At 37.8% G+C, this 243793-nt stretch overlaps 16 protein-coding genes and 3 non-coding genes across 31 annotated transcripts; 14 read left to right on the plus strand and 5 right to left on the minus strand.

Moving 5' to 3' along the window:
- The first annotated feature begins 78517 nt into the window (after positions 1-78517).
- On the plus strand, positions 78518-116739 carry LOC117973014 (cytidine monophosphate-N-acetylneuraminic acid hydroxylase-like). 7 transcript variants are annotated; one of them, XM_059030994.1, is made up of 17 exons: positions 79873-80052; positions 80339-80443; positions 81619-81649; positions 82370-82584; positions 83263-83354; positions 84385-84494; positions 87618-87808; positions 88032-88179; positions 88697-88778; positions 89158-89295; positions 89635-89770; positions 90318-90458; positions 94598-94772; positions 96318-96434; positions 97405-97520; positions 98144-98226; positions 115833-116739. In XM_059030994.1, the coding sequence occupies exons 4-17, from the start codon at positions 82379-82381 to the stop codon at positions 115997-115999; spliced, it is 1902 nt and encodes a 633-aa protein (XP_058886977.1). In that variant the 5' UTR covers positions 79873-80052; positions 80339-80443; positions 81619-81649; positions 82370-82378; the 3' UTR covers positions 116000-116739. The 7 variants fall into 7 exon arrangements, with proteins under 7 accessions (XP_034779713.2, XP_034779716.2, XP_058886978.1 ...); XM_034923822.2 differs by lacking the exons at positions 79873-80052; positions 81619-81649 and adding an exon at positions 78518-78580; XM_059030995.1 differs by lacking the exon at positions 81619-81649 and having other exon boundaries at positions 79872-80052; positions 82373-82584.
- Positions 106139-108051, minus strand: LOC117406581 (protein FAM181B-like). The gene has a single exon (XM_034010700.3). The coding sequence runs from the start codon at positions 107693-107695 to the stop codon at positions 106703-106705; it is 993 nt and encodes a 330-aa protein (XP_033866591.1). The 5' UTR covers positions 107696-108051; the 3' UTR covers positions 106139-106702.
- A 65-nt stretch (positions 116740-116804) lies between the features above and the next one.
- Positions 116805-131214, minus strand: LOC117405771 (lysosomal Pro-X carboxypeptidase). The gene is made up of 9 exons (XM_059030996.1): positions 130589-131214; positions 125805-125945; positions 125527-125628; positions 124534-124715; positions 124130-124287; positions 123801-123973; positions 121970-122134; positions 121089-121276; positions 116805-119281 (listed from the first exon to the last, which is right to left on the minus strand). The coding sequence occupies exons 1-9, from the start codon at positions 130772-130774 to the stop codon at positions 119053-119055; spliced, it is 1524 nt and encodes a 507-aa protein (XP_058886979.1). The 5' UTR covers positions 130775-131214; the 3' UTR covers positions 116805-119052.
- Positions 131215-131282: 68 nt separating this feature from the next.
- On the plus strand, positions 131283-136236 carry LOC117405770 (DNA damage-induced apoptosis suppressor protein). The gene is made up of 5 exons (XM_059030992.1): positions 131283-131381; positions 131660-131786; positions 132021-132182; positions 132503-132620; positions 133081-136236. Exons 2-5 carry the CDS (start codon positions 131674-131676, stop codon positions 135502-135504), a joined length of 2817 nt encoding a protein of 938 aa, XP_058886975.1. The 5' UTR covers positions 131283-131381; positions 131660-131673; the 3' UTR covers positions 135505-136236.
- Positions 136237-137129: 893 nt separating this feature from the next.
- On the minus strand, positions 137130-149494 carry LOC117405773 (ras-related protein Rab-30). 3 transcript variants are annotated; one of them, XM_034009139.3, is made up of 5 exons: positions 149290-149494; positions 143799-143899; positions 142104-142187; positions 140951-141134; positions 137130-139918 (listed from the first exon to the last, which is right to left on the minus strand). In XM_034009139.3, the coding sequence occupies exons 2-5, from the start codon at positions 143883-143885 to the stop codon at positions 139668-139670; spliced, it is 606 nt and encodes a 201-aa protein (XP_033865030.2). In that variant the 5' UTR covers positions 143886-143899; positions 149290-149494; the 3' UTR covers positions 137130-139667. The 3 variants fall into 3 exon arrangements, with proteins under 3 accessions (XP_033865030.2, XP_033865029.2, XP_033865028.3); XM_034009138.3 differs by having other exon boundaries at positions 149296-149490; XM_034009137.3 differs by lacking the exon at positions 149290-149494 and adding an exon at positions 147711-147879.
- A 1888-nt stretch (positions 149495-151382) lies between these two features.
- LOC117972948 (pre-mRNA cleavage complex 2 protein Pcf11-like) lies at positions 151383-167569 on the plus strand. Its single transcript, XM_034923503.2, has 16 exons — positions 151383-151786; positions 155040-155165; positions 156294-156482; positions 156758-156946; positions 157567-158558; positions 158972-159161; positions 159694-160354; positions 160452-162109; positions 162734-162800; positions 162934-163035; positions 163768-163882; positions 164153-164336; positions 164692-164847; positions 165676-165768; positions 166929-166964; positions 167092-167569. Exons 1-16 carry the CDS (start codon positions 151619-151621, stop codon positions 167305-167307), a joined length of 5142 nt encoding a protein of 1713 aa, XP_034779394.2. The 5' UTR covers positions 151383-151618; the 3' UTR covers positions 167308-167569.
- Positions 167570-170797: 3228 nt separating this feature from the next.
- LOC117407322 (ankyrin repeat domain-containing protein 42-like) lies at positions 170798-178917 on the plus strand. Its single transcript, XM_059030997.1, has 12 exons — positions 170798-171159; positions 171465-171625; positions 171791-171898; positions 172422-172541; positions 172795-172930; positions 173764-173964; positions 174306-174431; positions 175151-175256; positions 175782-175954; positions 176370-176496; positions 177684-177816; positions 178298-178917. The coding sequence occupies exons 1-12, from the start codon at positions 171132-171134 to the stop codon at positions 178397-178399; spliced, it is 1521 nt and encodes a 506-aa protein (XP_058886980.1). The 5' UTR covers positions 170798-171131; the 3' UTR covers positions 178400-178917.
- Positions 178918-180150: 1233 nt separating this feature from the next.
- Positions 180151-185023, minus strand: LOC117973066 (coiled-coil domain-containing protein 90B, mitochondrial-like). Of its 2 annotated transcripts, none has more exons than XM_034924050.2 (10): positions 184944-185023; positions 184439-184580; positions 183688-183807; positions 182493-182596; positions 181757-181858; positions 181474-181515; positions 181293-181364; positions 181159-181212; positions 180909-181023; positions 180151-180605 (listed from the first exon to the last, which is right to left on the minus strand). In XM_034924050.2, the coding sequence occupies exons 2-10, from the start codon at positions 184548-184550 to the stop codon at positions 180550-180552; spliced, it is 777 nt and encodes a 258-aa protein (XP_034779941.1). In that variant the 5' UTR covers positions 184551-184580; positions 184944-185023; the 3' UTR covers positions 180151-180549. The 2 variants fall into 2 exon arrangements, with proteins under 2 accessions (XP_034779941.1, XP_058886982.1); XM_059030999.1 differs by having other exon boundaries at positions 184838-184973.
- Positions 185024-185035: 12 nt separating this feature from the next.
- LOC117962566 (BTB/POZ domain-containing protein KCTD21-like) lies at positions 185036-187655 on the plus strand. 3 transcript variants are annotated; one of them, XM_034924042.2, is made up of 2 exons: positions 185036-185152; positions 185835-187655. In XM_034924042.2, exon 2 carries the CDS (start codon positions 185862-185864, stop codon positions 186642-186644), a length of 783 nt encoding a protein of 260 aa, XP_034779933.1. In that variant the 5' UTR covers positions 185036-185152; positions 185835-185861; the 3' UTR covers positions 186645-187655. The 3 variants fall into 3 exon arrangements, with proteins under 3 accessions (XP_034779933.1, XP_058886981.1, XP_034779934.1); XM_059030998.1 differs by having other exon boundaries at positions 185051-185106; XM_034924043.2 differs by having other exon boundaries at positions 185084-185139.
- An 854-nt stretch (positions 187656-188509) lies between these two features.
- Positions 188510-188651, plus strand: LOC117406405 (U4 spliceosomal RNA). Its single transcript, XR_004544962.1, has one exon. It is a non-coding gene; the product is annotated as a U4 spliceosomal RNA (small nuclear RNA).
- Positions 188652-190306: 1655 nt separating this feature from the next.
- Positions 190307-190448, plus strand: LOC117406392 (U4 spliceosomal RNA). The gene has a single exon (XR_004544951.3). It is a non-coding gene; the product is annotated as a U4 spliceosomal RNA (small nuclear RNA).
- A 1109-nt stretch (positions 190449-191557) lies between these two features.
- On the plus strand, positions 191558-191699 carry LOC117406404 (U4 spliceosomal RNA). Its single transcript, XR_004544961.1, has one exon. It is a non-coding gene; the product is annotated as a U4 spliceosomal RNA (small nuclear RNA).
- A 624-nt stretch (positions 191700-192323) lies between these two features.
- On the plus strand, positions 192324-199786 carry LOC117406795 (probable dolichyl pyrophosphate Glc1Man9GlcNAc2 alpha-1,3-glucosyltransferase). Its single transcript, XM_034011113.3, has 13 exons — positions 192324-192447; positions 192881-192959; positions 193282-193475; positions 193737-193846; positions 194408-194475; positions 195154-195280; positions 195504-195607; positions 196153-196273; positions 197130-197269; positions 197696-197835; positions 198111-198208; positions 198378-198450; positions 198733-199786. Exons 1-13 carry the CDS (start codon positions 192359-192361, stop codon positions 198965-198967), a joined length of 1578 nt encoding a protein of 525 aa, XP_033867004.3. The 5' UTR covers positions 192324-192358; the 3' UTR covers positions 198968-199786.
- Positions 199787-200312: 526 nt separating this feature from the next.
- On the plus strand, positions 200313-201695 carry LOC117973057 (NADH dehydrogenase [ubiquinone] 1 subunit C2-like). The gene is made up of 3 exons (XM_034924035.2): positions 200313-200604; positions 201069-201212; positions 201492-201695. Exons 1-3 carry the CDS (start codon positions 200466-200468, stop codon positions 201539-201541), a joined length of 333 nt encoding a protein of 110 aa, XP_034779926.2. The 5' UTR covers positions 200313-200465; the 3' UTR covers positions 201542-201695.
- Positions 201696-202796: 1101 nt separating this feature from the next.
- Positions 202797-203413, minus strand: LOC117406829 (mid1-interacting protein 1-B-like). The gene has a single exon (XM_034011155.3). The coding sequence runs from the start codon at positions 203340-203342 to the stop codon at positions 202938-202940; it is 405 nt and encodes a 134-aa protein (XP_033867046.2). The 5' UTR covers positions 203343-203413; the 3' UTR covers positions 202797-202937.
- Positions 203414-207813: 4400 nt separating this feature from the next.
- On the plus strand, positions 207814-209626 carry LOC117972902 (odorant receptor 131-2-like). The gene is made up of 2 exons (XM_059030541.1): positions 207814-207834; positions 208146-209626. The coding sequence occupies exon 2, from the start codon at positions 208154-208156 to the stop codon at positions 209114-209116; it is 963 nt and encodes a 320-aa protein (XP_058886524.1). The 5' UTR covers positions 207814-207834; positions 208146-208153; the 3' UTR covers positions 209117-209626.
- Positions 209627-212293: 2667 nt separating this feature from the next.
- On the plus strand, positions 212294-213417 carry LOC131738003 (odorant receptor 131-2-like). Its single transcript, XM_059030564.1, has 2 exons — positions 212294-212367; positions 212451-213417. Exon 2 carries the CDS (start codon positions 212461-212463, stop codon positions 213415-213417), a length of 957 nt encoding a protein of 318 aa, XP_058886547.1. The 5' UTR covers positions 212294-212367; positions 212451-212460.
- A 3816-nt stretch (positions 213418-217233) lies between these two features.
- LOC117407169 (odorant receptor 131-2-like) lies at positions 217234-218169 on the plus strand. The gene has a single exon (XM_034011867.3). The coding sequence runs from the start codon at positions 217234-217236 to the stop codon at positions 218167-218169; it is 936 nt and encodes a 311-aa protein (XP_033867758.3).
- A 4769-nt stretch (positions 218170-222938) lies between these two features.
- Positions 222939-242905, plus strand: LOC117407144 (prolyl 4-hydroxylase subunit alpha-3-like). 2 transcript variants are annotated; one of them, XM_059031004.1, is made up of 13 exons: positions 222939-223438; positions 225698-225852; positions 226426-226649; positions 227819-227968; positions 228201-228252; positions 228483-228640; positions 228814-228990; positions 233813-233877; positions 235655-235814; positions 237791-237853; positions 238880-238948; positions 240499-240595; positions 242367-242905. In XM_059031004.1, exons 1-13 carry the CDS (start codon positions 223206-223208, stop codon positions 242435-242437), a joined length of 1674 nt encoding a protein of 557 aa, XP_058886987.1. In that variant the 5' UTR covers positions 222939-223205; the 3' UTR covers positions 242438-242905. The 2 variants fall into 2 exon arrangements, with proteins under 2 accessions (XP_058886987.1, XP_058886988.1); XM_059031005.1 differs by lacking the exon at positions 227819-227968 and having other exon boundaries at positions 222940-223438.
- The last annotated feature ends 888 nt before the right edge of the window (positions 242906-243793 follow it).

Genomic DNA, 243793 nt, shown 5'->3' on the forward strand with positions numbered 1-243793 from the left:
GGTTTCTAAGTCGAACTATATGTTTTGCACACCCCAAATGTGTCCAATTATGTTCCCTCAGAAACGCTCAGCCGAACTGAAGATCAGTAAGCCTCTTTAACAAGAACATAACCTACAGAAACTCAGACTTTGTTATTGAAATTTGGATTGCCGCAGATCTCTGTTCTCGTGATTGGATTGGATTCCTGACATGTAATTCCCGAAACTTAGTATGATCTAGAGTGACAGATAGTGACTACTTTATACTATGTTTAGAAAACAGTTTGTAAAAAATGTGTTTCAAAGCTAAACATTGTTCCCCTGAATCAACACTCCCCATCTCAAAATATTGGCATCTCTTGAGGATTAGTTGTTCTCTGGATACAAATAAATAAATAACTGACATGCGAACACTGGAATCAGCTTGAAACCAACAACGTTTATTTTTTTGATATACTTTTTTCTTAGGTGTCAATATGGGCCATATATATTTATTAGCTATCTTCAGTCTTGCAGCAATTGAGTAGCTTAGACATCTGGACATCACGGATTCGATTTAGTCATTAAACATACTTCATTAAATGTTATTTATGAAAATAAAACCTTTCTTTTGAAAGAAACTGTGAATTCCAAGTTTCATCAACTTAAATTTGTTGATTATGTTTATATACCGAGCATCAAAAGAAACTTATCACTATTATAACACATTTATTTTCGAAATAAATAAGGTATATAAATGATGCACATTGACGAAATGTTTTTGGTTTCTTTTTAGTCACTCGATCATTCATCCTTGACCACGACACACTTGAGTAACTATAACTGAAGTATATGCACTTAATCATCTAACTAGTGAGACAGTTGATTGGACACTGGATAGGGAGTGATTTCAGCTGTTGAATTGCAAGCTTGAATCAAAGCAGTAAAAAAAAACAATATGTCACGTCTGTCAAGAGAGCAGCACCTTCGTGCAATCGGCATGTTGGAGGCTGGACTAGGGCAGCGTACTGTGGCTCGCCGTCTTGGGTGCTCAAACCTGCCGAGACGGTATAACCAGACACACTCTGTCAATGACAGGGAGACCAAGAGTCACAACACCTGCCCAAGATCGGCAGATCATTTTGCAGCATCTTCGTGATGTCAGTTGTTAATCAGCACAATAAAAACTCACTGCACCTGCTCTAAAACAGAGTTTGTCATTTTTCGATCACATCTAGTGAATTTTTTCCAAATATAAGTGATAAGTTTCTTTTTATGCTCAAATATAAGGGATACATTTCTTTTGATGCTCAATATATATTCAGTCGTACAAAGTGCTTAATTAATTAATTAATTAATCAATCAAGAAAGTTAAAGCATTTTGGCTTCACAAAGGAGCACAAATCACTAGTATTTTGAAGCAGCACATGCCCAACATGCTCAAAATATACTAATGATAAGGTTTATTTTCTTCACAATTACAAAAATAAAATACACTATGAGGAAAGACCACTGTGTTCATTAGGGTTACATCTCAGAAAAGAGCACCAGTTGTAGTTTGAACACTTTTCTACATTAAAAAATGACCTTTCATTCAGTAATATTGCAAAGGGAGACATTTTAATGAACGACTGAGTTGTATCCTGGTGGTTCCAATATCCTGTGTCTCAAGTGTCACACCATAATTGAAGAGCTAATAACATTAGAATTATACTGCCACACTGCCACTGCAAGGATGCCAGCGCTTCATCAAATACATGCATCCGTGCTTCATCAAATACATGCATCCGTGCTTCATCAAATACATTCATCAGTGCTTCATCAAATACATGCATCAGTGCGTCATCAAATACACGCATCAGCGCTTCATCAAATACACTTGAAATGTATTTGCTTACGATTGTAAGTCGCCCTGGATAAGGGCGTCTGCTGAGAAATAAATAATAATAATAATAATGCATCAGTGCTGTGTCTGTCTGATTCTTCCTGGTCTGACGTCACCCACAAGCCATCCTTGTGATAAGATGTCTTTTTAGTTTTTACAAGATTCTCAGTTTTAAGACATTTAAATATCCAAATCAAAGATAATTTTACACTTGCAGCTTTTCTTTTTTTTTTTCTTTTCTTGTAACAGCATAGGATTTATGTAGTTTAACAGAAGTTCCCAGATGGTATTTAACATATTTTATTGATTTCATTATTATCAAATACTTGAAGGAAAGAGTAATCCTGCTCACTTGAGACAAGTGACATTTCAGGCCTTCATTTGCTTGAGCCATGGAGCTGTTTTCCCATTGTTGTGGACTGAGCACACTGTACATTATCTCTAAAAATTCAAATGATTCTCTGTGCTGGAATAGCAGACCTAGCCAGAGGGCAGACTTTTAACCAGCTTGTAGATGTTGAGATTGAAGTTTAAGCACAAGGCATTTCAGAATGGTATGACTTCTTGTCAGATAGTCAGGCTCTTTAATTGTCTTATTCTTGACAATTGCCAGCAATTTCAAGTCAGAAATATATACGAAAAGGCCACAATGTTTCAACTCCAGAGATCTCACTCCACAGCATAGATTTATTTGGTTTGCTGGGGGCACACGCTGTTAATGGAATTCGCAATGGAACATTTCATCTAACCCGCTGATGCCTTTATGTCTGACATGTTTTCCCACAATGGCTAAAAAAGTTTTTTTTTTCCATACTTTTCGAACATTTTTTTCTCCAATGACAGCATTGTTTGTTACTGGAGTTTCTGAGTTTAAAGTATGGAGAAGTTTTTCGATTTACTCTGTTAATTATTTTGGGATGGGGGAGTTTACCTCGTGCAGCAAGTCATGTCTCTCGAAACTTGAGTCAATAACTTCTAATCAAAATACACATTGGTCCTGAGGGTCCCCTTTTTTCCTCAAATGCAAGACTGATCCCACGAGATTGATCGTGTTAGAGACTATGAAATACATTAGCTACCAACTGATACTCAACACAACAAGTCTACTTAAAAAAGTACTGTTGGGGTAGCGGATATTAGTCAGGACATTGTTTAATAGAACAGTGTCAGGCAAGGGAAAATGTATATTGTGTACAGCTGAATCAATACTGCCTCGGATTTGGAGAAAACAGCAAGGTGGGTCTCACAGAGCTTTCAATAGGCTTTATCTTCATCCCACATTGATCAGCCTTTACATGAGGTTGAGGTCTTTATTGTGTGTAGGCCTACACTGTTTGTTTGCAGTTGTAAATAATTATTATGATTTACGACACGTATAGAGGAGCAACTACTCTGACATAAAGGACCATTGTTTTCCATCTATTGAGTTCTATATTGAATAGGACACAGTGATGCAGTCGTAAAGCAGCAATTCTAATACTCCAGACATGCTATTAATCATCCTCACAAATACATTAGCCAAATGAAACATTGGAAAGCAGGTCAAAAAGACAAATGCATTGATAGTTCCTTTCTGTAATTGCTCAGATTATTGTTTTTTTTGTTTGTTTTGTTTTGTTTTACTGAATAACTGCATTAGTCGGTATTACAATCTACATCTTTCAATTAGCTGCACTTGTAGAACATCTCATTAATCATTAAATAAAGAGAAGGTTACAGTATTGATAAAACTAAGGGTGAGTCGCCTACCCAAAGAAACATAATACCTTAACTGACTACAGCAGTCAAGAAGCATAAGTAATATTATTTTCCCCAAAAATGAAATGTCTGATAATTAGTATAGGTCATATAGGTATAGGTTAGAAGCTGTGCAAAAAATCAAAAGTACCAAGTACATTTTTACCAGTTTCATTACGTAATAGTAAATATTGTTAAAAGAGAACGCCTGCATGGAAATCCAGTTATTAATGGTGTGCAAAAACCCGAAACCAGAACCATGACAAATTTTAAAAGTAGTTCCAGTATGGCTTGAGAGAAAGAGAGAAAGGGGAGTTATGTGTCAGCCCAGGCTAGGGATAAGTATGTGGTTACTGATGTCTTATTAAAACTTCATACAATAACGAGTGAAGAAATAACAAATACAGGGGTGGTTAGATCCACCCTCATTTTAAACACATTTTACTAACACAGTAGATAGTAAAACAATCACTACATAGCCTTGAAAACGGGCAGCAGTGTGGAGTAGTGGTTAGGGCTCTGGACTCTTGACCGGAGGCTCGTGGGTTCAATCCCCGGTGGGGACACTGCTGCTGTACCTTTGAGCAAGGTACTTTACCTAGATTGCTCCAGTAAAAAACCCAACTGTATAAATGGATAATTGTATGTAAAAATAATGTGATATCTTGTAACAATTGTAAGTCGCCCTGGATAAGGGCGTCAGCTAAGAAATAAATAATAATAATACTTTGTATCAGAGTCTGCTACACTAACTTCAGCTACAAAGGCACTCAGCACATTTCTGACACAGGTGTATGAATGCCTAAAAGATCCATCATAGTCATGCAGTCCAGTCGATAAATACTTCAGCGAGCAACAAATTTATGTGTTGTACTTTTTTTTTACAGCTGTCACACTCCAGTGCCATGTAATGGTAAAATGTTCTTTTCATTGTATCTGAAGGGACTGTGAGATATGATATGTTGCAAATCAGCATACGTATGCGATAAATTGTGAGACTGCAGTCATCAGTTTTGATGTTTTCCTATTCTTTGAGAACACCATTCCTACTGCTGATCATATGCTGTTTTCTGTGCACGTGCCATGACTGAGAAACAAACGTCTGCGTTGTTCTTAATTTCTTTTGCCTATTCATTCCTTTGGGTTTTCTTTGTCTCGTTTTGACTTGGTTTTGTTTTCTCCATCAAGTGAATTTCTGTCTGAATCATCAGATTTTGAAACATTATTTTGGAACAAGGGATTGCCTGCAACACGTGTCACTCCATTAACCAATTCAACTACATTATCAAGGTTAATATTTTAGACAAGGGTTAGGGTGATATCATTTATAACAATTGTTATCACAGGTTAATATAAAGCATTGATGCTATATCAGATTTATTTTGACTGAATTTGGACTATGGATGCATGTGTAACAGGTAGTGTTTTGTAATGCATCAGCTCTTTTGCATGATACTCACACACGGAGTGTAGCGTCTTTCGGTTCATGTCCAGGCTCTGTCCTTTTACACGTGAGCATTTTAGCATAGAATCATCCTTTACCAGTATTATTGTAATTGTATTTTATTTAGCATTTGTGTTAAAACAAACATGTATGTGATAAAACGATGGAGTGTGCACACGCTTATACAGTCACATTCCATAACCAAAGTAAAAATGTGGATGTCAAACCCTATAAAATTACAGTCCTTGTTAAAAATATTGAACAGTATATAGTAGAAAGACACATATCAGTTGAGGAAATTAATTCAATTCTGTTCAATAGTTTGAACCACTAACTGTGCTTGTATTGTTTTTGCAGGGGTGCTCACCAATATTTTCTGCTACTTGGCAATTTAGGAATCTGTGAAACTCCCAATGTAATCAATTAACAAGGTCAAGGAGGGAATCTGAGGAGTTTAATGTCACCTGATCAGAATTAGAATCATGGCATAAGAGTAGGGCTAAGATGTACAGTTTCCACTCTAGTGGCTGAGTTCTTTGCATGCATCAACATCTAAGTCCCTCAGCTACAATACCCTGTCTTCTGTGTCTGTTTAGCAGGACAGGTTTTCAAGTAGCCTGGAGGCTGGCTGACAGGACAACATCTTTTTGTCAGTCAGCGCACTTCGTTCTGCCTCTCTGCCAGGCTTCAATCTTTTGGGGCTAAGACTATTGATATCTGATATGATGATCTTCAGTACTGAGTAAGAATACTTACATTACCCTGTTGCACACATATAGCATAAATAAAATACAAAACATAATATACAGCTTTAGGAAATTGCATGGAATGTAAGTAGTCCTCTGTGTTACATCCCTAAACACCAATATATTTATTTTACACTCTGCTAGCCTGTGGAAGACATATTTAAACACTAAAATGCAGACGGTTTTGATTTAGTGTGTATTGGGGATGTGCAGTGTACTCAGATCATCCAAGTATCCGTTACGATTATGGCAATTTTTGAATGTATGAATAACACACTATTAGAAAATAGATCCTGTAACCTGATTGCTAAATAAGAGGTCTCTAATCACTAGCAAAGGGCCTTCAGTGAATGTTACCCTTCAAATGAAATCTCTGTTCCAAATAAATCAGCCGTACAATATATAAATATTAATTTTTGTATTTTACCTTTTTGTATTTTATGAAAGAAGATCTCTGTTCTAGTAACAGACCATCTGAATCTTGTCTTCTTGTCTTCTTAATATTGGCGTTAGAGGTATTTTCGTGTTCTGTGCTGTGTCATTCATCCTGTGTTATTTACGTCTCTGACTGTTTTTTGGCCCTTGTGCCTGTTATTTTGTTAATGTGCTTTTGTTTGTGTCTGTTTAGTGTTTTATTATTATTATTATTATTATTATTATTATTATTATTATTATTATTATTATTATTATTAAAAGTGTGCGTTAGTGCATAAAATTGCATTCTCTGCCTCTGAGTCTCTTCCTGGTTACAACAGCCTTACCAATGATGTCATCCTTGTCACAGGATCTAACGGTAACTTAAAACCAAATACACAAACCTCCACTCAAATCGTAATTAAAAAATAAAAAGGTTATAAAAATGGGATATTGAAGCCTGAATGCTACCAGACCACATATGGAATTCTGAGCAAACCACATTACTCATGGAATATTTATGAAAACATTGGTATTCAAATAGCAATGAAAACTAGTGCTACATAAAATTTAAATAAAAAACAAACAGAAAAGCTTTCAATGTATTTTTTTTTTTAACAGCCATTTTCTAATAGCAGTAGAACCCCCATACGGCAGCTTTAACGTCTGCTATGGCACGTCTCATCAACATAACCAAGACTCAATGCAAATTAGTATGTGTAATAATTCAAATTAGAACACATTCTAAATATTTCAGATATTTAAGGCTTGGTGGTCTGGTGGTTAAAGAAAGAGGCTTGTTACTAGGAGGTTCCAGGTTCAATCCCAGCCACTGACTCACTGCATGTGACCCTAAGCAATTCATTTAACCTCCTTGTGCTCTGTCCTTCGTATGAGAGGTCCTTTTGTAAGTGACTCTGCAGCAGCAGTTGATGCAAAGTTCACCCCTGAGTCTCTGTAAGTCACTTTGGATAAAAGTGTCTACTAAATAATAATAATAATTATTATAATAATCTTAATAAACATGCGTGTGACCTGGATGGCCTTCAATAAAAAAAGTTTTGTTTTTTTTTTCTGAAAAGTGCATTATACTGTGATTTCAACTTGACAACTCCAAGGGCATCTTTATTTATTCAGTGTTTCTCCCACCAGAAGGAAGCTCAACCTTAATATTCTTTTTCTGCAGGGCTATAGTGATCCTTATACCCCTGCATTTAGTCACATATTTTAAGCTGGTGCAGTGGGAAAAACCTTAGACCTTAATATTGGCCATCTTAAATTCAGGTCCTCATTTGCCCTAATCTATAGTCCACATTGTGCTGCTGGTCTAATATATATACTGTAAAAACCTTTGTCTAGGTATTTTAGGGGGTCCTACACCGCTGTGACCTATAGGTTTTTCCTGAAATTGTTGTCTCAAAAAGAGGGGGGGGGGGGGGTGATATATAATGCTACACAGTATATGTATTTGTTAGGGGTGTGCAGGAAGCTGAAGCATGAAACCTCAACAGCTCTTCTCTTTTTTCATAAAGGGGACCCCAATTCACACCCTAATATTAGTAATGTATATATCTATATTATTTTTAAAACATTGGCAGGGTATATTAATTTAGTTAGTGCTCCTGAAGCGTGAGGAACAGTGGCTACAACCTTAATAGGATGCATCGTATGAGCTTCACCAATATACTTTAACCAACAACAGAACAACATTCATTTATGGGCCTTTCCTGGAGTGAGACTGTCAATCGAGGCTTTATGTTGTGTGTGTGTGTTTTTTTAATGTCAACTACTGTTCACCTAAACCACAAAGGCTGTGTGCATTACTGACCTAGCCCCTACAAGTCTGTTTTTGTGAAGTGTGTCCATAGGTTTAATCTTATGTTTCCTTTGTGATTCTGTAATCTGCTGCTGAAACATGCTTGTTGTCAGTCTGTTTTTGTCTCCCATGGGGGGGCTCCATGCACTTTCATGATGGTTATACTTTATTTTTCTGACAGCAGCTAAAGTGAGGTCCAATTACACCCAAGCTTTTCATTGAAGCATGTCAAATACATGCACTTCATTGTCTTTATATATATCATTTTAAGAGCGTTTTCTTATATTTTGAGATGGGCTTTTTTTCACGATTCAGCTGTTAGTCATTTGATTTCTGTGATAGAAGTAGGATTAGTGTTTGCCTTTGACAATGTTAATACACTACATTAATGCAGCTGCATGGTTTTAGTTCATTAGTTAGGTTATTTGACATATTTAATGCTTTTGGTGGGAAGTTCGAGGATTACCTAATAATCCTTTGCTTTTATGTATTTAAATATATTATTGTATTGATCACTGGTTTTCCAACTACACAAAGGGAGTCTGAACATGACTCTCAGATTATGTTCTGGCAAGCACACCAAAGTAATTAATTCCACATTTAACAAATGTCCTTAGACTTCATGGATCATTTGGTTTTCAAATGGCTGTCATCCCTTGAAACACATTCACACCACCCACTGTTAACACTGAGTTGCTTGAAAAGTGTGAAGATTCATTGAATGCTATAGCATACACTATAGGTCTGGTTTACCTGAGGAATTCTTCAAGCAGGTTCATATACAAGATACAGGGATGGTTTCTATTAATTTAGCAATAGATATGTTTTAATAGCATTAGAGCAACAATGGACAAGTGACCTTTCAGCTACTCTATATGTATCTTCTTCCCCTCTCTGCACTCCACTCTTGCCAGGTTAGCGTTTCTCTTTATATGCATTCAAGTATTCTAGAACACTGGGAGCCAGCTACAGCTGTTCCAACATCTGCCATTCAAGCTGATAGTGGGAAAGGCTAGGCCCAGCCTACAACAGGCTATACAACTGTGTAATGGAAACAAAAATTATCATTTGGTTTCTTTCTAAAGAAAAAAGTAAAGAACTCAAAAATGCATAAAATATTAAATCAAAATGATTAGGTAAATTACGTTATCAACTGTGACGTTACTTTTGAACACTGATTGAGAAGCCAGAATGCCTGGTATGACTAGTCCTCTAGCCATAAATACATGACCCTGTCAGCTGGTGTGTACAGTATGAGAGTCTTGGTATTAATGAGCCTTCAAAGCCTTCTTGTGCTTTACTCCTGGTAGACAACTAGGTTGGAGAGGCTAGGGGGGAATTAATAACTTTATCAACAGTGCCACAGAGAGCTGGGGAAAAGTATGATACAAATGTTATCTAGCCTCTTAAGTGCAGCATTTTCCAAGGATTTGACAAAGATATTAATGTATTCGTCTTTTTCAAATGTACTGGTTATTAATGCTCTTTCCTGTTAGTTAAATTAGAATGTGACAAGGCATATTTTAACACAAAATGTGAGGTGTCGTTTTTCTCAACTGGTATAATGAAATAAAAGTTTCTTGGGATTTTTAAATCATTAATAGCTGTGGTTAGGAAACAATGGAAAGGGACACCCTGTGCCATCGTCTTCATACCTTATACTATAATGAAAAAGAAAGTTGTAGCAGTGTGCAATTAACAATGAATATAAATGCTGAACATTAATTGAATGCAGACTTACTGATCATAATGGACAGAAACAACTATTCAGTACTAGTGGGACCTTGTCTAAATGCGTCTGACAATCTACCCAGCGCTCACTTTTTTCTTTTCCAAGAAGGGGATGGCAGTCCACAACCAATCAGTTACATAATCAATTGTATTCATTTAGTCAGGCAGTTCATAAAGACTAGGATAAGAACCAGACTACTTTTGATGAATAATATACTGGAAAAGAAATAAAATGACCTTTGTGTTAACATCACACAAATATTAAACAGATATTGAACCGGTATCCATTATTTTCTTGGTTAACTGCAGACGTTGGCTTGTTCAATTGGAGTAAAATAATGGGGTAGAGTATTGTTCATTCAGGGAAATGATTTGAATCACAGAAGACCTTTTACTTTTAGAGAAATAACTTTCATAGATACAAAAATGCAAGAATTTGTTTTCACTTAATCGACTCAACCACAACCCCATTTTGCTTTCATACAAAATCAATCACCATATTGTTTTTTTCTTTTCTTTTTTCACATAATATATGTACAGTTCCCTGTCTTATTATTATGGTGATGATGAATATTACACATTTAAAAATTAGTTTGTACAGCTATGGCCAAAAAGTTTTGCATCAGTTTTGCTACAGAATTAACTCATTTTGCTTCATAAAGTTGAATGAAACCTGCTGAACAATGCTATGTTAACATATTAAATTGCATACCGCTTTGTAGTTTTCCATATCCTGTACTTAATGAACAACTGACCAAAATTCTGTTTAAGTTTAATATCTCTGGCAAGTATGATGAAGCAGAATCTGTGCAAAGCCACATTTTCCAAGTACTGTCGCATGAAGTCACCAATACATACCTCTCTGCAATAAAAAGTGGCTGTCCAGCAAAGCACAGCACTTTGACAAACTCATTTTTACAGTCATTCTGCTCTTTCTTTTTATTAAAGCGTGTGTAAAAGCTGCAAAAATGGATTGCTAGTCTCTCAGTTCATGTCCTTGTTTTAGTTTAATGTGTCGCGTATTTTTCAGTATGTTCTTTTATTGTCAGTGTGAACATGTACCTCAATGCAGCAGTATTTGCAGCGCTATGCATCCTCTGCCTCAACTGACCCACTTCTGCTATTTTTGCTTTTTGTATACTTCGAAACATTTGTTTTCTTCTGAATATTCATTAACTGATTTATGTTTTCTCCCCATTCCTCATCCACAGAAAATCTTATATTTTGGTGTAAGTATTTAAATTTAGTTATTGATCAAGCTAGTAGTTACTACGTCCAGCAATTGCCACAATAATCAGAAGCTGACTGGCCAACATAATCAGGTGATAATGTGTTTGTGAAATGACAGAGAACCATGTTTGAACGTTATTTGATCCTCTGACATCTAAATGATATCCTAGGATACAGTGTAGGGCTGCTTATTACAATGTCGGAGTCAAAATAAAACAGCATTTTAATCAAAATATTGTGTATTTCCTAGAAAATAGTACTGGGAAAATATTGAATAATAGACAAAAATCAGGTATAAATGTAAAAACCGGCGTCCAGTTAAAAAAAAAATCCTATAATTTTTCTGTAAAATTCGGAATAAACTGGGAAACGCGGAACACTAATCATAAGTCATTACAGTATATTAAAATCATTTTGTAATATTTGCAAAATATTGTGAAACCCTTGCACACAATTTGTAAAAATGATGCTTATTTATTAAAAATATCACAGGAAAATATATTATTAATGCACAAGTACATTAATTATAGATTTTATTCAGTTGATAATTGGCAAATAGAACAGTTTAGCAATAAAAATGATTGTGAAAGTAGGAAGCATATTGGTGTCTACTGCACTGTACATATCACTACAATAACCAACACGCAGTAACAGCACACATGATCTCCAAACCTATTGAATGGCAGTGTTTCTGTTTAGTTGCTAGTGACTTGCCTGGTGTTTTCACTGCACTTATTGGCTATGTGCTGCAGTTGTGCTGACACCACCATCCAACCTCTTACAATGTATTAAAACGTTAACTAATGTTGTACGAGAAAATTGCTGTCACTCTGAAATGAAGTGTGTACTTTCAAGTTAGTAATTATGTATAACTTTTCCTTTTTCTTTAAATGTTATTATTATTCTATTTAGACTTTATGAATTTATGTGAAATTGATATTTTTACACAGACATTTCTGGTATTACTTTATGATGTGTAAGAGCCTCACCCCAGTGCATCTGATCCCCAGACATTTAATTAGGAATTTTACACAGAGAAATAATAATATGCTTTTTATTAGTGTATTGATAGCAGATCGTCTTTTACATATATTGCTATAGTGATCACTTATCATTGTCTTTTCCAGTACCTATTTTTTATGTACTACAGTACTTAACCAATTATTTATTGGGCTGTATCAAGAAAAATGAAGGGAAATGTGTTGAGTTGCACTGCTACAGAAAATACTCATAGAAAAAATAATGTAAAAGATGTATACTATACTTTTAAGACACTGGACTGTCATTAAACCCATCCATGTGCTTGCTTGTACAGCAATCTGTCTCTCCTGCACAGTAATCTCAGGTAGCTTAATGACCGATAATGCTGCATTATGATTGCCATGTGGCCAGCTTTCCATTAGGTTTACGCTATATAAAAATGATTCGGTTTGATATGTTAGCTGATGGTAGCCTATCTTTCATTGTATATTTGATAAAAGTTAGATGATTAAATCTAGCCCTTCAACACTTGATGTATGAAAAGTAAGTCTAGCGTGTAATAAATTGTACTCTGAATGGATATACTGCAGGTGTTGTCAAACCCTATCACCTCTATTTTAAAAACAGAAGGTCTTGGAAAGGTGCATTTATAATTAAATTGTACTCTCCATTGAGCACTCTGCCAAGGTTTTACACTTTCTGGCAGATGAATCTAGCCTAAGGCATTCCCACCTCCTTTGACAGTTTCTGTATACTGTAGTTGAAAAGAAAAGAGAAAAGATGCAAGCATTTCTTGCATTTTGGAGTACTGAGCTATCTTCTAACACCTTAAGGCTGGGGTCGGCAATTCAATTTCATGGTGGACCAAATGACCTGCGGGCAGCCACATAGCGGGCCACATATATACCCGATTTGGTATTTCAACAAAATAATGAGGGGCGCGTACATTTTTGGAGGACTGCCTCTTATCACCGTCAAGTCTGTCGCACTCACACCTGATGTTTTAAAGCTGATCACAAAAGGAAAGTGCAATTAATCTCATTGAATTTGATATAACGCAATGAAGCATTTAAAATACAAATGTATGCTACTTAAAAAAAAAAGTTATTCTGCATTCCTGCGTATGAGGGTTCCATACCACAGCCAAGCATAAATGAAACGCAATCAATAAAAATATGTGTTACTTTTTCATTTGTTTTAATGTTATTCTTCATTCCTGTGTATGAGGATTCCAATACCATATTGAGGCATACATGTAACACAATGAAGCATTTAAAATAAAAAACGTGTGCTATCTTTGAATTTACTTGTTTATGTTTTTGTGCATTCCTGTGTATTAGGGTTCCAGTACCATAGCAAGACTTAAATGTAATACATTATGTCGTTGTATGCAAAACCTGATATACAAATGATTTGTTTATCCTACAATCAGCATGCACTTTGGAATCAATATTGCAAAACACTTAATTTTCTGCTTAGTGGCAAGAAATATATTGTAGCGGCCGGATATGTGCAGGGGTTCTGACTGTCAATGAAGAGACAGACAATAGGGTGCAGCGAAAGCAGTAAAACTGCTTTTTCTATTTTTATCAGATCGTTTTTGCTGTGTTTCATTCAAAGGGCCTCTGCTAGGGAGAGAGATTAGCTGGCCAAACACTCACACAGCCACTCACATCAGCGATCAACACAGGAAACATTATGTGTACAGTATGCAGTTTGTTGTGTTTGCCCCATCGCTACTATATATGAAGATCATCTGGGGAATCCTCCATGACAGGCCCCCTTGTGGCAATATTACAATGAAGTTCCGCTCTTGCTCTGCCCTTAATACAGCCCTGCCAAGGAGGCTTCCGCAGACCAGACGACACACGTCCGCACGTCGGATTTGGCCCGCAGGCCGCCATTTGCCGACCACTGCCTTAAGGTCAAGAACAGCTTGTCTTGCAAAACCACAGCCTTTTTAAGAGCACACACATTTCTCTGGTTTAAATAATAAATGGCAAAAGAAGCCTGGAGTACATTCTATTAAATATTTACAAATCTCTCAGGCTGCTGTTGATAAGTGACATCTTATTACTATTACTTAAAGGTTAAGTGCTGTCAAAAATAAAGTGTTTGATTATTTATACCTCCAGACATATCAAAGAGATATGATATGCTTCTGCCACATTATTCTGGAATAGTTGATATTAAAGATTAAAGTTTTGTCTTAAAAAGCAGCCTTGTCTGTTCATTGGCTGAGGCTCTCTGACCAGAATATTATAATTGATTAAGCTCTGTTTATATTCCTCTGTCGGTTTAATATTGCATATGGTTTATCAGTTCATGTAACGGTGAGATGTTGAAATCACTCCTGACAGCCCGTTGAGCCTAATACACTGTAATGTGCCTGTGCACATATAGTACATATTCCAAGGGGAAAAGGGTCTCCGATGTGCTTCCACACAACCTAGATTCAGAGAGTTTTAAAGTTGAACTCAGGATATACTTCCATACAAGCAGCATCACATTTTTCTGAGGGTCTCAGGGTTCTGTCGAGTAATGAATACCCTTATTACACTATTTTAATAATGCGTAATCAACATGCATTGAAACCACATGATTGCTATTTCGTTCACAATCCTGTGGCATGCACATACTCTGATTAGGGGGTGTTGTTCTTTTGATCCAAATGGTCCTAAACATGAATCTCCCCTTTTGACCCTAAAATGTAGGGTACCTCAAGAGCGAAGAGAATAATGTCGTTGTAAAACAAGGTCAAAGATACCAGTGCTGTTTTTTGTGATGTGGACATTTGTTCTGCAAGGTGATGTCAGATTCATATTTTAAAGCAGCATACCAACTGCATTGCTCATGGTTAGAGGTCCCTGTCAATATTTGCACACAGGAAGATTCATGTAGTAAGGACAGAAGAAACAGGGCCATTGCAAAATGTGTGCGCCTGCTGTTACCTATTTATCTTTGTATGGTCAATGAACCTGTATTCACCATACAGCTGTTCTTTCAGATCCTTCTTATGAGGCACACCTGTCACAGGGATATCTGTTTGGCAGGGAGTTTTACAAGTTTAGTAAAAGTTACAAAGTCACAAAGTCATCAAAAGGGAATTGCATACTGTATTCGTAGCCTACTTTGGGCTCAATTCACCACCAGCTCACTCGGGCCATTGTGTACAAACAATGGTTTATTCTGTTGGTTATGTTAACACACTGTATGTTGTACACTGCCATATACTAAGACAAGATTTGTGATTCATAATTATTACCATATATTTCAAACAAACTCATTCAAAATCTCATGAATAATTTTGTCACACTAACTTGAACAGCGACCTAAACTGTAAAAGGATGAATAGCTTCTACATGTATTGTTATGCAGGGACTTAGTGAAAACAATACTACAAATTCTGAAGAGTTGAAATATTTGGTATAAAAAGATGTCAAGTTTACACTGACCAAGACATATACATTGCTATGTGCAATTGTGGAGGCTTGTCCTTTTGTGGGTTTAATTGAAGAGGTGTTAGGATATTAATCATTAAAATGACCCTGATGGTAATTCTAATTTATTACAGTCATGGAATACTGTCGCTGTGAAGTGATTAATCTGCATTTGTAATGTGATATTCACCCTTGTAAATGATCTGCTTGCTCATTTGAAAAGGGTGGCTTGAAAACAAATCTATTTCTTGGAGGTCATTTCATTGATTCATTCAGCGGCTCCGAGGCTATTCAATTCTAAACCTTTTCTTTGTCACCAGCAGGATATCCAGCTTTAACAAATAAGGGGCAAACCCCTGCCCTATGTATTTATATTGCACACCCAGTATGGCAAGTTGGATCATAATTGAACTCCTCTGCAGACACATTCCTTTGAAAAGTGAGTGTATCAGGAATCAGAGACTTTACAAAGCAAAAAATAAATAAAAAATACAAGGACATAAGAAAGGAAACTCGTGTGATAGATTATTTATTCAAACATAGACTAGACAACAATACCACATTATACATATTTTACACTACATTCTTTGGCCTTGCCTTTTGAGGTACCCCTCCCCATATATTATAGCTTGCAGGTGGAGAGGCTGACCGTAGGGAAGCCATGGGCAGGGAAGCAGGATAAGTGCCCTCCCCTGTTAGACGAAGCCAAAAAGCAGATGGAGGCTGGGTAAGAGGAGGTGAACTCTGAGACACGGCAGGGACGTAATGGATTGAGGTAAGATATAAATCCTTTCCTTGGCGATCACTGGGCACGTTGTTTATCGAGGGACAAATAAGAACCTGCTGTTCGATTGACAATTTAATCTGGTAATAGAAGCCCCTAAAATCTGCTTGAGTTTACATGATTTGATCTGGGGTTAAAGTGAGTTCCCTGCCAGAACACTTTGCTTAATTTAAAAGCTGTCTATAAATCTATACAGCTACAGTAGTACATGCAGGGTTATCACATGTAAGAATTTTCTTTTTAGAATGAAGTGTGAAAATGATACATTTAATAATGACGTATATGTCCCCAGTTTAGCATATGAAAAATGGTGTGCCTGTGCATATGTAAAAATCTATTCTTAGGGGATGGAGTCCTAATGCTGACACAGAGTGCCTACAGTCAAGTTAGCATGCACTATTATTATTACTATTTGTTTTTTTGAGTAATTACATACATTCATTGTAATTAATGTGGCCATTAAATATGTGCCAGTGAAACAGTGGCACAATGCATGTTGGCATGAAATCACATTAGAAGAGAAAAAATACAGAGAACATGTGTTTTTATACAAACAGTCAGAGGATGGAAACAGCCAATTAGCAATTTAAAATGTATGTGAGATGCAGAATAACGAATGCGTTATGCAAATCCCACGATCAAGACTGATGCTACTGTAAGAAATTTGTATTTATAGGGCACTGTATTCATCTTCTATACCAGGGGTAGGCAACCCTGGTCATGGAGTGCCACAGACACTTCAGGTTTTTGTTTTACCCAAGCCCTAATTGATTCAATGATTGGCTTGTTGGTCAGAATTACCATGTGTTCCAGGTATTTAGCAATTGATGATTAAGAGATACCTACAAAACCTGCAGGATTGTGGCACTCCAGGACCAGGGTTGCCTACCCCTGTTCTAGACAACCATTTTCCAAAAGAAATGTAATGTTATCAGTTAGGACAGAAATGAGTTTTCAATTGGATGTGAATATTTAATTAGGTGATTATCTAACTGGAATAAAATGCAGGCTTATGGCATTATTTTACAATAAAACAGAGAATTAGCTTTACAGATGTACCTAAACGGATTTAAAAACGTGTGTTCTAGCCCTGTGTTGTTTGGTTTTGTTTTTTCAGATGTGTTTATTGCGTTCTTGGAAAAATGTTAAAGATGCTTTGAGAACCTATGGTCTAATATTAAGATGAATTGCCCAGATGAATCTGTTTCTTGACAATACATTAGGAAATAAATCTGTGGCTGTTTTTTTATGATGGATGGAAATGTGTTCTCACTGGCACTGCTCAATACTTTTTCTTTTTTATATATATATGTGTATATACATATAGCGTTAGGCTCCAACAACATAAGCAAGCCAATAGTCAGAACCATGATGACACCAGGACATTCTTTTATATACAAAGGGTATAAAGAAGAGCTGTACATTTAGATCGTGTGATTGTTGCTCAGATCTTTATGCTGTACAGTGGACAAGATCAAATACATTTTACATTTAAGTAAATCATTAACAAGCATGCAAATATAATGAAGCTTCCCGTGGGAAGAATGGCTCAGCAGTGAGCACACCTCCGCTGGCAAGACAGCTGGACTTTATTCAAAAGTTGTACTCCGTGGCCCCTATTTAGCAAATACGTGCGCAGCCGCGATAGCGCACAAAAACGTGATTTAGAAGTCAGGTCTCATGCATGGGCTAACGCCAATCAAAGCACACTGGGGGGAGTAAGGTTACAACCAATAAGGATTCAACTTTCCCTTTAAGAGCGTCTGTGTGTCTGTGATAGCGAACAGATGGCATTTCGAAACCCAAAAATAGAAGGAGACAAAAGCGCAAAAAAATAAGGAGGATGACCAAGCCCCTCAAGCAAGGCTACGAAAAAAACTTTAAGCAGCCTGGAGGTGTATAGTGAATACTTATAAAAAAAAGTCATCTGTAAGGCTTTGTCTGACCTGCCTGGCACTTGCAGCATCTGTAACCTCCACCACTTGGGCTTCAAGTTCAGCATCTGCTTCCCTCAATCCCTGTAATCTTTCCTCTGTAAGTTCAACATCACATCCATTACGGAGAGCTATGTTATGTAAAACACAACCAGCCAGGATGATATTGCTAACCTTCTGAGGAGTGTACTGTAGTGTTCCCCCAGAGACATTAAAACATCGTAATCGCATTTTGAGGATTCCAACTGCTCGCTCAATTACAGTACTAGCACATTTAAAGTTACGGTTATACCAGCTACCACCTGCAAATTACTGAGGATCAACGAGTCATGAGCGGAGCCAGGATGGTCTGCATACACATTTGTGATGTAGTTGTTGGCATCACACACTTCTTGCATGTTGACAGAATAGGTCCCCTTACGATTTATGTGGAGGTGCCAATTCTGTGTTGGCGCACAATCGATGGCTCCCAGGACACCAGGAAACCCATGTATTTTGTTGTAGCTCATGAGAGACAGGGAAATGGATGAATCCTCCTGCCCACTTTCCTAAAGCTGCAGGTACACCTCACACTGCACAGATGACTGGCTCATTTTTGGCACAAAATCAAATTCCACTAACAATACATACATTGTATATTGCAACAGGCAGTCAACATTTCTGAAGCAAAATAGGTTTTATGGGCATGATTCGACAAATATTTTGGTCGCAAATATTTATGGCTTTACAGTAATCCACAGTATGTTGGAACAAGCCACTGGCATAAAATGTTAGTCCAGCGGATACCCTCAGTGCTACAGGCAAACAGCGTGCTCTCTGCATGTCTCCTTCCAGGTCAGCCTGAAGTAGTTAGCAGATGTCAGTGATTGTTTGTGTGTTGAGGCAAAATTGCTGTATAAATTGTGTGTCAGAGAGGCTCAGAAAAGACAGATGACTTCTAAATATTTGGGGACATCTCCTCCTCCTCTCTCTTTGTCTGGCCACGTAGAAATCCAGTCTGCACCATATTTATTTCATTTCTCTTTTGTTCTCTCTCTCTTTTCTTTACCTGCTTCCCTGGTAGTTTCAGCAGTATTTATAGTCGACCATGTAATTTGTGTAGACCTGGTTTTCACATGTCAATTGAAACGCAAACGCCAACACTGTTGATGGTTTGTATGTAAATGAGGACACTCCCCTAAAGTTCAGCCCATGTCCAGCGCTAACGCTGACTTGCTGGGTGGGCACTAAAACACGGTTGCTAAATCACATAGGTGGGCAAAGTTTGCAAACATTGCTAAATAAGGCCCTGTGTGTATTTGCAACTGTGTGGACAAGGCCCAATATTTTCTCTACAAGTCCTCAGTACAGTTCTAATAGGAATATTATGAAGAACAAAGGTTCATTTAGGTCCTTTATAGTGTGTGGTGAAGACAAAGCAAGAAAGTTAAATCTAATGCAAACCCAACACATTTTCTATTTCAGATCATTCTCCTGCTCTCCAGCTTTGTCACACCCTCCCATACTCCCACTCTCAATCTGCCACTGATTTGTCAGGCATATTTTGATTTACTCTAATTAACTGCTGAACATTTCCAGGCTTTTTAACTGACACTTTCAAAATCTAAATTCATAATTCAATATGAATTGGTGGTGATGTGTATACCACCGCTCCACTTCGGTTCTGAGTACATCCTTGTCACCCAATACTTCACTAAATCCATAACCTGTGGCATTATATTGCAAGGTTGATATTAAAAACGAGCTCAACTCAATTCACTGTTGCTGGGGGTCCTCGTCTTGTGGCAGAGAAATAGATACACTGATTGGTGATTTGACTAAGTGATTAAAGGGAGGAGTTTGATGAATTGCCATTAAGACCAATAGAACATATTGGACATACTCCAGATCCTGCAGTATTAAAAATGACAAATGTTCCCAATAAGAATTTTACCAGGGTAGAAGTAAAGCAATTATCTTATCCCAATTGAGTGCACATTTGAAAACAACTTGAATTGAGCATTGATAGTGAAACATGTTAAATAATGAATAAGGCCCTTCATCTTTAAAGCAGATATTTCTGAAGAAAAAAATAAATGATCCACTTGCTCATTATGTTTAATAGTATAAACCAAAATGCAGCAGTGACTAGAGCTGATAAATGTATACAGCTGCATCCTTGACGTGATGAATAAAATGTTGCACAATTATGCAGATTAATAAAACTAAACTCCTGCTCATTTAATTAAAGTGAAAGACTTTTGTTTAAAAAGATGAGAAGGAAGCTGTGTAACATAGTAGCCTAAAGGCTTGTTCTCATCACAGTCCTCGTGCAACCCCTTATTTACTTATACGTAGGTAAATGGATTATTTGTTGATGCCTTGGTATAATGAAAGCAAATAAACTACCAGCTAAAAATAGGCTATATACATAAAAACATGGATGCAAAAATACAGAAATGCACGAATGATTCAACTGAAACAGACCAATCAGAGAGAACACCAAATTATACCTAACACGTCTATAAATGGAACACTCAAGGTAGAATTCAATTAATTATACATACAGCTATGGCATATAGTATTTGTAATAATCCATGGTAATGGAATTTCTTTGGTTTTACCCACTTCTCTGAAAATGATTTCCTACTAATTTATTGCTGCTTTTTATATCCCACATGGGTCGAAATCCCCAGTGACATACATCTGTACATATGCCACACTTGGTATTAACGTCATTGGGAGCATCAAGCGGTGTGATAGATCAGCCTGTAGCAGAGTAACGTCAAGAAAGAGACTCAGAGGCAAGGAAGCTGCAGTTTAAAGAGCTGGATGTGTACTTTTAGTAAACAAAATGACACAAAAACACAAACAAAAGGGCACAAGGGCCAAAGGTTTAAACAAAATACCACAAAAACTGTCCAGGTTGGGCAGAGCCTACACTGAACTTTTGAAACAATACAGCACCACACAGATTAATAATAACACTCACCTACTCCTCTCCACAACCACAGGCTTTCTGCCTGCTTTTATGCAGGTGGCCACTTCCCAGTTAGCACCAATCTGCAATAACTGGCCAGTGGCCACACCTTAACCCTGTCCCTGCCACACAGTCCAACTCCTATGTATCTTGAGAATACAATAAGCTATCCCACATACTGTAAATCAGTCATTTTAAAACACTGTATCATGATACTAGCACCTCATTCTTTGTCTAATGGCATCTAGGTCGTAAATATTGCTTACCCAGTTTCAATTACATGGTCATTGCCATCTCGTATTCTACACTGATCTATAATAACGGGTGAGCAATTTCTCAATAGGCTCATCTAGTTGACATTTCCCGTAATAATCAATTTAGTTATTATGGGAAACACGTGCTAATTAGCACCAGCACGAGCTGTTAACTGAACGGAATTCCAACCGTACCTCAAATAGTTGAACTCTGGCATGAAAAAAAATGCACACCAGAGATTATAAAAAATACTACATGGGATAGTGTGTGATAAATGAGAATTTAATGCCCACCCTCAGAGTGGGATGCTTGGATAAACCCCTCGGGCTTTGTCACGGGTGGGTATTAAATTCTCAAATCACACACTACCCCATGCATTATTCTCTATTGACATACTGTTGGTATATGCCAATGTCATCAACTTGTTCATCGAACTGATAGCTCTAATTTAGAATTTACAGCAGTAGAATATTTTGCATAATATTGTGGGCTGACTCACCAGGGAAAACTATCCTGATATTCCAGAAGATATCAAGGATCTTAAATGTCTTCTCTGAATCATCCATTTTGTATTTCCAGGGTGTATCAGCTCGGTAGCCTCACCTATTCTGTATATGAACTACAGTATCACATCCTTGATGGTAATATCTATTTATTTTATTTAGTATTACCCACTATTAGGTTGCATCTTACTGTGGTGAGAAATCGCCATAAGCTTTTTGCAAACTCGTGCAGTAAGCCTAAAAGATTACATTTACATATTCATGAACAAAGCTGTCATTGCATTAGAAAAGCAAGGCAGTGACTTGGGATAATGACTGGGGATCACACAATTCACTAACAGAGCCTTAGAAGGGTTACCAGGAGCGTTCTGGATGGCTGCCAAAGAACACACCCAGGGAAACGAATCTATTTCAGCAGAATGAAGAAATGCAGTCATAGTGTTGTGTGTCATGAAAAGCCAAAGGAAAATAACAAACTGCTTTAGTCACAGCAACAAAACAAAAAAAAACCTCTCTGCCCTAAATTCCAAAGGATACACGGTGCAGCATTCCCTGAACATTCCGATAATGTCAGCCAGGAAAATCTCTCTTGTAATTTCGACTGTTATATAGTGGGTAGGTAGTAGGTAGGTAGTAGGTAGTCGGTAGTCAGCCTACAAAAATATGGCATTGCAGTAGCAGATGTTTATACATAAGTTATTTTCTACTGTAGGTATTGCATTCAGAGATGTGCACTCTCTGCTTGGGTAGCGCAGCAAGCTGCTGCAATTGTTTTCAAAATCAGACCTGACACTATGTGATTTTTTTTTATTTACTTGATCCCAAATTGCGTGATTATTTGTAAACTAAAATTGTTCCACAGGATTCATTAAAAAAAAAAAAAAACAATTACAGCTACATCTGTCAAAATGTTATTGAACAGAATTAAATGACACTGAAGTAATTTTGTATGCATGTAGTTACCTGCTGTATCCATTATATATAGGTAAACATCTTTCATGAAAATGACTGATGATGCTAGCATTTTGAGTTATCGTATACATCACGGTAACACTTTACATTAAGTGTCTCTAATTACAGTGTATTTATATAGTCATTACTTAGTAAATGCATGTGTACTTACACATAATTACAATGTGTTTAAGCATAGTTACAATATACTTTTGCATGTGATAACCCTAACCCCAACCCTAGCCTAACAACCTATCCCTAACCCTAGCCTGACCCCCCTATCCCTAACCCTTTTCTGATACAATTGTGTACTTACATATATCATGCAAAAAGATTGACACATTAAGTACATTGTAACTATGCATAATAACATTGTAATTATGTCTAAGTGCACATGTATTTACTAAGTAACTACCATGTAAATGCACAGTTATTAGAGACACGTACTGTAAAGTGTTATCTGCAGCACATATTGCCTCTAAAACCAGGCTTGGATCTTTTAGACTAATGCAAATGCTCCAAGGGTCTTTACAAACAACTGGAATCTATTTTTTAATTTTTTTATTTTACTCTTCATTCTAACAAAAAAAAAAAAAAGATTACTAACTAGTGATTTTTAAAATAACCCAGAATGCCTATTATTTTCTATTACGTTTTTTTTTTTCGTTTTGACATTCAGTTGTATTTGTGCAAAGCCTACAGGGAGAAATTGCTCCAAAGTGTCATTAACATTCTTTCTGAAAATAGAAAAGTACCCATTGATATAACACAACTTAACATAAATAACTCTTTAATTTAATTCAAAGGCTCTTGGGGATTCCTAAGTTGTTTATTTCTAATTTTGTGACAGCAACATTGCTTTTTCCATTTTAAGAAAAAAATGGTGCTTAAGACCCTTTAGAGTAAATAGCTTTGTGACTTGCCCCCACAGTGCCATCAAGTGTCTGAATGTTGTTATCATGGAAAATTATACACATGTTCTGCATATAGGAAACTAAATAGTTCGATGGTGGAGAGAACACTTAACCAGTAGTGTGTGTGTGTGTGTGTGTGTGTGTGTGTGTGTGTGTATACAGTATATATACATACAGTATACGCATAAAATAATTATCTTACAGGCAGAACCAATTGTTGTCCAACAAACCAGGAGCACAATACAGACAAGTAAAAATCTGCACAAAAAACAAAAAACTAGTCAACACATAAAAATCAATAAAAATCTAAATAAAAAAATGTTAGTCTTTGATTACCCTTTATTTAATAAAAGTGCATTTAAATGTTACATTTATTTGTACTGTGCTCATGGTTTGATAAGCCACGTTTTAGTTCATTTTATAAGCCTAAAAAATGTACATATGTCAGTACATGATAAAACTGGTATCGTGATGCACTAGTGGTTACTGTAAACGTTTATGTGATCCCTACTTTCTGGTGTTTAAATCTTAAAAGTCTAAAATACTGTATCTGTCTTTCAGATCAAATAAGCCCAACTTGCGTAGTCTTGCTTAAAGTCTCATATGCTTTCAAATTTTTCCACATTTCATCCCTGTGGATAAATTCGTCTTTAATCTGTTAAGGAGGAAGAATACATTCTACAGGCATGAGTCTGATGTTGAGAGAATAAACAAACCCCCCTGCTCCCTGCATTTTAAAGAGGTCCACATTCGCACAGCAGCGCATTCTGTACATACTGACAACGGCAGCAGAACCACCACACGTCCCAGAATATCAAAGAACAGTTGCATTCACTGGATAATCTGATACAACTGTCAAACCCCTCCAGAAACTTCAAAAACAAATCACCACGCAGGAGGCCCAGAGTAAGCAATCTATTAAACGCAACAGCGACCAATCATTTACAAACAAACAACGCTAAACCACTGAAGGAGGTGATAATAAAAAGCCAAAGCTCTAATGGAGATGTCTCTCCACTGTCAATCTGAACTGTTACTGGCAAGCACAGCAGAAAAACAATCAAAGCGAATAAACAATGAGACAAACAGAGAGTGAGTAAAAAAAAAAAAAAGATCTTTGAATCACCCAGACTTAACCCAAAGAGGGGAGAGGGGTGTGGAGCAGACCTGGGGTCAGTTATAATTACAGTTACAAAAAAAAAAAAAATATGAAAATCTAAACTAAAATAAAAACTACGTAACAGACATTGGTCTTAATCAATGCTACTGTCACAATGTACCATGATGGCTTATTGGAAGAAATGCATAAATATCAGCCCCCACACCTTACACTTGAACTGATCTCGATATAAAACCAGCAGTGTTGGAGAAGTTACTTCAAATAAATAAATAAATAAATAAATAAATAAATAAATAAATAAATAAATAAAATGTATATGTATAAGTACATGTAGAAAGTTATTTATATAACATACCTAACTTCATGAGATTCCTGGGCTTGAATCTTCGCTACGGTCAGCAAGGAATGTGGTCATTTTGTGCATTGAAAGTTGCTGTAAATTGTTTATTTTTTCACATTCTGAATGCTTTTTAGATAAATGGCGTCTCAGTTTTGGAGGATTACGAGTTTTGTTTGACAAAATCTCCTGACAAATAATGCACTTGGTCTCTAGTCATCCCCGGATCCATAATGCACTTGGTCTCTAGTCATCCCCGGAGGCTGTGTGGTCCAGTGGGTAAAGAAAAGGGCACCCCACCTCAGCCACTGACTCACTGTGTGACCCTGAGCAAGTCACTTAACCTCCTTGTGCTCTGTCTTTCGGGTGAGACGCAGTTGTAAGTGACTCTTCAACTGATGCACAGTTCACACACCCTAGTCTCTGTAAGTCACCTTGGATAAAGGCGTCTGCTAAATAAACAAATAATAATAATAATAATAATAATAATAATAATAATAATAATAATAATAATAATAATAAATGAAAATACGTGCTGGTCCCCGCAACCGTTACGTCATGTAGCAAATGAATCTATCCATTTCTAACACAACTTACTGCACTCACTGATAGCCAACTTCGCTCGATAAAACAATACTTAGATGAGGTGGGTGGGAAGCAATTTGAAAAATTAAAAAATGATTGGAGAGTGTACAGGATGTTGCTTTCCACTGGACTGAAACAGGATTGGTGGCACACAGTCGATAGGATTTAAATCATTTTGGTTAAATATGACAGCATCAAGAACAGACTGTACACATTATTTCCAGAAGTAGTGTTAATAGAATTTCCTTTTGGCATATAGTCTTGTGAGATATTAAACCTGGCTGAATAAACCCATATAATAACATGGAGCTGAAATCAATTATTCACGCTACGGTACAGTTCACAAGTCAAGATACAAATATAGCCTCTTTCACATTAACTTCTGTTACTATATGCAGCTAACCTCTCCAAAAATGTATTGAAATAATAGAATACTGTATTCCTATACCCCTGGCAACACTGTAGCACATATATTGTTGAACATTAAAAAGTACTAAAACTGTGGTTTTAATGTTGTTTTTTTTTAATCATTTTTAATTTTTTTAATTTTTTATTTTATTTTTTCAAACAGTTAGGAATATGTGCTACTTTTATGCCGAGCGAAAAGTTCATGAACACAAGCAGTAGAATGAGCACAGATTAGAAAGCAGTGCATTTACTTGAATGCTAGATGTAGATTTTTTTATTTAAATAATGTTGGCTAAAAAAAAAGAAATTTTGACAAGACGAATGTGCCTTCATAATGTGTAAGATATTTAGTTAGTATTTGTTTCACATTAGAAAGCTGGTTCAGTTCATGGCGGCTTTGAAGGCGATGCTTGGTATTGCATCAAAGGGAGCTGTAATATATAGTAATTTATAAACACACCCGTAATGAAAGAAAACAGATAAAGGGGGAAAATGCAGACTACATACATACCTACAATTATATATCATGTGGTTCAAGCTGTGTGTTGTGTTGCTTAGTAATATTAGTAGCACAACGTGTGATTGAGGAGAAATTGTTTTTTGCAAAAATTTACAAAACTCCTTTGACATGTTCACCATCAAGGCTATATTATAATATATATATATATATATATATATATATATATATATATATATATATATACAAAATGACTTATTTGAGGTACTTCTGTAGAGTGTTTTATTGTTATGGATGTATATAATACACGATCGTTGCTGTTTAACATTAGAAGGCTAATTAAAAGTGCCAAAAAAACTGATTTAGAATGGAATGCGTAAAATAGGTTCACTTTTTAGAAAAGGATTTATATCCAGCACTTAATTAGTTTTAGACAGCAAAGTCATAGGCAGCTGCGTTTCCAGAGTCGTTTCTTCTGCTTATATTCAATGTGGCTTAGGCTGATAACATTTCCTGATCAGTAACTAGACAGGGGTTGTTATGAAAAATAATGGTTGGTTATAAAATCTGTTCTTCCCCACAATTAAAAACAATTTATTGCATAATAAACTCAGCCCTGTGCAATCCAGAACCAGTCACATAACATTAACTCAATGACTGATTTGCACATTATATACTATTCACAGAACTTTAACCCCAGCCATTTCTTCCTTTCCCAGAACTCACTATCCAATAAAACATGGGAGTTTTTTTTAAAGGTCCCAAATAAATTGGTTGTTTGGAAACGGTAGTTATTTTATTATTTCAGGTGTGGGGTTGCGTGTGATTCAAAGGTTTTATGGAAAATTGTCATTAAATCATACAATACAACTTCTTCTTGCCATATAAATATTCCAGTCACTCATTGTTGCACTGGAGAATTATCCAAACTCTTTTGCAGAGATGCATTTTGTTCTGATAATAATCGGATGTTTTGGATACCTGAGTGACACCCTTCGGTATTAAAAGGAAATGTGATAAATAAAAAGAACAGTGACTTTGTCACAGACATTTTTGGAAAAAATACCTTTCCAAAGCAAGATCTTAGTGATGGGATTTAACCTTTTAAAAATAAATTACTAATCTTTTAGTTGAGCCCGCATTGACCCTACACAGTAGTATGTGTTTTTACCCTGGCCATCTAAAGTGTTTTGCATGGATATGAAGATGATATCTTATGTTTCAATTTAGCATCTAGAATGGGGCAGTGAATATAGATCCGCAGGCCTTCGCTCCAAAGGTTTTGCCTGACTACAATGCCATTTGTGAAGGCTAAGTTGTTTTGTTTTTTTATAACCTAATTAAAAGCAGATGAGCAACACATTAATTTGGTATACAGCATTTTCATTAATATCTGTCAGTTGTTTACTACATGTGATTTCTATGCATTATTTTTAAGATGCTATAATGGGAAAAAAATGCATTATCGACTCTTCTCATGCATTTAACTGCCTTGATGAATTGGAAAAAACAGTATCACAGGCATCTCTAGCACAGAATAATGATATCAATTGGATTCTCTTAACACATCTTATCAAAGATGTTATTTTCCCATCAGTCCTGAACAGAAGCCTGCTGTGTATGCAGTCCTGGTCTTCAAAATACATGCGATTGATTGGAAGGTTTTGCAAATGTATGATAGAATTTTATTTTGGCAAAATAGTGTGCCCATTAGTTTTCCTTTAGTTTTCCTGTCTTCAAAATGAATCTTTTAATATTTTCAGTCACAGAAAATGTAATTAGTATTATGACTTTAGTTGCCGGTATTCGCTTACGTAGAGGAATATATTCATATTAGCAAATGAGTTATGAAATCAGACCCTTTGCTTGCTACTGTGAATCCTGGTATCTTATATTCAAATAAAGTTACAGTTTTAATGAACAATTAGTCACACACATGCTGTGGCAACCCAAACATTATCACAAAAACACAAAAGCCTTTGGCAAACCTTGAGGCAAACTTTCTATAAGAATTTTCTATAAGAAATATTATTCTTGTGTAGACATTTGGACGTGTCATGCTCCATACTGAATAATCTTGGCAGCATAAAAGTGTAGCTGCCATTTACTGCTTTATGTAGCTCCTTCAGGCTATGCTCCGATAAAAAAAAATATGTAGAAAGGAGGGATTACTTAGTAAATAAATTTGACTGACATGAAATAATTGGCAGAACATTCTGCCACAGCCAGCAAATAGAGGCAATTAATCAAGTTGAAGAAACACAATAAGCTGTGTATGTTCAATTGTGTCATGCAGAGCTTGACTGTAGAAAAGGCATTACATTGTAAGTATCATCTTCTGATACTCTAGTTAAGCAGAACAGGTTTGTTTTAAATCAAATATAATAAAACTGTGTTTACTGACATTGACACAGCAGAATGCTTTTTACTTTAAAATAAAATAGAAGCACTGTACAAGGTTGAATGTTGCAGTCCTCAGGGGAGTGAAAGCTAAACTGTGAGGAGACTTCCCCAAAATCTAACATAGAATGCCCCCACTGACGATCATTTTAAAAGGAATGTGTAATGATTTGTTTTTCATAGCAAACTGCTATGCTATACATATTAAAGTTAAAGGGATTTACATGAGTGCCTCATCAATTACAGGACATAGGGCAAGCTTCAGTAATGACCCTACAGAAATGGCATGCTACAGTAATGACCCTAAAGAAACAGGGCAAGCTTCAGCAATGACCCTACAGAAACATGGCAAGCTTCAGCAATGACCCTACAGAAACAGGACAAGCTACAGTAATAACCCTACAGAAACAGGGCAAGCTTCAGCAATGACCCTACAGAAACAGGACAAGCTACAGTAACGACCCTACAGAACAGGGCAAGCTACAGTAATGACCCTACAGAACAGGGCAAGCTACAGTAATGACCCTACTGAACAGGGCAAGCTTCAGCAATGATCCTACAGAAACATGGCAAGCTTCAGCAATGACCCTACAGAAACAGGACAAGCTACAGTAATGATCCTACAGAAACAGGGCAAGCTTCAGTAATGACCCTACAGAACAGGGCAAGCTTCAGTAATGACCCAACAGAAACAGGACAAGCTACAGTAATGACCCTACAGAACAGGGCAAGCTACAGTAATGACCCAACAGAACAGGGCAAGCTTCAGCAATGATCCTACAGAAACAGGGCAAGCTTCAGCAATGACCCTACAGAAACAGGACAAGCTACAGTAATGACCCTACAGAAACAGGGCAAGCTACAGTAATGACCCTACAGAAACAGGACAAGCTACATTAATGACCCAACAGAAACAGGGCAAGCTACAGTAATGACCAGCTTTTTTTGTGATTTCCAAAGCTTTTACTCCCAAGTGAAAATTACTTTTTTATTTACTTTTTCAAAACAAGTACGTGCAAAACTAGGGGGGAAAAAACAGCAGGTATTAAACCGCCAGGGTTTTAAGTTCAAGTGACTTGAAAGGGTGTTTTTATCTTGAGTAACTGTGTATTTTACACTTTAAAAGAAAAGGCTTTGAAAATCCAAATGCCTTTTAACACTGCTTTATCGTATCAAGTCCTGGCATCACTGTTTTAGCCACCATTGTGAATATCAATTGACCTGTGTTAGCCATGTGTCTAAAACAAGGAATGTTTAGGACCTTCCTGAGTTTCAACCAGTGGCAGCTGGTGGCCAAAAAAAATAATAGGGAGGCAGAAAAAAAGGCAGGGGGGCTGCAGCAATAATTCAATAATTCAAAATAAACAAATAAACAAATTAATTAAAAGTGGACATATATCAATTACCGACCCAACTGCATCTGAACAATAGATCATACATTAACAAACAATGTAATTAAATCAAACGTGTATTAAACACTCAAGTATTTAATTACATACAAATACTAATTGATTAACATTTTGTGAAGTCTTAAAAATCATTATATACATTCAAGAAATTCACAATTATACTAAACATGAAATTTGTTTAATTGTTGTGGGGTTTTTTTTGTAGTTTTTTTTGTTTTTTACTTTTTAAATAAAAATGTTAATTGGAAAAACAAAAAAACATAACGGCTGCAATCCTGGGAAATCCAGCAACTCTGTGAAAATCCACCGCAAAATCTTTTTGCATTTCGTTGTTGGGAAAACGTATGAACTGTCCAACCCTTCGACATAACGCATTGGAAACCTTGTGTGCAATCCAGTTAACTGTAGATTTGTGTATATGAAAAATATCTCCAACAACTGCTTGGAAACTGCCAGTCGCAAAAAAACTGAAGTGCTACAAGTATCTGTAAAACAGGGAGCAATGAGTGATTCCGGCTTGTTTTTGGTTGTAAATCTGTTTCCAGATATTTGAAATACAGAACATCTGTCAAACCGGTAGTTTTTTATCAGTTGCTCATCATTCATTGTATCCAAAGGATTTTCTCTGTCTCTGAAAATCCTTCTGTGAAGCATGGCTTCAGTTTAATCTTCAATTTCTAAAAATGCTGCCATTATTAAAAGGCTTCAAAGGATTTTAGTAATAGTCTTTAAAGATAATTTATTTTTTCACTTTTAAATTTTGAGGAGGCACTGCCACCTTTGTCTCCTCTAAGGCGTCTCCACTGGTTTAAACAGAAGATAAAAGGAAGAGCTCAATGAGAAGAACAGCAGAAAAAATGACTAACTGGTACATGATGTAGTGTCCCTACAGGCTAATGATGCACAGAAGAAACTGTCAGACCATTATGGAGACCGCTTGCTGGGATTATGGATAAAGTCCACTAATCATCTTTTACAGTCACACTTCAGCTGATCAGAACAATACTCCATTCATGTCCTCGTGGCTATGATTTCAATGAGCATGGTAAGTTACGTATAGTGTTAGTTAATGAGGCATTGAGAAAAAACAAAACTATATATTTAACATTTAAGACTTCACATGCAATTCCCAGCTTGTTGCCATAGTGCAATATCTTCACATTGCTACTTATCTGCCTTTAACTCCCTCTGTTTTTTAATAGTCTTTCACGTTAGGCTAGCCCTTCTAAGTATTGTGTAGTTGAACTTAAATTAGCTCCCAGGGGTATATTTAGTAGGGGAGGTTAACATTCTCTGTATGTGACTGGCTGCAAATATTTCAAGAGCATGAATAACAGGCATTTGCCAGAGACTACCAAAGTATCAATGTTCATATTACCAGTAGAGAAGTAACTGTACAGCTGCACTTTCAAATTAACTAGGAGGTAGTTCACAAACAGTACACTAATGCAGAAGTAATATAAAAATAGCACATTATTATTTATTTCTTAGCAGATGCCCTTATCCAGGGCGATTTAAAATTGTTACAAGATATCACATTATTTTTACATACAATTACCCATTTATACAGTTGGGTTTTTACTGGAACAATCTAGGTACAGAACCTTGCTCAAGGGTACAGCAGCAGTTTCCCCCACCTGGGATTGAACCCACAACCCTCCGATATCCAAAATTCTAAGATTTTGTTTTTTTCGTTGAAAATCTTCAGCCAATTGAAGTTGTATTTTTGTCAGTTAGCCAGTCACAATTTCTTCAAGTCAGTCATAAACCAAATGCAGCTAACTCCAGGGCCTAGTTTCACCTCATTGTAATCTTCCTGCTATTATGAAAGACAGAGACAAGCTGTGTTTTATCAGACAGGAGAATACATTATATTTATTTTACTAGCTAGTTATCTTAGAATTGCTGAAGCCAATAAAACAGTGTGACTTATCTATATCGAAACATGTTTAAAATGCCAAAGGCTTTGAAGACATTATCATAGTTGTTTGCACACATATAGAAGAGGGATTTGTAAATCAGATCATGTATTTATCAATTCTGTGATCTTTCCACATTCTGCTTAGTCTGGTATCCATTCTGAATCAATTACCTTTGCAATTGCCTCTTTGGTACAAAATTAGCAAATTATGGAAAGTTTCTACAGTTACTTTGCTCTGTTTTGTGTGCCAAAAGATAAATGAGTTACTTTCAGTAATTTTGAGGTTCTAATTTGTATACAGTTAATACTCAGGGGGTTTTACTGGGAAAAATATTTCATTGGAGGCTAATTTTTTAATGACTTTAAAAAGCAATTATCAGATCAGAATTAGCTGAAGTATGTTTATATCTTTAAAATCTTAAAAGGCTTATGTTATTTTTGTCTCCAAATGTTCTTGTATGTGGAAAACTACAAATATGTATTTACAGAAAATGCACCTTAACTGGAATTGACCATATTGGAAGGGTCTAATTGATAACAACTGGAAACCCATTTCCTTTGAGAAATATGTAATGAAATCAAGCTCACAGCTTAGTAAACTTGGGAAATCTATTGTGTATTTAAAATTAAATATCTAATTTTATAAAATGAAGCAAATGCATTTTATATTTCAAGTTTCTTCACTTTAGAAAATTATCAGAACACTCTAAATTAGCCTGTGTCCAGCTTTTCACAGCTATTTACTCCCAAATCACAGCATCCCACGAGACAGTCAAAGCGGAGAAAGTAATTGTTAATGGAACATTTATGTTTAACTCTGCAAATCAAATAAATAAGGCTTGTATTTATGACTGCACCTCAACTCTCACTCTGTGTACATTCATTTATTGGTCTTTCACAGTTTCCATAATTTTATTTTGTATATTTTAAATCTATTTTAAGCATAGCCTACTTAAATATCACACATACATGGTGACTATATAAATATATTGACCTAGCAAAAATTGTTGCATATGACAAGAAGCCAACCAGCTCCATATACACCTGCCTCTTAATTTTCATAGATCCCAGACTGTCTGAGGATGTACAAGTCGCGTGCTGTGCCAGGATAGCTGGGGACCACATCACGAATCCTCAGTTTCACACAGCATGTGTACATTAATGGAGTGGTAATGCTTCCTATTCTGAAAGATATGTTCTGTATCCTGGGGTGGTGACAGTGCTACATGGGTCCTATCAATAGCCCCCAATACATTTGGAAAGCCAGACACTTCATAAAGGCCACTTTTATATCATGGAGAGCATCCTTCTCTCTGGGATAATAGATATAATTCCTGGTGCGTTTCAACTGGGAATTCAGTATCTGCTCTAAACACCAGAAAAACGCGGGTTGGGATTTCTCACCAATTGATGACAAAGTTGTCTGAAGTAACCCAGATGCTAAATAATGTGGTGTGCACATTATTACACAATATCACATTACACAATATCACATTACACAATATCACATTACAGAGTATCACATCACACAATATCACATTACACAATATTACATTACAAAATACCACATTACACAATATCACATTACAAAATACCACATTACACAATATCACATTACACAATATCACATCACACAATATCACATTACACAATATCACATTACAGAGTATTACATTACAAAATATCACATCACACAATATCACATTACACAATATCACATTACACAGTATCAAATTACAAAATATCACATTACACAATATCACATTACAAAATATCACATTACACAATATCACATCACACAATATCACATTACACAATATTACATTACAAAATACCACATTACACAATATCACATTACAAAATACCACATTACACAATATCACATTACACAATATCACATCACACAATATCACATTACACAATATCACATTACAGAGTATTACATTACAAAATATCACATCACACAATATCACATTACACAATATCACATTACACAATATCACATTACACAGTATCAAATTACAAAATATCACATCACACAATATCACATTACAAAATATCACATTACACAATATCACATTACACAGTATCAAATTACAAAATATCACATCACACAGTATCACATCACAGATAAGAACAACAGAAAATAAGAGCTAATTCGAATTAGAGCAAAATAAAGAATACAGTAAATAATTACATTTAAGAGTGAATTCGACTAAGAGCATGTAGTAAACTAAGAATGATTTCAAATAAGAGAAATTACAAAAAGAGTGAATACGGATACCTTTAAGAGTAAAATCAAGTACAAGATACAGAAAATAGTTATAACTAATGTCTGATATTTTTCTTATTGTCTATTTTTATTTGTGTTCTTAGGTACAGTGCTTTGTGATGACTTAAGATTATTATTATAAAATAAGATTATTATTATTATTATTATTATTATTATTATTATTATTATTATTATTATTATTATTATTATTATATTACTTGATACATAATGCTCACCATTGATATTCAAGCCCTAATTGGCTGAAATTTGCAGTTGAAAAAAATATACTGTATATTGTATACTAGGCATGAGTATATATGTGTTGGTAATCATACAAAATGATATTGTGCTTTTCACTTAGTGAATCCTATACTGCATGTACATATTAATCTTGCATTGTAACCCTGTACTGCCCTGAAACACCTGTAAGTCGCCTTGGATAAAAGCGTCTGCCAAATAAAGAAATAATAACACTAAAAGGGCAGAAGAGGCCAATCTACTACAGAGAGGGTGTCATGCATCTAATACAAAGCACTTCAATTGCCATCCAGTGGGGATTATAATGTGCTTTCCTATCTATAGTCACCAAGCACTAATCTTTAAATTACCAGGTGCGAGTGTCAATCAGAAATGAAGCGCTATTTACTGAAATCAAGTTCAATTTTCCACTTAGAAGCCTGACTCTTACTTGAATAAAATGCTGTCTGATATTCACATATATATATATATATATATATTTATATACTGCATACGATGGAGTCACTGCCAATGAGGTATTGCGGTTATTATGGCAGCCCAGAAAATAAACAATCTACATTACAATATTTTCAATGATTATTTCATTCATATAATATGCTTTTACTACAGATTACCAAACTTTAGCACATTTGTCAGTGAAGTGGTTTAGTGGATGGGGCTGCATACAGTAAGGATGTTGTACACAGTTTAGAGCAAATGTAGAACATAAGCAAAAAATCATTAGAGTCCACTGTATTTGTTATAGAGCAATCATTTTGCTTCCTGATAAAATTATATTTTTGTTCTGTGTTCCTTGTTACTTGTCCTGTGGTGCCATGACAAAAGCAGAGCTAAGGCAGGATCCTTTAGTTTTATAGTATTTGAATAGAGACAGCAAGTACCTATCGCCAGTGTGGGCATACTTCAAAATATAGGTGTAGTTACACTGCAGTTATCATATGTTAATATTTTCTACTGACACTTTTCTCACAATTACATACATTAACGTGTGTTTAATATAATTTGATTTTGTAAGTGCTTGTAAAACATCATTTAACAAAAGCGTATTTACAATTAGTTCAAGTTGGACAAGCGTTATCTACTTATATATTCTGGTAAATGTCAAACCTGTGTCACTTTTGTAATACATGCATCAAAGAAACTGAAAATGAGTTGAAAATCCCTGTGGTGGTACTAACTGAGAGTCTTTGGACTGTATCTAAAGTAAACCACCTGCAGTAGGATCTCAGCTGCACTTAGGGGCTGCTGAGACTCAGCCCTCTTAACTATATATCTTATTAGCTAACCAATCATATAAAGACTGAGCCCACCTTACTTAAAATGTTCTGAAAGTCTTTCAGTATCTTTAATTCAGGGCAGCTTTTTCTTCTGGGCCAGAAGCCAAGATCCTGGGCCAAATGGTCTAATCACTCCTTATGCAGGTTTTTTAAATTTTTGGATTGAACACCTGCCACATTGTATGTGTCCAGCATGTCAGCTAAACACTTCCTCTTATCTGAAGTCTTTCCAATGTTCCCTTAAGACTGCAAAATACAATACTGTATTTACATACATTACACAGGTGGCCAATTATATTGATACGTGTCCATTGATATATAAGATCATTGTTCCAGTCCCTTAATGCAAAAAAGTGCACTGTCCTTTAAAAAAGACACATATACCCTTAGCTGTTTTGCAGTTAGATAAGTAGAATTTTTGTTTTACTATATATTCCCATTGTTTCATAATTGTACCAAAAAAAACCCACACAAAAAAACTGCAATTTAAGCATACACCTCTGTTCATAGATATATAAAATATTTTGGTTCAGTGCCAGTATCCTTCTATCTGAATGTTAAACAGGCAATGATAATGCACTATAATTATAGTGCTTAAAATTCTTGGAAATAAACTGGGACTCCAATTATGGATGCATGAAAGAAGCTCCAGTATATCAGGGCTGGTCCATTAATTTCTAAAGTAGTTTGGACCAGCTCGCTATTTCAGTGACATTTTTAATTTACTACCACAATGAATCATAGTAAGCAGCATTGCTCTGAGAGAAACGAGAGAAACGTGAAGGACAAGGGATTTTCAAAAGTACTGTAAGGTATCTGGATTATGATAGTATTGTTAAACACAAGCAAAACTGTGTAGCAGATAGACAAGTAATGTTAATGTCATTTTAACATGACATTGATGAAATGGTATGTGTAATAATGTTATATAATCTTGTTAACAAAGACCCTACAGGGGTTTTCAATATGGCATTAAATGAAAAAGTCATTTATGATAATGAACAAATACTGACAATCTAATTTAGCTGGTTGACAATGAATACATTTTTTTTTAAATCAGTCTACCAATTTTCTACCAAGTTTAACATGTTATGTCATTAATGGTAAGAGCATTAAAAAAACATTCTTTGCAGAAATGGCATTTAATTCTTATCAGAAGGGTTACATTTTCCAAATAAATTGGCAATTGAAATCCTTTATTAATTCCATCACCCACACAAGAGAATTACAGATCTATAAGGAAAAGGTACTTTCTACCTGTTTCTTTACAAAGTGCTGGACGACAAGTACCAGAATGCACTGCGAAGTGAGCAAAAACAGTTATGCCTGTCCCTTGAAACAAAGCAGACAATACATTTAAAATCACAAAGTGAATGAGTGAATTGGCATAGTTGGTTTAGGTTCATTGTTTTTTTACATTGTTTCTAATGCAGGCTTATTCCAAAAAAAATACTGGCTAATTGTTCTTCATGCATGGACAGGCTCTTCTGTTTATATATACACAGTATATATATATATATATATATATATATATATATATATATATATATATATATATATATATATATATATATATATGGGCAGCTGGCTCTTTGAGCTAAATATATATATAAAATTGGAGATATATATATATATATATATATATTTATATATAAATCCAATTTTATTTGATAGAATAAAAATAAAACATTTACTGTTTTTATGCTTGCGGAGGGTGTTTGTTGAATCATGTTTTGCTTTCTTTTCTAGTTTGGTGTTAGATGTCACCCTTGAGCAGAGTACATGCGTTGATTAGCAGTAGTGTAAGATGCAGGTGCTGCTAATTAACAGCGAGTGATATTTTACCCTTTAGCAGTGCATTTGTTGTTTATCAATAGTTTACGGTGTGGGTGCAGAACTGCTAATTAACAGCATGTGATATTCAAAGTTAGTCAAGCGACGTAAAACTTCACCTGTTTACATTCAGATCGGGGGGGGGTTGGGGGGGGTTGGGGGGGGGCGAGGGGAGTATGTGATAGACAAACTTTATCCTAGCTTGGCATTTTGTCAACATTTGGTAAGACACTTTATCCTAATTAATCACACTCTATCCAAACCTCATGGGCAGGAAAGCAGGACAGTGAAATTAGAGAACAGATTTCTAAACCAATGTTATATATTCAACAAATCTATAAATAAAGGAGCCATCCCAACGGACTGGAAAAAATTGGTAATTGGCCTATATTTAAAAATGGAGATAAATTTGACCCTGGGAACTATAGACCTATATGTTTAACATCAATCATATATAAAATCATGGAAACTATAATAAGGATCAAAATGGGGGAATATTTATATAGTAACAGCATTATAGGAGACAGTCAACATGGCTTTAGGAGGGTAGCTCTAATTTACTGCAGAACAGATCAAAAACAATACTATCATAAAAACTAAGCAAATAGTATATTTTAAATATGTATATTTTAATGGTGCTATTAAAATAACTGCAGCAATTAAAATGTTGACACGATACTCTAAGCTCCCTGGTATATCACCATAGTAAAAACATAGCAAAGTGTAGTAAAAAAGCAATAACACACGGCATATGGTCCAATATCCGCACACCTAGGGCTATTGTTAGGCATGTTATCATCCTAGGTATATTACCAGCTTGTAAAAGCACAGACGTGTAAACATTTGGTAAACTGTAAAACTACTGTGGTTAACTTTCTTTAATGGATAAAACACCCTTAGGGATAGTAGACTCACTCTTTCAACAAAAGACAAGAAACTTGGAAGTTTGGACAGCATCCTACAGAAAAAAAAAACATTATAATACGTAAAGACTTTGTCCTTCCTAGTTGTAAGACAGACTCCATCACTGATTTAATACAGGTGTTTGTTCTGCCTTGATAAATTGATCACTAAGCAATGCTAGCACTCAATCACTCAATCCATATCTGACATATAAGTATGGGACCTTGTGTATGTGTGTGTGTGTGTGTCTGAATGACTAATATTCCTAATTTTCGTGTTAAGTAAAATAAATGAAACACATCATTCCTTAAAAATGAACAATTAGGGACCAAATATTGGGTTCATTCGTAGCATTTTGTCCTTGTTGTCAAATGGGTTGTAAATAATGACTGAATATTGAAGTTTGATGTAATACAATATTACGTGGTGTGCATAATTGTGTGTTTTTTACACGTGATAGGCTAGATTCTCCAAGTTATTTACATCAAATTTTCACGCGGGCAATCCTATCATATCAGGAAAAGCATACACACTAATGTTACAAAACCACTTACACGTTCAATTTTGGTGCTTGAAAATAATCTAAAAATGTTTTTATTAATTTTGTAGTGCTGCCTTCTGAAACCCAACATTTTGGAATTCTGTTCCAATAAAAAAGAAAATCAGGTTTGCTCCATATTTGGAATTGAGATGAAAAACAATAAAAGCCACACTAAAGCGGAAGTCTCTTTTCAATGTGATTTATTTGGCCTGAATTCTGCTCCCTTGGTTTAGTGAACATCTTTTTCCTTGCTATCCCCCTCATTTTTTTCCTCGTGTAAAGATATATACTTCACCTGAAGAATCCCAATTCACTATCAGTTAGCGAGACTTGCTTTTTTTTTCGTAGAATCCTAAAGGGGTTTAACAAAGTAACTGCTGAGGATTATTTTTCACAGGTCACAGAGAACAGAACCAGAAGCCACGGGTGGAAGCTGAAGAAGGGCATATTAAGAACCGATGGGAGAAGGAGCTGTTTCACAGAAAGAGTTGCAGTGAGATTCATGTGAAGAATGTAACTGTCTCTCTATCTATAGAGGCATCTGCTGTAGATACTGATTTTGAGTCAACAGACACTTTGGTCTGTGGGTGATTTACGTCAGCTATCAAACATATGAGTGCTACCACACATCTGTCATCAGGACAAGGCTGGTATAAAAGAGGATTTAATTGCCTCTGGTATAAATAAAATGAACATTACTGGAATAAATTAACAAGGCATTAGTTTGCAAGGACAAAAAACCCTAATGTGTATGTGCAAACTTTTTTTTTTATTGCTTGAAGGAGCATCGAAGATTTTTTTTAAAAATTGTGAATCGTTTTATTTTTATTTGCCAGAACCAGCAATCCAGAAAATGTCAAACTGAAGGGTTTGACAGACCGGTCTCTGTACTTAATCAAGTGAGTATTGATGGGAAAAATGTGTGAAAGTAAAGGGCTTGTGAATGTCATGTAACAGTACTACATTTACCCAGCTCCGTCAAGAGAGGCACGCACAGCTCTTTAGTGATGAAGGTAGATGGGGCATGAGAGGCGGAAGCTAAAAGGTTAGGCCCTTCAAGCTCTTCAGAGTTATAAAGGGTTAGGAGAGATAGTGGTTGACATTATTATTATTATTATTATTATTATTATTATTATTATTATTATTATTATTATTAGTCATTTAGCAGACTCTTATCCAAAGCGACTTACAGAGACTAGAGGGTGAACTATGCATCAACAACTGCAGCAGAGTCACTTACAATAAGGCAAGTCTAGGTACGTCTCCTACACCCGCTGTGCTCCATGGTACACCATGTATCTGTGCTCTCTTAAGGCTGGCTATCGTAAAATTGAGCGTAGATGGCGGGCTTCTGGTCTTACTGTCCATCTGCACTCCTGGAAGGAATCTCTGGTTGAATATAGGGCTGCTTTGGCAACTGCCAGATCGAACTATTTTTCAAATATTATTTCTAATAATCAAGACAATCCTAGACACTTGTTCTCTACTACTGATTGATTGTTAAAGCCTAACGCCCCTCCACATTACCAGCTTCACATCAGCTATGCAATAGTTTCTTAGAGTTTTTTTAAGTCTAAGATTGACAATATTCGTCTACACATTAGTATTTCTTCTCAGACTCCTCCTGCACAGTCTCTCAGTCTTTCTGGCTTTGTAGGGTACTCTCTATCTGTTTTACACCTCTCACTCTTAATTTTCTTACAGATCTGGCCCTTCGTATGAAAGCCACCTGTTGTCTGTTGGATTCTATCCCCTCTGTTCTTTTTTCAGTCCTGTTTTGAGCTGCTCTGTCCCTTTGTGTTAATTATTATAAATGAGTTCCTGAGTTCTGGTGTGGTTCTCGTTGTTTTTAAAACTGCTGCAGTCACGCCTGTGCCTAAAAAACCTCATATGGCCTTGGATAATCTTAAGAATTTTCACCCCATTTCAAATTTGCCCTTTCTAGCTAAACTACTAGAACGAGCTGTCACTAGGCAATTAAACTGGCATCTCACTGCTAACAATCTTTTTGAACCCTTTCAATCTGGCTTCTGGCCTCTTCATAGCACTGAGACTGCCCTGGTCAAAGTCACTAATGATCTGTTAATGGCTGCCGACTCAGGTGCTTTATCAATTTTAATCCTCTTGGATCTAAGTGCGGCATTTGACACTGTAAATCACGAGATCTTACTTGATAGATTACAGTGTTTATTTGGCATCTCTGGCACTGCCCTTAACTGGTTTAGATCATATCTAACAGGACGTCAACAATTTATCTCCCTGGGTGGGTTTAGTTCTGAGGTTGGGCCAGTAACTTCTGGTGTCCCGCAAGGCTCTGTCCTCGGCCCCCTGTTATTTAGTATTTATATGTTTCCCCTAATCCACATTTTAAGGTCTCATGGCATACGCTATCATTTTTATACAGACGACACTCAAATCTATATTAATTCTAAACCTGATATCAATGTTGCTGCCTCTGCCCTAACTGCCTGTATCTCTGATATAAAAAATTGGATGTCGCAAAAATGTTTACACCTTAATTGTGACAAGACAGAGGTAATGCTGTTAGGTACTCCCCGCCAGCTAGGTAAAACAATGCTTTAAATCTGTCTGTTGATGGAACCATGCTTGAGTTCAGATCTAAGATGAAAAATGTGGGTGTGATTTTCGATCCTGGGTTAACTTTTGAATCGCATGTGCTGAATACTGTCAAGGTTTCTTTTTTTCACCTTAGAAATATTGCCAGACTGTGTCCCATGCTTTCTCTACCTGGAGCTGAAAAACTGATTCATGGTTTTGTTTTCTCCAGGATCGATTACTGTAACGCCCTGCACGCTGGGGTGTCTAATAGCATCCTCACTAAAATTCACAAGAGATCACATCACTCCTGTCTTGGAGGCCTTGCACTGGCTGCCTATCAGGTTTAGAATTGATTTTAAAATTTTAATGCTGACATATAAGGCTCTTCATGGGCTAGCTCAGACTTAACTGTCAGATCTTTGATCTTTTTACACTCCTTCTCACAACCTCCGCTCTGCTGAGTTCAGACTGCTGTGTGTCCCGCCTGTTCACCAGCGCTCTATGGGCGACAGGGCCTTCTGTTGCTATGCCCCCAAATTATGGAACTCTATTCCACTAGAGATCAGGGACTCAGCTTCTTTGAGTGTTTTTAAAGTTAATTTAAAGACTTACTTTTTTAGAAAGGCGTTTTTATGATTTTTATGATTATTTTATTTCCTTGTGCTTTTTTATGTATAATCTGTTTATTTATTGCTGTACTATTAATTGTGAAGCGCTCTGAGATGACTGCTTTTAAGGGCACTATACAAAATAAAGTGTATTATTATTATTACAATAGGACTTTGTTTTACGTCTCACAGCACACAGAGGTTAAGTGACTTGCTTAGGGTCATACACAGTGAGTCAGTGGCTGAGTGGGGATTAGAACCAGAGACCTTCTGGTATCAAGCCCTTTTCTTTAACCACTGGACCACCAAGCCTTCTTGATTAAATAATGAATAACCATGCAGTTACATTGTATTAACCTGGTAATTACCGACAGTCCCTGCTCTTAAAGTGTAACTACTGTGTAATTACATGGCCTTGTAACCAACATCTTGCTACATGATGCAATTGCATGGTAGCAACATCAGGGGTGCAAATGTGGTGCTATGGTGCTAAATTCTAGTGCCAGCGTACCTCATATAGCGCCATAACTCAAAATGTTGGCACCAGTAGACATGTTTAATTTTTATTAATTCTGCTTTTATTCCTTAGCAACCATAGATGGTGATAGTTTCTCATTGGGTCTGGACTACTCACATGACCCACCCAAACTCATCCACATACACAAGAGAGAAGGGAAGTTGTGAGGGGGGTTTGATAATTTAGCACCAGTAGCGAGGACGCACTGACAACCAGTTGATTGACAGGGCCCGGTCAGGGTTTGGTTGACCGGGAGTCCCTGACTGGCTGGAGGGGCGTATCCTGAGGCGCTCCTGACCATAGAGGGAGGTTGCACTGAACACTCGCTCTCCTCCTCCTAATCGCCTCTACAGCACGTCTGCTGCATGCATCCAGGTCTGGCTGAAAGGGTCAGCGTGCAACTCAAGAAAGTTATCAGTGAAATGTGAGAGTGAAATAAAACAGGACTGAGATCAGCGGGTACATGAACCAGGACTTGTGGTGTTTTTTTTCTCCCAGTTTGGAATGCTCAATCGTTTTCCCCTCACCGCAGCAATTCCCCACACGGCTCAAGAGAACCGAAGGTTCAGTGACTGCCCTCTGATTCCACGACCAAGCCAGCTTCCTTTTTTCACCCAGGAGCTCTAGAGCAGATGTCAGTGAGCTACTGACCCCTGGAGGACAAACGCCAGCAATGGAGGTGTCCACCTTTGAGCTCACTGGGCGCCTGGCCAGCAGGGTTTGCAGTAGCACGATGAGGAGAAACAGTCCCTGTTGGTTTTGCCACCCTGACACGCAAGAGCGCTAGAGCCAATGCACCGCTCTCTTCGGAGTCCCCAGAGAAGACTGGCCTACTTCGCACAGTATACAGTATGCTGGTCCCACTTGGAAACTTGGACAATTTAAAACTATTTATAGAACCAGTGACTAACATGCAAGATGTTTACATGGTTCTGGAGGGATTTCTCAATGATTACCATCTCTAATCACTTCAGGGAAAAGGGGGATGGAAACCTGCAGTTGTCTGTACAGTACATCAGAATGAGCCATAGAAATTGAGACTATTCCTCTTGAAACATCAGTAATTCGTGCAGTCTTGCCAGCTGAGTGCCTGCTATCAGTCCTCTATCGATGTCTGTCAGATCCACTCTCAGAATCTGCAGTTTCACTGATTATTCATTGATCCATTATAGGACACAGAAGTGCAAACAAAGCTGTTTTGCTAACTTAAATAGAATTATGTTCTATTGAAATATTTTATATGCCTAACTGTAATTTAGCAAGGTATGGACTATTAAAAAGCTAATTATTAAACCAAGGTTGATGCCATTGTCAGTTACGACATTGTGTGTGTGTGTGTGTTATGTTGTACTATCATGGTTTTAAAGGTTAATGTCCTTTTTTTTTGCCTGTCTGGCTTACTGAGAATTATTTTAACAATGTCAAGACACCTCCGTACCCCTCATATAAAATATAGTACTGTAAATCACAAAGAAGTATGGTGAAGCAACCCTTTAACCTCATGTGTTTATTTACAGGTTAACCCTTCAACGATTAATGTTTATCATATTTTCTTACTGCAATGTTCTCATTTGCCATAGCAGTAAGCTACTGATATATTACTGATATATTCAACAACATAAAGAATTTTCATTTGGATGTTTTTATCTAATTTGTTTCTCGTGACTGGTACATATATCTTTTGGTATTCTGATAGTTAGGACTAGCTGGAATTTGTTTTTATCAGCTTATGGGATTTTGAAAAACTCCCTACTTTCGGTTAATATTTATCAGGCCCTTTAAAATCTTTTTTTGTGAGCTATTCTTTTCATAGACTTACTCTGTAAGGACACTCTGTGATTTACTGAAGATCTGATTTAGTCCCTGATTTACCTAATGTTCCACAAACTGTTGCTGCAGTACTGGAAAACAATGGAACTGAGGCACACGCCTCATACTGATGTCATAAATCCATTAGGATCAATATTGCACCATTATTTGAGCTTGGCAATATTAAAAATGACATTGAGTGAAACTTTACATGCTTTTAGACTGCATTGCAGTATGACATCCGTGTCATTAGTTGGTTCCATTTACTAATGGCAGCATTTCATAAAGCTCTGAATATCCAAAGATAACACAACACAATAATTAAAATCACCAATGGAATGCCTAACGTTAACAAGCTTCATTACTAAATCCCTTAATGTGGCCTCTGTCTCATTGGAGAAAATATGGTTCTTGTTAAATAATCCCACAATTTTCTATTATACATGATTTCAAGGCATAGAAAGATTGTTCTCTCGTAATAACTGTGAGCGATTTAAAAAACATTATTTCTCTATAAATTACTATTTCTGATTCAGTATTTCTGGCATGCTTTTATTGTACTCTACCAACATGCTCTACATCTGATCAAAAATAAGGGAATCTGTTTTCCCAGCAGGGTAAAATGAAAGCAGACGGCCTCCTGATTAACTGCGAGTGATTTAAGCGCAAGTATATGAATGTGTTTCAGAGTGACTGTGCCCAGTGGGCTGGTCATTAGAACTGTTTCTTAAACAAACGTCCATATAATTAATATTGCTACATAAACAACAGCCAATTCCTTTTAAAATATATATACTGTACATATGTATGGTTATGTTAAATCTGTACATTACTATTCATTCCGGGGGCAACACTTGCTTATACTGTTTTACATCCCAGGAACCTGGTTTAAAAATTAGGACCAGATGAATTACAAGAGAACGCACTTCCCATTGTAATGACTACTATTGTACTCAGAGAAAGATACACTGTAACAGCATTCCATTTGACTATGTTGTTTTTGTGATGCCATAACATCAAGGGTGCTTTGAAATGTATCTCTCAATACGGTGAAGTTGTATTTGATACATTTTTGTATGTCTAAGGGTTTGTTTATACCATGCTTATTTTATAAAATGGTACCCAGTATGTACCAAGGTTATAAAAATCAACCAGTGCATGTGAATCTCTTTAGTGTATAAATAACACTACAGGGGAAGGTTCTATTATAATGATGTCATCATTGGTGGGGTTTAGATATACAGTAATCTGACGCGTATCCGACTGTGGTGGGACCAGAGTAAGGGCTGATATGTAAAAAGGTGGAGAAATGAATCCTGTTTTAAATGCTATTATACACAGCTGTAACAATGACTATATTCACACAATTATTGTTTTGAGATGCAGCTTTTATTTGGGAGCTCCCCTAAATCCCTTGTTTAGAAAGATACAGGGTATTAGTGTTTGTGACAGGGTAGCATTCGCTGCTGAGTGACAGGCAGGAGATCGAGACGGAGGTTGAAGTTGATACGCCCTACAGGCAAACAGGATTTATTTACATATCAACACACTGAACAGCTCACATGACACCACCAGCAATGGCAACCCACGGAGTTCATACAACACAGTGTACGAAAACTTCTGGGATCTACAATCTCTAAACTAATCTTCTCTGTTCAATGATAAGCAAGTTGGCGTTTTCGATTTGCTTACTCACTCTTTGGTATCCAGTCCTGGTTTTCTCTCTCTCACTCACACACACACACACACACACACACACACACACACACAAACATGCACGCACACACACGTTTGTGAATTACAGCTTCTTTAACCCAGTTGGCTTTGGTTTTGCAGCAGCCCTGAGGTGAATAGCTGGAAACTTTTTATACTTGATGTCCAGCTGGAACACACCTACCTGCTGATTAGATTCTACACCTGGTAATCACACACAGCAGGCAGGCTCTTCCAGGAGTGTCAGGTACCTCATTAATAAATTACAATAAATACACAATATTTACAATATACATTTACACAACAAACCCTCTTCATGTGCAGGGCTTCTGCCCTGCCACAGTGCTGTATACACTTACATTAGTGTCTTGTAATTTACACAGTAGCAAAATTTATAGGTTTACAAAAAAAAAGCTTTCAATTGTAAGCACAACACGCTTTCCTGTAGCCATTTTGCATTGCATCAGTGACGTTGCTGAAGAGCCTGATCATTGGTGGATAAACAGTTAGTGCGGATATGTGACAGGCGGATACACGATGGATTTAAACCTCAGGGTCAGCAATACAAAAAAACACATTTTGTAACAAATATTATTGTTCGATATTGTGAAGAATGTTTTTGAGATAATCTATATATCTGCTTCTCATGCAGACACAACAGAAAGATGCAGCTTTTGAATATTACAGAATACATTGCATGATTACATTTAAATAATGAATAAGTGTGTCCCCCAGACAGCCTATTAATATATATACTAGATATCTCTAGTGATACTTGTCCAACCCCTGTATGTCCTTCAGATTATATATATATATATATATATATATATATATATATATATATATATATATATATATATATATATATATATAAACATTCCTATTTTCTGTATTTTGCATGTTTGTGCATTTCTTCCTATGTAGTTCTGAGGCTTGTTCAGGTCACTTTGATAACCCTTTGGAGGATCATCTCTTTCAAAAGCAAGCAAGCTGGATCCAGGGGCTTGGTGACTGTCTGTCTCTCACAGAGCACTAGAGCTCATATTCATGCACGGTGTGGCAGCACTGTGCCACAAAGGAGATTCAGAAGGAGTGTTTTTTCAAACAATTTTTCCATTTTTGCATTTTGCTGGAATCTTAAAATTTATACTTTCTCATGTTAGTCACTTTGTGCTCAGAGTTTTTAAAAAGAATAAATGACATGTCTTACATGTAAAGCAAAAGTCCTTCCTACAAATAAATATACATTATGATGTTAAACTTGAAAACGGTTTGCTTGGAGGGAATCTAAAAAAAATGATATGGTGCAAATCATGGCCAAGATTCTCTCCCTAAACCAAGTTGAGGTGAAAGGGTAAACACTGGCACTTAGTGCCATGTGGTGGCAATTTATACATATAATAAATACAGCTTTAAAAACTATAAAAAAAAACATGTCAACAAAGATTTTAAAAACAACATTTCTAATTGAAAGCAAGTCAACTGTGAGATGTAACACTCAGTAATTTATATTTTGTCATTGTCAGGCTATATTTTGCCAAAGATGAACTTTAGACTTCAGAGTATGCTTTGCCCTTTTTTAATGATTTAATTGTTTTAGAAATCTGTATTTATTTAACATTTCAGGATTTCCATTACACGAGAGTAGATGTTAAAACTTCATGCTGATTTGAACTCGGCTCTCGCCAAGATAAGCACCAACTAAGACGTAGCTTTACAGTAAACTAATGTGATCCATATGTGTCTCCATCCATTTGCGTTTCCTTCCATATGATGATGTAGATATCCTTCTGTCTGGTGTTAATGGCTGAAGTGTAATGCTGGCTCCAGGGATCAGCTTATTTTGCCTCCCTGGCGCATCAGCACACACAACGGCTGCGATGCTGGCTCCGGGGATCAACCAAAGTGCGGCCTCCCCAGCGCATCAGCATGACAACCGTCTGGATTGAGCTAAGTAGGGTACATCTCTGGGGTTTTCAAGTGGGCACCTTCCATCCTCAGTGTTTCGTCGACTAGCCCACGACACCTCAAGAGGGCTCGACGGTGATTCTGGCGTCCCAGCATCACCCCCCTCCGTCCCCCACTCAACTCAGCCCAGCTTACTTACCTGTCCCCAGCCAGAATCTTTCCGTCTCAACCACAGCCAGTTGCTGCTCCTTTCTGCTGCTTCAGATAAGTTCTTCACTGTGCGACGCAACTCTTGGCCACTGAATCCGACGTCTCTGAGAAACCGGGTTGTAGAGTGTGCCACAAATCCTCGACAACCCACTTCCACTGGGTAAACCCGAACTCTCCATCCTCGCTGTTCCGCTTCAGTGGCTAGTTGAGCATACCGCAGTTTCTTCCTCTCATATGCCTCATCTACAGCATCCTCCCATGGCACTGTTAACTCTACCAGGTGAACAAGGCGTGCTGATCCAGACCACAAGACAATATCTGGTCGAAGGTTAGTGGTGGCAATCTCAGGTGGAAAAATAAGCCGTTGACCAACATCTGCTAGCATTTTCCAGTCTCTAGCAGCTTCCAGTTGTCCTGGGCGAGAATTGGTTTTAACACCTTTTCTTGGTGGTTGCTCTCCTGGGCGGAGGAATGTTGTCTTTTGTGTGTAATGTTTTGATGGAACAGGTGACAACTTATTGGTCATGTTACGCTTGTCTTCCAATGCTAAGGCCAAACATCGCAGCACCTGGTCATGGCGCCAAGTAAACCGTCCTTGGCTAAGAGCCACCTTACATCCTGTCAAAATGTGCCTTAATGTTGCAGGTGATGAACACAAAGGACATGAGGGATCCTCTCCTACCCAGAGGTTTAGGTTCTGTGGTGATGGGAGAACATCATATGTTGACCTGATGAGGAAACTGATCCTGCTCTGTTCCATTGACCATAGGTCTTTCCAGCCAATCTTGCGTTGTTCCACACTCTCCCATCTCATCCATTCTCCCTGCTTGGCCTGGGAAATGGCCTTTATACACCTCATCCTCTCCTCCTGCTTTTGCACCTCGTTGACTACCAGCTTCCTCCTTTGAGCTGGGGCCGCCTTGTGCCATGTAGGAGGAGTTGAACTGAAACCAAGACCCCCTCTTCCATGCTGAACTTGCCCCATGATATCACCAATTCGAAGGGCAGCCTTTGCATCTTCCACAGCTTTCTTTGCTGCCCACTTTCTTCCAGTTTTCAACACAGGTGCTGCCTCCCTTACGCATTTATCACGTGACTCTACTAAAGTCATTTCCAGTCTGACCTTGGCGCACTTAAACTCCTCGGTTAGAGCAGAGACTGGTAGCTGCAGTATTCCTTTACCATAAAGTCCCACTCTGCTGAGGCAGCGTGGAACTCCCAACCATTTCCTGATGTATGAACTGATTAAAGCTTCCAGCTTCTCTACTGTTGTCAAAGAAACCTCGTACACAGTCAGTGGCCACAGCAACCTCGGCAGTAGACCAAACTGAAAGCACCAGAGTTTTAGTTTACCTGGTAGAGCGCAGCTGTCTATGCTCTTCAACCCTTCCACTGCTTGTTGTCTAACTTCTCCCACACGAACTGTGTCCTTTAGATCCCCGTCGTACCATCTCCCAAGACTCTTCACTGGCTTCTCAGACACTGTTGGTATTGCCTCACCATTAATGAAGAATGTTTTATCTACTACTTTGCCTTTAATTATAGAGATGCTCCTTGATTTAGTGGGCTTGAATTGCATTCGTGCCCATTCAATGTTATTGGTTAATTTGCCCAATAATCGATTAGTGCAGGCTACTGTTGTAGTCATGGTTGTCATGTCATCCATGTATGCTCGAATTGGTGGTAGTCGCATTCCAGAAGCCAAGCGCTCTCCTCCTACTACCCATTTTGATGCCCTAATGATTACTTCCATTGCCATGGTAAAAGCCAGTGGAGAAATGGTGCATCCTGCCATTATTCCAACCTCTAGGCATTGCCATGTAGTGCTGAATTCTGAAGTTGAAAAACTGAATTGCAAATCTCCAAAATAGGCTTTCACTAAATTTGTTATTGTCATCGGTACACTGAAAAAATCAAATGCTGCCCAAAGTAGTTCATGTGGCACTGAACCATATGCATTAGCCAAATCCAGGAATGTCACATGGAGCTCCTTCCTCTCCTTTTTAGCTGATTGAATTTGTTGCCAGATCACATTGATGTGTTCTAAGCAACCTGGGAAACCTGGAATGCCCGCTTTTTGTATTGAAGTGTCAATGAAGCAGTTCTTTAATAGGTAAGCTGACAATCTCTGAGCAATAATGCTGAAGAAAATCTTGCCTTCTACGTTTAATAGGGAAATGGGACGAAACTGACTGATGCTTGTAGAATCTCTTTCTTTAGGTATAAAGACTCCACCTGCTCGGCGCCATGCTCTTGGTACAACCTGTTTTTCCCATGCCACTTTCATCAATTTCCACAGAATTCGTAGAACTCCTGAAGCACTCTTGTACACTCTGTACGGAACTCCATTAGGCCCTGGAGATGATGAAGCCCTTGCTTTTTTCACAGCTTGCTCTATTTCTTTCCACTTAGGTGCACAGTCCTCCATTTGGTATTCTGGTGGATTGATAGGTGGGATGTCTGACGGAATTGACATAGGCTCCTGCCTTTTTGAATCTGTATGTGTTTCCTCCAAATATCTCTCCAGCTCAACCTTAGATGCTTTTAGTGTGCCATTCTTCTCACTGGTGAATAACTTCTTTACAAATTTGAATGGGTCTTTATAAAAGTTAGCTCTCGCACGCTCCTTCTTTTTGTAGCGTTTCCGTAGGCGCTCAGCTCTGCGCAATGTTGCAAGCTTATCTTTTATGACCCTTTGTAAGAGATTGAGTCCCTCCTTCTGACTTTGTTCTGCTCTTCTCCATTGGTTCCTCAGCTGTCTCCTTTCTCTAACTAAGCGTTCAATCTCTTGCTGCCGTCTAGACTTTCCAGGAATAGTTTGTACTTTTTCCTTCCTTTTTTCAACTCCAAACCTCTCACTTCCATATGCGTAGATGATGTCCCCAAATTTATCCAGCTTCTTTTCAACTGTTCCACTTAATCTTTCCAATGCAACGCAGAGATCTGTGTTTACTGTGTCCCATGCAGTTTTCTCACAAGCTCTTGGCCATTTAACTCCAGGCTTGTGCCAGTTGAGGTTCTTTTCTCTCTTATGCTGGTTTGTCTGACCGGGTTCACAAGGATCATTAGGTTCATCACTAACTGTGTCCATGCAAGTCCTCCTCACATCTATGACAGGGGTGCTGATATCCTGCGAACTGTGGTTTGCTTCCTGTCGCTGGATTTCATTCGACTGACTTGACTGACTTCGTAAGAAGTACTGATCAATGCGAGGCCCTTGTCCCTTCTCCCTCAAGCATTTCATTCTCCCTTGATGAATCTTCAAACCCCTGACCGTTGTCGCCTTGCTCCAGCCGCAGACACAAACCTGGAGTTCCATGTCTTTGTTAACTGCAGATCTTGAACTAGTCTTTTGTGAAGTACTCTCCATACTCATATCCGTTTCCGTTCCTAAGTCGTTAACCGTGTTGTCCAACGTTGAGTCATCTTCCGCCCCCGCTCTCGCAGACTCTAGGGGTATTTTTCTCTTTAATTTCTTAGAAGCCTTGGGCGGGTGTCTCCAGCATCCTGTAAACACAGAGCTGGATACTGCCGACAAGGGTAGCTAACCCTTACCAGCCCCAATGGGGTCTCTTTCCTCCTGTCAGCTGTCTCTCCAGGCTGTCACAAGGTCTTTCCCTTGTTGCCAGCTGCACTATTCACAGCAGTCACTGGACGTATCCAGATCTTCATGATTTCCATTACACGAGAGTAGATGTTAAAACTTCATGCTGATTTGAACTCGGCTCTCGCCAAGATAAGCACCAACTAAGACGTAGCTTTACAGTAAACTAATGTGATCCATATGTGTCTCCATCCATTTGCGTTTCCTTCCATATGATGATGTAGATATCCTTCTGTCTGGTGTTAATGGCTGAAGTGTAATGCTGGCTCCAGGGATCAGCTTATTTTGCCTCCCTGGCGCATCAGCACACACAACGGCTGCGATGCTGGCTCCGGGGATCAACCAAAGTGCGGCCTCCCCAGCGCATCAGCATGACAACCGTCTGGATTGAGCTAAGTAGGGTACATCTCTGGGGTTTTCAAGTGGGCACCTTCCATCCTCAGTGTTTCGTCGACTAGCCCACGACACCTCAAGAGGGCTCGACGGTGATTCTGGCGTCCCAGCATCACCCCCCTCCGTCCCCCACTCAACTCAGCCCAGCTTACTTACCTGCATCTAAGGTCAAGTCAGCTTGTCATGTATTTCTTCTGGAAATGTCACTTTCAATTCTTTCAACCCATGTTTGAACTTTATCTGGGATCTGGCCCAGATAAAGAAACGCACAGTATAAAATTAGACTTGGCAGCCCAATGTCACTTTCAACATTTCTTTTGATTATTTCCTGGTAATGGTTTTATGTTCAGTGGTTTGCTGTCCTTGCAGTCAATTTGTTAGTCATGGATGGAGAGCTGAAAAAATGGCTGCAAATTAATGAGATCCGTTCACACACACAGTTCACACAAACCGTATAGTTACAGCTAGAGTTAGCTGCGTCTAACAGATGGCCATGAATGTTGTTTTTACGGTACATTCAACCCACTTAGAAACTTCAACGGGTCTCACTGTTTTTCAGTAGAGTCACTGGACCTTGATTCTATTTTACTTCAGGTTGTTTTATGGAAATGTACTCAAGTTTATGCAGCAATGTAGTCAGTGGAAATGTAGACACACAGCAAGATCAGCACCCTGGAGAGAGACCAGTGCGCCTGTATACTCACAGCAAGATCAGCACTCTGGACAGAGACCAGTGGACGTGTATACTCACAGCAAGATCAGCACTCTGGACAGAGACCAGTGGACGTGTATACTCACAGCAAGATCAGCACCCAGGAGAGAGACCAGTGGACGTGTATACTCACAGCAAGATCAGCACCCAGGAGAGAGACCAGTGGAAGTGTAGACACACAGCAGATCAGCACTCTGGACAGAGATCAGTGGAAGTGTAGACACACTGCAAGATCAGTACTCTGGACAGAGACCAGTGGAAGTGTAGACTCACAGCAAGATCAGCACTCTGGACAGAGACCAGTGGAAATGTAGACTCACAGCAAGATCAATACTCTGGACAGAGACCAGTGGAAGTGTAGACTGACAGCAAGATCAGCACTCTGGAGAGAGACCAGTGGAAGTGTAGACACACAGCAAGATCAGCACTCTGGACAGAGACCAGTGGAAGTTGCTCCAGTGCCAGAGCTCCAGGAACTGCTGTTTTTTAATTGCACGTCTTGATGAGACGATTGCTGCTGGGTGGAATTGTCACATCAGCTCTTGAGTTGGAAGCAATTTAAAAAGTCCTGGGCATTTCTAAACTGATTTGACTGGAACGCCATCAACCAAATGTATTTTTTCTGTCCCCAAAATGTCTTATGTTGTATCAATATTTACAGAAAAGCCTTGGTCACAGTAAACTATTTGGCTAAAGCCTTGGAAGCCATCAAAATGAAGGATGCGTATTTCAAAATTTCAATGCAGCAATGCCTCAGAAACTTCCTAACAGTCACATGAGGGAATAAATGCTATCAATTTAAATTCTGTGTTTGAAATTGTCAGGTGTTCAGGTCAGAATATCTCTGAAAATAGAAAGAAAATATATACCCCCACCCCCAAATACCCTTGGGTAGGATAACACTGCTATCTCATATATACAACTATTGTGTGGGCATTGCAAAAGATAATAATATCCTATCACATATATTGTCACATAAAATCGAACCTGCACATTCATGCTAGCTGTGACTTTCTGAACAAATCCGAAGTACCCAAAATGCAAAATGAAAATTAAACCCCTCTTGATTTTTTGGTGTGCTGTTTTGGTTTTGGTGTACCATTTTAATTCTACATGACAAGATGTTTAAAATGTGGGTTAAGAAATGCCGCTATGTACAAGGGGAGTCCTACATTTTAGTGAAACTAGATTAATACGATACAATAATCCTTTCACATTTAAGATCTTTATTTTTTCAGTATTCACTACCACTTTCCAAAGGTTGAGCCCCCAACCCTCATTTGGTAATTTGGCCATTTGGTTCCAATTTTCTCTGCAGAAGCATACAAAAAACAGATTGCAAAAAAACTCCCAAGATGCTTCTCTGCATTCATCTTTATAGCACCTGACACAAGCAGATTCCAGTTTAATCTGCTCCACTGATGAGCCTCTCACTGATGAGAAATATCATTCAGAATGCATAAGAGAGAGCAGCTGCAGAAACGAAGTGAAAATATCATTTGATGTGCCTCTGTGATGCCTGACTGTAGGCCTTTATTGAAAGGAGAACTCGGAACACAGTCAAAGTAAGTGGTTGTATATACAGAGAAGTCCTATTATCTTATCCACATTTCCCACATTTCCTATTCCACATTTCCATGGGCATAATATAGCTTGTGAAACCATCCATTGAGGTGGCATACATTCACTTGACTTAATTATGTTAAAAGAGCTTTTATTCATTTTTGAAAATAATTATTCGTAATGAAACATGATCAGATTTGGTCAACTACGTTCCACGTTCCATGTAAACAAACTAGATTCCAATTTTTAAAAATAAGGTAAACTCAACTTATTTCTACAATCATGAAAACAAACATCTGATGGTTTGACCAAATTTGTTATTGGTCCTGGTCTGAGGGTTAAGTACAGTACGCCCATTCATAACAGGAAAGTACAAGGAAAACTCTATTTAACTCCTGAGATCATATGCATCCACATGAGAGCTGTAGCTTGTAGAATATAGACTATATTGCGAACAGGCAATCATGAATAGTTTTTGAGTTACTTGAATATACTGTATATATCTCACAAACAGTATATTTGGTGTGTGTAGGATAGAGTTCCTGACTGTAGAACATTTCTTCGTAGGGGAAGTATTGCTCACGGCCAAACACGGTCACCTTGTATTTTGTAACTTTATTTTGTAACTGTTTTCTTTGCCATTTTTTTTTACAACTTATTGTATAACTGCCCGTTCATGTCTACCATTGTTGGTACGCACCACAGTCCTTGCTGAAGCAACACACTCCCTGTGACACCATTGGCTTGGTTTACTTGCAGTTTACAAACTCCATTGTCATGAGAATATGACGTTGCATGCACATACATTCCTCACACTTTAGGAAATGTGCGGCCAAAACATGGTACAGCTAAAAAGGGTGGGTAAATCGCCTTCCCATTCGCCATTTACATTTACATTCACATCAAAGGTCTACAAGAGTAAACATTATGAGGTTTAATTTGCATTATGTATGGAAACAATACTAGTCATTTCCTGAGGACACATTGCAAACTAACATTCTGGAGACAATTTCAATTTCAAGGCAACTAAGAAACAAAAGAGAAATCAATGCTGTGCAGAACCTGAATCATTTTTAAAACTACTTTGTGCGTTATTGCTTGCGTCAGTGTAATTGTTCTTGTGTATTTTTTTTAAATTCCATTTCCATATGTTTATGCTAACCAGAATTGTAACACTAAAATTGTATAATGACCATATGGTGTTTATGGGAGTGTAATTATCACTCACTTGTAACGTCAGCAACTTTCATACAGAACTTTTATGTCACAAGGAAATGACTATTTAGTTATTTTTTACAAAACAAAACCCCTCAAGTCAAGTTCTAACATCTGTTGTATACATAAATATATTTTTCATTTCTCTTGTGTGTTTAAGTGGTTTGTTTTAATCAGTTTTTTTGCTCAGGGTCTAATCATTTATCGTGAGCTATGAGTATAACTAACAAAATGAAAATCAACACATTCTTGATACAATAAAAATGTTGACAAGATGCTCACCATTTGCTACCATGTATTTGGGAGTATTGCGAAAACAAAACTGCCATTTAAGTAAAAACTGCTTCAGGTTTTATAACCATGGTTAGAAAACCAAGCACAGAAATAACAATAAGTAGTTTGTACTGACCATGATTCACCAGGACCAGGATGCTATGGCAGTAGCTTTTGCCTGACATTTCAAAGTGTTTTGTGTAAAGTAGACAGCAGGCCAAGGAGAGTGTCTGTGGCATTTTCTGTGGAAATGTAACTTAGACAAATCCGTGCTGCTATCAGACTCTTTGCAGAGAATTGGACCCACTCAGGGAATCCATTCCAAATGGTGTTTGTTTTATTCAGCCACAAAGGCTGCCATGTGAAGTCCCTGGTAAAGCAGACGCATTCTGCTTATGCATTCTGAATAAGCAGAATAGCCTTGGGAGTGTGTTATTTTATTCAAGCAAGGAAACTAGCACAGCGGTGCTATTTAAGTAGCATTTGGGGGATGTGTTTTATATACCACGCAGCTTCTATTTATTTCAGAAAATGACATTTATAATGCACTGTTCTAATGTTTAATGACTGTGTGTGACTATGTTAGTGTGGTTCTTAAAGGTGTACAATGCAGTGCATGTTTCATGCTTTGAACTACAATTTGGGTGCAGAAAGTACAACCAGATGAATTCTGGTTGTACGTCCAAACTGTGTTTCTTTCTTTCAAAACTGTACATTTGAGGCATACAACAAATGGCACACAGGTAAGATTACATTTTTAATTCTTAAATTCCTATGATGTCTGTATCATGTACACTAGCACTTACACGTTTTCATGTGCAGCGGGCCGTGCTGTGTGATACACTGCTGTTGCAGATTCTGTCCTGCCCCCTGTCGGCGAGATGAGATGAGGTTAAAAAGCTCTAAAACCACAGGTGCAAACAAACCCAGCTCTTTTGCATTGTGGTTAAGATGCTCGTTTGCAGTGCACAGCTTCACCGGTTTGCGCCCAGCCTGCTCCCTGCTACACATGCATGGATGTTTGTTTCTCAGAGAGCTTTTGACTCTCATAACTTGCTGTTGATAAATTGTATATGCCTTCATAATGGCAGGGGAGAAAACATGCAGAAATGGAGATTGTCATAATAAAGAACTCCCTCAAAACACATCAAACACCCACCCACTGCTGATAAAAAGATCTATGAGCAGAGGCAGGCGCACACAAGAGTGCTTTGTTAGACAAACACCCTTCTAGTTTTGATTGATGAGAAAAGACTGAAGATAAGTATTCAAATGATCCACTTTATTAGGCATTCCGATTTTAGCAGTGCAGGGAAGCCAGTCTGAATCCTAACCTGCGTGCCTGGTGATCGCACTTAAAAAACGAAACTGTAGAATGGTAAAATGACTGCCAGACAGTTTTAATATACACTACACACCAGCGCCTACCAATAGAACAGTGCCTAGTTAGTTTCTCTCCTGACACTCTCAACACTTCAGTGGACCAATCTGGGTAAAATTATCTAGCATTAGGTTCTCTGTAACAGAAAATGGGATCCCTGCTGTGTTACTTTAAAACAACCTGGTCACCCCCGCTGGGACACAGAGCACACAGTCATTCAATTAAATGCACCATACATTCTCCCAGCCATTTAACCTTGCATGCAGACTCCTCTTCGTTTCTGCATGAAAACACTCTTTCTCTTGGCCTTTTCTACAGCATTTTCTTTTTTCTGCTTTGATAACAAAACCTTTTTCTGTTTCTGTTTTTATTTTTGATGAATCTATGCCAAATGTTATTCCAGAACAAACCGACAAAAAAAGTTCAGGAGAGACAAGCAGACAATAAGAGAAACGAATGGGTAGTGGAGACTGTGGTTTTGGATCACAGCCAAACAATGCAGGGAATCTCTGGCTCTCAGTCTCCAGCACAATATCAACTACAAGCCTGCAGAGAATCGAGATTTCATTTTCTAGAGTTTTAAAAAAATCGTTTGAGATAAAAAGAAAATCCCTTTTACATAAGGTAAACAGTAAGACCATCAAGAGACACCATGTTAACTGTGTATTCAGACTTTTTCATCCAGCAATGCAGACTTAGTTATGTTATGTAGGTCCCAGATGTGCAACACAATAACAAATTCAAGGGGAAAAAAATCTAACTTTATACAAAATATTCAAAGCACATATCATACCGACTTCTGAGAGACTATGAATGAAAGATTTAGCGGGGCTGTTTGTGTTTTTAATAAATCCCTCGCAAAATATTTACCAGTATTAAAAGTATATTAAGGGAATTAAAAAGATTCTAACATCAAATGGGAATGTATAAACATTGCATTGAGTAGAGGGGTGGGGGTGTAGAGCGAGGCAATTACTATACAGCTGGCCGGGCTGGACAGTGAGAGAGAAGCTTCAGTGGTGGTGTGATTAGCCTGGCCTGTAATAACAAGTGTTGGTCACATAGGAATTTCAGGTAGCACTTTACATTAAGTGTCTCTAATTACTGTGTACTTACATGGTAGTTACTTAGTAAATACATGTGTACTCACACATAATTGCAATGTTATTAAGCATAGTTACAATGTAATTAATGTGTCAGTCTTTTTGCACAATATATGATAGTACACTATCAGAAAAGGGTTAGTGTTGCTGTTAGGGTTAAGGTTAGGGTTAGGTTTAGAGTTAGAGTTAGGGTTTGGGTTATATCATGCAAAAAGATGTACATATTAACTACATTATAACTATGCATAATAACATTGCAATTATGTGCAAGTACACATGTATTTACTAAGTAACTACCATGTAAATACACAGTAATTAGAGACACAATGGAAAGTGTTACAGGATTTTCTGTATTTACATGCAGTCACGCAGTAAGCTGTACTAAACTGATGCTTTCTTTCCGATGGTTTAATATGTTCCGTAGCTCACAGTTCAGAGGAAGTATAGGAGGTCACTGACACATACGTACATTTGTAGTTGACATACAAGGCCTGTGGGAAACTTTTCACCTTTGATGTCCAGTTGAAGAAATCCCAGAACAAGCTTCCGTTTTCAACATTCTCATGACAGGAGTTGAACTGAGGATGTTTTTTTTTTTTTTTTACATTTAGAATGTCAAGTACAAACCTGATTTGTGTTTACATAAGTGCATGAAACCGAAATAAAAATGAATTACTCTGTCATTAATGGAGATTAAGCAAATCATTGTTTCCCGGTTAATATACAGTAAAGCACGACTTCATGTATGCCTTTACGTAGGTGCTAGCCTCCCTTCAGCATGTTCTGTCTACATTTATTCTAAAAGCAACTGATACAAACAGCATTAGCATGCTGGTAAGAACAGTTCATTGCTGTCAAGCAAATACTTCATGAATTCAGCTGCAGATCTTTAATTCATATGGCAAACAAGACTTGAGACATGAAGAAAACCTTTGTGAGCTTCATGTACTGTAATTAAAAAACTTTGAGTTTGCTACATTTATATCATTTGGGACCTTCATGGAAAAAAAATATATGTATTTTTTTTTCTAATGAACAGACTGTGTTCATTAAAACTATAACTGCCTCCACTGAGATCATCTCCAATTAAAATGGTATCAAAAAAGATAGCATTTGTTGCTGGTGCTGCTGCTCAGATTTAACCCTAAATTCGCATGGCAGTGGGAGGCTCTTATATCTACTCTGATGTTTAATCACACAAAAACTGGAAGGGCAGACTTCCACAATGATTTGGAAATAGCTTAATATAACAAGGTTGAAACTAACTATTAAAACCCATGTTACTTATAGTTAGTTTAGATGCCAATAACATTAATAGCAGTGTCTTTGCAATAGGCATGATGTTTCCTTTGCCCTTTTTGGTCGTTTTTGTTTTTCCTTTATGTCTTTTAGAATTCTCTTTTTTTGACATGCTCTATACAATCAGTTTTCATTCTGAATATACATGCCCTGCTCCTCCAGTACGATGCACGAAAGAATGAAAGAATGCTGCTGAGACCCACGCGGAAGCGCTACAGTGTCCTTAATAGCTTTTTAGGTGTACAAATGGGAGCAAAAAGTGAAAACCCGTGTGCGACATGACCATTGTCATCAAAGGACTTGAGGAAGATATGTGTAAAACTAGAGATGTTATCTCTACAATCCTATCCTGGTCAACAAAGTCGCAAAGTGCTGCCATCTAGTGGATACTCTTGCAAACACGTGTTTTATTTATTGAGTGAGCTAGAGGCTTTTAAAACAAATTATATCATTACAAATCAAGCGCAAAATGAGTCAATTTACCAGTTTAGCCCATGTATTGGCAGAACGGTCAACAGTGGAGGAGCTCCCCAACAGTCATTGTTGAATGACGCCATGAAAACATGCAAATGAGGATGCGGGTGAGGGGGCAGTACATGCAAATGAGGATGCGGGTGAGGGGGCAGTACATGCAAATGAGGATGCGGGTGAGGGGGCAGTACATGCAAATGAAGATGCGGGTGAGGGGGCAGTACATTCAAATGAGGATGCGGGTGAGGGGGCAGTACATGCAAATGAGGATGCAGGTGAGGGGACAGTACATGCAAATGAGGATGCAGGTGAGGGGACAGTACATGCAAATGAGGATGCAGGTGAGGGGACAGTACATGCAAATGAGGATGCAGGTGAGGGGGCAGTACTGTTTTTTTTATGCTCCTTCAAAAGTTCTTTATTTGCATGGCTCTGCACTTTGAGCATAACATTAATTATTTAACTGGTTTAACAATTCTGCCTTTAGTATCTAACATAGCTTCCCTTAAAATGCATACATACTGCATTGATCCAGTAAATATATTTATAAATCGCAAAACTGACATTTCATTAAAAAGCTATGTCCTCTCTAGCTCGCATAGATGTAAATGCTTGAAAATCGCTAACCCGTCGTAGCTTCACATTTTGATCTGGTTTTTTAAATCTGGTTTTTGATTTTCAAATTCACCTAATGTTATCTCCAGCTTGTTGATTCATGAGGTATTATTTCAGATGTATTTATTCATTCATATATTTTGTATTATATATCTGGGATTTCCCTGAAGAATGCCAGGATTACCTGAATCCAATTACATAAGTCAGTGAGCGTTTTCTTCTTTGCAGGTATATTAATCAAACATTTCTTGTCGTCTGTTTTGCTTAAAGTATTATTCTCCTGTAAAAATACCTTTGTAGTCTTTTTTTAATCAATTTTGCCCCTGTTTTTCTACCCAATTTCAAATGCATCAACACATAGCAATCCATTTCAGAAGGACTATAGATCAACAGACGGGCTCCATTCTCATTGTCAAGACAATCAGTTTTGAACATTTTTATGAAAGGTCTGAAATGGAACATGATTGAACATTTTTATAAAAAAAATCTGAAATGGAACATGACTCCCTCCGTCTGTCATATTATGATATTTCTGGCCTGTAGGATACACCCGACTACCGTACCAGTAATTCAACCCAGCATACAAAAGTGTTTACCTATTACAAAGTAATGTATTTATTTATTACATTACAGTGTTTTTGTCACATAATCAATTCAATCAGCTTACAACAGCATTATAAAGTTATGACATTCGGCATCAGCTCTTTCGTTCATATAAATGATGACTGCATAAACTTGATGTGCCATTGACTTTCTGAAATCTGCTACATCTTGGTCGAAGTTGGAAGAATGGCCTACAATCTCAAAAATCACATCTGACAGACAAAGTCATGTCAGCTATACAGTGACCGAAGCTGAGAGTTAGACGCTAATCTCAAAGGAGAAGAAAGGGAAACAGTGGCTTTCAAAAACACAGGAAAGAACGCTGTGACAATCCTCTGTGACAGAGTTTATAGTCCTAAATGGAAAGTCTGCACATTTTTTACAGGGGACTCCGAGCCAAGATGGCAGCTCAGTTACAAATCACAGTTACCAATCAATTGCAAAGAGGTGAGATTTATTAATTAGTGGAACCTGGGGTATTTAACTGGAGCTGGAATCAATGTTTGGAGAGAGAGAGAGAGAGAGAGAGAGAGAGAGAGAGAGAGAGAGAGAGAGAGAGAGAGAGAGAGAGAGAGAGAGAGAGTAGAAGTATGGTGTGCATGTGTGCGGAAAAACTACAGTTTTGGAGACTGTTAATGCAACCTTGTATTCCTGTTCTTTGACTGTTTGACCATGACTGTGGACTAGTGCTTTGGCATTGGGATAAAGGTTACTTTTCGGGATAACAGCAGTGGCTATATCACAGCCTCCTATGGGTGAATAAAAGCAACCAGACAGGTAGTACATTGAAGCATATACAGACATTACTCTGCAGTGCAGTCCTCAATCTCAGTGGTATTCAAAGAACAGTACAATTCAATGTCAAGTAACCAGACTAATGGGGTGTGAAACCAGCCTGGTTAACTGATTTCCTGGGTAACTGAGCCACATCCAAGGGCACATTGCAAGATAGAAAACCACTGCAAGCAGTTAGCTTTGCCTGCTTTAAATGCACAATGCTCACAGGTTGCCAAATTAACATCTAACGCATGATAGCATATATATGAAAGATACAAATACATATTTTATTATTAGATGTTCAACCCTGAATGAAAGGGCATATACCCTTGTAATGAATCAAAACCTTACTGTAGGCAAGAGCAGCAATTTCTCTTCGGCGATTATAATTTGAATGCAGATTATCTTAATTGCATGTCAATTACCATGAAAAAGACTCCTAAAAGGCCAGCATCAAGATACTGCTACATTAGTATTTTTCATGACTCAATTTATTTATAAATGGCATCTTTTATTGCAGATTACAGGTGATTAATCAAGTTTCATTAAGCTACTGAAGGCTGTACCTTACAGCACATTGAAGTTGCTGAAAGGGAAAGCTTACAAATTAATAATTTAAAGTATATTCTGTGGAATATCTGTTCAACAAGGGCCTTTCTGACCTAGATATGTGTTACAATCATACCCTTAATAACATAACTGAACCAATTCAATTTCAATTAAGGTATTAATATATTAATCTGTTTATTATTTCATTGATAACCTCTAAATTCTTATGTGGAATGGGCCTTGAGGACCTGAGTTGTGCACACTTACCTAGATGATGACACAATGCAATGTTAATACAGTAAGTGTGTTAGGGTTCAATGGTTATAGTTTATTTATTTATTTATTTATTTATTGCATTTATATCACAAAGCACTGTACAGTACATACCAGAAAAAAAGAACAAACCACAATACAATTGTATAGCATGTCACACATACAACTGCCACAATCAGATCATTTAAATAACAGATTTAAAAGCAGCATTTTAAAGTTACATTAAAACCCACTTAAGATAAGAAAGCCATTTTATAAAAGTGCGGTTTTTAGTCTTGACTTGAAAACTGTAACAGTTCCAGCTTCCCTGTCAAACAACCTCCCGTGTTGCTGTTGCTGACCCTAGGAATAACCAGCAGCCCCGCATCCTATGATCTCAGAGTGCGTTTTGGAAAATACAGGCCCAGTAACTCCTGCAACTAACTAGGTGATAATCCATTCAGGGCCTGTACATTAACAGCAACATCTTAAAATCAATTCTATACTACAGAGGGAGCCAGTGTAAAGAGGCCAAAACAGGGATAATATGTTCACTTTTCCTGGTTTTAGTCAGAATTCTAGCAGTGGTATTCTGAAAAAGTTGCCAGTGGGATACCACATGTTTTGGGATACCAGAAAAAAGTGCATTACAATAATCAATTATAGGTGAAACAAAGGCATGCATTAGTCTCTCGGCATCAGATACAGAAATAATTGGTCTAAATTTGGCTATATTTCTCAAATGGTACAAAGATACTTTAGTAACTTCCCTAATATGAGTCTCAAATGATAGATCAAGATCAAAGTTTTGATGAGAGACTGCAAGGGTTGAGCTCATATAATCCTGTATTTCCTTTTAGTTGGTACTGTGAGCCCACTAGCCATAACCTCTGTTTTATCTGAATTTAACATTACAAAATTCTGTGACATCCAATGCTTGATGTCTGTAAGGCAAGTAGATAATAACACCCAGGCAGGAGAACTTCCTGGCTTTAGGGACAGATATAGCTGGATATCATCAGCATAGCAGTAGACATTCACTCCATGCTACAGCATTGCATTTGATTGTCAGCTTTCTTTCATGGTAAAGTGTGACACAAAGACTTTAAGGTTGAACAATCCCTCCATCTTTCTACCCCAAACAGCAATTTACAATTTGCAAAAAAAAAACGGACTTTGAAACTGCAACGGGACTCAGCTGTTAGACCTGTGCTGAGTTGCATAAAGGTGGTATAAAACAAGCATCTTCACTTGATGCAGCCTTTATTTACCTTGACAGCTTTTCTTCTAATATAATGCATGTCAGCAGTCTTTTATTAAGAGAAACTTAAACAAAAGCACAAGACACAAGCACAAAGAGAGGAAGACTGCAAAATTGCATTATCACTCTTGAAAGTTCACATCTTTTTAGTTCAAACTAAACGACTTGAATTGTCATCACCATTACCAAAAATAACTGCTGATAAGGAAAAATAATTTACCTCTGTTGTTTCTTAGGCAAAATACCTTGACCATATTTCACTCTTGTAGTGTGAAATATGGTCAAGGTAGTGAGTTCCAAAGAAAAGGAGCAACACAGCTATAACTACGCCCTCCGAGTGCAACACGTTTTGGAAGCATGCATTTGAACAATCCAGAGTGAGAGGATCTAAGCTGCCTCCCAGGGATGTAAGGGCTAAGAAGGTCCATTATATAACTAGGACCCTGACCGTGCAAAGCTTTGTAGGTCAACAGCAATATTTTAAAGGAAACACAGGACTGGATAGGAAGCCAATGCAAACGCTTTAGGACCTGGGTAATGCGTTCTGTCCGCTTGGTACCGGTAAGAACCCTTGCTGCTGCATTTTGCACCATCTGCAATCGATGCAAAGAGAGAGCAGGAAGATTAACAAAAAGAGCATTACAATCCAAACAAGCATCTCAGCATCCCTAGGGGGCAGAAAACAATACACTCTGGTAATTTTCTTTAAGTAATAAAACCCTGTCTTTACTATTGAAGAGATATGTTTTTCAAATAAAAGCTTTGAGTCAAGTTTAACACCTAAGCTGCGGACTAACAAAGAGGCATATACAAGGCAATCCACAAAAGAGTATAAAAACCCAGTAGAGCAAAGCTGGGTATTAGAATCAGTAACCAATAGCTCAGTTTTACTAGCATTCGATTTCAAAAAATTATTTGACATCCAAGTTTGAATATCTGCCAAACAAGCGGATAGGACTGTATCAGTGTTAGAATTTATTTTTCAATAGATCTGTGTATTATCGACATAAGAATGCAACTGAACCCCGTGCTTTCAAATAATAGCACCCAGTGGCCCCATATATAGCCATGCATCCCACCCTATCATGTAATATTGGTAGTGAGTTCCAAAGAAAAGGAGCAACACAGCTATAACTACAGCTATCATTTTAAAAATATTTACTGGTGTTGAAAGACAGTGCCAGAAAGGGTCTCTAACTATTCTTCTAATTTCACTTTGAAATGATCTCTCCTACACATATCCCCCAAGGAAATGCTGCCCTTTTCATCCCAAATGGAAATACAATGACACGTGCCTAAAAAATGAATATAAGAACCTTCACGTAAAATAAACAGACAAAGAACTATTACTGTACATTTCTTAAGCCAAGCCTCTAGGCTGTATCAAGCTTATAAACCAATAATGGCAGCTACAAACAAATGTCATTATCTAGTAACATACAGTAATTAAGTTCGTCCTGCTCTGTGTAATATATACATTTCTTCTGCTGATGTCAGTATTGTTAACTTGTCAGCCACGAGGAGGAGATCTACTACAGCAGGTTAGACTACAATGTATAGGCTGGATTTACAAAGGTTGATATCAAACTGTATTGTATTCATGGTAAAGCTTCATAAGGGACCACGTTTGGTAAAAAAAAAACCCAAAAAACAGGGACAGGTTTGACATTCTATGTTGGTGCCTTACAGCATGTGCCTAGGCTATGGTGTTTTAAGACTTTAACTACATAGTACCCCCTTGCCTTGACACCAAAAGCCAAGGGGCCAAAGCAGTGGCACATTGTCATGAGGAATTCCACTTCAACACATAGAAACTGCTGTACAGCATATCCATGAAAACAAGCAGCAGGCTGGCAGTAATCATTGTCAACTGCTTTGACATTACCTGAGGGGAGACAAATGTTAATCAGGATCTGGGACCTTCTGTACCACTGAGCTTAGTCAGGGCAACATTACAACAGTGGTTCTCAATCCTGGTCCTGGGGGAACACAGCCCTGCTGGTTTTTGTTCCAACCAAGTGCTCAATTTCATAATTGAACCCTTAATTGAACTAATAATTTGCCTAATCTGAGCTTTTTAATTATTTTAAACAGATGGAGATTTCAATTTAGGTATAAAATTGTATAAGGAACTTAAATTCTTTTATATAAGCTACACTATTTAAAAAGTCAAATAAAGCTAATTATTAGTTCAATTAAGGGTCCACTTAAGTAATTGAGAGCTTGGTTGGAACAAAAACCAGCAGGGCCATGTGCCCCCAGGACCAGGATTGAGAACCACTGCTCAACAGCATTAGTTCTGCAACACATTCAATTTCAGGTAGCGTGGTTTTTATTGATCGGAATGATGGTCATATTAGCATCCACCACTGCCATTATCTTTTGTGATGTATTTTAATTAACTTTTAGCTCAGGAGGAAGCACTGCCCCCCCCCCCCACACACACACACTTTACGTCACCTTTTAGCCAGTTACAACAAATATAAATTGCCCTGTCACTTACCCCTCACAGCCACCTGTGGTCACTGATATCCTGGTTAACAACAGGGGGTCCTGCATCTTGTCCACATGGCTGGGCCTTATCAAGCCAAGTCTCAATAAATCATCTTGTACCATACAAACACAATCACCAAATAAATGCCATTCACTACAGATGCTGTGTCTTGGGGGGTTGTCCTGAACTGCTTTGTGTTGAAAACATCAGCTCTGTTGGCTTGCAATGTAAACAATCAGCACATTTGTTTTGCTTGTCTGAGCGACTGCAGAGCTTGTATATGGCATTAATAAATCGCTGGCTGTTTCAAAAACAGATTAACAGAACAAGAAGGTTCCAGAAGAGGAGACAAACTTTATACCAAACTTTTATGGAATATAAACAAACAGGAAAACCAATAGCATCTGGTTTTGAAGGCAGTGCTGTCCGCAAGGGGATCAATTCTGGAAGAATGAAATAAAAAAAAATGCCACAGATTTTTGGTATACCATTGAACAGGTTTGCAGTGAGGGACACTGTCGCTTTAAGTTGTTGTTGTTCTTTGAATACAGAATTCCCAAACCCCTGAGGAAACTACAGACTCTTGAACAAGTAGCAGGAATGGCTCGTTGAATGCCTGCCTCCCTGCCTGCATGTCTGCATGCCTGCATGTCTGCATGTCTGCATGCCTGCATGTCTGCATGTCTGCATGTCTGCATGTCTGCATGCCTGCATGTCTGCATGTCTGCATGCCTGCATGTCTGCATGTCTGCATGCCTGCATGTCTGCATGCCTGCATGTCTGCATGTCTGCATGCCTGCATGTCTGCATGCCTGCATGTCTGCATGTCTGCATGTCTGCATGTCTGCATGCCTGCATGTCTGCATGTCTGCATGCCTGCATGTCTGTATGTCTGCATGTCTGCATGCCTGCATGTCTGCATGTCTGCATGTCTGCATGTCTGCATGGCTGCATGTCTGCATGCCTGCATGTCTGCATGTCTGCATGCCTGCATGTCTGCATGTCTGTATGTCTGCATGTCTGCATGCCTGCATGTCTGCATGTCTGCATGTCTGCATGCCTGCATGTCTGCATGTCTGCATGTCTGCATGCCTGCATGTCTGCATGTCTGCATGTCTGCATGCCTGCTCCCTTGGCCGCTGGTTTGCTACAGGGGTGTCTGTTTTGTTCTGATTCCTCCTTGCTAGCTTTTTTGGTCTTCTGAAGAATCAGGTGATCCACATTTCAGATTGATTGGCATCTATTAGATGCAATATATACCTTTGAAATGATGACAATAAAACATTAAAGAGTGCTTGTTTTTAGCACCACTATTCTGGATCTTCCAGCACATCCCTTGCGACTCCTTTTATATCTGATGATATGTTCATTTCCACTTGTTTGCCGTCCATGACACAGAACTCAGTATACAAAGATACAAGATTAAATAGAGTGTTCACTTCTAAGAAACCCTCAAGTGAAACTTCCAGCAGAGATCTACCGTTGATCAGATAGTTTCACCTGGGAGCTGTTCAGATCAGTACCGTTAGACTTCTCAATTCCAATCACGAACGCTGTCATTCCCTCCGAGCAGTACGGAGACACTTTCTAATGCATTGCCTACACTCGCAAGTACAAGCCATGCTTGCGTAACAGAGCATCTCCCATAGGATAGCACAGCATACCTTTACAACTTTATCATGGTGGACTGGGCTGGCTTTTTAAAGCTGCTGTGTCTTATAATTAGCTTTTCACAAATATATTATTCTGATGCGTCTGTTCCTTACATTCTTCCATAGACAGACAGACATAAGAACAATTTGCCTTTTAGTCACTGTACTAAAGTGTAAGAAGGAGGAGGCTGGGTGTGAACTGGTGACCACGCAAACCACAAGTAAGCAGTAACAATTTGATTAGCTGGCCCCAGTTAGGTTGTCTAACAAAGATTTCACTGCAACTCAACATCACCCCCTGGAGGTTTGATATAACTTACAGAAACAGCTCAGTGTAAAATGAATAACAGCAGTAGTGGATAGCTGGAAAAGTGGAATCTCTAATTATGAGCTATTTCATTTCCTGCATATATCTGATAGAAATACGAGCAGCCAATTATTTATTCCCACTTTTGCATTCTTGTATTGAGATTGTTTTATGCTTTTTATTAGATTCTATAAGTCCACCTCCTGGGGCTGCTTTGAAGGATTTGCCCTGGAGCTATCTCTTTAATTAGAAGAAATACAGCTAACACTATTCCCATCAATGGCCAGTGGTGTTTAATATTCATTAACCAGCTGTCAGCATTTATCATTGTCAATCTGACTTAAAAACCTATTAGTGCTGTTAAGTTACATCCCTGAATCAACTCAAAAAGAATGTGCATCACAAAGATCAGCAAATTACAACAATTTATAATGGTTTAGCGGAGGGCATGTTGTGTTGATGCTTATGAAATCCTTTTGCATTTTGACCGCAGTTATTTTAAAAGTAATTTTCATTTACAGCCTTGGGGAGATTTTCAGAAGCAATTTTTAAGCAGTTAATAAGCATGGAAAAAAGAAATATCTAAGCGGGGAAAAAACAGTAGAGAATCATACAGATCACACATTCTAGGATATTAAACATCTAGGAAATGTTCCAGTCGTCCAAAACAGCAAAGTAAAACTAAACGGAACAGAGGCTGAGAGACCATGCTGCAGTTCTGCCTACAGTTTTTTTGTCTTACACAAAAAGTGTGATAAATTATAGATGGTTAAAACACAATAGCATATCCTACCAGGGTCATACCAGAACATCATTGCTGGTTGTTCACCCATACAAAACAGCCTAATTCACGAGAGCTCCACTGAATCAAATGTGTTGCATCCCTGTTTAAAGCATCATTGCAAACCGTGACATGTAAAAATAACTGCCCACCCTACGCTGTTTTTTGCTGTGCCGATTGAATAAGCACATAGAGGAGTCACAGTGGATGCTCTGCTTTGGTTTTATAGGGTATAACGATAGAGTGATTTAAGAACAACATGAGACCACGTGAGCAAGCACCAGTCTTCAGACCTGTTCATCCAATCACATTTCAGAAATGTGCAAATTCCAAAACATAAGAAATAAATAATGAAACAGTGCAAGGTGCTACTGGAGGTGGACATCGTGAAGACCTTCATAAAGACATGAAATACATTTTAAAACACCTGGATTCTTTTACACTTTTATATATCCCCATGAATTCCCCATAATTCATTAGATTTCCATTGGAGGGAAACAAAGATGGGTGGACCTTTGACAAGACCCACCTGCAGCTCTGTGTTGTAAACAGGGACAGCTTGAAACACTGGAGTTAATCCACAGGTGAGGATTGCCGCACATATCTATAAAGTATTAACAGTCCTGAGTGATTTTCCTTTTTTTAACCGTATCTCATTATGGAATTTATCTTGCTTACATTCAATTCCAAATTCTGGAAGATGGGCGAATGGCACTGCTCCCAATCACACTGCGTTGTTAAGCAGATACAGAGCTTGATCGAAGTAAAATAATTCTCCAAATTCAGCTTTTTAATATAGGTTTTAAACATACTTTATTTAAAAAAAAACATTGCACTTCTTACATATAAAGACTACTCTGTGAATGTTCATGGTGGATGACCAAACAACCACAGTCCCCAACAGTACCCCAGGAACTTTCATGGAGTACCCTCTACAAACTGGTCAAAATCAAAGCTACCACAGAGCTACCACCTTCACCTACTGATTATGAGGAATAATGAAACTGACTACCTGTCATTCTTGTAAATTGCATAGTTGTCCTGCTTGACTGACTTCATTTTAAACAACCTAGATAATGCATGATGAAGAAGCATGTGGGGAGGGAGGGGGGGGGGGTTACACAATGTCGAAAGTGGATTGTTACACTGCAGCAATTATTTTAGCACAAATAATTCTGCAGTGGCCACCTCTTAACAGAAGGCTAGATTTCTTATTTTTAGGAAATATCAGATCAGACTTGACTGTGATGATATACTCCAGTGAGGCTCGCATTGCAGAATCAAAAAGTGATTGCAGTTATTTCAGAACCTGTTAAGATATAGTGATTGACACATCAACTTAACTACCCTCCGAGGTGCTATTCAAGACAATTTGGCTGTTCTAACTCATTACATTTCACTATTCTTGTAGTCTATACCAGCTGGAGGAGACAGGCTGTAATGACCTTCAACTCAATTATTGCTCTTAAAGATATAGGGACTTTGATCAAAATAAAAAAGAAAAGAAAAAGAAAGTTAACATTTTGTCAGAAGAGACAAAGCTATATACAGAGGTCAGAGCTATATACAGGGTCAGAGCAATATACAGGGGTCAGAGCTATATACAGGGTCAGAGCTATATACAGGGTCAGAGCAATATACAGGGGTCAGAGCTATATATAGGGGTCAGAGCTATATACAGGGGTCAGAGCTATATACAGGGTCAGAGCTATATATAGGGTCAGAGCTATATACAGGGTCAGAGCTATATACAGGGGTCAGAGCTATATACAGGGGTCAGAGCCATATACAGGGTCAGAGCTATAGACAGGGGTCAGAGCTATAGACAGGGTCAGAGCTATATACAGGGGTCAGAGCCATATACAGGGTCAGAGCTATAGACAGGGGTCAGAGCTATAGACAGGGTCAGAGCTATATACAGGGGTCAGAGCTATATACAGGGTCAGAGTTATATACAGGGTCAGAGTTATATACAGGGTCAGAGCTATATACAGGGGTCAGAGCTATATACAGGGTCAGAGCTATATACAGGGTCAGAGCTATATACAGGGGTCAGAGCTATATACAGGGTCAGAGCTATATACAGGGGTCAGAGCTATATACAGGGGTCAGAGCTATATACAGGGATGTAATGGAACATTGCTCTGGTATTATTTTCACCCCTGCTGGTGATGAAATCCCTCTATCTCTGTGAAAGAGATATAGTGGAAATGGTCCTTAAGTATGCATATATCCATATATCTAGAAAACTGCTTCTCCAATTGTCCTGTAACTTGGTACTAACACATTAGGGAGAATGAGAAAAAAAGCACATAGAACATACAGTATAACATACTGTAAGATAGACCCTGCTCTGCGGCATAACATACTGTAAGATAGACCCTGCTCTGCGGTATAACATACTGTAAGATAGACCCTGCTCTGCGGTATAACATACTGTAAGATAGACCCTGCTCTGCGGCATAACATACTGTAAGATAGACCCTGCTCTGCGGCATAACATACTGTAAGATAGACCCTGCTCTGCGGTATAACATACTGTAAGATAGACCCTGCTCTGCGGTATAACATACTGTAAGATAGACCCTGCTCTGCGGTATAACATACTGTAAGATAGACCCTGCTCTGCGGCATAACATACTGTAAGATAGACCCTGCTCTGCGGTATAACATACTGTAAGATAGACCCTGCTCTGCGGCATAACATACTGTAAGATAGACCCTGCTCTGCGGTATAACATACTGTAAGATAGACCCTGCTCTGCGGTATAACATACTGTAAGATAGACCCTGCTCTGCGGTATAACATACTGTAAGATAGACCCTGCTCTGCGGTATAACATACTGTAAGATAGACTCTGCTCTGCGGTATAACATACTGTAAGATAGACCCTGCTCTGCGGTATAACATACTGTAAGATAGACCCTGCTCTGCGGTATAACATACTGTACCAGCTTCATACATTTTAGTGCTGATCTGAAAGTTATAGGTAAATGATATAAAGCCTATTTACGTCACACTTGTGTGAGGTCATTTATTCCAGATGATTTAATATTTTTAAGAGCATCTTTTCTTATTATTATTATTATTATTTATTTCTTAGCAGACGCCCTTATCCAGGGCGACTTACAATTGTTACAAGATATCACATTATTTTTTACATTTAATTACATTATTTTTTACACATTATTTTTACATACAATTACCCATTTATACAGCTGGGTTTTTACTGGAGCAATCTGGGTAAAGTACCTTGCTCAAGGGTACAGCAGCAGTGTCCTCCACGGGGATTGAACCCACGACCCTCCGGTCAAGAGTCCAGAGCCCTAACCACTACTCCACACTGCTGCCCCGACTGAAACATTCAAAACATTTCCAGCAGTGATAAAGTGTGAGATTTGTGTGTGTATTTTGTTGTTTCTGTTCATAGAAATCTATATTTTTCAGAGCAGCAACAAGTTAATGAAGCCAGGCTTCACATGCTTGCTAAATAAGATCTACATTGCAAAAGGCTGTATCGACAAAATAATAATGGTTTATGAATCTAATTAAACACTGGAATCACATATGCAAAACATTTTCAATGACTGTATATATGTTTAAATGCTCAATAAACATCTTTTTTTCCATCAAGATAACAGCAAAGGCAATTGTTATCACTAAAGGGAAATGTCAGTTACTCCTGTCTTACTTGAACTCGTTTTCCTATTATGTTGGTACTTGCAGCGTTTTACCACTAGATGGCAGCAAAAGCATAGGCACAGCAGGTTCAACTGTACAGTTAGAACAAAGTATTTATTTGTATTTTCCAGTTCAGAGTGCAATTGTATTGAAACAAACTTGGACTTTATTAAGGGGGTCAAACTAAAGGGACGTTACTGAGAGCTATGGCGATATTACCTTATGTGCAAATAAGAAGATTTATACAAAAAAGATTTATACCAAAACTAAACCGTTTACCAGTAACCAAATAAACCAACACTTATACAAATATAAGTATTAAATACCTGATTGAATAGTTCATTTGGTAACTGACTACTTGTTAACCAATTTGTACACCTGGATAAAATGCCCTGTGTGATGCCTCAGTGTGGGAGTGCAGGAGAGCTTTGGAAGAAAGAAAGAAAGAAAGAAAGAAAGAAAGAAAGAAAGAAAGAAAGAAAGAAAGAAAGAAAGAAAGAAAGAAAATATTTAAAACAAACCGAATGTATAACAAGTACGTGGAAACTGTGTCTAACACGGCTATTCCTGTGTATCCTGTCCGGATCTTCAGAGCATGGATCACACAACTTGTAGTTAGCACGACCCTTTGGTCAAGAGTCCAGAGCCCTAACCACTACTCCACACTGCTGCCCACTACTCATCCCCTAGTCCACCTCTGCTACATCTCCAAAATATGTAAGGGGAACTTTTGAACATGTTATCCTTTCTTGGTACCAGGGAGTTCCTGAACACAGCATGCATGTGAATACAGTACAAGTATATAGAAAATGCATAGGAAGATGTGTTGTTTTATTATATATAACACCTATCTCGGTATAATTATTCCAAATCATGTGTCAATATATATATATATATATATATATATATATATATATATATATATATATATATATATATATATATATATTAGCTCAAAGAGCCAGCTGCCCTATAGATAGATAGATAGATAGATAGATAGATAGATAGATAGATAGATAGATAGATAGCGAATGAACCACACCCACTCGGGTTCATTGCCCCTTCAAAAGCACAGACCCTGGACACACAATTCACAAAACACAAAATCAAAATAAACAAAACAAACACCTAGCTCTACTGAGCACTAACTGAACCCGCCGGAACCTCAATAATACGGCAGGACGGCTAAGCCGTTTACCTGCTAAACACCAAAACACTCCGTTCTTTAAACTTACTTTTTGTCCTTTTAATGACTGATTGGAAGCAGAGCACACCTTCGTGCACATTAAGCTCACTACTTTACGTGCTGCTAACTCCAAATTTAGTGCCCTTTCGTAAATGCGGTCCTATGACCTCAAACCATAAAAAAACAGCATAAAGTGGAGTAGTAAAGGGCAGCAGTGTGGAGTAGTGGTTAGGGCTCTGGACCCTTGACCGGAGGGTCGTGGGTTCAATCCAAGGTGGGGGACACTGCTGCTGTACCCTTGAGCAAGGTACTTTATCTAGATTGCTCCAGTTAAAACCCATATGTATAAATGGGTAATTGTATATAAAAAAATAATGTGTAAAAAAAAATAATGTAATTGTATGTCAAAATAATGTGATATCTTGTAACAATTGTAAGTCGCCCTGGATAAGGGTGTCTGCTAAGAAATAAATAATAATAAAGTGTAATATTCTTAAACGAAACTGGAGCAAAACTTTAGTTTTGAAACAGTACTGTATGTTACATTTAAAATGTATAATGCATTCTATGTGTTTTATTCTTTTTTTAGTTATGCATTTAAACAACTTGGAAGCACTGAAAAAAGTTTGAAAAGCAATCCCATCGAAACTAAATAATGATGCAAAACAGTTGTCAAGAAAAATAAACATTAACTAAAGCATTTCAAGTGCAAACATGAATTCAGTTACCTTTACAAAGTAATTTATCTAATCAGTTATAAATCAAAGCCTGTCAGCTAATCCAACAAAATCTGAAAAATGGAAAGAAAACATTAAACCATGAAATATGTCGATACAATGCATACATGTATTCAAAGATTATGTAACACATTGAAAACAATTGCACAGATAGAAAAACAATTAAGTCATCAATAAAGCACAGTTTTTGAACTGAGCTAGCAGTCTGACAGTCCGTCCAAACGTGTGACCCCAGTTATTCTGTTGTCAGGTTGAGGATTGCTAGTGGGCTGAGCAGTCTCAGTGTGGTCAGTGCTTAAGTCAGACAGTCCATTCTGCTGCTCAGTCGCTACCGGGTCACTCAGATCAGACTCAGTCTCTGAGTTTTCAGCAGGTAAGTATGGATGCACTCTTAATAGAGGAAACTTCAGAGCCAGGTGTCTCTGATGTGGAAGAACCCCAGGTAGGTAGTGGCAAAGTTTAGGGGTGCAGCTTGTCATAATGCACAACCTGGGGATGTTCTTCTGGATCTAATGGATGCCAAGCCGGTAAGTAACACCCACCTCACCACCTTTAGAGTCAAAGCAGTGCAGAACCCTTCCAGTGAGGCGCTAGTTTAAGCCTGCTCTCTGTGGGGTCATTGAGCCAGACGAGATACCTCAGCTGATAAGATTTGTGTCTTACTTGAATGTCGTAGTACTGTTTCTGCTTTTCACGTTGAATTTGGGTCAAATGTGATTTCAGCCAGTGTTCCTAGTGTTGGATTTCCTAGGGCAAAGGAACCGATGAAAACATCTGCTGGTACTCATGCTTCTCTGCCATGGGTCAGGAGGTAAGGCGTGTATCCTGTACTTGAATGTGCCCTGGTGTTATAAGTAAAAGCAATCTGACTGAGAAAACTATCCCACTCCCCTTCACACGTCAATAGGATCTTGGCTAGCTGGTTAATTAAGGTCCTATTAAAACGTTCAACCATACCGTCTGATTTAGGATTGTAAGATGTTGTACACGTTTACATACATCCCACCGCTGCCACCAATGTAGCGTTTGAGCTGATGAATAGATCTACTGGCAGAATAAAGCAAAAACAAAGGGAGACAGGCTTGCGAGGTGAAATCAACAATGGAGAAAAACTTTATTCTCCTCAGCTGGAACCCACGCACAGCTTCAGCTTCCCCTTCCAACATAATACATAACATTATTACTCCACTAGATGGCAGCAAAAGACCGCGAATAGCTAGGGGAATCATTATTCAATCAGTATAGTTTTAGACGGTTGCACTACATTGACAGTAGGGCAACTTCCCATAAGTTTCTCATCTTCCATTCCATTTGTACTGCAGAACTCCCAGTCTGCGTCTCCATATGGTTAACTAATTGGGCACCTCCTAGTTAAGCAACTATGGCAAATAGGCTGTCCATTTTCATCATACTGGTGAATGTGGTTCCCAGTATTCTTGCAAATTATCCCTTACTGATTTCAAAATCTGCTTTGTAAGTGCCTGCTTTAATTCATGATATGCATTACTGGAAGCCAGTACTGCAATCTCCTCTGTTGTACAAAGACTGGTTGGTAACTGGTACAGTATCTTAATAAGAACATATGAACATTAGAAAGTTTACAGATGAGAGGAGGCCATTCGGCTCATCTTGCTTGTTTGGTTGTTAGTAGCTTATTGGTCCCAGAATCTCATCATGCAGCTTCTTGAAGGATCCCAGGGTGTCAGCTTCAACAACATTACTGGGGAGTTGGTTCCAGACCCTCACAATTCTCTGTGTAAAAAAGTGCCTCCTATTTTCTGTTCTGAATGTCCCTTTATCTAATCTCCATTTGTGACCCCTGGTCCTTGTTTCTTTTATCAGGTCAAAAAAGTCCCCTGGGTCAACATTGTCAATACCTTTTAGAATTTTGAATGCTTGAATCAGATCACCACGTAGTCTTCTTTGTTCAAGAATAGATTCCATTTTTTTAGCCTGTCTGCATACAACATGCCTTTTAAACCCAGGATAATTCTGGTTGCTCTTCTGTGCACTCTTTCTAGAGCAGTAATATCCTTTTTGTAACGAGGTGACCAGAACTGAGCACAATATTCTAGGTGAGGTCTTACTAATGCATTGTAAAGTGTTAACATTACTTCCCTTGATTTAAATTCAACACTTATCACAATATATCCGAGCATCTTGTTGGCCTTTTGTATAGCTTCCCCACATTGTCTAGATAAAGACATTCTGAGTCAACATAAACTCCTTGGTCTTTTTTATAGATTCCTTCTTCAATTTCAGTATCTCGCATATGATATTTATAATGCACATTTTTATTGCCTGCGTGCAGTACCATACACTTTTCTCTACTAAATGTCATTGGCCATGTGTCTGCCCAGTTCTGAATGCTGTCTAGATCATTTTGAATGACCTTTGCTGCTGCAACAGTGTTTGCCACTCTTTGTGTCGTCTGCAAATTTAACAAGTTTGCTTACTATACCAGAATCTAAATCATTAATGTAGATTAAGAATAGCAGAGAACCTAATACTGATCTCTGAGGTACACGACTGATTACCTCGCTCCATTTTTAGGTTTCTCCTCTAATCAGTACTTTCTGTTTTCTACATGTTAACCACTCCCTAATCCATGCGCATGCATTTCCTTGGAATCCCTACTGCGTTCAGTTTGAGAATTAATCTTTTATGTGGGACTTTATCAAAAGTTTTACAACCACATTAGTAACAGATAAATGCTCAGCAGAGGTCAATGATACAAGCTCTCTTCCAGCCTAGCCTTAACTGTGTAACTGTGAATCAGCTTTCTGTTCGGACACAGGTCACACCCACTAACATCCTTTAGAACAACTACCTAAAAACAAAAGAACCAATGAGAAAGGAGCAATTCTGCACCAAATATGCTCTGGTATCAGTGTGGGTGCAGTGTTGGAGAAGGTATCTCAGAACAGGAAGACAGCATTTACTGTAAGCATGCTTTGTTTTTAAATCTATTTTGTAAAATTGTCAATATATTCTAATTTAACAATATTGAACAGAGAAACAAAATATAAATGTAGTTTCTTAACTGTATTATGTCCTGTTGAATGGTATGCAACACTTGCAAACAAAAGTGTGACTGTTATCTACTTAGTTTGATTTCCATTACACGGAAATCAAACTAAGTAGATAACAGTCTACTTAGTTTGATTTCCGTGTAATGGAAATCAAACTAAGTAGATAATAGTCACACTTTTGTTTGCAAGTTTCTTAACTGTATTATGTCCTGTTGAATGGTATGCAACACTTGCAAACAAAAGTGTGACTGTTATCTACTTAGTTTGAGGAATACATTACGGCAAAAGTTAATTTAATATTAGACTTGGTGGTATAGTATAACAGTTGTGGAAAAATGTATTTTCTAACAACAGCACACAATATTTTGGGTATTTTTGTTTTTCAATTTATTTTTTATTGATTTGTAAATTTACTATACACACTAACAAAGTCATATTTATAAATTGAACAGTATACAGATCGACGCCTTAAATATCTGGAATATTTATTAACTCTTTCAGCACGAATTCACTTTACATAAAAAAAAACTAGCCCTGGTAACTAATGAAATAGTTAAAGTGTCTAATATTGAATAAGAAATACAAGAAAATATAGATATGCATATTACAGTTTCTCTCAATTGCTAAAGTCCAATTTTGATTACTCCTAAAACTATTACCAAAACATTTAACTCAAATACCAAAACACTTAGCGCATTTTCAAAACTTATCACACATTAGCAAAATGAAGTGAGCATGTCAAATCTATTCACACACCTTGCAAAACATGATACTCACACCAGTACATCAAACCCAAAGTTATACTGCATTTAACCCATCATCCACAATAAAATACAACTGTTCTTTTTAAATATTTCAGTCAAAACATAAATACATGTGAATTAACATAGGAACAGTGTCTCCTAAACTTATAATCATTTTAATATTTTGAGTTAATGCCAGTTTGTGTGTGTGTGTGTGTGTATATGTAGATGGAAAAGACAATGTAAACAAACTGGTTGTAAACAAAGTAAATAATGTAACGTGCTTGAGATCAAAACTAAAGTTGGGTTAAACAATACACTTTGTAAATAATAACTGTTAAATAAGGGAAAGTAAAAAAAAAGTTCCGTTTAAAATAAATACTTATTGTCAGAGACAATTCATGAGGGCATTAGGGCCATGTGGAAGCTACTGGAGTCGGTTGGCTCCAGTTCAAATTAATTAATTAATTATTCAATTTAATGTCTTGTCAATTGTCTTTAATAATGTAATGGATTAGCATGTAAAAACTGTGTTTGAGCGTTGGTTTGTGACGAACCCGAGGAGTTTGGTTGGTGATTTGGAGAGTGAACGGAGGAAATGAGTTGGTATTGAGTTGCTGGTAAACGAACACTGAAACAGGTATTTAGATTACGGCTTTGGTTTGTGATTTGATGACTTGACGAGGGGACAGGCTCAGCATGCCTCGTATTCAAATAGCATTAACACCTGTCGAGAACGGGTTAGGCTTGTTTTGTTTCTGTTTGTTTTGTGTAGTGTAAGTAATAAATACGCACATTTATCATGGTTTATATAGAATAAACAATATGGTTGTTAAACAAGACAATTGGTTTTCATTTTCTTTTCTAATGGAAGTGTAAATTAGTTTTTAAGTTTTCTTCTGAAAAATTTGTTTCACCTAAAACAGCATAAGCGGGGACAAAACAACTGCTACTGAAACACCACTCGGAGAAAATGGTTCTGTAAGATGTGTGTTTCCTGTGTTTCTCAATTTTAATTGATTAACTAACAAGTAAGTTTCAGTATTTGTTACATTACTATTTTTGCCAGAAACTTGACAAACGGTCCTAATACCGGCACTCGCTTTTATATAGAGAATTTATTTTAATTATTGTGTGTGCATCACCAGGATACAAAACATGTAAATAGTAGTTATGGCATTACCATGTTTTGAATATAAACCTGTATTCCTGAATTGCAAACAATTATCCGAACTTTACTGCTTCAGAAAGTTTGTAGCACTGACGTAATGGTGAGTAAAGAAACGTTTATTTTTCCATATTCATTGCTGAAAATGTCTTAGCTGCTTTATATAATGCCATCTTATCAATCCTTATGTCTATTGTACATTATTGTAATGTTTGTTATTTATCTTTGAAAAAATGTCGCAGAGCCAGTCTGTGGCCTGTGATCACAGACAAAATATGACAAAAATGGGTATGCCTGTCAATGATGGCTCTACTTGGGATAGTTGACCTCGCCGGGAGTAATGCGTCTCGAGTCGAAAGCGAGGGCACTAACGAAAGTCCAGGTCAACTATTGCACGGTAGAAGAAGGTGTATGTTGTAGGGAGATAGGGGAAATTTCATGTGTAACATTGCATGAAGGGTTCCCAGATGTTTGCCTGTCTGTGCAGACAGTACAAACCGCATACTTTGCTTAGACAGGAACATGGGCATTATGCAAACGAGGAAATTCACAACTAGCCAGAATGCTATTTTAAAAAAAATGAAGCATATTAAAGCAAGTGGGGATCGTTATAAGGTAATAGTATTTAATATTTCCACCAGGAGCTTATATAAACCCTTAACAACATTACTAATAAAAATTACAAAACACTTCTTGACTTTAAACCTACCGACTCTTAAAGTCCCAATATCAAGTTCCCGACAACTGTTTACAAAATGATCATGTAATGTATTTTGCAAACTCAATTAACCAGATTGTGTTCAATGAAAATGTATTGTCACTCTAAGGATTGCACACAGAAATAAAGTGGCAACTACTGACAGCCTCATTGCTCCAACTTGTTCCTTGCTCTCTATCCCAATTGCAATTCAAATAGTACAATGCACTTGTAATTGAAACGCATGACGCAGTCTCTGGTTAATTGAGATTGGTTTGTGTTTTAGAAGTCGGCACGTTTAAAGCCAGGTATTTTTAAAATAATTTATCATTCTGTTACAGGCGCTATCGTTACACAGCCTACAGGCAGTGGGTAAGGTGGATTTGGAATTACCTTGGAAAGCAAATTTGTGTACCCATACCTTCCTGTGTTGTAAACAAAATAAGGGCAACATTTCCTTCCCCAGTTTATGAAGGATTTCATTATCACCCTTTGGACTTAAATTATTAATGTTCAACTTACTACTTGTTTAAAGTGTTATCTTTTATACACTTAAGTCATGATGAATAAATGCATCAGCTAAATAAATCAGTTAATAATATGGCTGAGCTCTTTTTGAACTACTTTCTGGGAAAACGACTAGTGTGCTCCTGAACAGCAGCATTCTTGGATGGATGTACCATGTCTGCACAAACTGGTGGAGGATTGTTTTAGTTTGATCTTCAGAAAACCGCTGCACCTTAGTTTTGTAGTGTTTCCACACAGAAAAACAATTGAGTTCTAATAGATTTAGTTAGATTTGAGAATTAATATGGCTAACAGGATGTTCTCCCTTCTTGTACCTAGGGAAGCAGATATTTACTGCAGCTGCCCTTATTGGGCATTCCTGGCTTGCACTCTGCATTGTCATAATAGTGCGTAGCAGCTATCATGTTTCTGCAAATGTAATTTAAAAACCGGTTCAGTAACATTTTGCATTTTATGACTTTACCTATTGTTCTTTACCCATACAGACTTATGTACATGATATATATTGAGCTCTTTAGTTTTCCATCTTATAGAAACCTGCTAATGTGTGTCTTTTTGTTGCAGTAGTTCCACATGGCGTCTCAACAATCGCAGACTCTTCTGACTCTGAATTCCAATGCAGTGTCAGATCTTAAAGAAGGCATTAACTTTTTAAGGAACAAGGAAGATGGCAAAAATTATATTATCTACAAAAGCATGGATGTCATGCGGGCATGCAAAAACCAGTGCAAACATCAAGGTGGTCTGTTTGTTAAAGACATAGAGGATTTAGATGAAAGGTAGAGACATATTGCACAGCCTTTGTGTGGCTGTATAATTTAGATATTTTATTTAACATCGTGTAATTAACACACTGGGGCAGCAGTGTGGAGTAGTGGTTAGGGCTCTGGACTCTTGACTGGAGGGTCGTGGGTTCAATCCCAGGTGGGAGACACTGCTGCTGTACCCTTGAGCAAGGTACTTTACCTAGATTGCTCCAGTAAAAACCCAACTGTATAAATGGGTAATTGTATGTAAAAATAATGTGTAAAAGAAAATAATGTAATTGTATGTAAAAATGATGCGATATCTTGTAACAATTGTAAGTCACCCTGGACAAGGGCATCTGCTAAGAAATAAATAATAATGATAAAGAAACTACAAAATGATATAGCAAAAGGCTACCGGAAGCCATAACAACAGTATTTCATGTTCTATTTCAAAATGTCACATTGTTTTTAATTGTCAGTTTTTCATTAAGTATATGGTAAACTACAAAGCAGTTTGTAATTCATTTTTCAGCAAGTTTCATTCAACTTTATGAAGCAAAATGTGTTCATTCTGTAGGGCGATTCAAAACTGTACGTCTGTCTTCCATTTAAGCCACTTTGCTATGTCATAATCATGTGTAATGTTCTTGGTGGCTGGATATAAGCTTTAATATTAACATTACACAATTTTCTCTTTCTGTTTAACAGCACAGTGCGTTGTACAAAACATAACTGGAAGTTGAATGTCTCCACAATGAAATATGTAAACCCACCTGACTGCTTCCAACAGGATGAACTTGGTATTCTAGTGGTTTTATTTATTTATATAGATGCGTGTGTGAGAGAGAGAGACTACAGAGCTTGCTTGTTAAATGAATGGTAAAGTTGTTTGTCTTTGAACCATGAGGTTACTGGCTCCAGTCCAATCCTAATTAAAAAGGCTCATATACAAAGCCACTTCAGCAGTTACCTCTCCATGGTTATGCCTTGTGTACCTCTAAAAAAAAAAAAAAGGTTGATGCAATCCAGGTTGATTCCATGGTGCTGTAAAATGCTCTAAAGAAATCTATCTGTGGCTTATCCTGGTTCGTTATAAGCTGGTCAGATCAACCCTTAGTGTTCAGAGAAGCAAGTAGCTGAGCCAGTTAGAAGGCTATATTACGTTTGCAATCAAGAAGTAATAGGAACTAGAGGGCTTTCACCAGAGAAGGCATATATGTAATATAAAGTAGCCTTCTACATTTCTTATTAAATGCATACATTTAGAACTGTAGGAGGGAGGTTGACAGCAAGCCAGCTGAATAAGGGACTTTCAGTTTAACCTTGTGAATTCATACAAAATAAATACTCCACCTTTTAAGTTAACTGTTTCTGTGTTGGATCAATCAGCTTTGTGTTTTTTTTGTTTCGTTTTTTTAATTCTCCAAACTTCAATCTGTGCATTTATTGTAAACAGAATTCAGTTTTTAAGGTTTGATTAAAACATACCAACCTCATCACATGCACCAAAGTGCTTATCTTGAAAAATAAGATGTATACAGTATAATTTCAGGTTACTACTAGTGGATTTCAAATAAAGACCCCTTCATCTCCAGCACAGCAATCTTTTTGGACCAAATGGGTTGTCTCCGTTAGCTGTTCTTACCAAAACACTGATAACTAAAAACACCACAAACCTTGACCAGTAGAAGTGTATTAAAGCTGGTTTACTTAATGTGTGAAACAGCTTTGTGCATGCCCTTGGAAAATGAGGCAATCAATCTCATCCTTGGTACATAAATTAACGAAACTAAATTTAATCAATTTAACTGCGTAACTTGTCTGGTGTAGTCCTTGAACCTGATGAAAACGGAGGGCTGCAGCTGCTGGAGCTCAACCCACCTGACCCTTGGCAAGCCGACCCGAGAACACCTGAAGAACTGGAACCTGGAGAGGTGCTGGTAAGTGTAGTTTAAAGATACATGGTAACCATGCAGGCAGCGGACGCAGAAAACACCCACACCCTCAGTGTGTCCAGTTGTTTGCATCCCACCATTATATTTTTAAACAAATTGCCGACTCTTTTGTAATTTTTAAATCAAACATCACCCAGCATAAATCAACTAGGCAACATGTTTCTCAACATTTCCTCTGAAAATTGTTTTCTGCAGTGCTTACAAAGGTACCACGAAATGTTCCTGTCAGGACAGTGCACTCTGATTTGGCTATCACATTATTGTTAATAAAACAATGAATAATCTTCTCCCTACACTGAAACCCTAACCTTAAGGTCAGTATCCTATACTGCAGTTATTACACATGTTTGGCAGTGAATAGGCATTTCTGTTACTTTAAAAATAGTAACAGGAACATTTCGTGGTACCTTTTGTAAGCACTGCTTGTTTTCTAAGGATCAGTGTATCCAGATCGCGCTCCCTCCTGCAACAATGCAGGTTTTTCTTTTGCCCCCCCCAATACATCACTCAGTTCAATCAGAGCACCAGCACTGTTGCAGGAGGGAGCATGAAGAACATTCCGGGTGAAAGTTTCATGTAAACACTGCAGGGGGTTCAGTAACACTTTGTGGGGGATTGTATGAAGTTTGATCTTTAAACTGTAATCGGGAGGCTGAAGCTAGGTCCTATTTTTCTCTTCGGAAGAGCTGTCTCCAGGGACAGCGGCGTGTGGGGGTGGGGGTTGGCTTGGGGGGGTTGAAGCCACCCTAAATTTTACTTCAGCCACCCTTGTAGCCCCTGCCACCGAAAAATTTTAAAGGGATATCTCAAATTTCTGAATTATCGACGTGACTTAAAGTTGTGTAAGACTTTTCAGAGACTTCATGTGGGTTTTAACAAAAACCATTCCAGATATTCACTTTAATCGGGGAGCAACAATACAGTACAGACATTCAGCATGAACTCAGGACTGGGCGCTTGCTGTGTGAGCACCGACAACAAGCTGCTCGCTTTCGTGCTGAAGGGGGAACTGCGTTGCTATTAAACATTCCCAACAGGAAATGCTAGCTCACAAACTCTTGTGCTGATTCCATTTCAGTATGTTCAAAAGTTCCTACTAGTTTATATATAAACTATTATTGGTTTACTTTTAAACATTAGTTTCTTTCAGTTGTTAACAATCAATGTTCTTTAAAGTTTCTAATTATTTTAAGTTCTATCCCTTGCTTAAACATTTAAATATACCCCATAAATTATTTATTTCTTAGCAGACGCCCTTATCCAGGGCAACTATGAATTGTTACAAGATATCACATTATACATATATCACATTCTTCTTTTTTTTTTTTTTTTTTTTTTAATCCACAACCCTCCGGTCAAGAGTCCAGAGCCCTAACCACTACTCCACACTGCTGCCCTGTTAGTTGTTTGTCCACTTTGACTGATTATTTTATTACAGTGTAACAGGCAATGCAAATGAGCACAGTTGTTTTGCATTGTGGTTTAGACACTCGTCTGAGGTGCATGGGGTTTGCCGGTTTACACCCAGCCTCGCTCCTGTTACAACAGCACTTACTTTATACTGTACTGTAACCCTTGTAAATTGTGTTGGATAAAGGCATTTGTTAATAATAATAGTTATTATTCTTATTGATGATGATGATGATGATAATAATAATAACAGGCACTTAATCTGCATTAGATTCCACCATCCTAATACTGAAGTTTTGCGAGACATATCGAAACATTGACACTATACGTGCCCACACAAAGTGGAGTGTAGCCCCCTCAAATTATTGCCTAGCCCTCCACAGCCCCCTCACGGGAGAGTGGTGCCACAACTGGCTCTCTCTCACAGCTCTGTTCTTTCCATGACTTTCTCTCTGTGAATCCTCTGCTTAGTCTCCCCTGTTCCTCCCACCTTCTGACTGACATTAACAATCAATTGAAGATCCAGCTGTACTGAAAATTTGTACCTTTTTATATTGCATCGATAGTCCACTGGCAAATACATTTTTAAGAGGAAAAAATGACACAAGGCCAGTCCTAATAAATAAATCATTTGTCAGAATCTCTGCTCCCAAAACATTGTTTCACTTTATGAAAACATCTTGTCACATTTCACTTTATGAAAATGGAGAATGAGTGAATTCCAAAAAATTGACTCTCTGCTGCTGACTCCAAATTTAGTTTTGATAGCACTATCATGATCTCAGTGATGCATGTTTTTTATATAGGTAGCATACATGAACACACGGTTAGTTGTACATCCTGTTTGCTATGAGAAAATGCGGCAAAACACAGACCCTTTGTTAAAAATACTTGGTTCCTAATAAACTATGTGAAAACGTGAAAGAGAAGTAAAAATAAGCTTTCTATGTGGTACATACCTATACATTCATGACTATTTGTTTTACAGTTATTACAGACTTCACAATTTCTGTGAAATGTATCCATTGTCTACAATATAGTTCCCCATGAAAAAGCCCATTTCTGAAAGAATAGTGTAAACATACATATTTGTATCACTTAAAAAATAAATGCAGCAAATGTTTGTTTTCTTGACTCACTACCAGTTACACTGAATTTATGAACCTAGCAGCTTATTCAGTTTGCTTCGAGTAAATGATTGAACACACTGTATAGAGCTGCAGGGTTTCTTAAATGTCTTCAACAAAAAAGACAAATATTTCTGCTAAAGATCGCTCTGTCCAGTACAAGAAGGGAACATTTCACGTGTCTGATTTTATTTTTACATTTATTTATGTTTTCATTTTGTTTGATAATTCACTGAAAGTGCAAATAAAATGTCCTAAAAGGTGGACGTAAGAAACAAAATAGAGTAATCTGTCACATATCCGCCCTAACCGCTTATCCACGCCATGATCAAGCTCTCACCCACGTGTACAGTGCTAATGCAAAATTGCTACAGGAAAGCGAAAGTGAGTTGTGCCTAGAATTTGTAGGGTTTTTTTTGTTTTTTTTTTGTAAACCTATGCATTTTTTACAGTGGGATTTACCAAACACTTTGTTAATTGAAGTAATTCAACAAGTTTACAGAGGCTTAAGCGTAGACTGAACTGCAGCAGGCCAATTGCTTTAATCATGATTATGATTGATGTCTTTCAGATAACCTACATGACTCATGCGTGCATGAAGCTTGACCTGGGGTCTAAAACAATGGTGTTTGATCCATGGCTGACAGGCCCTGCTTTTGCACGAGGCTGGTGGCTGCTCCATGAGCCTCCTTCAGACTGGCTGGAAACCATCTGCAGTGCTGATTTGATATATATAAGCCACATGCACTCTGACCACCTCAGGTACGTTTAATTACATCTAATGCAAAGATGGCTATCAACAACATTCACTTTTTGGTGATGTACTCACCTGCTACACAAATTAGAAACAACACCAAATAGTACAGGTGGTAAGCTACACCATTTTATGATAATCAGAAAATATAACTAGTGATAAGAAACTATAACTGTAAGGTTAGTACATGTTACACCAAGTATAGTTGATTTGTTTGTATTATTCTTTCAGTTATCCAACATTAAAGAAAATTGCAGAGAAACAACCCAACATACCAATATATGTTGGAGATACCTCAAGGCCGGTATTTTGGTACCTAGACAGAAGTGGAGTGAAATTAACCAACATTAATGTGGTCCCTTTTGGAATCTGGCAAGAGGTATGTTACTAACCCCCCGAAACTCTCAATTCTGATTAACCCTTATACTGCCAATCCTGTCAAATCCATGTTTGTAGATTTTTATAATGCAAAGTGTGTACTCATGGTCTGCTGAGGACCAAGTCTGGGTTCAGACCAGAGGTGGGTGTGGCTAAAACCAGTTCTGATTGGCTGAACTATTAAATGGTTTTTCATGGAACTTTGCATGGATTTGTTGTATGAAGTTAATTCACCCTACTGGGAGGACACAGCAACCTATGTTTTCATGGTGCTAAAACCTGAAATGTGTTACTGATATCAATGGCAGGAAATCAAAAAAGAATGCAAAGGGTCACAATCACAGAAGAAATGTTTTCTCAAAATCTGTAGATGTGCCTTTGTCTCTATGTGCTGCAGAAGTGCAGAGTACAAAGTAGTACAACAAGATTCTCCCAAGATTGTCCCTATGTGTTGTATACATTAATGTATGTGCAGATGATCAGTTTGAAAAACAAGCCCATCCCTGTTCCTATTCTAGGTGGATGCCAACTTAAGGTTTATGATACTAATGGATGGGATACATCCGGAAATGGACACTTGCATTATTGTGGAATATAAAGGTAAAAACAAACATTTATATGCATTAAAAAAAAAAACATGTAGCATCTAGCCATCCATTTCATCAGAGATTTGCACCGTTGCCTTCTTAAATATAGCAAGTTGCTTGAATAATACTTATTTATTGCTAATCTATACACTCCCCAAATTATATATATATATATATATATATATATATATAGATATAATATATATATATATATATATATATATATATATATATATATATATATATATATAGATATAATATATAAATAAATCAGACTCATAGTTGGGTCCTCAAACCTATAGGTTGATTATAGGTAGGGTCCGAGTCCCTACCATTCGAGTCCGAGTCACGACTCGAGTCCAATATGTATATCATAATTGTTTTGCTACTAGGTCACAAGATTCTAAATACTGTGGATTGCACCCGTCCAAATGGAGGCGTACTACCCAAAAATGTTGATGTCATGATGAGCGATTTTGCAGGCGGTGCTTCAGGATTCCCCATGACGTTCAGTGGTGGTAAATACACAGGTATGGTGTTCTGTGGTTTTGCATACGTCACAACAGGGAGATTGTTACCATGATTTCCTCACGGAACAAAACTACTCTTGGAATTGTACCTCGTTTTATTTTCATATTGTATACATTTAAAGAGCATGTAAAATAGACAAGTATGCACTACATCAAAGCAGGCTCGCCCTGGAGATGTTTGGTGACATTTGCATTCAATTTGTCATTCTTTGTTTTAAACTTAAACACAGTAATAGTCATGCATGCCTTAAAATTACTTGTAGAATGAGATCTAGTGAAGCTTTCGACCAAGAAACAGAATTATATCTTCCCGTTACATTTAATTACATGTATTCACAGAGAAATGGAAGGCTGACTTCATAAAAACAGAAAGAAAGAAGCTGCTCAACTACAAATCCCAGCTGGTGAAAGACTTGCAGCCCAAAGTTTACTGTCCATTTGCAGGTTATTTCGTAGAAGCACACCCATCAGACAGGTAGTCATGTTAAAGATACACTGTTATCTATCTATCTATCTAGAGTTTAAAGTTATCTAATGTATTGTTCTTGCTGTTTTTGATTCACTTTGCATAATGTGGATTTCTTACATCCAAGAAGGACAGAGTTTTGCATTGGCACAGGTTAATGGTTATGCTCAGATGTACCAGATGAAAGTTAGACATGAATCCTGGAGCTCTATTGAGACCACAAGGGTGCTTTAAGCTTCTGAGCTTAAGTATACTGCTAAACATCTAATCTTTCAAAAGTCACCAGGGTGTAATCACTGAATCAGAAAATAACATACAAAAGGGAGTCTTAGAAACAAAAAGAATATGTCAAGATGACTCTTCTTTCACGCTGCCTTCAAGCATTTTGTAAGGCTCAGCAATTTGTTAAAAAAAAAAAAAAAGTTTGTACAGTGAATCTATAGTTTGTTACCAATTACCCCTGTAGATGACTGCAGGTTAGAAAGAACATTCAAGTGATTTTTCTTTATTGGTTTTATTTTTAACCACAGGTTTCTTGCTTTTTTTCTCCATTCAGCTATATAAAGGAAACAAACCTCAAAAACAACCCTGAAGAACTCAATAAGCTGATCACAAAGACGTCTTTTGTTAGCACATGGACACCCAAGTCAGGGGCAGTTCTTGATATGGCCAGAATCTTGAAAGACCCATTGGATAGGTGAGAGTGTCCCCTAAAGGAATTTACTGCACAACGTTGAGCGACTGCAAACTGACAAAACACATTTGTGCTGTTAATGTTATGGACCTTAATGTTTTTGTTATTAATCTAAACTAATCTTGCACTAATTAACCTAAAATAACACAAATTAGTCCAAGATTAGCAATAATCGGGGTGTGTGAAACCAGCCATTAAAGTTACTGCTTTAAGGTCTGTACTTACATTGGCGATCAATTGGTCCCAAAGTTTGTTCCTTGTATTTTTTAGAGAGTACAGAGTTTAGGAATAACTGGAGGTGATGCTTAGAGAGTGCGGTAGGAGTAAGGATTACATTTGTTTTGATTCTGGGTTTTTTTCTGTTAAGATTTCCATTACATGAGAGTAGATGTTAAAACTTCATGCTGATTTGAACTCGGCTCTCGCCAAGATAAGCACCAACTAAGATGTAGCTTTACAGTAAACTAATGTGATCCATATGTGTCTCCTTCCATATGATGATGTAGATATCCTTCTGTCTGGTGTTAATGGCTGAAGTGTAATGCTGGCTCCCAGGGATCAGCTTATTTTGCCTCCCTGGAGCATCAGCACACACAACGGCTGCGATGCTGGCTCCGGGGATCAACCACAGTGCGGCCTCCCCAGCGCATCAGCATGACAACCGTCTGGATTGAGCTAAGTAGGGTACATCTCTGGGGTTTTCAAGTGGGCACCTTCCATCCTCAGTGTTTCGTCGACTAGCCCACGACACCTCAAGAGAGCTCGACGGTGATTCTGGCGTCCCAGCATCACCCCCCTCCGTCCCCCACTCAACTCAGCCCAGCTTACTTACCTGTTCATCAGCGTTTCTTTCTTTCTATTGTGCTTGAGATCCCCAGCCAGAATCTTTCCGTCTCAACCACAGCCAGTTGCTGCTCCTCTCTGCTGCTTCAGATAAGTTCTTCACTGTGCGATGCAACTCTTGGCCACTGAATCCGACGTCTCTGAGAAACCGGGTTGTAGAGTGTGCCACAAATCCTCGACAACCCACTTCCACTGGGTAAACCCGAACTCTCCATCCTCGCTGTTCCGCTTCAGTGGCTAGTTGAGCATACCGCAGTTTCTTCCTCTCATACGCCTCATCTACAGCATCCTCCCATGGCACTGTTAACTCTACCAGGTGAACAAGGTGTGCTGATCCAGACCACAAGACAATATCTGGTCGAAGGTTAGTGGTGGCAATCTCAGGTGGAAAAATAAGCCGTTGACCAACATCTGCCAGCATTTTCCAGTCTCTAGCAGCTTCCAGTTGTCCTGGGCGAGGATTGGTTTTAACACCTTTTCTTGGTGGTTGCTCTCCTGGGCGGAGGAATGTTGTCTTTTGTGTGTAATGTTTTGATGGAACAGGTGACAACTTATTGGTCATGTTACGCTTGTCTTCCAATGCTAAGGCCAAACATCGCAGCACCTGGTCATGGCGCCAAGTAAACCGTCCTTGGCTAAAGAGCCACCTTACATCCTGTCAAAATGTGCCTTAATGTTGCAGGTGATGAACACAAAGGACATGAGGGATCCTCTCCTACCCAGAGGTTTAGGTTCTGTGGTGATGGGAGAACATCATATGTTGACCTGATGAGGAAACTGATCCTGCTCTGTTCCATTGACCATAGGTCTTCCCAGCCAATCTTGCGTTGTTCCACACTCTCCCATCTCATCCATTCTCCCTGCTTGGCCTGGGAAATGGCCTTTATACACCTCATCCCCTCCTCCTGCTTTTGCACCTCGTTGACTACCAGCTTCCTCCTTTGAGCTGGGGCTGCCTTGTGCCATGTAGGAGGAGCTGAACTGAAACCAAGACCCCCTCTTCCATGCTGAACTTGCCCCATGATATCACCAATTCGAAGGGCAGCCTTTGCATCTTCCACAGCTTTCTTTGCCGCCCACTTTCTTCCAGTTTTCAACACAGGTGCTGCCTCCCTTACGCATTTATCGCGTGACTCTACTAATGTCATTTCCAGTCTGACCTTGGCGCACTTAAACTCCTCGGTTAGAGCAGAGACTGGTAGCTGCAGTATTCCTTTACCATAAAGTCCCACTCTGCTGAGGCAGCGTGGAACTCCCAACCATTTCCTGATGTATGAACTGATTAAAGCTTCCAGCTTCTCTACTGTTGTCAAAGAAACCTCGTACACAGTCAGTGGCCACAGCAACCTCGGCAGTAGACCAAACTGAAAGCACCAGAGTTTTAGTTTACCTGGTAGAGCGCAGCTGTCTATGCTCTTCAACCCTTCCACTGCTTGTTGTCTAACTTCTCCCACACGAACTGTGTCCTTTAGATCCCCGTCGTACCATCTCCCAAGACTCTTCACTGGCTTCTCAGACACTGTTGGTATTGCCTCACCATTAATGAAGAATGTTTTATCTGCTACTTTGCCTTTTAATTATAGAGATGCTCCTTGATTTAGTGGGGTTGAATTGCATTCGTGCCCATTCAATGTTATTGGTTAATTTGCCCAATAATCGATTAGTGCAGGCTACTGTTGTAGTCATGGTTGTCATGTCATCCATGTATGCTCAAATTGGTGGTAGTCACATTCCAGAAGCCAAGCGCTCTCCTCCTACTACCCATTTTGATGCCCTAATGATTACTTCCATTGCCATGGTAAAAGCCAGTGGAGAAATGGTGCATCCTGCCATTATTCCCACCTCTAGGCATTGCCATGTAGTGCTGAATTCTGAAGTTGAAAAACTGAATTGCAAATCTCCAAAATAGGCTTTCACTAAATTTGTTATTGTCATCGGTACACTGAAAAAATCAAATGCTGCCCAAAGTAGTTCATGTGGCACTGAACCATATGCATTAGCCAAATCCAGGAATGTCACATGGAGCTCCTTCCTCTCCTTTTTAGCTGATTGAATTTGTTGCCAGATCACATTGATGTGTTCTAAGCAACCTGGGAAACCTGGAATGCCCGCTTTTTGTATTGAAGTGTCAATGAAGCAGTTATTTAATAGGTAAGCTGACAATCTCTGAGCAATAATGCTGAAGAAAATCTTGCCTTCTACGTTTTAATAGGGAAATGGGAAACTGACTGATGCTTGTAGAATCTTTTTCTTTAGGTATAAAGACTCCACCTGCTCGGCACCATGCTCTTGGTACAACCTGTTTTTCCCATGCCACTTTCATCAATTTCCACAGAATTCGTAGAACTCCTGAAGCACTCTTGTACACTCTGTACGGAACTCCATTAGGCCCTGGAGATGATGAAGCCCTTGCTTTTTTCACAGCTTGCTCTATTTCTTTCCACTTAGGTGCACAGTCCTCCATTTGGTATTCTGGTGGATTGATAGGTGGGATGTCTGACGGAATTGACATAGGCTCCTGCCTTTTTGAATCTGTATGTGTTTCCTCCAAATATCTCTCCAGCTCAACCTTAGATGCTTTTAGTGTGCCATTCTTCTCACTAGTGAATAACTTCTTTACACATTTGAATGGGTCTTTATAAAAGTTAGCTCTCGCACGCTCCTTTTTGTAGCGTTTCCGTAGGCGCTCAGCTCTGCGCAATGTTGCAAGCTTATCTTTTATGACCCTTTGTAAGAGATTGAGTCCCTCCTTCTGACTTTGTTCTGCTCTTCTCCATTGGTTCCTCAGCTGTCTCCTTTCTCAAACTAAGCGTTCAATCTCCTGCTGCCGTCTAGACTTTCCAGGAATAGTTTGTACTTTTTCCTTCCTTTTTTCAACTCCAAACCTCTCACTTCCATATGCGTAGATGATGTCCCCAAATTTATCCAGCTTCTTTTCAACTGTTCCACTTAATCTTTCCAATGCAACGCAGAGATCTGTGTTTACTGTGTCCCATGCAGTTTTCTCACAAGCTCTTGGCCATTTAACTCCAGGTTTGTGCCCGTTGAGGTTCTTTTCTCTCTTATGCTGGTTTGTCTGACCGGGTTCACAAGGATCATTAGGTTCATCACTAACTCTGTCCATGCAAGTCCTCCTCACATCTATGACAGGGGTGCTGATATCCTGCGAACTGTGGTTTGCTTCCTTTCGCTGGATTTCATTCGACTGACTTGACTGACTTCGTAAGTACTGATCAATGCGAGGCCCTTGTCCCTTCTCCCTCAAGCATTTCATTCTCCCTTGATGATGTTTATTACAGTGAAGCCATAATTGATCCTCCTGCTGGAACAAAGTTGTACAAAGACAATTGGGAGTTTGATGTTTATGTGAACGAGATCAACACAGCAATCAGCAATGAGATATTCCAGCATAACGACTGGATCAATTTCTACTACAACTGGGCTGGATTTCGAGACTACAATCTAGTGATACGGGTAAATAAAACACACTTTTTAAGATTGAGACATTTAACATTGTCAGATTTCACACGTACTACTTGTATTGTTCTGAGTACACTCTTAAACTCAGGGGAAACGTTTAAGCAGGACAGATATTTTGGACTCCTGTAGTGGATTGTTCGTGCACTGGGCTTGCAACGTATCCAGTCAACTTTTAACAATCAAGAAAATCACACAGACTCGTTTAATTTGAAGTTTTAACTAAATCAGAGCAGTAATAGTGCTCCTTCTGTTTATTAAATGCTTAATAATGGATTGAGTGGTTGCAAGCCACTTTGGATCCCTGCTAATAGGCTATCTGTGCGTTTCCAGTGCCTTTACATGTTTTAACAGCATTCATACTTCAACACAGCAATACAGGTATGGTTGTCACATACCCAGTTGAGTGATACTTGACTGGAGTTTTACCTTGGCTTTTATAGTCTTTTCTACATTTTAATACGTCAGAAGACCCAATTAAATCAAATTATTTGCTCTGTTTTGACAGCTCTTATCTTTGTGTGAAACATATATCTAAGAAATAACGGCGACTCCCTTTTGAAAATTAATTGCAGCCATGCTAGCCATAATTATAGGCAACCATTTTTATACATGACCCTAAGCATGCTGGGATATATTTTGTTTAATAAACGCATTAGCTGCACCTCTGTGGAAGCCCTTGCTTTCAATATACTTGGTGTCCCTCATTTACCCAGGTGTTTCCATTTTTTTGTCACTAACTGTGTGTGTGTGTGTGTGTGTATATATATATATATATATATATATATATATATATATATATATATATATATATATATATAATATATATATAAATTATAAACTACTTTTGTATTATGATTTATATGGAATTGACAGTGAAGTAATTCTAAGAGCATCTAAAACAGTTTGAAATATACCTAGATACCTAGGTTGAAGCTTTAGGAGTGGTATGACATCATGAACTGGGCTCATTTTCCTTGAGATGACTCCCAGATATTTAATGTTGTCTGCACTACATTCAAACTCTACCAAGATGTGGTCTCATTTTAGTATTAGTCTACTGAATCCAATTTATTGTTGTCTGCCTATTCATTTTAACTAGTGTCTTCTTTTTATCATGCCATCTCATGATAAAAACTTGCACTGACTGCACCTTGGTATGTTCAATTTTTTATTTTTTTTATCTTATTGAAATCAAATCTATTTTCAATACAAAAAAAATCTTTTAAAGAGGTGCCTCCAGTACAGTATGAGAAAAATAAAGATAAGTTTTCCATAATAGTGGGAAATGGCAGAAAGATGTTTATAGCCAGCATTGTATCTTCAATCATCCATGCCACAGTCAGGGATTGTACAGTTGAAAAGGTCAGATTTCTTTTTAAAAGTTTGCATGCAATAGTGAAAAAATCCATAACCGCTAAATAATATGTCTTGCAAATCAGACCAATGAGTAAAACCAATCGTCAAGGATCAAAGATTTTAGACTGGCCCTTACATTTATTTGAAACTTGATCATCATAATGTTGTTTTTTTTATGCTTAGATGATTGAAACAAATGATGATTTCAGCCCTTTACATAGTGGGTTTGACTACTTGGTTGACTTCCTAGACCTCTCGTTCCCCAATGAAAGACCTGCGAGAGATCACTCCTATCTCGAGGTAAGCTTTAGGTCTGGTGTTAAATAAAAGTTTCCTCTGGTCCCCAAATGTGTAAATTAGATTTATAGAATGATTTGCGTTCCAAGTTCATAAACGTACACACGCACGCACGCACACACACAGAGACACACACAGACACGCATTACCTCCAGATCAACCTCTGCAAACGGCAGCTGAGACCAATCCTGCTGCTTCTGCCTCCGAGCTACCGTAACATTACACTCAGCTTTCAGCAACTCACTCAATATGAGCATATCTTGCCCCAACACAACTTCATATGGCAAACTTTCTAAAACTCCCACTGTCATAGTACACTGCTGCTGTTCCACAGTAAGCTGCAGTTGCATAGGAGTGTTTATCACCATGTACACACCTAATATTTAGCCTTGGCTCACTTATGGCCCCACTATCAATTAAATCGGTCGGCGTAAAATATGTTTAAACAGCTGATGCTGCATGGATCAGTGTGTGATAATTCATGTGACAATATAATATAATATAGAAAAGTAAAACATTTTAAACAATATTCATAGTTGAATGTGAACTCCAGAAAAAAAATCTTGTGATGTCTATTTAAAAAATACCCATTTCAAAGCTTTCTCAGTGAAAATTAAATGACACAAAAAAAGTTGGTGTAAATTTAAAATAACTAAACCATCTATATGTCCACATGGATGGGGCACACTCTATTGTGCAAGAAATACTTTAATAAGATAATAATAATAATAATAATAATAATGCAAACCTCAAACTGTTGATTTTCAAAAGTCTCTGCTTACTACAGTATCTTTTCAAAAACGTGCAATATCATTTCTGCATTTTTTTTTTAAAATAAAAACCAAATTGCTTATCTCTCTTCAAATGAATGCTAAGTATTAAATTGCCTTCCAGAAACATGAACAAGATTGGCCAAATAAATCTAGATGTAAGTTTGCCATCAAAGTTACATTAATAAAATATTTTATTTTAGATAAAGAATCGTGTTGGAGTCATGCGACAGACCGTAATAAAGGGTTTGCTGTGGGATGATCTTTACATCGGCTTCCAGAACAGACTCTTCCGTGATCCTGACATATACCACCATCAGTAAGTGTAATGCAACATTCATGTACAGATTAATAGAAGAGAATATTACACTACTAGTGAGATTTTAGTATCAGTGTCGACCTCTTGTCACATCCGCTCCAATTATTGGATTGTTTCCTGTACAGAAACAGGTGACCTCCCATGATTAAAACACTAATAAATATCTGTGAATGTGTATTAAGACATTGTTTAGAAAACAGTCACGTTATAATAAAGGGATAACCCATGTCAATATGTAAGTGTGATACTTTGAAAGTTAGAAAATGAGTTGGCCCCATGCAGATGTAAGATAGAAAGGGTTTGATGCCATTGGGTTAACTGTTAAGCATTATCACATTTTATATATTGGAGTTATGGTGCTTGTTTGTGTAACTTCTGCTTCAAACTTGGCACTCTTCTATGCCACTTCTCACCTGTCTTGCAAGATGTCTTACTGCTATTTTTTCTACTTGGCTCTTCTTGATTTTTCATAACCACAGGGCCTTCGGTGAGTCTGAAATTTAATTTTCATTTTACACCTCAGATATGTATTGATAATTTATTCACTATTTTAAAAAAGTTTTCTAGTTTTTGGAGTTTTTTAATTATTATTTTTTAAATTAGTATTATTGTTCAATCTGCAGGTTTTGGAACCATTTCCAAATCAAATTGCCGCTGACCCCACCTGACTGGGATTCCTATCTCCAGAGTCGTGCGAGACAGGGCTGTATCCTACAGTAGAACACAGTTAGATTATACAAGTCCATGAAAGCCAGTTTGAACCAGTCCCCTGAAAGTATGAAAGTTACTTTATTTAATCTGTCTCTCACAAACAGTTTTAATGTTCACCTTCTGGCATTGCAGCTTTATGTATCACACACGTGTGTGTGTGTAAGACTTACAGATTTTCAAAAATGTCATTCCATTCTATAATGAATGACCCATCTTCCAACAGACCATAATATTAGGGAAATGTACACTGTATGTACAGGTGTAGTTTAGTTTGGTTGTAAACAATTAGACTTTCTCTAGTTTCTCAAAAACCAAGCAAAACATGTAGCAGTAACTGAAGTTTGATTTCCATGCATCTGGGATGCTGATATGGGGAAGGGTATTTAACCAAGATGAGCAAGTAGATTTAGCTTTTTCTTAAGAGTAAAACTCATTTGTTTATGAGGAAATCACTCAGGAAGTGCAGAAATCATGCAGAGGATTAAATTATCTGCAACAAACAGTACGGAGACTAAGACATTATGATTTAAATCATTATTTTAATTTGGAAGACATCAAATTGTTAACAACAGTATAGAATTAAAGATATATTCTATTTAATTTATTGCATCAGGTGATACACAAAATAATGGTGTCATATATTGATAGTGTCATATTATTAAATTGTATTAAGTTGAAAATAACGCTACTTTATAATTTTGAAAAGACTAGTGTCTTATGCGAAGAATGTTTTTACTACGTTGAACATTCTATAATCGCTCAAGGTGTAATTCTTTTAACTCTTTCAGTCGTGAATTCTTTTTTGTCAAAATGAAGTTATATAATTCAAAAAGGAACTCATATACATATGACTTCTGACAGCATATGGTAACATATGGTGCTATTTCAGGACTGAAACCTAGACTTGGCAAACCATCCCGCCTTCTGTACCTGGCGTATGTTCCTCTTGGTACCCAGCAATTCCAGTAATCCATTTGTAATACTCCTGCTGACCTGGACTCTGTAACTTTCAAGAACAGATGTAAGGTTGAATGCCCTGCACTGTGTAGGCTACATTGTGTTATATGGTTATATTATGGCAATACAATAAACGGTTTGCTTTTATAACAACCTGTCTCATTTTAGACTCAAAAGTCTGCTTGGAGTCACCACATGCTCATTTCCCACGTAATAATGCTGCTTCTGCCTTGCTCTCTCCCCCCGGACATTACAAAGTTTAAACATTATGGCAGAAAAACACCCACACAGCAAATAAAGTGAACATGTTTCTGATCAAACAAAGAAGACATTGGTTATTGTTTTATGGAAAACTCAATAAGCCCTCCTTCATTTGTTTCACAAGTGCATTTCAGGTTTTTGCTTTTTGCATGACTGCATTCCTCTTTATCAGTTTCATCATCATAGTAAAGAATATGAATCACCAAGTTTAATGACAATTTGTATAGCTGTTATGCTGGTATATGCAAATATGTAAGCGTGACATCCCCAGAATCTGATACTGTCAAGAACTTAATGTTCCCAGATAGCACAGCAACTTTGGGCCAACTTGGGTCCAAAACGTCTGAGCGACTTTGGAAGCCAATGTCGACCCAACGTCATTATGCTCATTGTGCCAGCATTGGCCTGACATCGCTAGCCAACCATGTATTGAACATAGGCAAATTTTATTCCAATCATTTATCCATGTTTATGTATATGTAGTATACCTTGTTCCTTCAGTGTCCTTATCATGTACATATCCCCTGGTGTTCTTGGAAGTAGTTTCTGTGTTCTTGAGCTTGCAGAAAGATATCCTTGCAGAAGCTACCATTATAAAAAAAAAAATCACCTTTTTAAAGTTTATTACTTGTTGATTACATTCTAGGTCTGGTTGGGGTGCGGGAAGCTTATATAGCTACAGAAAGTGATACATCTTTCTGAGGTATAACAAATTGTTTTAATCCTAAAACTAAAACGGCCTTGAATCACTTTATGTAGTAACAGTGAGAGAGTCTTTTTGATACACTCTATGACATTAAAAGGGAGATGTCAGCAGTCGTGTCTCTATAGCACAGAGGTAAAGTTAAAAAAAAAAAATTGCAGAAACACATTATAAGTGGTGTTTTTCTCTGTATTTTCAATACATATCGCCCCCAGATTTAACTACCAAAACAGTAAGTTTCATTCAGATTCCCCACACCAGTAAGACATCAGTTAAAATGGTATATACAAATCACTCATTCAGGAATAACAAGTACCAATGTTATTAAAAAACAGTAGCTAAAACATTTAAAAGAATAAACGACAAACGTCTGATCTTGCTTCTCAGTGACAGAGGATTCCAATACAATTCAGTTCAGGAACTCAGTGATACACACATCGGGTTCAATTCTAGATTTACTCAAAAAAAAAAAAAAAAAAAGAAGTGAAACAATAAACTGTGCTTTCAACGGGAAGGGAAACTGAGAAAACAGAACCCCTTCATGATCGGTATTATTATTATTATTAGTTTATTTAGCAGACGCCTTTATCCAAGGCGACTTACAGAGATTAGGGTGTGTGAACTACACATCAGCTGCAGAGTCACTTACAATTACGTCTCACCCAAAAGACAGAGCACGAGGAGGTTAAGTGACTTGCTCAGGGTCACACAATGAGTCAGTGGCTGAGGTGGGATTTGAACCGGGGACCTCCTGATTACAGGCCCTTTTCTTTAACCACTGGACCACACAGCCTCCTAGATACAAGTTACTACATAATTATCAGCCATATTAATATTTCTACACAAATTACCCATGCATCCATAATTAAGCTGTGCTTTATAAAATGTAGTTTTTCCTTTTTTGAGGTAAAAGAAAGAATCAACGTGGTTTGACTGGATCACAAGCATAATCCAAGTGGTTTGATGGATGTGTGAGCCCTTTCAGAAGTTTACAAAAGAAAACAAATCTACTATAATCCAAAAATCTATTTTAGTGTGTACATTTTTTTAAAGTTCAAAAAGATTTTCATAAATACAACAGATACAAATGTTTTATGTATTTATTTATTTATACAGTCCTTTTCAAATGTGTGTGTAGCTGGCAAGATTTCAAAGATGTTCACATTATAATTAGCTACCAATATTAACTTTTTTGGTCAGTGGCTTTTCTCATAATTCATTATCACCATTATGCTTTCAAGGCAAAAATTATGCAATGAAAGAAAACATGAAAACGATTCTGTTTTTTACTTCTGATTAGAATAAAAAAATGACCATTACATATTTAAAATATAGCTGCAAGCAGCAATGACCGGGGTCCAAGCGCCAGACCATGTGACCGATGACCGTATATCACATGTGGCATAGTACCCCATTGGCCTCTACTAGTCTTTGTACTATATTCTACCATAGATTAATAGTACAATGTATGCTGAAATTTGATTTGCTCATGGCCTCCATGTTTTTTGATGCAGCAACTTTACTTTTAACAAACTTCCCTGACAACCTCCCTGAGGTTAAGTATGGAATGTTTCTCTTCAATTGGCAAAACAGTTTCATAGAAGATGTTACAATATTTTTGACAAATCCGATATGGCCACCAATGCAGTTGGATAGAGTCCATATGGTTTCTTATACATGTTCCTCAGTCACCATGGCCCTATCTGCACTCTGTAAAGAGTTAGAAGCTAAATATTACATTTGACCTTAAGCAGAGGTCATAGGTCACAATCAGTCATTTTTTAACTTACTGAAATTTTGATCTTTTCTTGGTAATTCTTTTAGATTTTTATTTTTGTGGTTTCACCCCAAGTCAAAGTTAAAAAAAAAAAAAAAAACAGTTGTTAATGTGTAAATTTCTTTAGTTTTCTTTCATGCGTATTTTTTGGTTTTGCCATGTGATTTCCAATAAAATGACACCTCCCACAAGTCTGTGGCACAAACCGTTTTTGATAAAAGGTTGGGTAACTTTAAGAAGCGGGTAGTGGGACTTCCCATCAACCACATGTTGACCTGATAAGTATAAAAATTTTAATTTGCGCTTGCTTGCCTGAAACAACCCAAAGAACCAAATCTGGTGTAAATCGGACAAAGTTGGGTGATTTGTCACGGAATGACCCCAAGATCAAATTTCGCAAAGTTATTAGAAATACAAAATAGTCTGCACTGTATTTATCATGTTACCGTTTACTGTACTTTAATCTCAGCATACCTCTGTGTGCCGTTTTAGATTGTTCACCACTTAAAGTCGGACTACGCCACCTGGTGGATAAACTACGGAGTATGGAGGGATTTTTTTTTTTTATTTAAATACAGGGAATTAGATAAAAACTGGAAAAAAATTGTATGCCAAAAAAAAACACGATCCAAGAAATGGTAAAAAAAAAAAAATAACTGGATAAAAAAAAAATTGTCCAAACCAAAACAACTAAACAAAATATCCCAATCACTGCGTATATGCAGTCAGTTCTTCAAAATTCGCGGAAGAAAAAAACACAATTGCGATCTTATGCGTTGCTGTCCTCAAAGGAAAAATTAAAATAACGCAGAACACTGCAAGCAGCCACATTCCACTGCAGCCCGCTTCAGGAATGATCTCTGAATAGGAGAGCAGCGTTAGTTCCGTCTGTCAGCTTCCCCAGCACGTCTGCGGGGTCACAAGCACTTAAAAATAAATAAATAAATAAATAAATAAATAATCCACTGCAAAGATCTCAGTCCAGAAAAGTTTATAAACGTTTCCCATCTCAGTTCTTACCCCGTTCCGTTGCTTTCTTTGCTTCTTTGTTGCTTGGTACGTTATGTTCCACAGCTCTCGTTTCTTACCACATTACATTCCACACGTACGGCATTTCATTTCTGCTCTTCTCTTCATTCCAGCTCGCTCTTCTTTCTTTCTTTCTTTCTTTCTTTCTTTCTTTCCTTTATTTTTAAACTTCCTTAAGCTGTTCTTCATTTCTCATTCAGTCCCGGTTTGTAGTTAACAAGTAATCAAACTCTAGCGCATTTTACACGGGGAACCTTTACAAAACATTAGCGTCAAGATACAACAATAATATCTAACAATGATACCGATATAACTTTGTGTCACTTTGCACTTTCTATAGACTTTCTTGTGTGTCCTTCGTTTATCTTTTTTTTTTTTTTTTCAAATTCAATCAGCTGTTATTGCTGTTACTAAAATGCAGCCGTGCCTAATAAAGAAAATCCAAAAACATTTGTAGAGGGTTCCCGAGTGGCTCACCTGGTAGAAACAGTCTGAGTAAAAAATATGCAGACTGTGGTTTTGGAGAAAAACATCCAATTCTGTATTGTATATCTCTAAACCACTTCCTCGTCCCTACTTGATAAACAGAGACTAATTTGCATTCGTAAAATTAGTGTACAGCAGGCTATGTTTTATCATTCAAAACCTGTTTGCTTTAATTATTTGAAATTGCTGTAGATTGTACTTTAATCCAGGGGTTCTTTTTTAACCTTTTTTGAATCAAGTCCCACCCGTCATCCTGTGACAAATCCACTGGCAGCAGTCTTTTTGGGGGTTTCCTAATACCAGTACAAACTCTACAGCCAGCCTCACAATAACTGCTGAGTGCTTTTTTACATGAGGGCTGAAGAAAGAGAAATGCTTATGTTTTATGTTTAAGAAAGTGAAATGGGTGGTTATATTAAGAATTTGTTTTGTGCAGCTACTGGCAGCAATAGAATCAGCTGCATTAGTGCCAGTAAAAATCCTATTGGTATTAATATCTGCCAAAAAAAAAAGGAAAAGAACGCGGACACACACACATAATTGGTACCTTTTGTAAAATGGATCATCCTCTCACTCTTTCAAAAAAATGTGATGAATTTAACGCTAGTTTCTCCTAAGAAAATATTACAGGAATCGCTACAAACTTAAAAGCACACGTTTCACACAAAAAGAAAACAACAAAACATTTCCCAGTTTGTAAAATCACTTTCAGACTTGCTTGTAAAATGTTGTTTTGAAATGTTGTATTATTCTTATAATTACTGTACTATTAGAACGCTCACAGCGCCCCCCTAAAATGTTTGACTGACCTACTTGTGGCAGAGAACCACGTTTTTTCCACCTGCAAAAATGCAGTGAATGATTTGTTTCAAACTGAATGCACTGTATAAATGCAGTGCCCAGTAACTCACTGTCTGTAGCTACACAGAAGATGGGGGGGAGTGAATCTTTGCGAATGATTGATTTGCCTAGAAGAGAAAAAAATCTGTATTTTAGGCACATCTATGGGTTTCCACACAAACACAAAAAAATAACATGTCAAATTCACCATGAAAGAACAAGCTACCACTAGAGGGAGTAATAACCCCGATCAGTGCCTAACTGTCAGGATACTAAAATGATATCAAAATAAGGGCTCTGCTAGTAGAACCAGCAAATAAAAAACAATGCTGTAGCCTTATTTTTCTATTGATTTATCTGTATTATCTGTTGATCATATTGTATGACCTTTTCATATACCACAGTTTAATGAAAATGATGGGGTATGTTCATGTGATATTAATACCACTGCAATTAAAACATAAGCAGACACTCCCTAGTTTTATGCATTGTCACTGAATGAAATATGCCAAAGAAACTGAGTTGCATCATATGAGGTGTTAGTAAGTCATAAAATAGTCTATTTTTTAATGGATTCAGTGGTGGCAAGTATTTAAGATCTAGATTAATTGAATACACACCATTATATGTTAATTTGATATCAATCGTTTGTAATTATTATTTTTATGACATCCATTAAAATCAAGCGCAAGAATTAAACACAAAAAAGGATAGAAATAAAGACCAGCTTTATTTTGTCTTTTCACACAATCGGTTCACAGTGGGGTGAGAGAATACAAATAATAATTAAAAAAAAAAAATACTCCCCTGTACTGCTGAAAATCACAATAGTAATGTAAATCATATGTTTACATATGTAATGATGTACAATGTTTGCCAATGTGGATAATTCAAGAGGTTTAATTTGACTTTACATTTAGCTACACCTTAATGAAGACCATTTCTAAAAGTATGTTTGTTTAAGTAAGCAGTTGACAAACGCTTCTTCATAGTTTCATCCCCACGAGTCCTCTGAGGATAATGTTCGGTGTTTTATTTGGCTCCTCAGACGTATTAAAGGATATCGCATGATTCATGCTGTCGCAGTAAGATGTTTCAGTATTGTTAAGGGATGTAGTCGTGGACAATTAGCCATTGACAGTTCATGAAGACAGTCCCAGGTCAGTAACAACTCCAGTCCAGTACTGTTGTTTGAAGGCCAAATATTAATACATTTTAAATCTATTACTGTTTCCAATATAGACAGTGGTTGTTTTGATAATGACATTGGTTTTTAACATTACATTATTATTTTTCTCAATGGAAACCAATTGTAATAAAATATGTCATCTATATATATACTGTATTTATTTACACCGGCAGGACTGACCGCCCTTGTCTTGATTTTATTTTATATACAGAAATGTTGTGTTTACTCAGAATGACTTATCTGAGACTAAGACAAACGTGCACTTAAATGCACAGGCACATTAGGGAATGCTGTTCTCAATCATCTAATCAAAGCGGATTGTTGCCACTCCTTGTAAATGTACAATAAAATAATGAAATGTCAGTTTTATAGAAACATAAACTTGATAATTTTTGGTTTTGAAACATTGCAGTTTTTTTTTTTAATCCATTTATCTCCATGGAGACAATTAGTAAATATTCCCCAAAATGCTAATGCAAAATTAAAAAATCTCGATTCACTTGAACACAGTTTAGTCTTTGTTTAAAAAATGCAAGTTGTAAATGAAAAGCATTTACAGTGTGACAGAGTATTTAAAGTGTTATGAATCTATAAAGTTGTGTTATGATCAATAATAAAGTTAAATATAATTAACTATAACAGCTTGAACATATAACCCCCCCCCCCCCCCCCCCAGCTCCCCCACCAGCTCCCCTTGGAAAAAGGAGTCTGTTGGCTGATCTGATGTCAATTTCCTTTTGCAATATGTTTGAAGCATTTGAAACAAATGATAAAGAAAACGATTTCAAACATTAAATATCTATACATTATGAATACAGGTGAAAGAAAATATCTGATGCACATGTGACACTACAAAAAACATTTTGAAGAATTTCAGATTGTGCATCGGGTATACTTGTGTGCCATTCATTTTTTCGTTCGTATAATATTTAGCCGTCTAATCTGTGGTAGTTATATATGTACTGGCAGGATTAAATGGCACAGACGTGTTTATAAATTTACCAACAGTAACACAACCAAAACCAATCAGTGTGAGTAACACCAACGAAAGAACAGTCCAACAGTCTGTCTTATTGAGAAGCCCTCTGTATGAAACAGGAGTGTGTAGTCATCTTACACAGGGCTTTAATGACTGCTGCATGGTTACTCAATATAACTCCATGTAGCGCTGCAGCATTTCATTCTATCAGAACAGCAGGCAGTGGGAAAGAAACGAAATAAAAAGGCTTTCAGAGAGAAGAAAAGCTAGCTCTGTTATATCCACCACTGTAGTCATATGTCACTGGTGGAAGGGAGCAGTCTGTAAAGAAGTGGGGGAAAGCAGGCAAGCTTGGGGCATTTTCCTCCAGCGTCGATGCCATGGTAGAATCAGAGTTACAATACAGTGAGGACTGTACCGGTACTGGGACTGCTCTCATGTTGTCATTTAAGTTGCAGTTTCCTGTCTTTTTACCCAGACTGCTGCACATGCTCCAAGGATCTGTGTACAGAAACCCCCCTACCAGATGATGAGGATCATATGGGCCATGCTCCATAGTAAGGTCCTGGTGGATTCTAACAGGCGTGCCTTGGAAAATGTCTTGATCAGAGACCATGTTGCTGTAATCTGGCCCCAGGAGTTCGAAAAACTCTGCTGCTTCGGGGTTACCTCGTTCCAGGTCCTTTAGGGTCATGCCCGAGGTGGAGGTCACTTTGGAGATATTGGCAGGCTCCGTGAAAAAAGAAGGAGGCAGGTTCCGATGCCGGAGGGGAAGCTTTTTACCCTTTTCTCCCCTGAGCTCCTTTGCAGAGTCGAAAAGGGCAGCCAGGCTCTTCGTCTGTAGATTGGACTGGGCTCCGTCTCTTTTTGGGGGAGGTTTGCACTGGAAGCTGTTGGTTGAACTGGTCGAGGGCGAAGCTTGTCTCTTAATTGACTCCTGGCTGGCATTCCCTGGTGCGATGATGCCCGTGCACCTCTTGATTTGCTTCTGCAAGTACTTTCTGTGGTTGACCTTCCTTTTGGACTTCACCGGTTTGTCCAGAGCCAGCTTAATGTTGCTTGAAGCAGAGTCAATAAAGCTCAAAAGATCCCTGGTGGTCTCCTTGAAGTCTCCTTCACACTCCATCTCACCCAAGGCTAGAAGGGCCCCGTCGTAACTTTTGTCCATTTCATAGTCCATGACAGAGCCTGGGAAGCAAAAATGCATGAAGTGCGGGTTCATGATTGCAGCCTGGACAGCCATTTCCTTGGATCCCAGTAATGATTTCCACTGACAAAACTGACAGACTCAATTTTAAATAAGCATCTTAAAGTTTCATGCTCCAGGGTGGTTTGCAAACCCTTGGTCTAACTGCCTGTGGTGCAGCTCCTGAGAATTCTCTCCAGCTAAATCTAAACAACAGTGTGAGGGAGGCTTTTAGATCTATAAGTGGGTTGGCGGAATGATGTCATGACATCGAGAAGGAGGAGGTCCCTCTAATTTAACTCTTTGCTTTCGGTTGACCACCTGCTACTAAGGAGTATTTGTTTGTTAAAGCATCCTGCTGTTTCATCCAGAGGAGATGTTAGGCAGGCATGGGGTTTAAAAAAAAATCTCTATTGTTCTATGAAGCAATTAAATGAGGGTTAATTTAAGTGCACCTGATAAACAGACTTTTTACTTTGATGGTTTACTCGATTTTATAAATATATCATTAGAATCTGGTCCTCTAAACTGTACAAAAAATACTATGGTATGTATGTTATTGCAAGTTGCTAAAGCATGGGAACTTTTAGTTAGGTCAGTTTTAGAATGAATTCGAATTATTTCTTTTTTTTAAAATATTTTATTTATATTTATATTTCCAACTTCTGAAGTTACCAGCTCAACAGCAGTTGCTAGAACAGGCACCAGTAATTGTTATACCAGTCCAAGGTAATATTGGTACCATTACTGACGCAGTATTTAAAAAAAAAAACGCTCTTTTACATGCCCAATTCTAAAACAATTCCTAAATGTTAAAGTTTGCCTCCCCCTTTAACAAAGCTTAAATCAGCACCGTTGTCAGTTAGTGCCTAAATGTTGCAGCTGAACTTAAATAAAATCCATTTCGAAGTGTGGGAATTAATAATTCTTTACATACTCTCTTGAGTTCTTTGAATCAGGCAGCTCTGTAATATATCAAAGCTGAGATCCACTCCCATTTATCCACCCCTGTCCAGCTTGAATGGGGCTTTAATGACTGTAGATTGCATTGGACTTGGAGTAAATGAATATCCGGTGAATTTCGGCGAGGGGCTGAAAGACCCTGATCCTATTATACTGACCTGAATTCATTCCATTAAATGGCTTAAAGAGCTCAGATACGGTTTGGCGGAGCACTTTATCACATCCTAAAACTCTTAGCAGTAGAAAAATAATAAGACTTGCTAAAAATAGTTTTAAAAACGAAAGTCGAATTTACATGTCAGTAAAGGATCCCCTGCGGGATTAAGAAAAGAAAGATGGCAGAGCACTGCAGGGATTTGGAGGCATCTCTTTGTATAGAGGGGAAAAGCTTCAAAGTTAAGCATCGATGTGAGTTTATACACAGAGACATTGCAATTCCAGTATATCTACTACTGTATATCCTGACTTATTTAAAAAAAAAAAAAATACTTACCATTTTATCTTGGAAACAATAAAGTAGGCTGAGCCAAAAACAGCAAACTGGTTAAAAATGGGTCTAATCTGAAGGCCGTTTCCATGTATAATAATGATGTATCTTCTAATAAACACATTAGAAATTATTTAGCGATCAAATACAGATATGCTAGCCGGTTCGCATAATTAAATGGTTTATATTGATATCAAAATAAAGTTAACATCAACAAACCTATAGTACAGCGTTAGTAATTCTAAAGATATCCATATTCTAGAGTATTTTTAGCAATATTATTTTGTGTATTTATTTCCCCTTTTTGCTACCTAGAAATAAAAAAAAAACACAAAATGTGAGTCCCTGCAATGCAAGAACTAGCCTTTTCTGAAGAAAAAGACAAACTGTAGTAAGCTTCTTGTTCTTCAGCAGAAATGTGTTTTTTTTATATAAATAGGACAGGTTTGTATAATCATGTGAGGGAACCCTTTTCTATGGGAAAATCTCTGCACTCCAACAGGTGCTACTGTTCCAGGCTTCGGCCCCATTTCACGATTGAGTCTTAATCTGCTCCTTGTGAAAGTTGATTTCTTGCACATTCCCATATCAGTGGGAATTTCTGCCCTAGCCTGACAAGTATTATAGGCTGCCTTTGACGTACAGCCCTACTGGGCCTAAATAGCCCCCATTCTTCCCTGTCTGTGAAAGGGAGCTTTGTGGCAGGGATTCATTTAACTGCACCTCACAGCCCTTCATGAAATTGGGCTCAATAATGAACAGTCGATTTAACTGGAAAAGCTGCCGGAGCTGTTAAATTAAAGGAAAATGAAGTGCAGTTCAAGCTCAGTGTGCCAGAAGAAATGTTGACCTTACGAAAATCCTGGGACAGCTCTGTAAACAACACTGCATTTTCAGGAAGAGTACTTATAAACGCTGCTATAACAAAAAGAAATGCTGATGCACATGAGCACTGATATGTGATTGATGAGCACATGGATGTGATGTGATAAATGTATATGATATGTTTAGGCATGGTTCAATAGGTGATAACAAGTTGTGGGAATACTTTCTATTTACTGGATTGTGGTCGTCTAAAAACTGGGCTTGCCTAAAAGAAAGTACACAAATAATACAGCTTCACAAACAATATTGTTGGCTTTTTGGCTAAAGGTGAAGTTCACATGCATAACATCCATGACCCTTGGTGACCAAGGGCAGCTGGTCTTCTGAATGAAGAAGTACAATCATCCACAGACCAGACTGGGCAAGCAGTGACCGATGTAACTTAGCCTTCATTATTATCTGAGTGATCTGTATCATTAGATAGGTATGTTAACATTTAAAGAGGGGGTCCCCAATCTCATTGCAGTTTGGGTGAGGAAGCCAAAGCCAGCTAAGAGAAAAGATTTCTGTTATAGTCACACCCTACACTTGACATATTAACTTACTGTAAATCACAGGAACAAAGTTTAAACTCAGGAACTACTATTAAACATGAAGAGTGTTGCTGTCTTTCATATGTTCTGTTCACAGGATGATATCTATTCACAAGATAAAAGGAACGGGAATGTTGACACATTTTGGTTATTTAGATATTTCACAGGGAACAACTTGACAACATATAACTCTTTTCTCCTGCCTAACATACATGAAAACGTTCACGTTTCATTGTAATCATTCACATTTCAATCATTGTGTTCATTCAGTGCAGTCAATATTGATGCAAGGTCTTGTATACAGTTTTGCATTTTTTATGATTTTAATGCCGTGGTTTACCTTACAGCAACACCTTTGTTTTAAAACCACAGGTGAATATGGGGGAACAGTTGTGCGAGTATTGTATAAAACAACAATAAAATAAAACATTACACTGATGAAAGCTGGGTTACATTGTTATTTTATTGGTTTAGTGTCATCAGATGAGAAAGTATTAAAATGTATATTGTGGTAAATGTATTTTCCTTATCAGGGCATTTTAATGAGCAAGGCATTGGTGAAACCAATTTGTTTTCAGAATGAGTTTGTTTCATTCTTTTTTAAACTGACTATTTTCCCAAGGTTTTTTTCTAACTCATTTCAAGGTGGTGCCGTGAATCATTCAGTGTGGGGGGGGGAAATGGAGGCGTTTTAAAGAGAAAGAGTGAACAGCACAAACTGTTATTATCATGTAAATCCCCTCAGAGAATGGGCACAGTGAAACTGATAGCACTGATCTGATTATCTGCAGCCCAATACAAGTCCAGGCCCTGAATGAGACTCACAGAAAGGATGCCATCAGGACACAAAAAAACAGCGACAAAACAAAACGAAACTTAGCAACAGTGTAAAAAACAAGCTTTTCTCAGCCCACAAGGAACAGTTTTATGAGCATTTTTTTTGTGTTGTTTTCAGTTTAAAAAAAAAAAAAAAAAAAGGTTAAATGGACATAGAATTTAAGAGCCATTGATTTGGTTTTCTTCTCTCTCTCTTTCCCTCTTCCTGAGGTTCAGTCGCTATTTAAAACCAAAACTATAACAATGACTGGACTTCAAAGAGGGAAACAAAGAAAGCAACTACTGTATTGGATCTAAAAAAGAAACCGCAAAATGAGACAAGTTGTACACCGTTTATCACTGTGAAATACTAGGACTGTATTATTATGTGTTTAATCTAGTTTTAGGATTGTGTATTTAAATTAATCTTATTTTTTTAAAAAGCTTGAGGTGTATATTTCTCTGAATTGGTGTTAAATAAAAATTAAGCATTATTTTCCAATGTAGCAGCCATCACCTGCTGGATAACTGGCAGTGGCTAACGTTAATTATGAAGTTAATTATCTTCAATATATGGACAATATTAATGCTATCATAAACTGAAAAAAATTAAAGTTTCTGTTTTGGCATGGATAGCTCAGACTGCTTGAAATGTATGCTGCCGTTTAAACCGAGTTTCAGGTCTCCTGTTAGCTTTAGAGCGCATCCACAGGACCTAGGGATAATTAACATGCCATTTAGAACCTGATTGGCTGAGACAGTCCATGAGGATTCATAATTGGAATTCATGGGGAGGTTAAGTCATGTACACCCACTGTGTTTTAGGACTACGACATTTCACATGTCACCCGATTCAAGCGGGTGTTTACTGTAATAAATACATGAATAATCAGTACAAGAGATATAATGGACAAATATAAATGTAGATATAGGCATACTGTAGGATTTTGGGGCAGTATTGTGGCATACCCACACACTGTTTTTGTATGTTTTGTGTTTTCAATAGAAGATAACAAAAAAGTAAAACTGGTATTCATTCCTGTGGAGTAGTTCCTTTTATTTGTTTTCATTGTAAAGATGAACCATTCTTCCCAGACATCTCGTCAGCCCCCCCGCTTTGCTGGGGAGTGTTTACCATGTACAACACATCTTAGCCTTGTCTAAACTGCTTTGCCGTTTTCCCATCAGTCCAGCCCTGCTGAAAAAAAATGACATCATCAGAGAAAAATGTGACATTTTCGCTATTCTACATTCAGAGTCCTCTCACTATTGTGCTGCTGGGCCACTTGCATTAAAAGGCCTGGTGCCCAGATTCCGGAAACGGCTCTCTATAGCCACAGAAAATGTTCCCAGGTTTCGGGGGAGTGGGTGGGGGCTAGGGGAATGTTCTAACAAAATAAATGCAGTTAGTTACTTCATTCTGAAACCAGAAGAGGTGTTAAATTAAAGCAAACTAAAGTGCAGTTCAAGCTCAGTGTGCCAGAAGAAAACCTTACGAAAATCCTGGGTATGACTGGGACAGCTCTGTGAACAGCACTGCATTTTCAGGAAGTTTACTTGCAAGCACAAACATTGCGAAAAAAAGAAACGCTGGTATACTTGAGCACCGATATGTGCTTTATTATTTTCTCATGGATGTGATCAAACTTTAATTTTCCTCTCAAGAAAAGAGCCCTTAAAAATGTACATTTCCATAACAATGGGTCATCTAACCCTAAATTCTGAAGTACAGTATATATTGCTTTAAAAAAAATCAGTTTTTTACAATTAAAAGAGTGAACTGTTGAACTAGAAAGCAAACCATAAAACGAAGCTATCATGGTGTTCTGTTACTGTTCCATTACCTGAAAGGTAAACTTTGTTTACCCAGGAAAAGGGAGCATAAAAAGCAAGGCAGGGACTATTAGGAAAGTTTTGATCTCTGTGTGTTAGTTAATCTTACAAAGCTACGAATAACACCATAAAGCCTGTCCTAAGCATTCCCAAAGCTGAGTACATGCAGTACCACCACATGCAGCATGCTTATGATAGCATTCTAACAAGGTGCATGTCTGCGACCTGAACTAAATCAACTAGGACACATTTCACTCACACTCTTTTCCAGTTATTAAGTCATATTTTATTTTTTTTCAAAATTTTTTAATTTACTGGCCTATGTGTGTTTTTGTGAACACTTTGAGGCAACTGTGTTAAAGTGGCAAAAACATTCTCTGTTGTGTTGTGTTGTATTGTATACATTGAGCATTCTACATATGACTTTTTAAAGGTGGTAAAACGCTTGCTCAATGTCAGTGTGTGCCGGCTTTAACAGTGACTGTTCAATCTACTCAAAGGCATCAGCAGACTCTGAAACTCACTAGTTTTCTGCTGTTTCCAACCCTCAGCCAATACAAACTGACACACTGTGGAGTAATCTCTTCCCTCCAGTGTGTGGTCTATGTCTCTAGTCTTTAACACTGACAGTACTGGGCGGCAAGGTCACGAGGTCATCGGAATACTAATAAGAAATCTGATTGATGACAGTGTCAGGAGAAAGAAAGGAGGACTAAATTAATGACTTCTACAAGTTCTGTTAAAGTTTGCTCAGTACCCTCCCCACCCACTTTTCATAACGAATCTTCCCCATGATCCTACATTTTTCAAAAAGCAAAGAGGAAATAGTCAAATATAGTCTGTTTTTTTAATAAGGGGCTGGTTCACTGGTTCATTGGTTTGTTCCCTTTTGTTGTTTGCAGTACCCGCCAGGCTTGCTCACAAGGTTAAAGAATCAAACACATTTAAAAAAACACTTTGTTTAGCTCCAATCTGACTGAAGTATTTTATTGTATGAAACAGAAAACGAATAAAACGATAGTATAGCCCAGTTAACACTTAATACAGTGCAATACAGTATTCATTGTCTAGTTTGAAGTTGTTTTCTACAATTAGGAATACAATTTCAAGTTTCAGCTTTCTGCTGGACATGACACACTGAGGCAGGGTTATTTATTTGCATATCCTGTATATTTGCATTGTATGACATGGTTTCCCAGAACATACTGTTTATTTCAAATTACCAGAACATACATGTATTTCTTGTATGTATCTTACTATCGTTCCAGTCAATTCTGGCTAAATTCATTTTGTATACCTTGCAGAAACTGGTTCTAATTGTTCATTGTCCTGCGCTGTTATGCTCAGTGCTGGCCTGTGTTGACCTTTGTTTTGCCTGCCTTTGTTTTGTTGCTGACAACATGAATGTATTGTTTTCGGAATTGTGTTGTTAGCGTAAAAATAATTTATTTTCCCTTTATTTCTTTTACTTAATCTATTTTGATGTTGGGTTTTAGTGCTGCTAAGCGCACTGAGCTGGTGATAAACATGGATGTTGTGATAATCATGCTTTGTATCTTGTCTGGTTTTGAAACAGGCTGCAGTGTTTATTTTACAGCTATGCGTGGGGTGGCACATATTGGTTTTATGTTTGTTTTTAACAGAGCCAATGCAGCTTGTGAGTGTTGTGCAAACACATGAGGACAAGCTAAACCAGGGGCTTGTTTTCTCTTTTTTCAGCACAGGGGGTGCTTGTGTGCCCCTCTCTATTATGGTACAGTACAGACACATTTGACTATTTTGAAGTAGCCAATCAAAGACCAGTAAATGACTTTATTGCATTAGCAACTATCAAAATAGCTGAAAGGTAGTTAGACATACAGCAGCTAACTAATAAAATGAATAAAACTGCTTTGGAGCAACAAATGCCAAAACAGAGGTCATAAAAAAAAAAAAACTCTTTCAACTCCCTATCCGATCACCCTCAGCAATTCTAAAAATAAGCTAAGAAGGAGTCTTCGAGCTGCATTCCATACTGTAAAGTGTATGCTGGTTACTGGCTGGTGTACATCATTCCCCACTTCGTCCTTATGAATGCCTGAGTTTTGTAGCTCCTATTCTTCTCTCTGCTCCCCCTGCTGCTTGTCTGTAGTATTAATAATGCTGTTAGCAGGGGGCTATAGACCACAGGGTCTCGTCTGCCTGGATAACTATTTTAATGACATCAAGTCTCCCCTTTAAATTACTTTGTGGCCTTGGAATCCAGCAGGTTACCAACATGACTCAGGGTTTTATACTTTATTGCATTCACCTCCTACCAGTCACTTTATTGCCTTTTTTTAAACTTATGCATATGAACTCCTTTTGCAGGAGTACTTACTAAACACAAGCCTACAGACCAATTTACTACTTAAATCTGTGGGTTATTAAGTATGTGTTTATGTAAGTATTGCTTAATATATTCTCTTAGTTTTGTCTCTACTTTTCAGAACTGACTATGGTTGTGTGAATCAGGCTTTAAATTAGTACTAAAGCAAATGTACTTTAAATGGTTTTATTCAACTGCTTTCGCTGTGAGACCACTAATAATTTGTGGCAAATTAATATCGTCTGGGCATTAAACACTTTGCTATGTTAAGTCTGTTGTTTTTTTTTTCCTTTCTTCCTCTGAAAGTCAATTCCTTACCTCCAATATCAGATACCCCACAGACCTGCAAGACCCAGCCAAAAAACAGAGCGCTTTCCATTTCTAAGGAACTGGCAGCTGTGAACAAGAGACTAGAGAGGCAAGCATGGGACCTGAAGGGCTACACAGTACAGTATTCAAGTCACTGTCAGAGCGTGCGTGCCCGTTACTGTATATGACCATCAACAAAGGAAAAGGGTCTAGAAGATGGGAATTTTTCATACATAATGTATGATGGCCAAACCTTTAATGGTCATTTTTCCTACTTTGCATCCATTTGTTTTTATTTGAAAATAAGAATGTGACAATAGACAAGTTCATTTCTGCAAATATACCTTAGTAGTTACATTGAAGGGGAAACAACTTCGATAGACACTATTTTTTTTGTATTTATTATTATTATTTTTTTATATAATTTTGCTTTTATTTTATATTGTATTCGGATATCAAGTAATTAATACAGAAGTAATTGTGTTTGCAGTTAAATCCATCTCCAAGGGATTATCTTACCATTTTGTCAGTTTTAGTTAAACCACCCATTATGTACTAGACAATGGAAGGACAGACTGGTTAAAAGTTACTCCTATGAGAATTCAGGTTCTTTGTTTGCTCTGCAATTGGCCACAACGCATTCAGTATGATTAGCAGGACATTCTACCATTTGAATTCATCCTAATCTACTCATGTGGATGTGATTACCCAATTTCTTATTCAGTACCAGTCATAATAATTTCCATGGAAACCATTTAAAGCACAACTTCCTTCAGGGACTTGCATTCAGTATAATTCCCAGGTTTGGCTTCCAGAGTAAATACCAAAAGCATAGCCAACAACAGTACAGTGCAACTCTTTATGTTGCTGTATAATTTGCACAAAAAAAAAAAAATGTAAAAAAAATTAAATATTAGGGCAGTGATTTAGAGGTACATATTGTGGATGGTAGATTAATTCAACCATTTTTGACAATTAAGAATACACGCACACTTCTTGTGTGAACACAATTTTTATTTTGAAGAAAATCATTTTTAAAAAATCCGTTTTGTGAAATTCAATTCAGAAACAGCAAGAGATCCACATGTCAGGTCTAAAGACAGCTGAAACATGTATTATCAAATGTTTTACCAAGACATACTCACTCAGACAAAACCTCTTGTTTGCAAAAAATATTTGGAGCACTATCAAGCGGGAAGGGCAGTATCATTTAGAGGTTGGGGTAAAGAGAGTAGAGCTTGAAATAAGACACAGACTAACTACAGTGCAGGTGGGTCTCACAGAATTCAAAACGTTATGGGCAGGCAGCTGAATTTACCTAAAAACAAGCAATAGTGAACGGTGTTCACAGTAGGCAATTGTTTCAAAAGGCAACTGTATTGGTACTGGCTTACCATGGTCTGTCTACTCAGTTTAATAACATAACTTTATGAAAAGTCATTATGAGTAATTTAACAGTATATAGAAGTCAGGTTAGCAGTAAACAGAGCCGTGCTGGCCCAACAATCTTGGAACTTCTGAGGTGATAAATTGTGAGGCAAAAAGTACGGCATGTCTTCAGAAGCAGACCACCTCTGAAAAGGGGAAATGCATTTCATTCTATTCATGGTAATGTGTGGCTTCTTGTAAAAGCAGTGAATTACTCTCTTTTCATGGGCATGTGTAACTTAAGAGTGAATTTTAACAGCCATTCCAAAATACGGTTTTGCTTTCCAAGTCTTCTTTGCCAAATAAACGCCACAGGCTGTATTAAATCTGAACTGTTCAACGTGCATAGAGGACCTTTAGTCTAAATGCTTGAATAGTCTGCCACGTAAACAATCACCTACACAGAACCATCTTCAAATTCGTAGTTACAAGGTGTAGAGTCTTTTAGTTTAACCTTTTCAGTCCTGAATTATTTTTGTCAAGCAGAAGAATGCGAAATTAAGTTACATAATTCAAAACATTTATATTTATTTTATTTAGTGCGTCCAATTATTGTACCCCCTGATTTTCTCCCCTATTTAGAATGCCCAATTATTTTTTTCCTTTCCGCAGCAATTCCCCACAGAGGTCAGGGAAATGGAAGGTTCAGTGGGCGTCCTCCGATCCCACGAGCCATCTGACGGCTGCAGTATACATACCTCAGACTGGGAACTATGTTAACATACGCCTCTAAGATAAGGTGGGATCTTGAGGTCCCGTCAGGACTGAAAAGGCTAAAGCAGCTTTCTTTTCCCTCTGGGAAATTTATGATCTTATCTCAATTATGACTGTGTCTCATAAGAAGGAATGTAAAGTTGTCTTTAACAGCCAAGACATAATCAATATTTAATGGAGGGTCCAGCCCTGGTACAGTATGTTGAGAATTAAAAAAAAAAAAAAAAGAAGTAACACCTGAGCTTTTCTTTTGTATGGCCTGCCATTATCCTAGTCACACTACATATGTAATTCCGATCATCAGTGAATGGCAATCATATTTCATCATTTGTTGATCGTGCACTATTTAGGCAGTGTGGACATTGTTTAATTTAGTTCATTGTAAATACCTGAATGGTTCAGATTCTTACTTCCATCCTGTGGCCTGGAGCAAAATCTTAGTAAATGAAAGCCTTTGAAAATCAGTAACGTTAACAATAGTGTTCAGGTTAGAGTTTCCTATGGTTTACGGAACACTTTTATAGGCATGCATTTGAACCCATCAGGTACGCGCTGAAACAGCAAGGGATTTGTGTGCAATACAACCATCTAACACTTATTAAAAATCAGCAAAGGCGCACATCTAATAGTGGTACTATAAAATACCAGAGAACATTTCATCCACCCTTAAAGAAACATCTGTTTAAAATAGTGCAATAATAAAATGTAAAACACATTAGCTTCAACAACAGCTTCAAGTGATTTTAAGCCACAATATTCAAAACATTCCCTGATCCATTTCTACCAATAAAAGCTTGTGCACAAGCACGTCAAAATCTTTTTAAACTGCACATATCAAAACATATAGTCACGTTAAAGACTTACATTTTTGACATACCTGTGTCAAAAAACTGAATTAAAATACAGCATTGCCAAACATTTGGTGCGTTGACAGCAACAGCATAAAACATGAAATGGTGGTTGCTTCATACTTAGTTTGAAGATTTCGTTTTTGAATTGATACATTTTTTTTTATTATTTATCATAAATTAAAAAAAAAAAAAAAAAAGATTTTCCCATAATCATGACTTTGTTCTTAAAACAGGCCCGATAACGAGGCCTACACAATTTTATTACTCTGGGATCCTGGGTTTAGAGTAGCCTCTTTAATCCACTGCTTCATGTACTGTACTTCCAGGGCCCGGGCCTTGAGCACAGACTGGGGGTCAGAAGGATTGTTAAAGCGCAGATCCAAGTGGTGAGCTCCTTCAGGGATTACTATGGTAACCAGAGACTCTGAGATATGTACATTGACTCCCCCACCTGACCAGGGATCCAAGCCTCCATTGCTACAAAACAAAAACAATGTCAATCCCTAGAAACATGAAAACGTACAGTTCTCAGGTACACATTTCAATCTGTATATTTAAAGGACATTTTCATTGCCTTCTAGTGTAAATAAACATTAAGCATTAAGTGTACATCATCACACTACAACTTTTTTTTAAACTACATACCCTCACTCAGACTACTTACTAAATATATTGGTATCACTAAATAGATAATCATCTCCTCTTAAAAAATATGCACAACATTTTAATGCACACAAGGGCAGAAATGTGATCCACTTATTATCGATGTGGAATGACTGGGTATGGCATGTTCTCTTCAAAGATAGGTTTCTGGCTCAGGACAGCACTACATTGAATAGTGTATCAATCCTGAAAATCACAACTCAGGAAAATCATCTTTTGGGTAAAATAAAGAACAAATGCTCCATCCACTTGGATCATATTTAAAATAGTTTCCATAATTTGCGTCAGTACATTATGAAAATAAATCATGCCATAATCGTGCCTCCAATATTCTGTTTAGCAGATTTTTTAGGTGCCATTTATATACTCTTAATCCTGCAAATAGATGCAAGAATATGGTTATTTAGCACACAGTGTGACAACTGAAGCTGAAAACGTCTTTTGGAGAATGCACACCAACTGGAGGCCTGCTTTTTGTTGTAAACATACAACGAGTTTATTACAAAACTAGATATATGATCATCAGTGGAAATATCAAAGTCCCTCTACCATTTGAACTTGCTGTTCACGTTATATCCATTAAACTACAGCAGGAAGGTGCAGATTTGAGTCCACTACATTCTTTAAAAGCTGTTTTGAAGCCACCGTCCTGCTGGGTCGGAAAGAGCACAACAACAAGCAGCCCCAAATAAAAGCTTCAGGCTTTCAGCCAATCAAAGTAGTTTACCAGGCCAAAAAACTCCTGTTAAATCTTCCCAAATCAGAAAGGAAGCTTTCTCCTAGAAGCTTTCATTGTGAAAAGAAAAGTTTTTTTCCCCAAATTCTGCAAAGTGCTGCTGTCTCACTTTTAACACGCACAAAGCAGTTAAAGCTATGTATACAGCCAGATGCTTGTTAATGTATTTTTGACTGTAGTAATAAGGACAGAGAAGCTCGCTGAAATATAGCTTAGGGGTACAAAACCCAGCTTAGTATTTAACTACAGCTATGTTTCCTCTGACTATATGAACTACAATGTCCTCAGTTCAAATGGTTTCTCCAATAGTAAAAGTCTTTTAGCACAGCATAAGACTAAGCTCTAGAGAATGTACAGTAAAGACTGCACTTTACTGTACTTGGATAAAGAATACAGCAGTTTATACACAGTTTTTTTTAATATATATTTCACGATTGAGTGCTCCATTGTTATGGATGAAATGTCAGACACTTTGAACAAGCCCCTTATAGCCACTCCGTGTCGATACTGGTCAATTCTACAACATAGTGGCTGACAGAAAATGGTGCATGTTGTCATTTTCAACCAGTGTTTTACAAATAGATTTAATGACACCTTTCTTATCATCGCTTCGGACTTCAATTTAAACAGCTGTTAGTACAGAAAGTCCAGAACTCTTATAATGGTATAACAAAGTGTTTCTGTGGAAACGGACGTGTATGGTTTCCCTTTTAAAAGATCAATGAAACACCACGCAAATTACCTGAAGCTCAGAATCAGCGAGGACAAAAACAAAACCTGCAGTGGTCACTAGCAGTAGGGCAAGGAGCTGCTCAAACACATCAGAAATGCTGCCGATCACTTAGGCCAGTGTCTAATGCAGACCCAGGGCTTGAACTGTCTCACCTGAAGATAATGTTGCTATGAGAGCTGATATTCTTTCCTCCGTACGCGGTCGTGGCCCAGTCAGCTCGGGGTCTCACTCCAAACTGTTGTGAACAATCATCAGAGAAGGCTTTGAAGTCCCACTGCTGGGGCTCAAACATGTCACTGACGCCATTGGAACACATGGGCATCACCATCTCTGTACAGGCCTGCAGACAGAGAACCAAATATTACTAGCGCTGCTTTTCTGATGCGCCAATCATAATGCAAGCAGACAATGTAAGTAAGGAATAGGGGGGCAAGGGAGAAATATAAATGTGTGACCTCCACTGCAGATATGGACAAAAGTTTCCCATCACCTAGAATTTTAGGATTGAGAACATAATTTAGCTCTTATTTAATATCATGCAATTACAAACACTATAAAATAACACTGAAAAAGCCTACTGGAAGGCTTTTTCAGTTAGATTTCAGAATGTCAAATGTTTCAATTCTTGTCAGTTTTTTGTTAAGGATATGGAAAACTACAAAAGCAGTATGTAATTCAATATGTTAACGTAACATTATTTCAACAGGTTTAATTAGATTTTATGATGCAAAATTATTTAATTCTATAGGGTGATGCCAAACTTTTGGCCATTGCTGTATATCCTTGTGTTATCACCGGACAGAATCTCTAGTAATTCCTGCTGTGCAGGGTATTACTGTGCTTATATGTCAATATATATCTGGAATGTGCATTTTATTTCTGCTTCACTATATTCTGATCCTCATTTCCCTTATGTTGATGAGTTGTCCGGGATTATGCCTTTGAGACCTGTATCCTATTTTATTTATTATTTGTATTCAACCCCTTCACTAGCTGTTCCTAAAACAAGCATAAAAAGAAAGTTTAGATTTACCTGATAGTACCAGCCTATGTAGCCCAGATTACCAGTGGCAGTCTGTGAAGTATTCAAACATTGGGTGTTCCCTGTGTGGTTGTAGTACACATTCACAGCCTGGAAAATGTTTTGTAGTAAATCTTTGTCTGGCAATGACGGTTCTCTTAGAAATTTACAGACAACCTATTGAGAAAAAAATTGTAATTGTAACATATACAAAATGTTTAACCGATTACAAAATCTAGATGAATCTGATCATTTAAACATTTTGTGTACATCCAAAACAAACCTTTCACCTGTGTACACAACCATAACAGAGAAGGGTTAAATTAGAAAGTAATAGAAAAGATAAGCAAAACACAGAAAAATCTAAAGAAACTCAATTTAGCACAAGTGAAAGCAGAAGTGACAGCTATTTATACTCTATCTAAGTAGAGGATGTTCCAAATCACTGGTCTTGAAGGAATTAGCTATGAACTATACAAATTAGACAGCCCACATAATAATAGCAATATCTCCAAACCCCACAGGAACAAGCACAGATGTGACATGGTGCAACTTTATCTCAAACGACATCTTCTTACACAGCTTTGTTAGGTTCTAAACCTGCAGGCTGAAATCATATTCACCATACAATAGTGGGCTTATAACTGTGACAGTAATTTTTTTTCTGTATCTTAACTACTAAAATAGTTCTGCAGATGAGCAAACTTACCTATCTGCAAGATTATACGATACACAACCTTCACGTTGCACCTATATTTAAATATTTCATGCAGTTTACTCATACAAGAAAGGGTGATGCTGTTTATTTGTGCCATGTAATCGCAAGGGGATGCCTGATGCTGGCGAGGCACGGAGAGGCACTTTATCAGCAAAGGCTTTCTCTCCACAGCTTTTGTGTGGGTCTGAAGAAGGAGGTCAGTGGGTGAGCAAAGCTGCAAACAGCCTCTTCCACTGGAGACCAGCAATTTACACCAGAAAAAAAACAGCATTTGCTCTCCGAAGCATCTTCCACCCACTTTTCAGAAGGGATTAAGCAGATACATTCAGCTCTGCCAACAGATTTCTTTCCCCTAAGCCCTCAATACCCCTCTCACAGTCACTAAGATAATCACATTAGCTTTGTCATTAAAAAGCTCCTCTTTACGGCTCCTGCCTAAACCGCTTAAATCACCCATAGGGGTCGCATACATTACCGCCACTGAGACAAACAGCTGAAGAATTAGCATTTTGTATCTCTCTCTGCTGAACCTATTTAATTGTACTTGTGAGGCAAGTGGGAAAGGGCGCAAGCAACAAGACTGCACAGATATTTCACAAAAAAAACAGCACTGGATGATATTGTCTTTTTTTTGTATTAGTGACAATTTGTGACAATACAGCAATACTGTTGATGCTGCATATTGCATGCAGATTTGTAGGCAGCTGCAGTGTGGGAAATCCTGGGATTTTCGGGGTTAATTCATAAATCATCCCGCAAAAGCAAATCATATTTTTGCATATTATCATAGCAACATAAGTGAGCAAAACAAAATATTTGAAATTAAGTTTAGAAAAAATAGACTGCTAGTGCACATTAGACAACACCACAAATCCACGAGAGAGAGAGAGAGAGAGAGAGAGAGAGAGAGAGAGAGAGAGAGAGAGAGAGAGAGAGAGAGAGAGAGAGAGAGAGAGAGAGAGAGAGAGAGAGAGAGAGAGAGAGAGAGAGAGAGAGAGAGAGAGAGAGAGAGAGAGAGAGAGAGAGAGAGAGAGAGAGAGAGAGATATTCACGTCAGCACAGAATTGAGCTTGCCAGTGCCACTCTTTGTAATATATACATATATGTCGTTGGGATTTGGATGACCTGAATTGGCCAGGCTGGTAGAGGTTGTAGGAAGTTGGCCTCGTATGGGTAATCCACCATGGCCAGGTTCACCCAGGTCTCACTCAGCCAGGACTTGAAAAACAAAGCATCCTCTTTGGACTTCAATGGAGAGCAGAGGTGAAATGCTTCAGACAGCCACTGCAGCCCGCCGTCTGCAACGAGCCAAGGAACAACAACCATCACTTCAAGCTACATAACCCTTTACTAATCAACAAGCGTTTGGGGGTTGGCCTTTAATGTCAAAGACAAGGAACTCAAATTACCTCACAGCACATTACTAAATGCAATGTTAGTAATGTGCAATGTACCTGTAGATGTGAGATTGTCCACTGCCTTCCAGGAGCGCCTGATGCTTTCAGAACACCCCTTCCCAGACTCTGAGAAATCATCAGTCACAATCTTATAGAAAACATCACAGGGGACCAAATCTTTAAACTGCCAGATCGGGGCAGATGAAGCCAAGGCACTGAAAGACAGAATATGAAATAGTCATCAGAGCAGCAAGCACATCCTATTTATTTTAGGTCAAGTGCCTTCATCAGTGTGATTGTCTGTAGTATGTTGTGCTTTAATTATATTCATGTAATATCCAGAGTGCAACATTTACAAATGATGGTATAAGAAAGCACTTTTTGGCAAGAAGACTGTGAAGCACCAAGTATGAACACAAAAATGCTCAGTACTGTGATAACAGAGCATTTTCAGAACTCACCCAACAACTACGTGCGGATACTTCATTCTAAACCAAGCAGCCAACATTCCTCCATAAGATCCTCCAATAGCAATGACGGGGCTGTGTTTGGCACCAGGCAAATTTAGCTTCAGATGTTCTGCTAACACGGCAAAGTCAGCCAGAGCCTGCTCCGATGTCAAGAAGTTGAGGTGCTTCGCATCCTACCGGGAAGTGGGAGGGCATACGGGTAGAAAGTAAATCACGCTAGCCAGAGATTCTGAGCATTCTTTCTAGCAGACACAACACATGCTAGATTAAATGCTTTCCCAAGAAAAAGACAAAGTGGTCTGTTCAATGAATCAATCTCAACAGTGACGGATCGAAATACTACCACACCAAACACCTTGCGGGTTATCATTTCTTTAAATTAGTCAATTGGTTATATTCCTTTATAGTTACAAAGTGTTGAAAAGGTTAATACTGTGGCTAAAAGCACTGGAGTTTACACCTGAAACTTGGTAGCACCACCTGGTGGCTAAATCCTGTAATTACGCATTAACATAATTGTAGCTAACAAAATAATGCCCTCTCTCACCAGATTTGAACTTCCATGCTGAACAGGTCTCAAATGACATCACCCTCCAGGTGAAGTTTAACGCTAAGTGAAAGCAATGCTTGCAAACCGAGATGTAGCGTTGATCCAGCTATCATGTTTTAAAATAAAAATACATGTACACTTGAGACCAATATAATGAACAGAAGTACACAACCTTTTGTAAGCTACAATCACTTTAATAAAGTATTGATAACCAGTGCTTTAAACTCCATAAGTCTTCCTTAACATTTGCCACTGTAGATTCACAGTGTTTCTTCTGCATTCCATTTACAGTATGTACATGCAGTAGCAGAAATGTAAATACATAAAATCCATACATGCTAACTACCAAGACCCTACACAAACAGGATCAATACAACAATGAGAATATTAGTATGGGCATCATAGGGCAGACACAGAGGTCTGAATATACTCACACTGTAGGACTGCTCTCCGAAAGGCAGGGAATCCCCATAGTATCTGTGTTCGGCAAACACTAGCAACGCTCCCAGCTCCTCCGCCACATCCCACATGAAACCCTGCGGAGAACAAACTGTTAACCAAAAATAGGCGCTCTCTCGACAAGCAAAACAAAAAGGATTTGGGCAATTCCCTTAAATTGGCTTATCTGACAAACATGCTGTTTTAGAAACTACAGCAACAGCATAACAACATTTCAGAAGATAAAAAGTCCAGCTCCTAAAAAACACATTACCGTGTTGTTACAGAACCATGCAATATCTCCTTCGTTGCCAGTGTAAAAAAGAATGGGACCTCCATCTTTACGCCAGTGTTGATCAGCTAATAGGTATCTTTGCTTGAAAGTCGAATCTTCAGCAAATCCAAAGTGATCAATCTGGAATAAATGAAAAGGTCAAATAAAAAGTTGTTGACAAGATTGTCACCTGGGGCAACGGATCCAGAATTCTATACTACTGTTTAGACAGAATTACTGAATGCCCAAAAGGAATGGGGGACGTGATTAAATGCATTTTGGGTAACTTTTTTGTTTTACTTTTAAGTTTGATCGAAGTGCTCTCCCCTTTCATAACATGTTACAGGTAATAGGAACCCACCCGACTCATCTAAAATCACATGTGTAGCATGGAATAAATATAGTATTTAAGACTCAGGTAGTGTCATAGTACCTTAACTTATAGCACTGTGGCAGGAAAAATGGGCCATAATGTAGGAAGACCAATACTGTCTTATTTTTCTATACAGGGAATTATACGTTGAAATCAACTGGGATAGTGTTGATCAAGTTAACCATTTATTTGCATAAACCAGCAATTACACCAAGGTGTGGATCAATTAAAAGCACTCTTTGTGTGTTGTGACTCAAGTTAAGGAGAACACACCCTGACCTCCCCCAGGTATTAAAACACAAAACTCTCATTTGGCACTCCATAATGCATAATTTGAAAATGCACATGAAAATGTTATTGAAAACCAGACTGCCAATCCTCAAGGAAACATGTGGCAATGAGATCAAGGGCAGAGTCTAATCGATAGAAGGACGGGCACTTCCAAGAGATACAGTGTGAATCAGGGGCTTCTTCACACAGAAACACACTGGCTGGCGTTGTGCCACCTCTGCTTCGGACAGACAGTCCTTTAGTTGTGTGGGGGGATAATTAGACTCAATTTGTATTAAATCCAGAGCCAGTTTGAGGAATGCCAAATTAGTTCCAGCTCTGAGATTTCCATTCATTAAACTCATTGAGTGCCCTTCCTATTTCTGTACTGTCCCCATTTGGATTTGGAAACGACAGAAAACTTCACAGAGAAAATTAGAGAAATGCCACCGCTGTGTGCATACAAAAGAGATGTTCCCTATTTAAAAATACACCCCGCAAACCTTCTGGAAAACTTCCCACTCTCAAAGCATCTAGCTGCATTCCCAATTACATGAAACCTGTGAATTTTAACCTGCACAAAGAACAATCTTTCTATTTTCGGTTAGGGACGGACAGAGGACTCCCACTGCATAGCGGTCTGATCCATTATAGCCTTTTCTATAAGCTTAATAAGCCATAGTGTATAGGTAAAAAGCTCTTTGTAAAACTTAGAAATGCTCAAATATCTTTTGCAATTCCATACCAACAGCAGATAGCCAATTCAAGTAGTACAGTAATCATGGTTAAAATCAAGCAGGATATTTAATAAACTAAATGTTTATTATTACATGTACTTTTTTATGTAGTTACATACACAAAGTTATCATTTATTTATTATTATTAATTATTTCTTAGCAGACACCCTTATCCAGGGCGACTTACAATTGTTACAAGATATCACATTATTTTTACATACAATTACCCATTTAGCAGTTGGGTTTTTTACTGGAGCAATCTAGGTAAAGTACCTTGTTCAAGGGTACAGCAGCAGTGTCCTCCACCTGGGATTGAACCCACAACCCTCCGGTCAAGAGTCCAAAGCCCTACCCACTACTCCACACTGCTTTTACTGATGTTTAATTGTTTACTTACTGCTGTAACTAAACAATTAAAAATAGCATACTTTGATTCACAAATGTTATGAGAAAATAAAGACTGCAAAAAAGAAAGTTCATATTTGATTTTTTTTAAAGATATTTTAATTAAACATAATAACTAATGCTGCATAAAGGAACTGATATGGATGCCTGGGTGTCATGCTGGGCTGCATTCATGTGTTGCCCTCTTGTGGCAGTGCTGGGTAGTGCTGCTGTCGACCTGTGCTGGCAAGACCCAGCAGAGACTGCTGTAAACATATTTAAGCCTACTCCCTTTGCTGAGAATCCAATTTATGTTTTGTGTGGGTAGCTGAATGAAATGCAACTTTACCTGGTGTACAAGATGTGCAAGATGATCCAGCAATCAATTAAAATATACTGCAAATCCCAATCCAGACTGCACTCTAGATGCTGGCACTTTAACTGAGACCAATTCTGAAGCAGCTCCAACAGCACTCTCTGTCAAAGTGCTTTGTCGAAAAGAAATGTAAATGCTTGTCATATTACAAATATATATATACAGCAATTCTAGTTTTATAATCCAACTCAATAAAAACGGAAATGGACCGAACGGCTATACAATAGGCATCTTATTAACACTACTCACAATCAATAGAACCCAAACCCCAAAGTGTCTTTAGACAGGGAGTGGTTATTTACAATATACTTCATACTGAGTAAAGAGCTTTCAGATCTGGTCTGCTACGATCGCTTGCCCTCAAACTACAAAATCAAACCAGTAAGGAGGACATACTGCACATGCGTTTGAAGACAGAGACACAAAAGGCTAAACTCCCCCAGGTGTATTTTATTTTACTGAAGGAAAGCGCTTCGATTGTCTTTAGATTTTTGGCTGTTCTGAGACTTCCTGATGTTCTCACTCTTCCTCTCTAGCAGATTCAGTGCAGAAAGGATTTCCTTCCAGCAAAACTGCTCAAACTGTTTTAACATCTTGCACATTCATCATCAGTGAAACTCAACAATACAATGAGATATAGAAAGGGTTAGATTCAAACTGCCATAGCACTGTTATTAAGATGCAGGGTCCTGGCTGTAGGGACCCAGAGGCATGCAGATCATTCCTCACAGATTACAGATTATTACTGGAGGTCCTTCTATCAATCCTGTTATTAATCAGATATGCTGTTTTGTCTATTGTGACTCAGCCTGGCTTGTGAGGAACAGCCCACTTACACAAGTGCTACTTTGTACTACCTACTGTATCTTTTGCCTATTGTGTTGACTACACATTATGCAAGCTATACAGGTTCTATATACCAATATGAATGAACTAAAATGAGGACGGTCATAGTTCAGATTCCTCTCTCTTTAACACAACCTCCAGTCCACCCCCTTGATATGGTTCCCTTGGTAACCAGAAGACAGGATGTCTGAGGGACAGGGGCAAGGACAGAATCACAAATTTCAATTCCTGTACCCAGAAAGCACAGAGAAATAGGTACATATTAGTGACAAAAATAAAAACTAACTGCAACAATGTACGAGATTATTCATTAAAATCAGTGTTATATCAACCAAATATTGAAATATATGTTCCAGAATAACCATTTTAGATTTTAGCACACTGCAATGCAACATGCTGTATTTCATTTTTGGGTTTTAAAATGACTACATTTTTATTTTCACTCACTTAAATTGCTCAATGAGTTCAGCATGTACCGCCATCTTTTGGGCAACATTAGAACTACAGATTACCATAGTACTTTAATTAAATCCCAGGAAACAAGAGAGAAGCTTTGAAGATGATTATCATTTTGTATTATTATGTATTTATTTATTTGGCAGACACCTTTACCCAAGCTACAGACTTTGAATGGAAATATAAACTTGGAATCCCGATTTGCTATAAATAAAACTGATAGGGCCAGGAGTCTTGTGACTTTCAAACGACAAAGTTCCGCTCCTGGGTTTATAAGTGAACACGTTTTGTATCTGAACGGAAACAAAAGTAACAGTTCAGATATGCTGAAAATAATTAAACTTTCCCTACACCAAACGCAATACAACGTCAGGCTTCTACATCTACCATTTTGAATCAAACCACAGGAAACGTATCTACTTAACACTGACCATTTACTGTGACACCAAGTAAAAGCTGTTCCTGTAGAAAATGTATTTTGAGTTTCAGAAGCTGTTCATTTCCTTTGCAGGCATTGGCCATTGTTTTGTTTTTGCTTTAAAAAACACACTGAGGTTCTTCAGTGCGTGAACAGGCCCATTATAAACAAATCCTACTGAACAGGAAACCGGATTAGACTTAGAAGGAGCCTTTAGCTGTTTTCTATATGGTGACTACTAAGTTTGTCACCATGTGAAAGCAAAAGTTTGTTTGTTTACTGTAAGATAACCGTGCATTTTGCAAGCAAGTTATATTGTGTGGTGCTAAACATGTTTATGTACTGGTGAAGCCTAGCCTATTGCACATTGAAACACTGTATCTGCAGGTAACTGTCTTCATTCAGTGCAGATTGAAGTCTTGCACGTAGCCTGGAGGATCTTCACAGTATTTAAACAAAAGACAACTGTCTGGCATTAAAGACAGCATTGAGGAGTATAATCAAATCGTTTAAACGCTTGTGTGCTGCTACTTTGTATATTGCATATTCTAATTGTTGTTTTTACCAAATTGCACGCTATAAAAATAAAAATAGTTTGCATAAAAATATAAATAAATACCGGATACACCCACTGCAAAAAGACCACAATTGTACAGTACAGTAGAGTCGTTTTTACCGAGCGGTTTTGACAGCGGTGTCACTGGCGTTAAGACCAATGTTTCATATAGTTCATACACTATCGGTTGTTTTTGCACTGAATTAAGTAACTCCAAATAGAAACAATACATTCTCCTGTTAAATTTTTAGACCCACAGAACACATCTGATGGTTAATAATAGTTTTGGCTACGCTAGAAGATAGTAAGTAAGCAAGCAAGTAACAGATTCTGCACTTGCATTAAACTACCATTGGTACATAACTTACCTTCTGATCAAAATAGTAGGTTTTGTAGTCAATAAGATTGCGTAGTATTTGGTCTGATGAAACAACCCCTTGCCTGGGTAAATTAGGTGCATTAATAGCTGAAATCACTTGAAGACAACTCACTAAAGACGTTACAAAAATAAAAACAGCTAGTCTTGTGACTGAGGTAAAAATACTGGATGCCATGGTTGACCACAACACAGTAAAAAAACGACTACTCAGCGGGAGAATGAATCTCACTGAAGACTTCCTGTTCTATCATCATCGTGTCTGCTGTTTCAGAAAAAGGAAGGAACCGACACAAACAGTCTAGTCACTGGACTAGTCTTTGGCACAACAAGAGTTAGGTAGGTTATAGTATAGGAAGACTGTTTCAAATGTGGCTAAACTAAAAAATATTGACGATAAGAATCGTCTAGACATGTCCTTATAACACGTAAAGCGATGTAATTTCCAGTAAGGCTAGGGTTTTCAGACACTTAAAAAGAAGACGTATTCTGCAAACATTTGCTCTAACAGACCCTAAATATGTAAATTGTACACCTCGAAAAGCAATAGAAGGTATTTGCGACTTCAACACGCATTTTACACCTTTCCTGGCCTGTCGTTGCTAAGAGAAATGCTTGGTTGTCAGGGTGTATTTTTTTGTATTCCCAGCTCTAACCGTGATTGGATGCCGCAGCAGCCGTACATTGGTTTGTCGCGAAGCTTATCTGAAATGTTTGGTCCTCTCGGTTTCCGCGAAAATTAAAAACAGATCATTTCCCTTTTTTTTGTTTGTTTCACAGTTCCGGTATGTATAGTTTATACTTATACTGAATTGTATATCCAAACAATATTGTAAACTGGAGAACATAAAGCTGTAATTTATCTGTTTTGAATGATAGTAGTATAACTAGCGCTGACGATTATAAACCCGTTTTGAAAACAACCGGAATGTAAATAGTACAGTAGGGAAAAAACAAAATAAAAATTAAAGCACTTAGCTTTGATATTTCTGTATTTCGCTCGGATTCGTCTATTCATGTTATGCTAAGCTCGGTCGATTTTTTTGTTTTGTTTGTTTCTTAGATTTGCTTGACTATATGAATGGAAAGAGGATACCCCTTGATGGTTCTGTGCTGTCTGTCCAAGATTCATGTTTTTTCTATCCATCGTGCCAGAATTGCATGTCCAGGCTGACAAGAAATCATAACAGGTGAGACCCAGATCATACTGTAAAATGATGTACTAAATGTTATTTGAATAATTCAAAGTATTCTTTTGATCAGTTTTGTTAGCACGAAGCGAGTGCAGTACACTATTATCCTTTCCCACCATATGCAGAGAAGGAGAATGCTTAAAACTTCCCTCGTGCATAAGATGAGGAATACAGTATATTACCTGTGCTATGCAATGTGTGTATTCAAACCCTGTTGTTCCTATTTTGCAGGTGCGCTTGTATTAAGTGTGGGTACACCTGTGAAGCAGACAACGTTCATTATAGGTACAGGCTGTCCTTGCAAGCTGCACAGAAAAGTGAAGTATTCAGTGTCACTGTTTTTGGTGGCTGTCTGGATCCATTGTTTGGTGTAACTGCTGGGTTTCTACAAAGGTAATATTTTACACAGTATATATTTCTGTGCTGTCATGGTGATGACGAATAATACAATTGTGGCTTATTTTTTAAATCTAATATAAACACTGTTTTTTATGATTTATTATTTAAACCACTGCTGCGCTTTAAAAATAATAAGGAATCAATAATAGGAACAGTACTTGATGTACAAATGGTATAATCTCATACTATATTTACACCACAGATGTTAACATTTATTCAATTTATTAGATCTGCAACACTAGAAAATCTAAATGTTCTGAAAACCTAAATGTGTGAAAATGTGCCGCTGTATTTCAAGGTGTTTCTCTATGTAGATATACTGAAGGGTTAAAAAAGGATGCAAGGGATCCACAGAATGATAGAGTTCACAGTCTGCTCACCCAGGCAGTGGAAGATTGCTTTATTGGAAGAAGCTTTATATTTGGTGTAAAGGTAACATTTTATTTTATTTTTTATAATTCATTACCTACTGTATTTATGCGTTTCTTTTAATGAGACATTGCATAGAACTTCCACGTCTCTCTTTCTCTCCCAGAAGAGCCTTATCTGACTGTTACTGATGGCTAGGATTAAAACAAGTCGCTCTCGCTTTCAGAAACTGGCAATGCTTTTCAGGTACCACTTCTTTTATTAGAAGCCAGAAAACCAAGCACTGCAGAAAGCACTGTTTTCGTTTTAAATTTAAGATGGGCCATATAAGTGGGGTTTTGTATTACCTTTACTAGAAAATTACCAACAAACAAAAAAAATCCAACTAGTGTCTCAATACTTGTTGGAGGGTTGTGGAAATTATTTTGCATATAAAAGCACTAATGGTAATTGCAATAGATTTGATTTGTGTCTTGTTTCATGCAACACTTTGTTATATACATTGTTGTATTTTCTGTTGCAGTTTTCCAGAAAGCAAGCCAGGGTACGCACCTCATATACTAAAAGAATATTACAGACTTCACTCAACACTTATGGATCCCCAAAACAGCTTGTTGCCTGTCAGATCTCTGTGCCAAACACGACTGTCCTTGGCTGTACAGTGATCAGTTACTTTAAGGCGCTCCTGCAGTCAGTTAATCTCGGGAATGTTCTCAGTGTTTCACAACCACTTGGGAGCTCTCCAGCTGCAGTAGATCTGCATAGCCCTGAAGTGTGTAGTAGCTTGGAAAGTTCACTGGCAGACAGTGGACAGTCAGTCACACAGCCAAGTAAGGGAGATAGTTTTCAAGGGCCTTGGCAGCAGTCACTTGGACTAATCACCTCATCAGCTGAAGGATATTCAGGCTCAGAACTGAGCAGCAATACAAAAGATATTTCAAAATGGGACAGGAGATCTGAGTCCATAAAATCCCCCAAAAATCATTGCATCTCAGAATGTACCCATGTGCAATGCCTTCCAGGCTCTGGTTATTCATTGGTGGAAGATGGGAATGAGAAAAATCTAAATGACAAAAAAGCTTCTCATCTATATTCAGGCTATTCTGCCTGTTCAGATGCAAGTAATGGCAACAGCAGACACACGAGAAATGCATTTGCCAATGAATTCTCATGTAGCTCCTCCTCGATGACAGATCCATGTTGTTTTTCATGTCAGGAATTTCCAGACCAGTATCATAAGGAAAGCAGAGACGAAATGCAAAATGAACTTCCAGATGAGAGATACAATGATAGTGCAGGTCACGGTTTGAATGATACCTGGAGTTCTGTGTTTTCTGGAGGGGATGCTGATGTTTTTTGGTCCCAAGATGAGCAGTTTGCTGCTAAAAGGAAAAGTGCAGCTTACAATTCTGTAGAATGGGAACACCTGCCATTTTCTGAAAGTTTGGGTGAATTCAAAAGCAAACTGGAGGAAAATGGCCAAATACGCACTAATCAGTCAGCCTCTTATTTAAATGAGGATATAAACCATGAGCTAACTACAGCTACAGACTCCCAACATGAGAAAGCGCACAGAAAAAGGATGTTAGTTCCACGTACAACGGAAGCAGGTTTGACAAACGTTCATAAGGGTTTTGCCTCAGATTCCTCCCTAAATCCCCTTGACAGCCAGCAAGGCTGTTTAGTTGCAAATATCTATACAAAAGATAGGGACGTGTTAAAAAGTCACTCTTTTGGAAATGTGGAGTCTTTTCAATTGAAAGAAGAACCAGCAGGTAATGTCGAGTTGCAAGTCTCCTCCTCTACTTCAGGAGACAAAGAGAATCACACGACTGGTGTTCAGTTTTTCAGAACAGGCACCAGAATGTTCAGCTCTTTCCTTGCACAGGAGTTTTCTGCAAAAGATGCTAATGCTGGTGCTTGTTTAAAGTCTTATGATTGCAAAAAACTGTATTGCAGCAAAGATGTTATCACTAAACATCAGCATGACATATATGTCACTGGTGTCTGTAATCAGGACTTTGTAAAGAAAGAACAGCCAATGCAAAACAATTATAGAAGCTTTCAAGATACATACAATGGTTCTGCTGATCTGTTTAATAGCAGTGACAACACAATCAACACAGAAGAACTGGTAAACAAATCATCTATTGTCCTGATGACACATTCATCTCCCTGTGGAAGATCTGTAGAACACAGTACCCAGCAGCAACCTCATTATTCTCTTCAAATTCTGAATGAAGTCCTTCAAAGTGGATCACACTGTGACTCTGATAATGACTTTTTAGATAACTTAAACTTTGTGCCATGTTCACAGTCAACTCCTGTTTCAAAATGCCTGGCTACTCTGCAGCCCTATCAAAGTAAAGGAAAAGCAATCCCAAAGACAACAATATCACTTCAACGTAGTTGTAACAGGCGCACGAGTAAAAGAAGCTTGCTCACCCATCACCTCCTGAAGCAACAGCACTGCCGTCATCTTCGGAGTTCATTTAAAATAAAGGGTAAAAGGAGAAAAGACTCCTCTAATTCTGTTCACTTTACTCTCAGCCCAAGAACTGCTTTGCCTGAAAGTGATTCTGAAGAGTGGATTCCCTCATCCGTTAAAAAAAGTGCACAGCCATGTGCAGCACAGGGATGCACATCGAGTTTTATGAGTTGTAGAGTTGGGGAAAGTAATCATTGCAAAATAATTTTACATGGCTTAGCAAATGCTGATGAAATTCCTTTGAAGCCTAATAAAAATGTTCAAGGATCATATCACAAAGGAAAATATGAAATGTCAGTAACAGTTAGCAAATGTAAACAGACAAGTGTTGCATCAACTCCAATCAAAAATAATGAAAATGAAGCATGCAGTAACTCACAAGTTTCCAGGGAACACAACAAAATGACTGGGTACTGGTCTGATGACCTCTTTGTCCAGAGCGACAGTTCTGTCCCTTGAATTTTCAGGGAAAGTGTACAATAATAAGAATTGGGTTTACAATAAGATTGAATAAGTTTACTGCAAGTGGAATTGGGTTTCCATAAGGATGACGTCACAGTATTTTTGTTTAATTGAACTAATTAAATTGTGGTCACCTCAGATAATTGTGTGTGAAACTATGCTGATCTCAAAGTTGCTGTTTCTTGCAAACTGTAAAGGTATCTCTGTCATTTGTGTGGTGCCCTGTGCTTTCTTTCTCTTTAATTCATCATTCGACGGTAGATAACGATTCAGCTGTGCTGCAAAAGCAGACTCACTAACGCTGCCCACTGCAACAGCATCACTCGCAAAGATAAACGGAACCACTATCCTGGCACAGCCATGTTGTGTTGCAGTTTGGGAGATAGGGTCCTGCCTACTTAACTTAAGCAGCTTACAACATGTGTGGTCCAGTGGTTAAAGAAAAGGGCTTGTAACCAGGAGGTCCCCGGTTCAAATCCCACCACAGCCAGTGACTCATTGTGTGACCCTGAGCAAGTCACTTAAACTCCTTGTGCTCCGTCTTTAGGGTGAGACTTAAGTGACTCTGCAGCTGATGCATAGTTCATACACCCTAGTCTCTGTAAGTCGCCTTGGATAAAGGCGTCGGCTAAATAAACATTAATAATAATGCCATACACCTATATGTCACATCATCAGTAATGATTTACCTCTAAACCTATGAATTACAAAAAAAAAAAAAAAAAGAAATCGCAGCTCTCTAATAAGTGACTATAAATAATCACCACATCTACATTGTTGTTGAATCTGTTAAATGGCAGCACAAAAAACAACATTATTCAGCGCTTCCTTCCAAAACAGCATGGTTACTGTTTACTTCTATGTCCTGAATTGGCGTCCAGCCTTGACAGAAAATGTGGCAGGAGCTTCTAAAAATGACATTTTCTGATGGGCCCAGGTCAGTGGTTGGTCTTTTGTGCACCACTGGAAGAAAGCCAAGGCTCAGGCCCTACTTCTAATGCACAGAGAAACTTCTGTACTCAAGTAAAAGACCGTATGCATCTACTGAGAACCCTAAGTGGAAAAACGCAAAAGACAACTAAATTGTTATATTTAAACTACAGTACTTTATTATATGTACCAATAGTACAGTTTTGCATTTTTCATAAAATACTGTTGCTGAAATGTGTTGATGTAATAAAAAATAAATCTACAATGTGTGAATTCAGAGAAGTAGTTTTGCCTGTTACTAATGGGGTAATATGTCATGTATTCATTTCAGATATTTATTGAGATGGTACCCATTTTAAATACCTATGTGTAGTGTTGTTTTCTGGATCCCAGGCAATTTATATTGAAATATCAGTTCTTAATTTAAACCTTTTTCTGACGCATGAGGGCACTTCTACACCGACGCAGAATTATGGTCTAATGTACAAAAGCAAAAGAGAAATTGCATTTCACTGAAAATAAGTTTAAACCTGTGCTTCTATTTGTACAATTATATGGTACTAAATAAATTGTGCAAAAGATGCTTTATAAAATACAACACAACATTTTCCCCCATTTAAAACAGCCAAAAACATGAATTTGAAATATTTCAAGTTACAATGTAATGTACAGAGTCAAACAGTAACTGTCAGTCCATGATTAGTTATCACATTTATTCATACACTAAGCAATTTTCCATTTAGTAAACTTGTGAGCAAATACAAATAAAATATGGACATCAAAATATGAATATTTTACATTCAGTCTTTCTAACAAACAAAATACATTCTGGTCACTTTTTTCATTAAATCTACCTTCTTGCAGACAAAAAAAAAAAAAGTGTTGACCGACAATGTAATGAACATTTATTATTCACATTGTTCCGTTTTGGAAATTCATCAATAGTATACTGAACACTGTCCTTTTTGTTGAAGGGAAAGCAGTTAGATATTTGTTTTAAAATGAAATGGCCTTCAACAAAAAATCAATGGTCATTGCACCATGGCACATGCAAAATAAAGCTACGAAGTGGCAATAGAAATAGAAATCAATGAGGCATGCATATTTACTTGCTGAAAATTCAGATCACATTCAAATTCACAACTTGAAAATGAAATGAATACAAGGCATTCAGAATGTCTCAACAGTACATGCCAAGCACTGAAGTTAAGCAGCTTAGAAAATGCATAATGCCATACACCTATATAATCTAACACAGTATGTATGTCACAGACTTTATAATGATAGGTCTGTAAACCTATGAGAATTACACCCCCCAAAAAGAGGACAGTTTAGCTATTTACTTGTGAAATCAGACATTAAATAATTCAAAATCAGGTTTTGTTTTTTTTGTTTTTACATGTATATCTGTAAACTACAAGTGATACAGAATGCATTGCTTTTGTAAAATGAAGAGAGAGCCATGTGGAATGGTCTAGTTTTAGAACTGGCTTAGATGAAGTTTAGAAACCTGTATTAGTTGATCAAATACTCATATATATGCAAGAACATGCTTAAAATAAAACAACATTACAATATGTTTTGCAGAGCAACAAATTTGGCATGATCGGATCAAACAATATTGAAAACCACTCATATCAGTCTGTGCCAGCCTTTAATTAAAACGTATATCAACTAAAAATTATTCATATCCAAACATTTATCTAATACAATACAAACTGCGCATGTTGTGTCAATAAATGAGTTACATCTCAAATGAAGCATGTGTTCTAAAATAATTGTATCTCCAATTCTGAAAATACACACATGAAATATCCTGCTTTTAATTCAAACAAATTATAGTAATATTGAAACAGCTAGCCCACTAGACACTAACAAACTTCATGGAAATACAGGATATATAATCCAAATTTGAATTAATAAATTTTATACAGTTTAAACATTTAAAAAGAATACTGCAGTGGAATGCAACGCATCAAGAATAAGGCATGGATTAAAAATGATGGATACCGATAGCCTTCTTTTAATACGGATGTATGAAGCAACTTATTTTGTCCTTCATACGTTTAAGCAGCACAGCTGCAGGCTTAGGGTTTGTTTAAAACCCACAGACTGCATGTTTTATAAAACCAAGAAACTAAAATAAAGAATATACTACAAATCCCTTCACACCATCTCTTACTGCATCTGATGGACAAGAACGATATTTTCTTCCAAACTATCGCAGTACTGTATTTAAAATAAAGTATCTGTTTTAAGTTGTCATTTCTCAAGGAATTTGTTAATTGAACCATTTTGTCAAAAGAAAAAAATGCACATTAGTGAAGATACATAATGCGTAACTTATTACACTGTGTGAAAGAGGATAAACACTGCAAAACAGAAGTGTCTGCTTTTTTAAAACCTTGTTCAGCTTGCATAAAGCGGTAACTTTCTTAAAGAGTACTGCACCTGGCAAATAATACTTGTGGTCCTAAGTTTAAATGCATAAGCTTTTACACACACACACACACACACACACACACCATACTCTTCTTGCTGAATGAAAACAACATTGCATGCCAATCTTTACTGTATAATGTGTGCCTGTAGTACTTCACATGGAATACATAGTATCCGTCAAATGGTCATCTCCAACTGTTCTGTCTCACTTCGAGGTGATTAAACAAATTTGACAAAACAGGAACGTTCGCAGTTGTGTAACCTATTAAGGTTCCCATGAGCAAAATTAAAATGTATATGGCATTGGTATAAAGTCTTCAAAAGCAGCATGAATTCAATCTTAGTTTTCCTTGAAGAATGTTGGATTTTGTAAGGAGTGTCTCGGAGAGCACACACAAGTCACAGAATGTTTGTCTGTTTGCACACAAGCAGTAGTTGCATATATATCCTTATTAGTGCTCAGGACTTATTCACCCATTAGATATATAGCTAAGCTGAACTATTGTCCATGTGTAAAATATTTAAAAAATCACAAACAGGTTTTAGTGTGTATTTGTCTCAGTTTTTGAGAGCAAAGTCTTGTGTTAAGCCTTGTAGTCTACCATTCTTCATATTCAGGTCAGTTCATTCCACATCTCCTTAGAACAGCACAGTTATTCACTGGAGAGAAAAAACACAACTGGTCTACCAGGCTGAAGCGCAAGAAATCACCTTTACGCCTCGAAGGATGCGAACACCAAGAACTGGCTTCCATTTTCACTTCCAAACGATGGGTTCTTGTGTTGGTTTTAATTGAAACTGCAGCAGTTCAAATAGCTGATACTCTTGCCCTCCCCTGGCAAGGGGGATGCCACATTGTTGACCAGCGTGTTTTGTTTCGCCTCTCTGATCAGCTCACAGGCCAGGTCCAGGAAAAGTTTCTCCACATTGTCCGCCTCTTTGGCAGAGGTCTCCAGGTAGTGCATATTTTGGACTTCCGCAAATTCGTCTGCTTTTTGCCTGGGAACCTCTCTTTTCTCTGCCAGGTCAATTTTATTCCCTGTGTTAAAAAGTGGGGGGGGGAGATAGTTTTAAGAGCATATCCCTAACCTATGATGGGTTACAATAGTTGAAATCTATCTATCTAGAGAGAAAAAGAAAGAAGACATCGATATCGATATCTATCTATATATATCTATATATATCTATATCTATATATATTATCTATCTATCTATCTATAATCTATATCACATTCAATACTATTAACTTCAATGTTCAATGTTAAAAAAACTAAAGAAAAGAACATAGCATCCTGAAATTCAATGTATTTCTAAAGTAGTAACATTCCCAGTTTTATTTTACTTCCAGGTGCCTTGAAAAACTTACAAATGTCCCTGCACCCAGTCCTGGGCTTCAGATCTGCCTTCTATTGGATATAGTATTTAAATGAACAGGAGACCGGAGTTTGATGTTAATACATTTTCAGGGCAATGTCCATTGTTTGCAATAAAGCAATCAAACAATACTGGGCTGTGCTCAAAAGACAATAATCTCTAACTTTCTTGGACATTGGTGAACTTACTCTATTGCTTTTGTTGGCCATAGGCCAACATATCAGAGAGATAAAATAGTTGTATTGGTAACCTTCCCAGAACCTTGTACAGTTTGGGTAGCTGTGTGTCATATTAGCTGTCCCTCTGTACTCTGAAGCAAGTGGAAGTGCAAAGACTTTTTAGTGTAAGGATTAAAACTAGCAAGAAACAACGGTATCTGTATTTATTAGTATATACTAGTGATTTGAAGACAGTAAAGTTATACAGTACCGATACATGATTTGATTCCTTTTAGAGAAGTTTCCAAGAGGATGAGTTGTCATTTAGAGCTGCAACCTTCACTTTTCATATCGGGATATTTTTTTTTTTAATACCACAGCCCATAAAGTTCAGCGCCACTGCTGAATAAGAAAGCGTTTCATGTGCCGCCAAAACATGTTCCATTAGACTGCCGGACGCCACTTACCACATATATCTCTCCTGATTAAAAACGTAGAACTATTAAAAGGAAAAAAAAAAAAACATAAAAATGACCTACCAACTAAAATGGTGACAACCTTGTTTCCGGCATACTGCTCAATCTCCCGGAGCCACTCGGGAAGACATCGGAAAGACTCCTCACACGTGATGTCGTAGGTCAGTATTAATGCATTTGCACTGCGGTAGTAGCTCTGGGTGATGGATCGGAACCTCTCCTGCCCGGCTGTGTCCCAGATCTGCAGCTGCGCGACATTGAAGACAGACTATTAGCCTTAGCTTTTTCCAGCCTGCTGGTCTAATTCAAGTAGGAAAAGATGGTCTCAACATGGCCTACTTAAGTTATTAATGTGTCCCGTCAGGGTTCAGGATTATATTCGGCGTACAGAACAAGCTGGCATTACAGCCCAATCATGCATGCAAACATGTGAAATGTAATGCAACCCGAAGTGTGACATATGTTCAGACATACAGGCACATATAGGGAAAGAACATGATTGTAAGTTGGTAACCATGGTGATCGTGATTCTAATACTTTCAACAAATTAATGCAGATAACAAGTTTAAATCACAAGTGGGTGACTTGAAATCTATATAAAAAAAATCAATGAAATAAATGCTTTACAATCCAAGCCTAGTTCTCTTTTACCATGATCTTTTTTAGAGGTTACCTTTTCATCAATCTGTGCTATAGTCACTATAATATATCTGTTGGGCTTCCCAGCGGATGGCTCAAATGGGGCTGCTAATGAGGTTCAAAAGACTACAAGGACAAATGGTTCTCTTTGTCGGGGAATACAACAAAACAAAACAGTAGAGCACTTTCTAAATGTAACTATCTTCTATTTAGGCACATTTTTCGATTGTTTAAGCTCTATTTACGGTTACAGTCTCAATGCAATATTTTGGCTCTCTTAGCCAAAAGGGTTGAGCAGCTGCTGTGGAACACAAAAAAAAAAATCACCAGAAAAGGCATTTGTTATGAAAAATGGATCCCAAGAAAAAGCGTATGTTTTTTGTTTTGTTTTTTTTTAGGAAAAATTGATTTTCAAAATATTGTAATTCCAATATTTTTCAAAAAGTTTTTTTTCCTATTTACAAATTTCCCTAAAGAAAAGCTTTGTGAAATAATTTGTAAATTAATTACAGTTGGTATTTTTTGCATTGCAGTCAGAGAAGTTACACTATTTGCATATTTAAATATTTGTGGTTACCTTTACTTTTTCCCCCTTTATCTCGACTGTCTTAATCATGAAATCCACCCCAATAGTTGCTCCCTGTCCTGGTGGAAAAAGACCCTGAAATAAAGAAGCTTGCATTCAAAGTGTGTTCTAATGAAAATCCTGCCATTTATTGCATTTAAAAAAGCATTAGAAACAGTACACTCCAGATAACAAACAAGTATTTGGAATAGTTAACGCCCCTTTAATGTTAAAATATGGCATTATACCACAGTTCAAACTCCAATAAATTACAACTGAAGTGTAAAATTGAACATGCTTGCGAGACACTGTGGTTTTAATCCAACAAACGCCAAGAAGGCAATTTTGTCAGCAAAACCTTGACCTTTACATGCATTGATAACCAAATGAAGCAATGCTAAACACATTCATCTTGCTTTGCTGTTTCTGGGATAAAAGGTCAGGAAGCAGCAATTGGTTAAATAGCGCAGCTTTAAAAGAAAAATAATTAATAAATAAATAAATAAATAAATAAAATAAATCGTATTCCCTGTGGAATGCAGTAAAAGAAAGTGCTAAAGTGCCACCTGGCCTTAACAACAATCTTATTCCACATACTATGAATGCAGGCGACAGGGACTCTCTTACTGTACTAACAGCCCATTCGTTTGATTATGGTTCGTTTCCTGGATTCCCTCATATGCACAAATATCACAATGCAATAAAAAATAAATCTAACTCCAAGTACAGTCAGACAGATCTCGTTACTTAGACACATTTAGGTGAGTGATGTGTAAAAACTACTAAATGTTAATATTGCACTGCAAATTGTATTAATCGTTTCATTAGGAATACATTCCATTTGTTTTAGTTTTTTTGCGGGGGTGGGGTCAGTGTAAATGTTACTTTGAAATATTCCCTTTGTAGTCACTATGTGATGATATCCTTTGATATGTGGTAATAGCGTCACTACAAAATGTACTGGTGCACTAAAATAGTCCCAGGCTACAAACATCTTAAGCAAACTATGCGTCAGAGTACTGAAAATATTGATCAGATGCAGGGATGGAAACAAGACTCCTGTTGCATAGCAGTTTGATCCATTCCTGGTTTTATTATGAGTTTACTAGCTTGTTATCTATACACTGTGGCTAATGAAGCTTGTATTAAAACATGGAATGGGTGAAACTGCTATGCAATAGGAGTCTTCTATCCATCCCTGAGATGCACTGCTACATACAGGATCCTGCCCTCATTCTGTGGTGTAAAGCCGTTGTTTGTGTGTTCATGTACTATACTGTGCTGCGGGGACTGCTTTATTTTAGTTCATATGAACGCACATTGTTAGTTACTGAAAGGCAAAACTCGCAGGCGTTTTTAAAACGCTGCGCGCCTCACTGAGACAGCAAAACGTGTATCCGAGATGTTTTACAAAACAAGTTAAGTTTAAGAAGTTCTAACCTGTTTAAGAGATTTGACCCCAATGGAGCGATTTCACTGCATGTTGCTGGCTGCATTGATTCACTTAAGCCTCCTCTTACTGTTGCTGCTCATTTTCAATTCCCAGTTACTGTGTGTGCGTTGGTCTCCCCTAGCTACAGTACTGCCTGGCAACTAACTCACCACTGCATTGCCTGGCCTCCAGTGAAATACAGAGACTGCTACAAACAGTACATCTGAAAAGGCAAAATCCCCAAGGAAAAAAAAACCAAGAAGAGAACAGCTTACCTGAGTAAACCGGCGAACTAAGCAGGTCTTTCCCACACCGGCGTTCCCAATCAAAACAATCTTGAACAGGTAGTCATAATCTTCCATACTCACTTGTGCAGCTGCAAACAGAGGAAAACAAACAAAACTGATGGAATGCAGCCAGAACGGTCAGTCTTACTAAATTGTGATTGCAATTAAAAAGACAACAGTCAATGCAGTTTGCAAGACAACCACAATCATGCATTACACTTCCAGTATTTTACTCAAAAGAAGCTCTGAAAATGCTTTGCTAGAAAGAGAGAGGTACATATTCCATTAAAAATGGGGGACAGTTCTGCCCTACACTTGAAGGGGGTTTCATGGAAAGCCAGATTCATTGAACATTAAGCTTCACATTACATGTTGTTTATGGCAACTCAAGCAGTATTTACAATAGCCTACAGACGCAGTTTAGCAAACCCTGTTCACAGGACAGAACCAGGGCCCTGCTGTAGTGTCAATGAGATGATGAATGGGAAAATAGGCCTAGTACAGGAACCCCCACAAAACACAAATAATAAACTGGCGGAAGAGCTGAATGACAAGAAACAACTGAAAGCAGGAAAGACTCAAACTAGTGTGTCACACTAATTAACATGTTTCCCAGGAACATTCTCTTGTTCAGTCAGTGGTTGCTGGTTGTTTAAAGACTTTAGCAGAAAATAAACATCGACAATGATCTGTCCCTCCAAGACAGGGATAAGCAGCACCAGCAGTGCTTCACTGAGCCCCTCTAACCTCATTTCCTCAAGCTTGTATGAGCAGCTGTGACCCTTCAAGGCAAGGTCCCTTGGCTGTTTACAATTTTCAAGACTGCTTTAGTAGCCTGGGTAATATTCCCAAAAAAAACTCTAACCAAAACTCAGGGGGTGACCAATACAAATCAATCAGACATCAACCTACAGCTCTTCATTCAGTGTAAGCATCTCTTTCACTCTCTCTGTGTTCGTACAGCATTCAACTGCATAGATGAATTACTCTGCTGGCCGTGCCCATAGCTACAAGACCAGGCAGCAAAAAGCTAGCATACACTTCATGGAAAGTTGCCATTCTTGTTGATGACAAGCATTTGTTGCAGAACAGCACACAGTGGTGTTCTATCTATCTATATACACACACACACAATTAGCCAAACCTTTCAAACAAATATAACTTATGGAATCATTATAAAAATCCAATGCATTTCATTTCACATAATTTTCACAGCAAAGTCACATGCATGCATTCCCCAGCTGATTAATGACCTACTGCACAAATATCAAAACAATCCTGAGAGCGTTTATAAAGACATGTAAGATAATATGTAGTACACAGGAGGCGGCAACAGTACTGTAGTCAAGGACAGGTAAAAAAAAATATGCTTGAAGTGTAGTTATAAAATGAATTAAACTTACTTTTTTTTTTTTTTAGGTCAGAAATAAAACTGAGAAAACATGTTAAATATCTTCTGTTTGTAAATGCCTTCTTCCATTGATTTAAAACAAACTACAGCAATAAAGAAAACAGCTAACCACACCATAGTAAATTCAACCAATTTATAAACGACTGTCGGCTGTAATTGGAACCATGTGAAAAAGCAGGAGTGTTCGTCAACTACAGAAGAAAAAAAAACACTGTTCTTTAAGCAGATAATTGCCTGTATGAAATCAATTACTTTAATTATTAAAAAAAATCTGTGCTATAGGGTGACTCAATTAAGCTGAATCAGCCTGTTACAAAGAGGCCCATTGCAAGTTCAGCAAGGACATTTAGTTTATAGGCTACAGTTGTCAAAACAAGGCAGACACGCATGTACAGTAAATGTGTGTCTCGCAGATCCCATGATCGCCATCTAAGGGTTAAAGGGTTCAGATGACATTAGGAATATCAACAAAGAGACCGAAGACATTTTATTAGTTACAGCCCCAGGATACCAGCTAAGAAAAATCAAAACATGCAGTAGTCATCACCTCCATATTAACCAGATGCTGGGTGCATTATGTGCTTGTAGACTTTTAAACTAGGCCTGCTTACGTACATTGATTCAGTATGCTCTGGAGGCCCTGTATACTTACAGCGGCACAGCAAGCGCTGGAACACTTTTTGTTACCGTCTTGATAACCAACATTATCAACCGGCCCCATTTTGTCGTGCTTAAGATTTCCTGGATGTTTCTTTTCAAATACAGTACTATAGATTCATACTTCAAAATGCTGCTTCCTGGTACTTCAATCAATTCCTGTCACGTAGTATGGAATCTGACCTACACACAGGAAGTGGTCAAGATCCAGAGAACAACTGGAACTAATCTACGGAGGAACTGGTGTATCCTCAAGATGTTATTCATAAAAACTGGGTGTTTTCCAAAATGCTTTTTTGTTGGCGGCAAACACTTCATACAAAGATAGGACCCAGGATACAACACTCAGCTTCTGTGAACACATGCAAACACTTCAGAATAAGACTGTTAGCAAGGAAATAACATCAAAGGCTAGTGTTTTAAAGCAAGGAAATGGACACTACAGTACAATTTCCATTTGAGGCACCCCCAATGGAATTAAAAGGTAAATTCCTGCTAAAGAAAAAAAAAAAAAAAAAAAGTCTAAAAACAAATACAAAAGCAAAAGCAAAAACACAGATTAAAAGGTTAACCATCCCAGATATATCCTCTCTCTCTGACCATGCCCCACTTTAGTAATGAAGATTGCCTGGTTGCTATCGGCATGATTGAAGGCGGACTGTCTGGTGAAGCAGAACATCTCATTCTCCGGGCAACTTCTCTCACCATCAGCAGACTAGTCCAGAGAAACCAGGAAACCGGCTCTGTGAGGGACAGGTCACTACACCGGCCCAGGACCGTCACATCCGACTGATCCATCTGCGTACTCCTTTTCAGACTGCAGTGGCTACAGCACAGGAAATTACAGGAAGAAATAACCTGCACATCAGCAGAATGACTGTAGCTCACCATCTGCATGAAAATGATTTACATGCTCGGAGGCCGTTCAGGGGCAACATGTTGACAGCTGAGAGAAATCGTCGTCTTCTGTGGGCCAGAGAACATCTGATGTGGCGGCAGAGAGAGTGGTGGAGTGTTTTATTCACCGATGAATGCCGTTTTGCCCTTGACAGACCTGACAGAAGACAACGTGTGCGGAGACGTCGTGGTGAGCGTTATGCTGACTGTTGCGTTGTTCAAGCCAACCGGTGGGGCAGTGGAAGTGTGATGATGTGGGGAGGAATCTCCTTTAACACAAGAACACCTTTGGTGCAGATTGAGGCAACCTTACTGCTCAGTGATACATTGATGAAGTCCGAGGCAGCAGTTTTTCCGTTCCTGCAAGCCAATCCAGAAGTGTCGATTTTCCAGCAGGACAATGCAAGACCACACACAGTACTAGGATTACAATTGTACAACTTCAAGAAAACAATGACGAGATCTTGCCGTGGCCAGCTCTTTCGTCTGACTTTAGTTCAATAGAACATCTGTGGGTCCAAATCGCCAGTGCCATCCACAGAAGACAACCACGACCAGCCAACCTTCGCCAGCTGGCTGCAGCTGCACAGAAAGAGTGGCAGAACATCCCACAGCAGTCTATCCAGAGGCTGATCAGGTCTATGAGGGTCATACCCGATACTAACTTTGTAATGTTTTCATTTTGACAGTGTGTCACGTTTTCATATTGAAAACTTATGATTCTTTGATCTGTATTTTTCTTCACATTTTCTATGATTTTGTTTGATGTCTATGTTTAAAATATTAAATCCATTAGACCCGAGTGTTGCATTTCTTTTGTTTATCAGTATATATAAAAATGAGCATATGTGTTTGTATCTACTATATTTCATAAGTTTTATAAACCCAATAGTTGATAAGGAAACAATATTTCAGGGGGTCCCAGAGTGGCTCACCAGGTAAATGCACAGCTGCTTGGTGTGTGCTGTATGGCTCGCTCTGCAGGATCGCGTCCCGGCTGTCTTCACTGGGGATTTCGAAGGCAGCGCATTGGCTCTGGCGCTCCCGTGGGTTAGGGAGGCAAAACAGGCAGGGATTGTTTCTACTCATTGCGCAACAGCGAATCAATTGCAAAGTTATAAGGCAGAGCCAATCTTTGGCTTGACGGTTTTCCAACAAATAAGACAAACTGATGTGTTCATAGTTAAAATATTTGCACAGCTCAGTCTCAGTAGGAATGAAACATCTGTGTGAGCGTCCTGGTTATAATATTCAAAAACACACACAAAATACTCCACAAAAAAGGGTTCTTTTCTTGCTGCTGGACATTTATAGCCAGTCAATATACAGATGTTTTATGAACATTACAATGCTCCAATAGTTTACTTCAGATGGAGGCCCATAAGCTACTGAATTCCATTTGTGCTAAATAAGTACTGTACCGTATGAACCTGCTATTACTGGCTGCAATAGGGGTTATAAACGGCACATGGATCAACGATTGTGTTATAACTGGTAAGACTTTGCAAGAAACCTTATATACTGTAGATCATTTTTATCTTGGCTAATGAGGCAACAACCACCTTTAATTATTTTATTTTTGTATAAAGTAGGGGATATAACTCCACCCTTAACTGTGCAATTTCATACCACACTTTGGTTTCAGTCCCTGTTAAAAACAAGACAATCACTGAGATATTCTGTAAATTTGTAATAAGGGGTAGCATATTATGCTATCCAGTGATAGTAAATCAGCGGTTCTGTGTTACTCAATTCTTTACTCTAAACTTTTTTTTGTTTGTTACCATTCTAAATACTCCTGCTCCCGTTGTTGATGCACGAGAAAGAATCCTAAATACTCTTCTAAATACATGTTAAGTAAATACTTAACGTGCTTTGTAATTAAACGAATACATCGACTACATTCTGTCAAACTTTAATAAATTCAAACAAAAATATTATGGTTTCAAATAACAAAACGGGTGCAGGCTCTTAAACAGTAAAATAAAATTCAACTTCAAAAAATAAAGCAAATTAAAAATCACGAAAACTGGGAATCCCATTTTAAAATTGGAATTGGCTATACAAGTTGTACTGCATTTACAATAAAACATTAAAAAGGTGTAACATTATTGTCCAAGTGTTAATTTACAGCTAGCTAAAAACATGAGAAGGACATTATAAGCAAAATTATAAACACACGTGAATAAGGTGTTACTTCGCTTGATACGTTGCACTCGTGATGTGAAATGGTTTCTTTATCAAATTAGAATTGAAAACAGCATAAATTCCCCAAATAAATGCAAAACAACCCGTGTAATGAAAGCGTTAAATACGCATTTTATATACATTACAATCATGTTATGGCCTGTTTAACAGCTGGTAATCCACATAAATTGTGATGCTTTATCGCAAATGATTATATATTGGTAACACCCTCCTTTTCACTTTTTTCCTAGCAAAAAAAAAAAATAATAATAAAAAAAACAATAACCTTAACAAAAATGCTTCGGTCACTTAAAAATAAATACTTACACTTACCAGATTAGGGGGGTCCCCCAGACATTTACTATATGCGAGTCATTAAATACTGAATTAACTTGTCTTTTACTCCTGCAGTTTAGGCTCAGCTAGCGTTCTCAGATTTATGCCAGTGGTCCACAATGATTGCAGACAGTGGAGTTTCCTTTGCTTTTCTAACAATGACATCATTCCTTTTCAATAGTATGGGGGCAACTGCCATGCGCAGGAAAGCGAACTGTGGTGTTCTGGGAATTGCAGTCCACTTTGGGCGATATACTACTTAATAAGAAAAAACAAATTTCCGTATTTGCACTACATTTCCCGGGAGCACTTTTGAGGGAAAGGGATGTTCGGCTGTGACCAGTCGATTGATTTTGGAAGTAAACAAGACTGACACGATTTAAATTTTGGGGAAAAATAAAATGTCTTCTTGTCAGTTTAGAACATGTACAGTTATTGAGTCTAGAGCGGGATGATGAGTTTTGTGTTGCATCTGTACACGACTTTATTATCTGTGGTTTGAGTTGGACACATTGTATTCAATGTAAATAATGAACGGGTGATATAAATATTTGTTTTTGTGTGTTATTTTATCATCAACGCGGGAGCCCGGTTTCTTCACTAGTGTCCAGAGAATGCAACTACAAGTGTTAAAAGTTTATAATAAGGGAGGTTAGGAAACTTAAAACGCTTTATATATTTAAATATTTCGCTGGTCGTTATATTGGGCCAAACTTCTGTGTTGGTCTTGTGTGCTTGAATTCTGAGAATGTGAGTAATGTTGTCATTGACTGGCAGTTGACCTGACAACGACCTTGGCTTGTGGGTTGGGGGTTTCAGAAGCCACGTGTTGTCTCGTGGTTTTCACCAGCCTGGGGAGAAGTAAAAAGCATATGGACTGTACGAAACATGGCAGGTAGCAACTGAGACCACTGCAGAAGCTGTGGCGTGTGCTATGAACTATAGCAACAGTTAAAACAAGAGCTTCTGTGTATAATATTATTATTATTTCATACTATTTGTAAAGTTGTCGCGTTTCCTATACAAAAATTATTTATTTCTTAGCAGACGCCCTTATCCAGGGCGATTTACAGTCCTAAACAAAAATACATTTCAAGAATCACAGTACAAGTAATAATACAATTAAGAGCAAGATCAATACAATGACTTTGGTTCTAGCAAGTACAAGTATGACAAAATACGATTCAATAACGGAGCAGATAACAGTGTCAGTTATACATCAGGATATAATTAAATACAAAATACTACAGATTAAATAACACTTGACAGATTACAGTACTCTAAAGTACAGGATTAAATGCAGTAAAATAGGGGGCAGATAAGAGCATGTAAAGGGCATTTAAGGAAGAGTGTCCATAGAGGGTAAAAAGAGGAGTTCTACAGGTGCTGTCTGAAGAGGTGAGTCTTGAGGAGGCGCCGGAAGGTGGTCAGGGACTGGGCAGTCCTGACATCTGTAGGGAGGTGCCCCAGTAAAGGACAAATTACACGTCATCAGGCCAGGGCCAAAGCTCACAGAATAACTATAAAAAATGGAATTTCAAATGGTAATTTACAATATAGAAGCAGTGAAGAAGTATGTGTTCGAAAATATTAATATTTAAGACAAATGTGTTTTCAGTGATAATTAAAATTAATAATAATAATAATAATAATAATAATAATAATACCGATGAGTGTGTTTAAAGCCACTTTTACTGTCATGATAGTTTATTAATGATTAAGTAGATTAAATATAATTAAGGCAAATATGTTATCCACATTTAAACATATTTTATTTGTGCATAACATACAAATAACACAACTGTATTAAGTCCCTTACGACATGATATCTGGAAAACAAATTGAGAGAGATGAAAGGAGGGGTAAACTGGGCGTATGAATGACGGCTCTGCTTAGTTCTACGCAGGCGGCACATCCACAGAAAGAGATCCAGAACGCAGCCACTGTTTAACGGGGTGGAGTTGACCAAGCAATCTATGCATAGCAGCGGCCAATTAAAATCAACTGGAAGGCATTTGAACGATTATTTACGAAAAAAAACATGTGTCACAATGCGCACTGATACAAACTGACCAATCGGAGGGCGCTGACGTCACTATGCATATAAATACTTTTGTATGACGCATAGGGCTGGCTGAATCCCGGCGGCCATTTTGTTGTAAAATTGGAAAGCGTTTAGAGGAAGAAAAGAAAGAAGGGCCTGCTGAGCTTGTGAGGTGGACGAAAAAGTCAAATAATGTTTAAATGGACTGATTTGTTGATCTAACTTCCTGCTTTATAAGTAAAATTTGAAAGTTGTCGGAGCAAAATACTACGAAGGATGTCGGACGACGCGGCGAGAGAAGATGCGTGTCAAGAGTACCAATCGTCTCTGGAAGACTTGACTTTCAACAGCAAACCACACATCAATATGCTGACCATTCTGGCGGAGGAGAACCTGAATTTCGCCAAGGATATCGTCGCAATTATTGAAGCACAAATCGCCAAGGTTTTTATGAAAATAGAATTTTATTTTAATTTATTTTAGTTTCTGAGTTTTGCTAGATTAAGGGTAGCCTCGCTAGTCAGAACATGGCGACCTCATTGTACCGTTCGCCCTTCCTAGATGTAGCACGTCGTTATGTTATTTTATTTAAGTAATTTTAGCTAAGATTGTCGAAAGTAAAAATGTAGACGCATTTTGTTTTCATTTTTAATCTTACTACGTATGTTGAAATTTATCGAATAAATCAAGAAATCTAGTGTAAATTACGAAAAGCATAACTTGTGTCGCAGTTATTGTTTTTCAGGAATTCGTTCTTTTGATTTGGGTGTGGTTTAGTTTTATTTTAACTGACGGGGGTCTAGATTTTAAACAATTATTTTATATCCGTAAAAGCAAACATGGCGACCATAAGGCAGTAGATTTGGTCGGTCATTTTATAAATAAGCTGACATCATTCTTCTCAGCACGTGGTTCAGTTCAATTACGATCTAGTTATTATTTGGCGTCTTAGCTTTTGTTTTCCTAGTTAAATTTAAACTGCCTGCGTTTTCAACCAGGTTCTATTTTACTTTAGGGAAAAACTAAGCTGACTCGCAAACCTATACACGCACTTGGTAAATACTAGCTTTGACGAAGACCTGGTTGAAAACGTGTGTTTTTTTTCATCCAGTAAAATCCATATTGCCTGAACTAGCTAATATTCAGTTTAGTTGAATGGTGATTACCAAAGTCAAAATAGTGTATTTTAGTGGGTGAAGAGCAAGGTATATTTAACGTGTTAAGTTTATTGTCGAGTGATGATTACTCGCTTTTAAAAAAAATAATTTGACATGTGAATGAATGGTATTCTGAATGTGCCAATAAAAAATATGAAATGTGGTTTTGTCTTTTTTTTATTTCCCTGTGCAATTTAAAGGCAGAGAAACACAAATCACCTTCAGAGACTTGCTGTAATTGTTGTGTTGGAATAGTGTTCGTGTTTTAAGGTGTAACCAATAATTGGGAGACTTAGTCTTTCATTTTCAATGCCAAGATGGCGGAAGTCTGAGCACCTTCTCTTATGGTATTATGCATTATCCCTCAACTGTCTTACTGTGTATTACAGTTAGCTAGTTATATTTGTTGATTGTCCAGTGTGAGTGGCGCACAAATCTGTTAAACCTGAAAAAAAAATTGTGATGCAAGCTTCCTGTTGACAGTGCATCTTTTGTAATTTCGTGTGGTTAATCAATTTTTATTTATTCAGTTTACAAATGTATGTAGAAAAGACGTGACCTACAAATTAAATAACTGGTCACTTTTACCTTCACCATAACCCTTTTCCAGCAGTTGGTCAAGCCTTGTCAAATTTATTCTACTTTCCATACTGTTAGAGTATTCAGTGAATGCAATATTGGGATTTATTTGTAGGATATAATATTAATCGGTATGCTTTAAGCTTAACAAATGTGTGCTTTTCGTTCACAAACAAAGTTGACTCTTGTAGAATATGGGAACTGTTTGTTTATTTGCACAGGTAGCTTCCCATACTTGACATTCTTGTGCAAAGAATCTTTTATTGTGTCCCTCAGGAATAGTATTGTGGAAAGTCCTTTTTTTCTATTTACTTAAACACTATGTTTTGTAAGTTGTTCTCCAGTTTCTGTTTTTTGGAGTACAACTTTTTGTTACTTCTGAAACACACAGATGAAAGTACACATACCTAAAATGTATAGGAAATATATTCTTGGAATAGTTGTGCATTTCATGGTCTTTTAAATTTATGAAGTACTTTAATAATAGGTAGATGTAGTTTGTTTGACACAATCACAACTTTCAATATAGAGTACTGCAGGAAATCTTTTTGCCACATACTAAATTCACTAAAGTCTAATTGTTGGATCATACTCTTCCTGATTTTATATATATATATAATATAATATAATTTTAGTTGGAATACAACCATTTCCTCTTCCCACAGTATTTATTTCCTACCATTCACATTCTCCAAGACAGAGTTTCAGTAACTTTTATGGGGGGGGGGATGGGACTAGTCCACTAAAATTGATTTTAAACCCTCCTGGGGTGTTTTTTATATAGGCCCAATGCCACTTTGTTGACCTAAAGTGACAGTAGTACATATGTTGGTTTTAATACTACCCCACCTTTTTACACCAAACAATATATTTGAACATTATTTAAAAATATATTTTGCTGGGTATCTTGCTTTCTAATCTCAAAATCCTAACCACCTAACACATCTAATATGTTGATAGCACAAGTATATTGGTTCATGGTGTCTGTATATGCATTTTTTTTTTTTTACCACCATCTTGTGTGCGTTAGGGGTTTATCTGACGAGTGTGCTTTAACAAGTTTATACTTCAAGAATGTGAAACTTTTTTTTTTTTTTTTAAACTTAATTAAAACAGCACAGCTTTACAAATCATACCAAAAATCAGTTTGGTATCAGTTGTCTCTTAAACTTTAAAATGTCTACGTGGGTTCAAACTGAAGAAAGAAAAAAAAAAATCCAGAATGGGCTCTTGAAGTTTTATTTTAAAGCTCTCCAGAAAGTTGCAGAACCTATTCTCATCTGGCCCAGAATGGCTGGCTGTTCAAGACACCAGGATTAAGGAAAATACATTCCTTGCCAATGCCACTGGATTTTGATGCCAGTTGTGGAGTGACATCACAGGACAATGGAGAAGGGGGAGCCCCCCTTTTTTTTTTTTTTTATTCATGTTTTTCGTTTAACTTCCTGTCCCATAACTGGAGACTTTTTTTTTTTATATATAGCAGCTTACAAAATGTAAGCATAATTGATGAGGGGTTGTATACTGAAATAGTGTCTTGCAGAGCAAAACCGTGGTGTATAATCAAATGGAAATATTAAGAACACCACTGATTAATTTCTATAAAGGTAATGTGCTCAATCTTCAGTGACTTAACTCTTGCCATAGGTTGAATTTTGCAAAGAGAATTGCTGTAGATTAGGTGACCAAGGTAAAAATTACTAATCACAATTCGGTTTTCCAATGTGGGTTTATGCCAGGCTTGGTATTCTTGTCCTGCCACAGTGTGTATAAAAAAACAATAGCATTTTAACATTTAGTTTAGGTTCCTACACTGATAAACAGAATTGTGTTACCTATGTGCTGTTTCTTTCAGCATTTACAGTTTGAAATTGGATTAAAAAAGTGAGGTATTCTCACTGTGTTCAGTATAAATGTTGTTTCCATGCTTTACTAAACCTTTGAGTTTTCTATTGCTTTAGGCACCTGCCACAGAGAAGCTTCCAGTTTTATACTTAGTGGACTCCATTGTGAAGAATGTTGGGAGAGACTATCTTGAGGCGTTCACAAAAAACCTAGTTACTACGTTTATTTGCGTTTTTGAGAAGGTATATGCATTTTAAGACTAATGTGACTAATGTGACTTGAAATGTTTGATGGTGCTTTTGTAGATACAAGTATTACGGAACAAAACACCTGTTGCCAAATTGCATAAAATCCCATGTTAAAATGTTTATATTGCTAATGTGCCCTTTTTACTACAGAAAGACTTGCTACATTTAATGTGCATGTAAATATTTACATTTTGAAGAATGTTACATCGTTCTGGTTAAATATTTAGCAATGTGTACACCCACTAATTCTAGTAAAATATAAGACTTGTAAATTCTTCTAGTTTTTCACTTTTTGTATTGGATTCATGATTTGTCATCTAATTTACAAATGTGGCTTTGTCTGTGGTAATAAAGATGTTTAAGTTCAATATAAACATTTGTACATTGGCATTAGATTTGTTTTATTCACAATCTTTCTAGAATGTTTCTGTTTTTGGTTCTTAGAAAATGATCATGTTTATCATTAAATGTTTCTATTAAAGAAGTTTTTGAGAGTTATTTAAACTCTTGAATGTTTTTGCTGTTTTTCAAACTTGTAACGGTTCTGCTTTTTTCTTGGTCCGTGACATTATGATGGATTTTATTTCAGTACATTAAATTTCCTGCAGTGTTATACGCTCATAATATTTACATCTTATACTTAATGCCTACATTGACTAATTTTACTTGTCAAGAATAGCTTTGAGTTGTGTATCGCAGTAAATACAGTTTACAAACACATGTTCCCTTGAAGTGTATGTTAACTATACCGAAACATGATGAAGCTGGTGTAGTGCATGGATCACATCTCAAGACTTTTTTTTTTTTTATGGTATGTATTTGCACAACTAAAAAAAAAAAAATATTGAAAGCTGTGGGCCATTGCAGGCCTTAATTACTGTGGATATTATACTGGGTTAAATGCATTTACATCTGGTTTCATAGACTCTGATTAACCCCAATCCAAGGACTACCTAAAGTAGCCTATGAAACAAGAAGTTAATGTTATAGAATAGTATTAAAGCTGAAGTCTAAATAAACTTTTCTTTGGTTTTTATGTAACTTATAATATATGTGTAAATGTTTGTCACCATTTTTTGCTGAAAAACTGCACACCAAGATGTAGTATTTTTTTCATTGTAGGTGGAGGAGAACACTAGAAAAAGTTTATTCAAATTGCGCTCCACTTGGGATGATATTTTCTCTTTGAAGAAACTTTATGCATTAGATGTCAGAGTGAACACCATAGATCCTGCTTGGCCCATCAAACCTTTACCCCCAAATGTGAATACGTCAAGTATTCATGTGAATCCAAAATTTTTAAACAAACCGGTAAGTAAAGAAATACTAGTTTTCATATGCAGCAACTACATACTTATTTTAAAATACTAATAGAGTAATTGTTTAATTAATTTTACTACTGTTATAAGTGTGACTTGCAAGATGAAGTATTCTTGAAGTTTCATCATTAAAAACAAATGGAAATACTAAACATTTTATGAACTCTTTGGCTCTGCAGATAATATACTTGAAAAAAAATTATGTGTTTGCGAAACTGCAAAATATTACCCAATTTTACTTAGGTATCACTTTTTTTTCTTACATAGACAGAGGAAATAGCCACCCCAAGAACAAGTGCACCACAAATTCCAGCAACAACAGTTGCATCTGAATCTCCGAAGGATGCGTCTCAGGAGCAAATAATAAGGCAACAGCTGCTAGCAAAGCAAAAGCAGTTGATTGAGCTTCAGCAGAAGAAATTAGAACTAGAGCTTGAACAAACTAAGGCTCAACTGGTGAGTGAAAATAAATACTCTTGTTTATTCTGTGTGTGTGTATACTACGGCAAATAACTAACTATATACACATCTTGTAAAAAAACAAAAAATAAATAAAAATTCCCAGATATATAACTATTTTCATGTCTTTGAAGAAATATTCCTGGTAACAAATTACTAGTAATTCCAGAGCCAAAAGAGTGAACCTAAATTAAAATCTATTAAAACTGGTATTTTTCTTCAATTGTTGTGGTACTTGGCTTGGAAGTTCTTTACCTAGTTGCTGAGAGAAATGTGGACATATTGGAACTTTTACTCCTGCTATTTTTAAATTTTATTTCTAATAACACATTTGGTGCTAGGTGTTAAATATATTCACTGTGCAGATTCCAGATCAGTTTGCAGTCCACACAGTTTAACAGCTCTTAAAAGAAACATTAAGAATTCCAGGCTTGCGCTGCAACTACAGTTTTTTTGTTCATTAAAGTGTACAAAATAAAGTTTGGTTAGGATTTCTGGGTTTAGGATTAATTGCACAATTGAAAAAAGTATTTTGATAGGTATTGATGGTTTTGCTTATTTGTGAAATATGAATCACACTTCTGTTCAGCTCAATTTGTTTGTTTCTTGTAATTAAGGCTGCTACTCAGTATGGATCTACCACCAAGTCCCACGTTATTGCTACAAGCCCAGCTACAACTGTATGCAAATCAACACCACAGGCAACAGTGCAACCTGAAAATACATGGCCTGTTCGACAGCACCAAGATGCAAAAATATATACAAGAGATCCTCGGCTAAATAGATCAGGTCAACAGCTGGGACAGGTGAAGGATTCGGTAGTGAAAAAGGAAAGTCACAGTCAGGGGACTACGTTGCATCAGCCTGACAAGACAAATGTGATGACTGAAAAAACAAGCAAACAGGAAAAATCTAAGTCAGTAAAAAAAGACACTGCTGTTTCAGAAGAAAAGTCTAAGTCACCATCCCCATTAATGAAAGCTTTTCAAAGCAAGGGTAAAACGGTTGACTTGGAAAATGTGAAGTTACCGGAAATAAATAAGAGAGACCCAAGGTTAAGGAAACATCTTCATGAAAAGGCTACTGATAAAGAAGAGGAAGTTAAAGAGAAGAAAAGGTGTTTAGACAAAGAGAGAGACGATCCTAAAAGCTCTGAACACAGATCTGCAAACACTAGAAATAAACTTAACGGGATTGCAACAAAACATGAAAGGAATGAAAATGCAGAAAAACAAGATTTAAAATTGAGTAGTAGATCCAATGTAAAGAAAAGGTCCCGATCACCACCAGTATTGCATTCCCCAAAGAGAAAAGAAAGGCGTTCACCCAAAAGAACAAGAAGAAGCATTTCATCCTCCCCTCCCCCTAAAATTGGAAAAGCCAGGCAAACTGGGGTTAAACATTCTCATGTGGAGGATTTCGGGCAGCATACAAATGTTAGGGAAGAAAGGAATCCTGTTAAAAAGAATATTGTACAAGATCCCAGAAGACCAAAAAGAGCACAAGAGGAAAGGGCTCTAGAATCCAGGGATCTGCATCCTGCAAAGTTGCATCCAGAGCCAAAAGGGAATACAAAGCGATGGAAGAGTGGATGGGTGGAAAATAAAAAGTAAGATTGTTTTGTTATACAGTCTGTATGAGAGCGAGAAATAAGTAATTTTAATTTAACTCACTATTTTTAAAAATTGAGGGCATTAGATTTTTTTTTAATTTTTATATAAAGATAGATTCTATCTGAATGTACTGTGGTCGTCTACTGTGTGGTAGTGCCCTGGAACAAAGTTTCCTGGTTGGTGAATTCTAAGATTTCTAATTTGTATTGTATTTGTAACGGGTGCTCAAAATGGTATCTTTACAATGCATAAAGGTCTTATTTTGCTATTCATTCACTTAATCAGATTAAGTGGTTGACCCCACTTACTAATCATATGCTATCTTTGTTACGGTATTCCAAAACCGATGCGAATTGAGGTCAGGGAAACAAGCAGTAAGAATAAACTTTTTTTTTTTCTTTAAATTCAGCTTGAAACAGACGGAAGATCATTTGGCACATGGAAAACCAGGTCCGCTGAGACATAGAGGAAGCTCATGGCCTAATAACCAAAGGATTCCTGCCCTTCATATGCCAAAGCAGCACCGGTTAAGTGTAGATGCCAATCTGCAAATTCCAGAAGAACTGAACTCTGCTAGCAAAAGAGACCTTCTCAAAAAGGTATTGCTACTGCTTTTTGAACATCTTCTGGTTTCTTCAATGCTTGTCTATGAAGAGTTGCAAAATATTCACCTGCATGATGGAAGTAATTCATATGTGGCAAATTTGTAGATTGTGCAGTATTTAATCTGTCACTTCAACAGAATGTAGGGGAAACGGCTAGAATATTACAAATACAAAATTATCAAATGGTATTCTAATCCGGTAAACATCTAAACAAAGAAGTTTACATTTGTGTAACTGCAAATACATTTTTCTGTTTGATTTTTCCTTTTCTGTTGACAATTGTTTTTTTACTGTGACCAGATAAGTAGCTGTCCTCGTTTTAAAAATCCCTTTTGAATTCTCATGCAGTAATTTAAAACCATGACATTTGTTATTAGTATTGCTAAAGAGTTAATATTTCATCTCCTAACAAAACAGCTGTTGGATTCTTACCAACTAGTGGAAACATTATGTTCTTTAGGGATTACTCTGTGAATGAGGTGGAAATTATTAATATATTTGTTATTAACATAATTTCTCTTTTTAGGCCAACAAAAGACTTTCTGATGGAGAAATTAGCCAGGAAGAGTTCCTTGTCGTTGCTCACCAAATCAAGCAACTGTTTCAATATCAAGAGGAAAAACAGAGATCAATATCTTGGGACAACACAACGGAAGAGATGCATTTTGTAGTGAAAAAGAAGCCACTGTTGTCTACACCACCTTTGCAACAGGGGGATATGTCAGATGCTGAAATAACTTATTTTGAGCATAAAGCCAAGTTGAGGAGAACACAGGTCCAGCATCTTCAGGATAATGAATTATGGGACGCAACAGAGAGTCAGGATGACAATTACTCAAGTGATGAATTGCATTATGTAAAAGAAAGTGAACCAGGCAAAGGACAATTTGGAGCAAGGACTGGTGATCAGTTTAACAAAAGGGAACTGTTAAATGAAGGACCAAGACGACGTTCTCCTGTAATGGCCAGTAGACCTCCAGTAGATAACAAAACATTGTCACAAGACAATAAAAAGCTTGACAAGCATCCTCATTTAGGAACAAAGAATTCTGAAGTTTTTATTAAAGGGGCATCTAATAAACGGGGAGAAGTTCACAGGCAAAAAGGAAGACCTGGGTATGAATTCAAGAAAAGAGACAGTGATCCTCGGGGTAGTTCTGCTGAAAGGCAAAAGTTCAAAACCGAAGGCAAGTATTTATTTTCTTTTTTTTAATTGCAGTGTTGAGTATTTAGATTACTCTGTATCCTAATACTGTGTTTTACTGAATCTTAATTGTTTTATAGGTGGCAGAGAAGAACATATTTTACCGTATAGTGAAAGGTTTCCCCATAAGAGATCAGCCCATGAACCTCGTGAAAAATCAAAATATGCAGAAGCCCCTGGATCAAGATTGGGAGGCCCTGCAGGAAATAGAAGATTTGGGGGATCTGGTGAAGGATCAAAGTATGATGGGCCTGCAAGACAGTCCAGTTCAAGGACTGATGAACCAAACACAAAACATGAAGGCTCTTCTAGCCAGCCTTGTCTACCCTTTGATGGATCAACAGATCATCCTGAAGGACCTGGGCAGTCATCTGTTTCAGTGTTTGATGCACCACCTAGTCCAAAAATTGAAAGTCTTCAAAGCCAAAGATTTGATGGCACTACCGGTTATGATCATTCCCTTCCAGTGTCTGAGGGTGATGGTCCTAGAAGCCAGCATGTTTCTTCCAGGCTTGATGTCACTCCTCCAAGTCAAGGCAGAGTTGGCGCACAAGGTCCAATAAGATGTGACCCCATAGGACAGACACCCCCACCAATGACAGAAGCACTCCCAGGACAGCAGGCTCCACCAAGATATGATGGACAGCCAGCTCCGCAGAGATACGATGGACCACCAGTTCAACAACCATTGCTGAGATTTGATGAAGCACCAGGACAACGTGGTCAGCCGAGATTTGATGGGCCACATAGACGTCAAGGACCAGATAGATTTGATGGTTCGCCCGGGCCTCTAGTTCATCCGGGATTTAATGGACCACCACAGGGGCAATCGGGTCCAGGCAGATTTGATGGGCCTCCAGTACAACAAACTCAAATTAGATTTGATGGGCCACCAGGGCAGCAAGGTCCAGGGAGGTTTGATCCACAGGGACAGCAAGGTCCAGGGAGATTCGATGGGCAGCAGGGTCCTGTAAGATTTGATGGACCAACAGTGCAGCAAGGTCCTGGAAGATTTAATGGGCCAATGGGTCCTCAAGGACCAATGAGATTTGATGGCCCACCAGGTCAGCAAGGTCCTGGAAGATTTGACGGACCAATGGGTCAGCAAGGTTCAGGGAGGTTTGATGGGCCGATGGGTCCGCAAGGTCCAAGGAGATTTGATGGACCCCCAGGACAAGGTCCAATGAGGTTTGATGGGCCAGTGGGTCAGCAAGGTTCAGTGAGATTTGATGGGCCTTCAGGGCAGCCAGGTTCAATGAGGTTTGATGGCCCTCCCATGCAGCAGGGAATGCCAAGATTTGAATGTCCAACTAGCCAACCAGGTCCTATAAGGTTCTGTGGGCCTCCAGGCCATCAAGGTCCACTAAGACCACCAGGCCCACAAGGTCTTCAAAGATTCGATGGACCCCAGGGACAGGGTCCACCAAGGGTTGATGAACATTCAACGCTCTGTTTTGATAATCAACAACCACCTTCAAGCTTCAATATGCCTAATCTGAGATTCAGTGAACCTTCTCATGCATACAGTGGAGCACCTCAACCGTTTCAAGGGCAACAAAACATGTCTCAAGTGTCCAATTTTAATGGGCCACCAGGGGCTGGAGGATCCAATTTTTCTAATCCTTTTTGCAGACCAGTTGCTCCATTCTTTAATCCAGGTCCTCCCATGCCCTCAATTGGAAACATGAATACAGTTACAGCCTCTGTGCCAATGGGGAATATTATTCCACAGCAGCCTGTAAGTATTTGCTTTGCGTGGTATTAATTCAATATATTTCATTTAAACTTTCCTGTTCAATTTTTTTTACTTGTGGTTATCTAATTTTAAACCTGAGCTGTTAAAAATAGCCTCTATATGTTTAAAAGGTAAAAGCTGAATGTGTCATTTTAATGCTTTAACAGCCCTGATGCTCCTCATAAGGGGGGAAAAATGCATGTCACTTTTGGGTCCTGTTAGATGCTAGTTGTGCTGAGCATGAGGTAAAGATAAATACTCAGCAAGAACTGACAGAAGAGGTTATGTGTTTGTGATGTGAACAAAGTAGTGCACTGGTGCAAGATGTACATATTCATATATAACGAGTGCATACACAAACAAGTATGTGTGTGGTCTGGCACCACCAGGCTTGTAAAACAAACAAAAAAAAATGGCAGTATGAAGGACTATACTATTTTTTTTTTTAAAGAATAACTTTACCAGTTTGTTAAATAATTATTTGCTTATTTATTGCCCAGGCAGTCTGTATGAATAGCTGATATACCTATAATTTTGATTTGCCTAAATTGTGATCAAATATACTTTGTCTGTAAACTATTTAAATATAGTTATATGCCAAATAATTAAACAACTTTTGTTTTCTAGCATGCTCCATTTGGTCAAGGACAGCCATTTATGGCATCTCTGAACCCTGTGCCTTTCGGTCAACCAGGTGTGTAATTGTATTTTGATGCTTTCTCTTAAATAAATCCTGTCAAATTATACCTTAATGTAGGTGTATCAAATTTACAAATTGGTCTATGCATTTTAAATATTTTAATATTCGTCCGGCCCTCTGTTAACAGCTCCTGAGAGTCATTTTGGACAAGTGGATGTCAATGACCTGTTATCAAAACTGCTTTCTACTGGAATAATAAAACCCACACAGACTGAAACACCTCCAAATGGTAAGGTCACTTTTCTATATTAAAACATTTAAGAAAGGTTATATGCTTGAGTCATTCCATGTCAAATCAACCAAATTTGACTGCCTCAGGTTTACCCAAAGCTTTCCCAAAATGTTGAACTTCCATAACTGCAAAACAGTTTTACCTCACTTCAATTTATGGATTTGCAAGTTTAAAGTGGTTGCTTCCCCAAGTTACTTCAATTTTGGTTAGTTTTTAGATCTGGCTTTGAAAAGGACGCAATTCCACTCAGTACTTTCATTGGTTTACCACTGTGATATGACTTGACCTGGAATGCTCTTTCAGCACTTTGAATCTCAAATTATTTTAGAAACAAACTTCATTAGTATGCTTAATCTCATTTAGCTATGTTATTTGCAACAATGAGACTTTTTGACACTAGACAATCAAATGCAGCAACCCCCTCACTTGGTGTAGGAAGCTTCTTCCCCACAGTTAGTTGCATGGTCTGTGTTTTGAAACTTGGCTAAAAAAACATGAATGATCAAAACTTTGATGTTGATAAATGAGTCATGGAAACGTATAGGCCTACATTTGAAAAAAATATAGTGCTGTATATGAAATGATCATGTTTATAAAGTAACACGCTATCCACAGCTTAATGTGAGTTAACAATTTATGAAAATGAAGTCCGTATTTACTGCTTATTACCAAAGTTGATAAATGCTACATAAATCCTGACGACTTTCTTTTTTTTTTTTTTTTTTTTAGACTCTAATGTACCTTCTCAGACACAGTCTGTGGTTGAGGAAGAGGATGATGAGGAACAAGATGAAGATCAAAATATCCCAGACCTCACCGGCTTTGTAATTGAAGACATGAAACAGTATGCACTAATAATCTTCTATTCAAAAAATCACTAAAATACATACAAGTGTCGTATTAAGTGTTTTGTTTGACATTCAGGCTAAAGTTTACTTTAAATCATCCTACTGTGGGGGTGGGGGTGGGGGTGGGGGGTTTTGGCTTGATGTGGGCTATGGGAAGCTCTTAAGTCAAGCAAATCCAGCACCATACAGACATGTACTGGTGTTTATGCAGTACTGTAGACTAGATAACTTCTAAAGTAGGTATTTTTTTTGTCTTTATTAAACAGGCGATATGACAGTGTTATTAATAGACTGTACACTGGAATTCAGTGTTATTCGTGTGGGATGCGGTTCACAACTTCACAAACCGACATATATGCAGACCACTTGGACTGGCATTATCGACAGAACCGATCAGAAAAAGATATCAGCAAGAAAGTTACACACAGAAGATGGTACTACAGCTTGACAGTGAGTATAAAATTGACATACAGGGATAAGTCATTTAAGAGTTAATGTTGGACAACTTTAGTCGTTCAGCCATCATGTCACTTGTGGATTAGCCGCTGGTGAAGTTACACGTGTTTCTGAAAGATTTTTTTTTTTTTACAAATATTACAAAACATGTATTTTTTAAATTCAGGATAAACAGATAAAATAATTAGTTTAGCCTGTGATGTTTCGTAGTCACGTTTTTTGCTCTTGTTTGTCACTTTTGTGGTGTCTTCTGTATTCTGTTTGTTGATGTGCATGTTTAACATTTATTGGGATTTTCTGTTTTATGGTGACAACTAAATATATATATATATGTACATTTGATCTATAGGACTGGATAGAATTTGAGGAAATAGCTGAGCTGGAAGAGCGTGCAAAGAGTCAGTTCTTTGAGAAAGTTCACGAGGAAGTTGTACAGAAAACCCAGGAAGCTGCTAAAGAAAAGGAATTCCAAAGTGTAAAGGCAGCAGCAGATGTTGTCGATGAGGTAGGTTCAAAGGAACAGCTTCTATATTTAACCGTAACTGCATTCTGTGATTCTCTTGGTCAAAAAAAAACTTTCGTACCAGTTATCTTAAATTACTTCCTGAATTGTCAACCTTTCTATCTCTGAAATCGTTTGAGATACTATCCTACTTTTCATGATTTACTGTATATAAACCCTGCAAGCTGTTTATGTTGGTGACCATTACATTAACTTAATATGGCTGCTATAACAGTCATGACTTGCGTTTCTGCTGTCTAGACAGTACTCTTTGAGGTACACAGCTGTATTATTATTTTTTGTATTTCTTTACAGGTTTTTTTTTTACCACTTAAATAAATACAGCAAACGTTTACATTTAGGAACCTGTCAGACGGTTTAGATTGCTTCCAGTAAATGATTAAACACATTACATAGTTGCACTAGTTCTTTAAAAAGGTACCTGCAGCATCACAGATCAGAAATATTTCTGCTTACGATCGCTCTGTCCAGTACAAAAAGGGACGTTTTTTTTTTGATAGTTCACTGATGGTGAAAATAGAATGTCTTTAAAATACAAAGACATAAAAACAGCTTGTATTATGCTAGTGCATCAAAGCCACAAATTATATTTAAACTTTAAAAATGCTATTTGTTAAAATCTGTATTTTATAGACGTTTGAACTAAACGGTCACTTGCTCCGACAAGCCAGTAAACCCAAGGGCAGATTCTGTCTTTTCAACATGTGAATGAGAGGCAGGTTGAATAAAAGTACTTTAATGTTCAGTTCCTTTTGGTGTCGGTTTATTTTAATGTTTTCATAATATATGTTTTTATTTTATACTTTTCAGACTTGTGAAATTTGCCAGGAACAGTTTGAGATGTACTGGGAAGAAGATGAGGAAGAATGGCACCTTAGAGATGCCATTCGTGTGGATGAAAAAGTATGTATAGTTTTGATAAAATATTCGTTAACTGTTTTCAGGACCAAGCATTTCAGTTTTGGCTGTAGTTGACTCTCTTCCTATAAAAATTCACTAATCTATTTTTTTTACAATAACTTCTTGGAAATTGTGTCCTTTTTTCAGAAAACAATATTTCAGTATTTTTTATGATGTATTCTGCTTAGAGGTACATGTATAAAAACATGTTATTCAATGACCCGAGGGACCTTCACAATACTTCCTGAGTTTTGTTGAAAAATTTGATGTTTGGCAAACAAGATAATGAGTGATTGCAGTGACCATAATGCATGTTTATTCTCCAGGTCTTTATCAGCAATAATGGACACTTTTTTTTTTTTTTTTTAATCAAAATAAATATTTATAAATAAATACTTATTAATTCCATTATTTTCAGTAATAAGGAAAAAAAACGTACTTAATACATTTAATTCATGAAATAGCATCTGCTTATATCCCCTTGTTTCTTGATATTTATAAATGTTGTAAAAACATATAGTAAAACGCATGACAGAATAAATGTTCTAATATTATAAGTCAAATACATCACATTGAATACAATGTTCCCCTTTTTTATTAGCTCTAAACAAGTTCCTGTGATGTTTTGTTTTTGCTTTCGTCTCTGCTGGGTTGATGTAAACTTGTCTCCACCCTTTAGACACTAAATGCCCCTCTCAGTGACCACTTCAGTATGATCGTGTTACCTCGATACCAGTCCTTAAAGGCTTAAACTGCATACAGAGTAACTGATCAATATTTGTGTTTGTTGGTTTCTGCCAGCAATCTACAGTATTTATTTGTGCAACATTCATGTTGTGGAAGAATTGAAATCTTTCAGGGTTTCAGCATGTTTTGTAAGTATGTTGTTTAACATGCATTGCCTATTACGTCTGTAAATGCGGAGTTAAACCCATCAGTATCATGAAAAGGTTGATCCCCATGACTTGCATCCAGTGTATGTGTGATTTAAAACAAACATACAGATTCCTCAATAAATCCTCAGATTGTGAATATACATTAAATACTGTTTTTTGTAACCAGGCATCAACTTAAGTTATCTTAAGGGTCTTGTAACTGACAATACACAATGACATGAACTGAAAAAGTGTATACTGACATATATGTATTTCTTTATTTTACAGACATATCACCCCTCCTGCTACGAAGATTACAAAAATGTAAGTTTCTGTTGTGTAGAATTAATTTGGTACAGCCTCCAACATATGCTGCCTTCGTGGAGTTTTGCTTTCTTTATAGTTTAGTTTAAAACTTGTGTGTAATTTTTTGTATTTAATTGTTTTATAGACATCGTCATTTGTGGACTGCACTCCATCACCTAGTACAGCGCCGCTGGAAAATCCTTTAAATATTTCAATCAAGCAAGAACAAGAACAGTCCACGTGTTCCAGTGTTAAACAAGAAACAAGCGATGCCTCCAGCAGCTGCAAAGAAGAAACCGTTTCAGAGGAAACAAAAGTAAAAGTGGAGGCTGAAACACAAGAAGCCAGTGAAAATACTTAGAATGCTGCTATTTCCTTTTATGATCTGCTGCAAGCAAGGATGCATATTACTGTATTTTCATTATGTAAAATAATATTTTTATAAAAAGTCCTGAGGCAGGGTCCTCAGCTATACATATGTTAAATACATTTTTGTATTTGAATTTTGAATTGCCTGCACAATTCAGGTGTCTTTGCTGTGTGAAACGCTCTGAAAATGTACATTGAAGAAAAAAATCTGTATGTATGAAATTTAATTTATAAATAAAGCTATTTTTGCTATACCTTATGCGTAATGGTGGTACACACAATATACTACTAACTTGTGGAACTTTTTCTTTTTTTGGTTTTGTGTTTGTTCCTATAAGAAATGTAAGTTCTATAAGATGAGTACATTTTTATATTGATTGGTTTATTTAGGTAAAATAACGTACTTGTGCAGGAAAGTAGTAACACAATTATTTCGGCATACTGAAAAGGGTGGGCTCCCAATACGCATTTTAAAGTTTCTAATCATTTAATAGGTATATTAGGGACTCTTTACATATTTATTTGTAGCTGGTTTGGTAAAGGTAAGGTGGCATCCTAAACAGCGGTCGGTTTATTTCCTTTGTAGTGTACATAGTCATTTACCTAATGTAGAGACAGTGTTATTTGAGTAGAACGAAATGTCTCAGTATTTGTGGTTCATTTTTGCATAATTCTAAATTGGTAATTGGTTTTTCAGGTCTTGTTTGCTGAGATTTGATTTAAAAAATATATATACGCCACTCATTTTGACAATGATGAATCTTCAATAAAACTGATATTAAAATGTCTTGTCTTTTTGTGGTGTTTTAAACTAAAATAAGGTGTAATTAAAAACAAAACAAAAAAAAATCCTTTTGAAATCTTTACATTAACAGTTTAACCTGCTGTCAATGTTGCAATTAGAAAACAATAAAATCATTTATTGAACTGTCTGTCTGAGTCTCATTATTCATATTTTACCTAAGCAGAGGTTATTAAAAAAATAATTGAAGGTTCAAACAAATAAGGGATATGCATACTTGTGTATAAAGTGTTCTTTCTAAATTTTGTATTGATGTGTAAACTCTTCAAAATCAGAACAGGTGTCGAACGTGATGATAGTGGTAATACTCAGATATCTGACATTAGTCTGTTCTGGGAAATGGGGTCCCCATTGTACATATGCCTTGCATGAATGTTGAGACATTAAGGATTGTCTTCAGTGCTATGTAATACAGCAGAAATCTCTGAATATCCCTTTGTTGTTTGGAACAGTGTAAAAACAGTTGCTACATGTTTCAGTATATGGTAACTTTGGATAATCTATTAGCCCTTTTACTGCCTAGGATATCTTCCCATTCTCAACTGGGCAGCAAAAGATTGGATGTACTGTAAATCGGGCAATTCCTGTGGTAAATCCGTGAATCCTAAACCATACTGTATACCGGTATTAAACTAAGATGATCACTTTGAAATTAAGAGATTGAGAGCAAAATATGAAAGACTGAATAAAACATTTCAGATTTTAACACAGTCAAAAAATCTGGAAGGATATTAAAAAAAAAAAAACTAACAAAATTGAATGGTCAAAAATCTTAAATGAAATGGTAAGATTTGGTAAATGAAGCAGTTGTATATGTTAAAGAACTGAAAACAACAATTTTGTTGAAACATTTTATGTTTACTTTTGGTAGCTGTTTTCTGTACGTAAAAGCCATGGTCAAAGAACCGCTACGAAGGGACAATGGCAGGCCATGTTCTTAAAGAGCCAGTATCACATCCATAAAGGTTTTAAGAATACCTGTAAAACATGCTGGACTTTGCTGATCTGTTTTCTGTGTTCCCAGATAACTTGCAATAACTTTTAGTACATTGTGGCATTATAAACGACTTCTGTCTCAAAGCTTGTTGGTAATTTATACATTTTTAGCTGCAGTCCTGCATTTAGGGGTAGGAGTAGATTCACCTCCATAAAAATCTGTAGGTGCACATATTATTCTTACTCGAGAGTTCTGCAGAGCTGACAGTAGCTTCTCAGGTTGCTAGGATACGGCCTGCCTGGCTATAATAATTACAACAGACACTGACGTGAAATGTAATGGAGACTGACTGAATTATTAGGGACCAGTTGAAATAAAAATACGGACTGAAACAGGATTTTTGTGCCATGTTTGTCCTTCCCTGGCTAACCAATATATGGATGGCAGGTATCACCTTAGTCTTGAGTGCCTTAACCGCAGCTTTATTTATAAATAAAATAACATACATAACAGTTTTTCCTTCAATGTATATCCCTTACTTTTTTTCTGCACAATTTCCCTGTAATCCAATGGCACACACTCCACTAAATCAAGCTTGAGTGGTGTCATTGAAATACAATGCAGCCTTCACTCAGTGAGTGCAATTTGAGTCAGCCTTGAACACTCCAAATGCACTCATATTAATGTGAGTGAGGTCTCTGAATACAGGCCTCAGTCTTCAGCTCCGGATCTGCCTCAATGTGACCCTACAACATTGATACACTGCCCGCAGACAGCATGTCCCGGACCGGCAGATGATTGTGTATCACAAATGAGATTGCAAAACTGCTGCTTTCATTAACTGCTACCCCAATAGGGAGGGATTAGGTCGGCGGGCAATCCAGGGTTCCTACGCGCACCAGCAACCCCTGTGGCTGATAGGGCGCCTGCGGGTCTGCAGTAGAGCCATTCAGATCTGTGTTGTCCGCTGGCACTATAGGTCTGGTGGCTTCACTGTGTATCCGCAGTGCGAAAAATGACGGATTGGCAGGAACACATTTCGGAGGACGCGTGTTTCAGCCTCCCGAGTCACCGGGGGGTTGCAGTGGTGAACGGGGATCAAAATAATACTAAGATGATTGGACATCTGCTCAAAGTTAAATGTTTTGCCTGTAGACTCCAGTAATAAATAAAAGTTCAGGTTCAGGTTTAAATACTGTATTGGCATGACAAGTATTGCCAAAGATACAGTGCGTTAGAGACCACAAAAGAACAGACATGAAATAAACGCAATAATATTTGTGTGTCAAGCTCATCTACTGTGTCTGTGTCCCTGTGGCAGGCTGCTACAGCCTAGTGCCCCCTCTCTATTCTCCCCAGAAAGACCTGCAGTTTCTCCTCTTGAATCTGGAGCAGAATCACTCACAGTGGAGGATGAAGTGGATGAAGTGGGTCTCAGTCTCAAGCTCTTCACTGTGGCACTGGGTACACAGTCGATCCTCTCTGGGTCTCCACTGTGCTCTGTGCCTGCCCATATTGATAGTCAATTTGTGGTCACTAACATTGTATTTGGTTATGTGTTTGTTTGTTTGTTTTTTTGGTTATTTGTGATAATGAAATACTCTGACAGGATGTATTCTCCTTTGAGAGAACCGTAGAGGTGGTGTTTGTTTTGATATTTAATATGTTCTCTCCAGCTGAGGACAGAGCCTAGTGTTTGTTTGTTTTTTCAGTGTCTTCTGGATATTAATGCCAGTTTTGGAGGAGAGGGATGCCATGTAGGAGTACAAAGATGGTTTAAGTGCACTGTCAGGAATTGGTTTCAGTGCTTGGAAGTGGAAGGAGTTTGTGCTGCCTTACTTAAAGTGGAAGTGGAACGCAACGGAACTATTCTTCTCTGTACCGTATCGGAATTCACAGAGCGACTCTCCACAGTTGTCTCTGTTTCTCAAGAAGGAAGTACATACAGTCAAGGACTACAGGAAGTTCATCCGGTAACCACAAACAACAGTTCCTTAGCAACAAAGAGATACTTTGGGAAAACGCTCATTTTGACTATCGTGCTAGTTAAACTGCTGTTGTTAATTCATATTTGAAAATGCCCACAGTCTCGATTTCATCTGCAGGTAAAGTCCACAATATTTTCATTTTGTTTTCCATGTACGTGTGTATCCATGTTATACTTAAGTTACCGTACGCCCGTGTACAATTCTATTTATTTATTTAAACAATTAAATGACAATCAAATCACATATTTGCAACTGCGTGTCCTAAGCATGGTAACTATTTTATTGAACGCCATTTGGTTACATAGTTATAATCTGACATATGCGGTAGGGCTATGCGTTTGTGTAACGTGGGGTGTATAATACAATGATGTATATAATATTCACTCAGAAGTTTGCTCTTCGTGACTTACTTCATTTTACAGTAAGAAAGAAAAAATGTTTTGCCACTATCCATGAAGCTGTGAAAACAGGAGACGTGGAAGAGCTGGCGTATATGGTGAAAAATGGAGCCAGTATCAACGAAGTGGACCGAGAGCACAAATTCACCCCTTTACAATGGGCAGCACACACGGGGAGCCTGGAGGTGCGACACCCTTTTTGTTTTGTAGTCAGATCCTACCATGATAGGAAGAGTAACAGTAAGGCTCTGTATACAATACAGGATACAAACTACTTAGAGTTTGTGACCCCCACTTCACCTATATCTCCTGCATGTAATGATACATTTGCCTGTTGTGCCTCTATTCAGTGTCTGCACTGGCTGCTGTGGCATGGCGCTGATACAAGTGATGCGACTCCCAGAGGATGGACAGCGGCTCATTTAGCTGCAATCAGAGGGCAGGATGCTTGTATGCAGGTGAGGGAGTTGTTGTACCAGTACGTTGTTCTTTCATCACATCCAGTGTTTTTTAAAAGCACATTTTTCTTAATCCAGTATGTTGCGCAGTTTACACAATTGAAACAGTTTTTGTTATAGTGCTTTTTTATAGTACAATTTTTTCCCTTTAAACTTTGAATTGGAACATAAGGAGGCAGTGAGGTCCAGTGGTTAAAGTCCAGGACTTGTAACCAGAAGGTCACTGGTTCAAATCCCACCTCTGCCACTGACTGACTCACTGTGTGACCCTGAGCAAGTCACTTAACCTCCTTGTGCTCCATCCTGCGGATGAAACATTAAATCAATGTCCTATTGTAAGGGACTCTGCATATAATGCACAGTTTACAGCCTACCTCTGTAAAGCGCTATGTGATGGTGGTCCACAGTTTCCTTTATGTTCTCTGAATTTCATACTACCCTTTAAATCATGAATGCCTAAACTTTATCATATTATGATCATATTGACTGAAAAAAAGATTGCATGTTTCATTCTTTTCTTCAGGCTTTGGTTGTAAATGGTGCCAACCTAACTGCTAAAGATGACCGAGGCTGCACCCCTGCACACCTGGCTTCAGCACACGGACACTCTTATACACTGCAGACAGTCCTGCGCAGTGGAGTGGTAAGAGATTGTGGTATATCATAGTAAAAGCATACTAAAGTATAATCAAATCATAGTGAAACAATGGTAATACACAGGCAAGCAATATAAATGACAGATAGGTATGGTCCAGCATTGTTAACTATGCTTAGCATGAGAAGAGCGCTGTAAACTTCAGAATTACTGTCCACGCAGTGTTTATCATGGTCATCTTTTCAAAGAGACTTTCCTTACATATTCTGTTCTGGTATTTTAATATGTGATCTCTGTGTAGGATTCCAACACTCCTGATAAGAATAATTGGAGACCAGTGCACTATGCATCTTTCCATGGCAGATTGGGCTGTTTACAGTTTCTTCTGAAGTGGGGAGCCAATGTGGATGATGTTGATAACAATGGCAACACACCAGGTAAATGCACACTGGGATCGAACCCTTGCATTGAAATCAGATGTTGTTGATCCCAAAACTGAAGTCAGGTCTCTAGAGCACTTAACCCAATATGTATCACATATAACTAATTTGAAACGATATTACTCTCTTTGCCTTGGCTCAGATGATCACCAGGTAACGTATAAAGCTGTTCAGAAAATGGAAATACCTGCCAACACTGTTTAGAGGGTGTAGGGCCACCACACAGCTTCCTCTAATTCATTTGGAGGTGTGCAGCACAGTCTGTACTTCAGAATGCTCAGAGCATGTGCCAACTGAGCACCTACTATCACTTCTCTGACTTACTTACAGTAACTTAAACTGACTTGAATCACAGAATAGATGTCAGGGTGCCATGTGCATCAAAATGTTTTAAATAACAGTGTGAGGAAAAGCCTGTTTACTTAAGTATTTGCTGTTTCTTAATTTTTATCAAACACAAGCTCAGTCTACTAAAGAAAGGAAGTGCAGTAGCTTTATAGGGGAACATGAAGGAAGTTCTTCAAGTTTCTATAAACAGAAAGGCTTCAAACAGATACGTTAAACAAGTTATCTTGTGTGTTAGGGGAATATAGCCTTTATTATCTCTGGTTGTCCACCTTCTTGACATGTGACAACATATTAATATTTGCAATAACAATAGGGAATTGTATATAGTGATATCCAAACTCTATTGATGTAAATACATTTATAGTATGTATCTGTTTACTCTTTTTTCACACGTTGCAAAGAGGAAAGCAATATAGTAAAATAAATTTAACTGGCACTTACATATTGTACAGCTTTGCAACTTGTCTTTATTTATATTGTAGCTCACTTAGCAGCAAATGAAGGACACCTGCACTGTTTTAAATTCCTGGTGTCTCAGGGGTTAAGTGTAACCCATATGCTGGGAGCCAGGAATGATCAAGGAGAAACGCCCAAAGACCTGGCACAGAGATTCTACAAGGAGTCAGTCGTCCAGTACATAGAAGCTGTGGAATATGAGAGGGACCACCCCCAAGAACAAGAAAGTATGTCTAATATTGTCAAGCTTGCTGCTGTTCATTTATTTATGGATAAATGTTAAATGCTTAGAACACTAGACACATTTCACAAGAATCTGAAGAAAATGTATAAGCAGCGTTAACACAAAGTTTAGTGTAATTTCAGTAGATTCTAAAATTCTTGCCATTACACAAGCTTGCATACAAGGTAGATGCCTATTTTAAACTCTACATACAGGTGTGTTAACTGTTCTGCAGATCAACTTTGTAATTCGTTTTAAACAGGCATGCGTACACTGTATATAAAATGTGAGTTATCTATTGAAATGCAGATAATAGTGCTCCCAATGTTTGGGGCTTTCTTTTAGACTTGGCATTCCCAGCCCATGTAGCTGCTTTCAGAGGGGACCTGGATACCCTGAGGAAGCTGGTGGAGTGTGGAGTAATAAACATGAATGAGCGGGACGACAAGGGCTCTACTCCGATGCATAAAGGTCTCAGGTTATGTTGTGCACACAGATTCTTGAAGTTATCCCCAATGAGGAATGCTTAACCTCCCTCACAGGGATATCGTGGAGGAGATTATATGTACAGAACTGGTTTTCCAAACAACTCAATTTCATGCTGAGTGACCTCAGCCATAAGGACTCTCAGCGCCTCCTCAGAAAACTTTTCTTTTCTTTTCTGTGCGCCAAGAGGACTTTGCTGCCCTTCGACATATTTTTTTGTTTGGTTTGATTTTTTTGTGCTCCACAAATCTCATACAGCGCCTACTGCTCTCTGTACTCCTAACTCACCTCACCTCTGGGCTGCGGCCGCTAAATAACCCGATGCTTAGGCAGCGCTCACTGTGACCCTCATTATCATGATTGCAGCTCATTATTTGTACATGTTGAGTAATTTGCATTGCTTTTAAGCTTACATGCGCCGCATTACAAAATAATTGCCTGGCCAATGGGCAGTTTGGATTTTATGGCCGCAGTTGTTTGCACTACGCCTATCCTTACAGAAGCCCCTAACAGTAGTAAGAATCTAGACATTGTTGACTAATTATTGAGTTATTTATGAGTTCTGGCTAAATAAATAATGTTAAGGTGTTTTATACAATGGAATAGCCAATACCCACCTAAATACAATTAATGTAAAAATTATTACATACTGGGTTTTCTTCAGGATTTGAGATACAATTCCATTTTTTTGTTGTGCTTAACAGCTGCTGGACAGGGTCATCTAAACTGCTTGCAGTGGCTTATTGAGATGGGTGCTGATTATAATATCACAAATGATGCTGGAGAGACCCCAAAGGATACTGCAAAGAGGTAAAGGCTTGATATTACTGTTGGTACTATATTCTATTTTCATACTCCACTAAAACCAGGTACTTTTGCTGTGCTCACTAATGTGAATATAGAAATATACAAAATTAGAAACATCTGTGATACATGTTTTTTTTATGTGATTTTTAAAATGAAAAACAAAAAAAAACAGATAAAATCAGATTCTGTTTTGCCAACAGGTGACCAGAATATTATGTTTTAATTACTTAACATGATGATTTTTTTTTTTTTTTTTTTATAATTTACTTTTACATTTAACAGGGATTTTCACATAGCACAGCATAGGACCATTTTAGAAATTGTGTAAATAAAGTTTGTTATTTTATTGTGGTTTTAACTTAGAACACAAAACAATCAGGTGGCCAAATTGAGTAAGCGCAGTTTCCTTTGATTGGGTTGTAACTTGCCACATAGCCCCACCAGGTGGATGAATCTTGAAATTGCAGCAACAATCTTGCAAGGCAGTCCCATCCCATTCTAATTTTGTCCTAATGTGTGGTGCTGCAGGTTTGCTCAGCTGGCAGCGGTGAAGCTGCTGGGTGGAGGGGGTCAGGATGAAGACTCCAATGAGGAACTTGACAAGGATGATCCAGCCTATTTCGACAGGCATGGTGTGGAAGGAAGTACAGACAGCCAGGACAACTTGAACCTGAGCGCAGCTCACAAAAAGGAAGGAAGAAGTAAGTCTGCTTCGTTTTGAAGTTAAAATGCCATATTTATTCATACAGCAAATGTAATTTGCGAGTTCTCAGTTTCTGTAACATAACAATCCTTTTAAATAGATTCATTGAAACTGAAAATGCTGTTCGTTGTTTTGTTTTTTAATTCCCTTTCACCTTTGAGAAGCTTGATCCCGTTTTTAGCCAGACTGTTTAATCTCATGATGTATGCATAAACTGCACAGACAGTAGAATTTCCATGTGCACATTTTAAACAGTCTGATTTTGAAATACTTTTATTGATTTGTAGACTTTTAATAAAGTAACAACAGACTTACAGTGCTTAATAGTTATCAAAACTATATGTAATAATAGTTATAATGTTGCTGCTATAGTGGTGTGCAACTTCTTTGTTCTTCTCGTTTTTTATGTTAAGTGAGGGCGTACAAAAAAATCGAAGAACTTGAACAGATGTTAGAGATAGCAAAAAGTAACTACAGGCAACTGGGAGGAATACTTGAAGAAGACAGAAGGAAGCTAAAAGAAGTCAAAGAAGCAGAAAGGTAATGCACATGGCAGACCTGGGTTACATCACCTGGATCCGAGTCTTCATTTGAACTCCATGTCTTAAAAATGAGGACTCAGTCTTAAGAAAGTCGTACAATTCTTTGACAAATAGTGTGGTACTAGAAGTTAAGGTGTTCAAGGATCTCAATCTATCAAAATTATGAAATGTATGAACCAAACATCCCCACGTGTTGCTACAACTGTTTAAAAAACGTACCTGTAATTCTTCTTTTTATTGTTATATCCTGAAAATGTTTTACACTTATAACTTAAAAGTCTGTTTCAAAGCTCTTTTCAAAATGTCCTCTCTAGTGCACTGGAGTTTGAGATCTGTCCTCAAAAAACCCTAACAAATGCTCTGGCATTTCTGTTTCATATCACATCATAGATCGTTACTGCTGTTACCTGCTTGACAATGTGGACAATAATCCTGACACTATCAGTGCACAAGAGCAGACATTTTGAAAAGAGCTTTGAAACAGACTTTAAAGTTATGTGTAAAACGTTGTCAGGATGTAACAATGAAAATAAAAATTACAGGTACGTTATTTAAACAGTTGTAGCAACACGTGGGGACGTGTAACGCTATATTTTTCAGAACCCCGCTACTTACTCTTTAAGGTTTTACAATAATCTGTGGATAACCCTGAAGTCGCTCCGTTCAGAATTGTGTTTGTATTTGTTTTTTTAATTCAGTATTCTGTGCTTTACTACTTTTGGCAAAGCAACACGAATTCCCCATCCAGCTTTCTTTCCTCAGGATCCCACTGTTTGTGAGCTTGGTTTTTAATATGCTGGGCACGGCTAAATGAATGCTTGCGCTGTTTCTTTTCTTCTCTTTGCACACACTGTACAGTCATTTCGCATTTCAACACTGACTGTGTCCCTCTATTCAGTAGAACGTCTGTTCAGTTTCCACTGACCAAAGCCAGAAAAGAAGCCTGCTATAGTTTTGAAATGTATGCATTTTGTTCTTGTTCTGCTGTCCCATCGTGGATGTACAGGCTTCTGCAACATTTTTCTACTCTCTTCCAGTAAATTATTGAAATTTTCTTTTAAAAGTTAGCACACACATTTTCAAGACTGCATAACAGACCCCTTCATAAATCTGCTTTTAGGCCTTTCTTTCTTTATTTATTTATTTATTTATTTATTAATGACTCTGTGGCCCTTGTATTTGAAGAAAAGTTCAGGAAATGCAGGCTCAGCTGGAATACGAGAGATTACGCAGAGAGAAGCTGGAATGTCAGCTGGACGACTACCGAGCAGAGATCGGACATCTCAACAAGTGTCTGCAAAAACTGCAGGCGGCAGAGGTGAGCTTTCACTGTGTTAAAAAGGATTAACTGATCTTGAACGGTGCCTATGAAATCAGCAGTAACAAAAATAAACAAAAATCCGGATCAAAGCAAGAATTAGCAATGACAGTACTTTGCCATCAGGTGGCATTGTTCTATGCAAAGGAAAACACAGGACAGGGTACATCACTACTTTCAGAACAGACATCTGGAGGTCGAGGACTGAATTGCAGGCGATCTCAGTTTATGTAAAATCTACCATGGCCCTATGTATACGCAGCAAAAAAATCTGCCTATGGACCAGAGAAAAACACAGTGCTTACAAGTTATCTTTCTTGAAATTCCTCATACAGACTTTGAAAGTTAGTACAGAATTTTCACTTTATTATTATTATTATTATTATTATTATTATTATTATTATTAATTTCTTAGCAGGCGCTCTTATCCAGGGCGACTTACAGTTGTTACTAAATAATGTTTCTTCTTCTCCCCCCACAGGAAGAAAACAAGCAGGAATCAAGCACCCCAAAAAAAACTGTTAAAAACAAGAAGCCCAGGACTGCAGGAGGAGTGTTCGTGCGAAGAATTCCCGAAAAGTAGAAGCCTGTCCAGCTGTACAGTACGGTGGCTCATTGAGGACAGGGAAAAAAATAAAAAATCTGAATTTGTTATGTCTAGATCCTGAGATCATTTATCTTGTAACACATTTCAATTTTTTTTCCCATTGTCATTAATAAGACACCTTATTACAGAGACATATTAAATAAATATGGATTTTTAAAAGGTGTATTTTGCGATAAAAAAAATAAGGCCATTAAATCTACATATAGTTCAAAGATCAATGGCCAACTAAGAAAAAAGCTTTTTTATATATATTTAAACAACACTGATAAGGGAGAGGTTTACGGATGTATTGCGTTTTAATTTGCGTTGTGTAGGATTTCCAGCTGATCACAGAAGCTGCACAGGAAGTAGCTGTACTGTGACTTCATAAAAATGAAGATATTTTCATATTACTTAATACTGTGTACACATTTATAACGTTTCAGTGTACATCGTGTGAAAGCGACATAACTGATTAAACTTCTGAATCTGCTAAATAAACAAATAATAATGTTCTTATCTGGTACCTTGTCTTGTTTTTCTATGCTTGTCTGCATTATATGTCTTTTGATAATAAAATGATGAATATCATGTCTATGATTACTATATTTTTACTATTTTTAATGTAAATCTAATTATTTAAAGTATTTATATCAATACCATAGCTAAATAATTGTTGTTAAATGTATTTAAGTATGCTTGTTTAGTAATCTGAATATGCAGTTAAAAATATATATTTTTTTCTTTTTAGAATAATGTTCTGATTGTAAGAAAAATAGGTAAGGCAGTGCTGCTGTGAACGTTTTTTAATAAAAATACAAAAACAAAAAAGCATTCACAGCAAATTAATGAAATCCATCCAGGAGAAGCAGGGGGCAGTGGGCAACAAGAAAAACGTACCCCTACAGCTGGAGATACAGGAGAAAATGTAAGCTATTTCTTCTTGGCAAATCAAATTGACAATAATATTGACCGTGTGGTGCTAACTGACAACTCGACTTTGAGTGGCAATCGAGTTGCTAGAATAGACCGCTGCTTTTCAGCAATTCAGTTGACAATTGTTCTACGTGCCTGTGTGTGTTCAGCCAATGACATTGCCTTTTCTAATCACCTGATTTCACTTTCAATTTTCCCCAATAGGAAGTATGGCTGCAGACAAGTGAAGGCATGAGGAAACTACGATTTAAAGTTTCATATAAAACCGTAATCATTAAATGCTCTGTAGCTTTGTAGACAGGGACTGGGAAAGCAGGATGAAATCTGGTCCCTTTGTACTTCAAAGGGCCCTTTTTTTTGCCAGTGTTGTTAACATAGGGTTTATCACACCCAACGAAAGACCAGTTCTCACAAACAGACAACTGGGGCTGTTGCCTGCTTCTCTCACATAGACAAGATAACAAACCGGTTTATTTTATGGTATAGAGAGCGGCTGTTACCTTGGGCTGATGACCCTTGATTATGTATGAATTGCTTTGCTAATTAAAATACTGATTACGATCACAGGTACAAGTCTCAAGCCTGGGCTTGATCTTCAAAGACTTTGGCTGGGCGACTCCAAGAAGGGGGGCTGGTTTTGCCTTCTATTGAAACCTATGTATTTCTGTACTCTTTACTCTTTCATCAAGCTCACCTGACGGCACTGAAGGGTCCTGTAAGGTTAAACCTATAGTATTGTTTTGTTTAAAGATTTGTCCATGCAGTTCGTATGGGGTTACGTTCTGTACTGTGTATCATTGGTTTTTCCTCTGTTCTGGAATTAAACTGTTTTTATTGAAAATCACATCAAGAGGACTGGCATTATTATTTTTGAGAAATAAACAAACCTATTCAATTTTACAAAACTTTGCAATTGATCGATTTTTTTCATGATACAAAATGTTTATGGGATGGAAGATGTGCAGAATATAATTCAGCAATAAAAAAGAAGACAAATATAAGGAATTAACACATATTTTCGGAAAATCACCAGCTTTGGTAAAAGACAAATGGAAGATATTTTGCTTCTCCCGGCAAAATACTGAAACATGTTCACTGCAAACAGGCACCATCTTAAAATTGCTTAAAATAACTTAGCAACAGCAATTCATTTGTCAATTTTTTGCTCTCCATGATGTATAGCAATCTTTTTCAAATGCTTCCTTGTTTTGTTACTTCCACAGACGGTAAAAGCCCAAGGCCATTGCAAGGCAGGCGAAGACAAAGGCTGTGAAAGATTTATGAAAAGTCATCAGTACAACTTGAATTATTACTGTTGTTTAAACACATTTCTACAACGGCGTTAAAGATGTGTAATTTGAAAAAAGCATGCACTGCTCACGTGACGACACACTTGTATCTGAGAAACTGATACAAACGTCTTAGAAAATATAAAGCAAATATCTGGACTAGTTTTAAAACAAACACACAGAAATAGATTCCTGATGTTGAAGTATAGAAAGAGTTAAGAGGACAGATAGTGAAAACATCGCTGCATAAATAAACATTTAAAAATGTCTCAACTTTTTACCTGCAAGGTAGCGGATTGTGTCAAGTTTGAGAGATTCCAGGAGAGTTTTCAGCGAGGCCACTTCTATGTCGATTTTTTTAGTAGCTTCTGTTGTGCTACGATCTACATCTGCATTCTAAAATAACAGAATTGAAATCCATTGGTAATTAACATCAACTTTTAGATTTCTTGTAACGTGAAATGATCTACCATTGCATTGTAAGAACGACAGCTAAGTATTTTCGCTGAACGGCAGTAAGTAAAGTCACACCTTTTTATCGAATTCTGTACCAACTTCCATAAGCTTCTTCTCCTGCTCTGTAAACTGAAGAGATTCAAAAGAATGAAAAACATTCAAATTCCAATCGTACAGGACAATGAGAAGTACATATACACACACGATACCATGTCAGTTACTCGGCTTCTCTCCAAATTTATATCCAGTTTAGCGTCTGCTCGGATTTTCATGCTTTCCTCCTTTAAAAGATAACAACAAGCACAACAAGGAAGATCTGAGAAACGTGTCACTGCAAGGGCTAAAACAAGGAAATGATACAATACATCATCAGCTGCTGATATCACTCACCATTAGCTGATGTTTAAACTGCTCTAGCTCATTTCTGATTTTCTGGAAAACAAGATTTTTTACATTGATGTCAATAGAGATGAATGTGCATTCTTGCAATCACCTATAAAACGACATGTTTTTTTTTTTTGCAACATCTCAAATGGTGCGACACGTGACTGTTTTGACTGGTCACACTTTGCAGATCAGAAATATTTGGAAGAATCCCATTGGCTGTATCTGTGTCTGGAAGCTCAGCTTGAACCAGCATAACCACAAATCACTTCCTTTCCTTCAGTGTTACCTCATTCTCAGCCCTCAGGTTTGCAAATTCACTTTTCTCCAGAATCACCATGTCCTTCCGAATTGCATCCAGGTGTGCCATGATCTGCTGGAGAGCAATTTCCTAAAAGAAAAAAAAAAACAATGTTTATTAATAAAAGACTGTAGCTATGTTTTAGTGCATCTAGTTGTGTTTAATTCACTGTAATAGGCTTAACAAGACCATCTCAAATCATCATCGTCTTCTAATATGGCCTGCAGGATCTAATTAAAATAGACCAGTGTTATTAATGTCATTGTATGACAGGGGTGTTTAAAACAGGACCAGAGCCCCTCATCTGCCCCCTGCAAAGGATGCAGCTTCCACTTGGGTTGATGGATTTTCAAAAAATGTTTTTAGAATTTGAATGATACAGTAGAACCTGCGATATCCGATCCTGTAAGATACGATACCCTCAATTAACTAATGCACCTCTGACATGTTCCATTTACATATGCTGCTACCAATGGAACAGTACTGATGGAAACTGATTAATGTACATTTTATTACCAATTCAATCGGATGTGACAGGTTGTATTGCACTGGCTCTCTTTCAGTTGCATGTCACTTCAATATAGTACTGAAACCCATGCTTTATGACTATGGCAAAAGTCAAGACACTTTTTGTTTTCATGTGTAGCCTGTTTCAGTAAATGTGGCTATACGCTAACACACACTTTGCTTTCGAACTGGAATTCTGTATCTAATTCATACGCACCTGATGTGAGGTCGTCACCATATCTCTATAGACTGTGTCCATATTTCCAGTCGTCAGTGTTACCAGTGCCGTAACAATAATTTCAGCTTGTTGTTTTTCAAACCCTTGTGTAAAATAAACTAATGTCAAAATGATAAACCCTTTGATTACCGACAATAAAAGACACACACAATTTGTAACATGTATTCTCCTAAAGCAAAACACTGGAGGCAGTTGTGTAGTAATCCCTTGTAAATCCCAGCTAACTATGAACTTTAGTGCATACAGAACATCAGTATAGCTGCAATACATGTGCAAACCTTGAGATACAGGGAATATGTTACATTGCATTGGAGTAGAATTGTGCAACCCGCTGCTAGATTCTTTCTAGAAAACAGGACATGTCCATAAAGGAGTGGCAACCACAGTTTTAAAAGCAATTTTCTTACTAAGGACTGGCCACATAATCACTGGTCACCCCTTTTCTTATGTTGAAAATATTTTGATCGACTTAAGAATCGCCAGTCTGAGCCTAGTCAAGTTTTAACCAAGCATCAAATATCCAATACCAATACAATTATTCTATTAAACCAGTAAACTGCAGACAAGAGCAGGGATTGGGTCAATTCCAAATTCCCAATTTCCAATTCTTTTGAAGGGATTGGAATTTATATTTTAAAGACATTAATAATTGTTGCGATTGTTCGACTGCTTTCATTTGAAGTAAGTAATGTGTTGCCACCCTGCGAAGCTCATTTGAACAGAAGACTGCCGAATGCAATTTCTATCAGTGGTGTGTGGGAATTGGAAAGGGAACTGAAAAACAGGAAATGACCCTAACCCTGGACAAGATGGAGAATAGAGGACAGAGTAGCGATCTGATTCAAGCATTCAGAATTCTAAAAGGTATTGACAATGTCAACCCAAGGGACTTTTTCAACCTGAAAAAAGAAACAAGGACCAGGCGTCACAAATGGAGATTAGATAAAGGGGCATTCAGAACAGAAAACAGGAGGCACTTTTTTTACACAGAGAATTGTGAGGGTCTGGAACCAACTCCCCTGTAATGTTGTTGAAGCTGACACCCTGTGATCCTTCATGAAGCTGCTTGATGAGGTTCTGGGATCAATAAGCTACTAACAACCAAACGAGCAAGATGGGCCAAATGGCCTCCTCTCGTTTGTAAACTTTCTTATGTTCTTAAGTAAAAACTTACCACTTGCTTGTAGGTCCTTCACCAAGGCATGCGTATCAAATGTTAATTTTCTTTGTTCCAGTGGTGTAAAATCAACTCTTCTCATATCATAAGACCTGAGAACAGCTGCAGTATGAAAATCTAAGGCAAAAACACAACTTGAAGATTATAGTAAAACCATGTTAATTAGCTTCAGTACACTTTTTTTAATGTATTTCTTAACACTTGCATTTGTGTTAGTTTTTCTTCACTACATCCCCAATGGTACAACACTGTCTGCATACCCCACCTGCTAGATTATCTCATATTATCTTTCTTGTACAAGATTTGGGGTTTCCAGTTCACTGCACCAGCTGTGCCACCTTTATTGAAAGGTGTTCAATATTTCCTGTGAAAGCCAGCACTGTAATAGCTCCAACATGGAGGAGAGGGCTGCAATATAATGCTGACCTGAGAATTGTCAAAGTTAACTTACTAGGTATGACTCAAACTGTACTGGAGTTATAATTAAGGGTTGAAAAGTGGATTTTAAAACCTTTTAAAATCCACGGGGTACACTCAAAAAGATGACAGCCACGCATCTCAAATGATCTGGGAATGAGTAAACTAAAACTTAAAATCAGAGGATGGAAAAACCAAAAAAAAAAAAAATCTAAAACAAAATATAACAACTTGCAGCATATGCATTTCTAAACTCGTCTGCCAGCGCATGCACCCTAAGAAAAACAACATTTTATTGACAGGTAATACTTAATTCTGAGAAAGTACCTACCTTTATTAATCATACACCACGGTCTTAAAACTTGATTTGGAAGAAGTGTATGGCATGATCTGTTGTTTCTAAAGCACACATTTAGTAAACGTGTGCAGTGTTTATAAAACATGTTATCTTCTTGTCGTTTACTGCCAAATGCCTGTGGAGAATTAAAACGTGCATTAAATGTAATATTATATAGATCTGCACACCTTTCTGTGTTCAATCACATTTTACAAGCGACAGGCTACTTCTTTGCTATACATATAACTGCAAGTCTTACCAAGCACGTTACATTATTATTATTATTATTATTACTATTAGATCGGTAACATTCACTGCATATTTATTAGAAATATGCTATCCTGCTACGTCCACTCGTTTTCATTCCTACTAGATTTGGACTTTTTTGTTTACCCTATAGCAACTGTAACCACGTTTTCCTATACACGAGATGTTATTTTGCAAACAGCAATAACTGTAATTAATTCCTATTTTTGAAAGACAAAGTTTGGTGACGCACTGGAACCAACAACAGTCAGGCGCCCGGTAGTGGAAAAGGACCCGTCACAGCGTGGTCCTGGGATTTGTAGTCTTATACCCGATAACACCATTTCAAATGAAGGCCATCGTTTTCTGTTAGAACTGCAAATCCCTGGTGATACCGCGACCCTAGCGGAGTTCACGTGAGGTTTCTTTGGACAGCAACAAACTGGAAAGTCAGTGGCAAAGGTTGCTGTTTGTTTTTATTTTTATTTAAGAATTTACCACTGGTGCATCTTTAATATTTGTGTTCGTAGTCTGCTGTCGTCAGAACATGAAAACAGAATTATTGCTTATTATTAATGTACTGTATGTTGTTAATATTATTTAAAGTGCAAGACGTACAGTTGTTTTTGTTTGTTTTTATGTTTGTTTATTCTTTTTTTTCCTGATGATAGCAAAGTTTACAGTTGGAATGCAAAATGTGTGTGTGTGTGTCTATATATATATATATATATATATATATATATATATATATATATAAAATGTGTGTGTGTAATGTATGTTTTCTGTATAACGCAAAGCAGTCTTGACCTGTGTTAGAAAGTTCGGTACACATGACTGGCAAAACAAATCACCGTTCTAGGATACCAGGACAGTGATAAACTGGACTTTAGTTTTACATTTACAATAACTAGAGAACCACTAATCCCATTGTGATGACATTTGGTTAGGGCATTCTTAAGCAAATAAGTTATTGTGAGTGTCAGAATCTGGGGTATAAGAAGCTGCCATAGCGTCTGTCTGTCTGTCTGTATGGCTTGTGGAATATTAAAAAAACAATATATTTGAACATTCTTGAACTATCCTATTGTTGCATACAATGTTCTGAGGGGTTTGTACTCTCTGAGATGTATTTCTTCTGTTCCAGTTTCCTAAGATTCAGCACTACCTGACCATGTCAGAGCTAGTGACCCTCAACGTGGGAGGAAAACTGTATACCACGTCTCTGGCAACGCTGACCCGTTATCCAGACTCCATGCTGGGCGCTATGTTCAGCGGTACCATGCCCACCAAAAAGGACAGCCATGGGAACTGCTTCATTGACCGGGACGGTAAGATCTTTAGGCACGTTCTAAATTTCCTGAGAACTTCGAACCTGGACCTTCCTGACGACTACAAAGAAATGAAGCTTCTGAAAAGGGAGGCCGATTTTTACCAGGTCCAGCCTTTGCTAGAGGCGCTGAAGGAGAAAGAAGCAGAGATGTCTACGCATGAGAAGAACGCAATGCTGAACATAACCCTGGATCAGAAAATGCAGACGGTGCATTTCACGGTAAGGGAGGCGCCCCAGATCTATAGCCTGTCTTCCTCTAACATGGACGTGTTTACTGCCAACATATTCTGCACTTCCGGCTTGTTCTTGAACAAACTGGGTACTAAACTCTGTTACTTCTTCAATGGCAACCTCTCTACAGTATGCAGTGAGCTGGAAGACCCGAATCATGTGGTGCTGCAGTGGGTGGCTACAGTGGATGGTCTCCCAGAGGAAGAGTACACCAGACAGGCCCTGAAGAGGCTTTGGGTTTTGCCGGCAAATAAGCAGATCAACAGTTTCCGTGTGTTTGTGGAAGAGATTCTTAAAATAGCCATGAGCGACGGCTTTTGCGTGGACTCCACTCACCCAGACTCTTCTGATTTCATGAACAACAAGATTATTCGGTTGACTCGATATAGGTAGACGGTGAAGTGCTGAACAGAGGAAGTCACTGATACACTAAATGGTTTAAACATTTTGTGGTAATATTTGGTAACCTGCATTATGTGAAGTGCAAATCAATTAGCCAAAAGAAGTGCAATTAGGTCTTAACCACTGTACTAAAACTGATATAGTGGTTTCTAGTGTCTGGTAAATTTGCTTGATGGTGTTTTGTTGTTCTTGCTACAGTATTTGTTTCAGAGAATGTTATGGAGGGATTTGAATGGGTGGTTTAGCAGATATTTGGTACTAGCTATCTCATTTGCTTTTGCCATTTGGAACATCGTCTATATTTTTTAACTGTTTTACTATATTTATATGGAGTAATAGAAAACTGTTTAGGTATTAAAACTGATACTGTCTCTAGGTCGGGTCTAAACATCAAACCTGGCATTCAGACCCTGTATCTATTCCATAGTATCTGTATCACTGAAATACTGCTGCTAAATTGGTAATATGCCATAGTGGACCTATCCTTAATGATCGCTGTCTAGGACATACAGATATACAGGCGCTCTGCTTTGTCAGGGATATTCATCCCCTCTTATGGGGAGGAAATTTAAATGGGCCAAACAGTCACAGGAGAAGCCTGTATTCATTGTAAGAAACACAAACCACAAAAAAAACGTATTTTTGTTCTTTAACCACTACAGAGATTTTGAATATGGTGAGAAAAAAAAAACAGTACAGCCTACCCTTTGAACATAATTTCATGCTAGTGCTGTTTTTTCAGGTTTGCTTGGAAGAGCACCTAAGGAATGCCTTGTGTCCATTATATTGTGAAATTGGGTTTTTCAAAATTTAAAGAGGAGATCAGGATTTTTTTTTTTTTTTTTTATCGTACTGCGAAGATGGATTTTGCTTTTAAATAATCATAGAACATAGATATATATTGTTTAAATGTCCATAGAAAACACACAGTATATGTCCAAATGGAGTATTATAATACATGTTTCACATACTGTATTTATTAAAGTTTTGTAAATTAACAAAGTGTGTCTGATTAAGATAAAAACGTTTGGTATAGCTTTATCAAGAACAGCTTTGTTTTCCATACATTTATATCCTGTCCAACACATAGTTTTTTCGGGGTGGGTGGGTGAAACGTGTGTGTGCGCGCGTGTGCTGTATAGAAATTAAGATGTGGGAGAAATTGCTTATCTTTAATTTGAAACGATAATGGAGGATCCATTATTTAAAATAAAAATAAGGTATAAGTTAAACAAATAAACAATAAAAATAAACACATTTGTTGATACCATCCAAGACATGCAGTGGCAATGGGTGAAGAGTCAAGAAAAATGGCATGCAAGACATTTATTAACTAGCTGAAAACAAACAAACAAAAATGCTGCTCAGAGTTATCGTTGTGATCTTTGTATAGCCACATGCCTTTAGCCTATCGCACTTAAAATACAAATATCTTATGAAAATAATTTGAAAAGTTATATTGACACTTTTTAATATCAGATCTCCATGCATACAAGACTCAAACTAAGGGTCCGTTGATTTGGAAGTGTTGTAATTGATGACTGTTACAATTTTTGACAACCCAATTGGTTGCTCATCAAACGCAGTACATTGTATCCCCGTTTAGATGGGCGTTTCCTTGTCATTTGCATATCCAAATCCCACAATACCGTTCTGTACATTTTAAACAGTTAAACTAAGTTATATAGTTTATATGCTGTGGACTCCTTGCTTAACACTGCATTGCAGATGGATATGTTTTCTACACAGACATAACTTCATCGAACTTTAGTTTTATCTAAATAAGTGTTCTCTGCTCCCATCGATGCAAAGCTGATGGATTTCAGTGTGGCTCTTCACGTGTGGCAAAGTTAGTTAGCTTTGCGCAGTGGCAGTATCGTAGCCCATGAGGTTAATCCGAGGCGCGATTATTGCTGGTTGAAAACTTGACCCAATACCCCGCTTGTAACGACTTGAAATATAGTCGGAACTTGCAATTTTTGACAGGCTCTGAGGAGACTGTATATACTGGTTAAAAGTAGATACTTTTAAGTTTAATTTGTAATCAGAGCGTTGTATCAGTGTTTTCCGCATATTCTCAATGTATTTTATTATTCGTTTCTGCGTGAATACAAGAAGTGAGTCGTGTAACAGTTTATTGTTAGCAAAAATTAATAGTTCTATGCAACTTCAAAAAAGTGAATTGGCTAGCAGAGGAATCTTTACAGGGGAAAGGAACTTTAAAATTAACCGAAGCGTTTTGTGCTGAAAACATACGTATCTGCATACCCCTGATAATTGAAACCCTTACTAAGGGGACGGACGGTTCACCGTTCAGGAGAAGCATGACACCCCCAATGTGCAGCTCCGTGCAGTAGTTGCCCTGTGCGGTGCTTTACACTTGTCAACCACAGCGATGCCAGATTGGACGTTTTCCAGCCACACTTGGCTTGTTTAAAGCATCTAGCGGGTAAATGTCTTTGGCGGTTTGGCTATTTCTATCGTGCATGTTTTTTTTTCAATCCTTTCGATTATGAGATCATCAGCAGCGCAGCATTTCAATTACCACAATGACCTATATACCCCCGTCTTTTTCCCGGTGTTTAGAATCCAATAAAATGATCTATAAGCGTTCACCCTTACATTCACCATTCCGGCTGAAGAAAATGGTGAACCCGCCTACTTCTTTCCTCAGGACTGGTTAATATGGGAATTCTTACACACGATTGACACGCATTCATTTGACTAGGGTTCTTGGTTGAAAATAAAGAAAAATAAAAAGTGCTTTTTTTTTATTCGTCTACAGTTTATGAACTGATCGGTGCAATTATTATTATTATTATTTAATTTATTTGTAAAAGATAAGAAACAGCTGTACTTGTACTCCCAGTGTGAGAAAAAAAATACATAAACATCGTTTATAATAGACATTAACGAAAAATATATATTATTGTAAAATTCTCAATTTACAAACATGTATTTAAAAAAATCAGTGTTCAGATTATTATTATTATTATTATTATTATTATTATTATTATTATTATTATTATTATTATTATTATTATGTTACAATTAAAAGACAACCTGTAACGGCTGTTTGAAAAGGTTAACAAAAAAAAAAAAAGTTAAATACATTAAATAGATGTTTATTAGGCACAAATATGAAATTATTGTTACATTTTTATTAATACATATCGTTCCCCGTCAAATTGTCTATTTTTAGCCGTGACGTGATTTTTACACATTTTAACCGTGACAGAATCGTATCCTTAATTCTGATTAAATCGCAGTGGGTTTGTGCATACGTTATTTCTCAAACATTTAACAAATTAGCAAGTTCACACATCAGGACCCCCTTGGTCGTACTCAGCATAGTCTATTTTGTCAAGCGAGATTCCTCATGTTTCTGCAAACAAGCGAACATTGGGAGATGAGATAATTAGCATATTGCAATCCCAGCATGCTTTTATGTAAGCGGTAGTGCATTTAAAACTCATTGCTCTCTGTTCTGTGTTGTCTAATTTATGTATTTGGGCTAGCATCAGCAATATTTTATATCAATGCATATTTATTTTGAAATGTAATGCTTTTTGAGAGAGAGATCTAAACTCAGACACCGTAGCAAGGACGCTGGTGTCACTCAAAGGGGAAGCCCGGCTTTCTGCGGGTTGGTTAGCTTTGCGCAGTGGCAGTATCGTAGCCCATGAGGTTAATCCGAGGCGCGATTATTGCTGGTTGAAAACTTGACCCAATACCCCGCTTGTAACGACTTGAAATATAGTCGGAACTTGCAATTTTTGACAGGCTCTAAGGAGGCTGATTTTACCGGTTAAAGTAGATTGTTGTTATTGAGAAGCATGCTTTTTAAAGTTTGCGTAGTACATCGTACTGGTCATGTACGTGTTTCAAATAATATCAAATTTATATTTCCAAGGTACAGAATATACTCCTAAAAAAACAAAACACTTGCAGGCTCTGTTACAGAATTAGAAAAGTCAGCTGAAAAATATAATTGGGTGAATTTCATCAACATTTCAAACAAACCCGTCCAATAAAAACACCCATTTCATGTGTAATAAATCCTAAGCATATTTGTAAATGTAGTAGATTGATTAGAGAAATCTGTGTCGATACGCGAAGCAGAAAGCCATGTGTTGTGCAACACTGTCTCGGCTTGGTGTGTTGTTGATGTCTGATTTTAGCAATTAGTCTCTTTTAGAAGCCTGCTTATAGCCTCATAGTAAGGAAACGAAACAGTTCTATATTTTACTATATTATATATAGCTATTTGAACTGCTTCAGAATTGCTACAGCTTCGATGAATTGAAGAAAAAAAGGTCATTTTGTTTCACTCTGGTAGATACGTGTCCCGTTTTGTTTGCGTATCAACCTGGCTGTACAGTCACTATATATCATTATGATACGTAGGCTACATTTGCACGTGATTTCTTATAGGAAAAAAGCCTATATATTCTAATTCAACCAGCCTATATATACTAATTGTTTTCGTTCTTTCTTGCTACTTCAGAATTGTCATTAGATTGCCCTCCACTGTTTGTGTGGTTTGAATATGGCTTGTTAAAAATAAATGCTGATTATTTAGCACTTAATCACGCAGGTGCTGCAACACACTGAAGCCATGAGTCAGAACTTTAAAGCTGCGCACGCAAGCGAACATTGGACTGGGATGATATTAGCATATTGCAATCCCAGCATGCTTTTATGTAAGCGGTAGTGCATTTAAAACTCATTGCTCTCTGTTCTGTGTTGTCTTTTTTTTATGTATTTGGGCTAGTATCGGCAATATTTTATATCAATGCATATTTATTTTGAAATGTAATGCTTTTTGAGTGATCTATTAAGTGACACCGTAGCAAGGACGCTGGTGTCACTCAAAGGGGAGCCCGGCTTTCTGCGGGTTGGTTAGCTTTGCGCAGTGGCAGTATCGTAGCCCATGAGGTTAATCCGAGGCGCGATTATTGCTGGTTGAAAACTTGACCCAATACCCCGCTTGTAACGACTTGAAATATAGTCGGAACTTGCAATTTTTGACAGGCTCTGAGGAGACTGGTGAACTGGTTGGAATGAGAGATTGGTCTATTTAGATAGTGAGTTGTGTGCACAGTATTGTCATGCTTGTGTTTTGTAAGGCTGTGTAGCCACCTGCTGATCAGTGATTTGAATAATAATGTAGAATTTATGCTTGTAAATCACAGAATTTATTTTGGCATAAATTCTTTTTTTTTAATTTAAACTTCTCTTGCTACTTTTAAAAAATCTACACTTGCAGGCTGTTACACAATTAGTGCAGTCAGCAGAAACACAGAACTGGGTGACTCGTTTCAGCAACATGCGGGTTCAATAAAAATACCTTTTTAATATGTACTACCTCCGAATCGCGCTGCATATGTTGCTTTGTCGTTTATCGATATTATTTCTACATTTAGTAGATTGATTAAGGAAGTATCTATCTATACTCGAAGCAGGAAAGCATCGTGCCGTGTGTGTGTGTGTGTGTGTGTGTGTGTGTGTGTGTGTGTGTGTGTGTGTGTGTGTGTGTGTGTGTGTGTGTGTGTGTGTGTGTGTGTGTGTGTGTGTGTGTGTGTGTGTGTGTGCGTGTGCGTGTGCGTGTGTGTGTGTGTGTGTGCGCGCGCGTGCAGAGAACACTGTCTCGGCTCGGTGTGTTGTTGCCTACTAGTTGTCAATAAAGTTTTTTGAACAGTGTAATGGCGGCGCTCACGGCTGTGCGCTGGAGCTGGTTCCTGACTTTATCAATCGGAGTGTCTCTGTTAAAATGCCTGCTTATAACCACATAGTAAGGAAACTAAACAGTTCTGTATTTTACTCCTAGACAAGCACTTAACCACGGTTATACATTTTTATCTGACGTTTGATTCATGTAAACTTTGCAGTGCTGTACGTTAGGTTGATGTTCAGACAGCTCATCACACACATCTGTTGTATGAATCGTATTTAACGTAAAGGTTGCGGTAATAACCCTGTCCAATGTAAAGCAACTACTCCAAAATGAAGTAGTACTTTTTGTTTGACATACGTAAATAGCATGGCTTATTAGTATGTTATTTTAACTGCTTCAAAGTTGCTACAGCTTCGTTGAATTGCGAGGTGGGGGGGTCCTGTTTTTTGACTCTGGTAATAATGGTAACTCTGCATATGTTGCCTGTTTTGTTTAATCAAACCTTGCCTGTATAGTCACTAATTTATTTATTTATTTAATTTTTATGTAGTCATTCGACAGATTTCGAGGTCCATAGAAACTGGCTTGCAATCACACACAGCTTGCCTGTCTCTCAGTGGTACTATGAGGTAAGTACTGTAATGAAAAAAAATGGAGGATTACTCGCTATTACAATCCAAAAAACCTGGACCATTCTTATATTATATTGTATTGATGTATGTTTTTCTTCAGTCAAAGTAAATCCAGAATATGTCGTAGTGTTTCAGTGTTGAGACAGAGAACTAGCTCAGGATTACCAGATTTAAAAAAAAAAAAAAAAAAGTTACATTGGATTCACCAAGAGTAAGATGAGATTCTTTTGTGTTTCCACTTGCATCAAAAACTTCGAAATAGTTTGCCGTAAAATATTAAACAAGACTTTATATATTCTCATTTTTTCTTTTATTTTAGGATACTTCAGAATGGACACTGGATTATCCTCCATTGTTTGCGTGGTTTGAATATGGCCTGTCCCACATTGCTAAGTATTTTGATAAAGAAATGCTGGTTATTCAGCACTTAAATCATGCAAGTCCTGCAACAGTACTCTTCCAAAGGCTGTCAGTCATCTTAACTGATATTGTCTTCATTTACACAGTAAGAGAGTAAGTGTTTGTGCTGCTGTTTCAGTAAGTCATTTAATAATAGGGTTACCATATAACTGTGTGTACACTAGGACAGTTCAGGATTTTCAACTCACATCACAATGCTATCTGGTACGTTTTGTCCTAGTGTACATGGAGTCATACGATAACCCTAAATAATACAAAGTGGTTCATTTTAGTTGTAACAAGAGTATCTATTTGAAACATGTGTAATGCATGTAAAATTAACAAGCGTACTTACCTTGCTTTATATTGTCACAGGTGTTGTAGGTGTGTTAATGGGAGGAAAGAATCGAAGGAACTTCTAGAGGAACCAGCGTTTATTCTTGCCATGCTGCTGTTATGGAACTTCGGGCTCCTGATCATTGATCGTATCCTTCAATTCAGCAGGCAGAACCAGTTTAACATTTTTTGTTTTAATATATAGAGTAAATGTCTTGCCTGTGATGAAGGGACAGTAAACCAGATACAGTATGTAATTACACCTGTAAAATGGTATACGATGTAGAAACTTGAAAACTAGATGTATCCTGTAACAGGGTGGAAGCTGGGCACAAACTGGCGACCCCGCGCACCACAAGAGAGCGTTTTAACCACAATCCAAAAGAGCCAGCTCGTCTGCTTTCATGGTTTTAGAGCTTTTAACCTCATCTCATCTCACCGACAGGAGGCAGAGAATCTGTAACGGCAGTGTATCACACAACACTGCCCGTTACAACTAGATTTGGTTCAGTATTTATTTACAACTATCATGCTGAAACCCTGGAAGGCTGCAGTTTACTTAATTACAGGGTTTAACACCAATATGTGTAAATAGTGATTTGATTGTACGCTAGCTTAAAACTACTTTCAGCATTCATAGTTTTTTTCACATTCAAATACAGTATTTAGATTTAGATCACCTACATTATTTATTCTTAACTCATGTGTAGATATTCATTTTCAGTACAACGGCTTCTTGTTTGGCTTTTTGCTTCTTTCAGTTGCAAGACTCTTGCAGGTAAACCAAAAATAAAAATGGTCTCATTATATTCAGTGTTAATATTCTCAGACCGACAGCTCATCCTGACTTGAAGTGATTTAAGAAGATGTGATGCAGGGCTTCAGTGCCTCCCACAAGTATACACAAAAAGGAAGGCAGAGAGAGAGCTTTTAGCCACTATCCTCCGAGACTGTGGAATGCATTGCTTCCTCATGTCAGAAGTGCGACAGTACATGTTTTCTTTCGCTTTTTAAAATGACAATTTAAACTGTGTTTTAAAATGTGTACCCGTCTTTCTTTTTTAATTTTTACATTTCTTTTTAACATTATATTATACCACACTGCATTTATATTTGCTTTTTCACTCCATTTAAAAAAAAAAAAGATCTTAACCCTGTTTTAGTTTGACTTTCCTTTCGCTTTTAGTGAAACTTCATGTATGAAAGGCGCTGTATACATACATTTGATTTGGTGTTTCCCATGAAAAGTCACCTGCCTGGTTGAATGATATGGTGTGTGTTTCAGGATACACAGAATGAAGTCCAAACTACTGTGGATCCACTGAAGCAACCCAGTCAAATAGGCTAACAATAACCTGTATAGAAATGTTACTGTTGTACATAGCATTACTTGGATATATAAACTTTCAGATGTAACTGAGCTCTTTCAGTCTTTAAAATGATTCTTGTTTTGCAGAACAGACATCTGGAGGGGGCTCTGGTGTTTGCTGTCTTGTTAAACCTGAAACACATCTACCTGTATGTTGCACCAGCGTATGGCATCTACCTCCTTCGCTCATACTGCTTCACGAAGAGCGCGCCAGGTACAGCGTGCTTTCAAAACCTGCTCACCTGGACACTTTCGGTTCTGCACTTTATTGTTTCGGAAATGTGATTTATAACTCATTTGTATTGCATAATGATGTCCCGAGCAAAGCATTTAACTGCAGTCAGTTCACTACTTGTTAGTCCAGTTTAGACTAGCCCCCGGATTGCTTATCTGTAGCTGTTCTGAGATGTTGTGTTCTAATGTCGTTCTGTTTTCAGATGGATCAGTTAAGTGGAGTAGTTTCAGCTTCACTCGTCTTGTTGCTTTGGGCACAATCGTCTGTTCTGTGTTTGCAGTTTCATTTGGGCCTTTCATAGCCATGGTAAAACTGTATTTTGTTTTTTATACCATAATAAATGATGTATTTTCTGCATGCCAAGGTTGGCTTCTTAAACACCAATTCAACAGTCTTACAGAAATGTTCAGATCACTTGTTTACATATTTTCTTTCTTTTTTTTTACAAGCAAAGACTTTTGAAATGTTAAACCTTTTCTCAAACGCCCTAGATATGCTCAGAATACCCAGTTTATTTTCTATTACTCATCTGAGCTTTTTAAAAATGAATTACAGATTTACAATGTTAATTATGCACTGCAAGTTATACTTCAGTGTCTAGCATCAATTTAAAAAGTTTTCTATCTACATTAGTGGGACAGTATACCAGCTGCAACTGTCTTTTTCAACCACTAGAGGGAGACTGTTACACACTTAATGTTCTATGTCTGTGAAATAGTAAAAGACACATTCAGTCCCAAGGCATACTATCTTTTGTCGCTGATAGGGCGTTTTAGTGGCTGATAGTCTGTTATGCCTGTTATATGTAAAAGGGATTGTATTTTTTCACAGTGAGTGTTTCTGTTTTTTAGGGTCAGTTACCTCAGGTGCTGTCCCGGCTCTTTCCCTTCAAGAGAGGTCTGTGTCATGCCTATTGGGCTCCTAACTTCTGGGCTTTGTACAATGCGGTGGACAAAGCTCTCTCCATCCTGGGTACTGCACTGTTCTCATTGTTAACTTTATCAAAGTGTAATTCCTTGCATTAGTAGTAGGCAAAACCTTAATCCTAAATGAATCCTAAACTTAAAACTCACACTATGTTAAGTCACCTTTGTTCCATTTTGCTGAGTTGATTTTACAAAATATGAAACACTGCTTTCTTAACAAAGCATGAATACACACAGATGTCAAAGAGCCATGATAACATCTTTATTCACTGTAGCTAAATATGTGGTTTCAGCAGATGTGGACTTAAAGGCTGCCTCTTTTAAAAAGAAGAAATTCTAATTGAATTTCACCTTTAATGATTGCTAATGATTTGAGAAGAAAAATCGAGTCAGAGAATGTCAAACACGAGGGGTCTGTTGAAAAATCGAGTCAGAGAATGTCAAACACGAGGGGTCTGTTGAAAAATCGAGTCAGAGAATGTCAAACACGAGGGGTCTGTTGAAAAATCGAGTCAGAGAATGTCAAACACGAGGGGTCTGTTGAAAAATCGAGTCAGAGAATGTCAAACACGAGGGGTCTGTTGAAAAATCGAGTCAGAGAATGTCAAACACGAGGGGTCTGTTGAAAAATCGAGTCAGAATGTCAAACACGAGGGGTCTGTTGAAAAATCGAGTCAGAGAATGTCAAACACGAGGGGTCTGTTGAAAAATTGAGTCAGAGAATGTCAAACACGAGGGGTCTGTTGAAAAATCGAGTCAGAGAATGTCAAACACGAGGGGTCTGTTGAAAAATCGAGTCAGAGAATGTCAAACACGAGGGGTCTGTTGAAAAATCGAGTCAGAGAATGTCAAACACGAGGGGTCTGTTGTTCAAGTATTAACGATTGAGCCTTATTTTGTAGGTTTGAAATTGAAACTCCTTGATGCTGATGGGGCTTCGAAGGCTTCCATGACTGGAGGTTTGGTGCAAGAATTCCGGCACACCGTCCTGCCTTCTGTGTCGCCCTTAACAACGTTCATTTGCACCCTTGTTTCAATCACAGTGAGTATCTGCACCTGCTGTGACCATACCTAGACCCTCATGTCTTGTGCTTATTCAATTTATATGATAAGGATTGCCTTACATCATACAGTCAATTTAAATATACCAAAATTCAATGCGTCACCTAAATGCACTAATTTCAAACAGTGTTTGTTTGGCTTCACAGCCGTAACTAATTGGATGTTCTTATAAAATCAAATGAGATCAATTAGATTTATTTTGCAAGTGTATTTTAATTGCCTCAGATTTGTAAACATATATTTTGTCAAGGAGTATGCCAAATACAGCTTAGTGATGTAATCACTTGTACAAATGCACACCTACAAACCCCTGCTGAGAAATCCTAACCTACCTGCTGAGTCACTTGCATGTGTCCTGTGGATTAAGACCTTGTAATCCTGCACTGGTGTATCCCTCTTCCCCCAGCCTGCGGTTCTCTGCCTGTGGCGCAAACCTCAAGGACCCAGAGGCTTCCTGCGGTGCCTGATCATTTGTGCTTTGGGATCTTTCATGTTTGGTTGGCACGTGCATGAAAAGGCTATTCTTATTGCCATTCTTCCCTTGAGGTAAGTGACTTACTTTTAAATGCTGTGGTTTTGTTTTATTTTGTGCCATCCTAATTATGTCTCGACGTGATATATGACCCTAAAAGATAGACACTTTTTGAATCTCTTTGCATGGATGCTGTTTATTTAGTTTGAAACCTGCAGCTTCTTGATTTTTTTCCCAGTCTGTTACTGGTTGCCCCATCTTGTTAAATCAGGGTTCAATAAGGGTGCATATTTAAAGATACAGAACCACTATATGAACGTACAGCTAAATCCTCTGTGTTTTATTGCAGTTTAATGGCTGTGGACAATCGGAGAGATGCTGGAATATTTATAATATTGACCACCACTGGCCACCTCTCTCTCTTCCCTCTTATCTTTACTGCACCAGGTAACAGAGAGGGTGGGGGGTTAATCCATTTCAAATATGTTTTATTTATTTATTTGTTACAAAACCTATGTAGGATTAAACATGCCTGTCATAGTAATTCTATGAACTATTGGAAAATATATAGCAGTTACTTTATAAAAATTCATCCTTTTTTGTGCATTGTTTTCAGAGCAGCCCATCAAGATCTTACTAATGCTCCTGTTTACAATATACAGTTTGGCTTCACTACAAAGGCTGTTTAGGTAAGAGAATTAAAGGGTTCTTCCTCACTAAGATTTGTCATTTGAGTTTATTACCTGGGATATAGTTAAGGAGTCTGTACTTGCGTATGCCATGTTTTAAAGAGTCATTCTGAAGTCACTAGATCCTCAGATGCTGCTCAGACTTGTCCACATGCAACAAATGTCTGTCAGCAACTTCAGGGTAAACGATGACACTTCAAAAGTTGCAACACTTACATTTGTAATTTTTCTAGTGTGTATCATGATTTGAGTTAAATATCGTTTCTGTCTTTATTCCTGCAGAAAAGAAGGCAGTTTACTGAGCTGGCTGGAAGCCGTCTATCTTACAGGGCTGGTTCCCTTGGAAGTTTTCTGTGAAGTGGTGTATCCGCTGACAAGCTGGCAGCAAACCTTACCTTTCCTGCCTCTGCTGCTTACCTCAGTTTACTGTGCACTAGGAATAACGTACTCCTTCTTTAAACTTTACCTGTCAATGCTAACTGAGCCAGAGGGGATGCAAAAGAGAAAGGACCAGTAATGTGCTATTACTGTACCAATACTGTAATAATGGACTGCAGAAAGATTACTGTATATGAGGACCAGGATCATGGACATCTGCTGTGCAACAAGATGATTGAAATGTCTCTTATAAGAAACATATACATTTACAGTGTATAATTGGAATGGACCAAATATTATATATTTTTGGTTTTGGAATAAAAAGTCAGAGAAATAAGGATAAATATTGTAGTTTCATATATGTCAAAAACAAAATGACGAAAACTGCTGTCAAAATGTGTTTTTTTTCTGTGTTAATCATCTTTGTTTTCCATACAACAAAGCCAGCTATGTCTTTAACCAATACAAAGGGTTAAAAAGTGATGGAAACCAAACCCTAACAGGCACCAACACGTTATATTTATAATCGTAAAACTTGAGATATGAACATTGTTTTGAGTTTACTGTCACCATGTCACACATTTGAATCAATGCTAAACATATGATGTTTGTTTTCTTCGTAAAGTATATTTATGAATTGGCAGTAAATTAAGATTTTGTAATACAGCCAAATAAAACAATATAAAACCGACACCAATTCCTTTAGCACCTGGCTAAATATGTGATCCTAATACTCTTAAACTCTTTTTAAGCTACCACTATGAGATGCCTGCACAGTATTTCCGTCTTCCTCAAATAATCCTACCAGTTGCCTCTAAAGGCTAAACAGGTATCTCTTTTTGTACCCTTTCATTTGCAAAGAGGTATGTGCAGAAGGGAATAGGAAAAGGCTAATTCACTTGCTGCTCCTGCCTTGTTTTCAATACATTGTGTTTGTGGGTCTCAGCCTAGCCCCAGGTGGACAGTAGTTCACACCACTAAGCAGTTTAGTAGATGGCAGTCTCTTGTGTTCTGATCTGGATAGAGGTTCCATTGCAGAGCTCAGCAGGGATGCTTTCAGAGGCGCTATGCTATGCCTCACAAGCAACAACACCACTAGCTGCACACTTCTTGACTAACATTACATTCACCATTTAAAAAAATCCAGTTATATAAAACTGCTTGTTCCATTCTTTGGTCGCATGCATGTAAAGAAACAGAAATAGAGTATAAACAGTTTTAAATTAAAACCGCCTTGGACCACCACCACGTGTGAAGAAAGTTATAGTTGAGAAAGCATCAGCAGTACACTGTAGATTTATACAACGTTCATTAAATACAGTTTGCACTAGACTTGCTTATGTTTTTGTGGATGGAGAACAAATACAACGTAGCTTTAAAATGCATCTTGAAATGTGTCAACGTTATAAGTGTTTAACATCAATAAACACAGTAGGCATAGTTTTGCTGTGCTGTACTGCAGCGGAACCATTGTACTTGCAGTCAAAGTTTCTTCGACGGAAGTAGTATACATTTCCGTCCGCCTAGTTGTCCTTGGTTTCCTCTCGGTTGAGGTGACAGTAGTTGGGGGTTGTTGTTAATTTAATATTTTTGTCAGCAGTTGTTGGGTAGGGGGTTATTTTTCTCAGGTAGCAACCATGGAGCTGCTGCCGGTCGAAGCCAAGGGTCTTCCTCCCCCAGACATCCTGAATAGAAATTCTGCGTGGTTCGGACTGGTCGGCTGGTTCTCTGCAATGCTGCACAACGGACTGAACCGCAGGCCAGCACTCAGATCCGGTGAGCATATCATTAATATATACACGGGGATTTTACAAGAGGCAAATCTGATGTTGATTAAAAACATGAAAATGTGATTTCAGTGAAACCGTCCTACCCAGTATAATTCTACCACAGCTATTATAACTGTGAGACTCTCCATCCGGCATGTTATTTCAGCTATTTTGCTCATTTGTTTTAAATGTTCTATACATAAACATTTCAGTCAGGTGGCATATAGCATATCTGTGTACGTGTTTATATATATATATATATATATATATATATATATATATATATATATATATATAAATCACACTTTCTAAGGTACAACTAGTATTAAGAAACTAATTCGAGAAAACAAACGTATCGACGAAGGCACTGGCAGAATCGTTTGTTTACTAGATTTTTTTTTTTAAGTTTTACCTGGCATTGTCTTGGTTCTGTCTCAACTTCCACGGTTCTGTTTGTCTTCCTTTCTTTAGGTGTGCACCGTCAACTGCTGTTGGTAAGCATTGGCTGGTTTCTAGGGTACCACATTACCAAATACGAGAATTATACATACGCCAGACTAGATCGAGATATGAGGGAGTACATCCGACTGCATCCAGACGAGTTTCAGCAGAAAGGTAAACATTCTTCTCTCATTTCTAGGCAGTTTATGACAAAATATTGCTTCAGTAAAAAAAAACATAAACATGCCCCTATCAGATATGATATTATGTTTTATAAAAAAAAAAAAACTGCTTAATTAACCCGTCCAGTCTTTTAATTATTTTTGTCAAGCAGAATAATGCGAAATGAAGTTATGTAATTAAAAAAATGAACTTCTTTATTGAGTGTATATGTAAGCCACCTCTATACATAGCCCGAGGATCCTGATCCTGACCGTGTTCTTTCTTTTGTAGATAAAAGGACCTATGCAGAAGTTTTGGAGAAATTCACTCCCATTCGCTGATTCAGTATTGTTGAAATGGGAGAAATTTTATTTGAAGCTTGGGAGGGAGATGTTATCTGCTGTAAAGGGTAATTTGTGAGAAATGCTTGGACAGATATGTACAAAACATTAAACACGTGTATATGATAAATTAAACTTCTTTTTTTTTTCTCAGTGTGGTGTTTTTTGTTTGGATCATTACTTTGTGCTGGATGTAAAGAATATGCCTTTGCAAACAAGCAGAATCAACATTTTTAATTTGCGAGAGGTGAGACCATCATTTTTATTTTTTATTCAAGGCATGCTTATTAATATTATGCCTTTTAATACCCCATTTAAATAGATTTAAATTATTTCTATTTAAAATAATTAAATCAAGTATTATCTTACACATATTTTTAAACCAAGAATGTACTTCAGTCATCTGCAGTTCCACTATTACCCAAACAGATGGCAGTGCACTCGGAACACATTAGGAATAATGCATTTTTTAAATAAACAGAATTGTCGGAGTTTGTTACTGTTCAGTTTGCCTCAACTTTGATCAGTTGGTCAGGTATTACTATATGAGTTTATTGTTTTTAACTAAAAAAAATCAGTGTGTAAAGTTTAATAAATCTTTGAAAACGAGATAATGGGGTGCGTAAACAGTCAAATCGATGTTTTGGTTTTTTTTTTTCTATACTGTTGTGGTCAAAAGTAACATACATTGTCAAGCTAATTTTATCTCGTTACTAATGTCAAATAAATGGATGAAGTTTCACAATAATACCTGGTCGTGCAGAAATATATTTCAGCATCGCCGCAAAAAATAAACAATTAAGGGGGAAGTTCCCATTAGAAATCCCACTGTTTAGTCTACCAGAGAACAGTGCATCCAAATGGATGTATTTCCTGTTTAATACAAATAGTCTGTAAATGACTCTTATACTCTTAGTCTTTATATGGGTTTTATATTTGTATTTACCGATAGTCAAACAATCTCTCAAAAGCATTAAATAGCATGTCAAGCACCTTTACACTTGAGAAATCCTCTTTGGTAGCACCATGTGCAATTACTCTGTGCTGTTGTATTTGTAATTGTATTTCTTTCCAATGTTAACAGCAAAATATCAATTTTCTAATAAGCGTGCTGCATTTGAAAAAAAAAAGTTAATTTAAAAAGCTTTGTCAATCTGGTATTGTGCATGTACCTGCTGGAAATACATTGCAACAAGACACTCGGCAAAGAATACGAATACTGTGAAAACAAAACACGGCTAGCAGGACCAGGCAATCAGATTAAACCATTTTATTAATGTTTACATTGGCTGTATGATAACTTTGTTTCTTGAAAACAGCAGTTGTTCGCTTGGTCATAGTAGATTCTTTGATGCTGGTGGATTGTTCTTTTTGCGTGGTTTCGCATGCTTTGGTTCTAGTTGGACAGGCCGATGACTTCTTTGTATCGTCTGGTGAGCACGTGGGACGACGTGGTGAGGTTGTTGAGAACCGAGAAGAGCCCCGTCAGGTGGAAATGGAAGAGGGTCTCTGGATCCGAGTCCTCCAGGGTATCCAGTGGGGCGCTGAGGGCTTTCCGCTCATCGGGGGGCATCAGCCCGCTCTCCACAACGTTCCTGACAGACTTCAACATGAGGTAGTATTCATATAGGTCTTTATTGTTGCCCTCTGCTGCAAAGGTGTCCTCGGGCTCCTTGGGGGGGACGTCCCGGAGAAGACTGGGCAGCATGATCGTGTGCTCCATGTTGCGCACAGCAGAGGTGTACCGGCTCAGGGTAGCAACCAGGCAGCTCTTCTGGTTCTTCGGCTCGGCAGACTGCATGGCTTCTTCCTGCTGTTCTTGTGTTGCTGCTGTGATCTTGTTGCTGGTGAGGAAGTCTCAGTACAGTGCGAATTCAAAGGCAGAATGCTTGAGGTTTTATAGGATTGACGACTCCGCCCTGCCCTGGTTGTAACCATGAAGCAAGGTCTCTGGTGTTTGGATTGCAGTCACTTTGGCAGTATAGACAGTGTCTGTTGCCATAGAAATGGGGCACCCGGCAAATCTGAGGTCATTGACTTCATATCAGGAGATCAGATGATGAAAGCTGCACACTTTTATTCTGTTTCTTTACACATTCAGCAAGTTACAGACTGCAGCACCTTGTCTATACAAATAGGGACTTGAGACTCAAACATTGCATTAACCAGACAATATTAATAATTTGCAAAGTACTGTATGTATCAGAAGACGGGGGTGGGGGTCCACAGCAACTTACAGGGCAAGCCATGTGAGTGTGGTTCAGTCACTTACTCAACAGGGAGCTCATGATTGACTCTTCTGCTCTCAGGGTTACAGCAACATTGAGGCAATATTCTAATTGTGCATTTCAAATCAGGCTTTGAAATTTATGATGGTGAAAGGTCCCAGCTTCTGCTGCTATCATTGTAAATATGTTCAGGCTGTTAACTCAACTGCAGCCTATAACCATATACATTCTTATGCACTATATTTCTCAATAAACAGTAACCCTGCTGCATTTCATTGTTGCAGGTAATATTGTATATTCAAAGTTTGCAGGGTTTCTTTTCTGTGTAAGAGAACTTTTTAAAAAGGTGGGAGTGGTACTTTTTGCTTTGTATTTGAAATGAAATGTGTATTGAAACAAAATCCCACTATCCCTTCAGTTAAACAGATTTGCTAAACAGTTCTCTAAAATTGGGACAATTATTTGTTTACCTGGTGGAATTTAATGCTGTAACTGATTAAAATGCAGACAAAATGCCGAACAATTTATTATTTTCTCTTTAGCGTTTGAAACAAAGTGAATTTGAAATGCCCAGTCACTATTTTATCAACTTTCTTTAAAGTTGCTGTCATGATGGAAAGCAAGTCAAAATTCTGTTTGTCTGTTCAACTTTACGAGAACAGATTATAGATGCTTGCACAATCATCAGACCACCTGAGGTTACCTGTGTTCATGAAACTGTAAAGTCAATAAAATAAGTTAGCGCTCCTCATCAGGTGATTGCATTGTATAATCTATGAGCACATTAAAAGTAAAAGTTCACTGGTCTAGGTCATCTTTAAATCAACAACGGCTAAAGACCTGGAAAAAATGTTAGCGTTGACCAATTAAAAAAATAATTGGTTCAGTGAAGTAATTGAGAAATCAGGTGCAATGCAAACGAGAGGACCCTGCGGCTCTCCAGTACCACATGGTATAATGAAAACACAACTGGAAATAATAAGGCTGTAATTCTGTCAAGGGTTTCTGGTGACGTATAAATCACGAGAGCCCTAAACGTACTGTTTTGGTGTGTATATGTATAAGACTGTAAAACACACACATTTATAAGGAAAGTATCCCTCCCCATCTATTAGAAAAAGGTGATGTTCTACATGTAAAATGTATATATACTTTCAACAGTGTTACTTCAATGTGAAATCCTTCTGCCACTTTCCAGAAGCAATCTGCCCCACGTGTGCAGTGGTATCCCAAGTATGAATTTACATTTAACCAATCCATTTCTGCAACAGTGACAGCCAAGTCAGATACCATTGTGTTCATGCAGGAAAAAAAAAAAAGATTTTGCCTGAACCCAATATTATTTTTTCCTAATTTAGGCATGGATTATTAGAAAAATGTAACCTCAGCAGTTGCATTGAGCTTGAGAACATCGAGGTATTAATATTCACATTATAAACTAGACTGCTGGCAGAGGAGAGCTGTCGCTAAAGTTCAGCCAAACGATGACTCTGGAAGATTATATTGTGTAATCACAAAGTTTGTTCATTTCAAAATATGTATACACACTCATATTCTCCTACAGTCACGGGCACATAACCAACCTTCACACATCTGATTTCTAAAACACATAATCTTAAATGGTCTTGAAAATAAACACTTTATGCAGTTTACCCTTTTAGTTTTATAATTATGCTTATGGTATTATATAATGCAGAAGCATGGGGAAAACCGTGGAAACCTGTTAAATTATCCTTGAAAGGAAGCCATTTAGAAATGCAGTTATGAAAATAGTATGAATTATACTACACACACGGTCGCACATGGCTGTGAAACTGTTTATCCAAAATAAGATTGGACTCGTACAAAAACTACAGTATGGGACTATGCATTCTCGTAGGTTGGAGTGTTCACAGTTATCATCGATGCATGCATGCTGTTTGCATTGCTATTGATGGGCAAAAAACAGCCGGGAACCCTTTGACATGGCAAACCTTTATGATTGCTATCAGAAGTTAAAATCAGAATAAAGGAATTAAATAAACACTGAACCAATACTATATTTAGATTCAAATGTTTCTCAGTAATTTATCTTTTTCATTTAAAAAAAAATCAGCCGCAGTGCTACAAAAGTCCAGCAGGTGAAGCTAGTGAACTCACACTGCTGGACAGTACTGTTACACCATTTCTGTCTTTCAGTAATGGGCATACTAAGAACAAACTATTTGATATTTGATCAAATCTTAAATAGTTATGCAGTGCAAAAAGAAGCTAGAAAGATTAACGAAAATACTGACCAATGTGTAGTGTCTGCACCCTAAATGATAGGATCATGTGTGAATTTCCTCTGGCACGGAAACTGGGTGATCCACTCTCCAAATGCCGTGCCCCAGGTGGGTCAGACCCGAACAGTCCAGGTTTATTGTTAGGTCTAACTTTTTTTTTTTAACTCTATCTCATACTTATGATTCTATATGACATATGCATCCACAATGTTCTAGAATTTTCACATACTAGCCCTGTATTTAATGTATTATGCATTGTTTTTTTATTTATTTATTTTTTTACTGTACTTAATGTATTTTGCATTGGTTTTTACGGTATCATGTAAAGAGCTTCACTATGGTCCACTATGAAAGGTGTTATATACAGTAAAATAAAGCTTGATTATTATTATTATTATTATTATTATTATTATTATTATTATTATTATTATTATTATTATCCAGTTAATAAAGACATTTTAATGGAGCATACAATGCAAGTACTGTGTTTTCTACTTTTGCAATCGAAAATACTAAAGAAATGATATCTATGTTCAAAAAAACCAAAAAACTACATCCCCATTAAAAAATGATATGAAAATGGATATCCAGCTGTGAGAGACAAGGGCAGTGTTTTAAGCCAGTGTCATTCTTGCACTTCCACGGTCTCACCATAGAGGAGGAAACCTGACTGTCCAATCAATCCATGATAGTTATCTGAATGTCTTTCTTCTGTTTGCAGTCTTCTCTGGGTGTGGGTACTTTTAATATTTATTACTGGTAAATGATTTCCTTTGGATGTGGTGTGAGCTGATCCTGTGTAGACAAGTCTACTTACAAACATTTGCAGCTGTGTACACCTGTATCACATTCCCAGCGACTTCAGTAATTGCACAAACATTCATATCCTCAGAGATTTCATGTTTTCATTCTTCTCATCCTTTTTTTTTTAATTATTGGGACACTTCTTTTAGAATAGTATATTTTCCTTGGGGGTGGGGGGTAGTATACACTCCTGCTGTGGGCAGATGACAGCAATGTGACACAATGTTATTAGGACAGAAGCCCTACTCAAAATAAGCACTGGTCATTTGAAGCAGGTGACGCTTGTGTGCCATGGTTATAACCCTGCAGCCGTGTTCTAAACCAGTGTTAGCCCCATCGTTTGCTTACAGCCAAGACTGGGTGTTGCACTTCCAGTGCTAACCATACAGCCGCTGCTCTAGACCCTACACCAGGTCTACTGGGACACTGAAGTTGTGCGCTGGTTCCAGTAACCTGGACACCCAGAAGACCAGGAAAGACCACTCATTGTGACACCACAGGGAAGTTATGGAGTCTCCTGTAGGCTCTTGCAAGGCCTTTTTTTGTTAGTGCCACTTGCGAGTCACCTCAAAGCTCTCAATACAGATACAGCCTCTTCTGCAGAAATGGAAATAAATATCTCAGGTAAGTACTGTATTCCCACACTATTCAAGCTGTCATTTAAACAGGCTCACTCTCTTCCCCATGGCCACGGGGGACCGGACCCACAGGGCTTGTTAAAGCAGCTTGTCACCAGTTTGATGAGTCTCTTCACCTTGGTTTTGTTTGTGACTCCATTGGTCTTTAATCATTAATAACCGTCACCTGTCACATTACTGTCAAGGTACTTTTTTGATTCCTAATTAACGATATAGATGCCAGTTTGCAAAGTGATAAGACACGATGATGTAAAAAAAACAAAAAAAAAAACACACAGCTTCCTAGCGCATATATATTCTGAGCCATTAACTACAGGTGTCTTGTTTGATCCTGGGAAAGCAACTGAAGAACCTAAAAGGTACTTATTTTATTACTGCGGAGGCACATTGTTGAGCAGTTCTAGAGGGTTGTGTTGTACCTTTCTGTTATGTCATGTACCATTATGTAAATGTATTGTGTAAAAGGTGGTTTTGATGTGTTTTTTTATTTTTATTTCTTCTACATGCTTATCATGTGACGACACAATCTATCGTGTGTTTTGGCATGGTTTATAAAAACTCTCATTATATGATATTGGAATTTCATAATTACATAAGTTTATGAATTTCAAAACAGTATATTATAGCAACCAATTTTTTTAAACGTGTTCTTGTATTTTATTATATGCAGGAACGAGTATGGTGAATGTTTCTGGACAGAGTCTGGACAGTTTGATACACCAACAGGATTTAATGGTGGAGAAGGACTGGGTGTTTGTGCTAAAGGTGTCATTTGCATTGGCAACCCCCATTTTCTTCACCTATGTGAACTGCATCATGTTATTTACCCTGTACAGCAAAGCCAGCTTCCGAGAGACCTCCCGCTACATCCTCTTTGCCCACATGCTGTTCAACGATTCCATTCTGCTGATGACCAGCGTGCTTCTCTATATCCTTGCTTTAGCAAATCAGCACATAATGAGGGGATTGTGTGTTTTACTTGTTTTAATATCAGGCACCACCTTCATAAACTCACCCTTGAATCTTGCAGTGATGGCACTTGAGCGCTATATAGCCATTTGCCTCCCTTTGAGACACTGTGAAATATCCACTCCTAAAAGAACTGGAGTGGTCATCGGAGTCATCTGGGTTTTGTCTTCCCTAGAATATGTAAGTGACCTCTTGGCTGTATTAGCCACACAACCCTCCAGTTTTTTTTTGTTGCCTGTGTATTGCACACGTGAGATGCTGTTCGGCATGAAATGGCAGCCAGTTATGAGACAAGTGTTTGATTGTTTATTTTTTCTGTTAGTGTCTTGCATTATAATATACACATACGTTGCAATAATGCTGCAAGCCAGATGTGTCAGCTCAGATAAAGCATCAGTGTCGAAGGCGCGCAACACGGTGCTGCTGCACGGCGTTCAGCTGCTGCTGTGTCTCAGCTCCTTTCTGTATGGTGTTATCGAAGTCATGCTGGCGCGCCTGGAAGGGTCTTCCTTCATTCACATGCGATACGTTAGCTTTATGGTGCTGATCATTCTTCCCAGGTGTCTGAGTCCTCTGATATACAGTCTAAGAGATGAGAACTTCAGGAAGCTTTTTAAATATTATTTTACTTTTGCCTCAAGCAAAATAAAGCCCCTTGCAGGCAACACTTAATGAATGACAGCTTTAGAGGCAAAAAGTGAGTCCCATTGTTAAGGAAAACTGGTCCATGATTTCAAAAACACCTTATAACGTAAAAATGATCAGAAAGTCAAGTAGACAAAAACTTTAGATAGTACTTTATCAGCGTGAAGCCAAAATGTCTTTCCTTAAAATTGAAATTTGGCCCAACAATCTGTTGTATATGCTTAATATTGCAGCAGTGTGGGCAGCAGTGTGGAGTAGTGGTTAGGGCTCTGGACTCTTGACCGGAGGGTTGTGGGTTCAATCCCAGGTGGGAGACACTGCTGCTGTACCCTTGAGCAAGGTACTTTACCTAGATTGCTCCAGTAAAAACCCAACTGTATAAATAGGTAATTGTATGAAAAAAAATAAAGTGAGATCTGTATAATGTGATATCTTGTAACAATTGTAAGTTCACCTGGATATGGGTGTATGCTAAGAAATAAATAATAATGGTACAAATTAGTTGAAATGATGGTTGAAAATAAGTTGTACCTTTCTATTGCTGATGTGTTTCTTGTAATAATATTCAATATGTTGTCATTCTAAGTAAAAGCAATCAATAAAGTGAACTCTTCATTTGAAATGAATTCTTGTTTCTTATTGAGGGTGAAGCGAGTTGCGTCTGCAAGTCACGTTGAATCAGTTCTGTCCTGGCTGTGAGTTAAAAAATATTACTCAGCATGAGAGATGGGGTGAAATGTCTTTCAGTATCATGGGAAGACTGCAGGTGGAGCCTTGTCTGTCTGAGTTAGTAGGTTTGTATTTACAGGCAATGTTAAACAATGTGCTATTTAAATCCTTGGCTGGGTTTACATATTCACTGATGTATCTTATTCTTAAAACTGAACTGCCTAATACATTTACATAACCTTTTATACCTGTAAAAATTCCATTCACTTTAATTCTCATTTAAATGAGAGCAGGTCATCTAATTCGCTATCAGATAACCTGAATTTGAGTAAAATCATAAGATCATTGATTAATATCCTCCATTTAGTGGATGAATAAATTCAAAGGGTTTATCTTGCCTTGTTATATTATGTTATAATGCCGTCTTATACATTGCATAGTTTTACATACAGCATAGTGTTATGTTAAATAGTAGTTCATGAGTACAATCTTAATAATCTTTTCATTTATAATAAGTCAATAAATCGTGTGGTGAAATAATTGTGCACAGTTTGAGCAGCGAGAACCAATTTGCACAAGATTATATCTCTGAGAACAATAAGAGGCACACGGCATGTTAACTTACTGTTAAATGCTCAAGCCTGGCCACCTGCAACATCTGAAGCTCCAATTGTTTAAGGTAGCTTCCTGGGTGGAGTGTGTAAAGAGGTTAGTGATGTATTCACCTCAAGGGCACAGGGTTCAGGTGTGCCGTGTGTATAGGAGGTTCTCCTCAAAGATAATATTTAAAAGTTTTCTTTTGTTTTTTTTTCCTGGAGTAGAATTTTTTTTGCACAGTAAAACATGCCTTGACCTGAAAAACTCATTTGAACCCCTTAAGGTACACAAGGAATTGAGCATGTGTTGTTCAGACGGTTTCTTCTTAAAATACATTTGAGAATGACTCAAGTATCACGTGGAGGAAACTGACGACCAGTTCCAACTTGTCAGTAAATTTTAAACCCTGTTTCGTGCACCTCATTGTAAAAAGAAAGTTAGCCTAATTGTATTTGTGGGACACTTATGTCCCTTGTACCTTAAATGGTTCACTGTAACACAGAATGGAAATTCAGCTTTCCTCAATAACTGTTTAAAAACATTCAAAGTTGGCTGTTATCTTGCAGTACAAAAATCAACTTGAGGTCGACTTGACAGCTTTTATTATGGAAATCGTCCCAGAGCCCATTCTTTCCTTTCAGTAAATGCCTGTGATAAGTCACCAGGCGCTTTGAGATGCATGCATTTACAAACGGCTTAGTGGATTAAACAGGGAATGGAAGGTCAGTTAAATACTCAGTAGATTGCTACAACTATGACATCTTAACCACACACGGGGTATGCAATGTTAGAACCTAAATACTCAGATATTCTTCTCAGGTGATGGAGTCCCGTGCACGTATTATGTAATCTATAAATGATGCATCTCCTTGTTTCAGTCTCGATTGAAAAGACAGCAGACCTAACAGACGTTAATAGAAGGCTGCTATGTGGTTCTCTGTTGACAGGTTGTCATGGACACCCGGCAAGCTTTGTTTTGTTTAATTTACCTATATTTCCTTTGCAAGCGGTTTCCAATTCACTCACATAGAGACTTCAAATATAATGAAAACATGAATCCACACACAGTATAATGATGGTTACTTAACAGTTTTAAGACAATCTGATTGTATCTCATCTCAGTTTAATATGTACTGGTGTCATCCAATTAGTGTTGTAGTTTAACCACCTGGAAATGCTTGGTTTTGTCAACTGTTCTTAAATATTTAAAACATTATTCTCTGGAGAAAATGTCCTGGCAAATTAGCTCTACACAAATACTTTGATTGCATCCACAGTGTTTTCAAATGGTTCAGTCTGAGGACATCTAAAGATGCATTAAAGGTAACTAGTTATTAACTCTTTATTGTACCATGCAATAAATTACATGAAAAATACAAATAAAGTCGCCAGAAGCTAAGCATATGAAAGAACACGATTAACCATGTTGTTAGAATATAAAAATGAAGAGTACAGGTTTTTTTTTGTTTTTTTTTTAAACCAGCAGCAACAGTTGTTCTGTAACCTGGAAGATTTTATCGCAATGAATATTCAAAGATGATCTCCTATATGTTGTGTATAATAATTATTATGTATGTATTCTTTGTTTTATGCACAACCATGTTGCTGTTAATTTATTTTAATGTCTTTAACCCAATCAATATTAACAGTTACTACAAGGAAGAAGGCACAATTACAGGTAATTTATTTGTTAATTATTACGCTATAATTCATGTTAATTATTACCTGGTTCACAGAAAGTATGCCCATATTATCTTGAAAAGGAAAACTTTTAAACTAAAAAAATAAAGACATATTTTCAATATACAATAGGCCTAATGATTGCTAACCAGTGGCAGATAATATTTTCTTTAATAATTTTAATTAAAAAAAAAGAATTGCACTGCAAAGATTGTTCAATGTTCAATGTGACACTTGTCTTGTCAGTTACAATTGCAGAAACCAATTTTGGAGGAACAACGAAGTGAAAATAACCCACCACACATTCTTATTTTGGACGTATTTATTGATAGGTAATATTTGTGGTATTACATTTACTGAAGATTTGACTTTGTTTTTTCTTGGATCCTAATCGCATTTCTTTACCTAAATCTAGGGTATACAGCATGGTCCTAAACACTACCAGCAACGTCAGTACCACTGCAGAAGAACTACAGGGAACCCACGCGATTGCTAACTTTCAGATGGCGTTTTCACAGACACTGGTCTGTGTCTTACTATATGTGAACTGTGCCATGATCTTCACATTCTTCAAAAAGGAGGCCTTTCGAGAGAACACACGCTACATTTTGTTTGCGCACATGCTGGTCGTCGACACCATGCAGCTGGCGTTGGTTGATTTGGCGGTCGTGATAGTCTATTGCCGCATCTTCCCACCTGACGGAGTGCGCATCCTTCTGAGCATGTTAATGTTCGCTTTAAGCTGTCACACACCTCTGACTCTAACTGCAATGTGCTTGGAACGCTACGTAGCTATTTGCATGCCACTAAGGCATGCCGATATCTCTACAGTCAAAGCTGCCTGGGTTAGTATTGGCATTGTTTGGGTTATTGGCTGGGTCCCCACCAGCATTGATCTCTTTATTGTCATAGCAACACAACGACCACCTATTTACACGGAAGGCGTATATGTGTTTTACGAAATTATGTTAAGGTACCCGTGGCAATACATTCTGAAGTCAAGCATCTCTTTGTTCTATTTTGCCGTAATAGTCGGAATTGTGGCATTCACCTATATTCAGATAATAAGGGTAGCTAGATCTGCTTCAGCAGATAAAAACTCCACGTCCAAAGCTTCCAACACGATAACCCTGCATGCTTTTCAGTTAGTGCTTTGTATAGTCGTACTTATTTGCCCTCTTATAGAAGCGGAGGTAAAGAAAATAGACGTGAAAAGCCTATCAAGCGTGCGGTATTTTGACTTCATTGTCTTTACTTTGTCCCCGCGCTGTTTAAGTCCACTTATCTATGGACTGAGGGACGAGAAATTCAGTAGGGTGCTTAAATATTATATTATTTGTGGATTGACAAAAACAGTGGTCCCAGTTGCAATAGACGTGTAGACATTCAAACTAGTTAATCATATATTTCATCACAGAGTGAAAATGTTATGTTCTTAATAATCTTCAGACCCACAGCTTTTTAGAATGGTAGGCCTACAATATAATTATTATTATTTATTTCTTAGCAGACGCCCTTATCCAGGGCGACTTACAATTGTTACAAGATATCACATTATTTTTACATACAATTACCCATTTATACAGTTGGGTTTTTACTGGAGCAATTTAGGTAAAGTACCTTGCTCAAGGGTACAGCAGCAGTGTCCCATACCAGGGATTGAACCCACAACCCTCCGGTCAAGAGTCCAGAGCCCTAACCACTACGCCACACTGCTGCCCTAATACTTGATAATAATGCCGTATACTTTCCGTGGATATTTACCCTGATACATCCCTAAAGTCAAGTTATGTCAGTCTTACCTCAAAAGGGATGAATTTTCTGTCTGCAAAAGGTTAAACAATTGAAAATCCTGTGATATGTATTTCATGTACCACAGTTCAACGCCCTTTTACAGTACGTCTTTAGAAAAGGGTATAGATTTTAATACACAAAGAATATTACATGTGTCTTTGTTTTTAATAATTCCTTTTGAAAGTCTAATTAGCGTCTGTGTAGAAAAAACACACTTTAATGTTATTAAGAAAAATAAAAACGTGCTTGTGTTTTGTTGTTGTTTTCTTCTTTAAATGTAACATGTAAGATAAAAATGCTCAGTGGAGTAAAACGTTTTGTGTTCTCTGTATGTTTCTTACTTGGAAAACTAGTTGGGTTGTTAATTAGTTCCTCTGCTTGTGTGCTGGATGTTTACACAAGAGATATCTGCATCCTGAGAACACTACAGAAGCACATAAACTCTAATGAGGCAATTAAAGCAATGCCAGCCGCTCTGTGATTTATGACAATATGGAAAACATGTTCTGTGCAGTAATGCCAGGGTTCCAAAAGCATTTTACCTGAGGCCCACCTGTTCAGCTGCATTAGGCACTGAAGCACACTATTAACACTTCTTAAAAAAATGACAAATTCAAAACATTTTTAAACCTGTAACATTGTAAATAAACTTAATCTAAATTGTCCTTTTTTCATTTGAATCTTATTTTTTCTTCATTAGTATTTTATTGTTGCTTTTTGTTATTATATATATAAGAACTCCCAGGTCATTTAATGGCTCTTTTACCAAACTGGATAGACAGCGCTGTTTTAAACTAACACACAGCAAGCAGTTTAATTTTTGTGTTGACTTCAATTCCTCAAAGGAGAGCCCTTGATATACATAAATAGGAATTATTTACTAGGTTCTTGATAAAGCTGAGGAAACTCGAAGCCACTTTGTCGCTTGGGCTAGGTTTCAGGCCACTGCATGACACACCAGGGAAGATACAGCAAAATGACCTCAAACTAGGTCTCCTGGAACCAGGTTTTAAGCCACTTTTCCTGAAATAGTGCCTTTGTGTTCCCTCAGCTTTACAGAGCACCTCTCCTCCCCTCCTTCCCCTGATCCCTTGCTCCCCTCCCATTGTCCACCTTCCAAAATCAAACTTCAGCTGAAACAGAAGGAACCCAGCAAATTGAAGAAAGCTAGCTGTCTCTCTCTCTCTCTCTCTCTCTCTCTCTCTCTCTCTCTCTCTCTCTCGCTCTCTCTCTCTCTCTCTCTCTCTCTCACACACACACAAATAAACAGCTCCGACATTTATTTAGGGGTTTAAGAGTCGTCTAAAGTTGGTTCTTTTACTTATTTTAGAATTAAATTTGGTATTTTTACTTTCAAACAACAATGACAATTTGGAGCTTTAAGAATCTAGTCCTAAATGTTTTTTAAAAATTAAAACCCTTATTGAATCTTGTGCATGTCCCATAGAGTTCACTGGTTTTATTCTAGATTGGAAATAACTAACTGCTGTTAAAGGAATACTATTCATTTCTTACCTGTTTAATTTGATGCTACGCGTGTTCGCTATAACTCTATTAATTTGATGCTGCGTGTGTTCTCTATAACTCTATTAATTTGATGTACGTGTGTTCTCTGTAACTCTATTAATTTGATGTACGTGTGTTCGCTATAACTCTATTAATTTGATGTACGTGTGTTCTCTATAACTCTATTAATTTGACATAAACATGCCATAGTTTATGTTTAGAGTATATTGGTGAATAAAATGTGTTATTTATATACACAGCTATGGCCAAAAGTTTTGCATCACCCTATAGAATAAACAAATTGTGCTTCATAAAAGTCGAATGAAACCTGCTGAATAATTTCACATACCACTTTATTTCTATATACTTATGAAAAACTGATCAAAATTGAAAAATGTGACATTTTGAAGTCTAACATGAAATATTGTAAATATAAGATAAGTTTGTAGTTTCTTTGATTACATGATGTTAAATAAAACATCTCGACTCCTTCTCCCAACTCTCTGTAGACTCTGCTACCTCCACCCTCTTCTCCTACCTCACCTCCTCCCTTGACTCCCTCTGTCCCCTCACCTCCCGACCTGCTCGCCCCTCCCCTCCCCTCCCCAACCCTGGCTCTCCTCTGTGCTCCGCTCAGCAAGAACCACACTGCGATCTGCTGAAAAGAAATGGAAGAGAACCAAACTCCCTGCTGCCCTAGACCTCTACCGCTCACTCCTCTCCTCCTTCTCCTCTACACTCTCCTCTGCTAAATGTTCTTATTTCCAATCTATAATCCAAGCCTCCACTAACAACCCACGTAAACTATTCTCTACCTTCTCCTCCCTCCTAAACCCACCCTGCTCCCTATTTTACTGCATTTAATCCTGTACTTTACAGAGTACTGTACTGTAATCTGCCACAAGTGTTATTCAATCTGTAGTTTGCATTTAATCGTATCCTGACGTAACTATCACTGACACTGTTATCTGCTCTAATATTGATTCGTATTTTGTAATATACTTGTACTTACTAAAAGTGAAGTCATTGTATTGTATCTTGCTCTTAATTGTATTAATACTTGTACTGTGATTCTTGAAATGTATTTGTTTACGACTGTAAGTCAACCTGGATAAAGGCATCTCCTAAGAAATAAATAATAATACGAATAATAATAATAATGATGTTCATATCGGGGTTTTTTTTTTAAAATTATGTCTCAATCCTAAAATTCTAGGTGATGCAAAACCTTTGGCCATAGCTGTATACTATCTCCAAAAGCCTCTAACCACACTAGACTTTCTATTAGCACTCATTATAAAAATTATGCATGTAGCGTAAAACTATTTATCCCTTGAGAAAAATGAGCTAACAAAATAATGAAAAGACACCTCCTAGAACAGTGACATGTCCTTGTCCCCCAATGACACCAGCATATAAAACATGAGCCTTTAGGTCCCTGTATCCCAACATGCGTCAGTGTGCTCATGGTGGTAAGTTAAATTACTTTTCACAATTCACATATACTGTATAGGTAACTAGCTCTGCTAAAGCTCAGTTAAATTCATCAGGACGCGGACTGACTTCTAGCTGAAGCATTTCTCATTCAATATATTTGATTCTTGAAGTATTTCTGCACGCTTAAATGAACAAAACCAAAGCAAATTCAATGCTGAGACAAAATCCCTTTACCCGTTTGAAATGGTTTAGTATTTTTTTATTGGTGGACTTTAAATGTATCCTCTGGGCAATCTCTCATTTTGTAACAGTTCTTTAAAGTTGTGATTCACTAAAAGTAAAAACAAAACAGTGATCTATTATTTTATGCATGCTTTTTTTTAAAGGCAAGTAACCACTGTTCCATTTTCTTCCCTAATGTGTACTTTTGGCAGGTGTTGGTTAATTAATAACAATAACCCATGGACAACTTGACTTTCCTCCATGAAAATGCTACCCAGCCAGACTTCACTTTGACTGCTGTCACTGTGTTTAAGATCTGCGTGATCATTCCCTTCTTCTGTATCTTCATGTATTCCATTATTCTGATGCTCTACACTTTTTACTCACAAAGGCAGTTCTGGCAGAGTGGACGCTACGTTCTGTTTGCCCACATGCTAGTGAGCGACACCATCCACCTCTTGTTCAGTATAGTGTTATTCCTTTTGTTCAAGGCCAACGTCCAAATCCCTTTTGTGTACTGCCAGCTCCTAATATTCATATCTAGTGTTTCTTACATGGTCACACCTATCAATTTGGCAACCATGTCTCTGGAGCGCTACATTGCTATCTGCAACCCATTGAGGCACGCTGAAATATGCAGGGTGGAGAGAGGCTGGATTGTCATATTAATGTTTTGGATCGTTAGTTGTGTCCCTTTCATTGCACACATTTCTTTGGAAGGACCGTTGGCTGATAAAGATATTTATTCTGGAACACTCTGCAGAAAGCAGAGTGCTAATTCATCACCTAGTCAAAAACTCGCAAACGTCGTCTCTAGCGGACTATGTTTTGCTGTGGTTGCCACCATCGTTCTCTACACTTATGTCAGAATCTTGCTAGAGACTAGGAAAGTCAGGGCAGATAAAGCTTCTGCTAGGAAAGCTCTCAAAACAGTACTATTGCATGGGATTCAGCTGGGTTTATGCATGCTATCATTCACCTACCCTGTCACTGAAGATATCATTCAACGTCAGGACATTTGGTTTAAGGATCATATTGGCTTTTTAAATTACTTTTCTTTCATGTTGTTGCCTAGGTTCCTCAGCCCCTTAATATATGGGGTGCGGGATGAGACTTTCAAAAAACACATGAAACGAAACTTGCCTTGCTATTCCTCAAAAATTACACCTGAGTAAGGCATAGTGGCATATTGAGTTCTGCTATATGTCTTTTAGTCAAAGGATTCAGATTTCTTTGCTGTCTTATTTAAAAGGCTCTTTTATTGACAAAGCTATTTTGCTTCCATGCTGGGTACTGAATGACACCATGCAAAGCTAAATGAAAAAATAAAAATCAAATAATAGCCATGTGATGTCCAACCTGTAATAATTATTTATAACGTAACAGGGAAAACAGAATTGCAAGTAGAGTATAAGGCCTATTTAGTTAATCAAGTAACATGCAGTAACATACTGGGACTAATAACCCAATTCGGCATGGAACTACGGATAACATTGTGCCAGGTCTTCCACCATGGGCCATGGCCCATTAACACTGAGGGAAAAGGATTAATAGCAATTGCTCGGACAGGGTGAGACAGATGTAGTACAATCCAATCACAAGCTGAAGATGTGCTTTGTGAAAAACTTTCAACATATTCAATGTGTTCATTTTTATTTATTTATATTTAAATATATTTATGTAAAGCATGCATTTCTTAATTAATAACTCCTGAATAATGATAACTGTGTCTTTCTTAGTGAAAACAATTTCAATAGATAACTACATTTTATAAAAAGAAAAATACTTTCTTTTATGTACACAAAAGGTTTAAATGATTAAAAATGTAATGTAATAGAATGGCTTATTTTTACTTTGTAAATAAATGAATAAACTGAAACTTGAAAGCTCACCTCCAGCTCAATACATATTTACAACAGACTCAGTTAATATATGTACTAAAAAGGCACTGTACCCAATGAGCTGTACACCTCTCTGCAAATCATTGTAAATTGGTGTATGCATTATCCTATGAACCTAACCTAGTAAGGGTCTTTGTTAAAGAAACAAGCATTGATGAGACTGTGTACTGATGAATAAATACATGTTTTATCATAAAAGTCTGCTGTAACTTCAACAGTTCAGCTGTATGCACATCAGGATTTGCTGTGACCGTGGTCAGCTCTGCTTAGATTTATGATCGGGGTTAATAAAGACTAGCCGTGCTCCACAAGCCCTGGCCTTTCCTTTAAAAGAGTGCCCCACAAGCAGTGGCACTCTGCTTAAAGTGGGGGTGCTGAAAGCCATTGAACAAAACTGTAACCCCTGTATATGATGGAAGCCATGCAAAGCCAGGGGGTGCCGCAGCCCCAGCACCCATAGTTCCAGCGCCCCTGCCCACAAGACATAACCAAACCTTGCTGTTCAGAAATTAAAATGTTATTTTATGGGCCCTTACACGAACCTCAAGTTGTCTTGCTGTAGTTTCAGTAACATAAACAAAAAGAAAAATGATTTGATGAAACAAATAAATTGGTGTCCATGAAAGCTGAGGGGCTAATAGTACAATGCTAGGGGTGCCACGGGATGCAAACCATTATATAAGCTGAGACCATACAGAGGGGCCATAAATGTAGCTTGAGTGAAATGGGTTTGGTGGAAAGGGTTTCAAATCACAGTTGTAAGCTAGAGGTGGCGGAAGGCTGAACTACCCCACAAGCTGAAGTGTCCAAAACATTTGTATTTTTTTACATTTAGGATTTTACCTTATAGATACCGAGTGAACATATCTCAGCTCTGTAGTGTGTTTCAGGTAGAAAAATCACAATGATATAAACACCATGTGGGGGTATTGAAGATAACATTAATAACATCCTAACTGTCCCATGTAATGATAAATGATCACTTGAACGTGGGGTTGTGGGATACACTGTATAAAATGCAACTGTAGCCACTGGAGATTATATTTAAAAAAAAGCCTTCATATTGAGGAGTTCTCATATCCAAAACTATAAAAACACTCACTGTTAGAATAGGGAAACAAGGCCGGACAAAGCTGGCTCTTCCACTCCTGGTCTTTGTTCCAACCGTGTTCTAAATTGTTAAATTGAACCGATTACACCTTCATCCAGACCCTGAAGCAGTTAATTAAACCTGGAGTGGAATGACCCTCAGGGGCTGTGATTGGACACCCCTGATGTAATAAAAAATGGTTTGACAAACCTTTGGACAACTACACACAGTCGTTATAACAAGAACACTTCCAAACGTGTTTGGTTCCAAAAAATAAATAAAAATACAGAATACAAAAATAAATAAAAATTAAAAATATAATAGAGCTGCAAAATAGACGAAAAGAGTTACCCCAGGCTTTTGCTTCCTGAGCTTCATTTACTTTACTTTCTTCTCCTGATGAAGCTCGCAAGACGAAAGCTGGAGGATACTTTATTTTTCTCTGCTTTGACGCTGTTTGGTGCTTACAAGAATCCAAACTTGTTTGAAGTTCTCGAAGCAGTGTCGCCCCCTAGGGGTAGTTTTGTCCCCGTCCTCTAATGAAGCGCGCACCGCAGTGTAGTCTGATGTCTAATCACCAAAGAGACAACCTGCACAACAACTAAACACTTTGGTTAAGGCTTCGATTCATAATTGTGTTGTTAATAATTAATGAAGATTTTAACGACGTCCCATTGGAACAGAGAAAGCTAAACTTCCAATTATACACCAGAGTATTTCACAAACGAGTCCCGCCTTCCAGCAGATAGCAAGCAACTTATATTAAAGACGGAACAAAACTGATTTATCAAGGTCTGGATTCCAAAAGGCATTTTGCACTAAATATTTTAATGAGGTGCTCAGTTTTACACCAAAATAAATCTGATTGTTGATTGTTAATACATTGTATGATTGTAAGGCAATGTGTTTTAGACCATTGTTACAATACTAATATATGAATATCATAATACAAAACTATAATACATTAGTTAGTATTAGTAAGTTAGTTAGCAGCTAACGATCATTTGAAAAGGTAAAAATGTAAATAGCTGTTATTTATGTTAACTGTAAATATTAAACAGACAATTCACTTATAAACTAAGAAATTCATTATCATAACCGTGTACATAATACACCTGCAAATAAAAGAAATCACATTAGACTAGGTCGAGTCTTCAGACTTTCAGTTAAATTAGTTTAAAGAAATTATGAAGTCTTTTATATAAATAATATACTCTACGCTATCCTCCAGCAATTTGGACGGTAGTGTAGTTCATATCGTACTAATTGAAGATATATTACAATACCCTTAAGCTTTCAAAAGGCCCTAATGATAATTCACTGCCAAATGACTAAGCAGCAGGTTCTAACTGCGCATTTCGTGACCCAGACGGGGAGAAATGGGACTACAGATGAATTATATATGAAGATGACATGTCTGGGCACGACTGCAATTAGTGTAAACAGTGTGTGAAAACAATGTCGTAATTAATCCCCAGCACGACGCTCGGTAAACGAGTGCTCTTTTAAAGCCACGAGCCTCTCATTCAGACCAGGAGTTCTTTCAGTCCCTGGGATATCATGCTCCATGTTTTATGTGGAGGGTGTGATTATTCTCCATTAGAAAAATCGCAATTAACTTGTTTCACCACCAGAGGGAAACAGACATCTTTTTTCTTTTTCTTTTTTTTTTTGCATTACAGTACCGCATAATATTCTGCATAAAATATTTATTTTTAATATTTCATTTCAACCATACTGAAATTATTGAACAGACAGAAAGAGATCATTTATTATATATATATATATATAAGCCCCTTCCCTAGCCATGACCTCAATAGACAGGTATGAACACAGACTCTCAGTTGCCTCAGCAATCTTCTATACAGTCAACCGCAGGTGAGAAATACCTGGGGAAAAAAGAAAATAAAATACTTAGCATAGTTTAGATGACCTGTTTTAGTCAAAGCTCTGAATCGCAGTAATAATAAAGCACATGTAGATCAGTGAACAATTTTAAAGCTATTTAACTCCACGTAAAGAATGAGGGTGAAGTTCAGATTACTGACAACATAATGGAAATTTTATAGACTGTGGAAGTTGGCTGTTTTTCCCTATTGTTTTTAATTGTGCTTATCCAACTAACATATTATAACATATGATATTTTCTTTCTTTGAATTCCCCTTCATGTCTGAATCCTATCATGCTAAGATAATGCACTCCAACCCCACACAAGTGCTATAGTCAATAGGAAGCCATAACTACAGGACCCAGCTGACCAGCTAATGGCACTGTATGCTAGCTAGAGGTTAAAACACCCGATCCAATAAACTGCAGTTACATTATTTGGCCACCAAGTACCACTGTATGTTATGCTACAACCCACTCTTTTTAACCCTTTTAAAATATGACAACAGCAGGGAATTAAACGCTCTGTAAATATATCGTAAAGCTATGTACGAATGAGCGATAAACTCTGAAATTAGGGACAGATTATATATTGGTTTCTTTTTATAAGGGTTGAGAGCCTTTTTATAGCTCCAGTTCAGCCAACATTTATTTTGTAAGCCTGGACTGCTTTATGACCCTCACTATTACATTACAACGCTACCTGTCATTCAATCACGTTTCAACCATCCTACAACAGCTGCTAGACAAAACATTTTAAACCCTCAAAAAGTTTTTTTTTTTCTTTTGGAGGTAAGCCCTATAACATGAACCATTTTAATAAACAGCACTGTCGTAATAAAGACAAAAGCTTACCTTTATTTATTCCAAATAAATAAATGTGTTTTTTTTTAATCGAATTAAGTACATTTTGCTTATAATACAATTGTCTCAACGACGGCAAATAAATTGCTAAAATGGGACAACCTATCATGATTCTCTCCCACGCTTTACGATATTTCATTGTTTACAAAAAACGTAATTGTAACAGCTGGTCATTCATCTTTATGTCTTCCCATTGTTAATGAAATCTCCCCTCCCATCGCGAAACATTTCTGAGTACTGTGTCAAGCGAGTCGCTCTCGCAGTATACCAAGGAGTGAAACAGCTCACGCTGCAGCTGTGATTTTAATCTCAGAAGTTACCACATGGAATAGAAATGGTAGAAAATGTTAATCTGACAGAAGATGCGGTGAAGATGTTTTGTCAGTGAAGGGTTGTTCTTTCGGCGTCGTTTCTTTTTGTAAGGATTCTGTAATCGAATGTCCTGATTTTGGTTGGGTTGGGTCAGTCATGCAGGACAGGACTCACAGAAGCACCCGCACACACTGTGGGGTTTGCATTCTTTCTTTCAAAATGCTTCTGGTCCTGGGTTTTATAAACCTAATTCTAGCGCAGCAGACGCTATGTGAAATGTACACTTCTGTGGTTAACGTTCAGCAAGCTATAGCTGTGGAAAAAGAACTTTTGAAATATTTAAACAGTTACATTGAAGACGAAACCCTCAGGCTGAATGACTTGAAAAGGTAAGTAACAACCTCTAACTATAGCACAGGGCCGCGTGGATTTGGAATGAATGCAATATAATATAATAATCCTTGAATACATTTGCATGTAATTTTGCAGTTTACAATTCATTTACTATACCCATACTTTTTTTTTACCATGATTAACCATGTGTTTACAATGCTTTGCCTCCATATTTATGTTATATAATGCTTTTACTATGAATTACTACACTTTGCAATGTTTTTTTTATCATGGTATACCACGGAATAGCAAAGTAATTTTTTTTAAAATACGAAGGTCCTTAAGATTTACTTTTTTTAATTATAGAAAGCGTTAATGAGATTATATTAGAATGTTGTGTTTCAGATTTATAAATTGATCGTCACTCCCAAAATGCGATTCAAATTGAGATTCCAGTTGATTAACTATTGAAGACGCGCACTGCTACTCCGCTCAGTGATTCAGTTGTTGGTTGTTTTTTTTTTTTTAAGTAACGTCGAAGCTCAACCTAAAATATACCTGCTCGACATGAACTGAAGGTGAAAACATTCTTGTCGGTGCCTGAAACAGAACAGCTGTCACGAGTTTCTAACACTTCCCTGCTCTCCCTCGCACTCCCCAGTTGTTTTATGTTTCTTGCAGATTGCTGCCGTCACTTTGCGAATGCGATGTGTTTGCCGTAAGTGTTTGGTTGCATTCGTGACGATGCGCTCTACATTGCTTGTCATCAGTAGAATCTGTATAAAGTGCACCTTAAACATTTTCGAAATAATTGGCAATACAATCGCCACTTTATTTCCACTGTGGCCAATGCTGAATAATTGAAAGCAACCACAGTGGAAGATGAGTGAGCCCATCACGTAGCAACTGTACATTCAAATCTCAGTGCTCTGACTGTGAATGAGGAAAGACGCACCATTTGACCATGGCAAGAATACACATGGAAGTCACAAGTAACCTGAATACCCATACAACAAGAACAATGGGTACAAGTTCACAGTACTAGAGATTGCTCTTACAAAGCAAAGAGGTGCCATGCAACAAATTGCTCTTATTGTTGATTCCCTGACACATACACTGACCAGACATCTGGGACTCGTCAGTAACAGTGGTTCTCCTCCTGGATATCTGAGTATCATGCTGTGGAACTCTTCTAACTGGCTTAGTAAAGCAGCTATAACTGGATCCAGACATGTCCCTGACTGACTGTACACTTCAATAGGAAGACCCTGTTTACCGAGCATGCTCTGTGAATAACATTCATTAGTTCATTGTATTGTACAAACATCATTACTGCAATGCATTTTGTATTTGAGTCTTTAGCCGTTGTAAAACGGTTAGGTTTGTCACTGCTGCCGTATCCTAGTGCTTCTAATCGTATCGCTTCAATCGGACAATACCAGCGCTCTGCAACACAGGGAGGTTTTCATTCTTTCCTGTGACACTCAGTTATTTTCTTGGTTCATATGCTTGCTGAAAGTATTACCCTTCCTGTGTATTTAGGTAAATCCAGGTTAGCTGCAAGTCCCAATATTAATAGAGATTGTCTTTCTGGAATCTTCTCTTCAATCATATTACATATGTGAATAACACTGTATCTCCTGGAGCAGTGTTTCTGAAGCTCAAACATGCAGAGAGACGAAGCGGACCGTGTTCCCAGAGATGTGCAGTGAAGAAACTGCTGTCATGTAATTAAACCAGTTGCCAGAGTTTTTCAAGGAAGTGCTTTTTTACCTTCCCAGCACACTGCCAAGAACTAAGGAGCCAACCCCTCCACCCCCTGGCACTCAACAGACTGATGAAAACATTATAATGAATTTCTCATGTAGTGAACCCCTTTACTGTAACTCAGAGAGTGCCATAGGTCAGTCCTCACAGGCAATATTGTATATTACAATTATGCCTATAGTGCCTAATTTATTGGACACCCGTTATATTATTTTACAAAAGACAAACTTGCTTATTAATGGCTGCTGTACTGTCAGAAAGCGAGTCTCTGTTACAATCTGATACCAGTAATTCTGATGGGGTGGTTTATTTTCTATTAGCACCAGCACACAGCAGTTGTAGTAACATTAAGGCTAACTAAACTAACTACATGTTCTAGTTAGATTGGGACAATAGTTAAAATATTCATTTACTTTACTGCTGCAGAAAATAGGTGTCATTTTCTGACACATGAACAGTGTAAAACATGGCGTTTCCCCGGCCAGCCTCGTGTGGTGTATACAGCAGTGGCTCTAAATGAGCATCACTGCTCCTCTTGTGTTTTTCAGATTCTATGGAAAGGTGTCGAATCTGCACGCTAATGTTTTTCAGGGTGCAGGGACAGCAATGGCAAACCCTCTGTTTGCTTACACGCTGATTAAGAGGCTGCAGTCAGAGTGGCTCAATGTGGTCTACAGCAACGAAGCAAACGAGAACACCCAAGGTAACATTACCCTTTCAATTCCAGCATGGGACAGGGGCACTATTATTATTATTATTATTATTATTATTATTATTATTATTATTATTATTATTATTATTATTATTATTATTATTATTATTATTATTATTTGTTTATTTAGCAGACGCCTTTATCCAAGGTGACTTACAGAGACTAGGGTGTGTGAACTATGCATCAGCTGCAGAGTCACTTACAATTACGTCTCACCCGAAAGACGGAGAACAAGGAGGTTAAGTGACTTGCTCAGGGTCACACAGTGAGTCAGTGGCTGAGGTGGGATTTGAACCAGGGACCTCCAGGTTACAAGCCCTGTTCTTAAACAACTGGACCACACAGCCTCCTTGTACTAACTGCAGTCAGGCCTGTGCCAGTAAGCACTAAGACAGCTTCCCCTTCCAGCTGCATCTCAGTCCTGACCTGGACACCCACTGGGTCCAGATCTGACCACAGATCTCCAGAGGTGAAGGACGTGAGGATCACAGAGTGGTAAAGACTGAACACAAAAACGTGTATATGTTAGAGTTTAGAGTTTCCAGCTTTTTTTTTTTCTTCCAGCCTTCAAGAGCGGCTATGAGAAAGAGGAGAGCCGCCTGCCAAAGTTCGAGGATCTGCAGGGGGCAGCAAAGGGGCTGATGAGGCTGCAGGATGTGTACGCCCTGAGTGTGAAGGGACTGGTCAATGGACTCTTCCAGAGAGACACTGCAGGGGGCGCCGTGGACATCTACCGAGCAGTGAATTCCATCACCCTGTCGGGAGACGACTGCTTCCTCATCGGGAAGGTATCCTGCAGATAGTTTGCAAAAGAGCCGCTTTAATCTTTTCCAGAATTATATGAAATGGATGGAATTTCTGAGCAGTGTTTAAAAAATGACAGTTGTTAACCATGCATTTAGACCTGCCAATGTTAAAATCTGTTTGTACTTAATATTTCATACACAATTGAATCATTTTGTATTTCTTTGGAGTTCTGCTTCAGGGATAACAGTCAAAATAGAAGCAAAGTCATTTTGTACAATAGTTGCTTCCTGTATTATTCAATATGAAAACTCTTTGGCTGCCTGAAGGCGTGGTGATTTCACAACTGAAATTCAGACTAAGACATCTGAATAACAATTGTGCAGTGCAGACAATGAACCGATTGAAGTGTTGGGAATCCTATGGATTGAAGGGCCATAAACGGGCATATCCTCAGAGGACAAAGGCAACTGGCTGCAATGAATGAATGTCAGTTGTTTTTGTTTTGTTTTGTCAATAGCAAGCAAACATACTTTGTTTGCCCAAAGCAAGCGAATTGGAAGCTTCAGAGAACATTTTAGTTTTAGTTTTGGTTAAAATAAAGTGGAAGATCAAAGCTTTCTTTGCATCACACCTTTCATGAGCATTGCATTTATATTTACACAAAAATATATAAATCAGTACTCGACATTAGCACCTTCAATCTCGCTATTTAGTCCTACAATTCAATGCCACTTCTTTGCATTAAGCCAATAAAGAAAAATTAATCTAATCGCGATAACAGATTAGACTACCATTGCATTGCAACTATCAGACCTATGATCTAAACAAGGCACACCTGAAATGAAGCTGGGGCCCTTTTGGTTTTGCTGTTCTTAATTTCTTTATTAGCCACAGCTTATATGCAGCTAAAGGACTAGTTAAGACTGTAGTTGCAGTCCAATGTTATCTTAACCTTAATAATAGGCCTATAGCTTAATAAACATTTTTCATCAGTTAGCTAAACTCAGTCAAAACTGACATCTGGTAGCTGTAGAACTACATAAAAGCCAGGCAGGGTCAAATGTCGATCACTGATAGTCATTCATGACTTGCTGTGATTCACCGTTGTGGAGTTACTCGTGTTTTGGCTCAGGAGGAGCAGAAGATATCCCTTCCGTAGTATGCTAATGATGATGATGATGCAAAGTGTCTCCTGCTTCACGGCGTTCAGGTTGCCTATGAGATGGAAGACTATTACCACTCAGTCCTGTGGCTGGAGCCGGCGGCCTCTCTTTTCCGCCGAGCCTACAGGACCTGGAACACCGAGGATGAGGGCAGTCTGGAGGACGTGCTGGACCACCTGGCCTTCTCGCACTTCAAGGCAATTGTGTTTTCCATTCCCTACAGAAAACATACAGGACAGAAACTCTTCTTGGTCACACTTAATGTGAAGGTTATTACAGCTCTGTAATTCCTAGATGAATCCGTTATTTGCGTGCTATGATGATTCATCAGTTTAAAATAAGAGCTGCAGTAAAGCCCCCTCACACTGGCTTCCACAGGACCATTGCTGCTGCAGTTTTAAACTCCTCTCTCTCTCTCTTGTGTTTCAGACAGGAAATGTCTCCTATGCCCTCAGTCTCTCCAGAGAGATCCTGCACTTGGGTGAGTTATAACTCACCACTCCTAGCCGGGCTGGTTATACATTTTATATGAGAAAATCTTTGCACACTACAGGACTGGTTACCAGGGGGTCGTTTGGATAACAGGTGTTTTTTTTTTTTTTTACGTCGAACGTTTTACTGCATATTAATTTAATGGATACCATAATCTATAAAGTGCAAAAATTATACTTATTAAAAGGGCACTAATGTTTTTTTTGTTTTGTTTTACAGATCCATCTAACAAAAGGGTGACCAGGAACATTGAAAAATATGAAAAGATCCTGGCTGCATCACCAGCTAACAGTGACGTTTTAATACAAAGGCCAAATACGACATACCTGCAGACAAGGAATACATACGAGTGGCTCTGTCAGACACTGGGATCCCAGGTAACACAGATACCTGAATAAGAAGGGGGCTGGACATTGGTGTCTATTCTGTGAAGCAGCACTGCAAAAAGAGTGTAGTGGAACTGGCATGGGACAGGTTAAAATAGGCAGGAGGCTTGTGTTTTCCAATCAGCTCTGCAACAGCGAATTTCACATGTTGGTTCTCGTTTCAGCCAAGGCATTATGAAAATCCCAGACTGCACTGCGATTTCCATACCAACAGCAACCCAGCTCTGGTTCTCAAGCCCATGAGAAGAGAGGTTGTGAGCCTGCAGCCTTACGTGGTTCTGTACCACAGCTTCATCAGCGACCATGAAGCCAAGACCATAAAGGAATTTTCAGCCCCCGGAGTAAGGTTATATATCATTCACCACTGTAGATCAAATTTCTGTTTCGTCACGTACCCATTGGGAATGTGTTTTACCAGGTTCAACATGGAAGAACGCTCAACAAGATTATGGGATGTGTTAATGGCTGATTATAGGGGGAAGAGGTCCACAGTAGCGCAGGCTTACGAGTTTTAGGGCAGCAGTATTATGACTCGGCATTGTGAGTCAATAGAAACTTCTCCTATCATCATATCATAATGGAACACTTTCGTTGAGGGTTGTCATTCCCTTGTTGTCTAGCTGTGTTTTAGAAGGCTTTCGCACCACAGAACTTAGCTGTCTAGCTAAGTGATGGACAGCGAGCCAGTGACAATATGAAAGCGTTGTGTCATAGAATTGCTTAATGCTGGAAAGGGTACAGGGAGTTTTTAATGTGCGCTGCTCATTTTAAAAAAAAAAAAAAAAAAAAAAAAGAAAAAAAAAGAAAGGAAATCAGAAAGTGGGCCATTACAGTATTTTTTTTTTTAGCTTAATGTTTGAACATTCTGGGTATAAGGTGTGTGTCATTCTAAATATTGCAAGCTCAATTTTATTCTTGTTAAAATCTTGTTGGCCCCATTGAATGTAACAGTAGACCCATATGAAAAAACTAAACATAGAATATTGCAGTTCTGCCAAAGATCATATAGTGTCTCTTTGTAAATAACGTTTGAGCACCGATGATCTTGGCTTGGAATGCAGCACAGCAATTAGTCTTATAAGGGAGAGATGCTGGTGAATATTGATTTCTATCTAGGCCACATACAAATGTGACTGACGTTTTTATTTTGGAGCACCCTGAGCTTATTTGACTTGGCAGTGTTCTTCACCTTCTGTTTGTTTTAGGAACTTTCCAATTTTAAAAGTTTTGAATCTCGTTCATTTAGTGTAGCCTTTTAGTCTGCAGGTCAGGTGCTAGTTCCTTACTGGGTTATCAAACAGGGATCTCTGTGTCTGAGAGGCACCCAGAGTTACATACCAGGGACAGACGAGTCTTAGAATGTGATATTGACTCTTTTTAGCTGTTGCTCTCCTCTTTAAAATTGCAAATGAGTAAAATGATTTGATGAGAAGTCTTTATTGGTATCTTAATCGTATTATGTTGTTTGTTTCTTTAGTATTTGTGCATAGATTATGATTCAGTGTTTTATAGTTTTGGATAGAAAAATAATTGAAACTCAACCTAGCTATAAAGAATATAAGATAATCACACGGTGGTTACTTGGTGACTAATGGAGTCATACACATCTCATTTTGGAAATCTAATTTAAACAGAACTTCACCCAAACAAAGATTTGACAGGTGTACAAAAGGGCAGGTCTGCACTAACAAGGGGTAGAGCCCTTCCTTTCCCTCGTGTCTCGCAGTGTCATAGAGCAGGGCTGTAGCGGGACGGGGAGCTCGCTCTCTGGATTACCTCAGCGATTGGGAATGATGTTCTTTTGTTTATGCGTGTTATTCTTGCTACTTGACTCCGCTCTCTTAACCAATGTGCATATTTGGCAATAAAGATGAGGAATGGAAAGTCTTTCCAGCTGATATCGGATCTTTGTCTGGACACATTTAAACCATTCAATATGTGGGGGAGCCTGGGAGGGACGTGTGGCAAACCAGAAAAGGAGAAACTTCATTTTCCTGCACGTTTGAATGACTTTTCATTTGTCACACTGGACTCAGAGACTAGAGGTTAAAGACTGCATTACTTTTGGTCTGGTTCCAGAATTCATAGCGTAGCAAAACCACCGATGGGCGTAAGGTTCTAGGTACTGTGTGACACAAACTGCTCTAGTCTTTGTGGGTTCTGTTTCAATCTACTCGGTCAATGCGTGTCTCTGTGCTGTGGCTGGCTGTCAGTTTGCCTTTCACAAGGGTAGCAATCGTATATCTACTCCATGCGAGGCTCACGTTCAGATGTGAGCATTCTGAGTCTGTTCTTTTCACGTGATTGATTTCTGTGATTGCCGTGGAAACCACAGCGCACAATTCCATTCGGGGAAAAATCCATGTGAATAGAGAGACAAGTGTGAACTTTTCATAACTGCAACTAGTGGAAGATTAAGAACAAGGCCCTATACCAATAGTTTAAAACAATATACTGTACTGCCTTCTGCCATGGGAAAATAATACATTCGCCAGCGTGTCTCCGTTACATTATGGCCCATGCTAGTAGACTCACTCAAGGGCGTCCACCACCCCCTAACAGTTTCTGTAGGTAGGTGTCACAAAGACGGCCGGAGTGGGTGGTGTCAGACCAGAGCCAGGAAATAAACAACAGAGACTTGGGGTTTTGGTTAAGCTGAGCGCGTGACCGCGCTCAGCATTTAATAACAGAACAGAACAGAAAATAAAAGGTTTGAAACAACAAAAACACAGGACACGGCACTTGTAGCCAAAATAAACAGACGAACAAAACGGACTAGACAGTGCACAGACAGACGAACAAAACACGGTGAGCAGATAACACTAATATTTACGTTCTTTTATATTTACTTTACTCCTTCTCTCTCTCCCGTTCTCCACTCACCGAACACCTAACCCCGACTGAATGAAATGTGCGTCTATATATACTATTGTGCTGGGATTCAATTACCAATTAATTATTCACTTGAATCCCAGCACGTGAATTAATTCTGTGCAACCCCGTGCTCACATATTACATTTAACCAGCACGTGAAGTGATTTGTGCCCTCCCCGTGCCTAAATATAAATCTACACTTTTTAAATACACGTGAAACACAGACCCGTTTATATACCGTGTACCAATCTATACACCAACATTTAACACACGCACGCAACATACAACATATAACACACAAATGCACACAGGGGCGGAGCACATTGCCACAGTAGGGTAATTCCTGAAGCTGCCTGTCACCATATCACCTTGCCAGGCTGGCAACAACATGAAAGAATATGTGTCTATATGAAAAAGGCCTTATTTGTTTTTCGCTCTATAGCACTGCAGCTGCAACCCTGGCTTGTTTTTTTCACTCCTTTATTATATAAAGGGCTGCGTCTTTTTTATGAGATTTTCTCTAGCTACGTCCAATTAAGAGAACACCCTCCCTAGATGTCTGCTGTTTTTAAATCCTGAGGTCTTATCATTTCTTCCATTAGCTCTTGGCTCGGAGAGACCGGTATTAACTGTCTCGACATTTGGAGCCTGTCAGACAAAAATGCAACTCGCTTCTGTTTCTTATAAAACAAAATGATTCCTCCCCTTGCTTTATTAGCTTCAGTGCAGCAGTGGACCACGGCACACATTATAATGGGACTTGTACAATCCATGTCTGTCAATATGTAATATATTCTTCTATTCCTTTTATATAATTGATTGGCTGCAGTGAATCATTTTCTTGTAGTTCGGCACTAGTTTGTTATTGTACACTATATAAAGTTACAAGTGTTGCATTTAATGTCGTGGCCTAACCTGAGAAAGTACAGTTTAAGAAATATGTCAAGCAGAATTTTAACTTGTAATGAACTCCAGGTTGCTAACTAATGCTATCTTAATCACAAGCATTCCATAATTATATCCCATTTATTCAGTACAGCCGCTGCCTGGGGGCTGGTGAGACAGTGGTTGCTGCTGGGTGAAAAAATAGTTTGGAGAAGCTTGGTTGCAAGATAAATATACACAGCTGAAGGAGCGAAGTCTTTGACATGTTTTAGTCAGGTCATAACCTCTCACCCTGCACCCTGTCACTCTTTCCTGCTGCTGTTGCCATGGTTACTAATAGTCTCTAGCCTGTGACATCAGAACCTTAATCATATCCGAGTCTTACAATGAGCCATTGAATGAAGCATGTGAACTGCATTTACTCATTTTTTTGCTCCAGCACAAAATGTGATTCACTTTTTGGCATGGAATAAGTGAATGTTTTCGAAACTACAAAAAAAAAAACTTGTTCATGCAGAATCAGTTTTCCTCAAAGAATCACAATTATTTTTACAATATAAAACAAGACAGCACTCAGGACAGCATCTTCACTGCTAATACCCATAACGAAGTTGTGTGTTGCTAGGGTTATACCATTAGTTATACAAAATGTGCCTTTGCTAAATGTGGTCCGTAATGTATCTATACATCTATGTTTTAAACCGTGAAAGTTTTCTTTTAGAAAAGCACTTCATTCGAGCAAAAGATTAATATCACTTGCTGTGTCGTTTGGACAGCTTGATTTGTCATGTCATAAAATCCCATTTAAGAAAATTTCTGGGCAGCTAACTACAAATTATCATTCAGCAGTGTAGAGTAGTGGTTAGGGCTCTGGACTCTTGACTGGGGGGTTGTTGGCTCAATCCCAGGTGGAGGACACTACTGCTGTACCCTTGCACAAGGTACTTTACCTAGATTGCTCCAGTAAAAGCCCAACTGTATAAATGGGTAATTGTATGTAAAAATAATGTGATATCTTGTAACAATTGTAAGTCACCCTGGATAAGGGCGTCTGCTAAGAAATACATAATAATAATAATAATAATAATAATTATAAAATATATTAATTTATTTTTAATGGCCAATTTTATTTGCTTCCATTGTCAATTTACCAATAATGCATTAAATATCAGTAAAAACTAATTGCTATGCTTTATCAAAATTTTTTTAAAAAAAATACTCCTTTAGGGCTTACTACCTTTTGGTTTATGAAAAATGTGATGTTTTCATCTAACTTTGATGCTGTATGTGCTGGACTGCGGGGTCCTGGCACCTCGCACCTCTTTATGTGGTATCCACATTTGAAATCCACATGCATCAGGAGTGTAGCTTTGTGTCATTGTTTGTATTCTTTGCCATCATCAGTTGCAGAGATCAGTGGTGGCCTCGGGAGTGAAGCAGTCCACAGTGGAGTACCGGATCAGTAAAAGGTAATTAAGACTCCAGAACCAGGGCTGCACCAGCTGTCCTAACACTGGGCAATACCGGAAAACTCCATCTGGGAATAAATGATGAAACCATTGACCCAAGAGCCATATTTAATACACCATTCACATTAAGAAAAATGTGTTGAATACAAAACTGTCGAATCATGCTGATGTTACGTTTGGGAGACGATCCCCACTGTGCTGTAAAAACACCTCAAGCGCAGCAGTCCGCTTCAGTGCCATGTGGCACACAGGTAGAGCACATTGGGGAGATTTTCTTTTAGAATCTTTACTTGTCGGCTTCCATTTTAGTTGTCTGAAACTAAATTGGTAACTTTTGTACAAATACAGCAGTGTGGAGTAGTGGTTAGGGCTCTGGACTCTTGACCGGAGGGTCGTGGGTTCAGTCCCCGGTGGGGACACTGCTGCTGTACCCTTGAGCAAGGTACCTAGATTGCTCCAGTAAAAACCCAACTGTATAAATGGGTAATTGTATGTAAAAAAAAAAATAATAATAATACTGTGATATCTTGTAACAATTGTACGTCGCCCTGGATAAGGGCGTCAGCTAAGAAATAAATAATAATAATAAAATAGAATATTGTCTCCCAGTGTTTATGATTTTAACCTCCAGTGTTAGAGGTTCTGAACTTCCTTGAAATCAATGGAAGAGAGTCTGAAACCAGATTCCTGTGATTTACTGAAACTCTCTGTGATGAGACCTACATGTATGTCTGTAACTTTCCAGCTGGGGAGTGGGCTTCACTGACTGTCAGCAGGGACACACACCTGCACATCATTGAGTCATCAATAAAGTCCCTGCTTTCTATTAAAAAAGGACTGAATCTTATCAACTAAGCAGAGCAGGGACTTTATGAAATGGGGGCAAAATATTGGTTTGGGCATGGTAGCCCTGGCACACCTGACAAAAAAAAACAACCTGATCACAAATACCTGAGGTTAGATATTGTGTTTGTGTGCATGTGGGTATGTTTGCGGGTTTGCATGCATGTCAGCTTGGGTAGTAATGTTCCTTCAGTCTTTTATGAGGATATTTTAAATCCACTGAATAAAACTACTGCCGCACGATCACATTCTGTAAAGCAAGTGAACCGATGCCAGAAAAATACAACGGCCATAAAAGTCAAGTTGCCTTCTAGCTATTTTGGAGTTTGCCTTCCTTAAGTACCCTGTAAATCATGACCGTTTGAAAGCATATATAAACTTTGTTTCCTTGCAAAATTAAGAAAAGCAATGAAAGTACTTTAATGACTGGGCAACTGAAGGATTTGGCATACCTACTGATATTTTTCCACAGCGCAGAGGATGGAGCCTGCCAATGCTATTGTTATATGTGGAAATAAAGTTCCTTCATTATTTTATATATACTGTGGCACCAACATCTTTCATATAATTATCAAAAGTTATATATATTAGAGACTCAGTGTGTGACACAATAACCCTGCCAGTCTGCCGCAAACAAGATGGGCTTTAAAAATATCAAATAAACACATGAAAGTTATGATGCCTCCTGCTGCTTTCGCAGTATTATTCAAAACAGATTCAAATATGATGCTATTGAGGAAAGGAATTAATTTCTTATTAGAATGTGTGTGTTTGTGTGTGTAAAAACTTCCAATTGTACAGAAGCCATAAGATGTAAATATAGTGTTCTATACTTTTAGTCCTGTAGTTAACATCATTTAATTGCACTTGTACATTTTGTCCAAACCCAAAGTAAAAGTAGGCCTTGTAAAGTCCTGTAATTGTGTCGTTTCAGTGCCTGGCTTAAGGACACAGCTCACCCAGTGGTGCAAAAACTGGACCAGCGCATTGCAGCATTGACAGGGTTAAATGTGCATCCCCCGTACGCTGAGTACCTCCAGGTGGTAAATTATGGGATTGGAGGACACTATGAACCTCATTTCGACCACGCCACTGTAAGTACTTCCAGAAGCCTGGATATTCTGAACATTGAAGCACTTTTAATAGAATTGGTCTTTATTTCTAATGTGAGTGTTGAATAGCCGCCTAGTGGACAAAGGTGTAACTGCAGTTAGTTTTAATACTTTTTAAATTTTTTTTTAACCCTTTGCGGTCCATTGTCGGACTGGGTCCGACATTGCAATTATTCCTCACAGGTCCTTTGTCGGACTGGGTCCGACATCATTATAGCAACGCAATAAACGGGTGTTTAGTCGTTTTTTCTCCGGAAAAAGCCGAGAAAACCATTCAATTGCCGAGTGGTAGCGACAGGAGCCGAGACAAGTCGGAAAAAAAAAAAAAAAAAAAAAAAAAGGCGTATTTCATGAATAGTCATACATGGTATCAGGTATCAGATAATGGGCGTCCATAATAAACAAGCTGGCTAAGTGCGTCAGCGCACTGAGACTATCATGGACATTTGCAGAGCTTTTTTCAGATGTTATAGTAATAAAATAATGACTTTGATCGCATTATTGAGGAGTTTGGTGATAAAACGAGTGATCTGGAGATGATCGATCGGTATGTACGACTATTATTATTATTATTATTTATTTCTTACACAGCTGAACGCTATAGCAAACAAAAGGCTGGGGAGGGGCTGGAGATGCCTAGTGTGTGCTTTGTTGATATGCAGGGCCATTTAAACCCGTTTGACTGTGAAAAAAAATACTTTTAAACAGCGCGTATAAAATTAACTGCGCGTGTGAAAATTAATTATTCCTGGCGTGCCTGACGCGCGATTAATAAATGGACCGCAAAGTGAATGGTGGAATGGTGCCTGGTGATTAATGCCCTTTCTACACAGCAGGCTAGCCTGAACCTCTGTGAAAACACACAGGAAAGTGTGCCGAGTCATGGAGTCAGAACTACAGTGACTCCCAGGACAAATGGAGTATTGGAATAGGGGATTAGGAAGACATTTCATTTAATCAGCAAGGTTTCAACATCTCTCTGTCAGAGGGGTCCGGATTACTTTCTTCACCCAGGCTGAACAGCAGCACATTTTATTTATGACGCCGTTAGCCTTTATAATAGCTTTTAAAAAGCAACACAAAACAAACAACACCTAAAGAAAATGGATGGATTTGTCAGTTTTGCAGTGTAAAGCTGAAGTAATTGCACACGGTTATCATAGTATTTGCTGCTTTTTTACACGACAAGGTCACGCAGTAGCTGTTATCAATATCTTCAATGATACCAGATATTTGAAAGACACGGAATACATGTAGAGTTTATTCATATATAAACATCTAGCAATGGCCCTTTGATAGGCCAAATTCAAATACTGAATACCATCTGCTGAGAAGACACGGATATGAATATATATTATATATACACAAGTATCAGATCCTTCAGAAAAGTTTACCACAATATTTTTGCATTTTTACCATGGTTTTCTTGTGATTATACTAAGCATTTACCATGGTTTATCCTGGTTTGCTATATATCAGGGCAGCAGTGTGGAGTAGTGGTTAGGGCTCTGGACTCTTGACCGGAGGGTTGTGGGTTCAGTCCCCAGTGGGGGACACTGCTGTTGTACCCTTGAGCAAGGTAGTTTACCTAGATTGCCCCAGTAAAAACCCAACTGTATAAATGGGTAATTGCATGTAAAAATAATGTGATATCTGTATAATGTGATATCTGTATAATGTGATATCTTGTAACAATTGTAAGTCGCCCTGGATAAGGGCGTCTGCTAAGAAATAAATAATAATAATATCCAGTATTCATATGCTTTACTATACTTCACTGTTCTTTATAATGCTTACCTTATGCTGTGCAATGCTTTCACTATTATTTATTACACTTTGCTGTGCTTTTACTGTGGGATATATAACAGACATCCTGTGCACATCATGTCAGAATAGTTGTAATTGCAAATACATAAATTATAGACATTTGTGTGTGTTTCTTTTCGTATTCTAAATAGTCTGAGTCGAGTCCCTTATACAAACTGAATACAGGAAATCGAGTGGCGACGTTCATGATATATGTAAGTATGAGCCTTTCATCCCTACAGAAAAACTGTTTGAATGACACCATAGAATATTAAGTGTGGTTAAACTAATTGCTGATTATAAATATTTGGTTAATGCAAGCCTCATAACCACATTCTTCTAAATCGCTCCTCACTGAAGAGGTTTGAGACTATCCAGCATACCAAAACATTTCAAGAAATGATTGTAACATTTAATAAGCAGAGGTGAAACTATTCAAAACTAAGCAGACTAGCGTTTCAGCCACTGATGAAGGCACTAGCTGACACTGATAGTCTAGCTTAGAGTTTCAGATGAATATATAATGCAATATTTCATCTCGTTTGTGTACAGGTTGGTGATGCTTTTGAATTTTAACATCGAATCTTTCACTACAGGGGTGTGTACAGAGACACTCTGAACCAAAACGTAAAGCATACCAAATTGCCAAGAGTCCAGTCGAGGGCTGTTAAGGAAATGTGTGCCATGTAACCCCAGACATAGATACAGCCCTCTTTAGTTAAGAGGCTGAATTACTGTAGTTAAAATGAAGTTCTGCTTGTTAAGACCAATCCTGCAGAGTAGGAGGTCATAGAGTCAGCCTTTCACATGCAAATGAAAACACTTCTTACTTTTATAAGTTAATTGGTCAAGTAAACGCCATTGGTAGATTGAAGTTGAAAACAATACAGGATAAGATTCACTATAATGAAGCTGTTTCTACCATCGCCACATCAGCACTTATTAAACTTACATATTGTTTTGCATGATGCTTGTTTAAAAAGTATGTTTCATAACTGAATTGTATTCACTTGAGTGAACCTGAAACTAAAGGCAAAACAACAGGCACTTGGGAGAATTCTTGAGTGGTTGGTATCCATTTTTAAAACCCTACCAACTTTTAAAATTAAATTCAGTTAGGCAACTACTTTTTTTTTTTTAGAAGGCAATCGCTGATAAATGATTGTTTTATAAATGAATATCAATATGTTAACCTTTTCATTTTCCATACAGGAAAACCTAATGTGTCTTTTTTTTTTCAGCTCAACTCTGTGGAAGCGGGTGGATCAACTGCTTTTATTTCTGCGAACTTCAGTGTACCTGTAGTGAAGGTAAACTCGCATTGCAAAATATCTAACACAACTCCCAAGTGTACAGGAAAAATGTAAATGCATTGTTTATCATGGTGACTGTTTTTTAAATCTACGAATAACAAACTACTGCTTGTTTCCTGCAGAATGCTGTAACTACAAGTAGATTGCAACTGCAGTATACGGATCGTACAGTCCTGTAAAGTTTACATATTTTGTCAATGAATTAATTGTGGTTGGTGTGTAATGAGACATTGTGGTAATAGAATCATATGTCTAGGAATGTTTGTGAATTGAGTGTTTTGATTCGCTGAGTGGGTCTTGAGGTGATTTGTCATGTTCCTGCTTTAAATTCCAACTCGCGCTGCTCATAGAACATCCAGAATTATTTTCTTTTCTTGTGAAAGAGAGGAGGAGCAGCAAGTACAGCAAACGTGCCTTTAATGTGTGAAAGCAAACCGGCCTCCTGAGCACTGTGGCACTCCAGTTTTATTGCAGCTGCCACCTCCTGTGCCCCGCAAGGTAGCAAAACCACAGACTTTCCAAAACCGCAGCTTTTTAATATGGACTCCCAACAGGGAAAGCTTGACTGTTACAGAGGCTTTACAAGGCTGCAAGGTTCATGAAGGAGACCAGGCCTTTTCACAATACTTTATTTAACCCAAAATAAACATGCATTTAGCATGTGCAAACTGAAGCTTGGGGATCACTGTCTGGAGTACTGCCATTTGTCAATATGTTTTTTTACTGAAGATATTGAGAGTTTATTAGTAATATAAAACATAAAGGAAATGGGTTCTAAAATTTACAAGGGGATGATTCATAATTCTAAAAAAACACACACACACCAAGCTATGTCAGTTTTTTTTTTAAATCTAATATGTTAATAGGATTAGCCTTTCCTGTCCACACAGACATGCACATACAAACTAGAGCAGAAGTCTAGGTTGTTACTTGCAATTACACCTTTGTTTAACCTTGCTGCATTGAAGAGGCCGCTGTAAATCAAGCTGTGCAACCCCTCCTGCGGTGTAAAGGGTGTGTGTAGAGTTGATATAAAGAGGAGCTCCGGGTGACTTCTTACTTGTCCTCTGGTCATCTCTGCCCCGCTGCTGACCCTCGGGCCATGTGTGTGTGTTTACCTTAGGAAATAAACTCCCCTTGTAATAATAGGGAGCCTACCCTGCCTGACCACTCACTGCCCACACAGCACAATCTACAAGGACTAAACCTGGGCAGTTTGAACTATGTTGTAAAAGCAACAATAATCAAGTTTTTCTTTGTGTGCATCTGGTCTTTCTTGATTTTGTTTTCTCCACAATGGAACATGAATTATATACAAATACAGTACTGACTTGGGGGTTTCCACCCCCTTCCTGCCCCCATAAGACGAAAGCAGACCCTTTTGAATAATAGATATATTTTAATTTTAATATTTTGCTTCTCTGACATGCATTTTGAATGTCTAAAGAATCATTTTGGCCTTAATTTTGAAACCCCTTTGAATATAAACATTTTATAGTAATCTTGAATGAGTCCTATTGTTTTTAATTGGTATCATTTTCTTCCAGAATGCAGCCTTGTTCTGGTGGAACCTACACAGAAATGGGAAAGGCAATGGCGACACTCTCCATGCTGGCTGTCCAGTACTTGTTGGAGATAAATGGGGTAAGGATTGCATAGCAAATACTGTAGAACTGGAAGGAATTGTTTTTTCCAAAGGTATTTAATGTCAGTGAGGTTTCCATACTGCATTCTGCTTTATCAATCTGCAGCTCATCTTTGCTGAAACTTAGCGATTGGCAATGTTTTTTAATTTTAAACAGTACCAAGATAACTTTTGTTTTTTTCACTTTTTCTGATCTATAATTTAAAACAAATGAATGCGTGCTTGGGAACCAGTGCTACTAGGTTACATGTTACGAAGCGTCCCCCCCCCCCCCAGCCCATCCCAGACGGATGCGATGCTGAGGTGCTAGGGAGACTGTACTTCGGTTGAACCCTGGAGCCAGCCTAGCCACCGTTGTGTGTGCTGGTGGGCCAGGGAAGCCTCAAATAGGCTGGTCCCTGGAGACAGCATTACACTTCAGCCATAGGAAATCCACATTACCTGCTGAAGGAAGGCTGGTATATTACAGCAAAGCTACATATAGGCTGCTGCCCACAACTACTATCTCCTTTTACCTTGACGAAGCTGAGTCCAATATTAGCTTGAAGTAAATAACAGCTCCTCTCAAGTAATAATAATGACCATGCTTTACACTTGGTTTGCCTCTTGAAATAAGTTGCACTTTCATAAAAGTATAAAAAAAAAGTATTCTGACCAAATGCTTTTCTTCTGTACCCTCTTGTGGCGGGGTATCCTCCACCCGTGTGTATTTTGTGTTTTATGTTGTATGTGGCGTGTTTCAGGTTGTCTGTTATATGTGTATATAGTGGTGCACGGAATACAAATTGGGCTTAGCTTGAATGATTTCAAATATATAGTTGTATTTAGGCACTTCACGTGCAGCTAAAGTATGTAATAGTATGTCAGCATGGGGAATGCACAAATTAGTTCACGTGCTGGGATTCAAGTGAATGATTAATTAGTAATTAAATCCCAGCACAGCTCTATATATAGTGTCAGTTTTCACGCACATGGGGTTGGGTGTACAGCGAGGAGGTACGGGAGAGAGAAAGGAGATTAAAAATACTAATATAACAAATGCTTCGGGTGCTGGAAGCACCAGCACCATACTTGTTTAGTTGGTGTCAGTTTTGTGTTCGTGATTTGTTTTTGTGTTGATTTGTGAGCATTGTTTTTGTCAAACCTTTATATTTTCTTTATTTAATAAAAGCGCATATTCACTCTGTGTTTCTGTTCCGGGTCTAATGTCACCACTACAGCCATCTTTGTGACACCTATACATTGACAGTACAATGTCGGCTGAATTGGGCCTAGTCTTCTGGCTGTGCTAATTCCACAGAGGGAAAGTGTCGGGGGGGGGGTACAATTCTGTGTTGCAAGAGTATGATCACAGCAGGCATTACCTGTAAGGAAAGGGTCAATTATCAACCAGTTAATGCTTGCTGTGTTTAAGAAACTGAATTCTGTTTACTGGCCAGCGGGTACTACATTATATCCTAAAGAATGTTCCTGTTAAAGTTGTTGGCCTCAGGCAACAATCCACTGCATGTTTTCTAGAATAGAAAGACGAGCCTGTCGCCATGTATTGCATTATTAGCACCTAGAAGACCACTGATTTTCAGTTTGCAAGATGTAAAAGCTACGCTCTTTAATGTTGCTGTTGTCTATCTGTAATGTAGAGTTTATCATTGAACTTATGAAGCTTTAATATGTGAAATATACCTTTTTTTAAATACCCATTTTGATGTTGGTGTCTCTTTCATTTCATGACAATAGTGTGTGAGTAATGAGCTCATCCTATCATTTCAGTGGCTAACAAGTGGGTGCATGAGTTCGGGCAGGAGTTCCAGCGACGCTGCAGTCCCAACCCTGATGACTGACGAGGAAGCAGGATTGGGGGACCTCTTGGAGTACAAGAGTCATCCAGAGAGCTGGAGCGAGGAGGGGGTGGGGAGGGGGGAGGCAGCCTAGGACTAACCTGGAGCTCTGATTGGAAGAGCCTGTGGGAGGACTGTCTATGCTGACTGGCCAGGACTGGAGGGGAATCTGGCCTGCAGCCAGGAAGGCATGCCTCAGCCCTCACTGACTCTCTTCCACACTCAGCCAAGGAGACACAAGGCAGTGGAATATCTCTCATAGAATTTCAGCTGGCATGCAGGGACAAATCTACTGTCAGTCTGAAAGTCGGTTGCCATTAGTTCTGCATGCTTGCAGGCTTTTTGACAGCATGCAAAAAATGACAGCTTTACCCCTTCCCCTCCCAGACTTTATTTTTTTATGTTGTTTGCAACGAACACATTCTTAAAACATGGACATTGCTGCAATAAAAAGGACATTGGTAAACTGTGTTGCAAAGCACATTATAATGTGGTCAAGTAAAGAAAGGGTGGGGGAAAAAAAGTATGGTAAATACAGGGTCAAATATTTGTAAAGAAATCTCTATCTCTCTATCTCTCTACGACATTGCTATTGTTTTAAAACTTCTCCATGAGGTATTGACAGCAGTAGAACTACACAAGATACAACAACAAGAAAAGGAGCTACGTGTCCCCCAGACGCTCAATACAAAAACTTGATCCCAGCCAATTACTTTATAGACCCATTGTAATCACAGCCTTACAGTACTACCAGCTGGGTCAGTTTTGCCTACATTTACCTTACTATACTTTAGGTCCAGTATTTACCAAAACCAGTCTTTAATTCCTGTTGTAATCCCTTACTGTCATAAATGGAGGCCTGCTGTTTATAGCCTACAGCTTTCCCAGGCTCTCCTAGCTGTACAGGGAATGACTTGTGTTACTGGCACAAGGTCACTCTTCATTGTTAGCGCAGTTGCTGTTACTTTGTGATGTGGGCTCAAGCAACTGGGAAAACATCTGTTTTCATCATTTGTCCTGTTAAAGCACACTGCAGATTGAAGCCTGTATAATTATGTAATTACATTAGAAAAAGAACATTTCCCACAGACTTAATAGTAATTTATTTCCCATCATTCGGAGGCACTGCAAGAGAAATAGAATTCTAATTTAGTGCTAGGATATGGGACAAACACAAGCTTCTGGGGTTCAGCTGTGTTGAAAGGTGAAGGCATGTGGTTACGTCTTTATGATTTCCAGACAATTAGAGGATCCAGCATTAAATCACTCTATAAAATCACCTCCTACATGCTGCATATTTACATTTAATTCAAAAGTTTTTTTTGGTTTTTTTTTAAATTGCAATTGACATTTGTAATT

Source organism: Acipenser ruthenus, chromosome 9, assembly GCF_902713425.1.
Source record: "Acipenser ruthenus chromosome 9, fAciRut3.2 maternal haplotype, whole genome shotgun sequence".
NCBI lineage: Eukaryota > Metazoa > Chordata > Actinopteri > Acipenseriformes > Acipenseridae > Acipenser > Acipenser ruthenus.

Excerpts from the sequence above, each read along its gene's own strand:
- LOC117406829 (XM_034011155.3), bottom strand. The coding sequence starts at position 203,342 with ATGCAGTCTGCCGAGCCGAAGAACCAGAAGAGCTGCCTGGTTGCTACC.
- LOC117405771 (XM_059030996.1), bottom strand. The coding sequence starts at position 130,774 with ATGGCATCCAGTATTTTTACCTCAGTCACAAGACTAGCTGTTTTTATT. Across the intron at positions 125,946-130,588 it reads CCTACTATTTTGATCAGAAG|ATTGATCACTTTGGATTTGC; the intron begins GTAAGTTATGTA and ends CATTTATTCCAG. Across the intron at positions 124,288-124,533 it reads TATCCGCACGTAGTTGTTGG|TGCCTTGGCTTCATCTGCCC; the intron begins GTGAGTTCTGAA and ends TCTGTCTTTCAG.
- LOC117973057 (XM_034924035.2), top strand. The coding sequence starts at position 200,466 with ATGGAGCTGCTGCCGGTCGAAGCCAAGGGTCTTCCTCCCCCAGACATC. Across the intron at positions 200,605-201,068 it reads CAGGCCAGCACTCAGATCCG|GTGTGCACCGTCAACTGCTG; the intron begins GTGAGCATATCA and ends TCCTTTCTTTAG. Across the intron at positions 201,213-201,491 it reads AGACGAGTTTCAGCAGAAAG|ATAAAAGGACCTATGCAGAA; the intron begins GTAAACATTCTT and ends TTTCTTTTGTAG.
- LOC117406795 (XM_034011113.3), top strand. The coding sequence starts at position 192,359 with ATGGCGGCGCTCACGGCTGTGCGCTGGAGCTGGTTCCTGACTTTATCA. Across the intron at positions 193,476-193,736 it reads TTCATTTACACAGTAAGAGA|GTGTTGTAGGTGTGTTAATG; the intron begins GTAAGTGTTTGT and ends ATATTGTCACAG. Across the intron at positions 198,451-198,732 it reads TCACTACAAAGGCTGTTTAG|AAAAGAAGGCAGTTTACTGA; the intron begins GTAAGAGAATTA and ends TTATTCCTGCAG.
- LOC117405770 (XM_059030992.1), top strand. The coding sequence starts at position 131,674 with ATGAATGGAAAGAGGATACCCCTTGATGGTTCTGTGCTGTCTGTCCAA. Across the intron at positions 131,787-132,020 it reads CTGACAAGAAATCATAACAG|GTGCGCTTGTATTAAGTGTG; the intron begins GTGAGACCCAGA and ends CCTATTTTGCAG. Across the intron at positions 132,621-133,080 it reads GCTTTATATTTGGTGTAAAG|TTTTCCAGAAAGCAAGCCAG; the intron begins GTAACATTTTAT and ends TTTCTGTTGCAG.
- LOC117406581 (XM_034010700.3), bottom strand. The coding sequence starts at position 107,695 with ATGGCTGTCCAGGCTGCAATCATGAACCCGCACTTCATGCATTTTTGC.
- LOC117962566 (XM_034924042.2), top strand. The coding sequence starts at position 185,862 with ATGTCAGAGCTAGTGACCCTCAACGTGGGAGGAAAACTGTATACCACG.
- LOC117407322 (XM_059030997.1), top strand. The coding sequence starts at position 171,132 with ATGCCCACAGTCTCGATTTCATCTGCAG. Across the intron at positions 171,899-172,421 it reads GGCAGGATGCTTGTATGCAG|GCTTTGGTTGTAAATGGTGC; the intron begins GTGAGGGAGTTG and ends TCTTTTCTTCAG. Across the intron at positions 175,955-176,369 it reads TCACAAAAAGGAAGGAAGAA|TGAGGGCGTACAAAAAAATC; the intron begins GTAAGTCTGCTT and ends TTTTATGTTAAG.
- LOC117405773 (XM_034009137.3), bottom strand. The coding sequence starts at position 147,864 with ATGAGTAGAAACAATCCCTGCCTGTTTTGCCTCCCTAACCCACGGGAG. Across the intron at positions 141,135-142,103 it reads TAAAGGGGGAAAAAGTAAAG|CTGCAGATCTGGGACACAGC; the intron begins GTAACCACAAAT and ends AATGTCGCGCAG. Across the intron at positions 139,919-140,950 it reads GGTTGTCACCATTTTAGTTG|GGAATAAAATTGACCTGGCA; the intron begins GTAGGTCATTTT and ends TTTTTAACACAG.
- LOC117972902 (XM_059030541.1), top strand. The coding sequence starts at position 208,154 with ATGGTGAATGTTTCTGGACAGAGTCTGGACAGTTTGATACACCAACAG.
- LOC117973066 (XM_034924050.2), bottom strand. The coding sequence starts at position 184,550 with ATGTTTTATAAACACTGCACACGTTTACTAAATGTGTGCTTTAGAAAC. Across the intron at positions 183,808-184,438 it reads GTGGTGTATGATTAATAAAG|ATTTTCATACTGCAGCTGTT; the intron begins GTAGGTACTTTC and ends TTTTTGCCTTAG. Across the intron at positions 181,365-181,473 it reads AGTTTAAACATCAGCTAATG|GAGGAAAGCATGAAAATCCG; the intron begins GTGAGTGATATC and ends TATCTTTTAAAG.
- LOC117407144 (XM_059031004.1), top strand. The coding sequence starts at position 223,206 with ATGCAGGACAGGACTCACAGAAGCACCCGCACACACTGTGGGGTTTGC. Across the intron at positions 228,641-228,813 it reads GTCAGACACTGGGATCCCAG|CCAAGGCATTATGAAAATCC; the intron begins GTAACACAGATA and ends TTCTCGTTTCAG. Across the intron at positions 235,815-237,790 it reads CTCATTTCGACCACGCCACT|TCTGAGTCGAGTCCCTTATA; the intron begins GTAAGTACTTCC and ends TATTCTAAATAG.
- LOC117407169 (XM_034011867.3), top strand. The coding sequence starts at position 217,234 with ATGGACAACTTGACTTTCCTCCATGAAAATGCTACCCAGCCAGACTTC.
- LOC117973014 (XM_034923822.2), top strand. The coding sequence starts at position 82,379 with ATGGCGTCTCAACAATCGCAGACTCTTCTGACTCTGAATTCCAATGCA. Across the intron at positions 88,779-89,157 it reads CATTATTGTGGAATATAAAG|GTCACAAGATTCTAAATACT; the intron begins GTAAAAACAAAC and ends TTTTGCTACTAG. Across the intron at positions 96,435-97,404 it reads GAGATCACTCCTATCTCGAG|ATAAAGAATCGTGTTGGAGT; the intron begins GTAAGCTTTAGG and ends ATTTTATTTTAG.
- LOC117972948 (XM_034923503.2), top strand. The coding sequence starts at position 151,619 with ATGTCGGACGACGCGGCGAGAGAAGATGCGTGTCAAGAGTACCAATCG. Across the intron at positions 156,483-156,757 it reads CAAAATTTTTAAACAAACCG|ACAGAGGAAATAGCCACCCC; the intron begins GTAAGTAAAGAA and ends TTTCTTACATAG. Across the intron at positions 159,162-159,693 it reads AAAGAGACCTTCTCAAAAAG|GCCAACAAAAGACTTTCTGA; the intron begins GTATTGCTACTG and ends TTCTCTTTTTAG.
- LOC131738003 (XM_059030564.1), top strand. The coding sequence starts at position 212,461 with ATGGTCCTAAACACTACCAGCAACGTCAGTACCACTGCAGAAGAACTA.